The following is a 280,311-nucleotide window of genomic DNA, read 5'->3' as shown; positions in this document are numbered from 1 at the left end:
ATTATCCTACTGTGGTCTCAGAGTCATTATGCTGTTATCATATGAGTCCCTTAGTGTTGATTTACAATAAAAAAAACTCTAACCAATACAATTATCTGCGTATGGCAGTTAATCACGCAAATTGCAAGTTAAATAACGTAAAATGACGTCTTTACCAAATTAAAGCAAAATTAAAGTCTAATTTATAAAATATAGTAAATTTAAATAAAGAAATATTCATAAATTACCATATATACAGGTATAAATAGATGTAAATATCTATAAAATATCTGTCTACGAAGGATACTAGTTATTAATAGATTATTTAACTCTACCAGACATACATTTATGTATTTTATATTTATTAGTAATATTTAAAAATGTCATAAAATATCAACTTACATTTTTTTGCTATAACAAACTTTATGACCTTCCTATATTATTATTATTACGAAAGTCGAAGGTTGGATCATTGGATCTATGGATATGAGTTACCACTTAACTCCAAATAGGCTGAACCGATATGGATGAAATTTTGTACAGAGATAACTCACGAAGTTGCGGACGACAGCTATTAATACAACAGTAAGCAAACAATACAGTTTACTATTTGGCTTCCCTCGATTCTAGGTTTGTCTTAATATTCCTTACAAGTAAGTAATCATATTAAGGTAAAAATGATATTTTTTTGTTTGTGTAGTGCTGTTAGTCATCTCATCTCGCCTCTAGCGATCAAATAATCGCCCACATCCATGGCAACACCACGACCACGGCAATAACTGTTCGTGAGTAATACACCATTTACGAGTTTTTGTTTATAATCACATCCAACTCTGATCCGGCTTAACACGTGCAAGGTTTTTCTTAGCGTCAAATGTCTTTCAACTTATTCAACTTACATCAAATGGTGCTAAGCTTATTGGTATGTGTTATATATTTCCCACAATGATGCATAATGAAATAGCAATGCGAACTTTTCGTTCATGCTTGAATTATAAGTAGCCAACTAATTTATATCATCGATTATTTAAAAACAATGTCTAGTATTCATCATTGACTTATTTCACTTTATATCAAGTTTGTAATTAGACAACCCTTTATACTCTTAAACAAGTATCGTCTTTTTTTTTCTTGAATCGCAAAAACATAGCTTGCTAAAAAGATATTTATATCATTTAGAAAAATAATATTACAGCGCAGGTAATATTCACACATATAAATAAATCCGTGTCACGTGGTCGACCAGTCATGTGATCCTAATAAAACATTCGTCTTATTTTACTTGAATACAAACACGTTAATTAATATTGTGTAATTGCATTGTGTGTCAATAAAACACACGCTAAAAATACAAATACGTAATGCGAACGTAATGTAGCCCAGTTTACGTAGGGTTTTCGCAACCGCACGAAAAGCATTGTAGTCCCCACTCCGACGGCCGCGGTCACATGTGCCGAGTCACATGCTCTATGCAGTTGCGGAAGACGCTTTCTCCTTCCATTACATGTGTAAAGTGTATCACACTACTGTAAAGGGCGCGAAGCTTCCATTCCACGTCGAAAGGCCGGATCTAATGAACGTCTTACGATGTTTTATTCTTTGATTTTATTTTTATATTATTAAATTCAGTCTTCTACCCTTTTAGGGAGGATAATTCGTAACAATCAACAGCTTATAAATAGTTTTAATAATTAATTTTATGAAAACTTTTTAAATTATATCTCAAAGTAAATACAAATAAAGCAAATAGGAGTAAGACGTTCAGGAGCTCGTCAAGTGTGGAAATTTTAGTTCACTATGCCGATGTAGCTCATGAATATTATTTCAAAACAAAAAGGTATATAAAGTAAATTAATTATTACTAAGGCCGGAAAATAATAATTTGTATTATGTTGTAATGAAAATTAGCGTAGAAGTACGTTTATGTTATTTATATATTTACTCATGCCATTTTTCACAAACCAGCAAAGTTAGATATTATTACTAACTCACAAATGTACATAAACCATGAAAGTACATATTATAGTCTTACCAGAACATAGACAAAAACCATCAGTAAAATAAATTACTATTTTATTCAAATCTCAGTATTTCTAGAGAATTTGTTCATCAAATGCGAGAAATTATCATCATATTACGTTCAATATGTGATTAATTAAAACTCTTTGCATATCATTCGCATTATGTATATGATTTACGAAAATAAAAAAAATGCATTCCGTATTAAAGTTGTGTTATGTTACGCAAGGAACACTTTATTGCTATCTCAAACCGGTTTGAATATTTTGTGTCATAATGCGAATCACGTACTCCGAGACGAATGCCGGTATTCTGGAAAACACGCTATAGATGACGTTTATATGTATATAATTATACATTTCTACAAAATAAATGAAATTAAAACATGAAAATCTGTCAGTTTCTATAAATATATTATATTAATTTCAGGTACCAAAAAACTTCTACTACTTATTTCTCTGTAAGGATAGATAGACAAACAGTCAAAGGAAGGAATAATGTAATTACGTCAACATTTATTCAAGTATTTCACTATATCTATAGCAAGAAATAAAATCTTAATCTTAAGGAATACGATGATCTGACAAAATTACTAAAATCAAAATTACAAAATTTATTAATCTAAAATGACTAAATTAATTATTATTATTAGAATAGTACTATAAAAGTACTATTTTTTCAGGATAATGTAGATCAATGATTACTATTGAAAGGTCTTATACTATTACAATTAATGCTTGATAAACAAATAGCAAAAAGTTTAGGTTCTTCTTCTACATTTAAAGAGTGCATTTATCTAAATCTTACACGAAATCGCCTAAAACACGCGCCCTGGATGATACTTTGTACGTCAAGAAATGTAGATTTTACATGGTGATAAGATAACAAGTTTTAGCTCTTTTTGTCATAAACGTGACCAAAAAACTGAGTTCAAAAGACCTTAAATTCCGGGTTGATTAACCTTAAAATCTAAGAATACAAAATTAAGTTGCAATTTAATTTGACGGTAAATAATAAATGGTTTCAAAACCAACTAATGCAATAACTTATTAGTTAAAAACGATAAGGTTAACGAGACTATCATAATATCATCTAGTTTTAAGCCCTTATTGTATAGCCTATTAAGCTATGTCTTTCCTCTGACAGTCCTTACCTTTGTTGGATAAAGTGAAGGGGTAATTGGTATTAATAGCATATTTTTATAATAAATGTTGTTTTATTTATTCATTATCACATACCGACGGTAACATTTCCTCTCAGTGATTACGTGTAATGGACAGTTAATTAACTAAACACGCTTTTTTCATTGCAAATAAAGCAATCGACATTAAATGCATTTAAATTGTAAAAAATACTGTTGCTATGACAACTATAAAGTTGCCGTTAATGGTGACGACTTTAAAAGTAAAGTCCTTTCATTCTCATATATTAAGAGACAGAACAAATTTTTTTACATCTGCTTGAAATGTAAACACTATACTGTAGTACTTCAAAAAATACTGTTTGACACTGCTTTGTCAAACACGTGTTTCAATCCTTTGACCACCGCTGATTGATATTATTGAGATCAATGTGTTGATATGTTTCACCATAATTATGAATCACTTCAATGCTTTCGTTATAAATACTTCATTATTTATTGGTTAAGATCATATTTATAACGCATAATAATGTTTCAATAACTATGATTGGTAAAAAATCCGCGCCGGGCGCTAAAGTAATATAAGAGGGTTGACGTATGTTTAAGTTAAAATGTATTTGAAACACTGTGTAAGTTTTTTATGATAAAGACCTACAAGTCTACGCTACACCTAAATGTGTAAAAATAGATCAAATCAAAATATTTTAATCCATCCGGTCTATAAAAGCTATAAATAAAAGATCAACCATGATTTGTAGTATGTTATGACACCTTTGAAATTATTACCAGGATACGAATGAGTCGTCGCTCGCTATGAGTAGGATTTAAATGTCATTGTGCATTGCCACCACGTACGAAGCAGAACGGATTCCTGAGCTGGTCGTGTTTGCGTGTTATTTAACCGTGGTAAGACGACAGATGAATTGGAATTATAGGGCTACATCCTGAAATTGATACGACGATCAGTGACGTAATTTTTTTTTCTTTTAGCGTACTGTGGATAACCTACACCTGTACAAAAAACATCTAAATAGGTATCTGTGTTATTAAAGGAATAAAATGTACTCATATGTACATGTTAATAAAATTGGACTGTCTGTATTTAATACCAAGAAAAACATACTTCGTACACGTGATATTTTTGCGTTACAAATTACAAAATACATACCAATTTTTAAAATTTTTGTCTGTCAGTCTGCAAGACCGCGTATGTTTCAGGTAATCTCCGGAATGGCTGAACCGATTTCAATGGGTTTTAAGCGGGAAGGTAGCTGATGGACGCGGGCATATTATAGGCTAATTTTTGCGGGGGAGCGCTAGTCATAAAAAAAGTCTAATGTACATTCTTCCAGATCTCTGTAAAATACAAATGCTAATTTAAAAACTTTTCCATGACCTTTTATATGAGAAATAGATGTCCTTTAAAATGATCTAAAAATATTCATTAGTATAATAATCAAATTAAGAAAAAAAAACTATGTAATAGTTAATTTACTATGCATCACCGTATCATATGAATAATTGGTTAATAAAATTAAAATAATTTCCACCACCTGTTATCAAGCTTTATTCCTAACACGTACAAGGCATATTTCTTACATACCATAAAGTCTTTATCGTAATGACTAAATTAGTATAGGCTCATACATTTCTATAAGTATGGTAGAATTTACTTTTTTAATTCCATTTCTTTTTTCAGAAACGGTGAAATGTTTCGTACAAATTATACACAAGTTAGCTATCACTCAACCCGTAGTCTTGTAGTAGTCAAAAATTAATTAGTAGTATATACCTTATTCCTGGTTGCTATCCTGGCTGTGATCCGTTCAGCCGTTCTGGAGTTACGTGAACAAACATCTATCCGTCCAAACTTTCGCATTTACAATATTAGCAAGATCCAATCATTAACCATCGAATTCCAAAGTTCATCGGTTAACAATCAGCTATTATTGAACGTAGGAACTAATTCCAAAATTTTGCGCCAACTGAATTGAACATTTGTAAATCAAAATGCTGAGGGTTGTAACTATGGTGCATAATCACGACCACTGCGCACGAACATCCTTGGTGAATCTAAAGTCCCTTCTCCTTAGGTTACCGACCCTGAATTCTATAAAAATAATTAAAGATGCGTTCATAATTTTTACATTCCTATTAAATATGAATCATAATAAGGAAGATATAAATCCGGTATGAAGGTACGAACGGAAATTACGTTCGGTTTATTAGAATCAAAAGATTCGAGCTCACAACGATTATCATTTAAATATTCGAGGAAACTGTATTTAAAATAGGCGGAACAAAATCGACATTGTTCAATAGTTTAATCATTCAAGCTCAATATCCGATCATTGCGAGTATATACACTAAAATTAATAGTAAACAAAACTAGAATACATACATCTATCTATATATTGAATTGCTATTCGTTAGTCTCACTAAAACTCTAGAACGGCTGAACGGATTTATCTTATCTTAGTCTTGAAATGTTCGTGGAGGTCTAGGGAAGGTTTAAAAGGCGAGAAAAAATTCATACCGCTATTAAGTTTTTTTTTCCTGCGCGCGGACGTAGTCGCGGGTGACAGCTAGTAGAGAAATAAATATTCTTGCTCTTTAATATTGCATCTAATAAATGGAATTGCGAACAAATTTGACTAAATTACGTAGGTACATAATCAATCGATATGTAATACCAAATATTACATACTTTTATATATAACTATATAATAACGTCTCAATTCCTTAACAATTTTAAAGTTATTTACTTTGATGTCACAGACTCCAGTTGCGGTTCTCACGAGAATTTCTAAATGTTGTTTAAAAACATGAAAATTTCGATAACTCGTTCTAACCCATTCATGGACAATGTATAGCTTTTTTAATCACAGTCTAAACGCTGTTATTAGTAAAGATGATATATTAAGGGGTATCGAAAAACTGGTCGTAAATGTTGAGAAAATATTACTTTTTATAACAGATAATTACAAAACGCGGTATCGAAGCGGATGTGCATACTCAATAACTGTTCATTCTATAGCCGATTTTTGTGTTTGCTTTAAAAATAAATTAAAGCTATTAAAATCTTACTATCTTACTTCATCTTACTAATATAATTGCGAACGTTTGGATAAATGGGTATTTGTTACTAGTTATCTCCAGAACGGCTGTAAGAATCTCGATGAAATTTGGTACAGATGTAAAACACATTCTGACACATAGGCTACATACTCTTCCGGAAATGTATATAGTTTCAGGGATAACTTTGATTCACATATTTACTCGATAACTCTGCAACGGTTCTTATTGGACTCTTATTGGAATTTCGCACAGTTTCAAATAACACGTAGTACTACTTACTATTCATCCTATTATTTTAATTAATTTCGCGCGGACGAAGTCGCGGGCAAAAGCAAGTATACCATAATTATAAATATAAAAAGCAGCTCTTAGAGGTCAGCAATGATTATTAATAGAAATACATAAAATATACAACATAACTCACGCCATTAAATACACTTAAATTTTACGCAATCTCTTAACTTTAAAACAATTACAGTTTTTGTCTCTTATACATTAAAGTAGGAAAGCTTAACGAATGTACAAATGTATACACTTAACTCATCAACATATACATACAGACGAAAGTGAAATTCTTCTCAATAGTTGTTATAAACACAAATTTTACAACCGTTGGAATGTAACGCAATATTTGATTTATGTAAGAAATAAATTAGCATCTTTATGGTTTTGCTTTATAAAAATTAAATAAGCTTTAGTATTATCCGGTAATATAATTGTAAAAAAATCGTTGAAATGAGTTCTTGTTGCATATTCTTTGAAATAACTTTATTTTTTTATCATTAAATATCAACTTTCATTTCTATAAATATATTTGTTAAGAAACCTTTCATATGTATAATTTTTAATTAGTGTGTTACTAAATATAACAATTGTAATTTTGTTTTTATTTTATTTATATGCACAATTAAATTTTAAAACACTTGTTGTTCCCTTTAATTATTTTTGATATACAACTTTTTTATGGCTAATATGCACCCACTTATCATTAATTTTTGAAACCCAAACTTTTATAGCTGTATAAAACCTAAACTGAAATAACAAGGCTTTTTATAAGATGCATGAATTATTTAATCCAACTTGTTTAATAACATGTAGTGATGTCAACAAGTTAGGAAGTTATTTTCAACTTTCACTTGATGTTCATGTCACGTTCAGGCTTGTGTAACAAACAGACCTGCTTTATCCTTTTCATCTCATTGTGATTAAGAACATAACCTAATTAAGCTTACTCTTACTTTGAACAAAATTTTAAAATAATCAAGACATGATATTCGGGCAGTTAAATGTGTCATTTTTTTAATTTATTTCTTAGTAAATATATTAGAATAATTCAAGAAAAATATATCATAACCATGTGTTAACTAATTTATGTTACTTCTAACCTACTAAGTAAATAAACTATTATTTTAAAAGATAATTTGATATCGTTCCAATATACTTTATTATCTTAATTTAATAAATCGCGTTAATTGATGCGAATAAATTCAAATACAGTAACTAGTGAAAAACAAATGACGAATGATTTTTGTATATAAAAAAAAAAACAAAAATGATCAATTGCTGGTTCCTATAAATAAGAAACGAGCCATATCTAACATCCTAATTGAGCGTACGCATAACCAGCATTAAACGTAACATTCTAGAGAATGATAATTTCGACTTTATCATACATCCACACAACCCACACACTCAAATACATGCTCAAGTGAAAGTGACACTCACAATCGAATAAACATTTAACCAAGCTATTGCGTAATACACTATCAGTTTAATGAGGTTTAGTCCGACGGATAATGTTTGTTTATATTTTCATACGATAGATACATACCAAGTTAATACCTATACAACTTTAAATGGCACGTGTTTTAAACACAAGTATATATGTCCAAGGGTCCATGCTCGTGATTCATGGATTCAGCAGGAGTGTAAGATAGCAGGAATAAAATTGAAGGTTCGCAAGTTGAACTCTGATTTAAGCGCTTCTAATGAGGGAATAACTTAACGAATTTATGAAAATATTTTATACGAAGTTAAAAAACAAAAAACGTAATTAGTAGCCTATGTGTTCTTTCAGACTATGTACAACATCTGTGCCAAATTTCATTAATATCCGTTTAGCCTTTCCGGAGATACCTTCAATCAAACACCCATCCATTCATCCATCCATCCATTAAACATTCGCGTTAATAATATTAGTAAGATCTACTCTCTCTCTCTGTTTGCCTAGCTCGTATCCCACATGGTGGTGGGGTCGGCTTTTCCAATCAGTTTCCTCCACCTCGCCCTGTCATCTTCATCTGGGACTTGGCACTCACTCATGTCTTTTACATCTTCACTGCATCTTATAAGATCTTATCTCGTCTTATTAATAAGATCTACTAATTTGTGTAATTATGTATATGAAAAATTAATTACTGTTGCACTTGCCCGCGACTTCTTTCATGCGGAATTCTAATAATAAATATAGCCTATGTCACCCAAGGATAGTGCAGCTTCCCAGAGAAAAAAGTTCAATCCGGTTCAGTAGTTTTGAAATGTATTCAATATAAAAAAACAATCTAAACTTTCCACTTTATAATCTAATATGCTTTAAACTTTTACATATCTAAATCATTTTAATCTATTCAAATCATTTAATCGTCTCAATGCTTTAAATGGATGAAGTTCTCGTTATCTATATCAGATAATAGCAGCAGTATGAAGCATTTCTCTTTTCTCACCAACCAACTATATTTTGAATGTCTAAACAAATCAAAATTGTACTTCTCAGATACTTTTACCTTTGTTAAATAGAAAAAATATAAAGTAGAAAAATACTATCGTTAGGGTGAACGAAATAATATCTATTTTCATAAATACCTTAAGTATCGATCGAAAACGAACACTTTTGTAATTAAAAAAATGTCTTCTGAGATCTTAAACCAAGCATTAAAGGGTATCAATTACTACCTCCCCAAAAGTTAGAGTTTGATAACTTTCTTGTTATGTGACAAAACTTCTTTAAATCTGTTAACTTGATACTGAAATGCTTTTCAGACTTTTATGAGTTCTATGAAACTTTTTGTGAACTTTTGTTTTTATCGTTTATCAACTGTATAATTTATATTTCAACGGATCTTCAAAAGCTCAGACTCCTTAGTTGCTATAAAGGCATTCCGTTAAAAAAATTTGCATTTCAAGTGAATTGTTAACGGCGATTAAATCATGTAATGCAGTAAAAAAACTGCATTCATTTTTATACAATCCGTGTAAGTAATGCAACCGTGTAATAATATATTATATTTAACATGCAAACGAACACGTATAATAAATGTTTTTTTTTTACTTATCTGTAAATTATTAAAAAAAAAAGGTTTGGTAAAGTTAATCAAGCCTTTTATTTTTATGTAGTCGTTGTTAATTTTTTTAGCTTAGCTTATCAGTGTTAGCCTAATGATCTTTCCAGATTTTTTTTACAAATAATACGACTTTAGACTATCAACGTTTGGAATCTTTCATAGAGTCCTATATAATTAGGGCTCACAGAATTGTCGTCCATTCACCGTGTCTGCGGCGCGTAATCTGCGGAGGAGTTTAAAATTAAATTTTGTCGTCGAATACGCAATCGGTGATGATAGCGTCATCGGCAAACGTAACCACGAGGTTTGATAACTCGGCGACTTTCTCTCTCGGAGGAACTAGCGTCGGAGTGTCGAGTAACTAGCGAGTTGCAGCGTTCATCACAGCTTCACTCCGCCATAGCCAGCGAACCGATCTGTTCGTGGCGGACGGCGCGTACCAACCCGAACTCGTAAATCGCGAACACAAATTTATTAACGAATTGTACCGCCGTGTTTTGTTTTTGTTGTTTTAATGTTTACTGAGTGATGTTTACCAAAATGGGTGGTTTGAAACGGTAAGTACTTATGCAATTTCAATAAGTTCACATACTAATTATTATTACAGAATATCAAAATATTTAAGCAAACTTTTCATTCAGAAATCATTGTATTTATCCTTGTAGATCGATTTAAAGTTAAAATTCTTTTCATCTAAAAATGTAGGACAATGCCAGACGCAGCTAAGTTCATACAAATTATATACATCTCGTTAATCCAACAACAATGTAACAGCCTAAGCTATTATTTCGGGTAAAGTTAACTTCAAAGCAAGAACTTCAAATAATAAATATTTTAAGCATATAGAACTAAAATGTTATCGATTTCTTAACTATGTCTATGCATGATTTAAACTTTTAAGCTTTTGTAAGATTCAGGGTAGACAGACAATAACATTTTTGACTCATTTTGATAAATGTAAACTTGAACAAATTAAAAGAGTATTCATCGAAAACAACTTAACTTCTGGTAATGCAAAAATATGAACAATTTAACTTAAAAGGTTGCTTAGAAATAGGTACAATATCCCGATAGTGTGTGCATACTTGAAGCCTGCGTCAAAAGTCAATAAATTTTCTATGAAGTTCATCTCAAATTTGATTAGTTCATAACAAACAAATGTCAATTTGTAAAAAAAATGATTTAAGTGTAACTATTAACTGTCTATGAAACAAGGAAAAACAAGAGAATTTGAATGGTTATTGTAATTTTTTTTATTGTTATTCTTATGCACGCATGTTAACATCAACGTGGTTAAAAATTAACATTTCTTAGTTAAAGTACTTGTTCTATTTATAATTAAATAGGTCAAACAACGATTGTGTCAAAAACTTTTTAAAAGACATTCATCAGTCGAAAGTTTGAACAATGAACGTAGATGAATAGGTTTTTATTCAACATCTGTTACCTCACTGAACGGTCTTAGCATTGACTCACCTTTAACCGGAACTTTCGAGTCTTTTACATTATTATTTCTGTGCAATAGAAAATAAATAATAAAACAGTAGATCGCGCGGAAAAACAACTTTAATTTGATAATCTTAACACCCTTTTAGGATATTCAAGGTCGCTAGAACATTTAAATGTAAGTAATTCAAATAAGGTTGTTGCTAAGCAATGACAGAAGCAGGACTATTCTTAGGTTTCTGAGACCAAAATTCCCGTTAAAAATATATTTTTATCTTTGTTTTAAAAAGGATGAAGATTTGTTTTATACACAGTTTTTGGTCTCAGAAACTAACGGTAAATTAAACAAACCGCTACGACTTAGGGTCCTTCAAGAAGCTAGCGTATCACCATCTCAAAGGCCGGCAACGCATTTGCGATTCCTCTGGTATTGCAGATGTCCATGGGCGTCGATGAACACCTTGGTGTTCCCGTTGCTAGTTTGCCCTTTCTTATAAAAAAAAAGAACTTGCCCATTTTATTCCAATTTTTTAAGGTAACTTTTAATTTAAATTTCATGTCATTTATTCTTCTTAACATCTTTTCCTTACAAAATTATTCTTACATATATAAAAATACTACACTTATGTATTTCAAAACAAAACTAATATATTTAGTATATTTCACAATAATCCGTTACTCAATATTATATGAGTAGATGAATATTTGTTCAATAATTTACATGTATTTTGCAAGCACTAGCAAAGGGCGGGTGTTAAGTAATGCATAAAGTATTATCGTTTATGTATACAATGTATGTCGAGGTTATGTGAATGACCCTGAATGTAAAAAAAAAATTATATACTATGTTTTAATACATAAGTATTTTTAAACGAACTACTATATAATCTCATGAAAGCTGTGTATACTTTTTCTTAAATTAAGCTTGCGTTTTAGAACCTCGTCTATTACGACTATGTCAATATTTATGAGTATAAACAACAAGGAACTATTTTTATTCCTAATACAAAACCTTGTTGTGGGTCACCCAACTAGCAATGTTATAATCAAACCGTTTTCTTGATATGACATTATACTTTGCTCCTTGCACTTTAGTACACAAAAACTTGTGTTAGTTTTTTTATTTTAAAAATCAGGTATAAAATTCATCAATCATTTATTTATAAATATCAGTGAAAAGAATAGTGTTTTAGTAAATTTACAAGCGGTATAAATCTGTTAGTGTTAACAAATCTATAAGCTATCTTAGTTACCGTGATAAAAAAATATGTTAAGGATGTTCTTTTATCAATTAACAGTAATAGTGATTCATCCGGACATACCTATATATGTGAAGCAAACATAAGTAAGCAAACGACAACATAACGACTCTTCTCTAGAAGACTACATGTAAATTGCTATCTTTAATACGTCATTCGATTACCTTCTAAATGTGATATTTTTGTAATGTAAAATTATCACACATTGGTTCAGATGTAAACTGTTACAAGTATTTTTTTCTTTCCAAGTGTATTTTTCATACTATGGGTCGCTTAAAAATAAATGCAGTTTTATTAATCGATTAATTTTTTCCTAACAAATGTTATTAGCTTTCATTATTAGCGCTAGGTATGTGTTATGCTGAGTGTTTTAGATATTTTTAAATTCTGTAATAAACATTTTAGCATATTCTTTATTTACATGAGTGTACTGGGGATTTCCAATTTCGAATTTAATGATTTACTTTTATTTCTCTTTTCGTCTTCAACTGTAATTTGTCCGTTTATAATCTCACGAGTCTTTCTTAGCACTTCTTTTTTTACACATGTACATTTATATTAAGTTTAAACGTAATACACATGTAAACGTGGTGTATACTCGTATTCTCAGTACTAGGGAATACAAACATTGTTTACTTTAGACGATTTAATCATAATTTATAGATGAACTCATGTCTTCTTCGGAATTAATTACAATAATACGATATATTTATGAACCGAAGAGACTAATGAAGTAGCTCTGTAGGATCTTAGTCTTCCTCATTGTGGAATCTTGCATAAGTGACCAGTTCTGAATATTTCATTCCATGACAGCATACTCTAGCAGTACTATTCAAGAAGTCTGAGATCAATATGTATATTACGTTTCTTGTTATATTAAACTTTACAAAGATTCTCGAATATCCTTGCTGTTACTCTGGTGTTATTAAGAAATCTTTATTTAACTCTTTGGTATATTTTTTATAAGAAGTTCGTTTGAATTTCAAAACTTATATAATTTTCGGGGAATAAAGTATAAGAAAGTATGAATAAAAATAGAAAATATGTAAAAAAATTAAGTTGGAAATATCTCCTAATTTCCCTGACAGAACTTAAACTACTAAGAAGATATATAAAAGTACATAGTTAATAGCGCTTGTTCATATCGAATTATATGATGAACAAAAACATAAGGAAACCTTTTAGTATCCTCATGATGTTTGCATCTTGTGGATTTCCTCAAAACAACTTTAATTTAATTAGATACATTGTTAAGATAATATATATAGACCCTATCCTTCAGCTAATTTAAAACCAAAAACCTATATTAACAACAGCATAATTTTCGTAGCTTTTGTAAATCACAAACAGTAATAAATAACACGATTATTTACATACTAAGTTATATTTAAATGTAATTTAAATATTATTTATTTATGTTATGTAATATTATATATTTCATAATAATATTAATCATTATGAAATATGATTTCAAATAACCATTTATGAGATAATTAAGAATCATTTACTATGTTTTATTGTGAAAATTGATTCGAAAAATCAGCAATAATTAAAAGTAAGATCCAATTCTAATACTATCTGATATTTTCTTTTAACCGCTTAAAAATAAAACCTCAACTTCGTTTTCATTACCAAAACTCAAGTCCCAATCTATGGACTAATTAAAAATATATAAGAATACAAAGCGCCCTTTCAGTTAACGATGAAAGAAAAAAAGTGGCTGTTTGGTCTTTAAATGCATTTTAATATAAATATTTTAAAAGTTCTTCCAATATAGGTTATTGCTATAGGTGAAACAATCTTACGCAATAATACTTAACATCAAAATACAGGCCGCAATTGAAATTTCATTCACGCAGCTTAAACGCAAACATCCTTGATGCTTCGAATTATTGTGTAACTTGCCACTATTTCTTTGATAGATTATACGTGACTTTATACTAATGCATTTATACAGCTACTATCAGTCGCCCGCGACTTCGTCTGGTTAAAATTGAAAATGAAAATTGTAGCCTTATAAGCTACTTCAGACTGGAGTTCCATTTCAAAAAGCCATACATCAAAACTTTCGCATTTATAAATAAACTAGCTTTTACCTGCGACTCCGTCCGCGCGGAATAAAAAATAGAAAACGGGGTAAAAATTATCCTATGTCCGTTTCCTGGTTCTAAGCTACCTGCCCACCAATTTTCAGTCAAATCGATTCAGCCGTTCTTGAGTTATAAATAGTGTAACTAACACGACTTTCTTTTATATATATAGAAGTAACAAGAACAACTATTTAGACATTATTGCCATTCCACACATTCTCTTTGAAAAGAACAGAGACAGCAATAGTGTTCGTATGCAAGATTTGACATACAAAATAACGTTAACCAATTTTAAACTAACAATATTTACGTAAAAGTTACGAGGCATTGTATACAAGTACAAGACAAATATGCACATCGCCCGAGCCGAATGCGGATAATGTCATTTTGCGCAACTCGCTGGGACCTCAGCCTTCGACTTTCCGCTTGCATAACCATACGTTTTCGATTTCTTCCAGCCGGAGACTTTCGTCAAAGAAGCGAAGAACGAACGAACGTATTGTTATTATTTCAAAACGCACTGTAAATGTCATCGACAGATTATAAACTTCGCTGCTTTATGATCGGACGCGAAACATTATAATTTTCAAAAATTGTGAACTTGAAATTAGCATTGGAAATTAGATGTAAATTTTAATTATTTTTTTTAAGTCAAAATTACATCTAGTTTGTTTGTAAATTTACGAAATTGTAAATAGTCACGTACACAAATGAATAATAACGTTTCTATGAATAAAACTAACATACAATAAGTGAACTGTAATGCAACACCGCTAAAACGAAACCGGTTTCAGAAATGCGGTTGAAGGGATTACTTGATCAAATACCAATAAATGTCAAAATTAATCTTTAGAGCCGTAAAATAATGTAATTTATTAAACAAAAAATTAAATGTTATAAAACTGTTGAATGTACAAACAAAACACTGCTGTCAGATCACACATACAATCATGTACACGGAAATTAATAAATGTAATTAACTATATTATCTCCTTTCGAATCTGTTAAACATTATCAACCTAGCTCTAATTAGTCGTTTATTTTATCGGAAAGATAGAGCAGCTTTTTGTAGACTGAAATTTCGAATGGCGGATTCCAATCTACGCAAGATGTTCCTAAAATCTTATCTCAAAACTAGCAGCCACCCGCGACTTTAAGCGCGGAGTAAAAAATAAAATAAAAGTAGTCTATAACTTGTCCACATGCATCAGCTACCTTCCCGTCCTGGTCCCGTCTAAATCGGTCCAGCCGTTTCGGAGATTACCCGGAACAAATGCAACCTTGCGGACATACAGACAAACATTTTCAAAATTGGTTTTTCGTTATCAGCTACACAAATACATCACCAATTTTATTGATAATACATATCAATTTTCAAATATATTCATAAAATAAACTTTCAAGACGGAAGTAAGAAGGTGAAGGTCTCATTGCAACTAGATTTGTGTGCCAAGTTCTTTTTTTACGTTCTGCAAACCTGAGTTCAACGTCGTTATCGAAGGTTAAACACACAAGTATTAGCGCGCCGATGAATTAGAACCACTTAGGTAACCGCGCCGTACATTCATTACCGCGTAACAACTGTGTAATTCCTTCCTTAGGTTATAACACGCACTTGAATACTCAATTTGCTACGTACATGATACTCGTATAAATACTTAGAGAACAATCGCAGCTGCTGAACAATATCCGAACCCAATCCTTAGGAATGATCCGAAGATGATTTTACGTTGTACGGGAATGCAAAAATGGTTTAATCTTCCACTAAGCGATAGACAGCTAAATGGATCTGGGTCGAATGGAAATTAATTCAGATCAATTATTGGATTCGATCATAAACTAACCAATCTGAGATAGACAATGATAATTCAAAGGATTAATTTTTCGGTAATTTCTTGAAACAAAATGTTTTTTAAACATCTTACAATTATCATGGTGTACATATTTATCAAATTCGTAAATTCATAAAACAAAATTAGCATAAAAATTATTTTAGTGTAGTGGTTAATTTAACAAATTAATATTATATCTATGGATATAATGGATTTGCACATTATATCTTTGACCCATAATATTAAGGCTGTGGTGTACGAAGGTTGACCGGGTGATTAGCTTAAAACGTTACTTACTACCAATAAATCTAAAATAACATAATTCAACATTGACTTGAAAATGCTCTGTTTTGTATACAAAAACCGCATTTAACTTGTAATTATTTCTGATATTAGTAACGTAAACTACAAATATGTACGCTTACAAATATTAGGAATGAAAAAAAAAAGTAAAAAAGTAAAAAGTAATAACTTAACATGACTATGAAATTTACTCTTAAGAAGAAAATTATTTGATATTATACAAATATCCACTGTTGAAATATTAAATTTTACTTTTAATTAGAAAAAAAAATTAAAACTAGTTAAAGGACTTCATAATATTAGTAATGATTTCCTTTATTCTATCAAATTGTCAAAACTATAATATAAATATATACTTATGTTTAATCGTATTACTGAAATAGACTGGCATTACGTCATAAACTACAGCTTTATGATTCATAGCAACCCGTTGATGTCTATTTCAGGTAACTTAACAATGACGCACAATATTGAAAAATATAATTCACAGATTATTAAAAGATATTCTGAATTGTATACTTTAAATATTTATGATTGCATTTTTTGCTGTACCATGAAAAAATTCACTAAAGTACGTCAAGTTAGTCAATATCATTTCGGGTGAAACACTGATAACATAAGTATAAGTTATTAACTTATAGCACAAGATTTGAATCTTTTATACTTTGATTGTTTAAGATTGGTTTCAAATTCAATACTTATGTATGTAAGTTTAGATCAATAAGTGACTTCTTCTTAGGTATATAGTAATATAAACATTTAACACACATTTAAACAAACAAACAATCGTGTTAGCTACGTGTTTAGGAAGTAATTAGAGGCCAATCAACCTATCTAAGGTTTTTATTGACAGTTTGATTGCCGCTTCACTGTTGTAAAAAAGTTAGAACAAGTGCGGAAATTATTTTTAAATTAAGAGATGTTTGTTTTTTTTTTGAGTATTATTATTACCGTCATTGTAACTGCTTAAAATCATTTAAAAATGGTTTATCAAATCAAGTACAAGTATCAAACCAAAAACTATAGGCTTTACGATATAAAGATAAACTCCACTTACGTAAAAGTTACTTTTTAAAATTTATTACACCAATAAGTCTTATGGATTCAATATATATAGTAAAAGAATAAATAAATCTACGAATAGTTACGTAGCGTACACCAGACTTATGACCTTTAATAAAACTTTCATTAAACCATCTGGTTTCGTGTCTCTTGTAGGGCTGCCAACATGACAAAACGACGACCAGTGAATTGTTAACCTTTGACTTATAGGACGATGAAAATAAAACGACGTACTCCCTTGATCTTTAGTGAACAGAAAAAGGCCATTAAGTCAACTCGCTTCAGATCTGCAACTATGACCAAAAGACGCTAAGAAATGTTGTATCAGTAGCCCAAATATCCATCACGCAAACTCAAAGAGATGGCAACCCTAATCTCTTGTGGTAGAGCGTGAGCCGTGAGAAGGTCAATGTTGTAGGAAGTTGTCTCAGCTGCACAAGAATTTAATGTAATTATTCCGACTCTATAATACCATTGAATACCGGAACATCTCACAAAAAGCGACAACTCTTTAACCTTCCATTAAATTTAAACTTTATTATTTTATGGGAGTATGTTTCAATCATAAGATTCCAATGCATCATATATCTTAGTTATGCATATTTTCATATCTAGACAATTTGATTGTTTTAATTTAGGCAATGAGTTGCCTAAGCTAGATATCTTATTACCAATAATCGGGTCGTAGCCTTCACAGACCGCACGAAAACAGCTGCGGTAGAGTATTTACTGGTCTATACAAAATGACTCGATTGTCTAACCATTGCACTATGTATATTTTCTATATTGGCTGTGTTTTTATTATGTTGTAGTACAAATGTACTACTTAAAAATAAAAAAGCAATGCAGACTTTAAAGGACAAGGAACAAAAATGTACTAAAAAAAGTATGTTTTGTTGAAGAAATACAAAATCGACTAATTACACTAATCCTAACGTGTCCATTCCCATTATTACATTATTGACGTGAAGCCATTGTTTTCGTGTGAAAGTGTAAAGGCTGCGGAATACAAAATTGTATGAAACAATAAATAGGAAATACAAGTTATTAAATGACTTTGTTTTACTCAAAGGTCAATAGAAATAAAACAATGCATTAGAAATAATTATTCATATTCATTCCATAATTCGTAAACAAATTCTGCAAAGCATTAAGTTTTTTTAACTGCAGGTTTCTGACACCAAAATCCTCGTTTAAAACAAATTTTTATCTCTTTTTTTGTCAAAGATAATGACAGATGACGATATATTTTTACAGAGATTTTGTTTCAGAAACCAACGGTAAGTAAAATTTTTATTTAAAAATTATTTTACTTCATATTAATTAGTTTAAAAGCTTGCGTCTGATTTGGCAATGATTACCACAAAAAAACGCAAGTTATTAATAAGAAATAATATTATACTTGGAAATGTATCGATATTTCCGACAGATATAAGCAGAAATAACTTAAGCGTTGCTAAACACGGATATATTTCCCGATAAACTATGTATTAGAATAGACAGCATTGTAAACGGTTAAGTAACGCCTCCCTCGGTACATTTTCGCAAGCTCAGCTGTTGCCTCACGAGAGTAACCACGTTAACGCGCAAGAATATTTTATCAGTCGCCTGAATCATTTTACTTCCAAACAATTTGCACCAAGTATCATGTGACTGGTTTTGTAAGCGAGGTTAATCAAGCATGGCGTTTTCTCACTCTCGTTTTCGACATCGACTTGATAACAATTTAACTGGCTATTGGTTTTTTAGATAACGGCAGACGAGATTAAATTTTATTCGAATCGTTATGATTCTGAAATTATATACAAAATGTTTCACAGGTTAAGTCATTAATTAATAGCATTATCACCTAATATTATCCATAAAGCGTATAAAATCCGTTATTTATATAGTATAACATTTTATTCGGGATACAATTTTTGTATTACAATCTATACAATAAAAAAAAATAAAGTGTCTGTACATAATAACGAAAACGAGAGTCATATTACTCTGATTATAGCGAAAATAATTTTTTTATGTTTTCGTTAGTCTGTCCGCAAGTCCGCGTGTGTTTCGTGTAATCTCCGAAACGGCTGGGACGATTTTAATTGCACTTTAACGGGAATCCCTTCCCATCAAAGCACTTATGTATACGGGAATGTTATTATTCATTCTGAGCTGACAAAGTCGCGGGCCACCGCTGGTAGGTAAATAAATTAGGAAATATGTAAGTTTATGATATTTTAACGTAGGTACATATATTTATTGAGGATGAAGAGATAATAAACATAAAATAATTTATATAGGTAAATTTAAATAATCAGCAATGGAAATATTGCACATAAATAGATTGTGATAATTACGATGTCGAGTAAGTCTTGCCGCATACCAGTTTGCTAGCTCGTAACATTTACAACAGGGTAAAATGATTGAATTTAACTTAATCTAATATTAATTATGGGTACGAAGTTTTTGGATGCAAGAAATATTGCTAAACAGGACTTTTTGTGATTTCAAAGTGTAAATAGAAACATTACCGAAAGAACGAACGAACGAACGTTATTTGCACTGATCAATGTTTATCTCCTTTGCGATTCTGAACCACTGGAGAGATTATGATGAAATTTTTGTAGAGTATATAATGTTTATTTTAATATTTAAGCTCTAACACTATTTTGAATTTGGTTCAGCTAATAAAAATAAATTGTAAAATGTTAGTACATTTTCTTTCTTTTTAATGTGATATGAAAAGATAAAATGTAAAGGCTGATGACAGCTGCTTACCTATTAATCGTACAAAAACATCGAATTACACATACTACACATCAATGAAGGATTTAAATAGAGTCTTTAGGTGTCATCCGCTTTGAGATCCGCGAGGACAATGCATTAATACGTAAGGCAACTTTTTATAGCTATAGGATCTACAAGTATCGTCATCAAGGCTTACAACTTTAACCGATATGAACTATACAATAGATTAGTTACATCATACGACACGATAAGTCATGAATGATGTATATAAATGTTGGATACGGATATAAATAGTATTTATAACAGCAACATTTATATACTTGTACATAAATGATAAAGCACTTATACCGGAAACAGTTTTAATGATACATATTTAAGGGTAAAAAGTACTTTTTATAACCATGTTGACGACCATAATGTCAGTTACCAGCGGTAAAACTTTATAACACGTTTATTACTAAACAGTCTCTAACTGAATTGTTTGGTTACACAGTTTAAGTTTAAGAAAAAGAAATAAGCTATTTGAATATATAATATAAGCTATATTGGAATGCTTTTTTAAAAGCACTATCTCAAATATCAAAAACCTCTGTCTCTACTCTAATTTCTTTAGTTCTTATTTTAAAGGAATTCAATTGTAATTGCGCAACATAGTTTCCAGACAGTTTTGAAATTCCCAGATCGTCAGCTAACACACAGAGAATCCAATGTTTGCTAAAGCCCGCATCAGCGATAGCAAATCTTTACGTCACGCGTCGTATAAAATGCATTTGCGGAAATACTGGCGTGTGATAAAAATAACATTAAGTTACACACTAAACAATATAATAAACTAACATCATTCATGTTAGTTGTTATACCTTGTTTTATAAATTATCATTAAATCTTTAGACATTTATAGTAACGACCTGTAGACATTTATAGGTTCAAAACAAATATAACAAAAATAATGGGTATCTGTGAGTAAGTGTGAGTCTAACATAATTATTTATTGTTTATTAGTTTAGTTATTTAAGTTCGTTATTGCTTCTTTTTAATAATGATATCAATTTAAGAAATATCATTTATTTAATACTTTTGCTTAATACCAAAACGGCAATTAAAAACTCAGATTAATTCCAACGGTCTCAAAGCATTTAAATTTTCTATTTTAATTCAAAGAACTATTAGTTGGTATTACGACGTTTTGCATATTTCAACAATTTGAATATTTACGTGAAATGGAAAGTACGCATATAAATGAATAGAGCGTATACTTGTAACGAATCTCATAGCTTTCCTTGTTACTAACCAGATGTTAAAGATTTCAATATAAATAACATATTGTTACAAACTAAATGCTATCCATAATTCTGGATTGGATTTGGATTTGAATCTCTACCTAATCCTCTAGGTTACTAAGGATGTGCGAATAATTTGAACTTAATCATTCGGACGATATTCGCGCACCCCTAATAACTAATATCAATCTCTTAACGTCAACGTTTCGAGAAACATTTTGGTATTGATTTAAAAATTCGCGAATTATTCGAAATATTTCGAATTATTCGATATTTTACTTTTCGTCGAATTTCTATTTCCACACCCCTATTAGTTACGTCATTATCGTCCTTACAAATATCTTAAGCATGTTTTATATTCCTTTAATAAACATTAAAGAAAAATGCAGAAAAAGCAAACGTGTGTCTTATTATGTCATTAAACACCATATTTTTTTTCTTTACTGATGTTACGCGAGGCTTGACACGTCGAATTATGTTTACACGAATTACGTGCAGGATCTCACCCGACAATCAAAGGTCGTCCGTAAATCCGGCTCGTGAGGTCATATTGACGAGTTATTAGCTTTCTGGCTTTTTTTAAATAATTCCTTTACCTGTGGGGTAATGACACTTGGTTTATAACAACTCCATATACAGGATCTTTACACTGTCTAACTGTGTAATGCGAACTGAATGAATTAAAAAGTAATAGCTTTATTCAAATAACGTTATTTATTTAATTATAGGTAAAATTTTGATTTTGTTTCTTTCTACTTTTTTTTTCTACATAATCTTAAAAATAGAACATATTTAAATCTTTAAGTATTTAGGATTATTGCACCATGAAATACTTAGTCAGGTCAGCTAGGCTTACGAAATGGAAACCTCGAAATAAGAAAGTGACAACTAACGAAATATTTGATATATATTCGGTACTTTTGGCAAAATAAAGAGATAATTAACTTTAGTTTTATTTTAATTTTAATTATTTAGATGTCAGACAAATAAAAATATAAAATTAGCATTTGAACCTAATTAATTCATACGTTTGTGTAACTATGGAACAATTTCGTTTGACGTTATCAGCTAGTTTTATTTTTTGTTTGTAGAAATTCGAGTTTTATAGACAAGAATTTATAGATTATAGATTAATATAGATAAAATTAAAAATAAAAACCGTATCTAAATAGAAAATCTCAGCTAAATTGTTTTGGAGTTGTTTTGTAGATTAGTCTACACAAGACTTGTTTGTTCTAAACAATGTTCTTACAATAAATCTCTTAATTTCAATTCAGTCTCAGTAGTTGATCATTTAATACTTATTCAATCATATCACTTGACGAAAAGCATTAGTCTAACATTTAAGGTCAAATTTACAATTAAATTGTCTGAAATGCTAATGATACGTGTTATGATGCAATGTGCAATATATTTAACTAGCTGTCGCCCGCGACTCCCGCAGAATTGAAAAAAAAACGTAATAAGTAGCCTATGTTTTCTTCCAGACTAAATCTGTGCTAAATTTAATCAAGATCCGTTGAATCGTTACGGAGATACCTTCAAACAAACATTCATCCATCCATCCATCCAAACATTTGCATTTATAATATTAATAGTAAAATTATTCAACTTACTGACATTTGAGATCGATTAAATTAATATGTTACATCTATCTATATATATAAAAGAAAGTCGTGTTAGTTACACTATTTATAACTCAAGAACGACAGAATCGAATTGACTGAAAATTGGTGAGCAGGTAGCTTAGAACCAGGAAACGGACATAGGATAATTTTTACCCCGTTTTCTATTTTTTATTCCGCGCGGACGGAGTCGCGGTTAAAAGCTAGTATATATATAAAAGAAAGACGTGTTACTTACACTATTTATAACTCAAGAACGGCTGAAGCGATTTGACTGAAAATTGGTGGGCAGGTAGCTTAGAACCAGGAAACGGACATAGGATAATTTTTACCCTGTTTTCTATTTTTTTTTATTCCGCGCGGACGGAGTGCGGGTAAAAGCTAGTTTTTAATAAATTTAATTACACTTATTCATGGGTTTTTATATAAAAAATCTTAGAAACTATGTCAGTCTGTCAATTCAGTAAAATCCTCATTAATCTTAATTTAAATGATCTAATTGACTTAATATGAAGATAACCTTCTCTGTACATCCTAAATTGTAAAGTGAATTTATAAACTAAACTAATTAAGATGTAGGCAAGCCTTTAATTATTATATGTTTCTTATAAATGTACAAAAAAATCCTGATGGCACCTCCGAAAACATAAATCAAAAATAAACATAATGTTTGTAAATATATATATTTTTTTATAAAGTATTTATAAAGCTTTATAAAGTAATTCTAAGATCCATGTTTTATACAATTTCTTCGACAGTGAAAACCCACATTAATAAAAAATAATACATGTAACAAGCTTAGAAATGAAAGTGCACTGAATTGCTTCGTGAAACGTGACTGTAATAGATAATTTAAAAGGGTAATCATTATGGACAAGGTTAAATGCCGAAGTAACATGATACGACGTGTCTGTGAATTGATAAGAACTTTTACAAAATATTACATATTTGATATGTTTTAATTTTCAGATGATTTAAATTTAAAGCATCGGTATTACATTTTAAATGCTATTTAACTATGCTATATGTTAGGGCTTGACTTAAATTCTTGAGTGTAAATATACGAAAAAAAAAACATCAAAAAACTAAGACAATAAACAAAGATCTAGATTTAATAAATATTTAAGAAAATTCTTATAAGAAAAAACTCTATTGTTACTTAACCGCAACCTAAATAGTTCTGTCAATTTATATACCAGGGTGAGAGAAAAAAACAAGCTTACCGTCCGGTCATGTGAAAGTGGAAGGTTGACATTGCGAATGTCGAGGCTTACGTGTTGCTTACTGCATCTCAAGGATATCTGAAACCAACCGCGCTGCTCTTACTAACAGGGCAAGGAAAACAAGAACGGACAATGTTCATAGTATTCAAATTAATCATGATTTATTACTAAGAAAATACTTCCAAAAATGTTATAATCTGAACTATCCATAGAATGACCACTGAATATGAATATCCACTGAATCTAAACCATAGTTTCTGTTTCAATATTTTTTTTCGAAAATGGTTTGATGAGTGATATAAAGTTAGCTAATAAAATTGAGACAGAAAGACATAGTATATGTCTCTATCTCTGGTGATTTAAATACCCTTACCTTATACCTTTAGGTACCCTTAGTATCATATGTAATGAATATAAAGTAATCAAAATTTGTTGTTATGCCTTTAGAAGGAAATATTTCAATTTCAATTCATTATTTCAATTTTCAAATTTAGCGAAGAATTTAAAGAAGCGAGCGTATCACCTTCTCAAAGGCCGGCAACGCATCTGCGATTCCTCTGGTATTGCAGATGTCTATGGGCGTCGATGAACACCTTGGTGTTCCCGCTGTTCGTTTGCCCCCTTCTCTTATAAAAAAAATATGTTCCATTGTCACATTCATCATGAATTAAATAAATTACACAAGTGCAAAATTATCTTATTACGAACACCAAAAAACAAAACTTTACGCTATCTGAAATGTCAAAACTAATTATGTTCTACCCGCAGTTATTTTATATTGCAAAAATATTTACAAAAAAAAAAACATATTTCTACATAAACTATAACTTCGAAGATACAAACTTAAAAATCACGTCATATGTATTGTATATAAAGACAGGATTAAATATTATCGCGGAAAGTAAAACTTTGTAAGCGCATATTCAGCGCCATAATGAAATAGAGATTGCTTTAAAATTATTTAGTAACTGGCAACTTTTATTAACATATTTTTTTCGTCAATATTTTTTTATAAAACATTTAATATGGCTTTATGATAAACTTTTTGTGAGCAATGTCAATGACATGAGTTAGAAAGTATAGTGTATAACCGGTGCCCGCAGTATGAGATCTCTGATAAAAACGAAAGCTACACTTACCTTTGATACACTTGTGGTTTGTCTTCCGTACTTCCTTATGGCTACAAAGAACAATGTCAAATGATTAACTATCAAGATGTTGAAATTAATGCTTAGATAATAAGAGTTCAAAAAGAGCATAGATTAAAAAACATGTTTAAAAAATTTGCAACCTAATAAAAGAATATTAAAATTGTTAAGTTACGTCGAAATTATTAGCAAAAATTACATTTAAGAAAATTACAGTTTTTTAAAATAATTTATGATCGTTACGTTTTAAATATGGAATACTGGATATAGGATACGTTTTTTTATAAATCACAGAATGATTTCCTTCCTTTGTCATTGAATTATCTAGTTTGTGTATAGTATTAATAATTTATAGGAATGAACTAGGAATACCGCCAAGGTATTAACGCGGCCGACTAGTTTTTATAGAGTCGGGTCAATAGTCAAGTATATCGAAGTTTATGTTTTCATTCATTCTTTTTAATTTCAAAGTAATTTTAATAATGTACAAATACAACTCATTTACTTTATAAATTACAAAGCAGTACCGGAATTAACAAAATGAGGGTAAATTTTTAAGAACTGTTAATAATTGATTCGTTCATAACTAATCACTACGATGTTTAATAGACTTGTTTTCTTTTACATTTTGTGACATTTAATTCCTTGTTTCAGATACCGTAGTAGTGTATTACTATTGGCCGTTGCGTGTACGGTGACATTTGCGCAAAAAAGCAGAATAGAAGACACGAATATACAAGCGGTGCCCAGCGACCTGCGGAGAGCTGTCAGTGAGGCCTTGGCCTTAGAGAGGAGGTTCCACTTAGGCGCTAACGATGCGTAAGTTAAAAAGTTTAATCGCCCCACCTATGGATGTATAATGGCCATTACCTGTATAGTCCTTTAATAAAATTTCTTATACTCAATCTTCTCTAGAGGACTTATCACTTAGTATTGACAATAGTAGTGTTTTGTATACTGAATTCCGAACATATTCACATTTTTACCTGGAAAATAGTTTTATAATAATACAGGATGTTCTATCTCATAGCATTTGTCGGTGGTGTTTCTTTTTAAAATGTTTGAATCATCCATAACTCTCTACTCAATGGCATAAGACAAAGTTAATTTTTAGGACCTTGAGAAAACTCAGATTATTTCGAACGTAAATGTATTTTGTTCATACCCCTATTTATTTTATGTTAACCCTATAAAGATAAAGTGTTTCTGATGTGATTAGTTTTTGCCTTTGATGAATTTATTAAAAAATCTACCTCCGCTTTCGTTGCATAACATTTAAATCGTCTGAGGAATGTAAAGACGATTAGTCGACTATGCGTTCTTTGTACATCATTTCTTATTGTATCCAACGATATTATTTTTCTTTTTAGACCAGAAAATTATGATATATTCTTATGCAGTTTCATCATCATCTCCCTGGCTTTTTCCCACTCACGTGGGGTCGGCACACAAGGTTTTATAAACCTTTAAGTTTTGGCTTAAGTTTTTACGGCCGGCCGCCTGTCTGTCGCTAGCCCTACTTGGGAGGTATATTCTTATGCAGTTTACCTAAGAAATAAGTAAAAAGTAGTTAAGAATGTGCAGTTACACTAAATTATTGTAGTTGGCGTACAGAAATTGTAAATTAGAATCACGAGAGCATGGCGAAAATAACGTTTTTCTCAGGTTATTTGTCACTTAATCTACTACACGTACAACATTTATTTTCAAATATAAAACAAATGTTACGTATTTGTAATAAATATTTTGATTTCCTTTTTCGAATGTAAATATATTTAATTCACAGGCATAACTGTTCGTCAGAAGATGACGTGAGTTCGACACCCTGCCCGCCGAGCAAGTACCGTAGCGCTAGTGGGGAGTGCAACAACGTACGTCACAGACCATGGGGAAGAAGAGGAGACGTCTTCTTGAGGTTGCTACCTGCAAACTATGCTGATGGTAAGTGACTGTAACGTCGAACGATGATACGATGTTAGTATCATGAGTGAGTGTCTAGCAATGACTATGTCTTACTAAGGCTTAGTAAGGAATTACACATGTCTTAAATACTTTAAACAATGAGTAAAATTGTCAATGCCAAATCGGCGGATTATGGTTTTCACTTATATTAGTTTAAGGGTTTTTATGGCCTTAATCCTAGTTATTTGAAACAAACATTAATATGAAATTTAGTAGAAATAAGTTAATAAATTTATAGTTAAAATAACCCATCTTTGTTAAATGTCATGTCAATTTTAATGACTTGGCAACGAATTAAACAAATAAAGCTTATCTCACTTCAAATCATACTTGAGTGTTACGTAAATACGGATGTATATGAACGTGTGTATTTTTTTAAATAGGGATAATCTGAAACGCTTCTGTTATTTTTTAAGATTGGCACGATGTCAACTGAATTTGTAAACATTTTCAAGGACAAATTCTGTGTCATCCTTAAGTTAAACTTAAAGTGTATCGCTCTATTATATTTACAAGAATTAATTTATATTGTACTTTATTAAAAAACAAAAGACGATAAATATAAAGAGATTATCAATATTTTATATAGATATGAGTATAATTTCTTACGAGTATTATGTAGTCATTTATTGTACCTTGCTTATTCACTAAGAGTTAATTAAGGCTTAATTGTTTTCTGCACTTAACACTTAATAATACAGGAACTGTTCATTACTTGAGTGCCCATTTTGTCTATTAAGTGACCATTATCTAAATGTACAACCACGTATATTTTTAAAGCTCCCATAAAATGCAAAATGCCAACGTTTAGATTAAACAGAGTAAAGACATCGAAGAGATTACATTATTTTAGATTAGTAAAGGTTGAATGGTTGAGTCGAAATCATGTGATGCGGTAAAGTTGTACAATAAAATTTACATAATTATGATCTAGGAGTTAGCATTTAAGTCGAAGCATCTATAAAATCTTAATAATTCCTCAAAATTAGACCAACTGCCATTAGACATTAGATTTGTATAATCTAAAATCTAAGCAGTATACTCCTCTACCATATTTCGAAATATTTTATATTAAATACACAACTTGTGTTATAATAGGCAAAAGATATTTATAACAGTCAGACGGAAAACAAAAGACTGTGAGTACATTGAACTTTCTTAACCTTCTTTTACCAAAATGCATACCAATAAACTGACATAAAAAAACTAGCTGTGAAGTTATAAACGCGCAACTCTTATCACATCTTTTAGCCAAAGGGAAGCCGCTACACTTAGTATAGATTTTTCGCACTAACTGTACACTAAATATATATCTTATTAACCAATCGATACTAAGTACAGCAATTACCCTAATAACCTTTGTTCCCAGGTGTATCGCTGCCGCTGTCTCCCCCGCATTTACCGGAACCCACGCTCGCCGTGCAAGCGGCCGCGCAGCTCACTGAACCAGCTGAACACGACTACGTCACTAGCTTGTTAGCGGCCTGGGGACAATTCCTTATGGATGATCTGATCGCGACATCTAACGGAAACAAGGTAAACACATAGCTCAAGATTCTAAAGCTGTGATTCTCAAAGGGGTCCCTGTCCACGGAACGTCGCTTGTATATAATGGCAGGAATTAAATTTGAGGGTTCATAAGTTGAAGAAAATATATAGCGGCAGTTCACCAGGGCTTAGGTTCACTGAAAGCAGTAATGCTAGAAGGGAAATAACATCCCACTCTTTAGTTCTCGACAAACATTCGATCGATTATTCGTAACTATCGTTATAGACGATTCGATCATTACAATGGTTAAATCGAAAAACAGGAGGCCCTAGGTTGTTTTGTGAGCGTAGTATCTTGTAGTTTTCTGTACGGAAGCCATAAAGGCAGCTCTTGGGTGTCGTGATTAGTACAACTAAGAAAAAAATGTTTTACAACAGTAGATTTTTATTTGCTGGCATTTTCAATAAGAATATTTTGTGCAATTTATCTTTTACTTTCAATAGTAAATAATTTAACCACATTTTTTTTTATATCCAAATTAAACATCGCGCTTCAGAAGTTTCATCACGTTCACCTTGCTTTTTTTTTTTTTTTTTTTTTTTTTTTTTTTTTTTTTTTTTTTTTTTTTTATTGTACATTTTACATATCTATTTCATTATAACCTTGACTCCTTTACTAGGTTTCCCTGTATTAAAGGAGCTTTACATATCATAATCTACTTTTACTTTTTTGACTTGTCAAAAATTTTGATGGTTCAAGTTCGGTTAAAAATAAACGTAGAGTAGAACTTCGTAAAACTCCTAAAAAACGAAATTTCGTTTCAGTAAAGTGATTACAATCTTCGGTCCTTGTCGACACAGTTTCCGCCCAACTGTGACGTGGAAACCTTCAAGAGTAGAGTGAATAGGTATTTACAAAATTAGAACATACCACATTTGACCACATTACTAAACCGGACGTGGACAAACACTAAATTAATCCTTAAAAAATGTTTCTGTATTACTTCTTATAAGATGGAATTGTTTCAAAGTATACAAAAGGACTTAAAAAGGCTGGCTAATCAAAAACGCCTTGGCCTATGTCGCCGGGCACCACACGTCACGGTGTTAAGGCCAGCGGATGCTTTGTTAAGAGTTGTATGCAATACACAATACCATCTTAAACATCCATCTAATGATTCGATCGTTTCATTTAATCGCACCTAATCACTTGAACTTGACCGAGACACGATTAGTATATGACTTATTAACGCATATTATTTTTATGACCTTCACATAACCTTTAAATATATACCATATAAGTTACATTTTCTTGTTAATTTAACATATAGTTAGATTAAAGTAAAAATAATTGACAGTTATTATCTGATGCATAAAAATCGTACCTAGAATTTAAAACTTTATGAAACAACCAAAAATTTATTTCTTTGTTCGCAAAGCATATCAGCATTCAAGAGACTAAAATAACAAGACTCATTATTATTAATTAATTTAATTTAAATTATTTCAGTTAAGGAACAAGCTTTTATCAAAGCTTTTAGATTAAAACAAAAAGTTATTTTCCAATTGTGTTTACTTTTCGAATACCTAAATTCAGTAAAGTTTTAGTACAACTCAGTTACAAAAAAGATGGTGAAAGCGATTATGTAACGGGCAGTCTCTTCATAATAGACAAGTTCTTCGTTAATGTGGTTACAAAGATCTGGTCTATTCATCTTTTCGATGTAAAGTAAGGTTAAATAAAGGTGAGTGCAAACATCGTTCAACCATATATTTCTTCCTTGTAGGAAGCGTATTTTTATTTGCACTCTTATTTTATGTAATTGCTATTACAATTAAAAAATAATTAAAAGACAAATTAAATTAATTCGAGGACTTTTTATTTTTAAATTTGTTATTTAAAAGCTTTTACGGTATATTATAATAATACTAGTGGTTGCCCAAAGAAATTTGAACAAAATTCATTTAAGTTCGAATTGTATTACATTTTTTTTAAATATAGTTGTTATCCACGTAATTTTCATTGTGTCAAATTTCATGTTAATCCGTTCGTACAATTTCCTTAAAAAGGTGTAGAAAATTTACGCTTCACGTAATGATAATAATAAGAATTCTAACTTCAGAAAATATATTTAAACGCATCAATATCGTACTGCGAGTATTATTACAAATAAAATACCCATGTCAAGGTTTTAAGATGTATGGACCTCATTGTGTTATATACTATTATATCTATGTATATGTTTAACGGATACTTATTGTATTCATATTCTTTTGAATGTAAGAACCTTGTCAATGATCTCTTACATTTTTTATCAAACTACTAGCTTTTACCCGCGACTCCGTCCGCGCGGAATAAAAAAATAGAAAACGGGGTAAAAATCCTATCCTATGTCCGTTTCCTGGTTCTAAGCTACCTGCCCACCAATTTTCAGTCAAATCGATTCAGCCGTTCTTGAGTTATAAATAGGGTAACTAACACGACTTTCTTTTATATATATAGATAGATGACGTATGAATAAAATAACATGCATCTAGTAATGAGATTCCTTACATATGTATTTAAAAACATATATTAAAATCGCATACCAATTGATATCTAAGAATTACTTAGCTTGGCTTAAGAAGACTGATTTCGATTCATACTCTCTCCCGCGATGTAATTTACTTTCATAATCATGATATGAAAAATTATAAATAAAAATAGAATTTTATAATAGACCAAATGTACACCTTTTTCCATAAAAACCATAATTAAAATTAAAAATTAATACGAAAAGAAACGATGACGTGCATTACACAATATTAGCTTACGGTATTACGGACGCACAAGTTACGTATGCGGTTCGAGCGAGCCCGGTGAAAGTTATTTGTATGACATTTTATAGCCATTGTTAGTCTGTTACTTAAGAGATTATCATATCCGATGGGGAATTCTTGTTTAACAACCGATACTTATAATGTGTAATGTATATTTCATTTCAAATATTTCCGACTCTGAGTGCCGCACTCTGCGTGCTTATAGTCATTGTCATTTTATATTTAAAAATACGAGCTTTTGCTTGCGACTTCATTCGCGCGAAATAAAAAAAAAACATTATTACCATAGTACCCTATGTGTTCTTCCAGATTATGTTCTATACCTAAGCCAAAATTCACCGAGATCCGTTAATCTGTTCTGGAGATACCTTCTAACAAACATCCATCGATCCATGTATTCATCTAAACTTTCGCATGTATAATATTTTTTAAGATATGTTTGAATGTATAACTCTTTTGTTTGTAGAAATGCGAGTCGTCATCGTGTGAATATGTTCGCTCAGCACCTACCAGGAACTTAGACTCATGTGGTTTCGGTAAGTTTTAAAAATATACGTTAATATTTTATAAACAATACATGAAGGCGTGAATTCTACTTTACTAGTGTTAACAAATACAGTTGAAACAATTGCTCTTCGTAACGACGTGCTAATCATTCTGTCTTTAGTTTCCTCAGCAATGGTAATGAAATTTAAAAAATCCTACTTAAAACTAACCGCAAATTACAACTTCTTTTAGTCTTTGACCTTTCTTTTTAGTCTTTGATATTATGTCTTTGTTACACTCCAAGCATCAAAAACTTCGTGATTGGTTGGTATATTATTATTTCTTTCAAACAAACATGTAGATGATTGACTCCAAAAGAAAGTTAACGGAAGTAATTTTGTTACGAATGATGACTTTCCGTATTCAAATTCTTTAACTTCCCCTATACGATTCTATATCACCGACATAATTTTCAAAAAACCTAATAAATTATTTTAACTCTCGTGAAATTTTATTATAAGCTAATTAAAAAGACTGCAATCTAGTATTAATTAACGCTTTTCGCTTAATCATTTTATTATAATATTTAAAAACGTTACTTCATTTATTTACTTGCAATATATTCCTTCACTTATCCCAATGGTTCATAGAACTTTTCAAATTTGTATACCTAAATGTAAATATATAGCATAAAACAATGTGCCGCACCTGCGTACAAAATCACGTGCTTCGAGTGAACGCAAAGTTGTTTGAAAGGTTGCATCCATCGAACACTGCTTGTATGGTATAATTTTATTGATGCAAGCGATTTTCATTCTTACCGGTTTAAGTTACAATCTATATTTGCGTTTATATATTTAACTAAATAGATATCAAGTTTAACCTCACCATGACAGTAAGGAAGTAATGTGTATAAAACTGGTTTAAGTTATGTTATTAATAATTGGCATACAACAGCTACCTTACCGTTAAAGTCCCATCAAAATCGGTCTAGCCGTTTCGGAGATCACCCGGAACAAATGTGAACCTGCGGACAGACAAAAAAATGTTCATTAAAAGACACGGAAATACATCATGTTCGTGAAATATAGTTATTTTTTCTATATTATTAGGTATTTCAATTTAAGTATAAGGATAGATTAGGTATGAAAATAACAAATTGTAAATGTGTATTTTTATTAAGTATAAAATACTATTCTATTTTATCCAAATTAGGTATATCAACATAATAAAAAAACCTTTGCTTTTTTTGTTTACTATCCTTAATTTAATGATTCCTATATTTTTTAAATGTCACGATATTTGTTGCTTTTGGCATTAAATTAAGTTGATTATGTTAAACTTAAAAAAAGAAACAAACGTCAGCTTGTCTGCAATCACCACATAAAATACTATAATCAAATGTGGTAAATGGATAAATAATTAAATATTAAAGCATAAAATACATATATTAATGTTTTAGTTATTCTTTTATTTTCTTAAAAGTCATATAAGTCCCTGTACCTATAACAAATTAATGGTTTTATTTGTTCAGTCCACCGATCTCTATAAATGGATAGGCGATTGCTTGGAAATGACAGCTTATGGTACGTTCCGATATAAACGCACCTGTTGATGTCACGTGACAATTAATTATATCTATATTATTTGTTCGAATCCACACCACCGCTACAAACAGTTACCATCAGCGCAAAAATCAAATAGGCTCAAAATACTACGTCAATACCCAACCTATTTATAGAGGTCAGTGGTTCAATCGCTTTTAACAAAAACTTTATTTCTTCTACAGAGGTGCGAGAACAAATGAATATGGCAACGGCGTTCCTCGACGGTTCGGCGCTATACGGTAGCTCAGAGAAGGAACTTCTTTCCCTGCGGCTATACGATGCAGGAAAACTGGACCTAGGAGCGTGTCGCAAGTAAATATAACAATTGTAGAGTTATTAAATAAGTAGACCAAGATTAGTGTGAACAGGCGTGAAGTAGAGATATGTTTGTGTATAAAAGTGACAAAGCCACATTCTATTTCCGAATTTCTTTAACTTGTTTAACGCATTAAAGTAGTAACTTTACGGACACTCCGTTTTCTTGTTACTTGTTCCTTGTCCTGTATTGTACTAAATCTTGTTGAAAAACGACCAATTTTCTGTGTCCCAATTTGTGTCAACAGAGGTTTTTATTATTTATTTTTGGTTTCAATAAATCTTAGTAGTAATTAGAGGTATATAATGCACGTACATGTGAACATATCCCACGTATCTGTGTCGCCGCGCATTCAGCGGGGCCCTGGCAACCATTGTTTACACTCAAGGCTCTTCATTATACGCTAGTAAATCAATTAATTAAGCATTAACTCAATTACCGCAATAATTTTTGTACGAACGGTTTTTTAGGTCCGTCTTTTTTATAAACGTCTAATGGTATTTAACTCCGTTTGATTAGTTATCATGTTACATGTTTATAAAAATTACATACAACTGATGGTTCTAGAGAATTACATCACGCTACAATATAACCCAAATCTACTTTACAAGTTTATAAAATTACGATAAAAAATAAGAGAGTCAAAAAATTCAATATTAAAATCGTAATTTAAACATAAAAAGTAATAAGACAATCAAAAGACAAAAGATTTATATGTACTTTTACTCATATACTAGCCTTGGCCTCCAAAATAAAGATTCGTGACTCTAGAATGGACGGTAGATTAGCCACGCTGTAGTCATGAAATTTTGTTGAACATGAATGTAATTGTTAAAATGAAACAAATAATAACTATTATACTTAAATATTATTATATTAATATTACTTAAATTTTATTGTACTTAAATATTATATAATCGTGCTTTTATTTTATAAAGGTCTAATAGTATATTTTTTCTGTTTTACATTTTTTTTCGTTTTACTTTTACATGGACAGTAAACCTGGACACCAAATCTCATTAAGTATATTTTCAGTAACTATTTTTTGGTAAAATGTAACTGTTGAAAATGGAAGATAGTTTTAAAATAAATTAAAGCCAGTGTCATTTAAATATAATCTTTAAAAACATACATTAAGTATGTGAGTCTGGGAAAATTATAGACACGTATATTTCATGTAGATTAGAAACCACTTTGCGATTTTACAACATTCGAATATTTGTTAATGTAATAACTTCGCTCATTATCTTTGAAAAACAAGCAAACAACAATGTGTTTTTGGAAACATGTTTCAGCAGTGGAAACCCACTGTATAGTTTTCATTACATTCCTTTAACAAATCTTCCTTACAGATGCAACGACGGTACACCATCCGCACCTCTATACAAGGCTTTGTTCTCGGAACACAATCGCATCGCAGGCGAGCTCTACTCCATGAACCCGTTCTGGGATGACGTCACTCTGTTCCTTGAGACTAGACGAGCGATGGCTGCTATGATCCAGCACATAACGTACAATGAGTTCCTGCCAGTGTTGTTAGGCGAAGTAAGTACTACCTATGTATTTAATTTGGTTTCGTTGTGATATAACAAAAAGTGTAAAAATTCGTTAATAGCGATTATGAATGACAAATCATTAAGGGAAAAGATAAATAATTGGAGAGGAGAAGCGGTAAAAGGGAAAAGATATTTTCATTTGTTTTGTAAAGACTAATACCCCTGCCAGTCCGATACAACAATAGTAGGCATTAAAATACATGGATTCATCATTTAAAAAAAGACATTAACGAAAACTAGTTATTAAAGTTCATTAACCTCACACCATCGTATATTATCAATTAACATATTTAAAATGATGCGTCCGTAAGAAGATTACGTCAATTTTAAATGAGGTCAAACCGTCGATCTGGATTGAATAACCAGTTACAGTTTTTAATTAAGTAGCTTAAAAAATATTTTATCAAAAATGAGCTTGACCAACGTGGGCTTTCCCGTAGCAGCTTTTTTAAATACGAAAGCAAACGTAATTGTATCTTTTAAAAGCATGTGATGATCTTATTATACGAGTGTCTGAGTTTTTAATTTCCAAACATTGACTATAAACGATAAGTTTCAATTATTCAGCGGAGTGTATTACTATATAGTTATATTATTTTATTGTAACATAACGTTATCTGGTTCTTTTTTAAGGTGGGTATGGCAAAGGCAGAATTGAAGCTTACATCTTTAGGTTTCTGGCGAGGCTACTCGAGTACCAATCGCGCCGGCGCCTACGCCGAGCTTATTGCCGTAGCACCCATATTTAACGCTATGATGCACGAAAATTTGGTAAGTTTTGTCCCTCAATATTTTTTTATCATAATAATAAAACACTGAACTTTAATCATGAAATTCTAATCCTTCCGACGTGTTTGTTTAAAAAAAGAATACAGTAATACAAATTAACTTAATTAATGTGTAATCAAATATTTTGTTCTAGATCAACGATACATCATCTATAATGGATTTGGTAAAGACGAGCGCACACAAGGTGTCTAAATTTCCAGCATCGGCGCAGTGGGACTTGAATCGTTCTAGAGACCACGGCGTATCGTCATACTTACGCGCGTTGCGGCTTTGTGAGCCGATGGTTAAAGTCAAATCGTACGCTGACTTCGAACAGCTAGGATTCAATAGAGCCCAGCAAGAAATGATGGCTGATATGTACAGGTAACTTTCAACATGACAAAAAAATACTAAACTGTCACGGCAAATCAAGTCTAACAATTCTTATGAAAATCTTAAACGAAGTCCCTTTTTGCCTTTTAGTCACTTTTGTAACTTTTTTAAAGGAATGCTGAAGATGTGGAACTTATGATCGGTGGTGCAATGGAAAAAGCGGCATCTGGCGCTGTTATTGGTTCAACATTAGCTTGCGTGTTAGCTCTTCAATTCGCCAACATGAAAAAGAGCGATAGGTAAGAATTCTAATAAAAAAAATATCTTCTATAGAAGTTAAAGTAGGAAGAATAATTTTTATTTACATTACACAGGTTTTGGTATGAAAACGACATTCCTCCATCATCTTTCTCTCCCGAGCAACTAGCCGCTGTAAGGAAGGTTTCACTAGCGGGCCTTTTATGTGCCGCCGAAGAAAATCTTGGCAAAATCCAACCTAAAGCATTTGTCAAAGAAGATCCCTTCTTGTAAGTTTCTACCAAAACATTTCTTAACAAACTTTCGATATCTACATTTCTTATTTTGAAATCACAAGTTTACTTATTATATTAAAAATCCATGGAGTTAAAAATATTTATTTTAAAAATTACTTCGTTGTGTAGACACAACTGGCTCCTACTCATTTCTCATTTTAGCGATAGTGCATTTTTTCTCTTATTTTCTTTATAGAAATGCAGCGCAACATTGCTCTCAACACAATCGTTTGGAACTGTCCGCGTGGCGCGATGAAACAGGCGCCAAAGCGGCGGAGAGATTGTCACAGGATATGCTGACTGCTGCGCTCGAAAAAGCCAAACAAGAGATGGCTGATAGAAAGAAACTGGAATACATGCTTTGGGAAGCGCGTAAGTATTAAAAGAATAAATCAACACAACACAGAGAATGAGGGATATAGCGGGGTGATGAAGCTAAATATAAGAATTGTGAAACTCCGCCTTTTTTTTTTATTCATTGTTATTAGTTCTGTAATTTGACTTTATTTTTTTTAGGTGGAGGAGCAGATCCCAAGTCTCCAGTGGGCACGGCAGCATCCTTCTCGAAAGCAAACAAATACGCGTTGAAACTAGCCAACACTTCTCTCTTTTTTGAATTTGCCACCAACGAGCTGCTCAATACTGTAAATACCGGGTAAGGGCTTTAATAGTATTAATAAACAGTATTGACTCGAGTAAAACATCTTAACGTTATTTATTTTTGAACCCATTAAAAAGTTAATTATAATTAGCAAACATTACATAATATGAATGAATATTTAATTCCAGACACCGTCGTAAACGTCAGATATTTGACGATTCGCTTAGCTTCTCTGCAAACGATTTCGTGGACTCGTTGCAGTCTGTGGACGTGACCAGCTTCCTCGGTCAGGACCAGCAGGGACCGACCATCGAGCCTCAGTGCGACGACAATGGCCGCTGCGACGCCAACAGCCCCTTCAGAACTTACACCGGATATTGCAACAATCTAAGGAATCCTAATTTAGGAAAGAGTTTGACAACCTTCGCTAGATTGTTACCGCCAGTATATGAAGATGGTAAGCGTGATTCGAATCTTTCTTTTTTCGTATTCTTCATCTAATAAAGTGACTATAATATTTGTCAAATTCTTTTGAAGAATTTTGCCCAACTGACAAGAGAGTGTTATTTTATGGATATGTCTGTATTATCCATTTCTTTCTGACCCTGTCCCTTGTAACCAAAACTGCGTCACCGATTTAGAGTCGAGAGGGTTCTTTATATCGTATTTAATGGAATTTCAAATATAATGGTATTATACAGGCAATCCGATTTTGTGGCTTTTAAAGTAACTGTTATTTGTGGAATATTTTATTCAAAAAGTATTGTATACCAGGTGTAAGTCGACCTCGCATCAACTCAGTGACGGGCACGCCGCTCCCCTCGCCCCGTATCATCTCGACAGTCATCCACCCCGACATCTCCAACCTGCACACTCGCTACACGCTCATGGTGATGCAGTTTGCACAGTTCGTCGACCACGAGCTTACCATGACACCTATTCATAAAGGTAAGGATATAAATAATTACTTATTTACAAATGGAAGTGGACCTAAGTTAAGAGCTATGAAGATTTTTTCTATACTGGATTTCAATATCTTAATATCTCAATATATTAAAATACACAAGCAAGCACGTTGTGTCAAATCTTGTTAAAGAACAGAATCTGCATATGAAAACCACATTATTATATTGCACCAATATTTAAGGCTAAAAATCAACTTTAACTTAAAAGTGGCTAACGTTAAATTACAGAAGATGGACAATGACTATATTATGATGAGGACTATGATGGATTATTGTCCTATATTTTTACTTAAACGAAGCTAAAACATAGTTTAATTGCAGGTTTCCACGAGTCGATCCCCGACTGCCGGTCATGCGACTCACCGCGCACCGTGCATCCCGAGTGCAACCCGTTCCCGGTGCCGCGCGGCGACCACTACTACCCCGAGGTCAACATCACCTCAGGCGAGCGGCTCTGTTTCCCCTTCATGAGGAGTCTGCCTGGACAACAGCATTTAGGTACAAGGCTTATTGCTATGAAATAAAAATAAAAACATTATAACAAATTGACTTGGCATTTTAAGTTCAGATTTTCATATGAAATTCTAAATTAGTAAAATTGATTTTCAGAAGTCTTAATTTTATTTGTAATACTTAACCACAATGCCTAGCCACGTTATAGGATACAAAGACTAGCCAATAAGTTATGTAATCAGTTATAAATCTATCTCATCTGTTTCATTAACTCAGACTGCTTTAATCCTGTTATGAAGTTTTATTAAAACATGCTCGTATAACAAAACTAATATCTTCTCAGGTCCCCGTGAACAAGTGAATCAGAATACTGCGTTCATCGATGCATCAGTCGTTTACGGTGAGAACCCTTGCATAGTGCGCAAGCTGCGTGGCTTCAACGGTCGTCTCAACGCCACCGACCACCCGCTCAACGGCCGCGATCTGTTGCCCCGCACCGACAGCCATCCAGAGTGCAAGGCGCCTAGTGGCTTCTGTTTCATTGCAGGTAAGTGACAAATAAAAATAGACTGAGATTGATAGCAACTATTTATTAATATGTTCCTTGATATTTAAACCATTTAAAAAAAATGAATTATATTTAAGTAACGAAAAATTCCAACTAAACTATTATTACTAACAGGTGATGGCAGAGCATCAGAGCAGCCAGGTCTGACCGCCATCCACACGATCTTCCTACGCGAACACAACCGCCTGGTCGAAGGCCTCCGAGGAGTCAATCCACACTGGGACGCCGAGCTGCTCTTCGAGCATACGCGTCGTATCGTCGCTGCGGAATTGACACATATCATTTACAACGAGTTTCTACCACGACTTCTCTCCTGGAACGCTGTCAATCTTTATGGACTTAAATTGTTGCCATCAGGTAAAAAAATATTTATATTTGAACATAATCAGTTCTGGTAAAAGTACAGTGCTTAGCACTAGTACTAAGTGACATTGATGTCTACAAACATAGACATTATGACATTAATGACATATTACAGGTTACTACAAGGACTACTCACCAACTTGCAACCCGGCGATAGTAACGGAGTTCGCGGCGGCGGCGTTCCGCTTCGGTCACTCGCTGCTGCGCCCGCACCTGCCGCGTCTCTCACACAACTTCCAGCCAGTTGAACCACCGATTCTATTACGCGACGGATTCTTCAGGCCCGACATGTTTATGAGCGTATGTCTTATTCAATATTTTAGAAATGTACTTCCTCCGTTGTCTCATTTGTTAAACCCATTATGAAATATTTTATTGAAATACAATACAAATACATAAATAGTAATAGTATTTTAATTTAAATGTAGTCATTTTTTATTAGCTATTTATTAGCCTTTTTTGTTTCTTTCTCTTTTTACACAAAGTTTTAATAAAGATAAAAAAAAATCGTGTTCAAATAATTGTATTTTTGTTTTAGCACCCGCAAATGGTTGATGAATTGATGCGCGGTCTATCTTCCACACCAATGGAAACACTCGACCAGTTCATAACTGGGGAGGTCACAAACCACCTATTCGAGGATCGCAAGATACCGTTCTCCGGAGTCGATCTGATCGCACTAAACATCCAGAGAGCCAGAGATCACGGTATACCGAGTTATAACAACTACAGAGCTCTATGCAACTTGAAGAGGGCTGCTACCTTCGAAGACTTATCAAGAGAGATACCTGATGAAGTTATTGCTCGGTATGAATACAAATGAGTCCTACAAAACCCAAGTCTAGATTTTTGGTTGACTTATTTGTGCGTGTGAAATAAATTATTACATTTCTGTAATTTGCTTAAGTCTGCTGTAATTTATGTTATTTCTATATATTATTGCAGATTAAAGAGGATCTACCCGACGGTGGACGACATCGACCTGTTCCCGGGCGGCATGAGCGAGCGGCCGCTGCAAGGCGGGCTAGTTGGACCCACCTTCGCCTGCATCATCGCCATACAATTCAGGCAGCTCAGGAAATGCGATCGCTTCTGGTATGCAATGTTTTGCTTTTTGTCAATTTACTACATTACTTGTCAAAAGGTGTTTGAAAACATGTCAAATTGAGAAGCGCCTTATTTTTGAAGTTGGTTAAAATAAGATTTTTGTTGACTTCTATATGGAATTCGTGCACGTGCTTAAAGTATTTAGTACTCATCAGGTATGAAAACGACAACCCCGCGGCAAGATTCACGGAGCAGCAATTGGCGGAAATTCGCAAAGTTACTATGTCCAAGATTTTGTGCGAGAACTTTGATATACAGAGCGACATCCAACGCGCCTCCTTTGACCTGCCCAGCAACTTCTTGTAAGTACACTACACAACTGAAAATATTTTTAATTTTATTACTCATTTACTCCTACATTTAGACAAAATAGTGTGGATTATTTTACGAGTTACTGAAAACTTACGAAATATTTTTTTAATCTACTTTTCTTTGCTAACGTATTCAATGTCAAACATATTTACAGAAATGACTTTTTCGGAAAGACTCTTCATTTAAATGCTTGTTCATAGGAACCCCCGTGTACCTTGCTCGTCACTGCCCAAGCTAGACCTATCAGCGTGGCGCGAAAGCTCGGCCCAGGGCTGCCTGATTGCAGGTCGATCGGTCGCTGTCGGCGAATCCGCTTTTCCCTCTCCATGCACGTCCTGCATCTGCTCTTCTGAAGGGGTAAGTGCTGACAGAGTAATAAAGATAACTTTCAAAGGGCTATCCTCTTTTAGGAAATATTATTTTAGTTCTATTCAGCAATTCATAACAAATTGTCACAAAACGTTGCATCGTGTATGACGTATACATAATTCTTTTAGTTTCGAAAGATATTCGACATTTTTATTATTATTTGTGTGGTTTCTCTTTGTCATTAGTATGCAATTATGAAGTCTTCGCTTAATAAATAGGACACCAAAACGTTTTCTTTTCAACAGGCCCAATGTGCATCGTTACGGATAACAGACTGTGCCCAACTGCTACGAGAATGGCCGCGAGAGGCGGTGCTTAGAGATGACGTGTGCACAGCGCAGTGCGGCACTGTAGCGCCCCCCAATCCTAGCGGCCATCGACGTCAACCAATCAATTTCAAATTCCCAGACTTATCGCCGTTTATAGCCAAGTGAACGAATATTTGGGGCTTATAAGCTCCTATTCTGTAATCCAGTGTGTGCTATTTAAGCTAGTTAAACCAATTTTTAAAAAGCTACTTAAATAACTGTTGCAAAAAATCGCCTGATTTGTTGTGTAGTTATTAATTCATCATCGAAGTGATAGAAAATTTCAATAAAATGATAACGTGAATATTGTTATTATCTATTACTTTAATATATATGGTGAAAATACCAATAATGTAACCTTTAAAGCTTTTGGTTAAACGACATCAATTAGTGCTGAAGACAGAGGTGTTTGTAAAATCGTAAAAGAGTTAAAGAATCTCACGGACAAATACGTATTTTTTTTAAATCATTTGTGAAGTTTAGGCCGTAAATAAATACTCAAGCATCATCATGAAATCTCATTTACACTATTGAGAAATAAAGTAAAATAAAATTTTTGTAACTTGTAACATTGAAATTATAATTCTTATTTCATTTGTATTGTAAAAAAGGTAATGTAGAAATAATTAATGAAATTATTATAGATATTAAATCATATTTTACTCGAAAATTGAGCACGCATAAGCATTCTTACCAAAGTTATTTAAAAACATAAAAATTATAGTATCACCTAAACACATTCAATAATCTTTTCTAGGTTAGTCAAAACAAAAACGAATGCTAAACGCTCAAAAATCATGGCTGTTACCAATAGATTAAAACTCCTTATTTTAATAATTTAAACATATATTTAAAGTCATATGAGAATTGTAAAACGGCCATGTTAGCTTTAATTAAAAAAACACCAGTATGGCAATACTTGTTAAATGTTACCATTAAATAGTACAATATTAGTTTCAGTAAGCAATGAAAAACATATTAACCTAATGTGTAGTTGTGTAAGAAATCACTGCCTAGTGTTGTGTCTAGGATTTAAAATGTGTAAATTATTTTGTAAAGTATCGGCATAAATAATTAGTATTAAGTTTTTTATATTGTAGCTCTTAAATATTTTAATTTTATAAATACAAATCTCACCTATTATTTAGAAAAATGTGTTTCTTTTTCCCGAATTTTTTTTAAATGCACACAGTCATATTATATTGTACCTTAGTCACCGACATCTATATCTATCTATATATATAAAAGAAAGTCGTGTTAGTTACACTATTTATAACTGAAGAACGGCTGAATCGATTTGACTGAAAATTGGTGGGCAGGTAGCTTAGAACCAGGAAACGGACATAGGATAATTTTTACCCCGTTTTCTATTTTTTATTGCGCGCGGACGGAGTCGCGGGTAAAAGCTAGTATTTTTAGAAAAGATTTTTTTAAGGCGCACTTTTTAATTTAACCACATCTGAAAAGAATTGTTCATCATTCAGAAAGCAATTCGTAAATAGAAGGATTCTTAAGACATCATAGGAGTAGTAAAATAAAAGAAAAATAAATTGATGCAAAAATTTTCTTATTTACAAATCATTTTTTATTTTGTTTCACATTATTATTTTGTTTTGTTGCACATTATTATTATCATCATTCATTAATTTCTTTTTACAATAAATACATGTTGTTTTGAGTATAAAAAATTGGTATTGCAATAAAAAAAAACACAAACAGGGTCCGACAATGTTAGGCAGCGCCGGCGCTGTAACGTCAGAATCGCCAGGGGCTCACTAAACTGCGCTTAGCACAACACATAGTGCTCAGTTCACATTGCACACTCACTGCTCACTGCTCCTCATCGCTCTGAAAAACAACATTACATCGTCAGTCATATATATTCACCGATGGTCTCGAAGTCTACAAAGTTAACGGTTACCCTTAATGTTGCAATTAGTCTTATCGTTGGTTTCTGAGACCAAAAACCCTGTATGTATAAATTTTCGTCATAGAAACCAACAATTATCGATAAATCCATTCATACATTTTTTATTTAATTTATACATTCATTTATTGATATACTGTTTCAATTATACATTCACCTGTATCTTTATTTTCATTCAAGTCATTCATTCACTCATTTATCCAATTATTTAGTAAAGCTTTGTCAACTTTACTACATGTTACCTGTGTATACATACATATGAGACAGCGCCTTATCCTACTTATGATCTTATGTTACTAAGTTGTTACCTTATGTGTTACAATGTTTTTATGCGTGTATTTGTGTTATGTGAGTGTGTATGTGTGTGCTATATACATCTTACATAGTGTCCGTGGTGTCAGTTGGCGGCGAGCTCCTTGTACCCGTTAGCGAGGGGAGCGGGTTCATGACTGCGACGCCACAGACCGTATACACGTCCTGGTACGCCCTGCCACAGCCGTACCGTACCATCCTCCGAACCAGTCGCGTACAACTCTCCGTCAGGAGACCACCGCACGATATGCACCGGACCGAAGTGCCCTTTGTTTGATTCTGTAAACGACATTACTGTTCAATACAATGGAAATTGCAATTATATTTACATACTAGCAGTTGCCCGCGACTTCGTCTGAGTTTATTTAAAAACAAATAGTCGTAAATAAACTATATGTCACTTTAGTAGTTTCGGAGCATATTCAATGCATACATACAAACAATCAAATCTTTTCTTTTTATATTTTATAATGTTATATATTTGAGTAGTTGACAGTAATTTATCTATGGATTTATTTCAAAAAGTTTCAATATCCAAATTGATATAAACATGTTTGTTTTTAATAAGTCTGTGATTACAGCCTTTTAAAGGTAAAACTGTTTAACTATGTTTATTATAATTTCTAATTTTTAGACATATAGTCTTTTTCAAATATCTTGCTGGCTCGGAACATCGCACGAATCGTCGCCCAGAACACAATATTAGATATAGTTTAAAACAAGTAGCGCACAGGTCACATAATTAATTAGTATATCACTACAAAACTATTTTTAGATACATTTCAGCAACAATACAATAAAAAACGTACAGAATGTATTACTATAACGTTCATGGAAGGAATGCCAATCGAATTATACTCAAAATTGTTTCAACTCTTTAGATTACAATAGAACTTACACAAAGCCACATACAATTTCAGAGTCACTGAGGAAAAATACTATTAAATAAAATTAAATAATATTAGTGGTATTTGACCTAATTCAGTGCCGGTGTTGTAGTCAAACTTGTAGACCTTCAGGTCCTCGCCCCCGCAGACGAAGGTGGCGCGGCCAGGTGCCAGCGAGGCGGAGTAGCAGGCAGTTGGTACACTGAACTCCCGCATCTTGCGCATTGTGTCCGATGAGTAGAATGATACGTTTGTACCTACACAAAAAAAAATATGTATACCCTTCCTACCTATAAAAAAACACTATATAAAAGAACAGCAACACACCCCGGCTTTGCATGTATGCATATTAGTGACAGTTTTAACACTACCAGCGACTTTACTTTAGCCTAAACCAGGGATTCCCAAAGCATTCCTAATTCTCTGTCTTCTTCTATTGACCTAAGTCAGAATGAAAAATAATAATAATAATTGATTTTTAAGTAATTTTTAAGATTTAAAAGTAGGTAATTTGGCCATGGGGGGTCTGAGGTAACAGTTCATTTTGGAAAAGGGGTCACTTGTCCAAAATAGTTTGGGGATCCCTAAACCATTTAACTTTGTTATTTTCTATACTAATAACTACTATACTAGCATTGACCTTTATTCTATACTAGCTGTCGCCCGCGACTCCGTCTGCACAGAATTTAAAAAAAAAACTTAACAAGTAGCCTATGTGTTCTTCCATACAATATTTTACAACTGTGCCAAATTTCATAAAGATCCGTTAGGCCATTCCTGAGATACCTTCATACAAACATCCATCCATCCATCTAAACATTCGCATTTATAAAATTCGTATTACAATTTTACTATACCTATAATCAATTATTAAAAAAAATATACTATAAAATTATAATATTTACTAAACTGTCACTTATCACCATAATTTTTGATTTACGTAATAACATTTCTGTATTTGTTTTTAATATAAATTTTAAATAAATAGTAGTTACCATGTGCCACTGTGAGTATTGCGCCATCTCTTGACAGTTCTAAGCTATTGGGTATTGTAGGAAATTCTATTTTATTGACTTCCTGAAACAAAACAATTTTAAAATAAAATAAAACAGAAAACCAATTTATCAACACGCGCAAAATAAACTTTAACACATTATCAATAGCAGCAAAACATCGCTGTACTTTTTCCAAACATAGAAATGTATGCTTGTACATAAGTACCATATATTTTTTATTTTATTCATATCTATTTATTACTATCTCTAATATAGATATATGAATTTGAAATATGCAAGAAAGATGTGTCAGGACCGCACCAAATGGATTCCCGTGGTGTCTGCCTACCTCTCTGGGTTAGTGGCGTGAGTTATGTTGTTGTTAATATCTCACCTGCCCACTACTCCTGTCCCAGACACGCATTGTGAGGTCATCGCTGACGCTGACGATGCGGGAGTTGTTTAGGAACACGGCGTGTCTGATGCTGTTTGTGTGTGCACTGAACTTTTCCAAAGCTGGAAAACGTAAGGATATAATAAGATTATTTGTCGCTTAGCATCTAAAATTGCCTTGTAGACTAGGTGCCACGTGTGTACTATGAGTTTCTAATAGATTGAGCGTCAATTACCTATATTAGTCCAAAATTGCTAGAAAAGTACACAGTGCGACAATATTTTTTTTACGTAAATATTATTTTTTGAACTTGAGATTCATATGTACATTCATCATATACACATTCATGTGTAACAGTATTCATTGAGCATTCATTCGTACTGCACGCTTGCCGCTTGTCCCTTAGAATTGCATAGATCGTCAACCTTTATAGTAACAGTTCGCTCTTGGTTTTTCAATTTACTTGAAGTCAAATAAAATAAAATGAAGTTGTGTGCAATGTGTAACACCAAATTCATTGATGGGGTTCAGTGTGGTTCCTGTAAGAAGTTCCTTGACTTGGGTGCGCGAGTATCTCTGAAACCGGGTGGCGTAAGTTAGGAGCGGAAAGAAGAGCCCAGTGGAGATGTGCCTCGTGTAAACTTTCCTCTCCCGCTGCCAGTGTGCTTCCGGCACATATTGAGGCCCCTGATGCAGCCTCTTTAGACACCATCCTCCGCGAAATTAGAGATATGAAGCGTCAGCTTTCTAGTCTACCAGCTCTGGTCGATGACATAAGACTTATCAAAGATGAACTGTCGGAGCTAAAGATAGCCTGCGATTTCTCCCACGCGAAGGCAGAAGAATTCAATGCCAGGCTAATGGACGTTGAATCTAAAGTCACACAGATTGGCAATACTGACTTAAGCACACTTCATGCCGAATTGGCAAAGGCAAAGCAAGATCTTTCTGCGCAAGAGCAGCGATCACGGTTAAACAATGTTGAGATCAAGGGCATCCCGCTTAAAAAGGGTGAGAACCTTTTCTCAGTAATGGATGCAATTGGACGCAAGATCGGTTACGCATGTCCGAAGTCGCAAATCAATTACATCTCTAGAGTCCCCATGTACAACTCTAATGAGAAACTAATCATCGTTAGTTTCCTCAACAGATATTTTAAGGAAGATTTTATTGCTGCTGCGCGGTGTGTCAGGAACCTATCTACCATCGATTTAGGACTTCAGGGAGTACCACAACGTGTCTATGTTAACGATCATTTAAGCACGGATATGAAAAAACTGTTATCCAATGTTAAAAACATTGCTAAAGAAAAGCAATACGAATATGTGTGGGTTAAGCATGGTAAGATTCATGTTCGCAAAAATAGCACTTGCAAAGCATTTGTCATTGTTAACTCGAGTAATTTAAACAAAATTGTATAAAATATTGCCAAAATGTAATAAGAGATTTTTCAGTTCACTATTTTGAACTCGTCATAATCAATCTATTTTTGTACTTATCAAAATCAGTCATTTGTTCTTGTTTTTGTAAAAGGTTTTGCACGCCTGCCTCGTTAACTAATAGGACACCTCTCTTTTGTTCTCGCATAATACACTTTTGTATTCGATATCGCGCTGTTAACGCAACAACATTAACTAACAAAAATATAGTTTTTTCACTTGCACTTGCGCACACAGCGTTCTATTGCTTACCTCTTCGCACAATTGTTTTTAACTATTTGTTTTTAATTGCACTCAACCAGACCCTCTACCTTCATTCTATGATGTCTATTGAATACAATAAATTAGCGCACGTTAATTTTGAATTGAATTGGTTTAATTTAATCATATCTGTTGCATATACAAATGTTGTAGTTATCTGCAATGACTGTTAAAGGCGATCGTCGGCTGTCCATCTATTACCAGAACGTTCGGGGGTTACGTACTAAAACCGACGTTTTTTACCGTCAAGTTTTAATGAACTCCTACGATATTGTTCTATTGACTGAAAGTTGGCTAACGGATGGTATTTTCGATTCAGAGTTGTTTGATGACCGGTACATAGTCTGGCGTCGCGATCGGAATTACGATTGCACTGGTCAATCGCGAGGTGGTGGTGTAGTAATCGCAGTGCGCAGAGAATTACAGGCTACCTCGCAGCCGCTTCTCCAATCGACAGCGGAGGATCTTTGGCTCAAAATTCGGATTAAAAAGTCGGACTCTCGTAATTATGTAAATCTTTATGTCTGTGTTATTTATCTTTGTAAACAAAATGACGGCCTATCATTTTCTTCACAATTAAATAACTTTCTCTCTCAACTCAATAACACCATGTTAAGTAATCCTGACGATCCGTTTTTAGTCATTGGTGACTTCAACATGAGTGGCATCTCCTGGGTTTCATGTGAAGGTCAATCATTCACCCCGGACCACCTAACCACTAATGACGAATACTTACTGGCTGATGAGCTGTGCGTGCTAGGCCTTGGACAATATAATGGTGTAGTTAATAGTTACGGGAAGATTCTCGATTTGGCCCTATCTAATAATAAAATAACTGTATCGGAGTGTACCGACGCTTTAGTACCGATTGACGCCTACCATCCGGCATTGATAATTAATTTTGACCTTTTTTCTTTACCCAAGTTAGACAGTGCACCGCGAGTTCGTTATTTCTATCACAAAGGTGATTTTCAATCACTTAATGCTGAAATTTTGGCGGTTGATTGGAAACACGAATTCTCGTTACGATCCATGGATGCGTCTGTCGAATATTTTAATCAGAAAATTATTGAACTTCAAAATAAATTCATTCCGCACAAATACATAAGAAAAAGTTCATATCCGGCTTGGTACAATGCATCACTTATTAAATCTATTAGGGAGAAATATAAATATTTTAAGAAATTCAAGAAATATGGCAATAAATCAGACGAACAGACTTACAAATTGTTACGTGACAGAGTGAAGCTCATGGAAAGGGAGTGTTACAATCTTTACCTAAGCCGAACAGAGAATTCTATAAAAGCTAATCCGAAACACTTTTGGACCTTTATTAAAAACCGCCATAATTCTAACGCTATCCCTAGTACGCTTGCTTACAACGACGTACAGCTTCATTCAGGTGAAACTATCTGTGAAGCATTTTCCTCATACTTTTATTCTAACTTTCTCGATCCTACTGCTGCTAGTAACATTAACTCGAATCGGGCCCCTCTTTCTATATTACATTCATCTAACTCTACAGCAGACATCTGGTCTGTTGAAATCAAACTTGAGGAGGTGTCGTATCAACTCCGTAATCTTGATACTTCTAAATCCGCCGGCCCGGACAACATATCAGCACAACTACTAATAAGATGTGCATCATCTATTTCTATACCTATCACCATGTTATTTGAGAAATCTTTGTCCTTAGGTGTAGTCCCTAAGATTTGGAAGTCAGCCTTTATTACACCAGTGCACAAAAAAGGACCAAAAACGGAAATCACAAATTATAGACCGATATCAAAATTATGTATAATAGCCAAAGTGTTTGAAAGAATAGTGTATAGTCAGTTATATCCCACTCTTGCTAGGTCGCTTAATACCTTTCAACATGGTTTCCTAAAAGGTCGATCAACTACAACTAATTTAATTCTATTCAACGACTTCATTACATCTGCATTAGATAATGGCCAACAGGTTGACGTCATCTACACTGACTATAGCAAGGCATTTGACCGAATAGACCATAAAATCCTATTGCATAAGTTGAACTGCATAGGTATACATGGAGTTCTACTTAGATGGTTTTCGTCTTATATTGAAAATAGAACGCAGGCCGTTGTTCTCAATAATTACATGTCCAGCTGGGTCCATGTTCCTAGCGGTGTTCCGCAAGGTTCTTTGATCGGTCCGTTGTTATTTATAATATATGTTAATGACATTTCCTTGTGTCTAAAATCGTCTAAACTACTCTGCTTCGCAGATGATATGAAAATTTTCAACACAATATCGTCGTTGGACGATATGGCGGTACTTCAGGCGGACCTTTCGCGGCTTGAAGAGTACTGCTGCGTCAATAAATTAGACCTCAATGTCTCTAAGTGCTCAGTAGTCACATTCACTCGAAAGCGTACTGCTCTGGCCACAAACTATTATCTACTTGGCCAACCTTTACCTAGATGTCATGCGATGCGCGACTTAGGTGTTCTTCACGATAGTAAGTTGCTTTTTGATGTTCACATTGACACTATTGTTAAAAAAGCGTCTAAATCACTTGGGTTTATAATGCGTACTTCCAATTGTTTTAATGAAGCCAAAACCCTTAAAATTCTGTATTGTACATTTGTGCGTAGCCTTTTAGAATACGTTTCTCAAGTTTGGAATCCGCGTTACCACTGTTACATAGATCGTATTGAAAACATCCAAAAACGTTTCATAAAGTACCTTTGCTTCCATCAGAAAATCTCTTACCACTCCGGGAACTACCTTGAACTCTGTCGTAAATATCATCTGTTGCCGCTTTTCATTCGACGCGAGACTGCCGATTTTATCTTCGTCCTAAAAATCTTTAATAACGAAATAGATTGCCCAGATTTATTGTCCAAATTATATATAAACGTCCCATGCAAATCAATTCGTTCAATACCGCCTTTGCTATTGCCTAAAGCGTCATCAAATTACAGACAAAATAGTTATATTGTGCGTGCAATTGCAAACTTTAACAAAATTTGTAAGCAACACGATTTCGATACATTCATGACGAGTGTATCCTCGGCACGAAAGTGCTTGGCTCTTGATTTCTTTAAATAAAATGTACATGTGAACTGTTGCTGTTAATATATGTATATATTATAAAATAGCTTACATTGTTTTATATTATTTTAGCTTAATAGTTGCAGTATTTGTTTGCTCATCTCAGATATAAAATTGCTATAAGTGAAAACTTGTTATTGGCTTTCAGTCATCCATTTTAGAGTTATTTAGATTAATATAGCTGTAAGTTTTCCATGTAATATATAAATAAATAAATAAATAAATATCTAAGGTTACTTTTCAGTTTTATAACACATGTTTGTGTATATATTAAACGGATACAATCTCATTCATAAAACAGTATAGAATAAAATTTTCGATTACATCTACTCTTAAAAGTTTATGTTAGCATAAATTAAAGTTATTCAAACAAGAAATAACCAATTAAGTAGTCGTACTTAAGAAGGCCTTCGAGGGGAACGTGTGACAGTATTTCCTTTGGAAACATCACGCCACGGACTTTATCCAATTAAAATCGAACACTAAAACTGTAACTATCGCCTTGTTATACTTTTCGCTTAAACGTTCAAATAATCGATTTTATATTTTAGATGTATGTATATTTAAAAATATTAAATTATATTCAATTTAAATAAATTATAATTAAATCTTACACATCGATTAGAAAATTATTTTAATTCCATTCAATTGTGAGAAATTCCTAGAAATTCTTCAATTACAAGCACGCAAGTTTGGAGAATTCTAAAAACTGACAAAAAACTTAGCCCAAAAATGTATTTAACCATTGAATTATTAGTCGAATTAAACGAAAAGATTCGTTTCAAACTTATTAATTTGTAATGAAACGTTTAATCCCAATAAAGGTATAATAAAGGTTAAAATATTTGCTTAAAAGTTATATTTAAGGGCATATGATAAAGGAAATGTTTAGTTTGATATTTTGCAATCAACGTCAAGGTTGCGGAAATGTACATGTTAATCAATTAATCTTCCGTATTTATTTATTGCTAAAGTAAAACAAACAACTGTTATCAATGATATAAAGTACAACCCCAGGAAGCGATTTATTTGCGAACGTTAGGTTAGTAAACAATTTTCTATATCACAAGACAACTGAAAAATTGTAAACGGAGGTCCTAAATATTCATGAGAACTTTTTCGTTACGTCTTTAACCATATTTGTATTAAAATTTGTGCGCCTCTTCCGGGAGTAAAGTACACCAAAAAATCTCATACAAATGTTGACATATTTGTCAATGACCTTACGAAGGCAACTACTTACTTCATAGGGTCATTTCTATAGTAAGTCCTTCACAAGACCTTAAGAAGGCGCGTGTCGTAAATATTCGTGCTAGGCCTTCTGAACTAAGCATTTACTATCTAACGCATCTAAAGTATGATGCAACAACATAAATTACAAATAGTTCTTTATGTCTTTAATTAGTCGTCAGTTTATTATGTCACTAATAAGATTATAGCCTGATCCGTCTTATAGAAAATGTTATCAATTTATTGGAAAGTTGACTTACCTCCCGCTTCTGGTTTGTTGAGGTCAAAAACCCGTATTAGTTTCTCATTACTAGCTGTGAGCAGCAGAGTATCATCAGCATTAAAGTTTACGCTCTTAACAATATGTTCATGGTCAAATGTATGGACCACTTCACCATATCGAGCATCCCATAATTTGGCTGGAATAAAAGATAGGTTAATTATAATAGAAATATAATTTACGTCTTAACTAATGTTAACGATACCTAAATTCTTCTGCTGATTCAAATATCAAGAGTTAAAACCAACAAACAGACCTCTGACTTAATTAAAAAAGAATATTTTTTTCTATTTATAATAGGAAAATTTATTATAGAGCACATTTCACAAAATGCACAACAAACACATGCAAAGCTAAGAGTTACAGTAAAAATTGATTGTAACTTCACCGTAACTTGCAGTTGTTTGAACATATACCTGTAAAATCAGCTGCTCCGCTAGCTGCTAAGTTTGCATTTTGTGTCAAAGCTACCCCCCACACGGCGCCTTTGTGACCCTCGAAAGTTCCAATCCAATCACCTGTCTCACCTTGTCGCAACATGGGCTTGCCATCTGTAAAGAAACACTCATACATCAATAACAAAGGATGTTATGAATTATTTATAGGCATTGACAATCTCACATATCCCTTTAAGGTCAAACTAGTAATTAAAGTCGAACTAGAAATTATAATGCATTTTACAAGAATTATCTATCTTTTGTACTATTACAGGTGCTTAGTTATGAAGTATCTGGCTGGGTGTTTTAAATCCAGAATCTAACATAAATTTTCTAGTATTAACTTTCATAATTTCCAGGCTTTGATACAATAATAAAAAAACAAAAAACTGAAGATTAATTAGATTCAAAGAATAAATAAAGTAAAAATCTTTTTTATTAATACATGAAGTGAAAACTTCATATTCCTTTTCAAGGGAATTGTTAAGCAAAGACGGTTAAACTTAATCTGGAGAAGAAGTGTATGAATCTTTGATTATGAATTATTGTTACATTTCAACCAATAGAACACCACTAGTAAATAATATATTGACAGTGCAAAAATCAACAATCAACAACAACTTTAAATATTATTATTATTAAAATATTTTATATAACAGCATTAAAATATATTTGAACATGTAAATTATTGGAATAAGGCACAACTAATATGGATTAATATTTCTTTGTATTGACTTGCTTTTTGGTGCTACAAATGCTTTCTGGAACCAAGCCAATGATTGGTTATTTACCATTGAAAAGTATACTTATATTAAATTTATATTTGGTGGACAATGGGATAAGTGTGAAAAATCTATATTTGTTGTAACACGGAACATATTCACGGTATGGGCGGATTTCTTTTATTTGTCGTGCTAGGCGGCGTCATTAGTTTGATATCTTACACCATACATAGCAAAGCTTCTCGAATTATCGGAATACTCAATATTGAATGTATATGGTATGTAAATATAAAGTTCTAACATTTGATAATGCAAATATACCGCAACTTCGAATGTCCAGATCAACCTCATGTATTGGAGTGAAGTAAGTCAAGAATATGGAGGTGGTATAAAGATGATTCTATTTAATTTTAAGATATTCCCAAGTAGGGTTGATGACAGGCAGGCGGCCGGCCATAAAAAATGAAGCCAAATCTTTATGGTTTATAAAACCTTGTACGCTGACCACATGGGAGTGGGATAAGGCCAGGGAGATGATGATTAAAATATTTTATATAATCATATTTACTAAATTATTCTTATTCCTTTATTTAACTTATTTTTTCTTATTTATAAAAATGAATCTTACACATTATTATATTATTATTGAAATATTACTATGACTACAATATGCATTTGAACTAGAACAGAAAAAAACCATATTAATTAAAAATATGATTAATATAGAAAACTGGAATTGTCCATTATTTCTATAAGGACATCCACATATTATTAGACGACTTGATTACCACCTTCTACATATAAAAAGACTAATAATAAATGGTTTCTTAGAAATACATCTTATCAAGATTATATTATAATTATTCTTTATGTAACAAGCTATTAAAAATAACAAAAAAAAAACATTTTCCACAAAGTTATCACAATGTTAATTCATTTTCCTTAATCAATGAAACAATGAAAGTAGTAGCGGTCATTGCTTAACATTCTGTGGTGTACAATAATGTCAAGTACTTTTAGGAACCTTGTGTAAGTACAAGGTGACCCACACAAGTGAAATGTCAACAGGCAACAGGAAAGAAACAAAGTTTGAATTCTAGTACCATTTCGTAAACATACAAAGGCGTGTAATATGTAAGTCTTGTCACACAGGCGCAAATAAAAAGCACGATTTTACTGTCAAGGCAAGCAGCTGCCGCGAGGAAATATACGGACACCACTCAAGGCGCTTCCTACATGTCCGGAAAGAGAAGGTCAGATCACATTCAGAATGCATACCGGCCGATCGGAACTACTAGCAAAATAAGAAAAGTGAAGGCCTTTCAACGCATCTACGCTCTCCAACATCTGTCCAACAATCATATGATAAAAACAACAAAATACACTTGCAAGTCTTCCAATAATATCTAGGCCATGGAAAAACAGTACCCCGAGAGTAAAGTAATATTGAAAACTTACCTTTGCAGGCCGAAATCAAATAAAATCCATCACTTGTAACGTCACTAAAATCCAAATGAACAACTGGTCTAGTATGGCCACCACATGTGAGAGGAACTTGTTTCAACGTTGTCATTTTATTGTTAATTTCGATTATTGTACTTTTTGAAAAATAAATATAATATCTGTAAAATTAACCTAATGAGTCTGATCGTACTGAATGTTGACAATCGACTGACGGAAAAGCGCACTGCATAGTGATGGTCGATAAAAACAATACCGGTTTTACAGATTACTTTTCAACGCTTATAAATAAAATATGACTTCCTTATGAAAAGCAGCACAATGTTAAATATAAACTAAACAATTAATAGATTGAAAGAATAAGAAAATAGAAAGTATATAAATAGAACTATATCCAATTCGTATTCGTATATTATAAAGATACGTTAAAATCGATTAAAAAAATATTTGAGGGTAGATTTAAAAGACAACGCTGCCACGCTGCATTTCTTGGTCAAATTATGTTTTGCATTCTATTTGCGTGAACAAACGAATTGTTTTTACTTGTTTTGACATTCTATAATGTACGAATCGTTTTATAAAAAATCGATACAATGGTAAAGTGATTTCACATCGATGTTTCTTCTAATCTTTACAACTCTTAATCTGTACAACTCTAGTGAAGGCTGTGCTTTTGACGTGTCACTCTTCCTCTTGTCAGTGTCACAAATTCAAAGCAAAGCGAGCTAAAAGTTAAAGTAGATAAAATGGATTTTTTCACGTCTATTCCTACACATATTGACTATGTTGGTCAAGCAAAGGCGGAAAAATTGTATAGAGCAATCATTACACTGTTCAGTATCGTTGGTTTTATTTGGGGATATATAGTGCAGCAGTTCTCTCAATCGGTGTACATTCTTGGAGCCGGGTTTTTACTTGCTGCTATTCTGACTGTGCCACCGTGGCCGATGTACCGAAGAAATCCGTTGAACTGGCAGAACCCCAAAAACACAGAAGAAAAACCTTCAGGAAAGAAAGGCAAGAAGCAATGAATAACATTTCAAGGGAATGATTGTGTATTTTGCGATTTTTTTTTTGTGTTTTTAAATAAATAGATTATAAGTTTAGACTCTTTTATTTCATGCATTTCCGAACAATTACAATAGATTTCTACAAAGTTTTAGCAGTGAAATTGAATAAGATACTGTGTTTCTACATCCTCTTTCTACTACATATTATCTTCATAAATTAGCATGCAAGAAGCGTATTTAATACATGTAATTACACAAAAATTATTTCAGATTAGATTGGATCAAAAAATTACATATTTAGTCCGACAGATTATCTTACCAACTAGAGAAATGTGAAACAAAAGGACCTAGCCAATTGAACTTTTGTGTCATTTTATTCGCCTGAAATCTATATTGTCTTACAACCAACCATGGAAGTGGTGCCACCATAACTGGTCCAGGATAAGATTGCAGGACTATAAATACAGGACAAGCACTGGTTTATTCAACATAAAAAAGACATAAAAGAAAACATAAACAGAAAATAAAACTCAGTTCTTTATTTATAAATAGGTAATGTCAATTGTAATTCATTTCAAATACATTATCTTGAGGAATGAGATTAGAAAAAAAATAGTGTAAAATGAACATAAAAAAATAATCTCATATATTTGTCATTTCAATTGTGGTGTATTGTAGATGTGTAAAGAAGCTCACAAAGTCAAATAATTTATATAGAATATTTTAGTTAACAACAATAGTTAAATTATTTACAACAATCTCAATAAATATTTTGTTACAATCCAGAACATTTCCATAGTAGACTAATTGCACATACATATATAGTTAAAACTTGTTAATTCAGAAATATCTGGGAAAACTACTTCTCATGTAACGATATAACATTAGCTATCGATGTAACATACTAACATTTATATTCTTTTATTATTACTACTATTTTGTCAAAAATTTCCATGAAATAATTGAAAGAATGAAATAGCATCTCTAAAAGATTAAATCTCTTAAATTTGGCATAAGATTAAATTATTTATAACATCTACATGTCATTAACAGAGCTAAATTTATCTCTGAGATTTTTAAATACTTTGTATATTCTATTTTCATCGCAAACGTTACATTCATCAGGTACATCTTCGTTTAATCTTTCATCTGCACATGAATTATTAGATTTCTCCTTTTCGCTTTGAGTTTCATTTGCTTTCTCACTTTTCTCTCCAGTTTCATGATTTGTTTCATTCTTGTCATTGTTTAGTACACTTGCACTTGATAGTTTAGATGCGTCGGCTTCTTTTACATCATCATTTACCATTACATTTTTTTCGTCATAATATAGATGAAATAGCTGCTGCACTGTTATTATGGCAAATATGAACAACATACCATAATTGACTATAGTCATCGTAAACGGTCCTAATACAAATATAATTATACTTATTGGAATAATAATATTGGCTACAGCTTCATAATACTCCCTGGAAAAAAATATATGTATTAAATAAAAAGCTTACTTGTGGATTTTGACTGGATTAAGACATGTATTAACACATATTGTCATTACTTACATTCTCTTTAAAAATCAAGAGACAATATGTGTGTCAATACCAGTGCTAAGGCAGTTGAACCGTTGTGTGGTTCAGAATAAACACCTAACTAATATTATAAATGCAAATGTTTGGATGGACGGTTGGATGTTTGTTTGAAGGTTTGGCACAATGGATCTTGATGAAATTTGTCACATATTTAGAACACGGTTTGGAAGAACACATAGGCTACTTATTATGGTTTTTTTATTCCGCGAGGATGGAGTCGGGGGCAATAGCTAGTATGTTAATCTGACAAAACCATAACTGTATAAGATTTAAATAACATTGTTTAAAAAATTAAATGCCTTACGATTCTCGTTTTGGTGCATCCATTTGCCAAATAACACCCGAACACAATGTCATCACAGAGCCAGTGATGTAGGAAGTATCATGACATAAAGGTACATTATATCTGAAACCAAACATTTAAATGGAAATTTACTGGATGTCAAAAAGTGTTACGGACCAGCTCTTTAATGTAGACATTATATATTAAAGCTGCCCTCTTTTATCCGTGGGGGGAAATCTTCACAAGATACCCTGCCTTCTGGGGGAAAAGGCAGGGTAATGTGAGATTTGTCTCACTAATGCAACTGGTAAGAGTCCCGGGATCTCCAAAGGAATGCACCGGAACTCTGCACAGGGCTTCTACACGACCTAGGGAAAAGAGCCCCTCTCATGCCCATATTAAAACTGCCCTAAACCACTAGTGCCTGTAGTGGCTGTTTCTGGTGCGCGCTGGTAGTTAATTTTATCTATATTATTCAGGTAAGCTATGAATATACTTACTTAAAATTCCTGGCCCAAGTCAAAAGTACGGGAACATTTACGATAGCAATTATCAACCATAAGAGCAACATCATCATGTGGAAGTTTAATTTACTCAAGTCTTCATCAACATTGGCATCGTGATCATCATTAACTTTAGTATCCTCTTTCGATTGGCACACATTAGATTCTGGCTTAGTTTCTTCTTTGTTCTCTTTGTCGTTTTTACTGTCTATGGATAAGAGTTCGCTATTTTCCTTTGGTCTCTTTGACGAAAATAACTTGCATATCCTACTACCTATTATCGCCATCAATTTATAAACGTAATCTTCGAGATAGTCTTCGTACATTTTGGAGATCTGAAAATTTTAAAATTTTTAATCTGTTGACCATAGACAAATTTTATTTTGACAGCTAATACCATAGAGTAAGTAACTCACCATAAACGCATAGAAGGCCGCGCCGAGCGCCAGCGCTGCGGCACCGCAACTTAATGTTGTGAAGCCCATAGTCAAGGTTACTACTATCGGTAACTTACGAAGGCCCGTAGCTACGTTTTCCGCAATGTTGCCCCCACCACGCCAAAAAATCCTAAAAAACCATAAGATTAGGTATTAAATCTACACTAAGGGAAACTACTTATCGCTTCTGAGTGCGGTAGTAAGAAAATTCCTGTACTATATCCAGTCAGATTTCTTTTCATATATCTATTTTATCGTGTAACTAAAGACAATAATAATATCAAAGACTAAGAAGATTGTCTGTCTGACCTGTCAGATGTTTTAATTTCATTATGATTTATGATCTTCATCTATAAAAATATAAAGATTAATTTTTTTATATTTTTGTATGTAACGTATAAATTCAAAAAGTACTAAACCGATATTAAAAACTCTTTTACCATTAGAAAGCTACATTATTACTAAGTAACTATTTTTTTTTATTCCGGTCGAATTCGAAGCCAAAAACTAGTATGTTATATATTACATAAGTCAATTTAGCTAATACTTACCGTAAAAAGAATCTATATGCAAGTTGTGAGCTGAACACGATGATTGCTAATATAGCCGCGTGTACAACAAAAACGATGCCCATGGCCGCGTAATACGTTCCTACAACTAGCAATGATCGCCCGAAATACAATAATTCTTGATTATTTAACGTCACTATTTCATCTAAATACGATGGAATGTATCTGGAAAAATATATAACATCAAAATTTGATTCATTCTACGATTTTTTTTCAATGTTCCAATAGCAACAACACATACATACAAAAATATTTCGATGACATAACGAATATAAAATAATATTCGTAATAAATACACTTTCGTATATTAATGTGGATTTCTTACGATAATGGCTTATATAGTAATAACTTATCTTACTAATATGCGAATGTTTAGATGGATGGATGGATGTTTGTTTAAAGGTATCTCCAAAACGGCTCGACAGATCTTGATGAAAATTGGAACATGCGTAGACCATAGTCTGGAAGAACACATAGGCTAATTTTTTTTAAATTCCGCACGAACGGTGTCGTGGTCGACACCTAGTATACAATAATGAGTTACACAAAAATGAATGCGAGAATAAGAATGATTATTTTCATATCAAAATACATTAAATAAAAAAACTAACCTAACTTTTAACACATACTAGGATACTTACGTGAAAGCCATACCAATAATTCCAAAAAGTGCTATCGCGTACAAAGCTTCCGAATATTTACACAACAAAGCTTGATGTACAGACAGACACATGCCGTGCATGTTCAAATTTATCATATTACTTCTAGCTGCCAGCAAAAGTATCACAGCAACGTATGGAAACAGAACCGAGGAGTAGTTCCTCACCATCTCACCCAAACGGAGATACCAGGATGCTGATATACTGAAGATTGGTAAATTCAAATTTAATTTTTATATGAAATTTATTGTGTAACCATTTCAATTGAGTTTAAGGCCTGTATTAGAACAGGGATACCCAAAGTGGTCTTAAAACATTGCTAATTCTCACTTTATCTTCTATTGACCAATGTCAGAATGAAAAAAAAAACGATCTTAAAAGTAGATAATTTGACCATGGGGTCTAAGTTAACAGTTCATTTTGGAAAAGGGGGTCACTTGACCAAAACAGTTTGGGGATCCCTGTGTTAGAATATAGTCCACTATAATAGTCGAATATCAGGTTTCGAATCCACGACCGCTAGAACTTTAACCATTAGGCTATTGGGATATCAATTGATTGGTTTATGGCAATAAGTCTAACATTAATCAACCAGTTTAACCATATCTCAGTTAACTTAAGTTGTTACTAATATTAATTTTTTAAACTTTTATCTGAAAACTTAATCTTAATCTGAATTAAATAAACATAATTATTATTACCAGTGGTAGGTAGTAGGTAGTTAGGTTAGCTATTGTGAACTACTTACCTAATAGTATAAGTACATTTTGGATCCAATAACAAAGTAACTCTCACCGCATCCGCAGATGCATCTAATGTATAATTAGGATTACTCTTAAATAGTCGTAACTTCATCGGAGATCGCTTTAAATGTCTGAAAATAAAGGATAAAATTTAATTCGAAAAAAAAAAATCAGTATCTGTCATTTTATTTGACTTAGAAATCTTTTTTACTTGACTTATTAAGTGATAATATTTTTAATCTTACTAATATTATACATGCGAAAGTTTAGATAGATGGATGTTTGTTAGAAGGTATCTCTGGAACGGCTCAACGGATCTTAATGAAATTTGACACAGATGTAAACACAGTCTGAAAGAACACATAAGCTACTTTTAACATTTTTTTTTAATTTCTCACGGACGGAGTCGCGGGCAAAAGCTAGTATCTTCTATTTTTAGATATGGAATTATAAAATCTGTAGAATTTTATGAATACATAATAATAGAACATTTTCAAAGGATTAAACGATTTTGTTACACACAAATTACATTACTAATATTATAAATGCGAAAGTTTATATTTATGTTTGTTAGAAGGTCCAAAAAGGCTCGACGAACATAGGCTACTTACTAAGATTTTTTCTGCGCGGAGTCGCGGGTAAAAGCTAGTAAAAGAAATATACCGGTCATACATCTATTTAACGTGTAAATACTTACGTAAAATAATGGTGATATTCATAATTTTCAGCCCAAGGAACGTGAAACTCCGCAGACACGTGATACTGTTTGCTTTGACAACTAGATATTGGCTCTACATAAAGTAAATAAGCTTGATGTACAAAAACCATATCCTTGATAACAAGCTCATAGTAAATTGCGTTAGGTTCAGTTTCCTGTTTAATTGTCATACTACCAAATATCGGTGGTTTTATATCTATTTTTCTGGAATAATAGTCGTTGATATCAACGTTTAATGTTACCTGTAAAAAATAACTCGTTTGTAATATTTTAAGGATTTATATTTGGATTTTTTGTTATGTTACGTATTGACAGGAAATAAGGTTTTAATAAATTAAATAGTTAATCTTACTAACGTTATAAATGCGAATGTTTAGATAGATGGATGTTTGTTTAAAGGTAACTTCAGAACGGCTCAACGTATCTTGATGAAATTTGGCATAGACGTGGAACATAGTCTGTATGAACACATAGACAATTTATTAAGTTTTTTTTTAATCCCGCGCGGACAAAGTCACAGCTTACAGATAGTGTAAAGTGAATCAGAAAAAGTTAACTCATTTAAACGTTTTTTTTTTAATAATTAATAAAGTCTTGTGTAACTTTTAATAATTTTACAGAAAAGGATACATACGAAAGTTCGATATTTTTGGAGATATAATGATAATGTACAATAAAACACCCCTTAAAATTTGTAAAAATATAACTTACAGGTTTTTTCGTGGGTGAGACTCTAACAACGACATGAGACCAGTCAGGATGTGTTTGCATAAGATCTTGCAGGTCGACGGTTGCCAATTTTCTACGTTCAGATTCATTCGCGGAGCCACTCCAACGACTCAACTCCGACAAAGATGTTGCTTGTTTGCTGTCATTTGAACAAGAAAAATTCAAAAATTCATATAATGAATTGCCCGATGATGTAAACAAAAGTAAATTTTTTAACATTTTATTCGTAAATTGTCACTTTATTAATTTGTGATTCTTTTAAAAAAAATTAAATATTATACAATGTAATGTAAACAAAGAAGTAATGAGATTGAATGTGGATGGCTATAAAGGTAGAGGAAGACCAAAGAAAGTATGGATGGATTGTGTGAAAGAGGATATGCGTAAGAAGGGGGTAAATTCAGATATGACGGCTGATAGAGATGTATGGAGGAGTACATACTGTGTCGACCCTCCATAGGGATAAGGGCAGGTTGATGATGATGATATGCAATGTACAAAAATAAATTTTACTAATATTATTAATGCGAAACATGTTTAGATGAATGACTGTTAGACATCTAGGTATCTCCAGAACGGCTAAAGGGATCTCGCTGAAATTTGGAATATATGTAGATTGGAACATATCCTGGAAGAACACATAGGTTATTTTTTTTTTAATTCCGTGCGTACAATGTCGCGGGCGACCGCTATGTACATATACGTAACTTACCAATGCCTGTAAGTGTTGTGAGTGAACTTCGCATTGCAACCGAATATCCAATCCTTATCGTTCACGTTCACAGTTTCTATCGCAACAAATCTATTCTGAGGAAACTTCACCAGACGGATCATTAAGAAAGTCACCCTGAAATTTAAGAAAAACCCTCAATATTTATAGAGATTACTTAGTTTTTTTTTACTTTTGATGACCAAGAAGGTTTTAAGAGACATTTTAACAAATCTAGTATTTTCTCAGCTGAGCTATATCAAGTGATTAACATTTATCACTTGATTACTTTTATGAGTGCTGCTTATCTATGCTCCAAATTGTCCTCAAGACCAATGTGACAAACGCTACAATTGTTTGTTTATTACACACTTTTTGGCATATCATGATGATACCATTAAATAATTAAATAATTGATGCAAGATTGTGTTAATATTTCTAATACCCGATTTAAGTTATTGAATAATTATTTTTAGATTGTATATCGCATTACGTATGCTTGTCTTATTATTATCTTGCGTAAATAAAACTGTTTTAGACATAAACGAGAGAATACGAAGTAAAAGAAATTGTTAACTACTGTTGAAGACCAAAGAACATAACACTTAGTCCTTGTATTTATTTCCCTCATACTCGTTTAACTATTGAAGCCTTTATTATTGTTGATGAAGAAGTTGATGACATCAGAGTCAATGACGTTCGTACTAATAATATGCACCTTTGGATACATTACACGTGTATTTTGGCATTCCTCCAAATTTGTATTCATTCAATTCCGACTTACAAACTCATTTGCATATGTCATATTTAAAAATGATTGCTATTAATAATTATTACCAAAAAAGAGAACTCGTAGTAATTTCCAGCCAGTTTTAATTGCCAGTTTATAAACTGTCTTTTCTATATTGTGAGGTTAAAATAAGATTGTAACTTTTATTTTTATCTAGGTTAGTTGAAATATTGTGTGAGCTTATTTTATGTTATGCCTACACCTATATCCTGCAATTTTATACCTGGAATAATACTGCGATCTTACTTGTCAATATTTGGTCGATTTATCTGATAATTTCGTCGATTATCTTCATACCAAAATGCGTCCGCTGGCAAAATAACTTCAGAACGAACTATATCTGGACTCAGTGTCATTGAACGATTCGCCTGAAATATTTAATAAAAATGACTAACTGCAAGAAATCTTACTAATAATATAAATATGAAAATTTATATGGATGGATGGATGTTTGTTATTATGTATCTCCAGAACGGCTAAGTGGATTTCGCTTAAATTTTGTATATATCTCAGAACTTAGTTTGAAAGAACACGGCTAATAATTAATCGTTTTACTCTAAATCCGTGCGACGGAGTCGCGGACTAAAACTAGAGTTAAATATAGTCCATAATTATTTTTAGTTCAAATATCGAATGAATTAAATATACAAGACATAATCATTCAAATAAAGATTCTTCAAGATATTTATAAATGGATAGAATGTGTTTGTATGGAAAATACATGCAAGATTGTCTGAAGCAGTAACAATGCAATAGAAAACAATAGTTAAGTGTTACAACTAGTAACCTATAAATTTAAAAACATTTCGAACTTTGACCAATTGTTCTCATTGTCACAAAATTGTTGCAGCAACGTTGACCTAAAATTTTGATCTAGATTTATTAATATGTAATTGTATGTAATTGGAGTAGACCCGTACCTTAAAATATAGGCGTGCTTTAGCCATTAAAAGTTGCGGGTTTTCGGTAATCTGCGTCGTATTAGTGTCGATGATATCGAACAGGTATCGGTTTATTGCCATCACTAGCTGCTTGCACCACACCATACTCACGTGATCCGGTGACACCCATACTCCGGGCACAGCGGTAGTCTGAAATCACATCAAAAATGAATGAAGTATTAGTAAGTTCATTTATTAATATTCCTTGCCATTCCGAATAAGTTCAAGGTTTGTATTAGGATATGGTTTACGATAAATGTCGAATGACGGGATTTGAATTCTCAACCACATTTTCGAATGTCCGCATTCTTAACCATTAGGCTATTGGAGCTTAAATTGCAAAGTCGTGCGCACTATTTTTATGTTTAACTAGCTTTTACCCGCGACTCCGTCCGCGCGGAATAAAAAAAATAAATAAATATAAAATGGAGTAAAAATTATCCTATGTCCTTTTCCTGGTTCTAAGCTACCTGCCCACCAATTTTCAGTCAAATCGATTCAGCCGTTCTTGAGTTATAAATGGTGTAACTAACACAACTTTCTTTTATATATATAGATAACTTAGTGTTATACTCAACAGGGGATTTAATGATGACCAACTATTAATACTAAAAGGACAGCCTTGACAGGTAAAAAATAAAAACATGGATCTAAAGCAGCGATATGGCATGATGGCGATACTTCAAATTAAATAAGAATCGTTGATTTAAACGTATCAAATAGTATTTAAAATAAAATCCTTTATACTTCTTTTGACATAATTTAATAATATCGTGGAAATTTATAACAGATATATGTATTTTAATCTATGTAAGATCAGGAAAAGCAAAATGTATTTATATGTAAACACAAATAATAACATACTATAGATAAGGAACCTCTCAAAATACAAAACCATTTTATGCATTTAATCCATTTATCTATGGAAATGTCAAACTTTCAATAAAGATTTATCAGAAGCATCTTCAATATTGATAGATGCAATCCATTGGCGCACTTTAGATCCCATCCATCAAACTATACTATGCGTGTACAATAACATAATACTTCTGACGTCACGACTCACAATCCCTTGTATACACAAGTAGCAATGAATTTACACATGTTCAATAATCTCAGTAAATGATAATACAATATGCGAAAACGTTGACTTTACGTCATCAAATTAAGATATTCGTAAAAAGTAAAACAGTCGATATTTTAGTAACTTCATTCATTTCTTTTAATAAATACACTTATTTACTCGAAATTATTTCGTCATCATTATTTATACGATTAAAAAATGAGGTCACGATAAATTTAAACACAACAAAGTGAATTACCGCATTCTACTTAAGCTGACGATACGTTTCGTTTTACGCTATCTCTATCAATTTAGATACTAATATAAATCATACCAATTTGTACGTCAATACATGATTTAAATTGAACTGAATACATGATTTGAATGAAGAATGGAGATATGCCAATGAAAGGAAAAAAGAAAGTATACGAAGTATGCATTATGCCATGCTTACTATATGCGTGTCAGACATGGGCATTAACAGAACTACAAGAAAGTAAATTAAAAGTATGTCAAAATGCAATAAAGGAGTATCTTAGGTATAAGAAGAAGAGATAGGGTGAAATTACAAGAAATTAAAGAAAAAACTAAATTTAAAAATGCACACACGATCTACAGACAGCTTAAATGGCGTTGGACGGGACATATGCTAAGAGAAAACAAAGAGAAATGGACCAAGTTAGTAACGGAATGGTATCCAAGAGATAGAAAAAGAAATAGAGGTAGGCAAATCAAAAGATTTAAGAAAATAGCTGGACCGTTATGAATCGGCCTAGCAAGAGACAGGAATGCCTGGAAATCTTTAGAGGAGGCCTTTGTCGACAGACAAGCTTTACAAAACAAACTACCAGTTGCCGATCATTGTAACATTTCAAATACAAGTTAGAAATAAGTTAATCAATTTAGTTTTTAGTAAATAGGCATTTAAAATTAACTGTAAACAAACTGTAAGGCAATAAAGGCTATTTTATTTTATTTTTATTACATGATTTAAAAAAAAATGATTATAACTATTTTGTATACTTACTTGTATATTGCTTTATGGACCTAAAATTTTAAAGAAATTCTAATTTAATTATTTGTATGCAAGCAACAAACTGTAAGATGAATGATTGAATAATTTGAAACAAACAAACATAAGCTGCATAGCTGTTATTTTTTTTCTTCAAAGATAAAAAAAAATCTAAAGACCTAAATTTTTTCTTATTTGAAACTAATATACTTCACAACAATAAGATTACATTTTTCAACATAATACAACACTTTCAACAGCTAATACAAATTAATTATTCATGCTCAAATAAATGTGTATGAACATGTATGAAGCATGGCATCTAACAAACATGATTAGTTGATTTGCAATCTACAAATTATGTAAAAAAAAAAAAAACAAATTAAAACCTTGACATACCAAAGCATTCAGGCTGTTAACAGTGCTTTCACCAACAGATGTATAAACCGGCGGCACAAGAATATCCCGTGGACCACTTCCAAAGCTGATTATCATTTTCTTCTGTTTTAAATCCTCATCATTACTTATGCAGGATTTCCACTGACATTCCAGTTTGTTATAAAAATTATTCATAATTATATCAAAGTTTACAACTGGCACATGAAGAGGTGAAGCCAGCGTTATTATTATATTTACTGAGTTTATTGTAATTGGATGTGACAATAGACTCTTTGCTATAAGTCCGCCCTGTTTATAAAACAATAATCTTATTAATACAACTGTTTTATAACGTAAGGTGTCAAATAAGCAAGCAATAACCTGATTAGCTGAAATAAGGAAATTACTACACCCAATGATATAGCAAAAAAATTTTGAAATGACATACATATTGTTTATACACAGTCTTTTTATAATAGTCATTAAATATATAATTTATGACACTTTACATTTCATTTGTAAAGTAGTATCAAGTAGTAAAATCAAAGTGTGTATCAAGTAGTGCAAATGCCTTAAAAATTACATTATATCTTAAAATAAAGTTTCTTACCATAGAATGTCCAATTATAATAACAGATGTTGGTACAGATTTATTAGATTTGTATAAACATAAAATTTGTGACACACTCATAGCAGCAAATTCACTTTGACCCTCCAATACACTTCCAGAAAAAGCAGATAATTCTTCATTATAACTTACTAAAAAAAAATTAGATAGTTTATGATTTAATTACTAATAGCAATTGTTCGCAACATTGTCCATGCAGAATTAAAAGATGTGGTATTAAACATAGCCTATGTCGCCTAGGGATAGTGTAGCTTCCCAAAATGTGAAAAAAAATCAAATTGTTTCAGTAGTTTTGGAGCCTATTCAATGCCAATAGACAAACTAACAATCAAATCTTACCTCTTTATAATATTAATATTGATAAATAATATTGTAATAAACCTGAATTATTGTATTTGGCTTTGTTTAAACATAGTGATTCCATGGTGTAATTAACAACATGGAATAACATATACAAACATGAATACACATTTTAAATTACTTACTTGTAAAAAAGTCGAAATGATAGTCATAGCCTTTGGATATAGCTTTTCGAAGAGCAACAGAAGCCAGGGACCTAGCTTGCATGTGACTGCCAGAGTTTCCAGGTAAAAACAACACTGGTATACCATCAAACCTAAAATTTCATTTTCTTAATAAATAAAAATTGTGGAAATAAAAAATAAAATTAATAATAAAATTCAAAAAACGTCAGTCATAATTAAAACTTTTAATACAAACCACATCTTTCTGGTTTTCTCAGTAAACCTCCCTTCACTATAGGCATACAGCCCATATTGTGGGTATTTTGTCTTTGCAATTTCATCGTTTAATGATATCCGCTAAAAATTATAGTTTTTATTAACAAATATATTTCTCTCACTATTCAACAAAAACAACACAAAAATACTTACCACAAATTGAGGGTATTCAAACATATAAGTCATAGAACAATAATCATTTTTGTCACTAAAATGTAGGTTTAGAATACCAAAAAAATATACAAATAGCGAAGCTAGGGATATAAATAATACCGATTTAAAAATGTTGCGAATTTTCAAAAAATTAAACATTTTGGTAGTTTTTAGATTACATATATAAAATCAATATATATGAAGGAGGTAAATGTAGGTAACTTCAATTAGGACTCCATCCCCACACCAATGTAAACACAAAACCCACACCACCCGCTCCCGGGAACCACTTTTAATTAATGTAAAATTTACCTATGACAAATTGCTTAGCAATTTGCAAATAATTTTCCCGTACTGTCAAACCGTAAAAATTTTATTGATTAAGTGTCATATTTGACATATCATTGTCATAGAACAAGGTGAATTGGGTGAATTGTTACATACCAGAGTGGTCCGTTTTTATTGTTTTTTTTTCATATTGCAACCATCCGTTTTCTTACAAGGTTACAAGGAAATGATGTGAAGGAGAAATGGATTTGTCAGGGAGGTGACGCATATTAAGGGAAAATATCCTTTTTCTATACGTTCTGTCCTCCGTTGACTAAAGGTTGGCAACGACATTTACATTTGCAGATAGTAAATATAAATGTCGCTTGGATAACGGTCACTTCGCTATTTCGGCGAATCCTAGTGGCCGCTGTCTCATTTGCCACCATATAAATAAAATCTTTTGTGGAGCTGTAGAAAATCGTCATATTGGTTAAAATTACATTCTTCAGATTTAGATGTTTTGTTACAATAATGGTTGGCATTTATGTCTCATTACTTTCTTGTTTATTTGTACAACGCTAACATTTTTTTTCTGTTTCATCACTAGCACTAATTTTAAATTTCCTCTAATATATTCATTCTTTACTTTATTGCTACTCCTCACACCACTCATCCATCTTAACAGACACATCTCAATTACATGCAATAATAACAATAATAAAACTTTTAGAACAGACACATGGTCCATACAAAATCAAATTAGAAATTAAATAAAAAGGTATAGGTATAGGTAAGTACAGGCAATAGGTGTGTATAAATAATTCAGATAATAAGTTAAGTGCCGATGCATAAAAAGACACAATTTAATATAGTTTATATTTTATTGATATCATAAATCATAACTTAAATATAAAACAAATTATAAAACAAATATTTGCACAAATGGAAATAATTTTTAATTTCTATTATTTTCATAATATAATATCTAGATAACTACGACTGACGTATTTATACATGTTTGCACATTTACATAGATTACAAGGCCATTGTTAAACCTAGGACACTACCTGAATATTAAACTTTAGGTGAATAGAATTCTGTGATGATAAAATTTAAGATTACAATGCAGTAGTTCTAACTCTATAATATTGTAAGCATGAATAAATCTTAAAACTGTTAATTTATTCAAATTAGTGTAAGAAAAAAACATGTATTTCTTCTGGGTATATGTAAAAACTGTGGTTCGAACCAGACCCAGTATTAAAGGGATGCTTTGATGCCACAGAACTAGTTTTTCTTATTACATCCAAATAACTCTAGTTGTCTAAACAACCTAAAATAATATAGCAATGAATAACTGTTTTATACCGGTATGATTTGAAAGGGATTTCAATCATATAGTCATATAAATGTTGTTTTAAAGTTATACATATGGTTCATAAAGCATTATTTTGGCTTAATCTCCAACCACTTATCACATTTCTAAATGTTCCATAATTTATTGTGTACATATTATGTAAAACATTCTCAATTATCCAAATAATTATTAAGATCCCAGTCATTGTGATATAAATATATTATCTCTCCATATTAACTAAAAACTTTTGTTCAGTCAAAACTTATCAACTCTGCAGTGTTGTTGTTATGCTCAGATTTGTTAGGGCTCTGAGCCTGCTGATTAGGATTTTGTTGTTGAGGTTGTGGGCCATTAGTAAAGTTCTGTTGTTGCATCTTCATAGGTTGACCTTGAAAATTTTGTGGTACTTGTTGACCTTGCTGTACTTGCCCTTGCTGTGGCATTTGCTGTCCCTGAGGAGGCATTTGTTGACCTTGAGGAGGCATCTGTTGCCCTTGAGCTGCCATTTGTTGTCCTTGAGATGACATTTGTTGCCCTTGAGGTGGCATCTGTTGTCCTTGAGGCATCTGCTGACCTTGAGAGTGTATTTGTTGTTGACCAGGGATTTGCTGTCCCATTTGTGGTTGCATTTGCATTTGTTGAGGTAAATTATTAGCCATCATTTGTTGATTCATTTGATGGCCGTGCATCATTTGCTGACCCTGTACTTGTTGTTGCATTTGATTTTGTGGCAATTGTTGTCCCTGACTTAAGTTATGTTGATTTTGCTGTGGAATGTTCATTTGTTGTCCGTGCATCATCATTTGCTGGCCAGGTTGACCTTGTTGACCTTGGGAGTATTGGTTTTGTTGAGATTGCGGTATCTGAGTAGCACCTTGAGCTACTTGTGGCACAGAAGGAAGTACATTTTGGTTTTGGTTGTTAGTTGCTTGGCTCTGTGCTAAAGCTTGCCCTTGCAACATTTGCTGCCCTGGCATAGGCATATTTTGACTGGCCATGGGCATTTGAGACGACTGAGAGATGTTTGGCATTTGCGTGCTAGCTTGTGGATTATTTTGTTGACTTTGCATGTTCACGGAATATTGTTGTGGATTGGTATTTTGCGGATTCGCTTGCATCATCGACATTCGCATGTTTTGCATTTGCATGCCCAATAACGAGTTTGCAGGATTTAACGGTTGAGCCATGTTCTGTCCCATGGACATTTGAGGCATGACATTTTGGGGTTGGTTCGGGAGAGCTTGCTTTGGCATTTGTTGTGACTGCTGTGTATTTTGTTGAGAGGTCGGTACGTTGTATCCATTCGCAACGTTCGGGTTGATCATTTGGTGCACGCCGGGCTGCATGGGCATTCGCATTTGGTGCATCTGTTGCATTATCATTTGCTGCTGCAGCGGCATTTGCTGGCCGAGCGTGGGCCGATTTGGCTGACTCATCGCCGACTGCAGGCCGGTCGGAGGCTGCGTCAGCGTCATCCCCGATGTGGTCATCGCGTACGTATTCGGCGGCTGGGGCATAGATTGTGATAGAGGACCCATCTGATTGACACCCATGGCCAGGTTGGCTTGCGACATTTGCGGTTGACCCGGCAGAGACATGGATCCATCCGTGGTCACTTGGGGCATCATTTGTGGATGGAACTGAGCAGACGCATACATAGGTTGGTTGGGGAAGTTCGGCTGGTAGTGATGCATGGAGACACCCGGCATGTAGTAGCTGTTTGCAGACATCATGTACTGGTGTTTTTGCTGCTCTTGTCTCATTTGCATTTCTCTCTCTTGTTCCTGTTGATATAAAATGTATGTTATAATAAAAATATGAAGTTATGTAAAGATGTTCATTTCTCGAAAATTACAAATGAATTCTTTAAAGGGACATGTGAGTTACCTGTACTCTCTGGAGGGCGAGCTGTCGCTGGTACTGCAGGTACTCGTGCTTCTTCTTGCGCATGGCCTGCAGCTTGGAGGCCATCTGCAGCTGGCGCTGGCGCTCGGCGGCCTCGGCTGCGGCGGCCAGGCGCGCCGTGTGCTCCGCGCGCAGCGTGTCCAGCGCAGCGCGGCTGTCGCGCACTTGCGTCACTTTATCCTGACAAAAAAATACATCACCTATATTATCTGACATCAAAGGTTCTAGAAAGCTCATTTTTATACGATGAAGTTGGCAAAGCATGCACGAATAATAAAATATTTGCAAAAGTTTAAGTTAATCACTTGTTTGTTTGCTTCCTTTTAAAATTGTAATACTATTATCTAGTGCCGGTGCTAAACACTATATTATTATACATCGACATATTTACTACCCTTTATTTTCTCTCGTGACAGCACTTACAACTGTGTCTTGTGCTTCTAAACATATAGAGTAAATTAAAATTGTTACCAACCTGCAGACTCTCCAAGTAGACGCGCTTGTCGTCTTGCTGCTGTATGTAGCGCAGCAGACGTGAATGCATCGCGGTGATGTTCATGAACAATGTCTGCACTGACGTATCGTTAGCGATGGATCGACCTCTGTTAAGTACATATTTCTTTTTGTCATCAGGTGAAAACTACATGGAATTTATCAGGAATATTATACCGACATGAACATAAACTTCGTGGTATGAATTATGGTTCATGGTATTAACTCATATATTTTCTGAACATCATATTATTAATGTACCGAAACCGAGAAAAATTAAACATTGTTCTGTGTTAAACAATGGGCATAGTAAAAATAAAAATACTTACCGTGAAGAGTTACTCTTCATTCTGTTAACAAATATCTCGACTTGAGACTTGAGGGATTCGATAAATTCGTCAATCTCCTTATCTTCGGCATCGTCTTCTTGAGCTTTATTCGTAGATGACTTCGAAAACTCCGGCTGTAAAAACAATGTCAATGCATACAAATGTCGTTTTGAGATTTTTATAAAGTTTCATAATTCGTTTGTAAATAGTAAAGCTTATGAACCAAGAGATTTCATTCGACTCACAATTAATGTAAATAAAAATATAGTGGCTAACAAGTAAATATAAATATGATATGGGGCCAAAAAGACCCGTTTAAGTAGGAACGAAGCAAAGCTGTCATTTCGGAGCAACGATCTGTCCATCTACAGAGGTGAATGATATGAAAGCGCAGTAGTACGTCACCTCGTTGGGTTCGTGGGAAGCGTGCGAGGAAGGCGCGGTTGGCGCAGGCGCGGGGCCGGCATCGCGCGCCAGCCGCTGCTCCCAGTACCCGCGGTCCAAGTACCGCGCCAGCTCCGAACTGCCCGCCGTGCTGTGCTCCGGAGACGCGCTCACCGACGACACACTCGGAGATACTGGAATAACAAATATTATATCAAAATAATTTTATTTATAATAGACCGTGAGTACCCGGAGAATGGGAAGAAAGTGTATTTGAAAGAAGGAAGAAGTAAATATTAAATGAGTCTGAGTGTGATAGTTTCACCTCTTTGCACTAATTAAAGTAGAGGCTCCAACTGTTATTGTATATTTACAAATTTTGCAATCCATTGATAACTTATGTCAACCTCAGTTTGGATGGATACTCAATACGATTGATTAGTAATAAACGTCCAAGAACATAAATACAGTAAAACATTGTGAATGCTGTATTACATTGGAAAATACTGATAATATGTGAGTAGTCTCTATTAAAAAAAATACTAATTGTTTTAGCTCACCAGTGGGATGCAAGGATGTTTCGGGTGCCACGAGAGAGCGCGACCTTCGTTCTTTCTCCTTCTGTTCGGCTTCGGACTGACTCAAAGCAAGCGCGAGCTGCAATTCCTCCTCCTCTTGCAACTCTTCTTTAGTTTTTTCATGTGGCTATTAAATTGAATTTAGTTGAAATAAGATTTTAGTTATATTATATAAATTACGTTATTTAAGCCTTTCATCATAACTAATGCAATTTAAAAAAATAATGTGACACCTTTTACTGGATACAGAAAATAGGTACTTGATGTTAAGTGATAAAGATTTGGTTATGTCATTGCAAAGTATTATTTCTATTTGCTATATTAGAATGATAATTGTTACTACAAAGATGATACAAATGTGTCTAAAGTTTAAAAAGTATACTTGAATTTAAAAAGTCAGTCAGTACACATTTTTAAAACGAAATAGATAAATAACAATCATACTAGAATTATATATAATAGAGTAATCATGATTAGGATATATTAATAAAATAATACACTTTTCATTTATAATTTTTATTTTCTAATACAAAAAACTTAAATATATCAATCATCATTATCAAAGCAGTAATGTCAAAATTAAGTTTAAGCTAAAAGTAATATAAATCTTGTAGAGTAAATACTATTATAATTAATTCTAAAATTAATAACATAGCTCATAAGTAAAACTCAAATGTCACTAAACAAACATAATTATTAATATGAAAAAAAAAGTTCTCATATCTAGGCCACATAGTTTTCATGGACAGGTGATATGTCAACTATTTCTATAATGGAGAGTTAATTTTGTCAGTCAAATATCTTTATGAGTTCATCACCTGGATAAAAGAAATTACTTTCTTTGTTTTCTCTTCATAAGATTAGGTGTCACAGGTACTGTCATTGCATCAGTACACTTTTGTGGCATAAACGGAGTCAATTTTGGCACTGGCTTTGCATGATGAATAAGTTTAGCTCGGAGCTCTGCTTGAGCTCTTTCTTCAGCCTCTCTTTGTTCTTTTTCCATTTGCAATCTCATTTTTTCCCTCTGCTCTTCCTTTTCTCGCAACATTTGTTCAAATTTCTCCCTCTCTGTAGCTCTCTTCTCTGTTATTAATTCAAATGGCTCTGGTGTTATCACCTGAATTGATTGGAGAACAGGTTTGAATGGCTTTTTGTATAAAACGTCAGGAGGACGAGCTTCAAACCTATTACAGTTCTCTTTGTTTTCCGAGGAAGCATTGGATACACTTGATTTGCTAGTTGCATGTTGCATTTGCTTTTTCACTACAGCAGGTAATGGTTGAGCTTTAAATAGAGAAGCTAACCTTTTCTCTTCCTCTAATTGTTGTTTTATTCTCTCCTCTTTACGTTTTTTAATTTCTTCATCTCTTTTCTCAAACGAGAATGGCTCAGGTCGTATAGGCCCTTCTCTATGAGCACTTTTACATGTCTGTTTATTTTCTGATTCCTTTGCGAACTTATTAATATTTTTATCACATCTAAAACGTTCAGCTGAATCTGCTCGCTTGCAGTTCAACCTTAGGGTGATCGGTTTTGTACATTCAATGGGCAATTTTGGTGGCAGTTGTGGTTTTTCTAAGATATATTTGGGAGCAGGGCGCGCTTTGAAATTCTGTACCGCAAGTGGGGACTGCGGAAGTGTCTTCTTCTGTACTTCTGTTAATTTGAATGGTTCTGGTATTGTTGCAGACTTTTTAGGAACATCTGGCAAACTTGGTCCATAAAGGACTGCCTTAGGTATAGGATTAGCCCTAATTTTGAAATTTTTCATTTCTTCTATTAACATTTCTTCTCTTTCTTTTAGGGACATGACATGTACTGGTCGAGATCTACCTTTACACCGAAGCATTGGAGATTGAGGTACAGTAAGACCAGTTGGGCCTGCATTACACTGAGATCGGAAAACCTGTGGCCGCGTTGAATGGAACCGACCTGGTGTATCTCTTTGATAATGATAAACGGATTCTGCTAAAGAGACGAATTTTGCTCGTGATAAATCTTGGGTACTGCTGCCAGTGGGCCTGCGATATCTGGGTTCTTCTTTCATGCATTGTGCATCTGGTTTAGCCAATTCTTCTTTAAGAGCAGTAATATCATTCATTGACAACGATTTCTTCATACCAGCACAGGATGCAAAATCAAAATCGTCCATAAAATAAAAATCATCTTGTCTTGGTGACACGGGTTCCTCTTTTACACGGAATTTTTCATTGGATGGATAATAGTTTTCACCGCGAAAAAAATTCACGTAAGACTTCTCCATTTTTGAAAGAACAACTATAAACTTCTTTACATTCGAATGCAAATCACCGTTAAAACAACTTCAATTTAAAATAGAAGTTTGAAACTGACATAACCAATGTTGCCAGTGCCTCGAAAGAATCTCCCAAGGTCCTAACTTCTCTAAAAATTGTTACCATATACATCTGCAATTTCCACAAGTTTGTGGTAGTGAAAAATCAATAATAACTCAATTACCTGACATAAAACAGCCATCAGTCAACAAGTAAGGTTATTAATCAATCTTTGCTTTTGTTACTTTTGGTTAGAAAACTTGATAAGTAGGTGGTGATACAAATAAGATAATTATGTAGATAAACTTTGGAAATGGCTACTATAATCGTAAAGAGTAGGGTGTGGTGTTAGTTCCTGTTACAGAATATAATTAAACCCTAGCTTTCAGATCGCCGAAATAATTTTAAGTCATTCAGGCAACATAATAACAAAGAGAGCAAACAAAAACTTCATGTCAGGAGGGGTACATTATAGAATATCTATTAATTATAGATTAAAGAAAATGAATCAAAAACCTTACACCTAAATGATCCTAAGAGTTGAAGTTATTAATTTTTATAACGCCCTAGATTTCAGCAATTAATGCATTTATGGCAACATTGCGTTTGAAACCAATGACAACATTTGATTGCCAAGTAAAAAATTAAAACGATTTTAATTAAATTTTCATTAAAAATAAAAATAATATTTTGTGTAAATATCCAAATAATGATTCTAAAAGTATATTATTAACATTTAAATTATCATTTTTTGAGCCCTTAGTTCGCTAGCAAGTCGCCATTTGCATTTGCCATTGACAAAATTGTCAAAGTGACAACAACTTCTGTATGATAACCACACGATCGTTACCGTGAATGGCAAAATATTATTTAAACTTAGTAATTTAGCCTTTGACCGCATTTTTAGTAGCGTTTAACTTTAATAATTGTTTGATATTTACGAAAAAATGTCACAATCGCTGCCAAACCCGAATACTTTGTTGCCGTTGGAACTTGTCGACAAGTGTATAGGTTCAAGGATACATATTATTATGAAAAATGACAAAGAAATGGTGGGAACATTACAAGGATTCGACGATTTCGTAAATATGTTACTGGACGACGTTACAGAATATGAATCTACACCCGAAGGAAGAAAAATAACCAAATTGGATCAAATCTTGTTGAATGGCAATAACATTGCTATGCTTGTGCCAGGTGGTGAAATGCCGGGTGAATCTTATGACGGACAGTAATAAATTGTGATAATAAATAGTTTACAAGTGTAATCGGTGTAATGTTATTTTAAATGATCCCATAATACTGAAAGAACTCAATAAAAGAAATTGGTATTCACTGAAGCATTCCAAGTTAAACATGCCATCACATTATAATATTCTAGGCACTGACAAAGAGTATTATCATTTTCAAGTTAGTGAAAGCTGGCTCACAATTAGCTCTAGTATATTTTCTTACAACAATTGCATAAATTGTGACATGATCATACTCCAATCGATGTCATGTGAATTGTTATAATTTAATTATTGCCTAATGATTCAAAAAGAAAACGTATATTTAGATTAGACACTAATTTATCTTTTTTTTCATTGAAAATGCTGAGCAAACATATTCCATTGCATTGTAATTTCTTTAATTTTCAAAATAATTTCATGTTCACTTGTCAAAGTCAAAGGTAAGATGTGAGATTCCCTGTAGATTACCTATGTTTAAGAATCCGGTTTTTTCTTTATTTAAATGGTGTGCAAATCTCATAAAGTTCTGAACCTACCTGATTTGGTGTTGCACTAGTGGTTTCAGTAGGTGCTGCTTTAGGCTTGGCAGTTGTAGACGGAGGACGGCTCACTTTGTCATAACATGCATCACATACTCGAACCTGTGAAAATGCTTATTGAAAATAAAATATCCCTCATTTACTTGTCAAGTGTCAAGTGACAAATAGATACCTATGTCTCTACATGCTAACTGAGATGTGCATGCAAAGATTTTTACATGTAGGTTTGAACCAGTTACTTAATTAGAATAAAATTGCTACTTATATTAAATAGCTATTTCCCAGATATTTTTACATGGTTTTTGCGTTTCTTACATGATATGAGGTAAATAACTATATAGCGTTAAGTAAATCAACTTGTGTTTGTAATCAACCAACATTGTCCCAAAAGTAATTAATAAGCAATCTGGAGTAGATTGCTTCTAAGCACTATCATTATATTTATGTACAAGACCACAAATGTTCCATTTTAAAGCTCAATTTTCTTCTTAACAATAAATATGTTATTTGTAAAACCTACAATTTTAATAAATAAAATATTAATATGAACCATAAACTCGGTTACCTCTTTTTCAATACCAAATTTAGGCAGAGTGGATGTCTTTGAGCTGCATTGTTGACAAAACACCTGACCACAAGCTCGGCAATGATGGCGTCGTACTATTAACGTGAAAGGTACACGGCACCTTGACAAAGTTAAAAATACATTTTACCTTTATTGTCTACTGCATAGTTAATTTAAAATAAAACATTGACAAAGTTGGCTTCTTTATTACAGTAGGTGAATAGGCTGAATTTTCAATCACATTGCATTACATTGCATCTTTTCTTCGCCAAATAAATCTTTCTTCTGTACAAAAAATATTATACACTTATTGCTAAAAACACAAACAAACCTGTGACAGACTTCCCCATCTGCCCATTCCGGTGCAGTATCTGCAGAGAACATTGCATCAGATTCTTTTAGTGCTGGGAACTTGTATCCTTCTGCTTTTAGAATGTTCACTGTGTCCTGTTAATAAATTCACTATTAATAAACACTAAATTTTACGTCAAAATTTTCCACTGCACAAATATTTTTTACTGTGTGTAGCAAACTTCACTAAACATTGTTCCAATCTCAATGTCTGAATCTATTGTTTGTAATGTTGTGACTCATTCAATTGACTGATAACGAAAAGGTGAAAAAAATTAAAGAGGAAGCCATTTACCATTATGATCATAAAATTTTAAATAAGAAGTCTAAATAATACAATCCAACACATAATGTAACAAAGTAATATTGTTTGACTATTAAAAATAAATTGTTTCACATAACTTTTCTAATTATACAAGTGATAGTCACAAATAACAATTTATTTATTTGAATTATGAGCACAATATATAATAATAATCGGCTATACAAGGAAGGTCAAGGTTATTCAATAAAGTCATTACTCAGCATGTTATATAAGTGAACATGATACAAGAGAATTTCAAGTTATATAAAAGTTTTATTACTATAAATCTACCACTAAAAGAATCGCGACAAATATCCATCACATAATAAGAAGCAGTAGACAAAACATTTTAATTTAATTATAAGAATTATAAAATCAATAGCTGAGTGTGTCAGGTGACTTTGTGTCATCAGGTGTAACTTTTATACTATTGGTATAGTCAGTACATTGATACATTTTAATAGACCTCATTTATTTTGATTTAAATGGTAACTAATTGGGATTTCAATTTTAAGATTTACCTTCCAACAATCTTTTGAAAAATAATCACTAAGGAACAATTTTATGAAGCGATATGGACAATAGGTTCACTCAAGCAGAAATGAATTTATCATTTAAAGGTTACCAGTAGTTTTGAAACACTTGTTGTGCAAGATAAGTGAAGTAAACTGATTTACAAATTTTGAACTTAGATTTTCCTCAAGACAAGTTCATAATGTTTCTACATGTAAACACAGTTGCAGCAATTTAAACAAAGATTTTCATCATTCTTATTTTAAGTGACTTAATAAAAACCATATAATTCTGCTTACCTGTACAGCTCTGTATTTTGGTGAGTTCCGGAAGGCAAACGCCCAAGCTTGTATCAGTTCCAAAATTTTGCTACGGAGGTTTTCATGTTGAGTTGACTTCACTAAGTCTCGGAGCATTTCACAAAAGGCCTTTGATGTTACTTCATCATGCACTCCAGATCCTGTCATGATGTAATAGTATAAATGTTGAAGAACAATGTAAATCATGTAAATGTATGCTTTTTTACTTGATATAAATCCAAAGCACTCGCCTATAATGCAAGAGTAGAGAAATATTACCTTTTTATTTACACCAACAAATATGTATGGATGTATAAATGCAGAAAATATGCAAGAAACCTCTCGTATGCAAAAGGAAAATCTTGTACTACATTTTAGACATAACATTTTTAATGAAAATTTGATAACTTCTTTATAATTATGACAATATATTTTTAAGTTTCTTTGTAAGGATTTTTTTTAAACTATAAACATTCCAGCCTATAAGCAGCTTATTTCTTACATGTGTATACATTGTTAGTGCTCTTGTTCTATAACATCTTACTAGTATTATAATTTTTTAAGAATCCTAATGGAATATAAAAATTTCTTTCATTAACTATGCATAGAAGTGTGTTATCTACCATCCATGTAAGTTGTGAAGTTATTTCTTATTTACTTTAGATTTAATAATTGTTTGACCAAGTATGTTTAGGAAGTATTCTATGTGACTATTCGGATATATATATGTTACTAAGGTATAAATACTTAAATCAACTATACAATAAAACTGTGACTGTTGTAGTATACTACAATTTGAGGACAGAGTGCAACATTAAAGATAACATGAGTGAAGTCAAGAAACTATGTTTTATAAATATTACATTAAAGTCTCTTATCTTCTTTACTCGTAAACAACAAATGAAACTGTTGATAATTTATAGTTAATGTTATAAATATAATAGTTAATTGAATAAACGAATCTGTTTCATACTGGCATACAAGCTACACCCACTCAAGCTTTAGTTTTTCAGTAGGCATTTTTAAGAAAAATGTTAAACTGCTACATTTCTAAAAATAACAATACCATATAACTACAATGGTTACAAATATTGCCTTTGTGTACTGTCTCAACCAATCTAGCAGAAATTTAACAAAATACAGAATGTTGATTTGTTACTTCATATAAAATGTGAGATCATAAAATTATTGAGATTTTTTTTAACAATTCCATCATAATTGTATAAACAGTTCTAAATATAAAACTGAAATCAGTATCACTCTTATAACAAGTATTCAGAATTCAAAGATTTTTTTCATTGTTTCAGATGTTACGCATTTATTTATTTAAAATCTAAATTTAGAATTATCTCCAAATTATAAATACTAATTAGTTGAAGAATTCTATCCATTACATAATATTATTCACATTAAATTAAAATATGTTACTTGCCACAATTTTTTACAATGCTCTCCAATGTGAGGAGAGCAAACATAGCTTGATGGGGATTCTGGGAGTAAAGTTTCTTTTTGACAGCAGCAACTGCATATTTAGGGCTGCAAATGGTAATTGCTTTGGTAAGTCAACAGATCATGTTTTTCAATTCAATGTATATTATTTCACATATAACCGTTAGAGATAGATAAAACTGTACTCACGAACAATCATTTTGTCTAATTAAGTCGCAAATTTGCAATATTGTTGGCCAATCGGGCTCCAGGCGTAGATTACTAGTTGCTTTATCTAGAACAACATAATGAAAGCTATAAAATGACGTAAGCGTAGAAAAGGTTTTAAGTTAAATAGCAAAATTCGGGAATAAACAATAGAAAATTATAGTAGGTCAAGAAAGATTCAGAGAAAAGAAAGTATAGTGTGCAAGGAAAATATATAAAATAAGAAGATTGGTAATAAAAGTATCTGTTGCGTATTTAATTTGGATATTTTTAAATTTACTTACCGAGTAATTTATCAAAATTATTCACCCGAAACATCTTTTTGTTGTGTATTTACCAATTACACTATTGTTTTAGAAAATCAACTGTGATGAATCGTTCGATAGACAGAAAATGACAGCTCACTATGTCAATTTTGTTATTCCTATTTTAACATTGGCAATTGTTAACGTCATTTAAATGGAAAAATAAAGATGCACCAAAATTAAAAAAAAATATTGAGTGAAAAAATACTTTGTACTGTAAGGCTAGCCGCACACACACAATAATATTGTCAATGCAATATTGTCAAAAATCTTTATCAATATATGGTCCCGCATACTATGCAATATTATTGGCAATTTTTCATGGAACAATCTGACTTAGTCGCTCTGCAGCTAGATTGATGTGTGCACGTTTAATATAATGGATAGAAGGAAAAAAGGCGTTGCATTGAGTATTGCATTAATTTTACTAACTAAGAAAAGGCAATCAAGAAAGAAACGATGGATTAAGGACTGGATGAGAAAAAAAGCCGAGCTAAATCACTTAAATCTAATAAATGAACTACGAGTTACAGAAGAAAATGATTTCAAAAATTATATGAGAATGAGAGATAGCAGCTTCCAAAAACTATTATCTTTAGTTTCACCTTACTTAAAGAAAAAAGATACACACATGAGAAAATCGCTAACGCCTGAAGAAAAGTTGGCAGTTACTTTACGCTTTTTAGCGACTGGCAGAAGTTTTGAAGACTTGAAGTATTCCACTTTATTATCCCCAAGGGCTATAAGCGGAGCAGTTCTGGACACTTGTAACACGTTAATTTACGTCTTGCAAGACTATTTAAAAGTAAGTAATAATTAACTATATTTAAACATCTAAGCTATGTATTTGGTAATCACTAGATACTTAGATAACAATAATTATACTACCAATGCTATTATTATTTTGCTGTTTTTTGCAATCAATCCACTTTGATTTTGATTTGAACTAAAACAAATAAAATATTATAATCGTTTTATTAATACAAGTAGTATTTGGTAATAAGTTGTAGTTTTTATTAATATGTATATTCACAAAACACCTATTTTAGGACTGAAAAAAGAATTGAAAAATACAAGTGAAAGTATACTCCAAAAGAAGACTTGGAGTATACTTGGCATGTACATCGCCTTCAAATGTTATAGAAGTTATATTATTATTTTGTTTATTTTCTTGTCTTGTGGACCATACTCAAACTGTTGCAATCGTGTCAGTGGATGCCTTAATATTATTTGAGATGGAACACCGGTGGTTACAATTGGTTGATGGTGAATTACAGACTTGGACAAAGTCTGTGGAGGTGTCATAGTAATACTATTAGCAGTATATGGTACATGTTCATTAACTTTCACGGAGTTTTTGTCTAATTTTCCAAGTTGTGCCTCAAATAAAATATCGTTAATTGCCTTTTCCGCTAAAAGTTTTTGCGTAGACTCCAGTTTTGTCAGTTTAGCGGCCCAGACTTTGGCAAGATGATATTCTTCTTGATTATCAGAAGAATCCTTCTCCAAAAATGATAAAGTTCTCTGTAAAAGGTTTTGCTGGTCATTGTCCTTTTTTCTTTTCTTATTTTCTGATACTGGAGTTGGAGGTGGATCCATTGAGCTAATCGAATACCTATATTGGTCTTGATCATTTTCTTTGTCTTCCTGTAATATATAAAGACAAGTAAATAAAATGTTAATATAAAATTATAATAATGTTTATTTCTTTTATTGTTTTAGACACCTTCAACACAGCAAGAGTGGAGAGAAGTGGCCGATGATTTTGGACGCATTCATGGATTCCCTACATGCTTAGGCTCGCTGGATGGCAAGCACGTGGGGATTATTATGCCCAAAAATGCAGGCTCACGTTACTTTAATTATAAAGGATTCCATAGTATTATTTTATTAGCTTTAGTAAATGCTCGTAAAGAATTTATGATGGTTGATGTTGGTATCAATGGTCGGATATCTGATGGTGGAGTCCTGTTCTATTCAAAATTTTGGCAGTCTTACGAACAAGGTCTACTTAACTTGCCTAACCCAATTAATCTCTCAAACATGACACACTTATTTCCTTACGTATTTGTGGCTGATGAAGCGTTCGCTTTGGGCCCAAATTTGATGAAGCCATACTCACAGAAAAACTGCAGCTCTAATGAGCTGATATTCAATCAAAAACTATCAAGGGCTCGATCAACGGTTGAGTGTGCTTTTGGTATCTTGGCTAAACGTTTTGGTGTTTTTCAAAAAGCTATAAATCTAGAACCAGACAAGGCAACGAAAATAACTTTAACCTGTTGTTACTTACACAACTTTTTAATTAAAGAAAACGCTTCCCTTTATTTAAACCAAGAAAAGGAATCACCATCAGACAGTATAACTAATCTACAGTCTACTCAAAATAGAAATGCAACTATAAATGCTAAAATAATAAGAGACAATTATTGTCAGTACTTTTGTAGTTTAAATACCTAATCTAAGTTTTTTGTACTAACCTACGGAGAGTAATTAATAAACTTATTAAAAAATATAAATTAACCTCTATAGTTTCCTTTATTGGTTGTTCATAATTTGATAAAAACAGCAATTCATAATACGTCCAGGCAGACGGGACGTAAACCTCATCGGTTCCCTTTCCCGATGATTTCGATTTGTGAACCTTCTTTAATTCTTTCCGAAAATTTGTTCGTAGGGCATTCAATTTTTTCTTTACGTCTTCTCTCGTGCTATTTGGTTTCATTTTTTTATGAATATCGAGCAACTTATCAAGCGCATTATTTTTCCTTACTTTATCGCGATATGCTTCGCAAGACGTATTCCATAATTCTGGATAAGTTTCCCATGTTTTAATAAATATTGACAAATATTGCTTTTCCGTGAGAGTACTATCACCAACAATATCAACACTATTTTCACTGTTTTCGTCCGCCATTTTGAATAAAAAACGTACGTCCGCCTTCCTCGAAATCTTTTACTCAACTAAAATATTGCCGCGCGCCCGCAAACGACAATATTATTGACAATACCCCTGCCTCCCCCCGATATTGACGTGACAAAATCAGAATTTCTGGATATCCACAATAATATTGAACAATATCACAATACAGGCCGCACACGCACAATATTATTGACAATACGTACTTTATTGTCAATATTATTGTGTGTGTGCGGCTAGCCTAAGAACTAATTGATTCAGAAAATAAATTGTGTTCAATGGCAGAATAAATATAAACGTCTCATTTTAAGCCAGAAAAATCTGTTTACTGGCAACACAATTACTACAAAGATTATAAATAAAAAGATATGATATTATCATCAATAGTTATCAACTAGTTTTCAATTAGTTTTCAGCGGTTTTCAGTAATGGTTTACATGTTATATGTATACATATTAATAAATTGGAGTGTCTGTATGTAAAATATCAATTCGCACACAACCTTAACACAGGCATGTCGTCGTTTGGTAGGGAGTTTCCACGAAGTTATTATACATAGGCATCATTCCCACAATCATATATTTTATTAAGAACTATAAAGTTTATAAAAAATCTGTAGATTAATATTTTAGTTCTACGCTGTAATTTTAAGTTGACAATAAAATGATTCTTTATAACCAAGGTAGTGGCGGATTTATGAGTGATTTCAAACATAGGAAGACTTATGTTTTTTTCCATATATATTTTAACACATGCCTTATATTTTACCGATAGTTATATGTACCCAACTTATCGCAGATATTTGTACAAAGATATCACTAAACTTATCATATTAATATATGACACATTTGTTCCAAATTTTTATTACGTTTATGCAAGGATTTTAGTTTTAATATAGTCATTCAAGAAATTATAAGTGTCTGCACAATGTGTTTCGTAAAAATATAAATTTACCAAATACGAAGTTAAAATGTGTGATATTAATCTCCTCAAAAAGTGTCTAGAAATAAATAGAAGACAACTTTTACAGTTAAATCATGGTTTACATGTTTGTAACCAACTATTGAATGCAATTAAATTCAAAGTAGGGGCATTGCAAATACAAATATTGGCGACGAGGATAATGTACCAGGACATCATGGAGTTGCGGAAGCTAATTTTAATTGTACATCCCCATCTAAAGCAAATATCACTCAAGGAATAATCAGGTAAAATCAAGAAATTATTTATATGAATAATTAAAATGATCTAACTAATTTGCTTGCCTAAAAACACCATAATTATCTGTTTTGTTGTTTTACCGACTCCGGATAAAAAAACGGAGTGTATGTGAAACAACGTTCTGCCATCAAGTAGTAATGACCAAAATGTGGTTTCCAAAGATGTTAATAACTGGATGTGGGTGGATGTTTTTACCCCCTTCTCTCTGGATCATCTAATAGAGCAAGAAGTTTATTTTTTTTTTCTTGAGGCTGAGTACTTAATGACTGTTTGCCTTGAAGAAGCATATACAGCTTCACTGGGCTTAAGGTGGCCGGGCGCAGATGGCCCTTGGCCTCAACGTCGTTTAAGAGTTACTATGCTCCAAGGTTCCCTCATGAGCCTCGGCTCGGGCTGTTACTTCTTCAATATTACCGGATTGAAGAAGTTTCTTTAAGTAAGCCGTGCTTAAAGTTAGACATCGCATCCACACCTCAATCTGTCTATGTAGAATCAGAACGACCACTACGCCATACTATAGACTAACGAAATCATGTAGCATTAAGTAGTATTTATATTTAACTTGTAAGTTGTACTATTTGTTACTCTGTTGAAATTACATTACATATTGCTAATAGCTTTCGCTTGTTGTTTCCAGCGGTTTCCCGCCATTACCGCTGCCACTATTCCACAAATCATCGCGGGATGCACATGAGGTCGTTTGACGGATAGAGCAGTGGCCATGACAGTCGAAAGAGCAACATTACGAACGGGGAGCGTAATTTGATAATCGTCGTGCACTTGACTGCGACACATCGTCTGACAGTCCATCTGTCATGTTGATTGACCCGGCTTGCGAAGGACAACGGCCGCAACCGCTGATGTCAAATCAACCACTCACTTCCTCACCTTCATACTTTGAAATCAATAAATGTGTGACGATACATTATTGAGACAGCGTGAATTAATTACGTTCAGAAAAGTCTACATATCAAATTTTACCGCGCTCGTTGATTGTGACCTTTCTTTCTTGCAACGTTGCGACCCAATTCCTTATGTACTGTGCAAATTGTCAGATAATTGAATTGTAGACATTTCTGCATGTAAAATAAAAGGTTATTGGGTGCACGGTTCCTCCCTTACGTTTAATTCATCAGAATATCAAAAAATTGTATGTAATTTAAATAAAATAGTGACAAACAAGTCAAATTAAAGAACGTTGTAAGCCGAAAAGGTTCCACCTTCGCCGTGACCTTCCCTTACAACCAATTTGCCACGTTTTCCTTATGTTTAAAGTTATTCATAGTACATATTATGTTTATCTCCTTTGGACCGCGGTATGTCACGACTATGTTGCCTTGATTGCCAAACAATAGCCGGAGTAGAGAAGCCTTGGTAAGCAATTGTCTTCTCTTATTGTTAGTCGATTTCGGACCCTTCCCGTGCTCAAAATAGATTAACAGGAGGTCTTTTAGTTTATAAAGCTATGATCAGCTTACCGAACTTACATCGTACTGAATAGACACTGAAAACTTACTTGACTAAAACATCTTTAAGTAAATGTGTTTCTCCCAATAAACAAGCGAATAATAAACAAGCGAATTATAGCAGATGCATATATATATTATATATATATATATATCATATATTTCGTACTCGAAACTTTTAGAAAAAAAAATTCAGTCGAATTGATAACCTCCTTCTTTTTGAAGTCGGCTAACAAGTGTTAAGCTTTCATAAAAAATTGTTTATAATATACCAAATTCCAACCAAAATTATACCAAGTATAACGAATTCTAATAACAATTTGTTCATTTAAATTTGACCTACTTTTATCTGTTGGTACTTAGTTATTAATGGAAACAGATAGATCATGTTAATTTAGTCAAGTAATGAATAACTTTCACGAACATAACAAATATCAGTAATAAGTTACAGCCGAAAATAGAGGGGCAATTAGAGAGTTGAGCTATGTTGCAAGAACTGTGTCATGTTCTTTAGAAGGATTTAATGAGCTAGGGGATGAATAGTAATAAGACCGTGTTCTAGTTATATGTTAAAGTTAGAAAAGCGTTCACAGGTTACCAAAACCGGGGACAGAATAACCAGATGTTATATCAAATTATAATTTGATTATTTTGGCAACTTATTACTTAGATGTATAAGGAAGGAAAGAGTTTGATCGACCTTTCGATCGAAATTTTTGCATGCTAGTAAATGACATTGCTCTTGAGAATTGATCGTACTGACTGCGAAGTTTGTGGAAATGTATCGATGTCTATAGAATTTGAACAAACACCCTTCGAGCCTCGTCAATGCATGCAAATAAGCATTCACGCCTTGCGCATATGCCAAAGCGGACATTTAAATCTTATCTGCAGGCCAGCAGCAAATACAGTCAATTGTTTCCGAACGCGTGGCTAGTTAACAAATAAACGCGGTTTACAATTGGAGTAGGTATAGAATGCGCAAGAGTTGCTTCGCATATATTGTCAGTCCACGCTATCCTAGCGGTCAGGTCACACACGCTTAGGGCTCGCATCTTCCCTTACGTGATAAAAAACGCGCGGGAATACGAACAACTGTTGTCTTTAGTCTTTGCATATAGATTTGTTAGTCGAGACTATCGAATAGAAGTTACGATGTTCGACAACACTGTTACTCGGTTTAGATCTTTATGTGACATGTAAATAAAGTTCATTCAAAATGCAGTCCTAAACGGTCATGGTAAGTAATTCCTGTTGTGAATAATGACTTAATGCGGCTCATCATTTCCAATAACATTATTTGTTTGATCTGATTACTCAGATCCTTAAAATTATATTTATAATTGAATCATGTTTTTAAATTGAAATACTCTTATATATCTTCCAAGAGTTTATCTTGTTGTCCCTGTTAGGTTTAAAAATAGTGTTTACGGACATATAAACATATATCATTTATAACATTATCTTACTTCTTACTAATACTATAAATATGAATGTAAATATGAATTTTTACATGGATGGATGTATGGATAGCTGGATGGACGGACGGATGGATGGATGGATGGAAGAATGGATGGATTGATGTTTGTTTGAAGGTATCTTCGAAACGGCTCAACGAATCTCCCTGAAATTTGAAACAGATGTATAACATACTCTGGAAGAACACATAGGCTACTTATTATGTTGTTTTTAATTCCGCGCGGACGGAGTCGTAGGCGATACTGCTAGTAGGTAAATAATATATGTAATAATGTATCATATTTGCATAAAATATTGCTCATTTTTTCACTGAATGTATAATTTTATACATACAAATTTGTAGCCATTCAGGATGCTTACTGCTTTTAAGACAATAAGATTTAGAAGTAACAAGATTTTGAAACATAACAAATTAAGCATTTGTTATGTTTCAAAATATGTTTAAACGTCTGTGCTGTAAGAATAAAAATACTATGTGATACATATTTAGAATTAGTACATAAAGGAACAAATAACTACAATAGTTTTTTTTCTATTCGGACATGTTACACAATTAAATTTAACGTTAGCACGGGCGACCGCATAAAACAATTCTTTTCCACTTGTGTCACTAGTTTTCTATATTTATCATGGTTTAAGATATTTTTTGTTAACTTATAAAGTATGAACTTAGTATAAAAGTAATTCACAATATTATGGAAAGTCAGCATTATCCTTGCACTTGTTGACTCACGAATTTAATAGGTCGTGGGTTGTTTGCGTCAAGTGAACACTTTTGATACATCGCTACTAATGTTTCGGATGTAGACTTTATTTAGACAGCATATACAGGTATTCTTTCATTTAAAACCAATATATTCAAAAAAAAGCCATACCAAACGTATCAACCACACACTGCCACTCTCGGGGTTATTAAATGGTAACATAAACAGTTGCTTAGCGTGGATTTCTCGTACAAAATCTAGGCTAAAAAACTCTTAGTACTAATAGTTGCTAAAGTTGTATAAATTAAAAAAATATGTTAGGTTTGTAACTTAGAACATTATTAGGGATATAATTTTTTTACAATAGTTATTGGTCTCACATGTAAAGAGGAAATCCCACAGTTAAAGGGTCACTGCTTAGCCTCTTACTTTAAGCACTATAAACACGTGTAGATAAAAACGTCCCCGCAATCTGCGCATCCATTCAAACCCTTCAGTGAGTGGGCCCACGGACTCCCAAAATAGTCGCTTCCTGCTGATGCTCGCAATTGGTTCTGGCAATAAATTTGGTTCCTAGGAGAAGTTACACTCATTGTCTGCTGGGGTGCTTCAATACTTACGCTTGTTATAATATACAAAGCGTTTGAGATAGTGATGATAGGAATACGAATATTTGTCAAAGTTTAGTCAAAAAATCTATCAAAAATTAAAAAAAATGGATAGCCGGTAAACAAAATCTGATAATTGGTGCAAGGAAATATATTTGCCACAACCATTTAATAAAAAGTCCCTCGCTTAACCACCAGACCATTACGTACTATTTAAAGGGCGAAGTAAATAGAACATTTTTTGTTAATAGTTTGTGAATAAACCTTCTCTCTATAACATGTATAGTCATAATGTCACAACTTCCTGTGTTATGATTTCATATCAAAAAGATTTGTCACATATCACACGATTGCGCAAACAGATTTTAAACGATTGTGTATGCAGATTGACCAAATAGGTATTCATTTTCAACATAAGTTTTCGTTCTATCAAGTAATACTATAGTAATATGTTGTCATTTTTCGTCATGTCAATATTGTTCGTGAGTATTGCTGCCGTCAGATAAATTACACCGATATTTTTATAAATGGGGAAGTAAACAACTATAATATTTAGTTTAATTCTTTGTATTATTCATGCAAAACTTTGTTTTTTGGAGAACATGGACATAAAGTCATTATTAATTGCTGGAGAGACACGGCAATTGAGATTGGCCTTCACTATTAGCTCTAGACGGCAGCAATATGACAGACGTGCGTATGCGTGCTCTCTTGTGACTGAGTACGTCATCGCGCCACTTAATTACTGCGGACTGCTTCAGGTAATCGGTATAGTAGCATCCAAACTTTATGGTGGCTCGCAATTTTGCATGAAAAACTGCATTGAGCATACGTTTAAGCAGAACGTAAAGGCATGCTAGTGCCGTGTCCCTTCACGTCTTTTCTTAATCTGCAATATTAAGACTAATTCGCCTGCGCGGTCATATAATTGGAGTCTTATAATACCGTCTGCTTCGAACAGCAGTTGGCGTTCGTCATACTTGGGCTGTAGTTTGAAGTCGTCGCTTAAAAAGGTGATGTAGTATTGCGACGTATCTGTACGTGCTAAACTTTTAATGAAATCGAAGTAACAATCATAGTATTTCTGGTTATAAGCAGTTCACCTGAAGTTAATGATCATGTGTATAAAATAAAAGGTTATGGTAATAACGTGGATAATTGTTAAACTTTCGTAAGTGATAAACTTTACTTCTAGGAAATCATGATAAAGTCAATACAAGAATTTATAATTTAATCACAAAAAAGAGCCTACTTCATCTACAAGATTGACATCGAGGTGTCTATTGCCTAAGTTCTTCCAAAACCAGTAGTTCAGTAAAGTACTCGCAATACGTAGGTTAGTAACTGTAAAGTTATGCCTAGTTTGACATTTCGCCAGCACAATAGGACAGTAGCATTCAAAATCAGCGCTGGCATACTGGCATACTGTAATCATTTACTGGTGCTAGTGAGGCCGTACAGTCTCTACCAAGCCAGCGCTACTGTCCTACTGTACTGTCATAATGTAAACCAGGCAGTAAAGTAATTTACTATGATTAATTTAGTGCCAATGTGACGATTACCGGGTGTGACGAGTAGTGCCGTTTACCGGCATCCTTTACACTAATGTGTTTGAGTTTAGAGCTTCCATGTTTCCGCAATATGTCAGAATAATTCCAGTGCGAGGAAATAAAGACATCCGCTGTTAACTTGCGTATGGAGATGGAGCACATCCTAATGAGTACAAGGACGTTGCGTGTCAGAACCGGAACGACTCCCGATGATCATCATTTACAAGAAAAATCGTTTCTTAACTGTAGCCGGTAGCGCGCGCTACGAGTATCAAACCTAGTTGAGAAATATTGCATTAACTTCCGGTAGATGGAGTTACGTGTCGTGAATGCTACAGACATTTAAAATTATAAAATGTTTTCTACGATATTATAAAAACATGTTTAGTTTACATTACTCTTTTTTATTGTTTATAGCCATTTATTTAATTGGATATAAAAAGTGTGAGACAACTTATGAATTCTGGAATTTCTCGTAATAGAAATTAATTTAAAATCTATTCGACGGTAGATGGCAGTATACTAACGAATATTTTATTATTCTTCAGTAAACGAACTGTTTTTTATGTATATCTGTCTTCTATCTTATCCCTTTCTATTTCCAGGTACTGTTTTAAACGAAATAAATAAAAACAGTTCCAATACACAAAATGATATACTTTACAAGTATAACTGTTTATGTAACAGAGATGAAATCGCAACTATCAGAAGCAAGTGCTATATCGTGACAAGAGAAAGAGTCAAAAAATGACAACAGAACTCTCTTACGAAATGCAAGAGCGACAAGATGGAGAAAAGGAGGGCAAAGGGAAATTAGCAACTGGGAAATTATTTTATAAACCTGGAGTTATAGAAGAGGAGACTGACGAGACCAGTGCTTTCGAGAGTTCGGTGGTGGAATCTCCAATGTTAGCACCTGGATGTGGAAGTAGTTTTCTAAGACCTCCGCAGATCCATCCATCGAGCAGTCTTCACCGTATACCCACGTACAGCAGTTCTATAGGACAGAGCACAATCTATAGACAAGATACTTGCAGGTATTATACATTTATTTTTAATTAATTTAAGACTGTTATTATAACATTCAGATTATACAAATGAAAGAGCTAAAATTAAAATCTAAGGAGGGTCATGATGTAAGTTCTACTTTTTATTACATCTGGCATCCATTATGTTTGAATTCACTCTCTTCTTACTTCTTTTTCACACAATCCATCCAAACATTCTCTTATTATTAGGTTGGCCTTAAATAGATGACTTACCGTGGGTTCTGAGACCAAATTTCCCGTTTAAAACATATTGATATGTCTGTTTTGTCACAGATAATGACAGACGATTTTAAGTCTCGGAAACCAAATGGTTACTTCGTTAATTTGTATCAAAAAATGTTAACTCTAATGAAATCCAATTAATTGATTACAATCAACGATTTTATTGATGTTGTTTGAAAATTAATTTTCAATACTGCTTGTGATTCATAATCCTTGAGTTAGTCGATATCTAATCAGCGATGAAGAAATGTTGATAGTGGTTGACTTATCGAAATAGTTTACACAAATTATTTGCAATAGTGGTTTCATGCAAGTAATAAATTCACTCGTGTTTTCTGTTGTCTTAAGAATTGAGGTTAACTGTGTCATATTGTCGGCATTGAAAAGGTTTTGGCCTGAGTTTACGTTTGTGAAAAGTGTCTAAAAAATGCGACGCAGGCGCAAATAGTGACGATAAGACAGACATTATCTTATTTACCAAGTTTGTTCTAGTTTTGTTTGAAATAGTCATCAGTGTGACAAGGTATTTGACTACAAAGGATTCTTTATCTAAGATACGCAGGGTCCTAGGAAAAATATTTACCGTATCACGTTTTCCTACATTGGAAATTTGACGTAAAATATTTATTTTTGAGTTAAAGATCTCATCACGAAGTAATTAAATAGAACACGTTGACGTTATATCTTGATTAAAATGGAGTGCATTGAATAATGTGAGGTTAAAGGATAGGTATTTTATATTATAATTCTAGGATCATAATTCAAAAGTCAAGTTCCCTCAAAGTGTTTTATATATATTTTAAATTTAAAATTAATGATGACGAATAAATAAGTACATATAGTAATTGAATAAATATTTAATATACATATATGCTTAGATATTTTTCTTACAACTTAAAATAACAAATATTAGGCTAAGATCAAGTGTAAGAAAGAAAATTGCTCCTATGAACATGTATCCGTTAGAAATTTTTAAAGCGCCTTAAATTACTACGGTCTCATTAAAAAAAATCGCTTCATATAAAGGGTCTACTTGCCGCTTATTCTGAGAATATACAACTCTACTAATATCATATTTTCGAGTATCTATGAGCAATGCTTCTCGTTTAAAAAAACGTTATTGTGTCAATGCCTTTACAATGAGATATTCCACTTAATAATTAAATTATTCGTCTCACTTGAGAAAACTTTATGTTCTAGCACTTTCCATTGTATCAGTTTTATAAATCTTAAATTGTCTTGTCATACCTGATAGCAAATCTAAGCAAAGGATTAATGATATCTTTGAAACTTAATGCTCTTGCAATAATCATAACTGATCACCCTGCTACCGATCTTTAAACTAAAATTGTAGTAGGTATCTTGTACTTATCTATATATATAAAAGAAAGTTGTGTTAGTTACACCATTTATAACTCAAGAACGGCTGAATCGATTTGACTGAAAATTGGTGGGCAGGTAGCGTAGAACCAGGAAGCGGACATAGGATAATTTTTACCCCCTTTTCAATTCTTTTATTCTGCGCTGACGGAGTCGCGGGAAAAAGCTAGTTACATATAGTTTGATCAAACTTGTATTGAAGCAAGTTTTTGGCGTCATTGTTTTCAACCAAGTATGACGTGGGGGCATTCAAGAGGAGAATCCATAAGTTCTAATTAAACTAGTGCGTATCTTAATCACTTAACATCGGGATCGTGGCTAAGTGCTAGTTTATACATAATAAAAAAATAATTGTTTTTTTTTGGTTTTTTACTCATGTGAAGAACTGTCCGCATCAAGCGTAAACAAGGTATTAGTTATCATACAGCTATAAATCTGTGAACTGTCACCTAACTAGTCTACGCACACGATTGGCATGATATGACTTTGAATTATAAAAGGAAATACTGATAAAAATTTCACATACTTTAACATACTAAGCTAAATAGTAAATAAATATTAACTACAATAAAGTCGTTATTCTTGCATCTTTGATTTCAATATGGGGAAAAATTAATTACTGTAGTACATACTTAAAACATGACTTAATAAACAAAAACATAATAATTGAGTTTTTTATTATAGCCAAAGTAAAATATTTCTAATAATTTTGTTTACATTAATATAACCTTGCTTACCGTATTTTATTTTCACTAACGTCACAATTCAAGGTTCGCAAATATGTTTGTTCTCGATGCTCCTAACCTGTATAGGATAATGCCTTAATCTACTAAAATCCATGAAAATCTTTAAACAAGTGATACGTGTCTAGATAATAATGATTAATCACGAATTAACACCTTTCCTTTCCACTCCACGGCTGAACGTGTCTCCGTACATAAAGTATAATTCAGTCACAATAAAACACAAGTTAAACATCATAATTTATGTATGTTGCGGCAGATGTCTAAATAAAACTAATCTTAAGAATTAAACAATAAAAATAATTATTTTATTATTGTTCTGTTATAAAAATCTGATTAAATGTTACTGTAATCGTTTGTCAAAATATATCTGTAATGGTCTATTTTTGGTCGACGTTATGTGCGGTCTATATATTCCTTACAATGACCACATCTTCTCTGGCCTAAAGCTTGATCGATTTTAAAGAGAGAATTGTCATTCGATTTTTAAATCTTCTACAGACTATTTAGTTTATAGGGTCTTTCAATTAATAATTAGTTTGATTATGTCCATTATCCAATAAATTTCAATTTCGTACAACTTATATTCGTAAAGCTGAACGTTATATCATTTTTTTTTTTTGTATCTATAGCCGTGTACTGCAGGCACGTGGTATGATACTGTTCAGAGTGGCGGCGGCGACACAATAAACAATTGACGTCTATAACTGAAGTCATTTACGACCTTTGTTTCGTCTGCAGTTACACTGCTTTCACACTAGAGCAGAATTGTGAGGCAGAGCAATACGACTAGTACAGTATTGCTATTGATTGAATGCAACTTACACTCAAAAGATGACTGTCCTGTATCGCGGCTTGTGCCGTGAAACGAATAGCAGTTCTGTACTGCCTTCGTGTGAAAATAGTATTACGTCCTCTGCTAGTTCCGGCGCGTGTTCCCTGTCGATCTTCATTCTAGTCTTAAGATTACCTTTTTAAATTGAAAATCTGGGATGAAGCTGGATAACATCTGATCATTTAATAGGTTGAAACTAAAATAATATTATTTTATTACATTTTAGCGCACAAAAATTTTAGCGGATATAATTTTTTTTTCTATCCTCCACATCTAGTTCTTCTATAGGGTATGTGGTGTCTAACATTTAATTACTGAAGAACTGCCTTTGCTAATTGCAAAGGCAGTTCTTTGTGAGGCCTCGCGAAGATTTCTACCTTATTATAATTAGTGATATTTATTATTTTTTAATGCATACATTATTAATACGGTATATTACACATAGCTTAAGACTCTCTTCAATCGCACTGACAACATACATTTGTGTGACAATGTGTAACAGACGTACGGAAAAATAGTCGATCCCCGTCAATTAGGTGTTGATTTCAGTTTCACGAAATCAAACTTTTGAGTACATATCGGTTAACAAATAATAAATAACAAATCGTGATCGACGCGGAGGCGGGGCAAAGATTTAATGAATTATGGAAATATATTATGTACTCATATTTTGTAAAATTGTTTTTTAAGACTTGTGAATCATGATATTTATATTATCAGGTTATTTAGAGGGAAGGCGTGTTTTTAACAGAAAAATAGATTTCAATTATACAAAGTTTTATTTAAGCTTATTCTTTTCGAAACTATTCCAGCTTAGAAGGTTCAGATGCAAATTACTAATTATAATCAATTTGGTAAGTGATTGTGGAGGATCGCATTATAGTAGATGTCGTTTAGAACACTTTTTTAGATATCTAGAATACATAACAGGGTCTTAAAATATGCCTAGTAGCCTTTTTAACTATCGTAACAAATGATTAGAGACAGCTGTTTTTTTTTTAAGATAGTGAAAGGGATGGAAACATTGTTGTAAAAACAGTATAACGACAATGGTGACTCACCTGACCGCTAACGATGGTAGCTTATTGTAATATAAACAAGCATCTTTATGTCCTGTGCGGCCTTCGAACCTAAATTGCTCGAGAACAACAAATTAGTGTTGAAAAAGATTGATATTAGCAAGTCAATTCGCACACTGTCAAATTAGCTATTTAATGAAATGGTTCGGGGTGGGCGGCCATCTTGATTTTGTTATAGGATGTTCGGAATTTCTTGTATTCTGGAAGAAGGAATCTAAAACAGCGAGAATGGTATAGCACGGTCAATTTAAACAATGTACAGTAATAATCGCATAAAGCTGAAATTGGTAAGAATGTTTGGGATACCATTACATGCTAACACTGAAAAGTTCCCATCGATCGTACATTAAAAAAAAATCAAGGTTAACGGTCTCAAAAGTGAGTAGAAAATGTTAATGCCTTGAATTTATTGAAAAATATGTGCAATGTATAAAAATCATGGTCAAATTAATTAAATTAATTTGGTAGCGCTGGCGCGCGCACATATTTAATGACAATTAAATGGCTTTGTTTAATAAGATATTCGTACTGAAAATTTCGTTCTTTTATATTTAAAACGTAAAGTTGTTATAGTTTATGATGTATTTTATTGTGTGTTAACGTAAACGTAATAAAGTGGTGACGTTAAAGAATATAAAATCTATTATAGTGTCGCACAGTTTTGTTCATAAGTAAGTGACAAATGACATAAAGACATGTTTAATTAGAATACGTTCGGACGTGAGTGACCAGTTTACTCTGTGCAAACTATTTTATTACGTCTTTCGGTATCTTGAGTGATAAATGTGAGCGCGCACCCTATACCCGCGCCGACGTCAAACAAGTAACTATCTGAAAACTGTTTTCCGTGGCGAACTGATAATTTTTCGCTATAGTATATCGCGATACAATTATAAACTGTTTAGCGCATCGTTAGGCGGTCGCGGCGTCGTGATCGGTACATTATCGCGCGATGCTTCAGGAGATACGGCGGGGGATGCTGGCGCAGACGCCGCGCCGCGCCTGAGCAGCGCACACGCAGCGCACGCCGCAGCCGACATGCACGCTGACCCCGAGTCGCCCGCCTGCCGTGAGGAGGCCCACCTCCTGCCCGACGAGTGGCTTAAAGTGAAGACCGTGCCCGCCAACGGGAACCTTTCCCCGGGCGTCTACTACCCCACAGTCAGCAAGAGGTTCGTCGAAGCGCGCCACCCCGTGCCGTCTCCGACTGAATCCACTCCGTACTGTTTCGCTTTTGTCCTATCGTCCGCTATCCCCACATTTTATATTTAATTTGTTTATTGTTTAGAATAAATTCATTCCATAAGTTCATTAACAACATTAACGTTATCGAAGGTTATCCTTAGCATAGAGGATATAGATCACACGAGTGAGCATTAGTTTACACGTGTAGTGTAGAACTGAGCTATGAGTAAAGAAAATCATCGAGTCGAGACGATACTATAAATATATATTCGGTGTTTGGTTACAGGAGCCGGTCGCACAGGCACGGCGCTACTCGCAGGACGAGACGTCGAGCCATACTTAAAAATGGCGAGTGCAACATACTCAAATCTCGCATATCCCAGCGCCGGCTGCGGTTCCTTCAAGACATGTTCACGACGCTCGTGGACGCACAGTGGCGGTGGACACTGCTCGTGTTCACTCTCTCCTTCATCCTCTCGTGGCTCGGCTTCGCTCTCATCTGGTGGCTGATTGCTTTCACACACGGAGATCTGGAAGTTGACCATCTACCCAACATGCAGGAATCCTCCAACTGGAAGCCGTGCGTGTTCAACATTTATGACTTCACTTCTTGCTTCTTGTTCAGTATCGAAACTCAACATACTATAGGTTACGGCTCGCGTACCACAACGGAAGAATGTCCGGAAGCTATTTTCATTATGTGCTTGCAGAGCATAGTTGGTGTCATGATACAAGCGTTCATGGTGGGTATCGTGTTCGCTAAGATGACGCGGCCGAAGCACCGAACGCAAACTCTTCTGTTTTCAAAATATGCTGTCGTTTGCCAGCGCGACGGCGAGCTGTGTCTGATGTTCCGCGTTGGAGACTTGCGGAAGTCGCACATTATCGGTGCTAGTGTCAGAGCTCAATTAATTCGATCCAGAACGACGAAGGAAGGCGAGCTGCTATCTCACTACCAGACTGAATTGGAGCTGAATGCCGACGGATGCGATAGCAATCTGTTCTTTATCTGGCCCATCACAATGGTGCACAGGATAAACGCCGAAAGCCCGTTCTACGGAGTGTCAGCGGCGGACGTCCTGCAGGAGAGATTCGAGATAGTTGTTATATTAGAGGGAACTATTGAATCGACGGGTCAGACTACACAAGCGCGCTCCAGTTACACGACGAGTGAAATAATGTGGGGACACAGGTTCTTGCCACTGGTGTCCTATAATCGGGAGCGTCAGGGATATGAAGTAGACTACTCAAAGTTCGATGAGACATCGCAAGTGGACACCCCGCTTTGCTCTGCCAAAGAGCTGGACGAGTTCTACGGAAACCAGCCCGATCGCAGATCAATTGGTAAGTCATATTTTTTTTAATAATATAATTTTATGTGGTAGTCGGTATTGATTTTTGTGTGTTTTATGTGCGCTATAGTACGTTAGAAGTTCTAAATAGGTAATTTAACTAATGTTAGTGGTCCAATTATTGTTCAAGTTACAGATGATTGTTGGATTACTTTCCCATTTAAAATCCCAAGAGACATTTAAAAGATTTGAAAGTACAATACATCCGCTTTAAAATTATATTGCGATGTAAAACAGTATAAAGAGCCTTAAATTAGAAAAGTATGCATGTATTTGTAAATAAATTATCAAATCGTTAGGTTCTAATACATGCATAACATATATTTCCGCAGCTTGCCATTCTCATTCTGAATTATTATCTACGTTATTATTATTTATCTAGGGTCAATAGACGTGTTGTGTTTGTTTCTTTGCTGTGATAATGCCTAATTTATTGTCTATGATACGCATGGAAATAAATTAGTTGTATGTTTTGTTTATTCTGCATACAATATGAGTTCTTTAGCATTTTAAAAAGATAAAAAAACGTAGGAAATGGTATGAAAGAAAGAACGTTTATCTTAACCCTATATAATGTTTATTAACTATAAATAAACTGTAGATTACTAGTCTAGTTATTGTTTATAGCAGTTATCGTCTGCATGCGACTGTGAGACTGAGCCATATTAGTAATACTTATAGCTAACAGTCGTTATTTATATTTGTAGAATATTTGAACACCATTTAACACCTTATAAACAAAACAATATGTGACTGTATTTCAATTTATAGTTGCCAAAGCCAGAAAATAATTATATTTTAAAAGTTCTACGATTTACTTTTCGGCTGGTTAGTCTGAATGGAAAATTGTAATACTCGTACGACTTTAGTCTAACTCACCTTGCGGTAATAAAGTACTGGTCAATACATAATAAACTTATATCATAAATGTTGCTTTGTGAACCGAAGAAATAATCATATCTGTAGGTAACATCAAGTTGGAACAATATGTTGTTATTCATATCCCATGTGCATTATATGCGTTATAACTTATGAAGCGTGACAAACACCTGCTAGCACTTGTTGAGTCCATTGCGCAATATGTTTTATAATAAATTTTACAATCACAACAAAACATGTCAATGAAAATGTTAATATTTGATATTCAAAATATTAATTTAATTTGTTGAACATAACTTTTAAAATTATAATATTTGCTGTATGCAAACATCCACATAGGATAATATATCTTACTCTGTATAAGTCGCAATATATTCTTTAAAGATATAGTATACGCGGAAGTAAAAACATAAAGTTAAAAGTATACGGAAATATGCGTCGTAGACAGGTGCTACAAACGTTCGTAGCACGAATGCGTCGACACAACCGAGGAGACCCTTATACAATTAAAGACTATTTTATAGTTGGACTAAATTTTTTAGAATAGTTGAGATTAGGAATTAAAAATATATTTTATATATTTTTTCGACGTAATAAATAATGCGTTAGTTTATGAGATATAGTGTTTACATGTGAAGTAAATATTCATTCAATCTGTATTACATGTTTGTTACCTATGTCGTACTTGAAATGATAAGCCATTTTTGTAGGCGGTACGAGTTGAATATTTTGTTTTTATCAGACATCTTATCGAGATGGATTATCTTACATTCCTTAGTGTTGGAGGAATCACAGTGACTTTCTTATCACAAAATATTATAATAATTATTATTAAGAGATATATTAAAATCTTGAAATAATAAGTTTCTGTAATTTTTTACATTTCTATTTTGTTTAATTTTTTTCAAAGAAATTACATATTCTCCGACAATAATCATATAAAAATTGATAAAAAGATTATGACGTATTAACTTACATCACATAAAATGACGCATATTCTCTTCCTTGTAATTGCATAAATTATTATTTATTAATTCCTAATAATTCTGCTATAGAATGATTTTCCAAGTAAGATTTACGGTGTTCGTGTTTTGTTTAATCGTTACATGTAAAATTACTAATTCCTCAGAATTTCATATAAGGTAGGTACGTTTAGTCTAAATGATATGTCGTATATCTTACTAATAATATAAATGCGAATGTTTGGATGGATGGATGGATAGATGTTTGTTTGAATGTATCTCCAGAACGGCTGAACAGATCTCAATGAAATTTGGCATAGATGTATATCATATTCTGGAAAAAAACACATAGGCTCATTATGTTTTTATCTGTCATCAAGTTTTTTATAATTCCGCCCGGACGGAGTCACGGGCGAGAGTTAGTAATATATATTTTAAATCTATACACATATATAATAAATATGGAGTGTCTGTATGTAATATGGAAAATAAAATTCTTATTTTGTACATACAAAGTATTTGCGTTGCTGCTAAAAGAATTTTTTTTAATTTTTGTCTATCAGACAGTGATTTTGACGGAACTTTGACGGAAAGGTAGTGGATACAAGTGGGAATGTTATAGACTACTTTTTTAATTCTGGGCTAACGAAGTCGCCGGCGACCGCTAGTGATAACTTATTGAGACCGGTAAATCTTACAAAAGTAGCTGAGTAGCACTAAAACATCTTCGAATTAAGATAACGATTTGATAAAAAACAAATCGTTTATCGTCTTTACGACATTTTGGTTGTACGTGAGATATATCAACTCAAGTGGTTTCCCTACCTTGATCGTAACAGCAGGATGTGCCATTTTGTCAATTTAAGCAGCCAACGAAACTCTCACTGTCTATCCCCCTTTTTGATACAGGATATCCATCTTATTTCTCATGAGCTCCGAGAACAATCGACATAACTAAATGGACAATTTGTAAGACATACACCCGAATGAATACTCATGGAAACTTCTGGTAATTTATTTAAATCACTGCAAATTACTGCATATAATATTAGTGAAGATTGCTGCAATCGTTAAATTTATTTCTTCTTATTCATTCCAAACAAATTCTTGCGACTATTAGAATTATGTAAAATAAATTTACAAAGTTATTACAGTAATTGTTAGCGTAAGATGTTATCCGCATCTGCATTTGCGGATGTCTATGGGCGGCGGTTGCTTCGCTACTTCGGCGAATTCAGGGGGCTGCTTGCACGCTAGCTTTGCCTCCTTATGGTTATAAATAAACTGTTATTGTATGTTCTGCGACGTTTAACCATTTATAGCTTTTACTGATTTGACAAGATGAGTTTATTATTCTCCCTGGGTCTTGAATTTCATTTAATTTTTCTTAATTACTCAATACTACCGTCACAATTTGATGGTGATTAATCAGTTCTTGAAATAGTCATTATTAAAAATAAACGAATTACTTGTAATGATTGTAGGCCTTTAATGTTATAGGTGGCGTATTAATTATTAATTAGGGATATTTAATAGTGGTAAAATTTTAGCGTTTTATTTTTGTTAGGTTAGGTTAGTCGCAATTTAATGAAAAATTTTATTTATTTATTCCAAAAAAAACCAAAGACGAAAATAAATATAGTTATATAATTTTTTGGAAGCAATAACTATAATTAGGCCACATTTTTTTAATGCATACATACTCGTACATAATATGTTTCGATAAATGTTCCTTTTATTTATCTCAATTGCTCGTTTCATGTTTGTTAAAATATTTTTGTTATATGTTATTGTGTTTGTACGCTTATGTATTTGTCTGATTGTATATTGTGATGTCTCGCAGAGAGCGGGGAGCACCTCGTGCTGAAGATGCCGGAGAGACCGACAACCGAACCTAAAGCTGAACAGAAAGATGGGGATTTCACTGTCACTTTATAAATAAACTATCAATAAGAGCTGCTAGTTATACGAATATAAAAATAGCTCGATCTGAAACGAAAATCTTATGAGTTTTTAATTGTTATGCGAAAGTTATTTTGATTTATTTAAGAGTAAAGTTACGAATCTCATGTTTTAGGTATAAGTTTCAATAATTATACAATTAAAGAAATCAGTAAAATGGTCACATAATTCCAGTTATATAACTAGTCATTTAATAGATTAATAGAGTATTTATAATCTCAATTATAACAAGGTTGAACCTGAAAGGTTGTGCAAATAATTCTAATTTAAAGAATCTACATTCCAGTGTCGAGCGTAGTATTTATTCATATTTGTTGTATGAAGGTTGAAAAATATTAAAGTACAAAGCTGTCATGGACCGTTTTCGTTTTCCATTTGCGGAAATATTGTTGTCAAGTACAATACAAATGCAATGGAATTAGATAAACACTAGTATTTTTATATAATTAGGTTCAAAATGTTCACACACAATAATTTATGTCGTAATTAAATTTTGTTAAAGAATCCATTTTGTCTTACGTAATAGATAATGTTGTATATTTGCAATATCGTTATATGTAAATATTGAATGATAATTTATGTTCCAACGTTTATTCGTGTTTAATTTACAATACCTTTCCACTGTTATACAATTTACTATGACTTGTAGTTAAAAAAACAGTATACTATGCTCATCAACATCTTCCAAGTAAAGTTGACGAAAGCCAGATGGCCGGCCAGATTAAGCTAAAGAAGAAAAAAAATAACTTGAGATGCAAAGAAAATAGTATTAAAAATTTGTTAGTAAAATACTTAAGAGTAGAAACAAGATCATTTAACTCTGACCTCTTATCTATAGTCAAATTTAGTCAAAATTCAAGTGTATTAAAAAAAATATTTTACCTTTCATAATAAACAAGGAGAATAGACTTGAAAAAGAACCCCATGATATTATATTTAGGATTTAGGAACAAACGCGCTTTGGAAATCTTTCGTTGTCGCTGCTTTTGTTTTTGTTCATTCTGCTATTGTGACGTCTACTTTTATTATTTTGTCAGGTAAGAATTTTAGAAATATAAATTAAAGAATTAATTGAAAAAATCGAAGAGTTAAACTAAGAAAGAATAGATCGAGGAACCCAGAGAAATCTTATAACTTTATGATAATTGGTCATATATCTTCTAATCTATAATCTATAATCACATATTATTACATTAATTATATAAATTATTCTTGAATCAGTTTACGTTGATAGCAATTTGTAAAAGTAAAAAACAAATTGCAAAATATGTCAATAGACCAATAAAAACATTTGTTTCGAAAAAATTAACGCTAAAAATTAACTTGTCGTTAGCTTATGTAACCGCACCGAGGGGATCAGAGCCTTCCCAAATCAGGTGTGACTAGGCCCATAATCAACCAAGCTGGCCCAGTGCGGGGTGGTTGACTTAACGCATGTGTTCGAATCTCTTCTCAGATGAATGCAAGTTGGGCCAAATCAGTAAATTAAATTCTAAAAACACATCGGTACACTGCCTGGATCGAACCAGAAGGTGTAGATTTTTCCCCGGTGCGGTCAAACGCTTAACAAGCTCTAAGTAATTAACTTGCTAAATAATTATTTACAGTTTACTCTGGCAACACATCTTTGCCCCAAGAGATTCAATTCGATAATGGAAAAGGAGTTCCTTCATCGCCCCTCATCAACATAGCAGACAGGCTGGTCGTTGATGCTATCAGGAGAGCCAGTCTTACAAATCGACCGTCTATTGTTAAATATCCGCCTGACTATTTTAACAGCCACGAAGATCACTCCTCCTCGTCGAGCGAAGATGAGAAAACCAAAAAGAAACAAGGCTCTAGAAAAGGTAGTGCAAAAGGTGTTTAGATTAAAAAAAGCGCCACCTGTTGTTGAAAAGCACTACAAAATTATTTTTCTGCAGTTGTTTAAAATAAACATTTTTATTACCTTTTTAAGTTTTATTTTATTGATATGTTATAAGTAGTAAATATTAAATTATATTTAAAATATACGTAATGATATAGAAATTTTGATGATCTTCAATAATGTATCCTATTTAGTTGATAGTTTTTTATAAATAAAACAATTGCTGATTATAAATATTTGTTTTATTAAAATACTTTTATATGAGGAAATACAAATTTTTAAATGGCTACACTGGCAGCGCCCGCGCCGCTACACGCCTCTCATCGGGACATCGAAATAAATAAATTTTCACCAAGTGCAGTAAGTAATTAAAACACCGCACATCAATAAAACATATTTATTAACATGTTATATTCGCAGTACCTATTTAAACAAAGCATTAGTACAACTAACACTTAAATATTTTATTAGACAAAAACTACCCAAAATTACGTAAATATTTTTGTCATAAATAAACTAATCGTGAATTAACACTGTCGAAACATTTCCATAAAACTGTTTACTTTTATTTTATCGTTTTTATTTTCAGTATATTCTATTAAATTGTTTCTTATGGAATTCACAGTATGTTTTATGTGTTTGTTTCGCAGTGTACACTCACAACATTTTTTTATATACCACACATATGTATTGCAATAGCATTAAATTCTTTTTCAAAAATATTTATTCAAAAATAGTAACTTTTTTTTACTCGCCGTTTAGCGTATTAGAATACAAGAATTGGATTAAATCCAAAAGGAACGAAGTCGCATAAAAGACTGTTTACACTAGACTTTGTGATCGAAATTTGATTTCGAAATTTTTAGATACATTATTTATCTATCGTTAGTTTGACTGTCGATAGAATGCCGCTATAAAACAATTATTCTTAAATTAATATTAATATATTATACTATAGGTATGTATTACATATCCACGGGGACAAATATATAATATGTTTATGGGTAATTTTAATAAGTTTACATAAAGTTTCATAAAAATATAAATGTATTTCTTTAAATGACAGGAGAAAAACTATGCTTTGTTTGAGTTTATTTACTGTTTTTAAAATTTTGACAATTAAAAACAGTTATTTAAATACGAACATACACTTTTACAATCCGTTATAAAACAATCACAAAACATCCCCGGATGTTATAAATAAACTATTTTTTATGAATAAATAAATTTCCTAACATCTCGTTTTTATTTGAATTTTCCCTTAAAAGATATATTTAAACATTATTTATTGTATATTTCATATAGATAAACAAGAAGCTTGTTTTTTTTTCAATAAAGATACATTTTTTTATTATATTTCTATTTGGCACAAGCTCATCATATTTATCTTAAAATACTGCAAAATACCAGTCTCAAGCACAGAGTATGCTAAAAATGTAAGTACGCCGCGCCATATTTTTATAATTTTTATTATATATGAATTTATATAAATATACACAGACAACGTTATCTGACCCGATGTGCATAAGTCAAACTAAAATAAAATAGCTTACTAGCGCCCCCCCCCCTGTTAATGTCAAAAAAGTGTCAGAAGATCATTTTCGTACTATATTGAAACTTAAAAAAAACTAAGAAAATGCAAAAGATGCATTTGCTTTGCCCATGTAAGTATTACGGTATAGTATTGTATTATCTGTGGTGATACATATTTTTCAGACAGAACTAACCGCGATAGCAGCGCCTCTCTCACCAGGCCAGATAACCTTGTTGGAATATAGCTTATAGAATCTGTATGGGAAGAAATTTTGACAGTTGCTTTATGAAAATGTTTTTAGTTTTACTTTAATTAATAATAGTAGGGGAGCCCAAGCGGGGATTTCGGGATTTCCTAAAGCACGGCAGATTAATATACAGGGGGATACTTTGTACCCGGTTAAGTACCTCCACAAAACATGAGGCCGATGTATAAGGCCGAACCGTTTTTCTAATATTTTTTTGTCAGATCAGTTGAATCCCTCTAGATAATCGTCAGATTATGAGACAGTACGTTTAGAACATAAAGATAAACCATATATATCTTAATCTGACGCGCTTGAGTATTTCAAAATGGCGATTTTTTTTTGCACATTATAAAAATGACCGCGAGTTTGCGTCCCATCGAAATCGTCACATTATTGAATGAGAGCTTTTTTTGGTGCACTTAACACTCCCTTAGAAAATCTGACGCGCTCGATTAAATTTTTTTTTTTACATTTTTAAAAATCTATAGCCGCTTCCCCCACTGATGTAAAGGTATATATCATATAACATTTTTTTCTTCTTATCATCTAAGCTTTGCATCCCAATAGGTCTCTACGATGCTCGAGTAAATCCCCATTTAGCCTCGTTACTATAACGTTTCTTGACTTAGTAAACTATAAGTGAATTATGTGATAAAACATTTAATAAACAAGATACTGGTAAATTTTAAATCTTTTAATATTCAATAATGTAGAAGTGATTTCTGTTATGTGCTACAGTTGACCAAATTGCTGATAAGGTATTTTTTTGTTATTATTAATTAAACTAATATATTTAAACAAATATGCCTGTTTTGGTCATCATTGTAGTTTCTTCCCATACATATTTACATTTTGTGCTTAATTTAAATTTTATTAATTTATTTAAATACAATTATATTATCCAAACGAACTCCATATTTACGTGTCAATGTGTTTTTAATAAGATTTTAAATCGAATATTAATCTCCATTGTTGTTCTAGTGTAACATTTATTTATGCGTATGTTGATTTATATCACTATTATTTTTACAATTTTGAGGATATGTGGGCTGTATTGTGTGGGTAGTAGGTACTAGCTATGAATGCAAGGATCTGGAATACTTTAAGCCGGCTCCGGAGCTGGTGACGTCACCAATATCGGTATCGGATGGACTGGGATCTTTTCTACTATGTGATGGTCGCTTGGAGTTCTGAAATAGATTTTATGATGACATTTATTTAATCGACATAATTAAACATATTTCTGTAACTGTTACCGTAAGATTGTTAAACGTAGTATTTTGAAATCTTTCGAATAAAAGTTTTTACAATTGGTGGTATAATGCAAAATAACAAAACGTAAGTTTAATTATGTATTATCGGCTTCAAATATGGAATTATTAACGGATAATAGTTCATTAGCGGTGACCTTCACGGATGCCATTTTCCACTTAAAACAATTGGCCATGGTTAATAATCCATGAAATATGTAAAATTTTATTTATTGTACGAATACTTATTATAATTTTTAAACAAAATTTTAGTTTATTTGATGAACATTAAGCAATAAATAAAATATATTTTTAGGATAATTCTACATTCTTACAGTAAAGTCTATACGATCTACTATTTTGATCTTTACTTCATAAAACCTTAGGTATTTGAACACTGCAATTTTCTGGTGTTAGGCATTTTTCGATCGAGTATGGTCACCTAACTTTCCGAAATTTTAGAGACTGGCCAACTTTTATCTGTATACATAAGTAGCTGAAGTTGGAACTACAGCCATCCTATTGAATTTCAAGGTTCATCGTACTGATTTTCATATTACTAATATGCGACGAAATAAAACTTACTTTTTAATTTTATGGTCCTTCTCTGGGCCGTGATGTCCGACACCGTTGGGCGTGAGTCCGTGCGCACGCTTCATGCTAGCGTGGCTGTGACTGCGATGTATATTACCATCTTTTGTTTGCACATTATCAGCTTTCGTTTCTATATTTATTCCTGTCATAGAGAGGTTCTTCGGTAGTGGTACTTGGCCGTTTTCAACCGCTAAGTGGCTATGGTTCTTAAGTTTCTCGTTGACGTGCTGCACGAAGTTGTTCTGTGCCATCAGTCTGTTCTCTCTGACTCTCGCTTCTGGGATTTTGATCTCAATGTGCTCGTCTAGCGATATTGAATCAACGGAACTCAGGTCCAGTGTGTCGTTAGAGAAGGTCTTTGGTATTGTGCCTAGCATACGATCTGAAAACACAAGTCAATGGTGCTTTAGTATATTCGTAAAATATATTTTAAAAACCACAAAAAAGGGATAATTAAAAAGATACAAAACTTCATGGTAAACTAGTGTTCCTAAAAATATGTTAATTACAAAAAAAAGAATAAGTTTAGATAGAATTTTTAAAATGATTAACTATATCAAAGTAAACGTATAGTATACTATAAAACGGCTATATAAAATGAAAAAACTAATTTTTACTCAAAATTATCTCATAATATGTTTACCTAAGCTTAAGTTCTAAAAAGTATAAACGTACCTAATTTCTGAGAAGTGGAGACGGTAGCCCGGAGTTCATCCAACTGTTTAGCAGAACAGAGAGGCGTGTCCACTTCGTAGGTGTTATTGAAGCGAGTGTAATCCACCTGGAAAATACAAGGCTTACAGTAAATAAGGAAAAAAATAATGATGACAGAAGATTTGAGTGTTCACTGCAGGTAACTGGCCGACAAGTAATAAGGAAAATACAAAAAATCTGAATTTAGAAACCATTGGCCTTTTTCGATAAGGAACTTGTTTTTTCATAGCCGACAGTACTGCACTTAAAAAATTCGTAGAATATTTTTACCCAAATAACTACATATAAGCAAAAATAACGATTTAATGTTTAAGTCACTAGGTTTATTTTTAAGTCATCGTTATTGCAAGAACAACAGTTTTTTACAATAAAATTTATGTTCAAGTTTTTTTTGCCTTAATTTTTAAAAATAAGGTAAACACTGCTTTAACTTTCTTACAAACAAAGTTAGTCTTACCTCATACTCTCCAGTGTCTTTTCTAAATGACACCATTGTTTCAAAACGATGTCCCCAAAGTATTTCTGATGGTAGGAAACTGCTGCGAGCTTGAGTCGTCATACCTGTAGACTCGATCACACCCTCTGAAAATAATAGAGGCAATATGTTACTTTTATAATGATTGTCAGTTACAGAAATGGTACATTCCAAATTGTAAACGTTTGACGTAAGTTCGACCAAACGATAATACAAATGGTCTTTAGAAATTGTCTAGTTATTTCTAAAGTTAACATTGAAAATATTTTCCCTTATATTAATACATTATTGATAAAATTATAATGTAATAATTTATTATAGAAATCTGACAAACACATAAATAGTTTTAACATATGCATATTCTAAAGCAAATTTTAGGGCAAACGACCAAAACATAAGAGGAGAAGTGCCAACTAAACGTAGAGTTGAAACAACGCTTTGCGTATATTTATAGGTTTTACGTCGAATAGAATTTGTTCTAAAAAAGGAGTAAAGTAAATTAATCATGATACATTGTTGACTGCTGTTATACGGAGAGTTCCGTTGCCGAAAAATCTGTATGGTAATGGCAGTCCCCTTATTTTATTTGAAAGACCACGGATGATATCTATATATATCTTATCTATATTATATAAAAGAAAGTCGTGTTAGTTACACTATTTATAACTCAAGAACGGCTGAATCGATTTGACTGAAAATTGGTGGGCAGGTAGTGTCGGTATTGTTTATAAGGGTAGTTATAAATAAAGTATAAATAAATCAGTACGCATCTGAAAGTCGCAGCTTTATTACGTCTCCCTTGTCGACATGGCGCAGTCGGTAGGATTATCGATTTAAAGTTTAAAAGTAAAAGTGGACAAAATATTGTGCAGTTATAGTGAGAAATTAGCGAAAAATAAAATATAGGAACATTAAATAACAATCGTGTAACAAAAAAATGGAAGCCGTACTCCCTCCACCGTCGCCATTTTGTTATACTAATAATTTGGACAATTTAACATCAGGAAACTTATCGGAAGAGTGGAAAAAATGGAAAAGTGCATTCCTTATTTATTACGAAGCCTGTGAATTAGCGAAGAAGAGTGAAAAAGTTCAAATTAATATATTTTTGCATTTGGTTGGCGAACAGTGTAGGGAAGTGTACAACCAATTTAACGAGTCTTTTTCAAATTTAGGGAGACGTAATAAAGCTGCGACTTTCAGATGCGTACTGATTTATTTATACTTTATTCATAACTACCCTTATAAACAATACCGACAGTAGCTTAGAACCAGGAAACGGACATAGGATAATTTTTACCCCGTTTTCTATTTTTTATTCCGCGCGGACAGAGTCGCGGGTAAAAGCTAGTCTTATATATATAAAAGAAAGTCGTTTTAGTAACACTATTTATAACTCAAGATCGGTCGAACTGATTTAGCTGAAAATTGATGGGGAGGTAGCTTAGAACTAGGAGACGGACATAGGAACTTTTTTATCTTGTGTGCATTTTTTTTTATCCCGCGCGGACGGAGTCGCGGGTAAAAGCTAGTTATAGTATGTTTATGTGTTGTAGTGTTTGGAAAATTATGGTGATATGAGTTTTTGATTTTTTTTCTATCAAAAATCATCTCAGTAGTCACTTCTTTATTTCGTTTCTTCTGATACCTTACCTAACATAACAACTATCTCGAATCTTTCTCTCAGCATGTCAGAAGCGGAAAGGTTGTAAAGTGGCGATTTCTCATTGATTTTGTGTACTATGGTCATTGGCCAGATGAACATCAGTCTGTCTTCCTCACCGTCTGCACCGACCTTCAGCTCTTGCTGGTAGAATGGTAATACTTCTCCTTCTCTTGTCATCTGTTGATGTAATTAAAATTTTTGTAGATAATTATAATTGATAATGAAGTTACAAATAAAGAGACTATTAGAATATTACCACAACATGATTTTTAAATATTAAAAAAACTGTGAGAGAAATAAAAATATAATGCATGATGCAAGCATGGTATAAGGAAGAATATTTTACGACACAAGGTCGAATTTTGTAAAATGTAAATAATCAAAATTCAAAGTGAAAACTCACATTTTAGAAGTTTTGAGAGCTATTCGCAATATTTCGCAACAGATTAGTCATAAGTTGCTTGAACGTTGATTATTTAATTTTTTATGCAGAATTCAAGGTTAATTGTGTTTTTAATTTAAATAAATGTGAATGAGGCATGCGTAAACGATGCAGTAAATTCCAGAAAGCAAAACAAACACCACAAATAAAAACATCAATTAAATTGTCGTTAGTATCACATATATTTAAAAATATATTAAAATTCTAATGTACTTTTTCTAGTCAAGTTAAGTACATTAGATCATTGTTAGCGAAGCAGTGCAAAAAAACAAAACATAATGCATGCACAGATAATTTGCAGCTTATCCATAGAGGGGTCTTTATAAAACAACATAACATCACGACAGATAAAATATACAAATAAACATAACATTGCATTCGCAACAACATGATACTGACGATGAAATAAAAAATCTAGAAACGCACTATGGGTGGTACCTTTTTCCGAATAATCTGGGCGCGGACATGCGCTTCAAGGATATGCGATTTTCGTATATCTCCCACTCGGAATAGAAGGCAAAACTCCCCGTCTCTTAGACATATCACCGCGTTCCTCGAGAACAGTAGGGTTGTATTTCGTTTTTTGGCCCTCGCCAGCTTCGCGAATATAAGACCCACCTATGGACAAGAGAAAAGAAAATGATTCTGCGTTTGTATCATTCAAACTGGGGATCTGAACTTGAGTTTTTAAGTTCAAAGATTGACACTCCCTACGTTATGGTGTGCGATGAATTTAAGTCCACCTAATCCGGTTAGATGCAGATTAAAAGCGTGCTGACTGAAATCCCCAATCACTAACCAGTCTCCGCTTTGTTGTGATAATATACCTTGCGTCGTATAATTTGTGCTCTTATATGCGCTTCGACAATATGTGATTTCCTCATGTCCCCGACTCGGAACATCAGACACAGTTGTCCGTCTCGTAGGCATATTACTGCATTTCTGGAGTAAAGTAGGGTTTGGGCGCGTTTCTTTGGTCTAGATAGCTTTGCAAATACGGTTCCCACCTAAAATTAGAATCATTCGTAGTACACCGTATTTCATATGAAATAGCTGGACTAAAGCTGCTCGTATTGACCCCATTGAGATTTCGAAACATTTATCCATCGGAAACGTGCATCACTTACAAAACTCTACATTCAATATAAATTAACGTTCTTTAGTATTCGTTATCCATCTCATGGTAAAAGTAATCGAAGCGGCCAGGTGACGTCTTTTTCGTAATGGTTTTAAAAGACCATCTGGATCATAGCTTGATACGTTAATACTTTTGGATGATGTCCAAATTTATTTTGATATTAAATTAATATATTGGCGCCGAAGCAGGAAGATTTCCCTGGCGAAAATCAATAACCCTTTAAACTAACAGTGATATACAATAATTTGATTTTATTTTCAAAATATTTCTAATCATACCATATGGTATGCCAGAATACAGTGAGCTTATTGATTAAAATATATATTAGGCGAACTATCGGTCAACTTAGATATCTTCAAAGAGATGACTTTATTTACGTAAAATTCACATATTTCACTGTAAGACCCCAAATCAATTGAACATTACCACTACTAATCACAGCGACTTCATGTATTTGACTAAGTAAAAAGAGGTAGATGTTTATTCTTATAAAAAACAGAATCTAATAAAACAATTTGGCAAAAAACAATCTTACCATGAAAGCTTGAATGAATACTCCGACGATACTTTGTAAGCACATAACGAAGATAGCTTCGGGGCACTCTTCGTTGGTGGTTCTGGAGCCGTAGCCGATGGTGTGTTGAGTTTCGACGGAGAAGAGAAAACAGCCGGTGAATGAGTTGACATTGTTGAGGCAGGGAATGAATTCGGATGTGCTGTTGGGGGGCGGGGGGTTGAGGTCCCCGTGGGTGAAGATGATGAGCCACCAGATGAGTGCAAACAGCAGCCAGGAGAGGATGAAGGAAAGCGCGAAGACGAGCAACGTCCAGCGCCACTGGGCGTCGACGAGCGTCGTGAAGATGTCCTGAAGGTATCGGCGCCTGCGCTTGGCCACGTTCCATTGCACGACGTTGCAGTCGCCGTGTTTAAAGATGACGCGTTTCCTGACGCGCCTTGCTGCGTAGCGGGCTTGACGGTATCTGCAATAATAACTAGATCATTAATATCGTTTGTATTATTCTGTTTTTTTATTCTGATTCAGTAATAGATTTTGGTTTGTGTTTCCTCGTTGCTATCAAAATGGAATAGAAACGTCCCAATCTAATGTCTAAAAGACTAAGTTAATTTGTCAAAATAAGCTTTTGTTCGCCATTTTCAATATGTTCGTACTCTACAATAATGTAAACTTTTATATATTATGTCATTGCTCATCCCCTGATATAATGAAACGTTATGCGATGCGATAGTATCGTGCTTCGACCTAGCATTTATAATTGGAGATTGAATTCAGTCGAAATCGCTTATTCGGACGTTGATCTATGACGCACACTCTGATTACAATAACCAAACGTTTGTTAAAGTGTAGTTAAATTAAAATTATTGTACATGAGTACAGTACGTTGATTCATTTATATTTTGAAGATTAAACTTGAGCTCGGCGATACTCTACTACTACCTATAATAGTTAAGTAAAGTGGTCGAAAGATGACATAACCATTTGTTTATTTTATTTTTAATTTAAAATCAAAACAACCAGTAAATACAAATTCAAATAATATTTTACCCTTTCTTATTTATTAATAATATATTTTATACACGTTATTAACTAACACAATAACATACAATAACACTTTGATAATTTTTAGCACTGCAAAAATTATACAAATATATAGGAGTTGTAAATGATAAAGTAAATAAAATCTCGACGAAGTAAATAATAGTTATTTACCTTAAAAGCTTTTACGAATAACTTGCGAGTGTAGTCCATTAGTTTGTGTTTGAGTTTGTAATCTCGTCACTCAAGTCTCAAGGACAATCGTCAATTAATTTAACTGTTTTTATCTTTATGTAGTGATACAGTGTTCTATATTGATTAGATAAGTCGTACAACATCATTAAATTAATGAAATCTTTTGCGGTAAAGCTTTTCAATCAAAATGGTTATTTTAAAAAGTTTTTGGTATGTGTGGTTAAATTCAGACTTTAAGTACTGTCCAATGGTTAAATCAAAAACTCGAAAGATAAAACGTTGGTAATTCCATAACAAACGGTGTTTGGGAAAGTTAATATTTGCGAGCCAATTTTTTCGTTTTTCCAATATCTGTCAAATCGACAGCTCAGTTATTACCATGATTGAGCTCAAACATTAACCACATATGCTCATCTTGTCTGACGTACGTATTAACGGTATTAACTGGCAATATCGTTTTTATAACTAGTTCCGATTTCACTGATAGGTTTCACATTTCCTTTCCCTTCCTGACCTGAAAAATCCTGCATTGTATTCAAAATTAATACACCAATTTCGTTATGTTTCTGAGAACACGATTGGTTAGATAGTTTTATAAGTTTTAGATGTGGGTAATCTGTTTGATTAAAATTAAAAAAGAACAATTGTCATCGAAAGTGCAGTTCTTAACAGACATAATAACGTAGATATCATTCGGGTTGAAATCACACATTATTAATTGTTATTTATGTTGTTATTGTTATTTATGATTTTTTTGTTTATATTGCCACCCGTTGTAAAAAAAAATGCGATAACAAACGTGATGTACTTGTAATGTTATTAATTCTTAGTCATCTCTCAGGTATTTATTTATTTTACGTACACATATTTTGAAAATAATTGAACGACGGACTACCGAAGTGAATAAGTAAATTTGAAGTACATGAGATAAAATGCTAATCTAACTAGGGTGGTGTTGCGACTCAAAGCGGTTGTTGGTTTACGAAACTAACTATCTCTACTCTCCTCTTTTTGAATTAAATACTATTTCAATGTCTTTTTTCTTTATTGTACAAACATTTTAGAAAATAAATTCAATTTCGATTAGTGAGCATTACAAAAACCCACAGGGTTTAAGTGTACCCGCTAGTCGCTTAATTAGTTTATAATATCAACAATCTACAGACGCTCTTTACTTGATTTCAATAATTTTATTAAACAAGATCAAACGGGTTTCAGACCATAAAAACCAATTGACTAACTAATGAATAACCGATTGATTAATTGTATGTTAAATATAAATTATTGAGTTAAAAGTGCCGATTTCAAGGTTTTCACAGCACGGCGCTTTTCAGGTCGTTGAGGAGCTGCTTTTTAGTCGGTGCATTTTATAGTTAAATACATGTGATTGACACTGTTATAAGTTGTTAATGTTATAAACATTATTCATACTCTATGTCCATTAGACTACACTAGAGTTAACGTTCGAATAAATTATTTTAAGCTTATCACAGTGACGTCATAGTATGTCGTGTGACGGGATGTCCAGTGCAAAGACGTCATCAACCGCCTCTTTCGCGTACTCTTTGTGAACGCTGGAAATAGCTTCAATATAAAACTGTATCTATTCTTTTTTCTTATACTACTTTTTCAATAGCGTTCATGAGTCAGACTCTATACTATTATTGTAAGAGACCTTCAATATATCGTCAACGGTGCAACGAATAAATTCTTTTAAAACGTTGGTAATAGCTTTATGCGTTTTGTAATATTGACTTACTTTTGTAGTTCCTCTCTCCATGCGGACTCCGATGAGTTTATCGGCTTTCCTGTCATAAACATAGATACTTGGCTGATGCATCTTTTAAGTCCAGACATTGTACTAAGCATTAATAACACTGGTCTAGCAATCGTGTCCGCAGTCGTCCGACACTACTCACTTCACGGTTCAGAGATCAGTCCTTCACTGTCAACGGCTGCTCAAATCAGCACTTTCATGCAAAATATAGACTTATAAACATTAAAAAACAAAATTCTAAATATACTTCGCGTAAAGAATTAAAGAATTGTCTCCGCTCTATCTTTGAGTAAGACGTTAATCAAACATTCACTGAAAACTTCTTTAATATCGAATAGTAGCACCACAAACTTCCTCATCGTCTTTACCAACAACATTCTGAAAAGGGAAGGCACAAACTTGAACTATATAAAAATTGCGTCTCAATTTATTTTTTGTAATCATTCAATTAAACTGTCACTAGTACTGGATGTGAAGAGAATTGGAGCGATACTGAAACGAGCGGATGTTTAACGGAGCAGATGCGAAGACGTTCCCAAACAAACACTACAGAGGCGTCTCGTGCCAACCTCGACACAGACAGTGGCGCCGCGACGCCACCACACGATTACACTATTTTCCCGATTATTTTCTCACACACTGCACTGTTTACATATAAAAAGAGCAATTATGATTCTTTACTTTTTTACTAAAGCTAATTCTTTTAATACTGGCCGCAAAAAAATTCGTTAGAAAGTTCAACTTTATGTGAAAGAAGAAAGCTTTTACGAAACTTTTTGTTAAGGAAATTTCTATGTGACCAATATTAAAAGAAATATTTCGTCAGCTACTGTTTATTAAAGGGTTTTCGTACTAAAATAAATAAAAGTGGAAATGTCTTGCATTTAGAAGAAAATCTCAAGATAATAAAATACTCAATACTCGTAGTAGACTGGTTGTTTCTGGTGATATCATCATATGACCGGGGCACATTTCATTATTTCTCTATTTATTATATATTATTCGCGTTGCTCGGTGACCTATTAATTATGTGCAAATGAAATGGCGTCTCTGTTTCACGGCCAATATCATTTCCATTCTAAACAGCACGAGTAGTTGAATAATTTTCAATCGGAACATTTTAGCGTATTATTTTTTTTAAATAATGTAGACATTATTCATGTTTTATTTTCTCTCCTCTTTCTTTTGATTTAAGTCCAATGATGTCAATTTTTTTAAGACTTATATTTGATTAGATAGTTAACTAGATTATCTCTTACAACCACTCTTGAGTATTATGAATCGTCTGGTAAAAAACTGCTTTCCTCGTAAAAACCTTGATCATATTACAATATGTCCTTTTGTTTGATTATGCAGTATTATCTCTGTATACCTTCCCTTATAAGATAAAAAGATTTTATACATTTATCGCAATTTACGACCTTAAGTTTCGGGTTTATTGATGGGTACATGATCTTTTAGCTGCACTGCTTTCACGGGCAATAATTTAAAGTCTTTTGACGATATTAACCCCTTTTACATGATATTACATTTAGATTTAAATAATTTAATAACCGAGATTAAAGGTAAAGAAAACAGTGTCGGCTGGATAAATTCCAATAAATCTTAACGTTGACACAAGATTTTTTTAAATAAGTAAAGAAGAATTTCATTGTATTTTTTTTCTAATAAATCATAAATGTAAAGGCAATTAGTTTTATCAAGAATTTTTATCGCCTACAATAAAACGTGACCGAGTTGGGTCGATTAATTCCAGGCATTCGCTATCGCCATTGTAATTGACCGCACGTAAACAATTGCCTAACGCGAACTCAAAACGTTCCGATAACTGAACTTAGGTCACGTGATGTATGCCCAAACAACACCGAACCTTTTACGTCCTTCAAATTTTCAAACTGTCGCCTTTCCGCCGTCCGCAGTCGAAAACGCTTTCGTCTTCATTATATCATTTATCACAGTCCCGTAAAAGTTAAGCCATAGTAAAATTAACCTCATTGATATCCGTATTTAGATACAGAGGTACAGGTAAATTTAATCACTCAAAGTTATTTTTTGTTCAAAGTGATTAATTCGCCTTACAAACACATTAAGACATGCGCAAAAGAAAATGACAAGGAGGTATGTATTCACGACCTTGCCGAAAACTCGTGTTGGATCATTACCCGAAACTCCAGACACTTGAAATGTCTTTGATTGGTGTTGAAATAAAACAGGTGGAATTCCCCCTCGCACCTCGCCTCTCTCAGCAACGCCAAATCTCTTTTTTTTTTCGGCCAATGGCAGAAGAGATTCTAGAGCTTGCCAGTTATGTTTGCCAAACTCGCAACACTATATGTTTTATTCAAATCTGTGTTTATCTTGTTATAGTATTATTTTATTTATGTGATTACGATTAACAATTGTCTTATATTGTTTAAATATATCAGTGATCTTATGACTTTTATCATAAGGGAAACCTCATTTTTTCATCTGATACATTCATCGATAATTTTCTAAAAGGTTTTATTCTATTTAATTGGTAAAGCATTAAGAAGATCGAGAAAAAAAGCAAAACATTAACTCTCAAGGTTGTAAAATTTTGATGTGATGGAAATTTAGATGCACGGTGTTTGAAATAAAGTTAAACCAAAACATATCAAAATTACTAGAGATAAAAAAATTATTGTATCATTCTGTCTCCACGTTGTTAGTAGTAAAAAGCGAACTTTAATAAAAAAAAAGAAAAATACATACATTCCAGACATTTAATTTCAATCTATCCTAGTTCATACAATGATCACAAATATCTTTATAACGATTAGTAAACAAAGTAATTCTTAACATCGCTATACATTAGATGATTGAAATACACTATATCGTCTCGTAAACAATGTTCTCTAATAAACTTGCGTCATAAAATTGTTTAAATGATGCGTTCTCGTTTTGTTTGACTTTTATTTTAAATACAATCACCGATAATTCTTTCAATAATAGTTTAACACGTTGTTTTAGACTCCGACAAAAATCTTGACGTAGAAAAATCTATAGTCGTTGAATGAAAGATTGAAAATTTATGTTGATTGAAATATGACATTCTTCTTAGAAGATGTTAGAAGCAAGATTTTTAGTAACACGTTTATAGGCTCTTCTTAATTTTATTATTATCTTCTCCGCAGATTTCGACAATCTTTGTATCAAATTAAAGTGTACAAAGAAGTTGAAAACCACTAATTACTAAAAATAGTAAGTGGTATTAAGTAATAGTCTATTTATGCCATCATAAACAATGCTTCTTGAAGTTTTTAATGACGATATAAAACTACTGATGTAAAATTTATTGATACGCTTTGAAGTGTTTGAGTTTTACTTTGTGTTAAGTGAATGTTACTCTTTAACCGCAAGAAGTATGAAGTCTGAGAAACCATTAAATCAGATTTAATTAGAGACAATTGTAAATAAATGAGGTAGACTGTAACATTAAAATGGTCATCTTAAAGATATTTTTAAACAGTGTTTAAGAATAAGTGCCCTTTTGTCAACAAACACCATGGTCGTTCAAGATTACTGCAGTCCATTGACACTTCATCGCTTTGATAAATAAATAAAGAGCCAGCTTACATTTTAGTATAGAAACCAAACTCGATTGTCATTGAAGACAATCTAAAGGAAATAGTCGTTTGATTCAATTTCTTATGACTTCATTTGTCTGAGGTGGAGTAAAGTAGACTGATCTTAAAGTTCTAATAATTTAATTAATATCGCAACAGATTTTATTGATAAGCAAAAGATCATTAAAGCTTAACCTTGCCTCTCTTAGTCAGTGTTAAAGTATGAGGATGGTCGTAGCCCACCAAATTGAACCCGGAGTCTACACGACGATAGTTCATTTGTTTATGCGTTATTAAACGTTTTATCCTTGGTCTTTACATAATGGTTACCACTTTGTGTTGCTTTCGAGAATTGTTTAGATTTAATCCGTCGTGCGTCAGGTGGTCGTGTTATAACAGAAATATTAATAGCATTGTTTTGCTTTGTAAATTATATTTATAAATGGGTAATATTAGTTTACCCTGATCTCGTCACGATAAACGCCAACTGTTACAATAACAATATTTTCAATAACATTTTAACTTAGTAATATATCTTGGTTGGTTTATCTGGCAGCATAACTTTAATCTCTATAACGTAAATCGATGAATAACTACTCGTAAATTATAGCAAAATGGATATAATTTTAACAAAATCAAAGAATAAATGCATGGTTGTTTTACAGAAAAATACACCGTGGACATTTGAAACTGACGGAAATACTCAAGTCAGATATATCCCACATGATGGCTGACAATAATTTACAAGAGAAACGTCTGGCACTAGGATCAAACCAATTACTGCCAACAAATGATAAGATAAGCGTTACATTTTTATTTCATCCACTAACAAGGAAAACATATTTATTACTGATTTACTGGCATTATACACATTTCAATTTTTTAAAGACTTCTGTTGAAATTATGAATCAATGTGTTTAAGCTCTCAATATTAACTTCTATATATAACTTTTAATTAAACAACGATGACAAAGTTTCTTCGATAAGGCACAGATTTTCTTTGTTAATTTATATAAAGTCACATAATTCCTGCCAAACAATTCTAACGTAATATGTTTAATATTCAAACTATGTGGAGAATTGTAATAAGTTTTAAATAAGACTTCTTCAACAATAGATTTGTTGAAATTATTTCAATTATTTTAAACAAAGGAAATATAATTTTATGTTCAGGATTCGAAGAATTTGTGCCGTATTTGAAGCCAATGATAAATATCAAAGTTTAACACGGAGTGAACTTCGTTCTCAACGAAATAGAAACAAACGTTGTTGCCAAGGCGCGCCATTTTGGTGACACGTCAGTCTGAAATAGCTATCCGCCACCATGTACCTAGCTATCAAATTCAATGTAAAGTGAAACATTTTCATAGGCGAGTTTAAGTTTTGCTACTCCCTAACAGATGGCACTAATCACTAACATTCGTTAATCTAAAGTTAATCATGATATGAAAACAGCAATATTACTTTAGTTTTATATTTGGTTACACTATAAGTATGACATGAGAGAGAAGTCTATAAACTAAAGTGTGGTCTTAAACTTCGTGCTTTTAGTGACGGAGAAAATACTTATGATATAGAAATCCAATGGAAATTTTCGGATAGTTTATGAGGTCTAAAACATCAACGGTTCTTTGGACTGGTTTCAATCTGACTCACCGTTTTACCAATCGATTGCAATGACTTCGTGATAAATTCCAGTCCTAGACAAAAAAACACTAATGGAAATATTAGATGAATTGTTGACGTAATACAACAAAAAAGTGGTGGGCGATGAAAAGGTTTTTGAACTGATTGAACTTATACTTGTAGATGATCATCAGAAGATTCATTTCAATAGAAATATCCAAGGAAAAGATATTCTAGAAAGCAATTTAAACGTTAACTATATTAAAAAAATTTCTTGACCTGAATGAAATCATTAAAAAAACTAAAGCGAAGCCTTAATTGTTTCTATTGAGTCATTATCATTTACTTACTATTTTCTCTGACTAACGCTGACAATATAACTTCAACCGATGATAAAACATTCAACAAAATATTTTGTCAATCAAAGAATAAATTTAATAACAGATTACTACCATGACTCAGCTTACATAACAATTGTTAATCTGTTATGACTTATTAGATTAAAACAACTACATTCAAAAAATACACTTATGACGTAAGTTTAAAAAAAAAATTCGCATTACACATATGCAGGTCCATTGCTTACTAATAGAATACCTAATTGTTTTACCGTGGGTTTCTGAGGTCAAAATCTCCGTTTAAAACGTATTGTTATCTTTGTTTTGTCAAAGATAATGACATGGATGACGATATGTATTATACAGAAATTTTGGTCTCAAAAACCCATGGTTACTTCATAAAGTGATTGTTTGTGTTAATCATAATCCCATTTTGAATTAAGTAAGGAGGTGTTTAAATGGTGATCCAAAGCCTATTTACTAATCGGTTTATAACCGTATAAATTTATAATGAGAGAATGGATAAGGAATTAAATTTTATAAAATCCGCGCACGTTAATTTTGTATTTTTATTTTTGTACGATGCGTTCCGATATTTCTGTTATACTTGATGATTTCTTGTTAATCGTGATACAAGTATTAAAATTCTTTAGTTCCTCGAATTTAATATAATAAACTTTGTATCAAAATCATGATATTTCTCAAAACAACGATGACGTGTCGTGTTTATTCAGGTGACAAGATAACGTCAGATGTTACGATACGTTATTGCCACTTCTGTGTGAGACCTCTTTACTGAGCCCTGTAAAAACAAACCAGCCAATTCAATGTACACATGTACGTACGTTATTGTAAAGTGAAGTAACGTATTTGCCATGTTTTAATAAATTCTAATTCGTATTGTTAAGATATTTTGGGAGAATATCAAATCAGGGTTGCTGTGTTTCGTCTAGCAATTGAAAGTAATCGGAGCATCAATTACAATTGTAGAGATCAGATGTTTTAGGTCAAGTGTTACGCTTTGGAAATATAAAATAATAAAAAAGGAAATTTGTGAAATGTATATTCTACCGTTCTTAGAAATAAATCTAATTACTGCACTCAGAGTTCTTAAGTTAGTAGTACACTAAGGAAAAAATGCAAAGACCAAATTAAAAGTCCTTAAATAGAAAAATATCTAGTAAATAGTAGGGGTAATGTATAAGAGTAGCCCAAATTAGTAGTCGTCAATCGGATTTTTAAGTTATTAAATATTTCTTTGGCTTAAAATAAGTTTTGATTGTTGTCCTTTCTAAGAAAAGGAAGGTATCCTTAAAAAGGCTTGCCTGCTTATATTTCACCTGTGAAAGGTTTTACATCGTTCACTTCGACGAATTCTTTAGTATATGTTTTTTTTAAAGAGGTTTCGCATGCTGGTAAATCCGGGTAAATCCGCTTTGCCGGCGCCCGCCGCGCCGTTTGTGAGTCGTGATTATGTATACGTCCTACATATTTTCCTTTGGTATGAGGATGTTTGTTGAATAAAGTATTTATAAACATTTGTTTTTCCAGTTAATATATACTGTATTTCTAGCATTAAATTATAATTATAAAATGTATTTATCAATACTTTAGAAAATTGTTCAATTTTATTTAGGGTATTTTGATTGTTATAATGTATATTTTTAGGTCTTCATTTAGGTTACATGTTTTAGTTAAAGTATGGTAGAAACGTGCTAAATACTACACGAGGTATGTGAGAAGTGCGATAAGGCATGGCAGGAAACATGGCGAGCTCCGAATACTTCGATTGCAAATATAAGCGATACCACACCGTCACACATATAAAGTGTACAGTCGAGCACTAAAATGCTGTACAAATTTCGGTTATTATTCATACATAGAAGTCCGCGGAATCGTTTAGAATCTTGTCATCTTAGCTTTTTACAGAAACAACATGTTTTATTATGACTATTTAGGTACATTAATCTGATGCTTTGATAACCATTTGTTGTGAACATGTTTAGTTATTTATAAGTGTGCGTTAAATAAAGAAATCGTCACTTAGCGACTATTTAAGTAACAATTAAACGGCAGCTAGTATTGTCTTTAAAGTAAATGTAGAAATAACTTAGTCTTTTTACAAAAAATCTTTTGTATTTCTGTTTCTTAAAACATTGTAAGTTGCATAAAGACTTTATATACAAACTCACTTAAGATTTTATTATATTTACATCTATGTACTGGAGTGTACAGCATTCGCTAATAAGCACATTGTTGTGCAGATCGGCAGTCGGTGGCGGCGCGAAGGAAGTGACCGGCCTCGACGGCCATTGGTACAATCGTGCTCAGAATTCGCTCAAATTATACTTAACGGTCATTTTTTAATTCCTTACTTTCTACAGATGGCCGTTTGAAACCTAGTTAAGCAATATACTGTTATCTAATATTGTATATTTGACTATTTCGCGAGTTCTCTATTGCATAATAAGTGAAATTATTAAAAATAAATTGTCGAATTTAGACACTGAGTTGTTTTTTTCTGTATAAAATTATGAACCCAACTTGTTACTTTCCTACTTAAGATGTCCAGAGTACCAAAAAACAAAAAAAAGTTCGCCAAAATACGTTAATTCATACCATGATACTTATGTTCTGATTTTAATTCTGGTTTATCAAATTGCGTTGTTATAATAAACTAAATGCATCTATAAATCGAACACGTTTTTAGTAACACTAACTTAAGGTCGTAAATTATTTGGTTATTGCCGTATTTACACAAATACACAAATTTTGGTAATCTGATTTCCTTAAAGCGAATTTATGTAAAGTTTCATTGTGAGTATTTTAAGATCGAACTAAACCGATTTTGGAATTTTAATTTAGAAACAATTCCTATAACCTCACATTAATAGAGCTTGAAACTTGAAAGTTTCTTGGAATGAATTAAGGACATTCGTCACTTGTACAGGGACGCATATAGACAAGCCTAGCCATTGTGTAGTTTTGTGCTAGTGTTTCGGCAGTTGAAACGCACGATGACAAGAGCATTGTTTCGTTTCGGCAAGCCTAGTCCGGCGTCGAGTTTCCTGTAAAACAACGAGATCCGTGATAAAATAAGGACGTCCGTTTCCTCTGGGCACTTTGCATGCGACGTGAAAGTCACAGGTAAATCTTTTTCATGGCTCATTGAGTCGTTTGTAGACGGAAGGACCTTATTAATGTTTTAAAGATACTAATAACGACATTGAATCGTAACGTTTAGGATCATTAGCATCATCTGAGGGGCTCGGAGCCTATCCTAAAATAGGGTTGACTAGGCCATAGTCAACCACGCTAGCTCCGTGCGGATTGGTTAACTTCACAGCTACCTTTGAATTTCTTCTCAGATGTGTGCAGGTTGCATCCTTCATCGTAAGAACATCGGATAAATCTACATACGTAAATCGAAAAACGCATTGTTACATGACGGCATTCGAACACAGGACTTGCAGATTGCAAGTGCTTAACCCCTGAACCACCAACGAGGTTTCGAATGTTCAGTAGTAAATCTAATAGCACTGGATTAAAGACAGTATTATGGGGTACATGGGGTATCTGTATTACTGGTTTTATTAAAAGAAAACGAAGTGAAAAACGGACAGTTATTGGTCTCGAAACTAGCCCAGACGAGTTCCAATATCTCCACTTATGAAAGATTATCAAGACGTTTTTGTTTCTGATAGTGTAACTGTGATTTTGTGATTTTGTATAACTGTGAGATGATAGGTGATACACAATTTTGATATAAAGCGATTGAAGCTATTGGAATGTAATCGATGTGTATGAACCTTTGAGCGAAACCTTACGTGTCAAATGATGTGGGTAATAAAGGAAACGATAAAGCCTACAAAGGCTGTAATTATACGAGAGAGGGTACAGCTATAAACGATACCGCAGCGAAGCCATGTGGGTGCCTTTGTTCTTGACCTCTACGTTTAAATGAGAATTCTCTAGAGAAATTATTGGCAGTCACGTTCAATCTCATGAATATGCTTAATTGTAATTTGAATGGGTAATATAAATTCAAATAAAATTATTTTGTTCGAATAAGCTCAAGAATATTTGAATAGTATTAAGGTGTATTTTATATAGTTGACTAGTATTCTTTTTTTTTAGAATTTTAAAAAATCATTTTTAAAATTTTTAAAAAATCATTTTTAAAATTTCTTCACATTGTTTAAATTTGAATTTGCGTACAAGGCTTTGTTTTGATAAATGCGAATTGGTGTTGTTGATTTTGCTTCTGTCATCAATGTTATTGTGTACAGTACACAAACCAATTCAATTTGCATGTGTTATGAATTATGTGCAAAATACGAGTAACATGTACCTTAAATGTATTAGTACTCACTTGAGGAAGAGATTAAGGGAGCTATCATTCCTGGTGGTCGGGACGTCCTTTACACTGGAAGGTTCGCTTCGAACACCTCGAAGGGAAAGCCTGAGCTGTCGCGGGATATTGCTGAGCAGGCCGCTGCTGTTTCTTCTCTGATTCAGACTCTTGGATCGCGTCAGTTTGTTGGACTCGATATCGAGGATCTGCGGGTTCACGGACACATCATCCTTGCAGATTGTAGCACTCGACGCGTCAGTCTTAATGATAGTAGGCACGGCGGTCTTCATCTCACCCAGCAACTTCTCCCACGGCGACTCCACATCTTCCTCCGAGATCGTCTCGAAACTCCTCGGGCCAACGGACGACGACGTTTTGTCTGACATTTTGAAGGTTATCTAATGTTACAAAGGAACGGAACGCAGCTAAACAGACACCTCACACACTTCGTCACTTTGGATTTTTAGTTTCTTGACAACACTTCACTCTTATCATAATATCCATTTGTAAATCATAATGTTTGGGATAAAAATGTAGACACTGAAACAAGAGGAAAAGTACATGTTATTATAAATTCGCATGGTAACAAATCGTATATAGATACACTAGAAATCAACATTAACTTTCTAAACGGGTACTTGCTTTTTACTTATTTTGTTACTAGCTTTTACCCGCGACTCCGTCCGCGCGGAATAAAAAATAGAAAACGGGGTAAAAATTATCCTATGTCCTTTTCCTGATTCTAAGCTACCTGCCCACCAATTTTCAGTCAAATCGATTCAGCCGTTGTTGAGTTATAAATGGTGTAACTAACACGACTTTCTTTTATATATATAGATTATATCTACAATTTGGTTAAGATTTATTTAACGAAATTGAATAAATTTTCATCTAACTTCTAAAAAGGATCGTTACTAAGAGTGTAATGTATAAGATGTCAGAAAGTGTATCACATGTGTTAGCAGCAATACAAGCTACTCGAATGAAATCTCCGGCGTATAATAACAAAAAATACAATTATTTGAAGAGAAAGGCGTTCAAAAACCAGACACAGGAAACCGAAATGAAAGCTAGGTATACAGTAGCGTCGCTTTCCATTTGTTAAGCCAACAGAAATCATGAAAATAACGGTTATCTTTGAAATGAGGTCTCAAATCTACATACGTTTTAAAATTTCAAAAAGACGTTAGCTATAATTACCGTGAAAGTGTTCTAAATTGAATTTTAATAACGCTGTGTCGAGTAAGAATGAAAGAAGGAAATCAAAGACTCATTATACGACTATTAACGTAAGTATATATATGAGATATCTTTGAATATGTAATCAGTAAATGATACTTTTTAATCATTGAGATTTCAATGTCTTGATCATATACATGTGTAATTTGAAAGTGAAACTCATGTGAAATAGGCGATTTAAGTGGGAATTGATTCGCCGTTGAGTAGACTACCGAAAGAAATAAAATATTCTTAAATCGTTTTTTATTATTTTTTCTAAGATTAAGTTATGGTGGACCGATACTACGACTACGAGTAGGTTTTACTTAACCTTATTTTCTGGTTCTCTACCTAATTCCTAAAGCAATGTATTTGTTATTGTTACCATTGCAAATAACTAGATTGTTAGGAGAGAATTAATTCAGATGCAGAATGTTTATTGCATTTTGACCTAAATACATTTAGATAATGTTTACATTTTGCATTTATTTCAGTTAGTTTAAACCGCTTTTACTAACAGATCGATTTTGTTAATAAATTCTTTAGACATTTTAAAAATCAGATTCATCTAAACGTAGGACGACATGAATACGTATAACGAAAAATGTAGTAACGAGTAGCGTTTAATTTCTGCATTACCGCAGAACTCTACTGCAGTGATATTTATATTTACATATTGTCATTCCTGTTATTCTCTATTGGCAAAACAGAGACCAAAATATATATTATCATAAATGTCACGGGAGTGGAATTCTACGATTAATCGTTCATATGACATCAGAGAGCAGAATTATTTAAACTCAGCGTTAATTCAATATATTGTTTGTAGCCGCGCGGTGTTAGTTATAATTCATGTTCATATTATGTAAATTCAGTCTTAAGTTTCTGATCTCATCGACTGACTAATTCAACGAAATTTTCTCGGTAATATATAAAGAATATTGTGAGTCAATTCGTGGAACAAATTTACCAGAACTGCCTAATGATATAATAAATTAAATTATTTTCTTTATATAAGTTCCAGTTATATATTCTTTGTAACTACTAAATCAATCAGGAAAATAAACATAACGTAATGAATGTAACAAATGCACACAATTTACAACTAATCTTAAGAATATTTTTCTTAGGAATTTTTATTTTAAGAATATGGTTACTATACGGAAATTTGTCATTTTATATTTAGCGATTCGGAACACAATTTAAGCGGACTCGAGCGTCCCGACAGTCTACGGCTTGAATATAATGTATTTTAGACGCACGACTTTGCCAAGTGGTGCGCGCTCCCCGAATGTGGGTCAATGCTCCAATTTATATTAAAATTTAATTCATGATAAGATATAAATCATCAGAAAGCGTTTTGCGATAATGATTTAGCATAAACAACAGAGAAGTTAGAAAGAATTAGACAGAAGTAGAAGTAAATTACAGATAAAATACGTGCAAGAAAGCTTCTATGGTATTTTTCTTTCCTGAAAAATCTGTATATCAATGGAAAATTCTAAGGAGAATGAAGTTGCATACATTCATGACCGTCGAAGATTCTTGTCTCTAACATTATTTATCAACAAAAACATGTAGTTTTAATTTGTCTCCATACACGTGCATGAGGAGACTTGCGTTATCTTTGTATGACTTCATACTGCAACGTAATAGCAACGTTTAACAAGTATTTAAGTCATATAGCATTTATACGCTATTGTTTCCTGAAAACGTGATTTAAATTAACTTTGATTAATGTCTTTAATACTGTTTATGTTTTATGCAGTAAAGTCAAGAAAAAAATTTATTAGAACAGTGGTTTCACTGGAAAACTTTATTAATAAAGCTTCCTTTGCAAAGTATATATAAATACACTTTCTAAAGGATAACTTTCATTTCATTTGAATAAATTATTTATTACTAATCGTATGCAATACTTCATGAATCTAACTTTCCTGTGCGATTGTCAATTCATAATGAATAAATTAGATTACCGACGAAAAGTTATAAAAGTGAAAATTTAAAACGATGCAGATTAGCCAAAAAGAACTTTTTATAAGATTACTAAGGTTTAAAAATAAAATTATTCGTGTTTGCCATAGCAAAGCTTTGTGTTCTTTCCATTGTATAGTCGACTACAAAGTTTCAGTTTAATAGAATATTTATATAGAATTTTCCAAGTGGAAAATATCACTATTTTCAGTGCGATGATGATCAAATTTCCAGTATGAAACCGTTTCGGATAATTTGCTTGAATATATGCCAAATGACACAAAGACGGATGAATATTGCGCATTAATACAAACTATTCTTTGATGATATTCATCAGTAACTTGGCGTTAAATACTTAAAACAATGGTATTGTAGCTATTAAATGCTTATAAATAGTCAGCGGTAAGAATGGATAAGGTAGCATATAACTTAGCTTTGTTATAATAAGTTATGAATGAAATGAAATCTTGCTTATTTTTAAAACTCTACTGTGTATGGACAGCGATTTTTATCTTTTATTTTGTTTGATTAGATTGCATGTAAGCTTAATATTGTTTCATATTTTATTAAACTGTACGATCGATGTATACTTCTAGTCTATGGTTTATTGTCTTGAAAAAAACAAAGAACAGTATGTTATTGTACCGGCGCTTCGGTAGGAAACCAACAATAACCTTTCTATAAAGCTGATATTCTACTGAAACGATTACGTACTTGAATGTATGTTTGAAAGGCAAATCAATCATTGTATCGAGCGAATAAATATGTATGTATAAAAATAATCGATAGTGTAATTATCTAATTGAAGTTGGCGCCAGTCAGTATTCGTAATAAATTCATTATTTGTACACATTTCACTGCAGTAAACAAGATAATACGAGGCCAACAAGTGAATTCCAACTTCGCCAGTAAATGTACCTATTTGATATACTTAATCTATAATGTTTTTAATTAAAAGCCAGATAAATTCCATTAGTTATTTTTTTTATATTGAAGGTAGTATGAATGGACATTCATTCATCAAATAAGGATCATGGGAATAGGTCACAATTATTTATTTTATTTTTATTTTATTAAAATATCTTTACATACCAGTATCGCATTTCAGAAATTAACATCAGAACTTTTTATTTAAAACTTAATAGACATCCTCCGCATTAAAAACAACGTTGCAATGTTACATCAAGTCTGAGACTTCTGCATTTAGACCAATTTTCCATTTGCCACATCTTACTAATATTATAAATGCGAATGTTTAGATGGATGAATGGATGGATGTTTGTTTGAAGGTATCTCCGGAACAGTTCAACGGATCTTGATAAAATTTGGCACAGATATACAACATAGTCTGGAAGAACATATTATAGGCTACTTAAAGTATGTTTCTTTTTTAATTACGCGCGGACGGTTTTGCGGGCGAAAGCTAGTTCTTGATAATTCTAAAAATAGATGAAATTAGACACACCCTATCTAACTTTAATACTCGATAGATGCAATCGAAGTGATAAGATAATTATTATAAAGGAAACGTAGTTATTCCAACAACAATACTGGCGTTTAATTGATATGAGGATGTAATTATCAACAGATAATTATACATCAAGATATCTGTAGAATCTATGAGCTAACTTCGTGCGTTCTCTACCAGAACGTGTCTTCACTTATGTTTTTATTGCGTAATCCTTGTTTTGAACAAGTTACTAGCAATTTATATTTTAAAGGAAGAAACTACATCATTAATATTGTCTAATGTGATTGTAGTATTATTTTGTTACTTGGAAACCATTTATGTCATACTTTTTTTTACGTGAATATAGAATAAGCTTAAGACGCAGTATAACAAGCGTTTAAAATATTTCGGGAATATAGATAAAATCAGTCGGAAAAAACAATGGAAAATCAACGTGCAAGCGTAATTTGAGTCAAAAGTCGGTGACTTCAGTGTTCAATTTTACACGTGCTTAATTTGTGCAAGCTAAATAAAATATTAAGTTCAGATCAATGTTCAATGCCAATATTAAGATCAGCAATTTTTATAAAATAACTAGCTTTTACCCGCGACTCCGTCCGCGCGGAATAAAAAAAATTGAAAACGGGGTAAAAATTATCCTATGTCCTTTTCCTGGTTCTAAGCTACCTGCCCACCAATTTTCAGTCAAATCGATTCAGCCGTTCTTGAGTTATAAATGGTGTAACTAACACAACTTTCTTTTATATATATAGATATAGATATAGATTGCATGATTTATTCTTTGAACTTATACTATACCACAGTTCTCTCTATTATTTCTTCATTTATGTATAGTTATTGTGACGTCATGATCATAACACTTATACAAATGGTTTTATCTTTTTTGTTTACAGTTGGTATATAAAAAAAATAAAGTAATAAACTTAATACTTTAGCAAATACATCATGAAATCGTAGCCTACATAGAAAATTATCTTTTGTTAAAATTGACGTCAAAGATAAATAAAAACAAGTGTAACGAAGTAATTCAGAACGTCGCGTTGTAGACATCTTCCTTGTGTCCTTATTCGATGATTCGGATTATTTCCGCAGTATAAAATAATTTAGTTTATAAGTAAATCGGATCGTTGCCCCAGCGTTCGTTCACCGCACCTTTGCGATGACATCGCTCAATTCACGTGTCGAGACATTTTGCTGTACATGAATTGGGTTGCGTTTTTTTATCTGTTACATGTAACTCGGCGACTTCGTGAGCCAGAATAGGAATAAAAACAACGAAACCACGATTACTGTCACATTATTTTTTTTTTGTAACTTTATACTCTCCATAATAATAGTGAAAAAGAAATATGTTAAAGGTTTTGAAATAGAATTGCTAAACTGTTAACCCAAAGCCCAAAAATAATTTAGCGAAATCAGTGACCTAATTTGAAAGAAGGGTTAGTCATTAGAGCGAATTTATTTGTATACTTCACTTTGAAGGCAATTTGCGAAGAGGAATATATTAAGCGTGTGGTGAGGTTATAAGGCAAGATAGGACCTTGTAAGAGGACATTACATATACAGGAAATTTTATTATTCGCGGTTTTGCCGAGTTAACGATGCCAACAGCGTATCATCGATTAATTGAACAATTTGTTTGAAGCGTGAACAGAAATGTGTTTCACTATTCGAGTTCGTGTAATTGTCATTGAAAATATACAGTCGCATGCAAAAGTGATCTTGAAAGCATTTCAATATTACATAAAGGATACTTGCACCGATTTCGTGCCCTATCGACGGTGAAAATGACTGTACATGCAATGAAAAAGTAATAAAACGTAAATATTAATTGGTGAGTCAAATAGAACGTTTACTGATAGCAATGTAAATAAGTACTGACTCTGTGAATACAAAGTTCCGGAAGGTAAAAAGTTTTGCGACATAAAAAAGAAACACAGTTCAATAAATTGAAGTTAGAAACAAAAACCGCATTTTAGCCGCGTTACATTCCACTAAAACTTATATATATAGAATCGTTTAAACTGAGTAATATTAGGATCTTCATTTATAAAAAATAGTTCCAATTAATATGCAATATAATATGTTTGAAAGTTCGTTGAATCTACCCTGGCAAATCCTAAGTCCTGAAATTTGTCCACGTACTATTAATAAATTTGCACAAAAAAATACCTAGAACCTGATATTCAAAATTGACAGGTAACAATTAACATATTCGTTGGCGACTAGTCATCCGGATGCAATAAAAATAAAATATTACTGTATAGATAAAATGTCATTAATCATCATAGAAGTTGCCACATGCATACTAGTCTGACATAGAGTACCTCCCGTGATGAGCAATTGCCATAACTGACACGTTTTACTGCAATCATTAATTTCAACCATAGTCACATTTAAAATATATGTATGAAATGATGTTGCTGTGCGACCGACGTTCGTTAAATACCAGTAGGTATAGATTTATTCTGTTCATATCCGTTGTTACCTTAAAATTAAAAGAGTTATTAGTACGTCTTTTTTATTTCTAGTAAAAAATTTTATACTAAAAAGAATTAATATTAACCAAAAATAAGGTTGTTATTTAAAAATCTTAAACATTATCCCGTAACTTAGATGTCGGAAAATTGAACAACAGGCAAAAGGAAATCATTATGTAGTAAGTTAGCGTAAAGGACGTCAGTGTAAACATTTTAATATATTTAAATTTTCATTCTTTGCATTTGCAATTGCATTTGACTTTGCAAAATTTTACCTTGGTTTATTTGCATAATTTGAATAACTTACTTAATTTTTTTATTTGGACAACTTGAAAGTTAACTTTCCATATAACTAGCTAACTTTAATTGCTAAGTTACTATCTTAGTTTGTCTTATTATATCTAATTACATCATAATTATTACAATACTAGTGTTTGCCCACGACTCCGTCCGTGCGGAATTAAAAAAAACTTAATTAGTAACCTATGTGTTCCTTCAGATTGTTTTCTACATCTATGCCAAATTTACTTAGCCGTTCTGGATATATATAGTAACAAATATCCATCCAAACATCTAAACAAATATTTTACTAAGAGGTTAGGTAAGATTTTAGAGACGATATAAAGATTTAATTCAAAATAAGTATAATAAGTTTAGAAATATTTAGGTATACTTAGTTTATTACAATATTTTTAGAAAATATTGCAATGTTATATTAAATTCATTCTCATCAAAGTGGCGATCGGATTACAGATATCCGATTTATCATGAGACTTCTACCTAATAAAAGGTGTTGCTAACTGGTCATCTTACTAAGTGCGAAAAGAAATTCGATACTAAGAACGAAACCTGTTGAACAAGCAAATGTATGTAACAAAGTCCAAAGTCAAGAATTAAGTTTGATGAACCATGATATCTAAAGATTTACTTCATGACTGTTTACTACAATTTGTTACTTAAAATACGGTTTTATCTTACCTCACTAAAAAGACGCAACATAAAAATATTTTTCTGAAATTTAATATGTTGAACTTTGTCAAGTGTGTCATTATCATTTTAAGTTTTTAGAAAAAAACTTAATTATTAGCCTACGTGTTCTTCTATATTCTACATATGTGTTAAATTTTCCGTTAACCCGTTCAGGAGATACCTTCAAAAAAACATCTATCCAACAATCCATCTAAACTTTCAGATTTATATGATGTTTATCTTAGCGCACCCTTTGTTGGATTCTCATACATAATTAACTTTTACATTTAATCTTCGTCGAAAAAAAAAATTTACTTCGTGGAAAAACCATTTTTTTATTAAACATTGTTTTGTGATTTGTTGCCATCATTTTGTAGAGTTGCCATCATCATGACGTGTTCTACCAGTGGGCGTCACACTAATTATCATTTTTTCATATCTTGGATCCGTCCGCAAACAATTCATTCTAATACATTTTAGCGAATGTAAATTCTAATCTGCCATTATAATGTGTCTGTTAAAAGCATTTAGGTTAAGTTACAATTTTTTTCGGGTTTTATTTTATTACCAGTATTTAATTTTATCGTTTTGGAAATATATTTTTTGCAAATAATAATTTATGGCATAGTTTCATACGTTTTATATTTAGGTATTAGAAAATTAGGTGTTGTTAACTAGTTCTTAAGGTAAAAAAAATGTAAAACTTCGAAAAAGGAACAGATGTCAGCCAGTAAACTTTTAAAAATAGAATCGTATATTTTTTTAAACTGTCATCATTTAAGTGGAACGTGATCGTGACGCGGTGGTTGCGTCAACGATAGCAGTACAACACTAATTAATGTTTTTCATGGCGCTATCATTTGGATAAACTCGTCTACTGCATACATAAAACAATAGCATGACGATAGACAACCTTGTCATACAGCTGTTAACTATTCGAATAAAAAATAAAAATTCAAATGTCGTTAAGCGAAATTTGGATTACATTTAATAACTATTTTACATTGTCCAACGGGAAAATCTGAGGTTAGAAAACTACCTAGTTTAGTAAGAGACGAGGTAGTTAAACATTAAATATTGCTAGACAGGTTCCACAGGAACAAAACAAGTTTAGTTTTAATGTTAATAAGATTTATACAAAATCATTCCTTGGATAATATTTTATTTCGACACACATTTGGATATTGAAATACGTAGAAAAAGGGGCGAGCTACTTTTATTTTTTATTTATTTCGTTACTTTATTCATGCAGAAAAAGTTAAGCACACCACGAACTGCTGTATACTACTATAACGTGTAATTCACACGTCAATGTAATTGTTCAAATGCACACTAGAAAATTGAACTACATTATTATTGTCATAAAATAATAAGTAACAAATAACAGTCACTTGATAAACTTTAATGACATAATCTTACTAATATTATAAATGCGAAAGATTAGATGGATGGATGGAAGCTTGTTAGAAGGTAGCTCCGAAACGGTTCAACGGATCTTAATAAAATTTGACACTGAAGTAGAACATAGTCTTCAAAGAGAATGTCTTTCTGACATATAGGTTACTTAATGAGTTTCAATTCAGCACGCACGGAGTCGCGGGCGACAGCTAGTAATGCTTAAAAAATCTTAATACTGTCATAATTATTGTTGAAGCATGTTTTTAATTGCTTGAACCTATTTTTTATTAGTACTTATTTATCTCGTCTGTGATATTTTTAATTATGTTGCCAATTATATTTTTATTCTTACTTCTATAATAATCCATCTTCTATTTAATTCGAATTAAAAGATCGTACAATTTGAAGAGTTACATTGCATCATAATTTACAAAGTTTGAAAATACATTTCATATTTTTAAATGTCACATTTTATACATCTGTAAATGACCATTTATTTTACGTATGGTGTTTTACTAAAAAATATTCAAGGTGGAAATAAAAATGAACAATTTGGGTAACCTTCATACTGAATGCCGTTGGACCTTGTCATAACCAACCGCATCTAATAATCTCTTATTTCCGACATAATTAGGCACATAAAAACAAGCAACATTTTAATAACCGATTCAAACGTGTAACAACTGAATAAATCAATACTTTAAAAGATGAATTACATTTAACAATAAGGCCCATCGTACACAAGACAACGTAGATCTTCGAATCCAAGAACTAAGTTTTCACTGGCGAAAAACCTGTACAAGACATACTATTATCTCTATTTTTCAAAGAGAATGTCAGGGATAGCTATATGTTTTTGTACAGGTGTTTCACTATCATATCTGCACTTACATTGTAATTGTAGTATAAAGTATGTTTATTTAATACTTAAAATACAATGTTTCAATTCTTACAGTATTTATACAAATAAGAAAATTGGAGTATCTGCATGTAATATAAAAAAAAAAATATATTTCGCGTAAAAGAAATCAAAAGAATATGTATTAATATATATTTCCATCCCTTTCATACTCGTTGCCAAAACAGAATACAATATGTACCAATAAAACTGTAAAGGCAGTTACGTGTGCGAATTAATTAAATTTGGCAGTTTTTATAACCTACTCTAAAGTGACTGCTTAAAGACGATAATTGTTACCATTTACGGTTCTCAATACAGACGCCATTTTCATTTACGACCAACGTCATATTTTATTGTTTATTTTGATTCACAATGTTCATTTCACAGCCCTTTAAAATATATAACTAGAAGACATACGTAATATTTGTGGTGTTAATGAACGAAATAAAAGATTGAGAATTGTGTCGTCATGGCTTCTTAATTTGTTGTGATATTTTGTTTTTCCTGTGTTTTTATAGTTATAGTATTAGAAGGCATTAGATGTCTGTTCTATTGTGAAGTACTCGTTTCACAATTTGCGCTTTACTGAATGGCGACAAAAATATACGTCGCGATGGTACTTGGCCTAATTACACGCCACGAGATAAATTCGGCATAATATTCACTTTTATAAATACCTTTGCCACTATTTATAGTATTCATTTAAAAGCAATGAGAATAATTTTTTCTGTAAAATATCTAAGCTAGCCTCGCGTTGTTTGTGTAAATTTAATATTGCACTTTTAAATAGAATAAGAGTGATTATAATTCAAGTGATTCTACGGCTTTCTATGGCTGAAAATGTTATATTAAAAATTATTTTTATACACTCAAACTTAACAAAGATTTGAATTGATTTTATTGAAGTTCTTTAAATAAATGACTAGGTTATAAATAAGAGTGATTTAACATTGAATGACTGTCATGTTCATGAAATAGGGGCAGTAGAGGCAGTTGACTGAATTGCTATCATTAACAATTAAGCGTGTCATGAAACGGAAAACACTATGATTATAGTGCGACATCACAGTTATAATGTGTTTTGGTTCATGTGATATTGAAACTGACATTCACAATGTAATTATGCAAAATATGTGGAGTATAATGGAAACAAATCACTTAAGAATAGAAAATTTGATGGAAAATCCGTAATTTACTAATTCAAGATGATTAAGTCTTAAAGTATACATTTGAAAGAATTTAAATTCTTGCGAAACGAGTAATTTATTATCATCGTACAAAAAAAAAACAGTTTTGCCACACATGGTGTTACCTTATACTGAAAACCAATGTGAGGTAAATTTAAACAGTTCAGTCTATTTTTCATTTAAAAACTTATGTAGAATTAAAAAAAAAATACGTAACGCTTGATAAGTATACTGATTTCATTTCATTTCATTTTGAAGGCAACTCATTGAAGACTATATATCTTTTAAGATATGAATTCTGCGTCACATATTGTTATTATCTATATATTGACATTTAAATTTCAAGGTCTCGTAGTCATCGGGTCATCGTCTGTTCCTAATTCAATATTGGAATTTGGCATAAATATAATCTGGCGAATCTTGGTACTGGTCGCAACTTGCCGTTTTTTTTTTGTTTATGTGATAAATTGAGAAAAAATGCGATAAAAAAAACACGTTTAAAAGCACAGTTGGACGATTGTTGATCAAATTATTTTAGTCAAAAGTATACATCATGAACCTTCTTCCGATAAGTGTTATTTTTTTTTTTGTTAATATTTAGGTAATCATTATTTAATAATACTTTTATCACACGTTAAAACACCCACCGCTTTACTATCTATCTATTACTATGTTATCTTATGGGAAAAATATGTAAGTATATGTACTTATGTTTTATTATATTAATATTAGTGATGCAACGGAAGTGTCTTACCGGAACCAGAAACGGAAACAGATGTCAAAAATAAATTTTAGCAGAAACGGAAACGGAAACGGATGCGGAAACAGAAGTGTAAATAATAATAAAAAACATATTTACAAAAATATTTTTTTGGGTAAAAACAGTTTGTTGTCGTTTTTAATTTATTAAGGCATTGGATATCGATGTCCTTTAGCCTTCAATGTATGTATTTTTACTGCGCTGCAATAAGTTAAAATAGGCGTTTTTTTATTTATTTTCAGGAAACAAAATTACACTATTTACAAATTAATGTTCGCCAAACCACTCGTGTTGACAAACGACAAATATATTTCTTTATTAATACATTCACTGCTGACCACTCGGATCCGAGTGGGCAGAGCTATTAGTAGCAGCGCCTCCCCCACGGATCCGAGCGAGGAGCCCGTTCACTTTGTAGTAGCCAGTAAGCCGCCGGCGTTTGAAGCGAGTCCATGTTGCTTTGTGTGGCCACTCTGGCAATATAGTCAACTAACGAAAAAGAGTATTAGTTTCATTCTTACAGTGTTTAGTATCACGTTCGTACGGAGGCAAACATAAAAATATCTTGTATCACATGAAGCTAAGGCTGAACTTTGTTATGTATGTATATTTTTTAAATATATTTATGTCCTGTATGTGTGTGTATGTATGCGTGTGTATGTGTGTGTATATGTCTGATGATGATCCCTAGCGCTCAAACGCAAAAAATGTGTTTTTTTTTTTATTGAATTTATTATAATAAATTATTATAATAACATTATTAATTTATCTATATGTTCAGCATTCCCAGATACTAAATAAAAAATTATCATAAAAAGTTTTGGCTCCCAGCTGTTACCTTTTTTTTTATTTTGTAAACAGTGAATGTGTTAAGTATCAAATACACCAAATCTAGATTAGAAAAAGATATAATTATTAGGCGTCGGTGGCTCGTGGCACTTGACTTGCAATCTGCAGGGCCTGGGTTCGAATCCCGCCATGTCCCGCAATGTGATTTTCGATTTACATATGTACATTTATCCGACGTTCTTACGGTGAAGGAAAACGTAGTGATGCTGCTTGCACATATCTGAGAAAAAAATCAATGATATGTGTGAAGTCAACCCGCTCTAGGCCAGCGTGGTTGACTATGGCCTAGTCACCCCTAATTTGGGGTAGGCTCCGAGCCCCTCAGTGGGGATGCATAGTGAGCTGATGACAATAATGATGATGATATATTACATGGTTATCACTTATTCAAAAGTACATTTAATAACTCGAAAGTATGAAATAGTCACATTTTGCCAGTTGTCAAATTTTATATGGACAACAACGCCGCGCATTTGGATCTCTCAGCCGTCGTAAAGTTCCGTTTTATCTCCGTTATAAAAGTTGCGGAAACAGAAGCAGAAACGGATGTTGAAAAGCATGCGGAACTTCCGCACTTGCGGAAACGGAAACAGACATCCGTTGCATCACTAATTAATATTATAAAACTCTGTAAAACAATTTTACTTCAAGTCGAGCCAAATGTTTATTTTCCTACATTAGCTACTTACTATTAAAATTTATATGTTGACATTTAAACTCTTGTAATCGAAAACGAATTTAAGATTGATAACTGTTGCTATATCATAAATCTACAAAAAAAAAAAAACTAACTGTAATTACCTGACATGTAGGATTATAAATTTAAAACATGACGTCATATTAATTACGCTATTGAAATTAAAGAGTGTCTTTGCAGGTGCTTCTACTTTTCGTTTTCGAACCCCAACACCAGTGTGTATCTTTTTAGAGGGCTTATTCCCGCGCATGGCTGTTTACTGGAAATTATTGAGGTTAGGAAAAGTGTAATATTATAGCTTATCTTGGGCGGTAGAGCAAACGCTGTGCCACGCATTGCAGTTTTTAAATGTCGTAAACGGCATATTCATATTATAGACGTATTTCTATAGCTACTCTAACTGTATCGCTGGGTGTAAAAATATGGAGATTTCTGTGACCTCGCGTGAAAATACTGTGTCAATGAGAAAAAAAAATGTTTCGGATAAACATTTTTAAAAGCGAAGATACTGAAACATTGAAACATAAATATTCTGTCAAATTTACTATTTGACGAGTTTTTTTTAATCTTTCGAGTATTAAGTTAATTATTGTTAATTTAATAAAAATATTATTTTGTTATAACTCACCTTCATATATGGACCTATCATAAAGACTTTTTTATCACTACGTTCCGCGAAAAATTCTTTCACGAAACGAAATTAAGTATATAAAAGTAAGCACTAAATTTTCACAACAATTTAATATCACAGATGTTTTACGCGGACGAAAACAGGATTGAAGCGCGCAGCAAAGTCAATAACACGATTTCACTAAAAAAATATCCAAACGCAGCTTGCAAAAAAAACAACTATTTCTTTTTAGGCATATTTACAATGAACTAGAAGAAATATTAGCGTACGGATGGCGATTGTTAAATTTGCGTTTTTAAATTTAAGCGCGAATAAAACACGCGTGCGCGTTCAGCGACTGTCGTTCGTGCGCTGTCTGAATGGTGACTGGCTGAACGCTTGTTATAACCAAGCCATGTATATTCGCGGCCGTTAAAAAATAAATACGCCAAGGTGTGAGCGACGAACGAAGGCCCAGACTGAGGAACTGTTATCTAACTTTATGTACATATGTACAAATTCACTCTGAAGAGTTTTTGCATATTGTGTCTACAATACCGATAGTGACTGGTGGAGATTTGACAAGATGACCTAGTTAAGAACATTGACACGCGCAAATTGAATTCAACATTCGCAAATGTTTCGTCTTAATCACTAGAGATGTTAATAACATTCACAATCTGTTAACAGTTCACAAGTCAATTATTAATAGCTTTCAAAATACAACTGCGACATCTGATAATAAATAAACTTGTTCCCATTCCAATGAAACGTAATTTAAACCGATAAATATCATTGGAATATTAATATCCAAAACATGTAAACAAAACGCAGTTACGTTTACCTGTGTTAAAACAAATAATATTTTACATTATACAGTCGAACTTGGATAAGCGAGAGTCCAAGGGGCCCAATATTTTTCACGCTTATAGAGGCTATACAAATCAGAATTAATCGATATATTGAGGCCCACTGAGACTAGGGTTACCAGGTCGCCAAACCTATTAGCCGGACAGACAGGTAGCCGGACAGCCGGTAGAAAGGTCGGACACCCTATATTATTTAGGATTTTGTCTCAGTATTAATTGGTACACTCTCGTTTGGGAAATGTAAAAAGCCTAACAAAAGCCGGAAAACCGTTTATTTTGGCCGGACACGCAATCAAAAAGCCTACCTATGTCCGGCTTTATCCGGACGCCTGGCAACGCTAACTGAGACCCAGTCTTACGTTATGGGAAGCCCCTCTAAGAACATTAAGTAACACAAAAAAAATGATCAACTTTTAAAGAATGATGACGTTATAGTCACACGTCACTTCCCATGACTCAGTTTCATAGTGACGAAAATCATCAAAGTTCGGTGTAACTTGAAAACGGATTAAGACGGAAACGAAGCATTGGCCTTTTAACATAATATGGAAAAACCTCAAGACCGTGACATAATCTTGCAATTCACTTTATGATAGTAACAAGATAAAAGGAAAACGGTTTATTTGTAATAAGGAAAAGTTTAGTGACACACGAAGCTTAAAATAATACATACCATATTCCTTTGTATATGAATTTGGACAGTGGTAAATAAAATGATCGACTTAAAATTGTAAAATGAATGGTGAAATGAGACTGTACCAAAACTTTGCAAAATGAAAAACCTTAACATCTTAAGTACTTACCTTTTCCTTAGTAGGTTACGGAATGTCCTCGCTAATTGTTTAACTATCAATACATTTTGTTAGCTTTCGTTAGAGACAATAAAACCGCCAAATTTCACTGCCGTGTCACTTTTCTTAAGGCTTTTTGTCTCTGTTTTTAATGAGAACGAGATTTTTATTTTTTATTTATTTATTCGGATAATTAACAGACACAAGTTTATGTTATAGTTACATGCGTACAATCTTGATGATGATTGACAATATGTTTTATACAAGTGGTTATACAGTGGAAACCCATTGTAATTCGAATAAGACAAATACAGCGTGTGAAAGGATAAGAATTTAGGCAGCCAAACGGTTGTTAGGTGCGTCCGCATTTTTGCACAACGTTAACTCGCCGAATGTGGTCCAAATGACAGCTTTCATTTTACTTTCGTCCGCTCAGTTGACTGCGCAATATTAAAATCTATTATTAAAACTCGTACAATATTAACACAGTATTTTTTGAATCGCATGATATCAAATTATAATTTAAAGATAATTATATTTACAAAAATTCGGAATTCAATATCAAAATTATAATTTAAAGAAATTATTCCGCCCAAAAAATCTGAAAAAATGTAAAAAATCTGCTTTTTTACAAAGCGACAAGACTCTCATAAAGCTTTTGATGCTATTTGTTAAATTGAAAATGTCAGTAGAAACCAAAAATAACTGCAGAATCTAAAGACAGTTCCGCGGCCACCGTTGCTATATTGTTATATATTATTATTGTTATATACATTTGTTATCAACTAGTTTATTTTGTAAAAAAATATGCTATTTTCCTTAACTATTTTCCGACATGGTTTCGTATGTTGTTCTAGTGACACGAACACTTTAGTATTTAAATCAGTTATTTCAAAGGCCATTCGTTATCGCTCCGTTCTCGTACTGAAATACCTACATATGTGACTGCGCACCGATGCATTTGCAGCCTTGCGACAACATGAAAAATCTCACAGATAACCTATTAACTCTATTTAAAAACTTCAATGCTACTGACAGATGTGTCTGACCTTTTGACGGTAATACTTTGTTGATACAAAATCTATTAATAACAAAAAAAAAAAATTACTTTAAAAAAATCTTACGATTGTTAGTGGAAACTTCTGTGACCGACGTCTAAAATCTTTTAATTATTTTTTTTATAATTATTAATTAAATTCACTTCCTCGTTATTATTTTATTCGTATAGGTTAATTATTGTTTTGTTCGTTTAAGATACGAAAGCATACATCCGTAAACAATTTTTTTATTTGTTTAATAACTAAGTTGGTAAGGGCTTTACAGCAAGTATTTGGAATAAATTGCTAACATCAAAATGCTTGTCGAATCTCAATAAGTGAATAAAGTTACCTTAAGGTCTGAAACAGTGCGCATTTACAATTAATACCAAACATAAAACCAGTCGTTACCAAGCAATAATTATTTAGTTTTTTTTTTATAATCTGTAAGACTCGTCTCGACTCAAACAAAAATATGACTAAAAAGTGTAATGTTTAATTTGTGTCGCTAAAATATGACAGTAACAGAATAAACGTGCCCTAGTTACACAAATGAACTAGTTAGCGTCACTAATATAATTTACGATATGCGAGAAAATGTCTATTTTCGCACCACACAGTACAAACATTGATCGCAAAAGCATATTGTTTGCAAACCTCCGCTTCAACGTAAATATTATGACACAAAAAGTCGTAAATCAAGACAGAAATTGACAGATTTATATAAAATCATTCGATTTTACCAAATAAATTTTGAAATGAATCATGAAACATCGAAGAGATTATAGATTGTGCACTCAATTTGAGGATAATTTTTTTTCCTCTCTGTATTTATTTAAGAAAATTTAGCTTGCTAAAAGCAACATGTTATTCATTATAATTTTTTTACAGTTATTCCTTGCTATACTCATATTATCAAATGTATTCTTTAGATAAGAATAAGGAATATTTTTAAAATTTACTTGAAAAATTACAGAGCCATCTAGTGCTGAGTAGCCAAAAACAACAAAGAGTTCAAAATTATTCTTGCTCTATTTTTTTACAAAATAGTATTGCTTTATTTATTTGAACGAAGTCTTTATAATTAAACATTTTAATATTTGAATAAATTTTCGAACCATAAACTTCATAATAAACTCGTTATATGAACAGCGATTTCTTCGTACATGTAACTCTTTGTTCCTTGCGAATGCAATGGTTTCTCCGGAATCAATTGCATATACTATGATGCCATGTAACGACTAAGAATAATTGAAAAGATGAGTCGTATATATACACGAGATATACTAAAAATATAAATTAAAAAATTTTTAGTGTTTTTCTATCACATTTTTTGATTTGATTGGATATAGAAGAGTTAATACATTGATTTTTTTAATTATTTTTCACCATCACAAAATATGCCACGTTTTTTATCATTCGAATATATTCCTTCTTAATTTTTTTTATGACTTACGAATTTATTAAGTATCATTTGTTTTGTTTTAATTAAATTAATATATAGACACAATTAAAATTGCTTCAATGTGTTCTTACCTTAAGATTTAGGTATTAACAGTCTGCACCAGTATAGTAATTATTAGAAGGCATGTTTATTGTGAGTGGTAGTGCAGAATGCGCTCGACATTACAGAACCGTCCCACACTTGTCACTCCAGTTCCCATAATAATATAAACTCTCGAAGCATACAAATTACCTTTTATTTTTCTGAGTATATAAGATTAAAGATGAATGTGAATGACTACAAAGATAGATAAAGACCGAAGAAAGTATTTATTATTTGTGTGAAAAAGAGCAGGATGATGATGATTTTGCTTTAATTCTACCATTGGTTTCCATTATTGTTTGAATCCTGATTATCCTAAGTATAGAAGGAAAAATTAAAGCAAGAGGAAAATGAAAGAAAAAATATACGTATTGTATTTGATTTGATGGCGTGTTTAAAAGATCCAGAGACAGGCAAGAAAAAAAGATGAGAGGGTTTCTTCGTGCCAAAAATTTTCAAAAAGAATTTCCCGTACCGGGAATCGAACCCGAGCCTCCTGGGTGAAAGCCAGGTATCCTAGCCACTAGACCATACGGGATACATTGAGTTATCAAAATATTAGTCTCAAAAGCCAAATTTAATTACTCATTAACTTGATGGAATAATTTTTAATTTAGGTAAATTGTCTTAAATTTTTTGCAAAAACATGTCGGCCTATTAGTTTATTAACATATAATTTAAATTACTAAAGTACATGTTGAGTAATGCATAGTGTTTTTTAAATAAAGCGACATCTATTAAAGTAATATAACAACCTATCTTCACACTGCCGGACGCAATCGAGGCAGTTACTGGTTCCAAAGTTTATGGATAGATGTCACTAGTAGCTTGTGAAAAAGCCATGAAAATTAAAATATCCTTTCTAATTTTATTAATTATTAACTGATGGCACTTAACACAACCAGGAATATGGTATTTTACGAAGCCTCTCATCCTACTAAAACGATAGAATTTAAAATATTTTATTTTTATCAAATTTTTCACCCCCATTCAAGTGAGAACTTAAATTTTGCGCTCATGAAAATATTATTGGAAGTTATAAATAAAATTAAAATCAATATGTACGTTAATTTAAAAAAAAATAACGGTCAAGGCACAATTCTATTAACAAAATGTTTCATGTAAGCAAACTTATTGCGTGCAAATGATTAACATCATATCCGGAACTAATAAAAGATATAAAGAAATGCTTCCGATTACCGGCATACTTAATTCATTGTTGTGCGTTTCAAACATAATAAATAAAGCGAGAAGGAACGTCTCCATCGTTCATCACTAAAAAAAAATAGTAACCTACACCACCACATGAACTAATGTGAGGATTATGTGTTTTCTTTAAATTATTGATACTTTGAATCTCATTCATTACTGCTGGTAGAGATTTTATAATTGTTATTTCAGTTGTCTTCAAGTTTTCACGCGGTTTATACACTATAGTTAGACTGGATATAGAGTTGATTTTGTGACGTATCTTAACTCCGTTCTGCATTAATGGAAACGTACGTTAAGACACAGTTACGTATAAACTACTCTACCTTACAGTTACAGAATATCGGGATTACGTAACGGTGTAATGGCCGAATTGGTTTTTAATTCTTGTTATAAATTTTTATTTGGCTCTCGTGTTTTTATTCTATTGCGTGTTGCCTTACAAATTATTACCGTTGAAATACGACCACCAAATAGCATATTTTGGTTACTGGATATCAAACAAATTAGAGGACAGTTACTTTAAACTGGCTTGCTAGAGAGATGGTATTAAATTTTAAAGATAAATGTAGGCCTTACGAATAGAAGTTTGTGACTTGTGATTTCGGAGACTAGTCTCAAATTTTTTTTTACTCTAGTCCATATCATAATAATTTTTATGGCTTTATAACTAAATTCGGTATTACTCTAAATAAAATATAATATATGGTTAATGGAAACAGATTTTAAATATGTTAAAGTTGCACATCGTGTCTACGGAAGATCCTTCTATTAAAGGCTACTTGTAAGTTTTGTATTTTAGAATTACAGTTGCAGCAAGTGATTTAGAACCTATTTTTAATCCAATAGAGTTCAAATTTCAATTTATCGACTTCATTATGTTTATGCTGAACACGTATTCTGTACGGTGAGGTCAAAACAAATGAATGTAAAACATCTGCTGTACTTGTGAACTAATCGTGGGTTTTCAATGGCGAGATACTTATGCAAAAACATGTTACTATCTCGTTTTTTTAATGGAAATAAGAGGGATAGCGTGGTAAAGGGACTACATATGAAGCATTTCGAACATAACTCTACCGATTTTCCCATCAATTCTAATAATAAGGAAATACTATAAAATCTTCCTTTGACATATACATTGCACGTTTTAATAGCGATGCATTAAGACTTAAACCTGAAAGTGTACATTAGATTGACTAGGTATTATTTACTTTATTTAGTTTCTGTTCCACTAGTATCAGAAAATTATTCAAAATGTTTAATAAGTATTGCGTATTACATTAATAAAAATCTATTAAATTTCATAGAAAGTTAATTTACGTATAAAAATATGTTAAAGGAAATGGAACCAAGATTTCCTGGACACTAACCGAGCTACGGCAATTTAATTGAAAATATGTCAAGACTTCACGGCTTATAAGGGTACAAAACAGATATGTTTAAGATTCTTTCCCCTTAAATTTTACTCTCATACAAATATTTCCTTAAATTACAAATGCAATTTGCATTTGCCCAATTCATTTAGAACGGAAAACAAATAGCCTCTCACAGTTATGGGATTTTCAGCAAAATCCATATAAGACGGTGTCACAGGTATAGGTTACTGCCACACCCAAAACCACTTCACACACCAAACCAAACCCACTCCCACTTCTCACACCAATCCAAACCCACTTCTTACAATCGTACACTAAGTTCCTGCTTTAGTGGCTATTTAAAGTGTCCTAAGTATGGCAGTTAAGTGCCGTTAGTTACCTAAAAAATTAAGTAAAACATTTTATTATTCTAACAACAAATCACATTGTTCATGTTTGCAACATAATATCGATGACGTTAACAATTACATATATTGTTTAGTATTCAGCGAGCAACTTGAAACAATGCATTGACATTTATCGACTGGAATCAATCAAAGTATTTATCGGTTAAACATTCCTTATTATGTTTAATGATTAGCTTTGTTGCTGTAAATCAAATTAAAGGCTTATGTTTTGTAAATAATAGTTATTAATTTAAAAAATCAATAAAAATGACTGACTGACTGTGACTGACACTCAGGTGAAGTAAACTAATAGAATGATACCTCACTTGTCAAAATCGATTCAGTTGTTTAGGCTACAACCGGTCACAATCTAACGCATACATAAAAACATAACCAACGTACAAAGGAATAATAATATTTGTCAAGTATTTGTAAAATCGTTTTTTTGCCTTATAACACAAGCTTAATTGAAATGTTTTCAAGAAATATTAGTTACCTATGTATGTAGGTATATACTAATTAAATAAATTCCAACTAAAAAAAACTCTCCAAAATTTGTGTACAATTTAATATTCACTACAATAAAACTTTGATTCAGCTGAACGTTCAGTATACTTCAGAATGCAACAATTCGGTATATCAAATTTTATTTAAATAATTTCGCTATGAATCATTTGTTAACCTCATTTGTTTAAGGAATACAAATTAGGGATGACTGGAGCATACAGAAATCTGCACTACAATGTGACTCACAATGTCCGTATGTACAAATCTCAGGTTTATATTATTTATTATTCAGTGGCGAGGTGAGTAAGACGCAAGAGCAAGTTGCACAATACGCCTACAAATGGCGTCTCCTTGGAATGTAAGATATTTCATTACCAAATTACAGATTTAATTAAAAATCGCATGTTTCACTTAATTATTAATTTTTCGTGTTATAGATGTTTTAGTTAGTATAGATGACAAATACAGCTCGTATCACAGACGTTGTTTTCTCAGTATCTTGAAGTTAATTTTTTCTTGTCATTCTTGGACTACCTTTACGCCTGATGTTTTCTGTCTGACACGACGATACTGCATGGCGACTGATAATAATTTAATAAGGTGCTTAAAATATTCTTAGATTTTATGCTTATATTATATCGACAAACAGTATTGTCACGTTTCTTTATTGCGATCATAAACTACGTCACAAAAGTGTTACTAAAATTCAATGAAGTCGAATGCAATGACAATGCGAACAAATGATTTAGCTATCAAATATTACTCGCACTTGCTCTTTGATCTTTAACCGTGGGTTTGTGAAAACATATGGCTATCTCTTTTTTGTCTAAGATATGAGAGGGATGACGATATGTTTTATACAGAGAATTTGGTCTAAAACCCCACGGTAATTAATTTATTAACAATCAACTTATTTTTAACCTATCAGATTGTTACTAGAATACAAGAAAAGAAAATAAATAGGTGCATTAAAATAACGGATTGTGGGCGTTGTACAAATAAGGTGATAAATTTAAACGAAACGTTGCAACTTAGATTAGAATCGATTCTATGCACCCCCTTACGAAACGGACAGGCAGACTCGGACCCTCTGTCTGGCTGGGGTGACCCGTGACCTTGATTCACCCTGCCCCGTACCGGATTATATTATTTGTTAAGCCTCACATCGCTCTGCAAATTTGTTATCAACTGCGATAATTTCGAACGAGTAACAACATTAATGTTGTTGATTTACATTTATTGTTGTATAAATATCTGACAAGAGAAACGATATGAGACGCTACTGAATGTGGCATTGGAAGCGACGCGTGTGCTCCGAGCTCCGACGTCAGTCGCTCTTGCCGCGCCGTCTGCGCCGCACGCTCGCTCGCATCATGCTGTCGTTGTTCCTCCTCGCGCTCGCAGCCACCGCGGCCGCGCAGAACTTGCAAAATACATCAACTGCACGTGCCCCGACACCGCGCCGGGAACAGTTCCGTGTCATTTACGAATGGAACGCTATAGACTTCCAATGGGCCTCCCCGGAAGAACGCGAGGTTTACCTAAATACGAGCCGATACATACCCCGCAACGTTCTAATCTCTGGAATAAACTTCTACGGAGAAAACCTATTTCTGACCCTGCCGAGGATGCTAGAGGGCGTGCCGGCGACGCTCGCCACGATCCCGGTACGGCAGGTCGACACGGCGCCCAAGCTTAGCCCCTTCCCTAGCTGGAGCGCCAACACCCTCGGCGATTGCGCCGCCTTGCAGTTCGTGCAAAATGTTGAAATCGACCGCAACGGAATCATGTGGATCTTGGACAACGGACGTATCGGCACGCTCACTCAGAAACCCGATACGAAGTGCCCGCCCTCGATCGTCATGATAGATCTGAAAACTGGCAAAAATGAAATGGAGCGCATACCTCTACCCAAGGAGACGGTGAACGCCTCGACGTCGTATCTCAACGATCTCGTCGTGGACAATCGCGACGGTGACTACGCTTATATTACTGACAACAGTGCCGTGGATCCAGGTATCATAGTTTTTCGTCGAAGCGACAAAAAATCATGGAAGATCCGAGACAGTAAGTCTATGTTGTCGGTGAGCGAGGCTGCCGTCTTTCGCATCAATGGTACAACCATCAACCTACCCGTCAACATCGATGGCATAGCCCTCGGACCGCAATTCCTTACCGAAGAAGGCTACGTCGATAGGACCGTGTATTTCACCCCTTTATCGAGTTTTCACATGTATGCCGTTAACGCTTCGATTTTACGAAACGAGTCCCTCTCGTCGACTGGTGACGGAGCGATACGTCCATATATCAAGGATCTCGGCACCAAGCCGTCGCAAACGGACGGCATGAAAATGGATTCGACGGGTACCTTGTTTTTCGGTTTAATCGGCAATTCGACTATTGCGGAATGGAACACTACGACAGACTTCAGAGTCGGTCAGCGCACTATCGCCAGAGACCCGAACTACATCCAGTGGGTCGACCGGTTTACATTTGACGACAGTGGCAACATATACGTCGTAATCAACAGGCTGTACAATTTCATTAAAAATCAAGTCTCTCTCGACGAGGTGAACTACAGGATCCTGAAGTCGCACACGGGGACCAAGAGCTATATATTCAGTCCCGATGTAACTCCGGTGGTACCGAGTCCGCATGGGGCGGCGACCGCGCCCTCTGTTTGCGCATCGCTGTTGTTGTTGGCCTTCGCGCACCTGTTCGCCTAGTCCCCGCGGCACCTCTAGGTCGTAGATTTGACTACGACTCAATCGATTTCTTTACCTGCGCCTGAACTGATAACTAAAGTTACCAAATATTTAAAGTTACCTTGACCCGAGGTCTTTCCAGTGAAAACGCGCAATGTAGATAGTTTTTTATGTTTTTAGTTTTACGTTTAAGTGTTATTTATACGAAGTGGAATGATACAGCGATCTATGTGAGAACTCGAAGGCGTGCCGAAGAAGCATCATTACGAACACCGTGTGCTGGAGCAAAGGTCGAGGACGAGTTCTCAAATACCACGAGCCACTATATCGTGTTAACACACCAATCATTTATTTATGTTCAACTTCGTAAAATATTTATTTTGAAAAATTCGTGATCAAATTTAAAATAATACTAGGATCTGTCCAGTGATTCCTTTGAAATTTTTAAATGAGCCAAATACTAATTTTTATTATGTAAGAATATATTTAACGATAGGTATACATTATAAATGTATAATATATGGTAAATAATGGTAAATAAACTAGATATATTGAAAAGTACGCCTGTTAGATGAACGTGACTGAACTGAATTGAAATAAACGTGTGTTTCACATTAAGATGTTTGCAGATTTTATTTCCCCCACGTCCGTGCCATTGACACAGTGTTAAGTAGCTGACTGCTGAACAGTCAACTCAATTTAGCCTTGTTTGTGTACACAAGGACACGGTTTTGTACGTTTATCAAATTAATAGGACTCATGGGAAAATATTATACTAGTAAAGGTATAAAGAAAAAGCTGTCCTTCAGTTTTATCAGCCATGGCCACGACTAGGTAGTCCCATGGTTTAAAATAATTTGATTATTTAGACTTCGATGTTATTTTGTCTTTTGCATTATAATACATTCCAGGTTCTGGCATTAAAAAAGTAAGAACTAACATTATTTCTTAAATGGTTGGTAATGTATTCATTACAAAACAGTATAGCCCCCTTTATAACTTCGTTATAAAGTAGTATTTGTGAGACTCATCAAATACATTACACGACATTATCGTTCACCGTCCTAGTTCAAAATAATTACACATTACATGAATGATAATAAAAATCGCAAGAAAACAACTTCAGATACTTAAATGTAAATAAAACTTCATAATTTAAATTATAAAATAATATCAATAATTTGCGTTTAAAAACAACATTTGTGATAATTAATTTAATATCTTAAATTTTTTACTATCTTATACCAGGATATCAAACTTACGACTAAAGATAAGCTGGACGCTAGAAAACATAGTACATAATTAAATCTATTTATATCATAAAGAATTTCACTTGAAATTGATTTCACTTTGTGATATGTAGATGATATATAAAAACTAGCAAGTACAACATTTGTCAAACACGGAACCGGTTTTTGTTAAATAATTAATCGTTCATAACGTGTTAAGCTATTTTCACCAAACACTTTTTGCTCTACATTAGGCGGGGATATACGTAGAAAGTGAATGTTCGTCTGCAATGAAAGTATTTTTTAACATTTGACATTAACTTTTTCCTTTGTAAAGTAACCTGAATTAATGAAAACCTTCGCTTTATTTGACTACTTTTTTCTCTTTAATTAAATTTCTGCTTTTGATATAACAAGAGGGGCAATATCGCACGAAGCCTTTAAAAATACCTGGTGCCTCTACACTTTTGTTACGTGTTTTTTGTTCTATATATATATATAGTCTTTTACTACACATTTCGATCCATTTGCTGTAAATGTTTAAAATTGGACATAACTTTTATTTTTAATTTTATAGTCTGTTAAAATAACTTCATAAATATATTTCAGTTCGATAAATTATAAACATTTGTGTAGACATGTGAGCGTAGCGACTTCAGACATTCGGCGGTCGATTCGCAGCGGTCTAAGAACAATGGGATGATCGAATTGTTCGTACTTGTCTGCATCATCGCTGTTAAACCTCGCCTTGTTCGTTCGAATAACTATACAAAGTCAGTAAGGCTGTTTTGTAATCAACGAGGAAATCATGACATCAACGGCTATTTTCAACAGCTGATCGCATCACAATGCGATCGGTTTACAAATATAATCGTCTTCTATTGATACCCACGTATATAAACAAAAAAAATAGTTACGAAGGTCGACAATATCTTGTATTGTATGTTCTTGTATGTTCATACAACTTGTACTACACACCTTAACTATCATACCTAAGATAACATTTTATTATAATTTTGCTTAATTCCGAAAACAGAATACAATTTTATATGCAGATGTAACCACCAATGTTTATTGGTTGGATTTGTATATGAAACATAACTAATATCCAATCACAAACGTTTATGCACGTACATTATTATTTGGATAGTGGAGTTGAATTTGTATAGTGTTTAAACTATAATAAACATAAGTACATATTATTTATTTATTGAAAAGAAAACACGTCATGATATTGTTGCTGGATTGTTGTTTAATTTTGCATAATAAACATGTTTTCGTCTGTCTGTATTATTAAGCGCTTACAATCAAGATTCGAGAAAGCTTTGTTCTGTTTTTATTGTGGTTTGCGTCAACAAGAGAAATCATTGCGTGATTCTGTTTTAAGGCGCAGTTTTTAACAATCGATTTGTCAATAATTATGTGTGCAAATAATATATTCCTGCAATATAATCCTGTATACTCCTGTAATATAGTTATATAATATATATAATTCCTGTTATATAATTAATATTTTTTTTATTTAAATTATTTTTGGAACGAAGTTCCTTATCGCGCGTTGTGAAAGGGGGCTAGACGGAAAAAATTCTTACGAAAAGTTGTCACGACACTTTTTGCTATAGTAAGTATGTTAACGACGAATGAGCGCTACTTCATCATGGCAACGACGTGACAATATATAACGAAAATTCATAGAAATAAAATGTACTTCTTGTGAAGACTCAAGTTTTTATTCATAGAATAAACATTGGTTCCTTCACTAATTAATCGAAAGGAACTTCGTTCCATCCGCGTGTCCCTTGACACCTCTCAAGTTTTTTTTTTATTATTAGAGTAATTATTAGATTAATTCAATATTTACACAAATCGTTTAGATTAATATTAAACATATAAAATATATGGGAACTGCTCAAGATGCATATTATTTTTATTACACAATGTCCGCGAGAACATTACGCTCACATGAAAAACATTATTCTAGGAAAATAATCCGCTTTGTCTGTGAAACTAAATTATTTTGCAAGAATATTAAACCAGGGCACAAAAATCTATACCTTTATATAAAAGAAAGTCGTGTTAGTTACATTATAACTCAAGATCGGTCGAACTGAATTAGCTGAAAATTGATGGGGAGGTAGCTTAGAACTAGGAGACGGATATAGGAACTTTTTTATCTTGTGTGAATTTTTTTTTCATTCCGCGCGTTCGGAGTCGCGGGTAAAAGCTAGTATTCTAATAAAACGGGCTTAAAGTAGATAAAAAACTATTTCGTAGTTGCAATTAAAAGGGTAAATTGATTTTTATGAAAGTATCAATAAAACCACGTTTCTTTGCACGTGAATATTAATTTAATGATTCATATATTTATTACTTCACATTGTTTTTTTATAACCTTGTTGTTTTGTCTAGCGGAACATCAATTACTAATAAATATAAATTACACTCTAATAAAACGTCTTATTTTCAACAAACAAACAATTGTTAATTAAAAAAAAACAGTATATTCGATTAACAGTATTCTCAACATAAATTATTTAATCCGTATATGAGTATACGTGAGTACACAACGTCTTAAAGGAACGAAAATACGCATACAAAAAACAACTTACCCTAATCGCAAAAATATTAATGAAGTTACAGTTTTATCGCTGGTTTCTAGTGATGAAACATGATGTTAAATCAGTTCACAGTAACAGAAAGAGATGAAAATAACAATGTTTTTTTTTGATAATGTTTCGGCAATGAAAAATGGAGTTACACAAATTGGAGTGATGCCCGATCAAGGTTCCAAAAGTTAACTGGTTGAGAACGATAAGTTCTCATCAGTAAGGCATTCATTCAATACCAAGTACCAATACGAGTATAGCTTACAAAAACTTTATACGTTAAAACTATACGAAAATAAATTAAAATTCTTCATTAAACTTCTTTTGGAACTTAAAAAGCAAGCTATAAATACAGTAAAATTTTCATGCGCCATAATAACACGGAAAGTGAGTTTTTAATCAATAGTCGTAGTTTGTTAATTGCATGCTGCGACTGATATTTTTTTTTTAATAAGGTCGCCATCAATAAGTTCGAATTGACATCTTTAAGAAGATTTCGAATATAAAATACTATTAAGAAACTTATTTGGAATCTAGATTAATAAAAATTATCTTACACGTTCCATAGACCAGTCATGACTACACACATATATAAATCTATATATATAAAAGAAAGTTGTGTTAGTTACACCATTTATAACTCAAGAACGGCTGAATCGATTTGACTGAAAATTGGTGGGCAGGTAGCTTAGAACCAGGAATAGGACATAGGATAATTTTTACCCCGTTTTCTTTTTTTTTTTTTTTTATTCCGCGCGGACGGAGTCGCGGGAAAAAGCTAGTATGTTATAAAGATAAGTCGTCACTTTTCCGTGAAAAGTCGTGATTTAATAATTGTAACATAAGTATGCAAATTTAATAAACATTTATACACAAGCTTATGTCAATAAACGTCGAACGCAAGTTTGCTGAGCTTATATTTATCCAAATTAAACATGAAGCTGAGAAATTAGTCGTGAAAACGATTTTTTTCTACCTTATTTTAATTTAAATTCTACCTTTTAATTCGAGTGTCAAATTTAAAATGTAATAGATCATTTATATTGAAAATAGCCAAGATCACTAGACATCACACCAATAGATATCTGCAAACAGTTGTCAATAATCAGTTCGTAGTTCTTTGAAGATAATTTGTTTGTTGACTCTTGGTGAATAACATCTGTACTGTGATGAATACTGATCAATTGTGTCGCTCGTCGATTTAAACTGTGTATCCGCATGCAAATACACCTGATGTATCATACACTTGTTTAACTGCGCAGATAATAAATTGTAAGACTGCTATGGAAATTTACCTTTTCATGGTGAAATATTATAAAACAGAATATAGGTATCTTGATTTTTTTTGGTTCTTTTTCTAACTATACATTACGTCACTACGTTGTCTACTTTACAGATTTATAAAAATACGAAAATTCAATTGAGTAATCTTTTAAAAAAATAAGCGTTGATCAATGTTAAAGAGTTTTTATGATGTTTATTCGTTGAACCATTGCAGCCTTCGCGGACCGTCACCTGACCACGTCCGAATGTCGACTTGTAACGAATTGTGTAAATAATTCGTCTTAACAAATTGGAAGTAGAATCGTTGATTCCTCATTTTAGATAATATTACATAAACATAAGCTACTAAATGACTTGTGTATTAACCATACACGCTTCGATACTTTGAGACACGAAGTAATGACAACGAAAAGCAGGAGTATGTTTAGATAGGTTAAATATTTCCTTGTGAATTTCTTGACTACATTGTCACTGGGGGAAAACGTATTCAATTGTTTTGCAAATGTCGTTTGTATCCTTGATATTGAAACTGGGATTTTGTACGTATCGCAGCGCTGCACTACACAACATTTCTATATGTATATTTTAATAGTAAGTATTAATATAAATATTTGTATTTTAGTTTAACTTATTAAGTTTCTACAATGGTATATAGAGCTATAGAGAAATGTGTAAATTACACAAATTTTTATTCAGTTATTTTAATATATACGACTATTAAACATTTGTTTTTTTTAATATAATGAGTGTACCGTTAACTGGTACTTTTCTTTCTGTTCCAAGGTTGTTTATTAAAAACCGGCTCTATACGTAACGGAATTTTGCATTCGTTTATTTAGAGGCATCTTCATTAATGTATTCGTTGTTTAAATAAAATATTCCACCAATGAAAAATAACTAGTAGTACTAAATTTTTTTAAGCAAATGTTTCTGTCGTTATCAAAAACGACGTCAGTTAAGTGCGTGTTCTCATTGTAATGTCAAGGCAATGATTTTTTCTGTCATTTATTTATTATTTCATTTTTCTCGGCGAGCGGTTGCCTTTGTTAAATGTCCAACTATACTATATATACCGTCAAACATCAATTGTACAATGACATAAAAGAAGGACCTTTATTGTATACTACCTGTCACCCGCGATTTCGTCCGCCCGGAATAAAAAAAAACACTTTAATAGTAGCCTATGTGTTCTACCAGACAAAATCAACAAAATCAAAAAATCAAATTCACAAAATCTTTATCTATTTAGAAAAACAACGGAATAGCAATGGAATGAAACTGAGGTACAGTATCACAAGAAACACATTAATAATTCGCCTAATATTTAACGTCAAGTAGTTAAATTCATAGTCTGTTCCTGACACGGTTACGTTGTGTTGAAGTGAAAATTTGCAGTTTATTGTTTAGCGGTCAGGCGCCGGCGTATGCAACAGAGCCTCCGCCGCCGCTGCAATCTGTTTTGCAATCATACCCTTACACAACATTACCGAATGTTTCGCTCAATTTTTAAACCATATAATAATCTTCAATCTAATTATTCAAAATAAAAAGTTTGTATTTTAGAAAACAGTATAAATATAGAGGTACAATAAAATGACTTAATTAATTTTAATTAAACTCTAAAACTATAACTCTATGTATAGTCTATAGTCCTATAACTTCAATTTTTGTAGCTTCAAGGCTACATTCAATTTTTTTACCTGTTTGCCAGATTACCCACGTTCCTTATCAGTTGATTAATTTACAGGAAGCTTTTTCATTTTTTTAATATTACCCAACTAAACACGTAGTAGTAGCCCTTGTCTTAACTTTTAGCCAACATAACACGTAGCTTTAGAAGCGACCAAAATGCTCTGTATTGTTCGAGTTTCGATTCAAGTTTGCAAGACTATGGTTTAAATTGGCATTGCCAATTTTATACCCGTAATTCTTAACATTAATATTTTTCCTCAAAACAGTTAGGTACCGTCTTATTATATGTATATTTGTACACTCCACGACGGAAATACCTGCTCCACTTCGTTTACCTGTTTACATGTAATCAGTACATTTTTTATATTTTAATGTGGCAAACGAGCAAGCGAACACATGAATACGCCGAAATGGCGAAGTGACCACTGCTATATGCGTTACCTCTAATCGACGGTAGAGGAGACGCACAGAAGGAGAATATTTCCCCTCACTATGTGTCCCCTCCACTTCCCTTTTTCTTATAGGGACAGGATGGGAAGGGAAAGAAGATAAAAATTAAGTCTTCGGATCGCAAACTCATCATTCGAAACGCGGAATTTCTTTCACTTCACGCTGTCGACTGCAGAATCGTGGTATGACCGAGCCAGTCGGCCAATTCGTGCAACAGGTAATTTATCACTGTACCTCTCTTACATTACAATTTAAATCATAACATAAATGTCTCGGAAATTAAGTACATTAATTGAAAAGTCATTTGAAATATTGCACTTCCTTGATAAAAAAATTCCTTGTAAATTTTCCTGCACGAATAAACCTCGAATGATGATGGTCTAGTCGTTACGTTAATAACGAGGAAAGCTGACGACTGCAACAAAGGGACTCCTTGACGACGGCCTCGGAGGCCGCGCGTGACCTCTGCTGCGGCCGACCAGCTAACTACCAGTTAGTTATTGCATAGACATCTTTATATTGTTGCGTCAAACATAAATAGATACTAAGTTTCATGTTGTAAATTGTTGAACAATTTAATCACTGAAATACTAAGCAGCTGATAATCATAATGTAATCTTAATCATAATCATAAAATAATCTTTTAAAATTTCTAATAAAATATTGGTATAGATCTGGATTTTAAAAATTAAATCCTAAGAGTATTACGACTGCAGAATGTTTATAAATAATGCTCATATCTTAGGTTCTTCCTTGCATCTAAATAATTCTAAATAATATATTTTGCCACCTGGATACGCCTACGAGTATATAGCGAAACGACCGCTGTCCATAGACATCCGCAATTGCAGATGTGTTGCCTACCTTTAATCGACAGAGGACAGAAAGATGATATATCCTCGTCTTATGCGTCCCCTTCTCCGTCAAATCCACTTCCCCTTCCCATCCTTTCCTTATATGAAAAGGGTGGGTGAGGAATGTGAAAATTAGGCCTCCGGCACAAGATAACTTAATGATAATATAGAAGAAACACTTTTTTTTAAATATTAATTATACTGAGTTATTAATAAAAAGCTTTTTCCGCGGTTGTTAATGTGTGTACATGTCAACTTTAAAGTCAGTATTCGTGTCGGAATGCAATCGCGTGTATTTCCTTCATGTTGGAAAATGGAACTGACCTTCTCATTATTTTTTCACAAAACTGAATTATTTAGGGACCTTATGTTATAACGTTAATGAAATTTTCCTAGTTTTTTTTTATAAAATTTTGAGCTCTGCTATGAGAAACACCCGGTTCTAATAGGATACCTTGTAGGATATTTAAAAAAAATGAAACTACCAGGAACAGAACTTTACTGCATCCTATTTTACATCTTGCCACGACAAATATAAATACAAGTAATTACAAATTTATTGGCAATATTAGATATTTAAAAAAATAATCTAACAATGAAATTGAAACGAAAGAAGAGTATAAGAAAAAGTACACTTAACATTTCAAGTAAAAACAAAAACTATTAACACATTTTGATGTGTCGCCAAAAAGAAGTATTAAAGTGGTCGGTCGGTGCGAGGAAAAATCGATGTAATTACGTCCACCGCCTCACCTCGACCTGAGTCTACGACCTCTTTTACACAATTTCTCTAATTATAACTCCTAACATAATGCCATTTTGTTTTCCTTCCGTTATATTGTTTACCTTAAATTAAAATCTATGTATTTTCCGTGAGTAACATCGCAAAATTGTTTGATTGACACGCTGACTTGTAGACTATGATCTGTCACCGTACAGTCGATCTACAGGGGTAGATCCCGCAACAACAATATTTGTTGGGTCCGGAATGGACCGGGTCGACGGGTGTAATACCCCGACCCCACAGAAGACAGACGAGAAGTGGAAGCAATTCCGCGTTTCGTCTGATGAGAGTGGTGCCGGAGGCATAATTTTAGTCCACGATCCCTTCCCACCCTTTGCTTATAAGGAAAGGATGGAAGGGGAAGTGGATTTGACGGAGGAGGAGACGCATAGAAAGAGGATATATCCTCTTTATGTGCATCCCCTCCTCTGTCGTCAAAAAATTAATTTTTTTTCTTTTACTAGTTTTCTGGTTTCTATATTTCGCATCTCATTCCTAACATAAAACTTACATTATAATATTGTTGCATAGCATAAATGAGGAACGTTAATTGAATAACGTTAAATTACAACCAAAAGCCCGCCAAATACTTATTTTGAAAGGTCCAGTGAATAATTTCAAGTTTACGCGTAGATCATTGCCGATTCTTTTTTAATTAGCATCAAACGGCAGCCGTGCCCGCATATTTCATGCTTCACGGATGACATGTTACAATATTAATACGCCATTTGTCGCGGCGGGGTAATTGTACGAGACGATCTGTTAGCATCTTTGTTTGGCACTTCTCGTTGGAACTGTTTTAGTTACGCATATAAGACCTTTGTATATTACAGACGAACAAATTCTGGCTTAGGCTGAAAAATTAAATTGCCGGGATAAATTTTGCAGACATTGAACTTTGTAACTTTCATGAAACGAAAGTTATCGCCTGTACTTTAGTTCTAAAGAAGTCCTGATGATGCTTTATATATCCATTATTTGATATAAACATGTCAATGTTTGTGAAGACCGTGATCTAAATTCCCATCAAACTTCTTTAATGTGACAGTTTGTATTTAAAAAATAAATAAAGAGGTGAGAGTATATTTGCGTTAAGTGTAACTACGAGCTGTGTAACTTAGAACTCATAACCATAAAGTCTCCATACACACAGATAGTACACAAGGTGAAGTTTATGTTACGTGTATGGCTGCCATTAGAATTGTCGTAACAGTGTAGTTAATTATATGAACATGATACTTTAGCTAATGAACACGCGCACGAAGACATTATTATTTGTCGAGTTATTTAACGAAGTGAGGCAACCAGTTATTTACCTACCTGCGAGTATTTGTCGTGTGTCACACAGTTACAAACACTACTGACATGTCGACATGAGTTTTGCAGTCTTGCTTAGTATAGTGCGAATAACTCATCAATCCCGATAAGAAAGGCGCTGTTGTCGCGGTTAGTTCTGACAGAAAGTATGTAAAACCTATCTATGCATAGAAAATGACACATAAGACATAACATGACAAGACTCTCTTTCTTTTTTATATATTATTTGGCAAAAGAGCGAGTGGTCACCTGGATTTTCTGAAATAGCAAAGCGACCGCTGCCCATAGACATCTGCAATAGCAGATGCGTTTCCTACCTTTCATCGACGGAGGAAGGAATGCACAGAAAGAGAATATTTTCCCTTCTTATGTCTCTCCTCCTCCTTTAAATCCACTGTCCCTTCCCATCCATTCCATATAAGACAAGGGAGGGAAGAGGAGAAAAAACTAAAATTAGGCATTGACAGATGGGCTCTAATGAGCAATTGTTATTTCACTTCTGCCCACTATGACGCAGTGAACCACAATGAGATGCCGGATTTGATTAACCTTGTTAATTATTTGTATAAATCGCTAATTGTTGTACGCCCCACGAATTTATATATATTTTTAATATTGCATTAGTGTACATTAATTAAAAAACAACATACTCGTATGTTAAAGGCGTAGAACTTAAAGGAAAACAATCAGTAATCAATTATTATAAGTCAATCTAGAAATCACTTCTGTTAACATCCAGTTCTATAATCACGTGGCTAGTATGACTGACTTACTATCCTGGTAAAAAATTACTGACCTCATGTAAATGAGCATTAGCTCCTGAATACATGACAAGAGTAATTAGTAAATTGGACAAAGGTTACTTGTTGCCGTACTAGTTTTGATACATTCGTCAGTTATGTACTTTATAGAACTAATCCACTCCAACTTAGAGTTTTGTTTAATGAAAATTAATTTTGTTCGGAGCATTCTTTGAATTTAATCCTTTTAATTATTCGATAACAACGAAATTTATTTCTATTCAAGCAATTGTATTATTACATAATATGTAATTGTTAACTCATCAATGGTTAAATAAGTCGTGCGACTTTATTGCTCAATTTTATTTGTCTCTTATACTGTATAGATGCCTTTGTATAAAGATACGAAGCCAATTAATGTAATATTATAAAGGTATTTATTCGAGAAATATCTTGAAAGTTTTCCACATATCATAGTATTTTATAGTCACGTACTGAAGGTTTTATAAATATGCAACCGGACCTAAGCAAGACGATATTCAATTACTAGATACATTTTTATATTCTTTTTGTGAGAATAAAGCAATAAAGTGTAATTTTCAAAAAGTGAGTCATTATTATTTCCATATGAAATGATAATAAGTCAGCAAACACAGCTGCTTCATTTATTTCATTATGTTACAATGTACATATTTAAATGAGAACGTTTCATTGTCGTTCGTACAAGAAAAGTTTACATGAATATTACGAATGTAATTTGAAAATATGTTAAATATTTTAAATTAGTCTTACTCATAGTCACTAGAAAAGATTATCAGAAGTTATTTAATAAATCAAAAATGCTTAAGTAATCATCAAACAACTCTGGTTGTGATGATATGCGCAATTCTCTTCCTATTGATGTTTGGCTTAACCATAAGTTCTTAGGTTTCGGCATTCTTTTCTTTCACTCGCTTTAGGCTCTACTAGGCAACTAAACGGAATGAAACGCAAGATTTACATAAATCCCAGGACTTATTATATATAGTATTCAGTCACCAAAACTTTCTCTTGCTCACTTAAACGACAGTGCCCAGGTTCAAATTGTCGTAACGGATGAAGAAACGGAATACAAAATCACTCTATGGCATTTACGTTTATAAACATAAGTTCGATATTGTTTTTTGTACCTGGAGATCATGAGTTATTGCATTCGGACAATGTCTGTTTGTGTTGAAATATTGAACGGGAAACCCTTTTGAAATAAATTCATACTATAAACGAACAAATTAACCAATGATTCCATGCAGCCAAGGTTTGTTGTTGATGTTGTTTGAGTAACATAGGACGTACATATGTACCTATATGATTGTTATCTATCTAGTAGATACAAAACTACGAATTTTTGCATTATGGAAATTTCTATTGAACTTTATACCATGTATTTATTAGATGACAAAAGGCATTGTTATGTCCTTAGAAGGTGATAATAAGCGGATTGTCACAGTAATGTTAATGATGCCATCTTTCGCGTGTGTATAACGACTCCCTTGTACTGCAAAAACTGGTCAAGCGATGTGTATTATTACTAAGTACAAAGGTGTATGAATAGTTCCCATATGATAGTATTGTTAGCTTTCATAATATCCATTGCATTCTAGATTGTGGATTAAACTTAAAGAGATACAGGGTGTATTAAAATATATTTAGTTTGTATTATATTTTACAATATGTATTTTGACCTTTCAATTCATAAACCTTTTTTGGTAAAGTGAAATAATGTTTACTTAATGCACAAGAAAGGAAAAGAAAACAAGAGGTGTCAATTCGGCAACTTCAGTTTCCCTATTTCCCACGAAATCAGATAGCTTTGCCGCAATGTAGGTATTTAAATTTTAAGACTGCTGAAAACTTTTATTGCTTTTTGGATATGTATATACTCGAAGCGTGTCTAATATTTCCTATCATGGTAATACATGGTAATATTTATTAAGATTGTGATACCGTCAAAGCTTATTGGTGTATTTAATTTTAACTTTTACGACAAACTTTGAATTCAACCGCTTTTAAAAAGCAACGGTGCGTTGATCCGAAGCTAAATGGGTCGATAACTGTAATGCACTTGTTATCGAACACATAAACACTGTCGCGATATTACGAAAAATTATATAAACAAGTTCGTTATCTTACGATATTTTTATAACCATGAATAACAATATGAATCTCATTTAATTAAGTACTCATACGCCCCCTATAAAATACATTGTATACATTATTACCTTATAAAAATGACAATAATATTGATTTAAATAACTTTTTCTTAATTAAATATATTACAAGCCGATATAATTTATTTATAAAAACCTATGTTTGTTAAAAAAAATATTGTGTTGCATAATTAGACCAACAATGTATTTTTCCTTTGATTGCTTTGTTGCTGCGACAATTGATTTCATCTTTTTTAGTGTCCAAAATAAGTAAAAATAATCGTTTACAATTATTCTTCATGGCAACGTAAATTCAAAACATTACTATAAAAAAAGAAGCTAGAAATTATATTTAAGAAAGCAAGCACAAAATTGTCAATTTGCCTACTTTTTAGACTGTGTATACCACAATAATATTATAATTTAATACTTGTCCGTAGTAATGAGCTCATTCTTGGACACTTTCAAATTACTTTCCCTTGGCATGCACTCAGCGAATAAAATTATTAGTAGGTAAAACGAGTATTCGATAATAATGTTCGTGGAAAAATAGCGTTAGTAATGTAACTATCATAACAAAAACAAAGGAATAGTATAATTTTAGTACGCAATGACTCATACAAGACAAATGACTGCTAGTAATCAGACGACTAACAGAAAAAGGCTTTTATTTTTAGGTAATTGCTAATTTGTATGAAACATGAGCGCTTATATGTCACTGTTATTAGCTTCATGGAACAAGTTTATCCTTAGATCTGCGATAAAGACCTAACACTAATGTTAAGTTAGTTATTTCTTGAACACGTAAATGTGGTTTGTGAAACTAGTTGTATCCCGTATGGTCTAGTGGCTAGGATACCTGGCTTTCACCCAGGAGGCTCGGGTTCGATTCCCGGTACGGGAAGTGTTATTTTGGTAATTTTTCTGAGCTTCTTTTTGTGAACTGCTCATAAAATTACACTTTTTTTTGTAAATCATTTAAAAGTAATGTCACAAAATATGGCCTTGAATACCAAAATCAGTAGTACTTTCTTCTGTAATCATTTCAATTTCATTTACTTTTAAAAATACACGAATTAGTTTTTTTTTAAATACATGCACCATAAATTTTGTTTTTCAACAAAACTAACAGGACGATTTTCACAAATATTTTATACATATTTTTATAAAAAGGACTTGTATTTTTTTTTATTATGGTCCAAAATCTCTGTTTAAAAGATGGGTGAAAGGCTATGGCACCCCTCGATATGTATTATAAAGAGATTTTGGTATCAGAAAAAGTTAGTGGCGTAGTTTTGTTAACCTAAAGAAGTAGTTACGAATAATTTTCTCGAACATTTACTTGGTCCACTCGAGCGTGACGCGTCCGAGTCGGCTTCCTTTTCCTATTGTCGGTGAAACGTACGCATTGCGTAAAATATTCGCGCCGATTGTTTACACCTTACACATACTAATTATTTAGGTACTTACATATCTGTTACATACAATCATAATTTTGGTGCGGTGATGTACTAATAACACCTTAATGATTTTATATAGTAGTCGCGATCGCGTAATTCGAAATAGAACTGGTGATTTCATTTAAAGGGCGTTTTGTCCCAAGCAATTGCAGTTGCGTTACCAAATTAGAACCAATTAGTGGTAAGTAATTATTTCTTCGGATCTTCAGCTTGATCACAACCGATGCAAACTCGTTACACAAATCTCATCGATGTATTCATAAATAATTCAGATATTTAATCTGTATGAAAAATAAAACAAATCAATAAATAAAGATATTATTTTATTTATTTTCCTTAGAAAAATTATTTACAACACCATTATTATGCACATATCATAATAAATCATTACAAATGAGATAAATAAATGTATACGCAGCATAACACGATCAATTGAACTAAATAATTATTATAAACAGATCGTTACGTCCTTTAGACCGTTGCTATCAAACTATTATTGCTACGTTAAAAAAAATAACGTTATTATATTTTATAATCGCAATAACATATTAGTACTGCTGCTGATATGATTAAAAAATAGCAAACCTATTAATATTTGCCAAGTACATTTTGAAATATATCTAGAGATTTACCTAACCTAGTTTTCAGACAACGTACTTCTCTTGAAATTTACTATTGAAATAAAGCTGAATGTTAAATGATGTATTACATTTATAATCCAACCTGGATAAGCGACAATCTAAGGGACTGCGGTAATCTTCTCGCTTATAGAGGTTACTCTCTAACCTGACTTTCTCGCTTATGGTTGTCCGTCGGACAAAGTCTCTGTTTGATAAAGTTTAAGTTTCTCGCTTTATCCAGCTTCGACTGTAAATGTTTCGGAAAGGCGAACGCATGGTAACATGTTATTGCGATCAGGACTATATATGTGATGTCTTGTGAATAAATTATATTCCTTTCACCATAACAGTTGTCATATCCGCCTATTAACTCCATTTATTTCATATTTAATATAAATATTAAATAAAAATAAAGGTTATTAAACGTAACTCCTATTATGGTACAATTAAAAGAATATAATCAATTATGTTATTAAATTATTGTTACCACTGAAGCTGGATTTCACCTAAGAAGATAGAAAATATAGATTAGAAGGGCAAATAAATAACTAAAAAATACAAGAATAGACATCAAATTGTTATTTCCGTAGCAACTACAAATGTCTAGAAAAAGTAATAGTGGGATTCTACTGTTAGAAACCTTTACCTTGAGAAAAATAGTTTTATCCAGTTAGCAGTGGAATTCCACATTTACATTTTTATCATCGATTTTGCTTCAATGGCAACTGTATTTTATACTAAATATTTTATTTTAACATAACCCCGAAAAATTAATCCAAATCAGTTTTATTTTTTCCTAAAATAAATATGGCGACAGTTATCGGTTTAATGCAAAATAAACTAAGAAATCATATCATTAATTATATATAATATGTGCTCATTTATATCATGCGATAACAACTAGTATAAATACATTACATATTGGTCGTATAAAAAATTATTTTATTTTTTTGTCAAAGTGTATTAAATTACAACAAATTATCGAATTTATCTTTCTAAATGGAGTGATAAATGAAAAAAAAATTTAGGACAAAAACTAAAATTTTAACGGAAAATGAAAAAAGAAAATTGAAAAAAATATATATTAAATCACTTTCTAAAATGATATTTTGGAAAATAAAACCTAAAAAAATCGTATGAATTATATACTAATTGTCAAATTATATAACACAAATATTTTAAGCCGTATTTACACTTACCTTAGACGTAAAAAGCTTATTTATTACATTATATTATTTTTCACTATAACAAATATAACCACTAAATCTATTTATGATACATTACAAATTAATACTTTCCATTAATACATATTAAAACTAATTAAACTGTACATAAACCAATATGACAAAGATTAGGCCAACAAAGTCGGCAATCAAACAAAATTATTGTCTAGGCAATGAGAGTGTGGGTTTCCATTGTTGTAACACTTGTATTAAAACATAATATATATTTCAATACTAGTCTTTCAACGTTAAAATCTCATTGTTAACTTACCTAGGCAGATATGTTACCTTAAAGTTGTCAAAAAAACTGACTACTTTAAAGCCTAACATATCGATGGCTCCTACTAATAAAGACCAATGTACAAATTGACAACTTTACAAGAGAGGCTATAGTTTCATATAGGAAAAGATCACACATACTCTTTTTTACTTTAGCAAAAACCACCTGTAAATGTGTATTTATGTTTAGTGTATGTTAACTAAAGTAGGTAAGTAGCTTTTAACATAAAAAAAAGTAAAAATCATCAATTTGTTTTGACCTATCCATCCATCCATCGATATATCTGTTGAAAAGTCATTATCCGAAAACATTGAACACATCATAAATAGCAAAATAATTATAAAAATTATTTATGTAACACAATCACCTGTTTATTTACATTTGAATATCAAAAAAAAAACATATTTAATTCTCATTATACGAAAACTTAATAAACATATTTCGATGTTTATTTAAATATATTAAGGAATAAAAGATAAGTAAATTATATTCTAATTCGGATAAATTGGCTTTATCTTTTCATTCTTAGCATTCATTCATCTCTTTAGCAGTTTCCACCAAATACAAGAAAGAAAGAATTCTACTAAGAAACTGTACAAATGTTAGAGAAAGTAAAATTTCGTTAGTTTTATACAACAATGAGAATTACATATGTAAAATATTAAATGATATAAAAAATTACTAAACTACATCTTTTCTATCGGTTTTATGGCGATTTTAAGATATATTCAGGCACTTTTTTTATACGGAAGTCATTGTATTTATTATGGAGTTTACATTGCATTTAAAAGATCCAATTTCCCTCAAAATCATTACTCGTTCAGTCTTGCTTTTTTCCTTCCTTCATTATTTACATGGACAATATAAATGACGTAAAACTTCATCAATCACAATTAATTCAACACCTAATTTTGATCCGAATGGTCTTTTAAAATATTCGATTTCTGATTTTTGATAAATTAAAGTTATTTTATCATTGTTTTGCAATAATTTAACAGTAAATAAAAAGGAATTATCGATTTGTGATGTTTAAAAATTTTTTTTAACATATTTATTGCCTACTGCATACTGTACAATATATTTAAAAAATCTAAAAAATATTTATAAGGACAAATGGTAGAAGTACATATCACAATACTCCTTTAACCATGAAAATTTCCTTAGCGTTTTGTAAAACAATAAAGGTAATTAACGAGGTTACAGTTTACTTATTGGTAAATCTGTAATCTTGGGTTTCTGAGACTAAATACTCCCTTTAAAATAAATTGTTCTCTGTTTTGCCAAAAATAATGAGCGATAGCGACTATATGTTTTATTTTTTTATAAGAAAAAAGGGGCAAACAAGCAGCAGGAACACCGAAGTATTCAACGACGATCATGGACATTAAAATACCAGAGAAACCGCAGATGCGTTGCGGTTGTAATATAAATATTATGGTCTCAGAAACCCACATTAAATCAAATAACAATATCTGTCTTTTTAACAGACTTTTATATGAAGTTCATGAATTAAATTATCTTTAGGTATCCAAATGTCTATTTTTCCAAAAAAAAAAAAAAAAAAAAACTCCGCACCAGTTAAATACTGATTAATTACTTCCCGACTCAGTTTATATTTCCTTTGTGATGACTCACTACCGCACTCAGAGACGCTTCATGCTTACCTAAACAACCGTTTAGTGTAGATTTTTCTTTACACTAAAGGACTTAGTAACAACTTAACCTTATAGTGCGACTGTAACACAGTTAAAGTGACACTTGGTATGAACTATATATATAAAAGTCACATTGTCCGTTTGTATCGGCAGGATAACACTAGTGTGAGCTGGAGTGTACATTGTGCTGGGCCTTCTTCTTGCGCTGAGCCAACATGTCGTAGAAGGGGTTGTGGCTGATAGAGCGACGCAAGCACTCTATCCATTCATCTCGTTCCTCCGCCGTCGATGCTGACATTCTGAAAAACACGCAAATTTATGCTTTATACATATAAAAATTTGCAATGTATGTATGTTGTATGTATGACCGATGATCTGGTTCAATGTTGCGGGAGTATCCTGGATGCGAGTTGCACAGGACCGATCTTTGGGGGAGGCCTATGCCCAGCAGTAGGCGTTACGAGGCTGAATGGATGGATGGATGAAGGTAAAAAAAATAATATTGTATACACACTAATTATTTGCATATCAAAAAAATAATTATTAAGGTTTTTGTCTGTAAGTCTGCCTGTCTGCAAGGCCGCGTTTATTCTGGGTAATCTCGGAATTACTCTTAAATTCTGCGTTGAAGAAGTCGCGAGCGACCGCTAGTATGAATTTTAGATGTATGAATGTATGGAAAAATGTTAGTTAGAAGGAATGTCTAGAACAGCAATGGATATTGATGAAAATTGACATAGTATTTTTTTTAATTCGCAAACCAAGTCGCGGGCAAAAGCTTACCTATAAACTGTATGTTTTCCTTCGACGACTTTTCCTTCAGAATCAGTTTTGCACGCCTTGATGAGGTCCGCACCGCCGCTCGCGTACAGCTCCAAGCAATGCGGCCGCTGTCTGTCGCTCGCCGGACGTACCTTAAACATATTATACAATCCATTAAGGTTGGGTTTCCACTGTTAAAACTGACAACATATTAGATATTTTAAATCAGGGACCTCCAAACTATTTTGGACAAGTGACCCCTTTTCCAAAATGAACCGTTATCTCAGACCCCGTGGCCAAATTACCTACTATTAAGATCAATTTTTTTTTTCATTCTGACTTAGGTCAGTAGAAGAAGACAGAGTGACAATTAGGAATGCTTTAAGTTCGATATCGACCCCTTAGGGAATCCCTGTTTTAAATAAGGAACTTCGTTCCAAAACTTGAGAGGTGTCAAAGGACACCCGGATGGAACGAAGTTCCTTTCAATTAATTAGTGAAGGAACCAATGTTTATTCTATGAATAAAAAACTTAAGTCTTCACAAGAAGTACATTTTATTTCGATGAATTTTCGTTATATATTGTCACGTCATTGCCATGGTGAAGTAGCGCTCATTCGTCTATAGCAAAAAGTGTCGTGACAACTTTTCGTAAGAATTTTTTCCGTCTAGCCCCCTTTCGCAACGCACGATAAGGAACTTCGTTCCAATAATAATCTTAGAAAATGTCAAAAACCCATCTACAAAGCCACCATCATTTCAAGATGTCACGAAATGATAAATACGTACATACAACAATGGCCTTCATAATTCTGAATAAAAACAATACTTACAGATATATTTTCTAATGGAATGATGCCTCTCGGCTCTTTATCCGTCGTGTACTCGAAGTAATACAAGCAGTTGTCATTCAATATGAACCAGCGTCTTTTCCATGATTTGTATCTGAAATTAAAATTAATTATAAATAAGACATTGTATTAAATTTAATTTTCAAAACTTTGTATACAATGAAAAATAATATTGAAAATAATTTTTTCACACTTTCAACATTTCTTTCTCGATTCCCAACTTAATTTTATCTCAAAAAAAAAATGCTCACTTAAATACTGTAAATTAATTTACCTCCAGCTTTAAATTGAACATCAGTAGTACCTATGTCAGAAGTATTAGTGCGTTTTTTATTTAATTTACTGCAAGCACCTTGTTTTTTATTTAAACTATAGTATACCAATACATTTAATAAGAAATATTTGATTTATATTATCATACCTTCCACCTTGCTTCCAGAGCCATCCCTCTTTATCAGGATTGAAGAAAGTATGCATCAGATCATTGCCGTCGTCCTCTGGTATTTTGAAGGGCTCCGTTTTTATAGACTCGTATAATGACTGAAATACAAAATCAACAATTAGACTTTAATACGACTTGCTACCAACATTATAAGTCGGCGTATGTCACATTCGCTCCTTATCATTGCAGTGATAAGAAGTAACGTATAACAGCTTTGTTTACTTTATGGTAGTTTCACACGAGAGCAGATTGTGGCAGAGCATTAGATAGTGCAGTACTGCTACCGTAACATTACTGTTCTCTCGGGTAGTATGATGAGTTCACACAATAGTAGGAATGCACTGTCTACTGCTCTGCCACACTATTGTACCTCCGTGTGAAACTAGCATTACGTCGAAGCGAATTGAAAAGTTCGCAAAGAGGTCAATGTTGTCAATAACAAACAGTTGTATCACGATTCATAATCACGTTTGCATGGTTCACTTGCTACGAATAATAGTTGAATTTATTAATAGATGTGTTTATTCAGACATTGTTGAATTGTAAACCTGTAGGTAACAAATAATAATCCCAAAAAAGAAGTCACCTACGAGACTAAACTTACAACGAAGTCAAAATTTCTTTACGATATGGGTTTTTAAGTAATGACGTCATTGTGAACAAATACTTTATTGAATACACCATAAACACATACCATGTGACTCATGCGCCCTTACTGACATATATATAGTAACATAGTGTACATACAAATGGCGCTGATATGTTTGTGCAGAATGTCGTTCACATGTGCTCGCCCACGCGCATGTCTATCATGTCGCAAAGTTCATTTATAATCGTTGAATGTAATATTTTTATGTTCGTAAAACTGATAATGAAATGGGAATTTATAATATTTAATATTAAAATAAAGAAATATACAGTATCAAGTTCCACCACTGACTAATCGTGTGTTTCTGAGACCAAATACCTAAAACATATTGTTATCTCTATTTTGTCAAAGACCACAGTAAAATAATTTAATTATCCACACAAAACCAGTCGAAAACTTGACCTAGCAACTTAATACATGTTAAAAGCTTCTATAGTGGCAATTGTTACGATGCTAAATGGAAAGCGAATTCAATTATTTAAATGTACTCACCAAGAGCAACTCATGAGGCAGGTCACCGCCGTTGTTGATGCCGCGGTTCATGGCGACGAACTGTTCAGGCGCCGGTTTGTCTTTCACACTGGGGTTGTGAAGCGACGTGTTCAACATGATGATGGCGAAGCTCAGCACGTAGCACGTGTCTGCGTTGGTGAAGATGTCCGGGTTCAGCTGACAGTAGCGCTGCGCGAAACACTCCATCATGCGGTCGATCTTCTGCGCCTCGCCCGGCAATCGAAAACTCCAAAGGAATTGTCTGTAATCATTACGTATATTAAATTATTAAGCTGTTTTTATCTACAAAAGAACACGAGTAACCGTAGAGGTTTAAACAGTGTGGCCTTTAGCCTTTACGATAGACGAGAGCTGCTATAACTAATAAAAAGTGCATTATCGGGCGTAAAGTACACCAAAAATCTCGTTTGTCGCAAATATTCGTGCTAGATCCACTGCTCTCATTGCCATTACGTTATCAATTCGTTACTATGTGACGTCATCAAGTCACTAGTGACCACCACCAAAAGTGACTCAATTTCGTGATAACGGAGGTTTTCCTATCTTAAGACTCCTGATTCATTTGTCTCAACTACTTATATACATTGCGTTAGCAGCAGATTATAATAATTGAGTGCAGTCATCAAAAGAACCAATACTTTTATGAGCTATCAATTAACAAAAATAAATACATAGCAGGAAAACATCTAAATCACTCTTTAACATTTTATGTATTTTACAATTTAGATTAACAAATATGAACATAAAGTAAACAAAGGACATTTATTATCGCAAACAGGATATGCCGCTCGTGTACATTTTCGTGACTAAAGCAGGAAAAAACCTTAAACAGTCCCAATGTTAATGACCTATCTGTTATCAATGTTAATACCCACATGGGTATTTTTTTTTTTCAAAACTAGTATAGATTATAACAGCACTGTTTACATTAAGCCAATTATCTGGGAATTGAAACGATACGGAATGTGAAAAAATCCTTCAGAGACAGTTTCCTGCCTTTCACGCCTACGTATGTTTATTGGTAGCTTTGAAGACTATAAGTTTGACCAACCTACGCCACTAAACAGGATATAAAATGAGGTCATCCTACTAAATATAAGTAAAAAACAAAATATTAAAAAGAAAACATTTTTTTGTATCTTTGTAATGATGTTTTCTCAGTGGAAATATGGACTATATTATGCATACTAGGAGAAATAAATGAAAGTATAAATAAAAAGACAATGAGTGCATAACAGTGACAAGTTATTCATTATACAACTGAAACAACACCCTTTGCATAGCGACCCGCACAACAGTTAACAGCCGCTTTTGTTATTAAAACACTGCATGCAATGGATATATATATTTCGTCATAAACAGTAATAAAAATGACTATAGTATCAGGATACATTATTATAGTCTGACCAGGAATATAGAAAACCTAAGGATACCTTTAAAGAAATTCTTTCCACAAAAAATAACTGCTGTTTTACTTAAAAAACAAAACATCTCTAAAGCCAAATTACCTAAACGCTTATAACAAAAGTGTATGGAAATTGAATTGGAATATTATAGAAATATCGCGTGTTTCCCACTTACGTAATGCTAAATATTTATCTGTTTCGGTGGAAGCAAAAATGTATATAAAATATAAATATAAATTTGAACACGTGTTCGAATAGTTAATTATCTTACAGATACAAGCTCATAATGTAAACAAATAATTTGTTAAACAGTAATACCATTTCATAATCTAAAATAAACAACATCTTGAGTTCTCAGAAAAGCAGTACAAATCGGCGAAAAATAAACAACTAGCGAGAATAATATTGATAAAAATATATATTAACTACAAAAAAACAAATCTATTTACCTAATTACTTTTTGCATTAAGATCTAGAAAAACAGTGAATCCAATGTGCATTTTGATTTACGCAAAAATATCGAATCCAACGATTGTTGCGTAATTAATTTTCAATTTAACACACACCCATTGAAATCGAAATACAGTCTATTCCGGAAATCTATATAAATGCATATGATTTTGCATATTTATAATAAACATGACGTCATGAACTAAATCTAGCAGCTAGCATCAATAAAATAACTTTAACAACTATTACTATTTGAAGAGTTAATTTTATTAATTTCTTTGTTACAAAGAAAATTAGATTCTTAAACAATAATTTATTTAATTAATTAAGAAACGGCTTAACTCACGTTTGATCGTCCGGTGACGGCACCGACTAGCCGTTTCTTAATTAATTAATTATGATGTCTCACGAAAGTTTAAACAATAATTTATTTAATGTAAAACGTATTATATTGCGTTAGTTACCTTAACGCTTGTACTAATATTAAATCCGTGAAGTCGTGCAATTCGACGAAGGCCCGAAGCACAGCTTCGTTGAACTCTGAACGTTCTCCCAAATAGTCACCGATCGCAGTCTTGCTGAGCCCTTCTCCTTTGTGAAGGAACTGCGCCACGTCCTCCGGTGTCCTTTGCAGTAATCCGTTCTCGTAGAGGTATTCTATGCCTGGAATGAAGAATGTCAATGTCGTATTATGTTATCTAAGTAAAAAAGAATCTGTTGTTATTTTAAAAAGAATTACTGCGCAGGAATTTTCTTACAACAATTTAACGATTACATCCTTGACTAAGTAGGTAATTTTTTTTGTAAACAGGGAGTGAGTTCATAACAATCTGAGACCGCGTAACCGATACGCGTTTTTTTCTTTGGGCGGTTGTTTACTCGACGTTATGCGTCAAAAGTAGACGATATTGCTGAACAATGGAGGGAAAGAAATGGAATGGAACATTGGCAAATGTTCAGATACATTTAACCCTTTTTTCGCGGGCAAAAGCTTGTGTTATTATAAAACCATAATCATATGCTTTTATTATTAGAACATTTAATAATAATAAATTAATACTGGGTTGTCCCATCCATCTGTCCCAAGAGCCTACAGACATAGCTACAAATACTAGTAAAATGCATTAGAAAATTTTAGCTGCTAAGCATAGAAATTTATTGCAAAAAGGGGATAAACAGGCGCTTTGATGTCGAGGATAGTCGTAAATTACGATCGGGGTGACGTCATCAGTTCCAAAGGTTCCCCAGCAGAGGGGGCGGGACGCGTAGGCCGTTAGGCGATCCGAGCTTTTATCGATGAAGCCTCCTTTTGATACCTAACTCCAGTACCCTTAGATTGCTGTCTGCAGAATGATTAATGTTGTATAAGAACTAAATCGTTTCTAGATAATAATTCCAGTCGACGCGTTTTGTACGCGCCACAAGAAACGTCATTTAGACTGCAACTAATGCAGAAAAGGTAAGATGGCGACATTGCATTAGATTTTTTATATGACTACGATGTTTGAGCGTGCTAAATTGCAGATAACATAATGACAAATTGCCGTGAATGGTGAAAAATAAAGCAGAGGGTGTGGGGGCGCGCAAACGACGCGAGGCAAGAGTAACGAGCGAGCTTGTTAGCCCTGAGTCGTTGCAAAGTTTCGCATAACTATAAACAATCCTTGTATTTGCATCAACACCTGCCATAAACATTTTATTACATGTATACCCAAGTAAAGACTTATGCACCTTTCAGATCACATGAATACGGAATCAATAAATATTAAGGGGTGAAACGCATCACATAGGAGTATATACGGCAAGTCATGAAATAAAATTTGAATTATGCATGAGAGCATACACTAACCGCTTGCTAGTATGCAATTCAGTCAGGGCGATATTAGAACGCTATATTACAAATGCCTGCGAAACTAGGAATCGTTAATAATTATGCTAAAATTGTCATCGTGACGGATCTGTGTTACCATTAAATTAGTTGCATCTTATTCAGGCTTTATTAACTTTAAGAAAAAATTGACCTAACAGCGAGTTTGAGAAAAAGGAAATCGGGGTCAAATTAAAACAAAAAGTACCGTTATTCCTCTTGCAAGTCAATACAAAAAACAAGAACATTAAAAGTCGTATACCACAACGCTGACAAGAAGGAAAATACAGTAAAAGGTATTGTGAAGCGCACACTGGTGACATGCCTTTAGAGGAATACATGTTAACAATTTATCATCAGCGGGTGTTACGTAAACTACATTGTCCGCAAAACCAGGACGACTCTATTGTCCATCGAGGCGTTGTTTAAAACGGGAGCGAAGCCAGCGAAGCGAGCTCGCAAGAGTTTTCAAAGGAAATGCACTTTTCCTCGACTTGTTCTACGTTAATTGACTTCCTGCTGTCAAACACGACCTAATTAGATGATAACGAGAGACCTTTTGATTGCACCGGCAGTAAAACAAAAAGCTGTCAAGATTTTGTGTATACATAGCGTAATGCAAATATAGTGAAAGGAAATGAGTAATATGAACGCAGGGAAAAATGGACGAAAATAAACTAAGTTATCAATGGTCGACTTCGGAAGAGCAGAAGTTTGCGTTGTTATTACATACAAAATTCTAGATACTTTCAAATAAAAATAGTCAATACTGTTTTATTTTGCTTTGGAAAAACCGCAACACAACAGTGTTTCCTGGTTGTTTATTATTCGTAGCATATTTACGCATTCCTAACTGATGTAGGAAGGTATGCACATATATCGAGTTATTGCTGTGTAAATAAAATACCTTTGCGACTGACTGGTTTATAAGATGACATCGGTATAGGTAATTAGTTACAGAGCAGTGATGATAGACAGGCTAAAGATATCATACCTAACGTATTATATTAATGTTTTACAATATAAATAACTTGTATTAAAATAATTAAAAAAATTCATGATATATTTTATCATTTAAACGTTTTTCATCAAACAAACACTCCAAATTTCATTGTTTCCTCCAGTGCGAAGATAACAAATTCTTTTTATTTAAAAAATATATGAAAATCACAGCAATAAAATAATGATTGGAAGGCAAATTAAAATCTATTAGAAAGTTGAGTACATACATCGATGTTTTAGCTATAGAAGAACGTGAAGGTGAATAACCTTGTTGATAACAATATTAACGTTTGCGATTTTAATCTTAAGGAAACAGACGTCACCAGTGATGTGCCTATTTTGTTTAATTGCTTTTCAGAAAATTTACCAACGTCCCAATTTTATTATGAAAATATTAGTTTAGCAGAGCAAACATTGATAACCTTGATCTCTATAATTTTGTCTATTTCAAAATAGAGAACTCATTTTCGTGTCCACTATTTTCATAGAATTAATGATTATGTTGAACTTTGAAGAAAACATGTCTCAGCACCTACATTTCCAGTACAAGGACGGCGTTTTATAACATGCATTCTGCGTACATGACCCACATTCGTCTTTTAGAAACATACATAAGCTGCGTTAAAAAGCCTAAAGTGACGTTTCTCAAAACGGTCATTTAAACAGCTTGTGTAGTTTATTTTTAGATTTATATTTAAATTTCTAATTATTCATTACATAAAATTGTTTGCTGTATGTATTTATGTGGTCACTGAAGAAATTTCAAGCTTGAAAGATGCGAGAGACAACCTTTTCTGAGTCTAAAATGTTTTACGATTTAGATTTTTTCATAATCGATTAATAAAGAAAAATAAAAATCTTCCACAAAATTATGGTGCTCAACCGTGCGGAAAAATAATTATTTATAGCTCACACAATTAAGCAGATTGTTATCTATTTGAGCACCTTTTATGATATCATTAAATCCACTAATTAAATGAGGAAACATTGTGCGAGCATCGTAGTTAATTATCAGTTATATAACATGGTTAGCCGGGCAGGTGTGTCTTGGAAGCCGGGCATTTGACATGTTTATCTTAATCGTCTTTTATGTTAGAAGGCTTCAGTGTTAAAATTTGAAACATTAATTGATATACGTACATTTTAATTTTATTCTATTCAATGTCTACCAAAACATGATTCGTCGTGGTTGTTACACTGCAGTCTAAATGCTAAAGAAGAGGACAGACAAAATTATAAATGAACTAAATAGTGCGATTTATAGATTCTGGAATTAAGTCCTTGTCAATCAAAGATGGCAATCTTTATCATGAGTCGAATAAAAAACAATACGTACAGATCGACATCGTTATTAATTTGACATTATGTCAGAAAATAAGTGAATTATAAAGTGACGGAAATATATTTAATATTTAAAAGACATTTAGATAATCCAGTAAGTCAGAAACATCTGGTGGCTGTCTCGTCGAGCGTGGGAATGCCGCACCTGTCTACTAATGCTGCTACAATGACGAGTCAGCTACGTATGGCATCACATACATCAACGAGTTTATAATTGACCAACGACAACTTATATTTCCAAGGAAAAACTTAGAAAGTGGAATAGATAGAGAAGTGTGGTTTAAAAGAATTATATCTCTGGTGTGTCTAATCCATCATAAGTGTCTAATAAAGATATTATTATATTAGGTTACTTCGGTAAAGGAAAATGTATATAGTTTTCTTTCAACTTTTTTCATTGTAGAGTAAAACATAGGCAGTTGTGTAAGTAAATTTAACACTACCAAAAAATTAATTATTAAAGTACATATTAAAAAAAATTGTCGCTTTATCCAAGCCATTAATTATAGATTATTAATAAAAAAAACAGAAGTCACCGTAGCAACGGCTAGGAATGTAATTAAATTCATATAAAGAGACCTTCGAAATGTTCAGGATATAAAACTTATAGACAAGTTGTTAGCGACTGTGTAGGCCGTGAATTATCTGTTGTCTTTGTTATAAAGATCCATAAAACGTGGGTCAAATTAAAAGATTAATTTTGTTATTTTTATTATTGTTACATGTAGAGGGAAGTTCTAAGCTAAGAAAGATGATTTACCTTTCTTGGGGTCCATATTGAATTTCTTTCTGCCTATGCTCATCTGTTTGGCCTTGCTATTCTGTTTGCACTCCTCCTGGCCGTCGAGAGCCTCCAGCTCCGCCACGACCTCGCCCAGCTCATCTTTAAGTTGCTGCAGAAGATAAAGCAAAATTAACATTTTGGATCCGCATCGCTAATTATAGTAAAAATGTAAGAGGATATTCAACAAGATTGGTAGTAGATAATGCTTTTCCTTACTATATTTGTCATATATTAAATTTTACATGTAAAATTTCCAAACAAGGGACTTCAAAAATTTGACCATATCATATCATGATAAAAAAAATTAATAAATGCATGAAATAAACATTGGTATGCATTGAATTATTTGATGAATAAATAGAAGGCGGAACTAAAATTAATAGAAATTTGCAGTCTCAGCTTCAAGCAATTTAACAAGTAACAGAATGTAGGTCACAACTTAAGTAAATAAGTAAAGAGTAGTGAAATGAACAAGTTGTTTACATCATACAATTTGAGTGCCAACTTTAATAATAAATTATAATTCTGTTTCCGGTCATACTGCTCTGATTTTAATTAAAATTGATAAAATTGTTTTGCCAATATTACAAACAAGAAATGTTTCTCAATTAGGGTAGTGAAAGGTTACTTTTGAAACCATATGCACTATTCTTTAAAATGTTTTTACAATTTAAATTTCTTTATGTGGCGCTACAGAGTATACAGGGATTAGCAAGTTATTAATGTACATAACTTGTACACAATCTGACAATAATTTAGAAACTAGCCTGCGGTTAGCAAGCTCCGTTGATAGGTACAAATTGTAGCGAGCATTGCCGCGCCGCGCGTCCACCGCACTGGCGCGGCGGCAAGGTGAACCGCAAAGCTAAGCCGAAGTTCGCAATTAGAATGCCTAACATTATTTACTTTCGCACCACTGCTGCACCGGTTTTTATAAGAAGGACGTCTATTTTTTTTTAGTGAATTTTTTTTAGTTAAAAGAGATGAGCAAGCACGTTATAGGAGATGTGGAAAAGTTGACAGATTCCTAGAATAAAATATAAAATTGAGATGGAACGGTTCTGAATCAATTTTGTATACAATAAATCACATTATAGTAAGTTTTAAATCGAAGACCTGAATACGTAAGACTAATGGTTACGTATAAGTGATAAAATCATACATGTTAGCACTATTCTGTCAACTGTGTCATTGTGGCTCACTTTAGGAGGTAAAATTAGCTGTAAATTATGGATAATATTTAGGTTATTTAACAGGAAATTTCTGCCAAATTTGACATTGTTACAGGCTTTTCATCTGATTATTACAAACATCAGATTCTTCGAATTTTTCAGTCGTAGCATTTCATAGAACACAGAAAAAGCTCGGAACAATGTTAAATTTGAATAAAATGCAGTACTTTACGCATATGGTGGAACTAGTTTCTTTAGTCATGTTTTGCTGATGATTCATATCACATTCCCCTTCATTTCAATTAAAGACTACTAAATTGTCTACAGCGTACTAAACGTTAAAACAACAAAGACGAATTATGAAATATTACTGAGAAGGACAATAATTATTAATTTTAACATTCATTAATATTTTTAATGTCTTCGCTTTGTTTTCTACATTTACCTTATTTCTTTTTATGGACCAAAATGTAACGTTTTTGTTACGAATTTAGTGTTTAATTGGTTTGTTGTCAAACAGAGAGACAACTGTCACGTTTTCATAATAAATTAGTTCATTGAGAGCTTTTATTAAATTCGTACAGGATTATTATTTATTACTACTATTTTGATTCGTATATAAAAAAGATTCTTTAATAAAGCGTCTAGGATAGTATAAAATAGACTATAGAATCGACAATAAAATAGACGAACCACGGAACACCGACCATGACAAATAAAAACTAGCTTGTACGAGTAACGAGTAATGCAAATAAAAAGACGTATTGCTCGGTCAAGCATTGCTCGCCCGTCGTGCGCTCTCATACTATCTGTATCTTTACATTAGTTTTTAGCCGACTTCAAAAAGAAGGAGGTTATTACAGCAGACTGTTTGAATCGTTCAGCTGAACATTGTTTCACAACAGTATTCTGCAACTACTATATTACAAGGTTAACAATCATAAGTTTAGTACTTTATAATTCTAAAGTGAATTCATAAACTTATTGCGTAAAGTAACTCAATGTTTTAATCAAAAATTAATGGAGTCAAACAAGGAATAAAGGTATGACATTGTCAGATAGTCAGCATTCAGATAGTATATCTAGATTAAATTATTACTAAAATAGAAATGGAATTCTATCTTTTCTTCTATTTTATAGCTAAAGTGTTCACCTGTCCTAAGTGTCGCGTTGATTAAAGTCATAGAAGCAGGTGTATTTAAATATAAACTTTTAGAACTACCTTTACCTAGAATCATGCTTAACTTTGAATAAAATTAAAATTTACATGTATAATGAATACATGTAAATTATATTATAAAATAATTGAAAATATAACGCTGACCTTTTATCAATAAATTTAAAAGACGTGCACCTTTAATCTATTTAATCATATCGTTAATAATCACACATTTTAGACATTGGGCGCTATTACTAGCCACTAGCATGGGTATAGTATAGTCTTTGATGCATATTTTATAATATGTATATAAGGATCAAATTAAATTCGTACTTCATAAACTAACTAGGTAATAAAGGTTACGGAAAATGACACGACTTTTGATAGACAAAGTTCCCGCATTATTTGGGGACATTACCGAAATCAAGATCGCACCACAGGAAGCGATAAATGACGTTAAAAAATATTGTACGATATAATGACTCATTGTCAGTCATACGATAAAATAAATCAAACAAGCTCACAAAGTACCGAGCGTTCCACCGCTACGCTCTGACTGCGCCGCAATACTACTTTTACACGAGTACAAAACAGTATAACAAAATATTATGTATTGGAAGTAAGGTGCGGTAAAACATTAGCAGCACTGACTGTTTACTGTACTGCCTCACTGTTCTGCCCTTGTGTGAAACTAGCATAACATAATTTGCGGTCGGCAACCCACTCCCCCGGGACACGTGGGTCCTGCTCGTCTAGACGATAAAATAATACTAAAAACCCTACCGCTTATAAATGAGAATGTAATACAACATAAAAGTTAGGGGTTCGAGGGAAAGAAGTAAAATTGATTTACTTCATATTAAAATGCTTATCGTTTTTTTTTACCGAGTACGTAAATTATTATCTATATATATAAAAGAAAGTCGTGTTAGTTACACCATTTATAACTCAAGATCGGCTGAATCGATTTGACTGAAAATTGGTGGGCATGTAGCTTAGAACCAGGAAAAGGACATAGGATAATTTTTACCCAGTTTTTTTTTTTTATTCCGCGCGGACGGAGTCGCTGGTAAAAGCTAGTATTAAATATTAAAATAATATTATATATTAAAACGGAATTAGGAATACTTATGAATAAATGTAAAAATAATATAATTTTGTGCTATGCTGGCAGGTATTTAAAAAAAGAACCTTTTGTGTTACAATTGGAACAAAAGCTTCATGATTTAAAACTGTGTTCACTGGAAATGCTTAAAGTATTTACAAATTCCTCATAATTGTTGTATATTTTAATATACAAAAAGGTATCATAGTAACTCAAAACAACGGTGAATAAACAATTCTTTTTATCGTTGAAGTAAAGCTGAAAGCCTGCACTGGAAAATGGTATTTGGATATAAACAAGAGGATTTTTTACTTTGGAAACGTATATCCTGAAATCATAAATTTCAAACGCCTGTAGTGATATCTACTTCACTAAGTTAAATATTTAAAACAATGAAAACATCAAAGAACTTAATGGATAATAAGTTCTTCGCACTCATAAGACGTGAATAATTTTTAAATAAACATCGATATAGATTCTACAGCAAATTGCTTTCCTCGCAAAAGTTGACAATAACTTGCACACTCGCACTCCAGCAGATAGGCAATAATATGTGCATTTGTTCAAGCCTATGAGAGCTCTATTTTTATTAACCCCCCTGTCTAGACAGGTTTTTACTGGAGCAGCATCAGGTGCCTGCATGAAAAGTGGTTTAGAAATCTTTCTTGTTACAGAAAGGTACAAGTATAATTAAGTTTACGTGTCTCTTTAGAAATTCAAATTAAATGAAGCTATTGAAGTTGCTGTTATTCCTTTTACAACAAACTGTGTGCTCTTTTTAATTGAAATTGGATTGAACTGTTGCAATTGAGTAGATTAATGTAAATTCGTTTTATACTGCTTCCTCGTCAATGTCGTTTTTCGCAATACATTTAGGTACAAAAACTGTATAATTTCTTAAATTTTATTTATTAATACATATTTAACAATTGAACCATTTCAAGTGGTACATTTTCGTAAAAATATAATATTTATTATGTAACTTGTTAAATCCATTCAAGCGTCAACTTAAAAAATTAAAATTAATATAACTCAAATTCAATATACCAAAATAAATATTTTACACATTTCGTTGATACGGCTCAGTTTCCACGTAAATTGGAATATGTTTATTGAAAATGGTGGAGTAATTCTTCACTGCAATTGAACCTTTCAGCGATAAAAGTGAATGTGTCGAACAAACTTTATTGCTTAATACATATAACCATTTTATTGCATTACTTATTACTTTACTCGCACGTAACATGTTATGCCAATCTTTTTATTTCATTGATTTATGTGTATTAAAGTAAAATTTAATTTTCCATCGTTTCATCATTAAAAGAAAGTAAAACTTAGGATTTAGTCTAGTAAAGTCGTGATATCAAAAAGTCCCAATGAATACGCGAAACATTGTTTAGAAGTAGAAGGTACAGTCAGGAAAGGAATTCTAAAATTTTCCTCTAACCTTTTTTTTGAGAACAGAAGTGAACATTGTACTGCGGAGTTATTAATTTTATTGTACAACTTACATCCTGCAGGCGGCGCGTCCATCTGACTTTCAATTAAGAGTGAAATTACTTAGTTCATACACGTCCTGCATTCGAGTGCTTTATGTGAATGAAGTGCGTTAAGTAGAGGGGCGCCAACAATACGGACATTAATCATAAACATCATTATCAAAGGATAGTCTAGACTAGTTATGTTTATAATACAATACTCGATTACAATTTATATCTTATTTTTTGAGCAATAATAGAACTTACGATGCGATTTAAAATACCATCATAGTCTTATTTAAAAGATACTCTATTGGAAAATCGGTAACAAATTTAATATAAATTATTCATTATTTTGATATATTAGAATTTAACCCAAAGGTGAAAAAGAAAATAAATGAAAGTTTATTGGACTGGCGGGCGTGACTCCGAAGTAAGACTTATAAGTGTTTGTTATTTTGATAACCATTAGACAAACATAAGCACGCCTACGATATCAATCACATACCTAGATTTTCCCAGAGCTGATCCAGACATCGATCCACGCGTACAGACTACAGCAGTCGACGCGGAACGCCCCCATCGGTAATTTGTTGGGTGCGCGTCATTTAAAAGCGACGCTATCCAGTAATGTACGATGCAGATTAGTCCGAAGTATAAATAGCAGAACCTGCTATATTACGGCGTTTTTTGTGTAACATTTACACATCAAAACTTTCCATCTAATCGACTATAAAAAATCAATGTAAATCTGTTATGCTAATTGCTTTCACAACACCGATTTCGTGGACCGTATAGACAAATTTCTCTCGCTAATAACCGAATAGATCGCATTAGACATTCGTAAGTCTTAAATCTCAGTATCTGGCGTAATGTGGAAATAATGGACCGTTGCGGTAACATTGCACTGCGCCATATCCGTACTTATAAACAATTGAATTGAGGTAAAAGTGTGACCCGAGGTCTAGAGAATTATTATGCAATCATTTAGCTACACTTTCGTCGGATTTCGCAACCGAAAAGATTTCGGTCTCGCTGAGTAAAGTGTATAAAATTAACTGAAAGAAAGTTTAATCTTTGGCGATATCTGTAACTAATAATTCGACTGCCTTTTGTAACAGTGAATCATTGCCTTAATTAAATTTGGCGTGATACAATCTTTAAAATCAAAACTTTTTATATGAATTAAAAAATATTAATAATTAAATGATCGGTATCTATGTCCATACAATGTCCATAAAATCAACCATTAAAGGCTTCGATTAGGAAAGAGCACTAAAAACCGCTGCAAAACCGCTGGAACGAATTAAAACACCCTGAAACTAAGTGATTTAAAAACAAATAATTGTGAAATACCTTCAACTTGTTGTTTATTATAATTACTCACCTTTATCTTGCTGTTCAAACATAAACTGTTAATGACTTTTAAGTTAATACTTTTAATTTCCAAATTAATTTGTTTTGTTATTTTATTCATTTTTATTTATTTACTTCTATGTCCTTTTGTACTGACACTATAACCCACTATGCACTGACTGGCTTCTCAATTTGTCTATGCCAATAGGCGACTAAAAGCTTATATAAAAATAGCAGTTTCTAGCCTACATAATCATATTTAAGGGCATTGTTTTTTAACTGACATAGACCTTTATAAATAAGAAGAAAGGACGTTTGTTTTATTCTTAGAGCGAATAAATGTGCGAAATAAATGTCGTATGCAATTGTCAAAGTATAAAGAGAAAAATTTGAAGAGTGAATATAATAGCATGCCATCAATCTATATCAAGTGTTGATGCAATGACACAAGATGGATCCTTTGCAATATAATATCGCACTGTGCGTCTATTGGTTAACAACTTTAAACTTGTTATTTAATTAAGATACGATTTGTATGCGCGACTGCTTCGCCCGTGGCTTTGCCAGCTTTATTGCGTTAATTTCATATGCATACGTGCACCGTTGGATTTAAATATATTAATATATGCACGTACTATATCAAAATAAATAATTATTTTGATTTGAAATACTTGCCCTGATATTTACTTGTTTTTATAAAGTTTTGTAATACGTTAAGAAATTCATATTTACTAAATATGGTTCCTGATATTTCGGGTAACTCCATACTTAAGTCGTATTGGTTAGCTACTAGTAAATAAGAATGTTACTAATAAAAATACTAATTTGTCATCGTCGTGTCTTTTGTAAGTAATATGAATGCAAAAGTTTAGATGGATGTATGTTTGTTAGTAGGTATCTCCGGAACGGCTCAACCGATTTTGATGAAATTTAGCACAGATGTAGAACATAGTCTGGAAGAACAAACAAGCTACTCACAAAGTTTTTTATTAATGCCGCGCGGACGGAGACCCTGGCGACAGCTAGTTGTTACACAATTAAAGTTATAGATATCGTGTTGCGATGAGACAACGTTTGAGTGGGCAATCATCCGAATCCTTAGACTTTCCCCTATTAATTCACTTTCCCTGTGTTTAGCGACTTCCGAAACCGGATGCGCACGGTACATTGATATGGTTGCATAAATTTCGACTATGTTGTCGACGTGAAAATATTTAAAAAGTGTTACTAACTTGCTCACTTTTTAATTAGCTGTTTTAATCTCTTGTAACCACATCAGATTCATATCAGAGTTAAATTCTACAAAATTGGAGTAAACATAATTTTTTATTACGTTAAGTAGTTCGAAACATTGCATAAATCTTTATCATTTGTAATGCAATTAAGTAACAAAGAAAAACATTAGCCAAGACATACATAAGTTTGTAAATGGAGTTATGAAATAAGTTTGTAATTTTTTTTAATATGAACACGAATTAATTTACTGCTTTCTAGTGAAACCCAGAATCGTTGATTGCGTTGATTTTGCTCCAAAAATGAAGTAACATTTAGGACATTTTGATTGGAACCTTAATAAGTTTTTGAATTCCAAGAAAAATAAAACATTTCGAAAAGATTGATAACATTTACTAATTATTCTTTGTTTTGTCAAAGACAAAAATAATGAACAGATTTCGACGTTAGTGACGTAACGGTTAGTTCCAGTCCAAACTAATTAATTAAGTAATAAAAGTACGAGAATAACTACCTATTTATGTGCTTGTAATTAATTTTATATCGTTGGCACGAGGACACGACTGCCTCCCTCCAAAGTTTAGTATCGTAGATAACGAGGGGAAGTCTTAATGAGTGCACATTAGATTCAGTTACAAAGGTACAGTCCACGTGAGCAAACAGAAGCGTCGGTTACTAGCCATTAGCTTATCGTAATGAATTCTATCCTGTACTGAGGCAATCGCTCCTGCATGTAAATAGAGGAAGGAATTCACTTTCAGCTGCTGATTAAATATGACCATATTCATTAAATAATTTAATTAATATAAAAATTCGGTATTACGTTAATCTATTATAATATTTTTATAATAATGAGATTATTTACTCAATTCAATTTCAGTTAAGATTTACTTATTGTATGTAAAAATATGTATGGATGTATGTTTACTTGAAAGTATCTCCAGAACGGCTCAACGGATCTTGATGAGATTTAGCACAGATGTAGAACATAGTCTGGAAGAACACATAGGCTACTTATTAAGATAATTTTTTTTTAATTCCGCGCGGAAGGAGTCGCGGGCGACAGCTAGTATTTAATAACACAAAAATTATATTTAACATGTTATGTAATAGCTGTCCCTCAATAATAATGGTACTAAAATGTTTTCATACTCTCTTATTATAGTTTATAAAATAATCGGCCTATTAATTAAATAATTTGTATGAGTACAAAATACCATAACAAAAACATATTAAGTCTATTAGTCAACATTTACGACAAACCATCAGGCTAATGGGCGGGCTAATGTATGCCAGTCTATAAATATTGTAACCTATTTCTGAAGGGCCGTACATTAACCGACTACTAGTTCTACACGACTCCCTTGAACATGCGATATATCTTCTTTTCTTACATGGTACACTATACATTTAAATGTATTTAACTAACACTGAAACACTGAACAGTCCGAGAATCCTAACACTGCAATCAAATCAAATCGAACTATAAGCGAGTGTCCAACATAGAACTACAATTTCACAAAATCCAAGTCGTCATCAATTTCCTAGGTCTTTAAAGTAAAGGAATATCAATTTACTTATATTTAGTCATAGATTTTCAACCTTACAGATATACAAATCACATGTAATTTGATGTAAAAATATGGTTAACCTTCTTATACAATCTACCAAAAATATTTGCAACATCTCAAGGACGCCTAATGGTTTTTAGTTACCAGAGAACTAATCATTTATCAGTACATTTAATTATGACTTATGAAGCTATCTTGGGTTCGACGTAATAATTGTTAGACATGATCTCATGGGCTCTATATGCGAATATAATGATGTCAATGTAAATGCTCGTAAGGCAAAGATTAAACCTTCATACAGTTTCGTTCAACAGAGTACAAACAAATAAGCGCTGACATCACATGATTGACGAGATAAACAAGAGAACCGATACCATATACGTTGTTAACTCTAAAGTCAACAATAAAATCACACTTTACCCACATGAGCTAGTTCCAATGTAATTGACAAAGAGTTCTAATAAATTCAAATTGGATACATGCTTTGCGCGTTTTGTGACGGAAATATGGGTACGGCTGTTGCTTCCGTGTAGTAACGTAGAGTAACAACATCTACATCAAATGCAAATTACTTATTGAAACATTCATAGTAATATTACCTCATCACATACGTAAGCAAATAGTTTTTAATCCTTGTTTACTCATTTATCGAAATATTCTATTTCACTTTTTACAACATGTAATATAATATTATCTCTTACTGAAAGATTTTGCTTGTCTTCTTCATTAAATATAGAAATAAAAACACTGTTAATGCGAGATTGCTAGAGTTATCCAAAAATATAAAGTGAAGTAATAGATTTGGCTTACTTTTTATAAATATATATCAATTACGTTATTGCAGGTACCAGACAAAAGCTTTTATTTGCCAAGGTCTAACTAACTAAGCGGCGTATATTTTCGGTGGGCACTTTCTATTGGCCCAGTGATATTTCGACTGCGGCGACGGTATTTCTACCTAACTGCCAACTCTAAAATTATCCTATCGGCCATTTTAGGGCGAACTATGATATTTAAAACAATATTCAAGATAACTTTGAAAGTAAATACGTGTCGTGCGTTTTGTGAATTTTAAAAATTCCGCTTTGCATTGAATATTTACTGGATTATTTTGTTAAACCTCAACTATAGTTTATAACAGGTTAAAATACTTGCTGTATGTTCTTTTGTAGGATTTGGTTAATGGGCGCATAAAAAGTCACAAACTATTGTAAGAACTTTTTGCGAATAAAGTAATGATTCGCGTAGAACATAATGTGCATATAAAAATATGCATTCATAGCATCCTCAAAAAAGAGGCCAAGAACAATTGATATAGCGCATTATGCAAGCCGCGTAGTGAAAGGATGGACGTGAACGCCGTACTCCAGTTTGCGGTTGTAATTACAGCGCAACGAATCTTACTGGAGACAATCAGCCATGATTTTTTTTATAAAACTTTTTCTATATACATTGTGGCTGGATTTACCTTCGTTAACAACCGACTAACATATATGTTTTGGTGTTGAAAAACCGATAAAATAATGCTGGTGCTATTTAATACCTGTTGTTTGAACTTCCTTTGTTTACGCATGCATTGGTTATGTTTTCTGAAATTTAAACAATGGTGACAGTAAAAAACAAACATTGTAAACATGATTACACTTCTGTTTACGTTTTGAACATGTACACAACAATGAAGAGTCACTCTACACCACATTACAATATTACTTATACTAAGATTAAACTAAATAGCATTTAACAGAAACCCAATGGATATTAAAGCGTTATAGAAAAAATCTAAATAAAAAAGTATATAAATCAATATTAAAAGAGATCGCTTCCATTTATCGTTGTCAAGATAAAGCACTACATTCAATGTCAGAAGTCAGAAGGTCAGTGTAGGGCATAGGTCATACAAAAATTGAATGTTAATTGACATATTCAGATCGCGTATCAAGATAATTGTTTATGTCGCTATGGTATGACATGAATACAAAATACTTAATGCGTATAAATGATATTTTTTGTAAGAAGTCACTGTAAAAATAAAACTAGTAAGACATCGAAGTAGTTTGTGTTTATAGTCATACTTAGTGAAACTATTGTACATATTACTTTATTAATTTACCCAGAATACATATCTATGGATATAGCTATATTATTATTAGCTATTTGTTAATGCTCGGAATACATTCAGAACTGAAGTTGGACTGATAGCGAAAGTTAAAATTAATCAAGAAGTTGAGTCGTGCCTGCTCGAGATTATGACCAGACCAGAGAGTATAATAACTTTAGCAATATCTAAGGCGACTGATAAACTTAGTTTAATAGAACAGCATGTCTTTTTTTGCAATGTATAATAATCCGCATTTACGATGTCGAAAACTATAAAGATTATTTTATGAACCGGAAGAATTCTAACGGAATTTATCCGACTAGACGTGACTTGCCAAACATATGTATTTTAATACTTGATATTTGTAAATGAATAATATTTATAGGAAACCACATTGGATAAATATCAATCTGTCTCGACATCTCTTCCTAGAAACATTCTAAAACAAACTTGTTTTAGACACAATAAATAAGAAAATAATAACAAATAACTAGGAAAAAGGCGTAATGTTCCAGTATTAATAACACAATGCTACGTTGTCACATGTTTTCTTAAGAATTCCTTGTTAGATATTGTAGCAAAGTGTATTTTATAAAAGTATCACTTATGTTTAACAAGGACAGGTAGCAAAGTTCACAGAATTGCCATTAATATTCGTCACTAATGACCACAGGCTAATGTGAGGCTAGGCAGCGGCACATAGCTATTTATACGCACACGATGAAGTAATCGTTTAAGAATTTTCTAAAACAAACATCATTGTGACAACAACGTATAACCTTCGAGGAACATTTAGTTCCGCGAATGCTATTGTTCGTTGGTTACTCTGTAAAACGATTTAAGAGCTCCAATTTTAGAAAGGCACTTGACTTAATAATATAGAAGTACATTTTGAATGATCAGGTAAACCGCAATGTGCCTTTCAAAACAGACAATATGCTCAGGTCTCTGTCACCGTGTTTATTAAGAATTTTAGTTTAAATACATGTATATTAACAGCAGTGGTAAGCCTCTGTATAAATAAAGTTATAAACAACCACTAATTGGTAACAGTTCACCAGTGGCGTTTCCAATAAAATTATTAATCGCTGCTTTAATATTCAGTGGTTAAAGAAACACTTAGTGAGCGGAATCTACATCAATCCTGCAATGCGTCAACGAGTCCAGCTGTAATATATGAAATCTCCTGAAAGAGAATATTTGTGTATAGTATCAACAAACATTAGTAAGATCTATATAATTGACTAGCAGTTGCCAGCAACTTCGTCCGCGCAAAATTAAAAAAAAACCGAACAGTGAAATGTCCAATCGGTTCAAACAAACAAATAGAAGCACTCCTTTATGTGCTGTTTTATGTTTGTGGATAAGCTACGAGCGAATTTAATAGAAACTGTTTGGTACAAGGCAGCTAGAAATCAAACCATCTTGTGGATGGACAAATCGAAAGTCGGTCGTTCATTCACTGCACTTGAAAAATGAAATAACCGTTTCATTTTTACAATTGATCTAGAGGTGGCCTTCAAATTGATCCAACAATTTGATAATTATCATTAAAGCATTCCTAAATAAATTAATAGATATAATATACTAGCTCGTAAGTGTGTAAGTAAAAAGTACAAAGGAAATAATATTTATTTAGCGTGTAATGAATTTAAACATCAGGCACCTTGCAAGCGCCCCAACAAAATTCCGCGACGAATTATTTATTTAAATTCGTACTATGAACACCATTTGAATAGTTAATATTGAAAACAATACGGTAGACATTGGTGATTCAGAATAATAAATCGACTTTAACGAGATTTACCAACAACAGATTTTTTGCCAAACTACGATATAAATCTTTTCACAGTTTTATAGCAAATCGACTGCCATGGTTCCCGCAAACCATTAGATAAAGCATTAAAACTCTCATAAAATATTAATCAGCATCACAATACTTTAAAAGCTATTATTTTTTATTTACATTTGATTACTATACGTCATTATACGACGTGGGCCCAAAAGAAATTGACTAGTCTATGTTATCAAGTTTGTCTATTATTTACTACAACTATTTGTATAGCAATTGTAATAATAACACAAGCTTTCGACAATGTCTGACCGCTATTCTTTAAAATTATGAAAACAAAGTAAAAATGCACATTATAATGAAAAAAAAATCGAACCGAGAGCGGACTGTGGACTGCACACAAAAAGAAGAGAGTGCGCACAATGGGTTCATATTTCCGGTGAGCGGTCACTGAGTGAACACTGCGCGGGTCCCAGATTCATTCGCTCCATTCAGTATCTTACAAAGCGCTTAATTTAAGACTTTATTAAACTCGGGCAAAATGCCCGAATACAAACTTCCTACCGCGCCCAAAGCTAATGGTTATGGTTTTCACATCCTTTAGCTGTAACTAATTTTATTGTAACTTCAATACTTATTCTTCGAAGATTTTATATAAAGAGGTTGTTTTAGCAACATTTCGAGCTGAACGAATGTTTTGATACTTTGTAATAATAATTTTGTTCATGCTGATCATCACAATTATATTACTTAAGTTAACTCTCATATCTCAAGTAAACACATCGCTAATGTTATATGACATTTTACGTAGAGAATGTTTGTACTTATCCACAATAATAGTTATAATCGAACGTCAATTTGAGGGGTCAAAACAATGCTCAAACAGTGACCGTAACAGAGACATAAATTATGTTTTGACTTGCAATGCAATCAATGTAGATGTGCAAAATTGAAAGTCAACCCGCCGACCCTTTGTCGTCGAGTGCACGCCAATTGAACAAGGGCAAAAAGGACGCAAAGCGAGCAAAAACATTTAGAGGGGCTAATGAGAGCTCGCATGGGAGCGAAGCCGACACATGCAAACTCGCCGGGCCGACGCCGACGCCCCTACCAAACTCAAACTACGGTTCGCTTTAATGAAATTCGAAACTTTGACGAAAATTAAACTCACAATCTCATTTTATCGGAAGCTTGTTAATAATTTTTCGGAATTTAACGCCGTATATAAATTGAAGACGGAGGAATTTGTATTGTATTTTTATAGCCCGAGTCTGTAAACTGTCTGTAAACACAAGTATAAAATAAAAAATTTCCTGTATTGAAACTTAAGTATCATTTAATTAATGAAATGATTACTACAATTACAATCAATAACGCTGTATTATTTCAAAAATTAGGTACTTCGGATCAGATTTAAATTGTTAAAGTACAACTAAGACTAGAAAATAATTGAATTTTGATTCGTCACCAAGATTAAAGACAGTTACGTAGCAGATTACGTTACGAAGATTAGATTATACAGAGATATTATATATTATACATATGAAATGATTAACAAACGTGAAGATATAAGGATAATCTGTTTAATAATGCATTAAAAAACAAATATATTAAACAAAAGAAAAATTATAAATTTCCAGAATTTCGTTCGAAGAGGGTGAGATGGGATGACAACATGTGCTTCGCCAGTGGAAACCAACATTAAACAAAGGAAGAGCTTGTTTATAATCGACCGCTCGATACACGATTAATCAAAAGCCAATCCGCGTACCCAACACAGTTGTTTAGCGTTAAATCAACCCTGTCTACCCGGAATAACGAAACTAATTGTGGCGTAAACGGCTCTTTCGTTACATTTCTCACAGCCGCCAATGACCGTGAGAACTCTCCGACTGTATTATGACATTGCAAATTATTGCAACTGTACCCAGATCAGTACATGATACAAATGTGTCGAATGTGACCATTTCCGCGGAGTTACATTTGCGCAAACGTTTCTTCATTGAGATTAATGACTGGTAAATTACGATTTCAGCAACAAAAAATTCAACTATAGTGTAGTCTAGAAACATCCGCAGTGATATTGATTATACTCAGTGATATTAACAAATATAATACATGTAAAAGGCAATGCAAATATTGCACGAAATTTCAGAAACAAACAGATGATTCGTTAAAAGTAAACTATGCATAAACAAATAAAAGATAGATTATTCATCTTAAAAAAAACATTTAATACAGAAACAAATACTAATAGGTATTGATGCCTTCCATTTTATCCAAATTTGATATATATTTATATTAACACTCATTGAACATTTTCGTTGAATCATTAATCAGTAACATCATAATAGCAACATGTTTTAAGATTTATATTTGATGATTGAATATGATTTCAATTGCCACAAACAAAAACGGGTAACTTTTTTTCAATATGTAAAAAAGCAACTAAACGTAATAGTCAAACTACGAGTTCGTATTATAGACTAAAAGCAAACGTGTGCTGTATTCAAGTGGTGCAGTAATCAAGCCACATGGCGGGCGTGTGTTGTGTAACATTGTGCGCTCCGCATCACGGCAGCCGTGACCCTGAACCTGTTCTGAAGTATCGACTAATTCAGTAATTATTATAATGTTCGCCTGCTCCTAAGATGATTTACGTCCTTCTTAACAATGCAGTGATTCCGAAAAGGTTGAATCAATTTAAAAATGATTTAATTTTTTCAATACAAATTTTTCCATCGAAGCAAAATAATAACAACAAAATTTTTTCGCGTGTATTATTATTGTATTTGAGTGGACATAAAAAAGATATTGAGAAAACTCAATCGAATAATAGCGTTATAGGTATACTAACAAACTTATTAATCACTTCACAAACTAGACTTGATAAAAGTAAAAAAATGTACATCGCATTATTAAAAAAAAAAAACACTCATATAATTTATGTCAGCATTGTGTTTAACAATGGTGGCCAAATGAGAGCTGTACGGAGAGAAAACTGTTTGCACTTTGATTCCTTATCACACAATTCTCACTTAATAATGCATGTTGCAATATATTGTTCTACTTAAATGGTCTCAAAGACAAGATCATGTTATATGATATTATTATAGTCAAAGTTAAGAATAATCAACAGTCAATGTGCTTTACGCCGAAATTATCAAAAAGAACTTTACAAACTTTGTATAATCAACAATGTTTTAAGATGAAAGGTGTCGTTTCTTTCTACACCTTCACAAATTTTCGACTTAGCTTTTATGCGTTTAATGAATGTACTTAAAAATCTCAAAGTTAACAAACAAGTTAAAGCTGATTGTGTTTCCTTTAATGTACCCTTACAGCTTTATAGCAGAACAAACTTTTGTTCAACACCCATTTGGACTGTTTATTTTATAAACTCTACTAAACTCTTCAACCTTCTACTTTACTAACTGCCATTACGATTACATAAACAATAACTTTATACTCTGTAAACGGTGTTACCACATGTCGGATAATAAAAGTAAGCCGTGGGGGATAAATTTAAAGTAACTTATACGTTTGTTCTAGATTTAATGCGACAGACAAAGCGCCTTTAAAAACGGTCACCTAATTAAATGTTTACAGCAGCCAATTGTTAAAATATCGACGAATTATTTCAAAAACAGAGAGTATAAAAACGATAAGTGACATGTTGAAAGAGAACAGAATATTTTTATACAATGTCAATGTGTATAAAATAAATAGTGCAAAGTAAAATAAGGCAGTCGTCATGTTTATTCAACTTGTTTTTTAATAGTATATGCACGTTCTGCGTTGTATAGACTCACCCTCATTACGTTTTTGTTCTTACTAAAATATTTGCAAGTCTATAGTAAAACAATGTAAAATATTTTAATATGAAATATATTCGCAGCCGTTTCATACGTGTATAAAATTAAATTCACCTTTAAAAACTATAGTTTCATGGGAAAATAGACGAACACGCTATAACAATAATGTTTAGTCAAATAATTTGAGAGAAAGGGAACTGGAGATAGAGATTAAGACTTAACCATATCATATCATCATCATTTACTCACTACACGCCCCACTTGTCGTTTGGTGCCTACCATAAGTTAGGGGTGACTAGGCCATAGTCAACCACGCTTGCTCAGTGCGGGTTGGTTGTCTTTACACATATCTTTTGGATTTCTTCGCAGATATGTGTGGTATACATATTAATTTTAAATTACGCCGATATTCACAACTTATTTGTTTTAAGTGGTCTACAAAAAATAACATACATAAAAAGTTAAAACATAAAAAAATTGAAGGACACAACGGTCGGCAAAGGACATTTGTATCCACAAATCCGATGCCGACAAGTGCCTCGTGAGACAAACACTATCTGCACCATTCAAATTGTAAGGAGCAAAAAATCGAGCGAGAGAAGGTACGAGTAACTCTTGAATAACGTAATAATACAAAGGCTTGCTTGAATATTGAAATCTTTAACAATACCAACGTTTGCCGGTGTGTTTTGTAAAAATTATTAAGCAACAAATATTATTGTTAAATAACATTTCATATTCAATAGAAAAGAAAACTATAATAATTGCATTTCACAATTGACAGTGATAAAAAATAATCAATTTATATATTACATGCAAAAGATAAAAATATATTTATGACATCTCCATATGCGAGCATTGGAATCGTATATTAAGATATTTCCATGTCATATTTAAAATAAAAAGTGGAATAGGTCAACGAAACGTCATAATCTGAACATTTTAAAGCCGAACGAGCGGACACATTGACATGACACATTGGTATGTTTATTAGTTTTCTGACGAAGCTGTCGGTCCCCCGCGGCCGGGGATTCATGTTCGTGTCACGTACAAATTGAACGTCTGTCGGCTGAAGCTAACATTGCGTCACGTCGCCATGGCAACGTGCTATTGATTGTTTACCAGCAATGCTTTGCATCTTCAGACCAAAATGTATTTATAGCGAAGTCAACTTTACTATGAAAGTATTCACGACTTAGGTACTAATATTCAATAAACTGTTCAGTTATTGTGACAGAGTGACGTGACAGAGATGTTAATATTTTAGAATAAAAATAAATAACATCAAAAATATAGAGTCGTGTAAAGATAAAACTAATCAGGCCGCCAAATACCATTACTAATGTGTCAAAAGATAAGGCCTAACTGTGTCGGTATAAAATGCACCACGGTACGAACCGGTCGCACAAGTCGGTGACCGTACCTGTCCCTCCCCGCGCCCCTCTCACCCCCGGCAAGGTCAAGGCACCTCCCCGCCAGCAGGGCTATTCTGGGCGTCCGCAACAATGACGGTTATGCTCATAAGAATACGCATCTCCGTCGGCCCAGTGCAATTTAAAATAACCGTCTCAAGATGAAAAGGGCATCTGTATTCATATTTGCTATGTTGCTTTCATATTGCACTCAATAAGCGCAATTCAAAGAAAACGTTTTCGCAGATTTCTTATTCGCAAACGCCAATGGTTTTGTGAGATAGTATGACTCAGAAATGACAAATAAAAAGTCCAAGAACTTAAAGTTGTAGGTAACCGAATTCCATCAGTAAACATCGATATGTAGCCATGAGTGAGTAGGTAGGGACAGTAAATGCATTCTCTAACAGTGCAAAACATACATACGTGTATTAATCAACAAAATATTAAACACAGAAAATTAATTTATTCAACTTATTCCCTATACATCTTCTTACTAACATTATAAATGCGAATGTTTAGATGGATGGATGTTTAAGGGTATCTCCGAAACGACTCAACGGATCTTGATGAAATTTGGCACAGACTTATTATCTTTTTTTTAATTCCACGCGGACGGAGTCGCGGGCGACAACTAGTACTTTATAAAAATAAATAATCTTTACGATAAGAAAAATATTATAATAACTCGAGAAGTTTTGTCAAAAATGTGTGTAATGTAAAACGAATGTTTATCATTTAACAGATAGGAAGTGTCAAATCATTAAGGTTAATTACTGTCAAGTAACGTTAGATTAATTAACTTGTTTATATATTAGGTGAGTAATCAATCCTACATAGCTATCGTTCTTTCGTTAATGAAATGATTTATTCATTTGATGAAGATCAAAATAAGACTTGCTAGTTATTTATTTGAACTGAAACTAAAACCAAGTAACACGATACTGTTAGTTGTTATAACTAACAATTGACACTGTTTTTGGGATCAAGGGCCAAAATATTAACAAACTACGAGCTACTTATTAACATGCTAGAGCTAAAAAGCAAACAAATTAGTCCTACACTGTCAATTGTGTCGTAGCCCTTGTTGTTAATACATACGTTTTCTAATTATACAGTTAAGTACCCAAAACAAATTTTCAGATTATTTAGTAAAAATTATTATGAAATGCCTATTTTTGGAGAGGCTTTTACCTAAAAGGGTGATGTTCCTTTCTTAAATAACTTATATTGACATTGACTAAATAAAAGATTGCCTTGAAAAATATTATAATGAGGAGTTTATTGAAGATTCATACTTTGGCAAGAAAAATGTATTTGGCATCCGTCTACGTGTTACATTTTTGTGGATAAAGCTGTTAAAGCTTTACACAAGGTCGAAATTTGTCTGATACAGCCTAATTTATATCGAATGAAGGCTGAAAGTTACAGCAGAAACTCTCGCTAGAGAAAATCCTTCAACCACATCGGTTTGGTCTTCTGCCAACCCATTATTTTTATTAGAAGTAAAATGTGAAATTGTACTTCAAATGGGATATAACAAATCTTTAACTATTTATGATCAGACTATTCACTAAACCCTTAACTTTTTTTAACGAAAGAAAGAACGAGAAGTAATGTTCGTACAATGTATAAAACAATTCCTGATAAGAACGTTAAAATAGCTAAGCTATGTTAAATAGTGCTTCAGAATATTTGTACAATGATACTCAAACAACAAACAAGTCTGTTAACTGCTAAATCCCACGATAACGATCTAGGACTACGCACAGATTAAAAGGCCTGTGTACAGAGTAATTGTGCGAGGGCACTGTATGAGAGGGCAAGTTGTGCTGTGTGCAGCGACCGCAGCACACATTGTGTAGTGACGCGTCACATCTCGCCCCGTCTGGCGCTTTTGTGTAAACAGGCTTTGTGTACAAAACGAACATTTTCATACACTGTAATGAAGAATCCGGCTAGCGTAAAAGTATTGTAAGATATCTTAATAAACCCCACAATGACAGCTGGTAAATACACATCAGCATTTTGTGTTAAAAAAACATAGTTAAGGACCTCATTACGGTAAAACTGTTTATGTTATTTAATTTGTAAACATAGTTAGCTAAAACAGGACCCTGTGAACCCGTGATCAAATCGTTTTATTAGTAAATAAGATCATTCCTTAACTTGTTTGCCTAAACTCGATTACGGCCACGAATTAATGATAGTTTAAATTAAATTTTCCGTTACAATGCGTCCTTAATTGTTGTAATATTATGTTATTTTATCAACATCTCAAGCCAGTTATATGCGTCAATTATATTTTCAATGCATCAGACATCCGCATACAAAAATGACAGCCTGACTCATTTGCCAGCGACTGCGAGCGGATGCAGGCAACCTTCGGGCAAAAGTAAATTGAAACATGCAAACGTGCCTTCAGTATTGAAACTTCAATACAATACTTAACTTTACTCTAATAATACAATAGTTTTATACTAGAAAACAATTTGAATTTAATGCTATATCTTTCTTTTACTTTATGAACATCGAAGTTGTCTACAATTTTCTTTAAAACTTATAATCGCGAAACTGTCATTTACAAAAACTAATTAATATTAAAAATATTTATATCTGCAATACTTATTACACGTTTCCAAATAAAATATACCATCAGAAAAGACAGCGCTTTCTTGATCTTACCAGTTACTTTTGCATGACTAAAGCATCTATTTATGTAACCATCGTATAAACATACCGGCACATATACTTAATGTAATTTACATACAAAAACATGACGAGTTTGTCCTCATCTACATATAAACAAAGGGCACGCGAAGTTGAGTATCGCAAAACATTGAACCTTGAATTCTCGGCCATATACTTTTCTCTGCACACTTTTCGTGAAGATAAAAGGCGAAAATGATATACACAAAAATTAAGTAAATATATGACGAATTGAGAATATCCACTTTTTCGAAGTCGGCTCGAAACGTTAATAACGTCTCGTAAATGTGGTAAATATTTACTAACTAAATTCAATTATGAACTATCATCTATTATAAAATGTACAAAGTGAACCAATTTGCAACCAGATTTAATGTTGAACTATAAATTAAACATTTAACTTATTTATTACATATTGATTTAATAATACGAATATCAAAGCGGCTTTTATAACGAAATTATTTTCGTAACGTCAAAATGTGTCGTAAATATTTCTTTTGATTTCATACATATATTTTTATTGAAAGTAGACATTTAATGAATTGGGCTTAATAACATTCATGAAATTCTAAATAAAAAAGAAAATTAGCTTCAATCTACTCCACATCTTTGCTTATTAAAAAAATATCGGGGGATAAAAATATTTCGATAGATGTCAACATTTATTTCCCCAATAAAATACTTGCGGGTGATATTATGAAGACCGACATTAAAAAATAAGCAGAATTCATAAAACAAACAAGGAAAGGACAGGAGAAAAGTCCGCAGTAGCATCATTTTGTTTCGCCAGTGGAAAGCGAACATCGTTTACGGAATAACAAAATCTCGAAAGCAAAGAAAGTATGAAAACGACCTAATTTTCTTATTTCTAAGAGAACTGTTTACTGTACATTTTAGTATTCTACTAATGGTATGATGGGTAAGATTTTATTACAAGAAATGAAAATAACAATTTAAATCGATAATTTTCCTTGAACAATAAACAATTTCAAAAATGGCAGAGCCATTTTCAAGATTTTAATAAAACAAAGAAAAAAAATATGCTGTTTACTGCTTTCGTTGATTCGTATTACGGTTATCATAAAATGATAATTCCTAATGAATAAAAATCTTAAAGTTCAGTTTACTTCCAAAACCGTATGAATTGATAGGTATGTTTATAGCAAAATATTTTTTTCAAACCATTGAAATACATTTCGATATTGTATCACCTTTGATATTTATGTTGTGAAATGTGAATGAATTGATTCGCTCTATGGATTTCACAGTACATCGCGTTGATAAAACAAGTATACTTATTATATCTAGTGTATCACTGATAAATATATAAACAAACTAGGTAACCAGGTGCAGAAGTTACACTATATTAGTAATATGTTTGAAATCGTGTCTTATCAGTTTATCGTTTTGTTGCAAAACATAAATGACTTCAAGCTTGTATTTACAACGAAATATTTTATTGAGGTTTTACTTATAGAAAGAAGTAACGGACACATAGTTTTATTATTTAAATATTAATATATAGGCACAACGCCACTGTTATAGCAATTGCCCGCAGGGCCAATGTCTTTTTAATTACGACACAATGAAGCGCTTCGTCATTTTGTTCTCTACCCTGCATATGGTAAGAATTTAAACGCGATCAATATGGAAATTAATTTATATAATCATAGCGTGGTAACAAGAAATTATATAGTGTTTCTAATTCAATAATAAGCAATGAACTACGTATAGTCATAATTTTACACGTAGACTCAAAAAGCGTCATCCAACCAGCGCATTTGGATAAGTGCCAAGACTAAATCTCCAGAGGACGTTGCAATACGCGAACACTCCGAGAGAAAGCGATAGCAAGTAAATACAGACCATTCTAGTGACGGTGGTAAGGTCCCAGGCTGATCTTGTCTTCCCTCTAGCTTGCGTGCCATCTTTTCTCCGGCCCAGAGAGCCATAGCCGGAGGGAACGGTGGTATCTTCGCGTCTCCTTCTCCCGCCTCGTCTCAACGAGGAAAACCAATTAGATACGGATCCGCGTCTCTCCTCTTCGCCGGTCCCGGGGCCAGCCTTGATAAACATAACTCCGAGCGAGTGCTAACACACACTGCACATCACACACTGGCAAGATTTAGGCACTACCTCTCGATATTAGTAAAGCTAAAAAACGCGATACCTACAAGCTCACAATATAAACAAAACTTGCAAATATAATAAAGCAAATAAGTGATAAACGTCGAGCACGCGCCGGTGCCTGAGTCGATTTTTTGCCAAAACAATGTAAGGTGAAGCTGAACGACATGTATTTTGGTTTCGTTCCGCAGTGGAAACTTTTTGCTGCACAGACCTGGTCGTAGTCGTCGTCGTAGGTGCGGCGAGAGCAGCGCAGCAGCAGCGGCCACCACAGCGCGCCGCACAACAATCGCACATGCAAACACATCGCGCTCGGCGCACACTGCCCGCTAACGAGCGCGCCCGCACCGACTGACTGACAGTCGTGAACGTCGCCTCACTTTGGCACCGTGACAAATATACACCTATACGTTTACTTACATATCTCTTATCTCTACGCGTTGCGCCTACGACATACTTCTTGCAATTACGCTTATCATACGTACGTTTATTATTGTCGTAGCGATCTAACGCTGTCTAAATAAATGTGGGATTTGAAAATCAATTGAAAATAATCTATTTTTGTCAAATGCAGATTTATTACTTTTAATTTTGTTATTTAGAAGTATATACATATACGCTTGGCGCAGTTTCATGTTATCAAAGTTACAAATCGTTTTGCGGAAACGACACCGGAAGTATGATAAATTATGAAACACGACCGTTGTCGGCTGCGGGTTTTTTTGGATGGATATATATAAAAGGATAAATTGTCTAATTACTGAATGACACACAACCCTAGAGACATGAAATGTTGAACAGATATTTCTGATATGAAATCTGCAAAAACGAAGCAAGGATTTTTTTAATTTTAACCCCTAACGGTCTAGTAGGAAGCAAATATTTGTATGGAAAAATATTGATTATAGGCAAAATAACTTGCAAATTCAAATAAATACTTTTCAGTACAATACCTATTATGTTATTTCTGAAAAATGTATTCTCAAAAACTCTAAAAGCTTGAGGGCCAAATTTCGTACGGAAAAACAATAATCAATTTAAATTTAATATAACACTGCAATTCAAATAAAAAAGAGATTGAATTAAGTTAAATATAACTTAAATCTACATTCACATTTAAATGTAACAATAACAACAATGTAATGTCCAATCATTCGTACAATGAATCACAACGTGACAAATACCCAACTAGTTAACAGCGACTGGTAACATTATCACAATGAATTAAAAACCATTACATCTAATGACCTGACAAATTACTATATTAAGACAATGTATCATATCATCTACATTTATCTGTAACTATGTCTAAAGTGAAATTATAAAAGTTTATAAAAAGTTGAAATTATTAAATACAGTATCCCAATATCATTGCATTCGTTTTTGTAATAGAACTAACGAAAAAGACCTTAAATTAATCATAAAGAGCCAAAACATCAAAGTCGTTTAACTTCACCTATGTTTAAGACCTCGCAAAATACTATTGGCGACCGACTAAGGAACCTAAATTACCACTCACTGCTTTATTATAGGAACACTCGATTAGATGAAATCACTATACCGATAGCTGATCTAGAAGCTTTGCAACTATTAACTTCACATAGTTTTCTTCGAAACACTGGTCACGGTATGCGATGCTGATAATAAAGGACCGGTATAAAAAACGTAATGTCGAACGCGGCAATACGTCACGCTCGCGCCGCGTTCTGACAGCAACTGACATTGCCCGACGCAGCGCGATTTACCGCCTTGTGTGTACAGTGTATTACATGCCTCTCGCTCGGTCGTAGTAAAACGAGCATTGACGGTTTACGTCACAAGCTTGCCCGGGTTGCAAGTTTGAATGAAACGATCAGGGTACGTAACTTGAAATAACCAAATTAATCTAGTTTAACAAGTTCAAATAAAAAGTGTACTTTTATCCACACGTCTTTAAATGTATATTGATACATGTACAAAATCATTATGTTTGTCTTCCCAACTTCTTCACATGGTTATATATAATCTAAATACATCCTTATAATCCAAAAACAAACAGGGCGAGCTGATTAAAACCGTCAAAAACAGTTACAAAATATATTTTTGTGGAACAGTATCGCAAGTATAAATTTAAAGTTATTAGAAATTGCATACAAAACATAGTACACTTGAAAGAAGAATGCTCTGACGTTAACTAAATAAAATAGGAATCTACTATGATAATTTTTAGTATTAAAAACAAATATATTATTGAAGGATAGTTAAGCATGTTATTAGGAAAAAACAAGGGTGGTGATAATGGACTGCTTGCATAGTAAAGAGGGTCCTTCCTCTGTAACCGAAACCATTGCCTGCTCGAGTCATAGGATTCTGCAACTACAAATTGAAGCTACACCAGCTTTTCAATTTGATGTGAATTATAATTAATACCACATAAAACCTTTTTTTTGTTCAAAATCTGCTGTTAAATAATTACACTTTTTATAACTGTAAATAAATGGATAGGATATAAGCCGTGGTATTTTGTGCCTATTCATTTTCATCATTTTGACTTGAACGGTGGCGGTTTGTAGCAGTGAACATTTGAACTAATAATAAAGATATTATTAAGTATCAGGAACATCAACAGGCGCATTTAAGTCTAGATGACGCCAAAACTGTTATTACCAAACAAGACTAATCCATCTATACGGATCTGTGAATGTTGTATTTTTATATATAAGGCATTTTTCTATTTTCAAAATGAAAACTCAATTTTCAATTCTTCAAGTAAAATATAACTCATAACAAAAAATCAGCGGAATGCATACTCATCAAAAATTATTGTAATAAGCTACATTTTTCACAAAATCATTCTCATTATGATTATTGAAGTTTGTGTAAATAATAGTGGCACAATATTCATACTATGATAAGTGATCACTCCAATTTAAAGGTAACACACCTAGAGGCATTGTTTGGTTAATAATAAAGTCCCTAAGTATTCATTTATTAGTAAAAAACATAGGTACAACACTTAGGGACTGTTTAATGATGCATTAAACTACAGACTCATAAACTTAGTTGTAAGATTCATAGGCAGTTACATACTTTAATGAAGAAGTTATTTCTCTTTACTCATTGACATATTTATGTTTACAATGTCGTAAGTTGTTTCTTATTTATTAAAATTTGCTTGGTAGTGTTTCTATGGCTTGGATTCACATTTACGTAGGTTTATTTTGTACGAATCATAGTAAAACAATTAACACCAAAGGTTACTATATAATTCAATTTTGTCTAAGTTACATATAAATTACATTTTGAAATGTATTACATCCGTAATGTTTACTAAAGATATAAGAAAGAATAATTAAATTTACTATCTGATTTATATATGATAACACTTAAGCACAGTTAAAATATTTTTTTCTTGAACTAGTTTTTTAAACTCATGGTAGTAGCAGATCTACTACTTACCTGGATTTCCAGCAGCAATTCTGTTTTGCGGCGTCTTATTTCTATTAAAGTTTTTTGTTGTTCAGGAGTTAACTCTGGAAAAATATTTCACTGATACAGTATTTGGTATAAACATCAAAGCCTTCACACATTGAGGTCATATTCGTATAGTAATACATTAAAATAGATATTGATTTTACCGGTATGTGCAAAAGGATCTGCATGATTACTAGCAGTATTATTTCCTCCAAGAGACAAATTTTCAAATTCACTTATCATGTCTTACAATTAGTAAAAACAGTAAACAAAAGTTTACATCGTTATTATCTGACTGACGGCCATATTTATTTACTACTCGGGCAAACTCATCAGTCAGTCAGTACTCAGCAGTATAAGTCGCGTTCACTAAAATTTAAAAATTCTGGAAAAAAATTATCTAGCATTGATATAGAAGTGTTTAGTGATAAGATCAAAGAACATGTATAAAATATCAGGATCAAATAAATTTAATTTTCCATTGGATAAGGTTCATAGAAAAACAGAACGATTCAGTAACCATCCATTTTTGTACAGAGCAGTGTGACCAGATTTAGCGGAATTCTACAATTTAAGCAGAATTAGACCCGTGAATAGTTTGGGCAAATTGTGTTACACCTCTAAAAGTTAGCGGATATTGGCAGTGTATCTTACGAAAAAAAGCGGTGTTTCAGGAGGATTTGTGAGGAATTACCCTAGCATAATTTGTAAAATCTAATATATAAAATTCTCGTGTCACAGTTTTCGTCACCTTACTCCTCCGAAACGGCTTGACCGATTCTCATGAATTTTTGTGAGCATATTCAGTAGGTCTGAGAATCGGCCAACATCTATTTTTCATTTTATTTTTTTTAACTGCGCGCGTGCGGCGTCGCGGGCGACAGGAATTGACATATATAATTCATCGCTCATCGTTCGTTTGATAGTTTGAATTTTATAGTTTTCCAACAGATGACATGGCAAAAAAGATTGAACTAAAATCTTCTGTTTTTTAGTACCAAATCTGATAAAGTAAAACTTTCTTACTAAAGTGTACCAAAACTGTAAACCTTGTGGGATAGTATAGATCTCTTTTCGCTCGCCCTGATAAAAGTATACTTAAAGGGGTGACAACTCGATTGGCGTTGATGCGTTTTCGGCCTTAAGAAATAGGCATTTTGGGCCAAAAAATTGCAGAATATTAGACAACCGAATAGTGTATTGTGGAATATCAAATTTAGTACTGCAGCAGCAGACACGGGCCCGGGCACAGACTAGGGGTGGTCGTTGGAATAAAACGTTTTCATTTGCTTTTTTCAACTTGGATTAACTAGTTGACAACTAGTTATTAATCGAACAAATAAGTACTATGCTTTAGTGGTTTTATTACTTTTTCTATTTATTAAAGTTATTTGGCTATGTATCGTACAAATAAATAAAAAACAACGTTTGTTTTCTCTTTTGTTTGTCTACACCAAAATTTTAAGTTAAAAGTTTTAATTCTTAATTTAATTGTTTGGTATAATGAGAATAGAAAGAAAAAAGGGATTGATATTGTAATTCAAATCAATAATCACGACATTTTCGATTGCAAGTTCTATGAGAACAAACATCGAAAATCGAAAATATTCTTATCCGATTTTATTCAACCCATTCCTAGTGAATTGGCAATTGAATTGTCAAACTAATCATCCTTCAAGAGACGCTATATACTACACTAACTAAAAATCATACATTAAAAAAGAAAGACCGCAAAAAAAAACGACCAGTGATTCCAACATACAAATAGACAGTGCGTTTTTTATTCAACACTTGTTGAATAAATAACGGTCAACGGTTGAAACGTTTAAAGGCGATTAACGGTTGATTCAACTAGTTCGTTGAAACAATGCATCCCTATAGAGAGCACAGATACTAGTAGATACATATGATCACAGATTGCTTTTGCTCGCCGCTCCGCTCGCCGCAGTGTCTCCTACTCTTATTATTTGACGAAGAATCGTTCCGAGGCTGGCTTGAGGGTGAGAAAAGGAACACGCCCTACGTAGTGGTTTTTGTTATTTTGTGATTGTAATTAAGTTTTTGGATTGTTTGTGATTATTAAAATGTGATTTGAAAAATGTGAAGCATATATAAAGTTTTCTTTCTAGCCGAGTAGAATTTGAACGACGTAATTGGCGTAGCCGGCACTCCTATTTTACAAACAAAATAATGAATGACAATGGTTGCATTCACTTGAATAATTTTAAGGCCGCCAAGGGTACACATCCTTATAAAATAGTCCACGCATTTTTCGTATCATGCACTTCATATGAGGCAAGGAAATATAAGGTAAATGAAATACTATAACTATGTCGCTACGCATATGTTTCATTAGTTTTTTATTCCATGACAATGAGGCTTGCGAATGTTTTCACACATAATTGTATTATAATAATTTGAATTATTGCAGTAAAATTGTGATTGCACCTTTGTTTGTTGTATAATTTAGCAATCAGCTGATTAGTAATCTTTGACCTCAAACAGCTGTTTTCAACTATTTACTTATTGTGTGGACATTTGCGTAGTTGGCTTGTGCCATAACGAAAGATTTTATATTACTATTTATACACTAACAAATCAAATTTGTAATATAGTGAATTTATAACATAATGTTTTTCGTAGGCGACGTCTTGTCTGTGTTTCACATGTGGTAAACCGGGACCGCGTATGCATTCGTGTTTGCACTGCATATTCTTCGGATGCTACGCCGGCCACATACAAGATCATTCAAAGACAAAGAAACACTTTCTATATGTTGACCTGAGCTTTGGAAACATCTTTTGTGCGCAATGCCAAGACTACATTTATGATAGAGAACTGACTGATATTGCTGTTACACACCGATTGAAAGAAGCAAAGTAAGTGCATTTAGTACATAAAGTTCATTGAACTATAGACTGTTATCTTCATTTTATTTTTATTTACAATTTTAATTTTTTTTTAAATACACAAATAATATAAAAATTGCATATTATGTTTATTTGCCACCTTGAATGACCTTCCATTAATTGCATAACTGTTATTTAATCTATTAAGAAGATTGAAAACTTTTGCTGTGTTTGTAAACTTCATGTATCCATATGAATTCATGATTTAAAAATAAATCTACTACATTACTAGAAATCTCCGAAAGATGTAATTTTATTCATTTGCATTTCATACAAATGTTTGTATTCTTGGCCAAAGCAGATTACTACCATGACTTAAAATTCATGTTTAAGACAAATTTCAAGAGTTAATTCCATTCCATTTCAACGTGGTAATCTGCAGAGGTGTATTGTACATTGACCATTGTATTAATGCTTTTGTAAACAGATCATTAGGATTATATGTGCCATACACTCCATGGTTACCTAACAACAATGAGGCTATGGCTCTACGCCGTCTCCGCAAGAGAAGACTCATCAGCCCACACACAACAATAGGGCTGCGAGGACTTCAAAACCTGGGGTCCACTTGCTTCATGAACTGCATTGTCCAGGTGGGTACTAATTGAATAATTTCTTTTTCTCTGAATTAATTTCAAAGGATATTTTCAAGCTGTAGGTAGTCATCAGTAGTTTGAAAGTAGTAGCTTTGAAATGTAGGAAAAACTACTCTAGATTGGTATTTTAATAATTAAATGCAATTGAATAGAACAATTTCGAAGGATCATTTTTTTATTATTCATTTAACTAAAATGTAGTGGCTGGCTATTATATTTACACCTGCAAACCAGTTTTCAACTAAATTTCGTAATTAAGATGAAGTGCTAAAGGTTTTTTCTACTCAGGTAATTTGAGAGTCCAATCAATACTCATTGCATTGCATGAAAAAGGACGATTGCAAATGGTTGCTTTACCGAAAAAAATGTAATTAATTTGAAAAATTTTAACCTTGATAATTTCGTCAGAAACTGAAGAAAAGAGTCACATCTCTTTACAGATGTTTCTTTTTTCGTGAGTTGGGTCAATTTGTTTTTCGTGTTTTTTCTTCAACGTAACCAAACTTAACACTGTACAAATCAGGTAGATGGAATATAATAATAATAATCGCTGGGCATCCGCTCAAAACGGTCACTTCATGTTGTTACTGGCGTAAATTTTACCTGAATAGGTACGTACATACGTTTTGTATATCGTTTGTGTAAATATATACTTAAGGCTAGACATTGAAGAAGTATAAAGACGTTTTCATTGTCATATTTATAATTGCGATCTAGGGAGAGTAAAAAATGTTTAATTTGTATTCCTTTGAAATGTATGCACATTGTAATGCGGCTGCGTCTAGCCTCCCCAGCGTCCGACGTCAGCGAAACGTTGAAATCAATACTTGTAAAATTCCCGGGTCTTTCGACCTTTAAAATATTAACGACGCAATAGCGCATTCGCGAGGGACTCTATTGATTTATATAAGCGTTCTGTTCTTGTATAGATACCTACGGCCATCCATTCTGTTTACATTGATTACGTGTGATTTATTATACTGTTGTTTTAATACGTAAACATCATGGTCACTTTATTATTTACATTCAAAATTTTATTTTCAATTACTCGATTCGATAATTGGAGCTAGATGTCATAGGAATAGAACACGATTTTTACAAAAATAGGTTCCAAAAATACCTATCCTTGCATAATATGAACGTAGTTTATGAATAAATTGACATAAATTATTTAAAACAGATTTATTAGACTAATCTATATGATAGTTATTGATTAAGTATACACATTCATAACTAGATCCAAAAAATGCAAAGCCGTTCTAATTGTATCCAGTTACTTTCCGCAAATTGGAGTCGACTGTCGTTCTAAGATGCAGTCGTCCGTAGCGCTTGCGACTGGTCTTTAATCGTAATAATTATGTATTGGTATGTCTTTTAGGCACTCATTCACACGCCCTTACTGCGAGATTACTTTCTGGCCGAGAAACACAAATGCAAAGCGCAAAGTTCCGGCAAATGCCTTGTATGCGAAGTCTCAAAGTTATTCCAGGTAACATGAACAAAACCTTTTATTTATTTTATTAATTACAAAACTAAATATTTGAAGGTAACGATAGCAGAGGATAGACTTTTGGTGCTACGTTCAATAGGCAAATATGTTGCCGTCTTTGTCGTTTACCCAGCATAATAGGACAGGATATTTACACTACTATTTTAACATTTCTTTATTATGTTTTCCAGGAGTTTTATTCTGGCGCGAAGACTCCTTTGACCCTACACAGACTTCTGCACCTGATCTGGACGCACGCGCGCCACCTTGCCGGCTACGAGCAGCAGGACGCACACGAGTTCTTCATTGCAACGCTTGATGTACTGCACAGGTAATGTATACCTTATTGATCTTGTCTTTATATTCTCCTCTGGTGTATTGACTACACAGAATTTTAATTTATTATTTGCTTGTTACAGGCACTGTATGAATGGCGTTGAAGATATAGAGAAGAAAGAGAACGGTCGCTGCAATTGCATCATAGATCAGATTTTCACGGGGGGTCTGCAGAGCGATGTAGTGTGCACATCATGTTCAGGCGTGTCTACTACCATAGACCCTTTTTGGGACATAAGTCTAGATGTAGCCGGACCGGGTTCACTACAGGCGTGCTTGGAACGTTTTACACGAGCGGAGCATCTCGGCTCAGCTGCAAAGATCAAATGTTCAAACTGTCGAGCGTACCGGGAATCGACCAAACAACTGACCCTAGAAACTCTACCAATAGTCGCAAGTTTCCATCTCAAACGCTTCGAACACTCGTCACAGATCGACAGGAAGATATCAGCATTCATATCGTTCCCCGCTGAGTTGGATATGACACCGTTTATGTCGTCACATCGTCGTGCAGTAGATATGGGTGGTGCGGACAATAATAACGCACCTCAAGGCATCTTTGAAGATAATCGTTACTCGTTGTTCGCTGTAGTTAACCATTTGGGTTCGCTGGACGCCGGCCATTACACCGCATATGTGCGCCAAATGAAAGGAAGCTGGTTCAAATGCGATGATCATATGATCACAAGAGCATCACTACGAGAAGTCTTAGATAGTGAAGGGTATGTATATCAATCTATATATATAAAAGAAAGTCGTGTTAGTTACACTATTTATAACTCAAGAATGGCTGAATTGATATGACTGAAAATTGGTGGGCAGGTAGCTTAGAACCAGGAAAAGGACATAGGATAATTTTTACCCCGTTTTCTATTTTTTATTCCGCGCGGACGGAGTCGCGGGTAAAAGCTAGTGTTTTATAAAGTTTTTCGAATATAATAAAAAAAAAAAACAATAATTTAATCATGTTTTATTCCAGGTATCTACTCTTCTATCATAAAACCGTCCTGGAATATGAATGTGATGTGTCATAAATTGGAAATTTCATAAATTATTGGGCTCATGTTTAGTTGGAAACAGTTTACAGATGATTTGTAAACGATAGTGACGTGTTTGATGAATCAAATTGATACACTGGTTGTTGACCAGATATTTCTGTAATTAACTTTGAAATAAAGTGATATTAGTGCATATACAATTATCAAAATCGTTTCCAAAATGAGGAAGTTGTGTTGGTGATGATTTTTCTTAGCGCTAAGCTTTAATGTATTGTATTGTTGTAAATTATGTCTGAATATTGTATACTACTTGTATAACGACTGAAATAATTCTCAAAATCTCGATGTTATGCGTCGTATTACGTTTATGATAATTATATTTTTAATTTACTTTGACATCAATATAATTTATTGTAGAATTAAAATTATGGCCGACATTTTTTTTTATTTCTTGATAATTGAGAAATGTATCAAATCCAATTATAAATATAAAAAAAAGGAATAGTATTTAATACATAATGATTGTGTAATTTTTCAAATCAGGTATTTTTACTGAACAAACTCTTGAATCTACCTCGCCATTTATCTCTTGCATTTGACTTAGACTTAAATAAACTGTGCTTGAATTATTTTTTACTTGGAGTATGTACTTTGTAACTTGCTTTCTTACTCCCAAGTGTATAAAATGTGACGTAATATTAAATAAATGTATAAAATGCTAAAATATTAAATCTCTTCGATATTTTTGCAGATTCAGTGTTAAATAATGAATTAAAATATTTTTTTTTAATCACAGTCAACAAGTCTTGTATAAAACGATCAATTTATATGGCCCGTGCGATGTATCCTCTCCTTGTTCAAAATGTATGACTGAACTGATCTAGCTTAATGTGATATTTAATATTTATGTGTGTACAGTCGCATTTAATGGAAATGAAAAATTATAAATAAAACTATATAAATTATTTTACATTTATAAAAATATAATCACTGATTATAATAAAAACGGACTTTTTTTTCTCAATTTAAATATTAAAACTGTCCAAAATAAAATGACATTGTCAGTCATGGATAAATATAAGTTTTCATTTCTATTGAATTCGACTATATATTTTATATAAGTTAGTTGTAAATACCACCTTTCCCGCAATTAGTTTTACACAGGTACAATATAACTATACATTAGCAAAATGTATTACATATGTGTACATATTTGTTAGTGTGGTCTTTCACTGCTTAAACATCTAAAAATATTTTCATCTCAATTATATCAAAGTGAATGAGAGAGACACTGTTGAATAATACTTTAGCAAAATATATAACAAAAACACTGATCTCTCTATAAATAGATGTCATTGCTTGGAAATGACAGCTTCTTCATTGTTCAGACTTAAACATACCTGTGGAAGTTCCTGACAGTTAATTCTATCTCTTATTATTAGTTTGTAAACCTCACCACCGCAACCGTCATGGCCAAAATAACCACAGTTTATAACCTATTGTGTATACAGTTTGCTAATGTATGAAAGCAGTGTTAATTTGCATTTAATATTTAGTTAGATCCGTACCTAAATCGACTTATTGTCTTAACTATTAGATCATAGTTTCAAATTATGTGATAGAGAAATGGTATTCATTTTATTATATCAATGGACTGGAAGTTTTTTTTAATCTAAACAAAACGGATCTTTATGTAAAATACCATTTGGTAAATGAATTTAGTTTTTAGCGAAGTTGACGTATGTGTTATACAGGAAATATTTTGATAAGAATCATTAAGTTATAAGTAAAATTGTAAGAATATCAAATATAATTATGGAATGAAATATTAAAGACAAATATTTCCATAACAGATTGTAATTGATGTTTATGATTAATGTGTTATTCTCATTGGTGTCCCTGTAATGAATATAGAAAATACACAAATATAACCAACCAAATAAAACAAGTTTTTCATTTCTAAACATTTATTTAATAGTTAAATATCACAAATAATTTAAATTGGCTGCTTCTAGCAATTACTGAACATCGATACGAAACAAAACAATATAAGTGTTGCCACAATTAAATATACAATGAAATTAAATTGTGTGAATAAATAAATATGTAACATATGTTCACATAAAAAATATATCCGACTTCTAGATAAATACTACTCGAATATTTGCAAGAAAAACTCCTACCAAATGTAGTTGTGTACTACATTAAGGTATTAGATGGCATGCATCTTTTCAACAAATAACATGAAATAAAATTTTGAGTATTGCTTTGCATTTAACTTCATATAAATCAAATACTATTACGATGAGCTTTAATAAACATTTACATCATATTTTTATCACGATACATTCAGACTAAATATTTTTTGGCCACTTTGTGGTACACAGTAACAGTAAGGTTATTAATGTTGCTTGAATTGATATTATTTCGCGCGAGTTAAACATTTATTTTATTGGCTACATTGTATTGACGGAAGTTTAACACAAGATCGTCTATTCGACGACCTTAAAAGTGGTAACAAACCGTACTAATATTATAACAAAATTTTAATACAATTATTGACTGAACAACAATTTTAAATATTATAAAGATAATAAATATTATATAATATTACGAGGGGAGGTCCAAAAGTTCGCGGAATGGAGGGGATGGAGTGGGGATAGGGTAGCTCGCTTAGTGTCATACTAATTGGGCACTCATAATTAGTATATATATAACATTTCAACCCTATAGTGCCATTCGTTTACGAGTACTCGCCTGCTGAACAAGTCAATCCGGAAGCAAACTGCAACTATGGAGAAAATTGAACATCGCGCTGTGATAAAATTCCTTACCAAGCAAGGAAAAAACGTTCAAACCATTTTAAATGAAATGGAAGCCGTTTATGGAGATCAGTGCCCTGGTAAAACAATGGTTTATAAGTGGCATGGTCTTTTTAAACATGGTCGAGATTCAATTGAAGACGACTCTCGCTCTGGGCGGCCAGCTGACGCCACCACATCAGACATCGTCGAAAAAGTCGAAAAACTTGTACTCGAAGACACACGTTTGAAGAAGAAACAATTATCTGCATTTGTTGGAGTATCAGATACAACTATTTTGCGTATCCTGCACGACCACCTGGGCATGACAAAAGTCAGTGCAAGATGGGTGCCGAGAATGCTCACGCCGCTTCAAAAACAGCAGCGCGTCGACGCGTCTAAGCACTTTTTGGAGTTGTGTGGAGACGAGCCCGTGCAGATTTTGGAGCGGATTGTTACTGGAGATGAAACATGGGTTCATCACTTTGAACCTGAGTCCAAACAGGAGTCCATGCAATGGCACAAAAAGGGTACACCACCTCCCAAAAAATTCAAGGTGTCAGAATCGGCGGGAAAGTTGATGGCCACTGTTTTTTGGGATTGTAAGGGAATATTACTCATTGATTATAAAGAAAAAGGTACCACTATAACCGGAGAATACTACGCACTCATATTAGAAAAGTTAAAGGAGTCAATTAAAGAAAAACGTCGAGGAAAATTGGCCAAGGGTGTGTTGCTTTTGCAAGACAACGCGCCGGTTCACAAGAGCCGAGTTGCCATGGCTGCTCTGCACACACATGGGTTCGAACCACTTGTTCACCCACCCTACAGTCCAGACCTGGCTCCTAGCGATTTTTATTTATTTCCAAATTTAAAAAAAGAGCTAAGGGGAAGGAAATTTTCCGACGATAATGAAGTGAAGGAGGCAATTTCGGCCCATTTTGAGGCCAAAGACAAAAAATATTTTTTCGATGGTTTAGAAAAATTAATTCATAGATCGAATAAATGTATTAGACTTAAGGGTGATTATATTGAAAAGGAAAAATAAATTTATTCTTATATTTCATTGACAACCCTTTCATTCCGCGAACTTTTGGACCTCCCCTCGTATATCGTCGTCTTGGAACAACAGGGTTCTATCTGACATTTTTAAATAAATATATTTTTACCTCGTAGGTAACGATTCGGTTGTGACGGTTCTATCTGTCTTTTCCATCCATTGTTTTGTTCATTTGTTTTGAAATTTACAGGTGAAACAGGTGAAACAGGTGAAACCGCGTACATAATGAGGATCAATGCTGTATGTTTTAATCTATGTACTTTATATTGCTATTAGTAAAATATACCATGAAAATGGTAAAAGTGGCAGTTCATCCGTTATAGCTATTTATTCGTAAATATTACAACTAAAATAAAATTATATTAATTTACGTTGTAACTAACATTCGTAATGATTAGATATAGAGGAGTATCTACTAATTAGAATTTCTAATATCCATATTTTCGCTATAAATTGAGAACATTTGAAACAGCTTTTTTTTGCATTTGTAACTACATTATGAGATTCTTAACTGTCTAATTCTTGTCTGTCTAAATATTCAAAGTAAACATTTAATTGATTTTTAATTAAAAGTAAAATATGTAACATTTATACATTGCGTTTTTTTTTACTTGTACTTTCATTATGTCATCATTAGCATAATTTCTACTCACGTGGTGTCTATGTGGGCGTGGCGGGGACATGTGTGGGCGGGGCCTGTGCGGGCTTGGCGGGCTCATCGAGCAGGCTCTCGAGCTGCTCCACCTCAGTGACGGGCAGAGAGCAGGCGTAGCGTCGGCACACGTACGCTGTCGGTACCTCGCTGCATTTGATGCGGCTCAGTACTACAAATCAATATCACAGATAATCCTTACTAATATTATAAATGCGAAAGTAACTCTGTCTGTCTGTCTGTCTGTCTCGCTTTCACGCAAAAACTACTGAACCGATTTAAATGAAATTTTGTACACAGATAGTCTAGAGCCTGAGGATGGACATAGGCTACATTTTAACGCGAAAAAGGGGTTGTAAGGGGTTGAAAGTGGGAGTGAAAGTTTGTATGGAATTATCGTCATTTTTACAGGTGGAAGATTGAAACTTATTTTCAAGGCTAATTTGATAAAGATAAATATGAAATTAAATTTTTGGAAAAATTTTACCCCCAAGGGTGCTAAATAACAATAGGGGATGAAATTTTGTTTGGCAATATGCTCGGTTTTGGTGAATGTTTTGTTTAATATGTTTTGCTGTTATCCTTGCCAATATTTAGTCTAGAGCCTGAGGAAAGACGTAGGCTACATTTTAACGCGAAAAGGGGGTTGTAAGGGGTTGAAAGAGGGGGTGGAAAATTGTATGGAAGTGATCTTCTTCTTTTACAGTTAGAAGCTTGAAACTTATTTTTGAGGCTGCTAATTTGATATAAAGAAATTAATATTCAATATTTGAAAAAAGTTTACTCTTAAGGGTGCTAAATAACAATTAGGGATGAAATTTTGTTTGGGAATATTTTAGATTTTGTTGAATGTTTTGTTCAATATGTTTTGCTGTTACCGTTACAAATATTTAGTTTAGAGCCCGAGAAAGGATAAAGCCTACTTTTTAACGCGAAAAAAGGGTTATAAGAGGCTGAAAGTGAGGGTGGAAATTTGTATGGAAGTATCGTCATTTTAACAGTCAGAAGCTTTAAACTTGCTATTTAGGCTGCTGATTTGATATAAATAAATATGTCATTTGAAATTTGTAAAAGTTTTACCCTCAAGGTTGCAATGTAACAAAATGGAATAGGGGATGAAAGTTTGTATGGGAAGATGTTTATGTGAATATTTTGTAAGTTTAATATTTTTTGGCATTTTTTATAAGTTTAAGTAAAAAAAAAACAACAACAACATAATTCTCGACCCGTAACCCAGAGGGGTAGGCAGAGACCCAGGACCTACATTTGGCGCGGTCCGGGCACACCTCTTTCTATGTTCTTCTACATACATCAAAGCATAGCACGTTGGTTAAATAAAATAATTATCTCAAAAAAAATACTACCCAAAATAGTATTTCACGCGGACGAAGTCGCGGGCACAGCTAGTAATACATAAATACAGTTTGTGTTTTATGAAATATCGAGTCTAATGTCACTTAGTAGAGTTAACATATATTTATGGAACGACAGGTAAAACAATGGTGTGGTTAGCAACGTCTCTTGTATGAATGTCAACTTGATTAGATAAGTAACTCAGTTAACAACATGAAGTAAGCCTTTTTCTTTTAAGAGGCTTAGTTAAATTGTTATTATATTAAAACATAATACCTAGTTTACATTAAGCCAGTACAGTAGGACAGTAGCGCTCAAAATCAGCGCTGGCATACAACTGGCATAATGTAAACACTAACTGGCGCCAATGAGCCAGAACATGGCAGCACTACTATCCTACTATACTGACATAATGTAAACCAGGCATAACATAGAAGAAAATGAATTAAGCAAGTAAGAGCGTTTTTATAATAAAGTGCAGTCACAAAGGTGATTGACCTTTGTGAATTATGTACAAAAAATAATAATAAAAATGAGAACATAAAATGAATGTGCATATTATAAAGTGTTGCACACTCACGTATGTCGGACATACCGGCGGGCGAGTCTGGGTCTGCTACGGCGAGCACGCGGCCCGCCAGCAGGCGCGACCGCACCGCGCGCACCAGCGCCAGAGTGCGCGGGTCCGAGCACGCACCGCTTATCAACACCTACACGATATAGACAAACTGATGTGTTTCTTATTTGCATTAAAGGAGTAATGACTTCTATACATTACTACTACTAACTTAAATGATATCTAAGACTGATATCTAACGAATCGCAATTGTGACAAACATTAAATTAATTATCAAAATATAAGTAAACAATTGCTACTAATAAAGAATTGATAAAAAATTTATGAATTACTCTTGTTGAAAATAATTTTTTAATATTAACTCTTTAAAAAGGTATTTTTACATTGAAATTGTTCATTGGTTTTATATTAACTCTTATTAATTTAAAGAATTTCATCAAAAACTTATTGTTTACACTCCTCTATTTTATGACGGTTTTTTGACATTCAAAGTCACCTACAAATAATAAAGATTACTAGTGTATACTTCGAAGTGTCTGTATGAACTATGAACACAAGTGTCTCTTGATTCATCCGTACAAGTGTAAATAGATCAGACATTAATATCACAATTTCTGTTGCAGTCTATTCATACTTTAAGGGTGTCATTGTTCGATATTTTCCGACTGTCATAAGATCCTCGTAGAACTATATGTTACCTGTGTTGGTGAGTCATTGTAGAACATAAGCGCAGACATCATCTCTGGCAGGGCGGTGGGCGTGTCGTTGAGCCGCTTGGCGAACACCGTCAACAACCTCTTAGCCATATTGCGCTCTACGTCCCCGCCCTCGGCCGCCTCGCTCTTATCTGCGTATGCTGCCAGCCGCTGCAGGTTGTGACACGACACGCTGTTCCCTGAAGGCTCAGCACCGTCTTGATCTGTAAAACATGGTACAAACGGCTTGATATGACTTAGATTAAAACAACATATAGGTTATAGAAATCAAAATTCAGGATCCTGGCTGAATGCGATATATCCAATATCTGATAGATTCTCAGTTATTTGATTGAATATTGCTTCATAACATTAATTTTAAAAAGTCAGAATTCCTGTTCACTGTATTTTTTGTTTATATAGATTAAGCAAAGAAGAACTATTTTTTAAAATGTGGTGACCAAATCGTAAACAAGAAATTAATGAGTTGTAGAAAATAATGTATGGTGAAAGATTTACAATTACCTTCTTTAAGTCTCAGAACCACTGTATCATCATCAGTAGAGCAAGTAAAGTAACCACCATTTGTATCATCCCAGAACAGTTCATTCTGTTTGTACTGCAGTTCTCGTGCCCAATTCAGCCAGTAAAGATCAAGAGATGCTTCATATAAATCAAGCAAACCTTTAATTAGGAATGCATAATCATCCAAAAAACCTTTAATTGGCTCTTTACTGAAACATAAAATGAGCTCTTAAATAAAGTGACTTATAATAAAATGAAGTATATATATAAGAAAGCATAAAATTATCCTTACGTTTGAGCAATAGACCCATCTTCGCCTCTATAACAAGAATGCAATAATGTCTTGTTAGATGGTTCATACAAGTGTTCCTTTATAAAATTTGCAGTTTTAATAGCATCATCAACATAACTCTTCTCCCCTAGCCCCTGGCCTGCTTGAGCTAACCCAGCTATTATCAGCCCATTCCATGAACAAAGCATTTTGGTGTCCAAATGAGGACGAGGTCTTTTTTGACGCTCTTCATACAAGATGTTGGTACAGTAAGAAATTACATCCTCAAATTGTTCAGATGTAATTTCAAATTTAGACATAGTTTCTTCTTTGCTACCATACACAATCAACACATTTTTATTTTTCAATTCACCATGAGGGTCACTTTCCATTGAAATGTTCCCATCTTCTTCCACATTGAAGTAATCACAAAATATGTCAAAGAAAGAAGTCTCATTAATTTTCTTATCATCAAGAAGTGTTTTAAGTTCATCAAATTCCCAGACACAGAATGCTCCTTCTTTCTTATGTGGAGCACCTTCATAAGGATAGGAATCTGCATCCTCAGCACTATAATAACCACCGGACTCATGTCTTAAATCTCTATTAATATACTTGATTATATCACGAACCACATCAGCATAAAATTCTTCCTTTGTTGCAAGATACGCATCAGTGTATGCAACAATCAATTGAGCCTGATCATAAAGCATTTTCTCAAAATGGGGCACATGCCAATCATTATCCACTGAATATCGAGCAAAACCACTTGATACATGATCATGAATACCACCTTTGGCTATTTTCGTTAAGGTATAAAGACACATGTCAAGACATTTTTTCCCTTCAGGATCAGATTTATCTCGTGCATAAAAATGAAATAGAAAATTGAATATAGAGGCTTGCGGAAACTTTGGAGCTAAACCAAAACCTCCAAAGTGTGGCTCAAAGATAGAAATATATCTTTGAACACATTTATTCCATGTTGCTTCTCCGGGTACCAACTGAGATGAATCAGAATCAACCAGAGATATTTTTTGCAATGCTTGCATTATGTTATGACTGGCATCAACAAATTGGGCTTTGTTCTCTTTCCATTTCTTAGCCAAAGAGAGTAGAATACTCTTAAAGCCTGGTCTACCCCATCGGTCTTCAGGGGGAAAGTAAGTGCCCCCTGTTATAGGTTTCAAGTCTGGTGTAAGGAAAACAGACATTGGCCAGCCACCACTGCCAGTTGTGGCCATAACAAACAACATGTACACACGGTCTATGTCAGGCCTTTCCTCTCTATCAACCTTGATGTTTATAAAGTGTTCATTCATTACTTTAGCGACATCTTCATTCTCAAATGATTCCTTTTCCATAACATGGCACCAATGGCATGTAGAATAGCCAACAGAGAGAAAAATTAGTTTATTTTCTTTTTTAGCTTTATCAATAGCTTCTTCGCCCCAAGGATACCATTGTACAGGATTGTGTGCATGTTGCAGTAAGTATGGTGACTTTTCAGTTATAAGTTGATTAGTATACTTTGGTTTTTCTGCTGTTGCAGATTCAATATTGGTTTATACATTTTTATTATATTATCACTGTAACTTCTAGTAAGTTTAACAGAGCACAAATTTTGTCCAAATGTTGTCAATCTGTAAAGATAATTTATTTTAACCAATTGGACTATTACTTCTATAAATAATAAAAGTTGTCTTGGCAGACCAAGTACCTAACTTGTTGACTATGCGATACATTGCTAAATTTATGTAATCATTGCATTTAATCAGCTGTTTAAAAAGAAAACAAAAATGGAATATAATTTCAGACTATTGTATTCTATTAAAATTATTATATTTATTGTATTCTCTTAAAGAATAGGGACTGATTATCTTTTATTAACAAAAAAAATCTGGTAATTAAAAGGAAAATGTGAGCTCATTTATTTATATCATAAATAGACATACTAAATTTTATCACTTCATTATTGTATATGACAGTCAAAACAAGGTCAAGTCACCTATAACAGTATTTACATATATTACCTAACTAGCTTAAATGTGTGAATTAATGACTTTATATCATTAAAAACAGCATAAAAAAATTACCTTTTACTCGAGCTGAAATCCCTATTTAGGCAAAACAGAGATTCTTTATTCGTACTTTGATTTAAATTTAGATTCTTTAATTTACTATCACCTGACGACAAACGTCTTAACAACAATACGGCTCGACCATTAGGCATAATAAAAAAATATTTTAAGTATATTGTTTGCCGCACTTAGCCTGAAATTATTGTATAACATTAATTTATCGCGCAAAATTGATAAAATTGACAAAATACAAAAACAAACTAAAGACGTTTCCGAAGTTGTCAGATTATATAAAAATAACATAACAGTGCACAGATAAAGAAGAGTAAAAACTGTGCCCTCGAAAAATTGTTTAAATTGTTTTTATTTGCTTTCTTATGCAGAACTTTTTATATATCGTTCTAAGATGTCGTATTTTTTTTTAAACATTCAGCTTCTTTTTAAGTTATTAGTAAGATAATTTAAAGATCGGCACCAAAAATCCGACACCCAAAAGTCAATATAAATTTGTAAAACTTCGTGAAATCGTGCATTCACAAACATACAAAGACAAAAATACAAAATCATATCATAGTGCTTTAAAAAACTTGTGTTTTATATAATTGAAACACTTCAAAGCTATCTACACTGTATCTCTACGTAGTAATTCTATACTGGCACTCAAATATACATACGGCTATTCTGTTGAACGTCGAATTTGTATGAAACACTCCACCATTTTAGGTATTCTTTTTTTTTCAAGTTTCTTGCAGTAAGATAGCTTTTCTAATTTTCAAAAAAATTTCCACTCTGTACAAGCCAGAGGAGAAAGGACCCAGAGTTCAAAAGTTATCAGCGCCTTACAAAGTAACATACTGCAACAAAATTTTATTGCCATTCGATTTGTATAGGAGTGCTAGGTTGTTGGTAGGTTGTTAATTATTAACTCATAGAAACAGACCCTATAAAGTAAGATGATAAGAGAGAATTAAATGAAAATAAACTATTGGTTATAACGATTGGTTCTCTAGTCGACGCTGCTCTCTTTGCTGATTTCTCATGAAATGCGAGGGAGAGAAGTAAACCACTGCGCATGTGCGAAAAATTGGACGCCATTCTCACTCATTGCAACAAGACATGTTTTGACGTTAACAATTATGTCGAACATAGTACGGCCTAATGTGTATTTGACACGAAATGTTTCATAATTTATTAGTGGAAATGAAATCTAGTGTGAACTTACCCTTATGATATTCAAGTGATAGTTAAGTAAGGTAAGGTTATGTTATGACTCGGTAAAATATGATTTGTTTAAATTAAGATAAACGTTAAACCATTATTATGACTTTATTATTTGTATTTATTACAGCTTCGAACATATTATCGATCTTTATTGTTTTAGAATTATTAAGTTCAAATCAAAAAAAGTTTTATAGCTGGCTATATGTTTTCAAATAAACTTACGTATTTATCGAATGATTTAATAATTAAAATTTAGTAGACATGTATTTGGATACTTCTTTACATGTGTTTGGCTGCATTAAATTATTTTTATTTAAACGCAAGATGTTATGCATATAATGCAGCAACAAATTAAATTTGTATTAATTAAATTATGTAAGCTTAGTTTACGAAGAAACTAAACCCTAGGACACAAAAAGTTTCGATGGGTGTCTAAACAAGGCACTGTTATAAGTCCTTAGAGGGAGTTGGACAATATTCAATGGATCGTTGCTATGGCAACAGCTGGGGGGTTGAGTCCGATACAAAGCTAGGGGTTCGTAGAGATTTGCTGTATATAATTAACAATTCTATTCTTCTCGTGGGTTTGTTTAGGGTTTGGATAGATGCGGCAGAATTATGAAAACAAAACATTTCGAAATTAAATAGTCACAGCAAACATATTTTGTACCAATCGCGCTAGGCTAGGCTATGTATGACAAGAGTATAGACATAATCGAAGAATATTTGCTCAAGTTATACGTATAGATGCTGTATTTTTGTCTTGATTGCTTATTGAATTTGTTCTTTTAAATATCTTTTTACATTTCAGGTACACCGGAACCAGGATAAAGTTTTAACTATCGTGCCTTAATATCTTCCTCCAATTGCCTGTTGCACTCGTTAATGGCGGATCACACAAGCATTATATAACGTTGTCCATATTATATATACTCGTACATAAGTCTAGGTACATGAATCGCGGTCCAAGTGCCTGTCCAAGTTTTTGATGCTAATTTGAAAGTTACAAGTTTAAGAAGAGAGAGCATCGTATAACCTTTCATATAAATATATTTATGTAGGTATATAAGCGATATGTCGATTGTTTGAAATCGTAAATTGAAGAGCGGAGTTGTGTGGATGGTTTTGTCGGCAAGATGTCGTTGTGGGTGGGCGGCGGGGGCAATGGCGGCGAGGTCCGGCCGACCACGACCGTCATGTCGGCCAACACTTCCATGGAGTCCGGGATTGAGGCGGGGGTGCTGCCGACGGTCACGGGTTCACTCGCCTCCGCCCGGGACTCGCTGGGTTCGCTGTCCCGGGCCGCGGAACAACTGTACGATACTGATCATACGGATCTCGGTTCGGAACTTGACGAGGCGGAGATTAGAAGGGAGTTGATGCATGATGTAAGTTGTATACACGTAACTTCTATGGTAAAAAGTTAATTAACTACAGTTAAAAACGATAGCAAATTATTTCTAATATTCTAAATTAAGTCTAGTAAATTCTAGTAATTCATATCTATATTTGACAGGAGGCGAGGGTATACAGAAATAATTTAAAAGACACTTGCTTTTTATATTTTAAATTCTTCTTATCTTTTAAATACTTTTATAAAAATTAACTTTAATTAATCAATAAGTAAATAAAAAACACTAATTTGTTCCAAATCATATTTCTTCATTTGTTTCAGAAATGGCGCCTCCTCTTCGATCGTGTAAGTAGGACATTTTGTAAAATTTGATTTATTAGCCTTTTTTAGCATCTCTAATGAGTTAGCAACGATAAAAAGAGAGATTTTAGATTTATGAAACCATCAATGGATAACCTCAAAGTCCTTACGACGGCTGAATAGTTGGTTAGATTTGAAGAAAACACCTCGGAGCGTTTATATATCGTGGTTTTGCTTAATTTAAGACGAAAAATTATCTTGCAGCCCGGAAGGTGTCATCAAGATTAAGTAGATGGATTTCGTCAGATAACTAATTTAGAAAAACGAGACGAATTTATTTACATGATGACATCGTCAAGCGTTAACAAATTGAGCTTTCTTCTAAGATTTCTTTGCTTTCTTCTTAAGTTTTCAGCAACAGAAATCATACAGTGTTGAAATTTGAAGTATGGTAAAAAGATGAACAAATTTTAGTCATATTACTTTATACTTATTTAAAAATAAATATGCAATTTTTACTTAAATTAATTATTAAGTCTGTAACAATAGAATCTTACGTAGGTAGAATGATTTAAAAAACAGTTACGAATATAAAATTCTAATTTTAGTAAAATAGGTGCCAACAAACGTTTTAAATTATTATGATATTACCGTTAAGATGATATATGTTGATAAATACGGAGTTTGGGAACAAAAGTTGTCATACTACGTGACGTGTCAAAACGATAATTTATATTGTTGATGAGTTTTCCAGTTATACTCGTATGGCGAGGCAATGTTTAATGTTTATAAAAATAATTACAATTATTTAATCAATTAATTTAAAAAAATACTAATTTAGATGCAAGAATTTTATAAGCTACCCATTAATTTAGATGTTATTTTCCCAACCTGTTCTTCCAGATAAAAATACTGCGGTCTTTAAGAATTAGTGTTTATTGATTATGTACGTATTTATGCGAAATTGACTAGTAACTGCGCAATTATTTACTAGTTTTACTTGCACTAGTACATACAATATTTAAAAATTAATAAATAATCAGGACCTTTAATATTACTTTTTTGAGCATAAGGAAATAAACAGGTGGCTTATTTTGCCGACCCAAAGTAAAATATTCCAGGAGTGCCGTATAATTTACAGAAATGTCGTTTACGACTTCGAAACAAATTTCACGGAATATTCTTTTGTTTCTGACTGATTAAAATGTACAGAAGCGGTATGGAGTAAAAAAGAAGGTTTTATAGGCAGATAAAAAGGCGGTAGCGCCGCGGCACAAACGATACCTCATCACGTACCAAACATTCAGATAAGCGACTCTGAAGATAGGGGGCGCTTGGGCTCTTTTTTGTCGACTCCTTTTTGGAAATCGTTGCAATGATTGTAACAGAATTTACACATAATGATGGCACGTCGGCGGCGACACCCACCATTATGATGTTTAGGTTGGCACGTTGAAAACTCAATTTATTTTTGAATGTGACCGTGTCAAATGGCGATGGGCGTGTAGCACAGGTGTCAATGTGGCGTTCTTGTTGCAGTTCGACCCGGAGGGCTTCGGCGAGATTCCATGGCCCGACTTCCTCCAGACGCTACAGAACCCAGATTTTATTGCTCAGGTGCCGCCTCATAAACATGAGGTAAATAAAACTACGGACTGTTCTAAACATAGAATTAACTAGTTTAACTGTAGGTAAAGAGAATCAAATGTGTGTCCGTCATAGTGGATACATTAAGACCACAACAAATGACATTCAATACATATAAGTAGAAGTATACAATCTGTATCTCACAACACCAGACGAACATAAAGTACGAGTACTATACTTTACTGTAAAGTGAGATAAGCGATGTCCTTTCTTTCAAGTTAATACTATAGTTCAACAAAGGTTTTCGTAGATTTATCCCTAGGACTAAAATGTGGCAGGTGTCATAAGTAAGACGGAGGGCAATTTTCGATTTTTATGAGCAATAATAAATACATCTAACTAATATGAACGTGTTTATTTGTCCGTAGATACTGTTGGATAAAGCTCGCAGTGCTACATCCGATGCAATCACATTTCAGGAGTTCGTTAACGTGGTAAGTACGTCAAATGTATTTATTACACTGCTCGATCTCACAGCGCCGGGTATTTTTCCAGACGAATAGGATCATTAGTCTAATGGCGGCATTCTTAAATGTCCCCATAGGTTGCATACAGTTTAATAATATAACCCCACGGCGGCCGCGCCGTCCCCCGATACAAGACAACTAAATTAAGATTCGACACCGATTACGCCGGCCTCGCGCGTTCCCAAACTTCACGAGTCACTAAACACGATTCGAGACGGACAAAAGTTCATCCCTTTTAGGATTTTGTGAATCCAAACGCAAACGAAAAAGTTAAGAGCGATAAAACTGTACGGTCGGAAAGGACCCACGTCCTTATCGGATTCTTACTGTCCTGCCTCGAAATACGATAAGGACCGCCACGATTTATTAGGTGGACATTTACTTTTGTATGGTAAAATATATTATCTTAAACGCGTATTAACACTGAGCACCGTCATTCATTTTATTTTATATTGATCGCTTTACATTGCTTTATTTTAGAAATATAATATTTTAAGTTATTCTATGTTTTTATTTGTATGCTATTTTGAAATTGAAAAATATTCAATTAAATTTTTAGGATGTTCATTGATTTTGACATAGAAAATATTTTTTACAGCGGAATATTGTAGATATTTTTGCATAAAAGTCTTTGTAAGATATTAAGTTTTAATGTTAGAAATTTTGTTAGAAATCAGATCATAAAATCAGCAAAATCATTTACTCATAATGACAGTTTTACTGCTTTGAAAATAAAAATTAAAAAATTATTTTTTATATCCCACTTTGAAATAATTATTTAAATAAATCCACATATTTATATACAAAACCGCAAATCTTATAAAGTACCTTAATTATCCATATCGTTTCGTCTTAACTGATGATTTCACACCTAATATTTTAAGTATAAACGTAAACAAAATTAAGGCAAAGCATAATTTTTTTAAGTGGTGTTTTAAAATAATTAAGCAACGCGATTACCCCTTATACATCACCTTAAAGTCAAAAGATCCCTTACCTTCAATTAATTACCGCTGAGAGGGTACACTTTTGGCAAAATTAACAAAGATACTTAAGAAGCTCTCGATTATGTCAAGTCAACGTGGGCAGTGAATTATAATACGCTTCATCGTCCCTCTTTAATAATTAAGTTATTACTTAAAAGGGTTAAGTTATAATAAGTTATACGATCGAATGTTACGTTCTTATAGTACTTAAAATTTTATATGTTTGCAAATTAAGTGGCTTTTAACGTTTCTTTGTAGATTTATAATACCTAATAAAATGTCGCACGGCTCAGTAATTGAATTTTTAAAGTGATCAATATTAGGGATGCGTTTTTTTATTTGCATACCGTACAAACGTGATTGATCGAGGATAGAAGTAACTAAGTAGTGTATGATAAAACTATGTTAGGTTCATCAAACGAAAAATAACTAATTGGTTGTGTACTAAGATACGAGAGAAAGGAGAGTCAAATTACAGTAATTCGACAACTTTGTCTTCTTGTTCCGAAAGTGTACTGTCATGCGAAACGGAATAAAGATGTCCAAGTTATTTTTGTAAATGACTCGCGTGCCCATAAAAAATTGAGTGCTTACATAAATTAAATATAAAAATATAAGACCCCACAAATTTTTTTTGCGTTAAAGTTTGGCGGTATTGGATATCAAACATGAAAAGTAAAGTCATAAGTGTCGACTGCGGCGGTATTATCTTCATGCATTCGCGTACGATTGTATAGACAGACGTAAATCAAAATTAAATTCGAGACATAAAGAGACGACAAGGGACAGTACGGGCTCGTGGGCGTTCGTGATGCTGCATTCTTATGCTAATCCAGGCGAACCACATTCGAACGGGGTGGGCCAAATTGTTATTTATATTGTCACCTCTCCTCATATATGTTTTTTTACTCGACCTCACCAAAACTCCGGGCTAAATTACTTACTGTACTCAAAGACCTACGGTAATAACAACCTACTGCTGTTATTTATTTTGTTAGAGATCCTTTGTCGACTTTTTTTTGCATTTTCGTATGGTATTGTTTGGAGATCGTTGAACTTTTCATGTTGTTTGGCAAACATATTCCCGTGTGTGTGAAATAATAATCAAGTAGGTAGTTATTATCTACAATACAGAATTAGTAAGCATTGGATAAGGTAAGGAAATAATTTATTTACTTATACTTTGTTGTGTCTACATATGTAATAAAATGGTGGTACCAAACTCTACCTATAACTATCTCAAGTTGTTAATTAAGTAAAGTAACCACAACTTTGTACCTTAGTGAAGTACATATAAGCACACGAACAATAACTACATGATTTAACCTCTTCTACGTATACCTAAATAAAAGTAAGCAATATTTAATATAAATAAGTTAAATACATTTAAGTACTCACCCATCATCTATACGCTTTTTGCATAAAAATAACATTTATTAAAATACAAGTTGTATTTAGTAATACAAATGCGTCACTGCAATTGTACAAAAGAAAATGATTGATGACGTGTCCTCGACTTAAGCTGACGCTTTTAGGGAAATGGCACTCACTTGGACAGGAAGGCAATTTCCTGTTAGGAAATTAGTTCACTCCATTACGTCGCTGTTGCCGCCAAATGGCCAAAGATTGGCCGTTTTATACACCACTTTTGTTTAATGCAGTAATATTAGTCCTAGAGGATTATAATTGCGTTCTGTCGGCACAGTCGAGAATATCCATTCTATATTTCTGAATTTTAATGACCTCACAAAGTGCATCGAGTTGAGTTTGCTAAATCTTACCATTTAGTGTATATTAATTCTTAATAGGTACTTTTTTACTAGAATTCTTTCGATGCAAAATCTAATTTTTAAACGTCGCTTCTCTAAATACGGAAATAAGAAGTCTAGAGAGAAACAAACGGTCTACCATATATTACAAGAGATCAGACGCTCCTAGACACCGAATATATGTAGAATAGTCCATATTATTCAAAGTCGCCGACTACTTGTACTGAACTATATCAATAAATCATAATAGACTAACAGATTCGAACCTCAAACCCTCCAGTCATCAAACGGGTAGGTATTGCATACGAGCGTTGCCACGCATTGCCCGACTTACCTGTTGTGCGGCACAAAAAACTTTTGAGCGTCGCCGAAGATCCTTAATCAATTTATGGTGCGCTAACTGGAACATGGAAAATGTATTAAAGCCTGGTGTGGGAAAGTTCACGCGACCACCAAACCCTTACAAGGACACAACTTAGTCCGATGATGTTTGTTTACATTATTATCGTTAAGATTACTTCATTACATATTACTTTAATCTTTACATGTATTTGCAAGTAATTTGTTTCTATGTTATGATAACTCTTTTATACATAGATGTCTGTTTTTGATCTCTACATGTATAAATAGAGCTTAATATCATACAAAGAAATTACAAAAGGCAATTACTTACAAAAATCTATGACAAAACAGTTATAATGTTGCATTCGATTTTGTAAGATAAAAACATTGATGTCTATAAAAATCTTTAATCGCATACAGTTAATAAAGCTTAATTAAATCAAATGTCGAAAACACAACACAATGGTCTATAGTCTACACAGTAAATAAAAAAGGCGGCATCGGCTACATCTCCATCGGAATTGGAGTTGGACACAATGAGAGCTTCACAGAGCGTCTCGAATCCGCACCGAAAACAAAAACAATTACTTAATAAAACACACCTCAATCAAAATTAATTGCTTTACGCATTAATCTCTTTATCTTTCCTCACCTACAAAACAACGTGTCCATTCTCTAAGGTAATGGAAGCAATCATTCCAGATAAGATACCTCTAATGTGAGAAAAGGTAGACGCCGGGCCCGGGTCGTTAATTTAATTTGAAATAATAAAAGTTATATCCATCATTTATCACTTTCGACAAATTTATTTTTAAATGCCCACTTCGAAATCCTTATCTGTGACTGACCAGCGGGGCAGGGGTTGGGGCGAAAAGAAAAAAAGTTGCGTTATAAATATAGAAATGTAGCACGCAGGCTGGCCGCTGCGGCGAGGCGTCAAGTACCTACTCATTAATTGCTGTCGGTACGTCGCCTTCGTGTGCTTTGGATTTCCTATTCAGCTCATCATTAGATCATCTCTATTGATTCATCTAACATATTTTAGTCGTAATGGTTTCAGAATTGTTTTTAACTAATCTTTTCACACATTGCACCATCGAAACTTAATTACTACAGCATTTTAATAGTAAAATGAAAGCCCTGATTACTTTATTTTCAAGTAACCTGTAGAGTAAACTTCATCCACACTTTTTCTCAAACTTAACCTTATCGACTCGTCAAATTAAGTATAAAAAAACTAAGAATGATGTATCCGTAACATCTAATTTGAAGTACGTAATTCGTTAGCGGATCCTGTCGCGGGGTGCATTCCACCGCCGAGTAGGTTTTCGTGTTCGGTCCGACTGTCCGTCCGTAACTCACGTGCTATCGGCACCATCTAAATTGAGATTTTATTGACGATTACTGTTCTAGCGACGATATCGTTGCGATCTTGGCGCCCGCCGAACCTTCTTCACGACTATACATCCTCGATGTTTTGGGCACCAAAAAAAGTACAACTGGACCATACTCTTAAAAGTTTTAAAGTCCAGATTTTTAAGTTTTACGTTGACAAAGATATTGATAGATGTCGACAAATAAAAACGAATCTATTGCTGTTTCTGACACAGTATTATTTTTCTATTTTTTTTATTAACAATATAAAAAAATGTTTATTGAGTATAGTTGACCTCCGGATAATTCAGAAAGCTATTCCTTTTTTATTTACTCCAATACGTGTATGTAGAGCTTAAATGTACTTTTGATATGGTACATGATATGGTGTCCAATTAAATGGTCAATGTTATTTTATTTGTCTGTTAGTCCAGGAAACTAACATAAAACATTCATTAAAATACTAGCTATCGCCCGAGACTCCGTCTGCGCGAAATTAAAAAAAACGGTATAAGTAGCCTATGTGTTCTTTCAGATTATGACTGTCTATGTCAAATTTCATCCGTTCCGTTTAGATCCGTTGTCCCGTTCTGGAGATACCCTCAAACAAACATCCATCCATCCATCCAAACATTCGCATTTATGATATTAGTAAGATTATCCTTTCAAATCGCTGTGATATTACTATTGTTTTTAGTCATATTGTCAGTACCTTTTTATGCAATTCGAAATTTATATCATTAATTGCAATATTTTACAACTCAGCAGGGCATTAAAATTCGGCTTTTAAATTACAATCAATAAAACATTTTATTAGTTATTGATACGTGAACGCTATATTATTATCACCCATTGTTTCTCAAAGTACAATGGTTAGTATTTAAGTCATCCAGATTTTTTTCAATTACAAATGACTTATACAATAAACGCTGTAACACAAAATTTAATAAAATATCGGTTTATAGCACTTCTAATGTTTTCGTAGGATATAATGAGCGATCAAAGATGGCGCCACTGGATCTAATCGATTTGTAAAAACTTCGCGTTTACTCTTTGTAATCTGCAATTTATAAAGCGATGTAAAATTTAGTGTATTATTTTAGATGTGTTGATAAATTCGTGTAAGACAAAAAAAGGGCGGCATCCCTTCTACGATAATGAAACGGAGGGACAAATGATGATGGCCTCCGGAGGTTCCGTGTCGAATCGCGACCAGGGGTTGATGGTTTGTGTAATCTTCAAATACATATTTTTTCCTCAAGACCACACCGACGCAAATTTATTGTAATTTCACGCGCGACGTGTTTACAAACATCTGTTTAAATGAACTGTAGCCACGCTTGAATGTTTTCTTATGAACTAAGAGAAATAAGCACGTATTGTAGATCTATACAATAAAGTTAGATAATAATATGGTATATAAAATAAGGCATATAACAGACGGATGTTCTTTAATTTCTGTAATGAATTTCTAAATTCCTAAACCTATTTTAATATATTAAAGATTTAAAAAATTATTTTTAATTATACGTATTTTATTTTTAATTATACTAAATTTTGCTGTGTGTTCGATTTATCTATTAGATAACATTTACATTAGATACACGCCACACATTTCATCCTTGACCACTTTATAAGGTTTAGAAATCTTCATTCGTATTGTCTATGATATCATAATATAGGCCGTTTTTGTTTGGCGGAACCATTAATGAATACAAAGTGACCGACACCTGGTGTTTAACTTGTGACAATAATCAACCTTGAGAAAACAACCCATTAATAACATTAATACTCATTTTTAAAAGAGTTGTTAAAAGATGATATCGATTTTAAAGTACGTATAGTCTTATTTTGTAACTTTTTAATGTTTATGTTATGTTAAGTTTTAGTTAGCTACAGTGAATCACAGTGCCAGGTAAGGTATTTCAAAGCTGTAATTGTTAACATGCTTTTTATCATATACAAAAAAGGTTAACGACAGATGAGTTGATTGGGTCCGCCTATGTTTGGCACATGAATTAGTAAGTCACAGATTAGTCTCAGTCGCCTAGATAACTATGACTAAGTTCTGTTATGAACACGCTTTACCGGTGAATGAACGCCGCGAAAATCATGTGGAGGTGTTGGTCGTAAAGTTTCCAAAATTGGCCCCTTCATAATGATGGCTTGTCGCGGTGACATCACCCAATAAGTGCGAGCGTTCCGGATAGGAGCTCATAAGCGTTCGAAAAAAAAAAACATTTAATTTTTTTTTTTGAAAAAAGCCATAATAAAACAATCAGATATTTATTCGAGAACAAGACGAATGGAATGCAGCTCTCTATATTTAGCGAGCTCGTTTGCCGAGTGTCAAAATGAATAATAACGTACGAGAAGTACAGAAGTCGAGTGGTGCGTATAAATTAACAGATAATCGACCGACATCACCTGTCGAAGCCCACGCGTGCGCGACCCGCACCGCCGGCCGCCGACTTCACAGCCGCCGATACTGATTTACGACTGTCCGTCCGTCGCTCTGTGACGCTATGACGGCCACGCGCCTACTGTACTGGATACACATCACACATCCGATACCAAAATAAACATCATTGCGGGAACTTGTAAGTACCGTCAGGTGCCATTGCAACTGCCTCTAATCATTATTTACTAATCTGCATCCTGTACGTTGTCGGCAGCGCGGAGTTGCGGAGAGGGAGAGGCGCGGGGATGCCCATTGAGCCATTCCAACGATAAAGAGATAACACAAGGGCATTACCAGACACGGCCGCGGCTAAATATTTACAGAGCAACTGCGAGGAAACATAAATAGTGCACGTCCGACAGCATTCGTTAGTGCTGTTAATTGGCTTCGTCATACAGCTTCAGGCGTTTGTATTCCTCACGCCTCCTCACTAAATACGTATTCCGCTATTGTTACTCTAGTTTTGAAAATAAACTACATTTATATCGAGCAACTTACACACTGCACCTACTATAATAAAATATATTGTTATCAAATCGATTATGCACTGAAAATAAGGAAAGTAAGCACAAATGTCAAAATGTTATCAAATATCCAATCAAAAACAAATAATGTCGATATACTATTACGGACAATAAGCGTAATTAATAGTATTTAAACTGAGTTAAATATAAACCCCTAGACATATACTACATTCTCTCTTCGCGTAATAGTACCAGTTGGTGCAGATCGAAAATTAACTTGGTCCGGCAGCTGACAATCGTAAAGAGCACTGAGTACCTCAGAAGTCGGGTGTTTGCGTTGTTGTTGATTGCTGTGCTATGAAATAATAGGCGATGAAATCAAGAGGCCGGCAATTATTGGTCACGCTCACTCGGACCACGCTTCAACCGTAAAAGTATACGCAATTTTCCATAAATCCATTTTGACATCTTACCAGATTACATTAATTGCTCTCGTTTATAATAATCGTTTACTAATTAATAATTAAAAAATATTTCATGCACTTTTCAGAGCTAAGCTTTTAGATGAGCATGTAGACTTAATGTGGATGTATAAGAACTTATAAGTACCCTTTATAATAATGTTAACAAAACATACACAGAGTTGGTTGTTTCATAATTTCAGCATCATATGATGTTTTTGATATCAATATAGAAGATTTGGAAGGGGTTACTTTTCAGCATTTAATTTAAAGAAAAATTACTATCTGTTAAAACATCATAGTATATATTTTGAAATGTACAGAACTAAAGCTCATATATAGGTATGATCGAGGCTTACTATCTTTATTCCAAGTTTAAAGAAAGTCCCGTTGTACGTATAATTAATAAATGTAAAAATTCTTTTTTATATTAAAATTGACTGACGCTGACGTTGTAACATCACTAGTCACGGTCTGATTAACAGACTTTAGAATAGAATAATTAAGAAAAATTACCGATTACTTAGCTAGAGATTCACATCGTTGAAAAATTAGTGTTGTAGATTATTGTTTTAAAATATATACATATTTAAATGGTATAATTTCATGGCGTCTGAACACGGGCAATTAGTCACTGGTACGTGAGAGTTGCGAGTGTGGTGATAACAATCAGTGTTGCCACATTCTGTGCGCTGGGAGTCGGACACACCTCACGTGCTTGCTGCGGCTTCTCACGAACTTTTATGTGGGCTGGTAACGAAAGTCTCGTTCCAAATAGGACTTATATCCAAGTGTTTGTTAGTTAAGCCAGTCGAAAGCGATTCAAGGATATATATGCAAATATTATTTAGTAGTATTTTCGAAGATTTTTCACAGTGAAAGATGATTTCTATGATTTTAAAAAACATTCCAACGGTCTACACAGACGAAACGCTTAGATTCCTACGTACATACGATGTATAGAGAAGTAATATACTATACAGAAAGCGTAACGCTGGTAGCACACGGAGTAGAGGCAGACAGTGTTTGCGCGAGGCATTAGCGCGAATTCATTTCCCACGCCCACGCCCACGCCCGCCTTTCTTCCATTCCTAAGCCTCGAAAGTCGAATCACCATTGTTCCACAATCTCCTAGCTCTTAATCATACTATTGATTCATTTTAAACTTCGATTTCTAATTGTTCAATGTAATAAAGTTGTTGGTATTTCTTATCACGTGTATTTCTCCACTGTTACAACAAATAAAAGGATAATGTATGTATTAAAAGCCAAGTTGGTCCGTGGGTGTATTTTATTTGTCACAAAATCGGAAACTATTTGAATACCAAATCGTATTGTATCCTTATTGAAAATGTCTATTGAAAGTTAAATCCGCTAGTGCGATAAAGGTAAGCATTTTTCCTTAGTTCCGACGGAACTAAAGCTTTCCGCCACACAGGATGTCTCTTTATTCTTCTTTACTAAGAAATTACAATAAATCCGGCGTAAATCGGACGACCGGAGGGCCACAGTCTTTAAACACCGTTAATGTGTTGTTTACTTAACATTACCCTCCCCTTAGTTACAGCAGCTTTTGTCCGACACTTTCAATGGCAATAATGGCCATTTGTAAAGGCTTTAGCGCTAAAGAACTTTGCGGCGGCACGTCAACGATTTAATCCGATAACACTGACGGCTCTCACGATAGTATTTTTTTTATTAATTGTATAGTTACTTGGCTTTAGCATGGCGACTTTTATTAATTGAATTCTACATACGAATCGAAAAAAAATCGCTTTTAAGATTTGATGTTATGTAATAACGGTCGCGCACATATATATCAACCGTTCTGGAGATACCTTCTAACACATATCCATCCATCCATCAATTCATCCATCCATCTCTAAACATTCGCATTTATAATATTAGTAAGATACATATTGTTGCACTATGGGCTTGTTATTAACCATCAAACCAATGTGCAGCTCCGTGGTAACAGATTAGCATCTAACGTGGAGGTTTTCGAGAAGGATGTATGACATTATTGACATATAAAGTGATAGTTAATTACATGTGTGTTTTGATAAAGTGACATCACGAGTTCACCGGGTAACGTGGGCAGACAATAGGTTTGAATGTAGGAGGCTGTGGCCAAAAGCCGAGCCTACGCTCTAAGTCCTCCCCCCTCCCTCCCGCACTCTCCTCTGACCGATGCTAAAATAGGTTCTTACCAATAAGAATGTCTTTAATCTTGAAATGGTGGATGTTGATGATGGGATCACTCTCAAACCAAATATACACTTATAGACTGATTCGGTAAATATTTATTCTTACTCAAACATATTGGATATAATTTAGTTGAAACAGGATCATTATTAAATATGTATATAAAAGTTAAACAGTTATTTTTGATTACTATACATCTTACTTATTTGAGAATATAAACGGAATTAATTTATTATAACATACTTCAAACTTAAGAAAATAATACTAACATTCCTAATTCAAAATAATTTAAACATACTACATAAATAGCCAAGTAGGTCAGAATTATTAAAGGAGTATGTATAGGTATATTCTGAGATTACCAAATCAACATTTAAATGTATCTAAATAAATACATACACAATAGTACACATCAAAAACAATAGGATATGTTCATTCATGTTCCAATTACGTAACATGAAGTGTTTCAGTTTGTTTTGTTAGGGACGTCTAATCCTTATGTAATCTAATTAATGTAATAAAGTATTCAATTAAATATTTATATCTGGTACTTTCGAATTGCCACTATATCACAGTCGGAGGGAGTCGGAATCGGTGGCCGCACCCCCGGGGGCTTTGTCGGCGCCCCCCGCTGCTCGCATCTCCCACTTACGTGAAAAATTACTCAAATGTACATTTGGTAGAGTTTATACGTACATTTACTACTAGTATCCTTATATAAGTGCAACAGAGTTCAAATTTACTTGTGTCGGTGACTGTCCATTTAGACGTTGTGCTTTGCACTAGCGCAGGTTTATTTGTCACTTGTACACAAGACAAGCGGGCAAGTGGCGCGGTGCACATCTCAATAAAGTGCGCCACGGCGCGGTGTCGAGCGGCTCCGGTGGGCTCGCTTGTGATATATCACCGTATACTTAAATAAATAAACAACTTGCGATAGTTACGGACGCCTATTTAGTCATTTATCCTTTTTTATACGACACGATAATCTATTGGACCCTTAAAATTTGTGAATAAACAAAATATTAAGCTATACAAATACTTCTGTATTGAATTCGATTTTCTTTTTAGTAAAAGGCATTCAAATGGTTTTATACTCTGGGGCTCTTAAAATATGTGACTTTAAAGTTTGTAGACATTCTTCCTTAAACAGATATCACAGACTAAGTTATTACAATTATGGGATAAATTACTATTTCTATCAATAACAAGACGATAATCTAGACTATTCAAGGGGTGGACGTAGGCTTCTATTTAAAGTTATAAATAAATTCCGTCAACTAAATAAAGATGCAATGAATCAGGGAAAACTTCAATTGAAATGTACACGCAATTCCGATGAAGTCATCATAGAGACCAAATCAATTCGTCACCCGGCAAACGATGTGATCTACTGTCGTCTGTCGTGACAGGTGCGCGGGAATCGACGACGCGCTCCGGGCCCATACTCATAGGATTGACCATCGATTATGTCGCAAAGAATCGAATCCAGTTCAAACTCGGTCCACGATCTTCTCGGTCACGTTTATTACCAAAAAATCGATTTCTAGAATCGTGCGCAATATAATCGATTTCGTATTCCTTAAAATGCGCGGTCGTAGCTCAAGAATATTTTACCCAGCCTGCAAATAGTGTTGGATTGTGTAAATAAAAAACAAGTCAAACATCTTATTCACTGTGCATCAGCATGCAGTGCGAAAGCTTTTGAATTCTGATATATCACAAAATAAAAATCAGGTAGCGTCACTAGTGATGTGACGGTTAAAAATATTTATATCGATAAAAGTTCTCCCTTACCTCGAATAAAGTATTTCTGACGTTAAAATAACATTGCCTAGGTTATAGTCATAATTTATACCAGCATACATATATATTTATAATATTTGCTACATATAATAGTTTCGATAGTAATTATAATCTGATAAGTGATTAGTATTTCACAGTATGTAGTTTTATAAACGCCGGTGGCTATTAGAAGTTCAGTACAAAACAGATACACAAAAAGTAACAGGACGAAAAACATATCGTTATTCAAATATTTTATCGATATAAATGTTCACTGCAATACCGTGTCGAGACCATTTATAATTTATAATAAGTTAATTTTTTGACAAGGTCCTTAAACCGATTACAGCTAACAAGGTGGTCCGCTGGCAGCCTCACATTTCTCGCTATTAGCACAAAATCCACTCCCTATACTTTGTTTTGCAAGCCGCAACCATACACACGGTGTCCTTTGCCATATACATTTATCTATGGATTGACCTTAACTGTTTGTGTTACCATTTATATTTTGATTTTTTAACAAATACATAGATAAAAAGTAGCATTCTCCGCGCGTAGATAAGTTTGATTTTAGGTATCTGGGTTTCTATTTAGGTGTAAATACTATTATAACGACTGAAATTTCTTTGAGTAGTTGTAATTTATCCTTTTTTTTTATATGAAAACAGAATATGTTTAACTTACATAAAAAAAAATTAACTTTGTTTTAAAGAGCACACATTAGATGGCGTTATCTATTAAAGCTTCAGTTTTTCGAGTTTTTTTTTCATTTTTTTCTGTAATCAAGGTTAGGTTATGTAAACAAATATTGTATTTATTATTTTGATCTCACCTTTAATTAATGACTTAACATTAATCTATAAGTAACGTGACTTAAGAGTAACATCCTTTGTATATTCTTTAATTGCATTGGATGTGTGCATTGCCATTTAGTTGTTAAGCGCAACGAGCGCTGCTATTCCTGTCTTGTCCCGGGTTAGCAGTTCCCGGAATGCGGCGGAAGTCCCGGGCGGAGACTCGCGAGCCGCCTCCTTATTAATGACCTGTTTAGACGAGCTCCTTTGTTACTCGCTCACGTCCTGCCACTTCAATACGCCACGTACGAACACTACATTCGAGCAAAGCACAACATCCGATACTGTCTTTGCACGCTACTATTAATAGCACTCCCTGCTTAAAAAGCAACGTATAACTTGCAACTCGCAATTCACGATGTTAGCACAATAGAATCATCCCGTTCTCCTACCGTGTTCGTTCTCGATTTCGTCTACTTTGAATTGACGTATCCTGTTGTCAGATTTCCTGGCGTTAATCTTGCGCTTCGCTTGGATTAGTCACACGAGCGTTGATACTTTCTTTGATGTTTACATTGCATTGCTTGTTTAATGTATCAACAGTGTTATTTTCGCGACTATTAAGGTTTTGATATTCGAATTAATTCATGTGATCGTGAATCAGAGCGGCGCGCTGTTAAATCCGGTGAGATCGGCGCAAGGTCGGCGTCGATGTGTCCGCGCTGTCTATATCCTGTAACAATTCATAAGTACTTGGCAAAGTGCAATCACCCAATCTGAATTATATTTAAAGGGCGCTCATATTACATTTATTAGTTGTGATACTTATTTTCGTTTTATTGTATTAAGTGAGTAGTAATTGAAAACTTATATTACTTATGCAATAAATTTTTTCTTTGTTTTCCCATCTTACAATTATTTTATTAATTGTATTAAGTTTTTTAATCAGTTTATAATGATTTTTGTATATGTGTTAGTTTACGGTGACGATCGTCTGTCTTCACATCGCCCACGTGCCGGCTGGCTACGTCGGCGGTCCACCTACTAATTGCTGATAGAGAACTAAATTTATCTATATTGCCATTTGGAATAATTAATTGGAGGATAAACAATAATATGTCTAACTTTGAAATACAGTGGCCAAATAATTGATTCTTAATATAAATAATAATAAAAGTTTGTAGCAGTGATTGCTTTCAATACGGTTTTAGAAAAAACTAACGTATTCTTTTGTCATTGTTCTAATATTTATTACAAACGGGATAAAGGAGAATCTCTTAATGCTATGCAAAAAAACGCATCCAATTATGATACATCGTTATGTTTTGTTAGCGCGCCTCCGCCGCCGCCGGCAGCCGCTAATGTTTACTTTGTCTTGCACCACGCGCCACTATAGCTGATCCCAAACAACAAATTACAAAGCGGACGAAAAACCTCAGCCGAGCTGTCGGCGATACCCAAACACATTGTTTGATTGTAACTTAATGACAAGGCGCGGATTCGGAGCCACCTTTTGTATTATGCCGATCGACTTCACTCGTCCATCGGCGTAACAACACTCCTATTTGTATGGAAATTGAGTCGAGAATGTTGTATTGCTTACTGCTGTACATTCCACTAAGGAGGTCCTCGTAATTGAGCAATCATCTACTCTAGCTGGCTGCGGTTAGCGATGCACCCAAAATGATATTTCACTATTTGTTTTTATTTAATTGTAGGTACGTGTTGTTTGGTTGTATGAAACGAGATTGTCTGCGATTGTAATGCTTGTACGAATGTTTCGTTTATAGTTATGATTAATTGCTGTTCATCGTTTTTCGTTATTGTATCTAGTTATGTTATAATAAGTACCGACTTTTCATATCGAGCGTAACATGGAAACAGTGTAAGGATTGTTTATATTAGATGTTATAGCTCTATAGAACCTTAATAATATGAATGAACAGTTTACAACTTTGAATATAAAAAGGCATACTATGTTAAGAATTTTTTTCATCAAAAACAAAAACAAATCTTTACTCTCATCTGGATGTAATTCTCTTGGCACTCAATCTCTCGAGTGCGTGCTGTCACTATACTACGCCCTTATCGCATTCATTTGAATCTTTATAAGAAAAAACAAATGCGTAAAGCTTGAATCTCATCGCCTAACGCCATCTACATAATCTAGTTGTTTCCTCACAGCCAAATTATTTATTTACATCCGACCTACTTACGACGCCAACTCCGTAATCAATCAACGAATTAAGTGGGGCAAATGAACTGTTCATTACATACATACCGACTCCCACGAAATGCTGATAAACTGGGAAAGGAAGCATATTAACGTCAGAATTACACAAACTTGCACTAACTTTAATTACTGCGCAAAAATTAAGAATACGCGTTCGTTCACACGCATCTTGAAACTGTAACAACAGAAGAATGAACCCATCTTTTTCATTAACAGTTGCATTAATTATTCAATAAATTACTTCCCTTTAATTTTGTTATAATAAAATTTAACTCTTCTCAGTTTAAATCAAAACATCTAGGTAATTTCTATTGTTATTATACGAAACAGTTACTTCAGTTTATTTCCAAACTAATGTAATAAAGTTTGTTTTTCCTTGTGGCGATAATACTTATTTAATACAAGCTGTCGCACGCGACTCCGTCCGCGCGGAGTTAAAAAAAATGTGTTCTTCCAGACTCTGTTCTACATCTATGCCAAATTTCATCGAGATACCTCCAATCAAACATCCATACATCGAGCCATCCCATATTCGCATTTATGTATAATATTAGAATGATTGGTTGATCATATTGGTCGACTGGGATTAATACTATAAAATACATATCATGAAAATTTGTAATTAAAGACATTTTTTCGATTTGATAAAATAATAGGTACGTATGAGTATTGCGTAGGCGCGTGATTGTATGCGTTACGTTGAATACGGTAAATATTAATAGGAATATTTAGTTCCGCCACATAGCACGGGAGCCCGTTGTCCGCTGCCCGCTGCCCGCTCCGATTCATACGACGGTCGCGGCCGACAGCACAAAACGACAGCCTTAAACATTTACAAATCACATGCATTACAAGATTATCTTTGTACGCACACGACAAGAAACCCTCTGATTATTAAATCGCTTCACGCTCAAATGAACTTTCTTTGGATGTCGTAATCGGTCCATGTTAAACTAAGTGTTGCATGTAAAATCAGAATTTGCCTTGTTGTAACTCATAACTAACAACGTCGATGAGCGGAAAACGAGATAAATTATTACATTCGAAACACCGCAGTGACTGTCGAAATAAAAATATGCTTCCGATATTTGCATTCGGGTGATGTTATTCGGTTTATTTTTCAATGTTTTATTTGCTGTGTTAAACAAACCGTTGCCGGAGCTTTCGGTTGTTAGCGTTGTGGTGTAAGTAAATAAAAATAATACCGTCATTGTACGGCAGATTGAGCTTGCGAGTGATTGGCAGTATTGGCAGCTGATGCGTTCTGACATTTATTGCCGTCCAAATTACGAATTTGTAAACATTAGTAATTCACAAGAATAGGATAACACAAAGACGGACCCGGATCTAGGCCCTCTACCTGCGGCTTCCGAATCTGCGCGCAAAAAACGCCAAATTGATTCAATGGAACGGCAAAAAAGCTCACTTTGCGTCCCTTGTATTTAGCGATGCCGATGCAACTCGACAAATAAGGCTACATCGTCCGGAAAAAAATAAGGATTATTGGTTTGTGAGCTTACAGTTAAGCTACCAACTCAAAGGTAAAAATACATGCAATTTCCATTTTAATGTTCGCGGCTCGCCCCGTCCTGCGACCCAACAATACGCTTTTATGTCAATGTATTACATTATTATCTGATTTTAACGAATTCTTGTTCAAATATTTGCGTTTATTCGGATTAAATGTTCCATAAATATAATATTTTTGCAACATCTTAAAAACCTTTAAATACTATAATTTATTCATATCATTTTAATTTCTACGGTCAAAAAATACAACATTACAAAATTTTCGATAATATTATAAAGCAAACCATACAATAAATTACCAAAAATTTTAAACAGTTCCAATATAAATTCGTTCGGATACTTTTATACCCACTATTATTAATCTTTGAGTAACACATGGTGGGTATATCGCTATCCTACTGGCCAATTTAATTTTACACCTCATTTATAATCTAGTTCACGAAAAAGTCAATGATTTTGGCCGAAGTGGAATTGATACGCTGTACTCCAGATTCGGAGGTCAAAATCACTTTTATGTATAATATTGGGTGGTCTACCCCATGTTATAAACAAGAGTGATCTTGTTTGAATATTCAATGATGCCGTGGTATATTTAAAATATTTTTTTTAAATAGATACAACAAAGAATAGCAAGAATATTTTTAGGGGCAAAATTTTTATTTCTCCACATTCATCGCGGTTCATACACGTAAGGAATATTGGCGAACTATTTGCAGCATTCTTTGTAATAAAGTTAGACAAACATTTTAATTTTCTCTATACAAAACAAATATATCACAAGCAAATAGGTTTACATTACATTCTACATTGATTTTGGAATTTCAGTAATTTTTTTAAGTATCGATAACATGATCATATTAAATGTTCAGTCGACTTGCCGATTGAGGTTCAGCGAAGTGAGCTGGATCGAATGTAGGTCATTGTTAGATCGTCTGTAGGAGGCAGGACAGGATGCAGGTAATGAGACTAAAGTGCTGTCCCGGCCCACACGGCGGCGCCACTCGTTACTGCGTTATGCAATAGTTTAGCGATCTACGTTGTGTTTTTGATATATTAAAGGAAGATAGCGTTATGTAACTGTTTTGTCATTTCTTCAATAATTTTAATAATAAGTTCTTGATAAGGTTCAAGGTTAAGACGAATAAATGAATATATTACAATAAATGTTGTTGGGAACATTCTTGTAAAGAAATTAAGACTTGACAACAAAACAACTAGCACATAGTGACGTCAATTCTAGTTATTAAAAGTAGGACAGTATTGAACTTGATAACGAATAGTGAATTTCCAATAAGACTACGACTTCAAAACAAACGATGTTTATGCGCCTTAAAGTCGGCCCGTATAAAATTTCTTTTGATGCTACGTACTTGTGACGATCAAAGACACGGGCTATTAAAAAATATAGAGGATGCTCATTTGTAATGCAAGTGCCGATGGAGACAAAAAGAAGCGCGTGCGCGTGCCAAGGATATGCCTCAACTGGCAACTTATACAGAGATACGTTGCTTGTTCTTGCTTTACAAAGATCAAGAAGAAAAACTGTATATAAAGTCTAAACAAAAATTTATATAGAAATTCTATACAACAATTTAGTGTACGAATAAAATAAAGATACCCTGTTTTAATAATTTGTTAATTAAATCTACGACTCCTCATAGACTAATTGTCATTCACTGGGAGATGTTCATATGGGAGTGGTGCAGTATCTAGGCCTCTCCTATAGGTACAAATAAATAAACGAAATAAAAAGATAAGGATATTTCAGATTAAAGAATAGTACATGCTAATCAGTTGAATAAAAACATTATTTCCATCGATTTTGATTACAGTAACAGTTCATCATCAGCTCACTGTACGTCCCCACCGAGGGGCTCGGAGCCTACCCCAAGTTAGGGGTGACTAGGCCATAGTCAACCACGCTGGCCAAGTGCGGGTTGGTTGACTTCACACATATCCTTGAATTTCTTCTCAGATATGTGCAGGTTGCATCACGATGTTTTCCTTCACCGTAAGAACGTCGGATAAATGTACATATGTAAATCGAAAATCGAAAAACACATTGGTACATGGCGGGATTCGAACCCAGGACCTGCAGATTGCAAGTCAAGTGCTTAACCCCTGAGCCACCGACATTCACTGGGAGATGTTCATATGGGAGTGGTGCAGTATCTAGGCCTCTCCTATAGGTACAAATAAATAAACGAAATAAAAAGATAAGGATATTTCAGATTAAAGAATAGTACATGCTAATCAGTTGAATAAAAACATTATTTCCATCGATTTTGATTACAGTAACAGTTAACGAAGTTAAAATTGGATGTTTTGAATAACAAAGACCGTAGCCATGTCATATCAATGTTATTGGAGTACAGACGGGCGCCAGCGCCAGTGTTTATTGGATAATGAGGCAATCCTGTAGCGTTCTGAATCAATTGCCTGATTGAATGATTACCCGAGCTTGTCATAGCTACTCGCCATTTATGTATTCCTGGTACACGTTCCCTGCTTGTTGGATAATTGGTAAGAATTCAATAAACAAAATGTAAAGTTTATTTGTTGATTTTTGTCATGTACACGTGTAATTTTTTTTCTTCGTATACAATAACAATACATTCTTTATAACATCATGGAATCGAGAAACGATTGATAAAGTTTGTGATCCTGTAGCAAGTATAAACACTTTGTATGTAAGTGCTCTGATCTAAATGCACGGATCGCAGTCCCGGCGCCAACCCAAAGGTCAAACATAATTTTAAATTCTAATTTATTACGTGCTGTATTAAACATCGTTTGTAAATATGCAATATAAAATGACAAACAATGTTCAAATAAGCTTAATAAAGCGCTATCAAGCTTAAATTATCTGAAAATTGTATTAACTTTTTGATTTTTCTTTACAGTGAAAATACAACGCACGAAAAGAATGTACACTTGCTTGTTCTTCTTGTGTCTAAATTATTAAGAAAAAAACCAACAGCCACGGACATTGATTTAACTTGTAAAAATTTGTCGAATGTCGAATGAAGCTAGAAATTAAATCAATAAGTTAGCGAATGAGTTAGCACGTACTAATATAATTCACTATCGTTAATTTGTGTGAGAACGCAGCGGCAAAAGAAACATTTGAGTTTAGGCCAGAGGGCCGAGGCTGAGGTATTTGCAATTCGCACGCCGGCGCCGGTCACTTCACACCCTGCTCTCATTTCTGTGAACCGCGGCTCTAGTACACAAACCAATAGTATCCACATTCACTCTTTTTTTGTAAAAAGCATTCACACTTGTAACGTATTTGCTTCGATAATAATTAAAGCATTGGAAATATTTTCAACTGACTCCAAAGTTACACAATAAATTTATCGAACCACATTAAAATCGTCTTTATTAATTATTAAGAAAAATATTAATACCATATAAAATTCTATTTTTTTCTCGAAAAATAATGAGTAATATACGAGTAAATTACAACAAATTTTAATAAAAAATTAGTTACATGTTTATATTCTAAAGAGTGTTCTGTAGAACCTAAGATATTTCCTCACAGAATTTTGAACATTATTATGCGTAAATGTACTTTTTTTAAGCTCTTTGTTCTCTGACAGCTCTAACGTACTATCCATTGCAACACAACTTAATTATCTTTTGTTTGCGTCTTGTATTGTTAATTGGTCCATTGACCGACTTTTTGCCGCATTTAATAAAACCTCAGTATGTAACATGCATAGAGTTGTTACATGCAAAAACTGTACAGTGATTATATTATGCGATATCTTTAATCTGTTAAAGAGATAAAGTTAAACAAAATTTATTTGATGCTGTACAATTTTTAATTAACTTAGAATTACACATTTGAATGTTAAGTACAATTTAGGACTTAATTATATCGTAGTTGTTTTAATTGATGTTTTATTTTGTGTTAGAGAAATTTGAGTAACGCAAACATCGGAGCACATTTGTGTCAACACAAGGATTTGGGTCCCGCGGGTTGTGGGGTGCGATCTGTAACCGAGCCCTCTCCATTACCGGCCGTGGGAATCAACGCTCACTAAATTATTAACAAAAATATTGACCCGCTGCCTACTTAAAAGATTTGACCACGAGTGTTTGCACTAACAGTTTGCCGCTCACAACAAATACACGGACTATTTTTCGAGTTTATGGGAAACTACGAACGGACAACCGAACGCCGCACTGTTTGACATTATGTTTGAATTTATCGAGAGTCGAAAGGCATGTTTGATGATTGGTGAAGGGTTGTGGGAGGGAAATTTTTCTCTTTTCACCAGTTATATATGAATGAGTACCATAGTTATGTTACGCTATGTGTTGAATGGTTTGAATGTTCATTTATATTCATAGATTTCACATTTATGTAATTCTAATAATTTAATATAATAATTTTTGTATATTAGTACAGCGTTCTAGATTATTTTAATGTCTTAAATGCGTAAAACATAAATATCTGGACTTAAACCATTTTAGCTTCACATAAATTCTTTCCACTAATGATATACATTCATGTTGTTTTACTATCTCTGATGTTATGCTATAATATAATAGCATCAAGTCATAGTCATAAACATGGACTACGGTTATTATTATTTAGTCAAATTATTTAATTTCCGTAACTTGCAGTCGACCAGTTTATTTACGTAAATGGCTATAAATAGATTTTTAGTTGTACCTAAGTCAACTTAACAGACAACAGACATTAAATTTAAAACTTAAATAATACTGTTTTTAATACATGCAAAAAAGTAAGAAATATCTCATTAAGTACAATGCTCTATTATACACGAAATTTTATATATTTATTGCCTCATTAAAATTATTTATTGTCTTAATTAGAAGTTCATTAACATCACTACTGTTTTATTTCGTGAAAATTCATTCTTGTGACTTCAAACAGGATATTTAATAAAGTTAAGTTAGTAATGAAATTTGAAAAGAAAATGTTTCAGTTGTTTACTCACGTAAAATGAGACACCTAGAGACAGAAAAAGAAATAGAGATGACATGAAATATCACCTCTGACAATGTAAATTATAATACTGAATAATATAAGAATTTTCTATTCACGAGTCCTTGTAACTTACAGCTACATAACTTGGAATCTATTTTGAAAAAGTCGTATAGTGTTTGACCCGATTACATAACGAGCATCATAAGGCGACTCTCACTAATGACTTCCGTAACACACGAGCGTCAATGGCTGCACATCAAAACATTGGACGAGTGACAAAGAGCGATGCATTGTGCACCAAAAAGGTGGCAACCTCGACCCGTGGACACGGTACGTGCACAGACAACGAAATAGCCTACGGGATGTTAATCAATGGTAGAATAATGGATGAGCGTCAAACATACCTTATAACCATCGAAAGCCCTGGTTGTGGTAGACAGATAAAACAATTTCTGTCAGATCTCAAATCGTAACTTTAGAGAAGAAAACTGCTCACAAGATGTGACTGCTGAGAATAGAATCAGGATAGAATCAGAATCAGAAGTGGAGGGACTTGTAATGTCACGAATATGAGTACTAAGTACACAACACTTAATTCACAATCACTATTTAGACCAAGACTTTTATTGCGTATTATTTTAAAAAATCTTTAAATGCAGTATGAATCATGAGTTGGAATGTGGGGTAGAGCGAGGGTAAGGTCGAAATTTCCCTGATTAGTCATTGGGTCGCGAAGCGGAAATGCCAGCGGGCGTGCGGCAGTTCGCCGGAAGGCCGCGGCGGACATCCATGACGTACAATGCTTACTGCCTGTACGTGCTGCATTATACCAGTTGCAACGTGTAGTACCCGCATTGCACAACCTTACGTCACAGAACATTTTTATAGACACGGCTATGAAAACTGTAAAATTATATACTCTTACCTACTTAAATGTTCATTATTTTCATACAAAACGTTGTAATTAAATGTGTATAAATTAAAAATAGATCTATCAATGACTTTTCGCTAAACTAAGTAACTAAGATACCTAAAAGCGTGATGGAATAAATATAATTTTAGGAATAAAATATAAAATTTATTTTATACTAAGTGTTTAATATCAGTAGTAGTAATAAAGCAAATTACAACCATTTGGATAGAAGTGTGTTGTAACTTGTTATTGTTCTAGGCATTGATATTTACATATTGAATGAGTAGTATCGGAAGTCATACGCATTGCCCACCGCCGATCAACGACAAAGTAAATAACCTGCAATGATGAATGACGACCGGCGACAAGTGAATGAATCGCCGGCGACCGGTTGCGCGACGTGACGGGACTCCGCGATGCTTCTCCATTCACAACTTACACGTCCAGTTTTTCAAAAATCTCGTTTAATTTTTTGTTGTTACAACTCTCATACCGTTTCATTCACTTACCAAACAAAATACAATCCATTCCCTTGTTTGCATAGCGGCGCAGAATAGAACAATGGAGGCAGAAAACGTAGCGTAACTAGTGTCCCCGGTTGTAATGTTTACAATAGAGACAAAACGTGAGAATATCTCTCTAAACTAACTTTATCCCAGAGGTACGTACCCTACGTGTCTACTACAAAGACGCACGAAATTTCATAGTTTTATTGTGTGGGCGGTGGATGCAAAGGTGTCGTAAACCATTTCCATCGGACGTCCTAAGCTGCCAGACTTGGGTATAATCACGTCAATGGTTTTTAAGCAAGTGAAGGCAATTAAAGAATAATTGCGATGGCCGTGGGAAAGAGTTTCAGAGCTTCGACTCTTTGTTACACTTCCTGTTAGCGTGCCTAAAACTGTAGGGGATCTAACGAACGGAGGACGATTGTGTTTAATAATAGAGTGATGACCGCGTTATGTTCGGCGGCAACCATTACTATGGTAATATATGCAGATGTGATAACGGATGGCCGCCTATTACCTTACGTGACTGCAATTAATTAAGAGAAATTATTTTACAAAAGCTAACAAACGTAAGCCTTATTAACTCACTTCTGTGTGAACCTTTCTATTGAATTGTATTTTCTTAACACAATAAATTAAAAATAATATATGGATAAATCCCTTATATTTACAAATTTTAAATTAATAAAATAAAAGTTTGCGCGAATCAAAGTTACTTGACCGAGTGTGTCAGAACCGAGCTAAAGTGGAATAAATTATCTTTTTCTTTCCTTTTAAGACGAGAATGCTTTCATTACACCATACTAATTATGTACACTTAAACCATGTAAGCATCGTCTATTAATCAGTATAAAGTTAGCACTTGTTTTATATTTGAAACTGAATTATTATTAATAAATTTATAATCATGATAACCGTATCACTTTACCGTCGGCAATTACACGCAAAGCTTAGTTAAAAGTCTTTTATAATTTAGTTCGTGAACATTTCGCTTAATCGTCCGATGCAGCGATTAAGTTGTTTTTACGAGCATTTAAACAGCTGTTGAGGGCCAATTGGAATTCATTAAACTCCACTTTAAACTTCGAAGTATCTTTTAAATCTTCCAAAATGACTGAAGATTTTTTTAATAATTTAAATTTTACTTAATAATTTATTTCTCATAGGTTTTAAGGTAATGAGAAGAAAATTTTCATTTAAAGAAGAATAGTTAATTTTATTTGAGAAATTTTGATGATCTAGGTATTTTTAACTCAACAATGGATGATATGTAAATAACCACATGATTAATCTCCCAATATTAAAATAGAACGTAACTACAATGCTTTGATTCCTAAAAACCGGATGTACCCAATTCATGTACTCGTAGCACGTACGCCTTTAAAATGTGAATAATTTTTTTTGTTCGAAAAGCTCGAACGGATAGCCTTGGTTCCGTTTGGCCCGTGCGCCGTAGGGCTCTTTGGTGAGTTTGTTAACAGGAGGGCACACCACAATGGGAGGACGGAAGTCGTGTCCGCCGGATGCGACGCCACCGCTGCGCCGATCGAATATACGTTCCACTATAAATGACGCAGTACTTTTGATCTTACCACATTGATATAATTACACACACTAGTACTGCACTTTATTGTTAATTACCTCCATTAGGAAGCAGGAGGTCGAGTGACGTTTAACGACTTTTTCAATTGACAGACTTTTTCGTTAGCTTTTTGTTTGAGTTTGTTTTGTAAAATAGCCCTAAAAGCTTTTAAGTAAAGCAGATGTCTTGCAAAATATTTAAGGTCATTTTGCTACTACATCTTAAGTTAATGGGTAGGTCGAGATACACTATGCTACTATTTTGCTTAATTTTTCTTCTTCTCATTGGTTCGTAATCATCCACAGACACAAATAATGGAAGTAAAAGCTTGTCCTTTTTATAATGTAAGTGCATTGTGGGTTTCTTTGATATTTTTTCTGATCAAAACTAGGTAAACTATACAAGTGTGTTGTTGGCGCTTCGCATCCCGTCACGCCCTCTGTCGGGCCGGGGAGGCAGGTGCGAGGACGCACGTGCGCCGCAGCTTTCGCCGGAACCTCCAGCATGTGGATTAAACTTATGTAAATTTAACTTCAAATCATACACGTCACGGTAACAAAGAACTGATAATACTTCTTAAATTTAGTACACTTGAGAAAATACATTTGTTTTTAATTGCATCATTCATCTTCGTCATTTGCTGCCAAGGACATTTTTCGTCCATATATAAGTTTAAAGCGCTAAATTGTTGCCCATTCATCTGTTACTTCTCGTTATAAATATAACTATATGTTATTTATGTGTGTTAAACAAATAAAGTTAATATGTAGTATTCAATGAACCGAATAATTAAAAAATCGTAATAGAATCGGGCGGTACTCGAATTCGATTGCACCTGCCTTACCAAATATTTAACGCTCCGCCTGAGATGGGTTTGGGCATTACAATGGCTTTATGTCCGGTCTTTACGGCTATGATGTGCTCCACATAGTCTCAAACCAAATCGTACGCGTGCCGCCCGCGGACGTCGCGCTCAACTATTTCTTTTATTGTATACCACTCGTTTAGGGTTGCTACATTACTGAAAAATAAAAATTCTGTGAATTTAAATAATATTAATAAAAATATATATATCATTAAGTCAATACATAAATCGTATCAATTCATGAGTGTGACTTAGGTTTATTCGGACGATTGACTTTTTTCTTCGACTTAATGTATAGCGCCTCTGACGATCTTGGGTTGGTGTAAAATATTGTCTGTAGATGGCAACCCTTGTTACGGTACGGTACTAACGCGTGAGTTAAACAATGGTAAGCGACAACGCTTCGCAAGACTGCGTCCTGCGTCTGGTAGTATAGTGTCACATTGTCATACGACACTTGATGCTCAACCGGTACCTTTAGATCTGCTTAATGTCTCATATAGAATTGCAACCGCTTATTTATAGGTATATAACAATTATGTACTGTTAGGTAATAACTACATATATTTAGGTATTTTTATCTCCTTTTTAGTATAGATAATAGTGGAACATTGTATTTTTGCAGAAGTGTAGTACTAAAGATTTGAGATGGTCCTTTTAATTATAACCTAGTATGGTATTATATTATCTGTGTTAAAGGCTTTGGATGCATATGCTTCAGAGATAGTATCGGCTTGAGATGGCATTAGTTTGATCTTGAACACGTACGACGCTCGCCTTCTGGACTGTAAAGTATAGTGGGCGTGACTCTACAAGTGAAACATATTTTTCCAAAATTTGGCGCAAATGTTTAGTTGCAACTTTAAGTTTAAAGTCTTCCACCTGATCAAATGTCTTCATATGTATAATTAACAACTCTTACCATTAACTCTAGATATTTGTGTAATGTTTTTGTATCACAGGTATCAACACCATCCACCTAATTCATTGTGTTCTAACTTTTCATGCTGTTTTAATTATCAAAATACCTACCTACGTAAAGAAATATGTTATGCTATAAAAACGACATCCACCTCTGACGCAGCCACATTTGCAATGTCAATCCGCGTCCACCCTCCGCGAGCGATGGCAGCACAATCGGCCGGAAGCGGAAGGCGCGCGATCTCGCGGCATTCGGCGGCAGCTGCGCGCGCCATCTGCCGGCTAATAGCTCACTTCCGTCTCGCATCACCAAACCAAAGATTGCTAAAACTAATATCGAATCGATGTTTAAAAGTATTTCTATTGATTATTCACCATTGCTTAATTGAGTGCCAGAAAGCCGTTCTGGAGATACCTTCTAACGAACATCAATCCATACATCTAACTTTCGTGTTTATAATATGAATAAAATAATATTCATATTATAAATACAAACACGCAAAGTTGAAATAGTCAGTATTAAAAAAAAAATCTTAATTTTTAACTGGAAAAACGGTTATAATTACATCGTTGAGAACTAATCCTAATTTAAAATTATATATTCAGGCAACATTACAGTGGGGAAACGAAAAATGATATGAAGCCGTACGATATGCTGAAAACACATTTACGTCTTCCTGTCGTGAAAAAACCACATTAAAAAACTTAAAACGTAAACTTTGAACCTTTCACTCAATTACACAATGTACCTTTTTTACTTGTCAAAAGAAATTGTTGCTTGCTTATCATACAGACGGACAAGGGAGATGTCTCGTGATGAATTTGTAAGGTTTCTTACTAGCAAGAGAAGTAAAGTATGCTTTTTGACAAAGATTCTTATAAAATTACATATAAAATAATGAAGTTTTAGAAATCAAATATCAAATCACAGCTTTCGAGCACCATGAGCGAGGTTTATATTTGGAATAAATTAAAATAGATATGTGACAAAAAAGGTTAACGTTATTTTTAACAGCAAGGGATCTCCCATTAGTATCAAATACACGTGTGTTTATGCAATATATCTGAAGTGTTTGGAACGGATATATTATTTCATCTTCATTAATGACAAAGTGAAGTTGTAAAAAAAAACATTAACACGCAAACGCAAACAGACTTTCTCTATTTAAGAACTACAAAACGAAAATCTAGAATAAAGAAGAAATAACCTAGAATGTAATAACCTAAACTTCATTCAATAATGTTATATTACAAGTAATGTGCAAGATTAACTATATAGTGTGAAATAAATTGTTAATGTGCGTCTATCGCTTGTCTAAAATATTTTTTAATATCACAGCCACTTTGATGGCACAAGAATATAACTATTCATGTCACTATCACTTTAGGATGCCGGAAATCATTTCATGTTAGCTACTTTCTTTATGATCACAAACTATATCCGTATATTTATGATGCAACTATAAAAAGTGATCATTTTCTTTGCGACGTGATGACCGACGGTTCCTCTCATCTCTTGTATTTTCTCGTTAATTAAACACGCTGAGGAAATCTTATTAAGAATAGTTAATTAACTTTAAACATTTACCGGAAGTATCTCATAAAGTCGTTAGACTTTCCTGGGTCTCGACGATTGTATAATTTAAAAGACGATTTATTTCTAAGACGATCAGATGAAAAAATAACTTCATTATTATGTAAACGAGTGTCAATAAAGTTTAGATATTACTTAGTGTAAAACGTCACTAACCAATTTCATTATTTAATGTACATTTGAGATAATTCACATCTGTCGATGAAACCTCGCAACGCATCATTTCAACAACAAAAAGCTCGCGGCCGCGCAATTTTTTTCCATCATTGCTTCCGGTGCCCGAGAAATATTGTGTCCAATGTCCATCACGAGTTGCATTCAAAATAAATTCATATAAAAAATCATATTCTTTACAAGGATACTTAGAGCTAGATTCATTGATATTTTTTGATATATTGGTTTTTATTCAGCTTCAGAGGCAAAGTCCTCCCAAACCTTTTATTCTAAAATACGTTTAGATCAACATAGTAGTACCCCTCGCTTGAGTCGTTCGTATGTGCAATTCTTTGTCTATAAGTACAAGTCTATGGTCTTTAACATTGAGTAGTAAAATACAGATCAGTTACAGTTTACATACACCGGACGTTTTCAGGAGCATCTGGCGATTAGAATCGGTGGCGGTACGCAAAACGTCGGCGATACATTCTGCATAACCTCACACACTAATTGCACAATAGCTGAACATTGCTTCCGTAAACTGAATCACACTAACGCGTTTATTTCTTTGTTTTACAGGATGCATGCAATGTCGAAATATCGGTATAAATATATATAGTTATCTCTATTTTTTCGGAGAGACTGAAAGAGATAACAATGTACATTTGTTCGGGTGCTTCGGCAGTGGAAATCCACGGTTGCTGGCTTTCGTCTTACGCGTTTGGTGCACGTGCATACTATCAACCTATCAACCATTAACAGATATCAAAACATTTAGAATGTTACCAAACATAAATTGCTTTGTAATTGTTTTATTTAAACTTTGCTTTGGTATACAAAAAAGGGCTTAGGTTAAAGTCAATGTTTGTTGATAAAACAATTTTAACACCGTACTGGATATCTTATTTAGGAGTGATATTATTTGAATAGAGTGATTAATGATTTAAGAAATATTCAATTCAGTTGAAACTAAGAATTAAAAACATATTATTAATGGCCACAGTCGACTACTCGTACAAACAAATTTAGTCTAACGATAATGTCTATTTTCCACAAACAGTTAAAAACTTGAAATGCAAGTTCATATTACAGGGTCGCTTTTGGTATCGTCAACGTAGCACAAAGATCGGTATTGTGTAGAAGCGCCGTGTAATCCTATTACAATATCGAAGGCTCACCTGAAATGAGATTAAGCTCTTAACGCGCCAGAACAGCTATGATCCATTGTGTTAGCCTCATCATCCTATTGTCCTTGATTCCTATATAATAAAGCCCCAGCGAACTGCCTTATCTATATCCACTTATCCGTTTTACATTCGATTTTCGAATATGTAATTCGATAGAGCTATCTAATCGAGTGTTTATGATTTTATCTATGGTCTCCTGTTGACACCTTTGTGTTCGAGATATGTTTTTGTTAGTGCTTATCCGGTTTGTAAATCTAGTACGCTTATTGTAAACAAGATTTCTAGTCGGATAACCTTTTGTACTGTTCACATCTAATATTAAAAAATTTAAAGATACATTCGTAATTGTCATGTGAAGATTATTTTAGTTTAATCGTGTGTAAATCAAAGTTGGTTTGCTTCTTTGTATATAATATTTGCATTTAATGATAATTAAAATGTTATTAAGATCTTAATCTACCTATGTTATAATTATATAAAAATGATTCCCTATTTCCCTCGGTCACGGCATCACGCGTGAACGGCTGGACCGATCTCACGGTCAGGAAAAGTTTAAAGGAAATTAAGGTGAAAGGAAGAAGGAAAAAATAAGATTCTTTTTTATTCCGCGCGGGCAAGGTCGCTGTCGGAATAAATTAAAGCGTATACATTTGTAGAAATTCATAAAAGTATCAAAATTATAACATATAGTTGGAAATTAAGTCGCTTTACGTTGTAAACTAGTCTAAATACTGAATAAGTTACATAATTCATCATAAGGTTGCCAATAAATGCCTGTAATAGCGCAGGCAGCAAATCAATCAATGTATTTATTTTGTATTTGGTTCACGATAACATCTGTCGCAAGGTCGGCAAGGTGTCTACGCACAGACTTATTACTATTGACATGCTCTACTGAATTTAATACTGTATTAATGCTTCCACACATGTCCTACACTGTCCAATTTGATGTTAAATAGATTTAAAATAAATATGTGTATAGGTAATTAATAAGTTACTTTTAGATTTTATTTTTAGTTCATATTATTTTAAATTTTAGTTTAGCTTGTGAAAGGATTAAAATGTTATATTTGTGAGACGATATATTAATTCTAAATGTTGTATTAATGTGATTCAGATTCGTATTGCATTTAAAATGTAGGTTAAATTTGACGAAACAAAAAAAAGTCCACAGAAAAATAGGTAGGTCGAAGTAATCCTAATGTTCGTAGAGGGAATATTCTCATAAAATCGGATAACTAGCAATCGGTTCCTTGCTATTTTATACTAGCCGAATTAAAACTAGAAAAGTCAGAACACAATCTGTTCTCATTGATTTTTATCTGATGCTGTAACTATTTCTCCGATACAATAACAATTTAAGTAATCTATAACAGACATGTAAAAGCTCTTAGGGTGTAACAATAAGGGGTGGAATCAATCTGGGGCATTAGCCGGGTGTTAATGTATTTTTTTCTAAGACATGTGCTACTGCCAATTGGAAGGGACAAGGTGTTCGCGGCGCCGCTCGCCCGTGATTTAGCAATGTGTACCGACCACGTGTGATAGTTACAACTAGCAGTGCACCCTGTTTCACGTAAAACACCTCTTTGTTTGGAAATTGTCTTCCCTTAGAATAATCTACAATGGCTGCATAAAATTAAGTAGATACGATACATAATTGTTGCCATCAAGATATGGATAAGTATTATTGAGGTTCATTAAATTTAACATTTGTGAAGTACATTTTTTTAACGCTTATTAAATTTTGAACGGTACAAAATACTCACCATAAAACATACGACATAGTTATGCTATTAGTATAGATCATCGTGAGCATTTGACTAGATAATATTTACATTACCCTAATTACAAAAAAAATCTCTTGTTTCGGAGGCAAAGACCCACTTTGAGTTGCTGCGCCAGCGGAGTAAGTAACTAGGCAAATCTAAATAAATAATAATATAATGATTTCAAAGCATAACAAACAAATAAAAAAGCACTTACGTAGTATTGTGCGGAACAAGAGAGATCCCATCAAGCAGAATGATCGGTCGCTGTGAAACCCCATGACGTAGCAGTCGTAAATAGTAAGGAGGGGTAAGAACTGAATTATGTCAAGGCGGTTGTGGAACGACCAATTTGGTAAAACAATAATAAAACATATTATATAATTTTTTCTGTATAAATTATAATAGCAATAAGAGTTAATAAATAAATAAATCTTTATTATATAATTTAGCACATGGAAAAGTCCGAATTTAATTTAAAATAATGCTAAAATTTGAATTAAAACGTCGGCATTAGAAGTAAAAAATCTGAATAGGTTTTTTAGACACAAATCGATGGGTAGTTGGAATAATGTCGCAATGGATATTGCGACAGTCTTCGGGTTAAGTCAGATTCGGTATCTACGGACCTAAATACACCTTATATATTTTTTTTACTTAATTCTGATGAAAAATGACAAAAATAGAAAAATCACTTTGTACATTAATTGTTTGTTCCTGGTAAACGTTTAGAAAAATATTACTGGAACAATACGGTTATGTTGAAAGTGAAATTTTTGTTTCAATTTTAGACCAGCAATTGTAATTACGGCTTTCTTCCAGGGAATAAAACATGTAAACATTAAACGCACTATACATTACTGTCAATAAAAATAAGATATTCAGGCAAAGATAAAAGATTTAAAAAACATACAACGATGAATATACAGTAAAATATGAATACCGTCCACAAAACGCTCATCAAGTTCAAGGAATAAGAACACAAACTATGGTTACTGTATCCATCGTGTATCCTATAATACACTGAAAAAAGCTGTAACATATTATTACTGTATCGAAATTCATTTTTTTTTTCGTGGAACAAAGCTGTAAGTGACTATTATGGGAACAACCTTTCGACATAAATAGTAGCAATATGATCTTTACCGATTTTTTCCTATTTGGATAAAATATACAATCTTGTAACTGCAACAGTACTTTAGGCAAAAAATAACGAACAAGGTGACATATAATTTATTTTAAGATATTCAGTGGTTTTATAGTTATTCCATAATTTCATTAAATATTTTTTCCTGAACATTTTCATTTTTACGATTGCGGCTTTATTCCCGGTACCCATCGAAATGTTTGTTTGGGCAACAAGGTATCACATACATAACATCCTGATGATGTTTATCGACTAAGATAAAGGAGGTATTTGCAATAAAAACCATTTATAATATCGTTTCTAAAGATCAAAATCTTTGTTAATTAATTTGAGATAAATTTTTAGCATGTCATCATAACAAAAATTACCATTTAAGTAGCTAGTTTAAAAACCATAAATCATATTAATAAGCTTGCCGCCAAATCAAACAAATCGTTAAAATGTATAATTATCAGTAATAAATCTAAGAGATTGGTATCTCGATATCAAATTATTGACATCACTTTAATAAGAAAAGGGTTTTGCTTGAAATGTTTGAAGCTCTTCGCAAAAGTTCTGCGTTCTCGTGTGGCGTCTGTATACTTTGATAAATATCAGTCGGAACTTCCGAACATAAAACTTGTTTATGATTTTAAAATATCTAACTTATGTTGCGAATTTATGTTTGGGTTTTTTTATACATACATTACAAATAAAATACAAGTAAACCTCTATTGTCCGATGATGATGATGACCGAAGAACTGTTTTGGTATTTTTTTGCTACCCCTACATAAATATAAAACTAAATAAATCATATTTCAGAGTCATTTATAAATATAGACAACACGCCTAATATTTTTTTTTTCAAAAATACTATGTGTATAACTTAGTTGGACATGTATAAACATGATATATTAACAAAGTTACACATAGTGTATGCGTGGGCTTTCTTGGCGAGACATACGAGGGCCATTAACAAAAATTACTTGGCGAGACGGCGCGGGCGGCGGCGGCGGCGGCGGGTCTAGGAATATATTTAAAACACGTGACCCGACTGATCCATAAAGAAGCCCGTCAACGACGGAAGGCGTTTGTAGTCTTCCCCTAGATTTCCTTCCCCTACCAAATTTATTGCAATTCGATACTCCAACAACGCACTGTAAGTTACCGCCACGTGGAAGTACGCACACTTCGAAAAATGTTGATTTTTTTGTAGAAAAATTTGTTTTATATAGTACCTTGAAAAGTGTATGTTTCTTGACAAAATTTATGAAGAATAAGTTTTTATTCAAATGTTACAAATATACATACGTCTATAACTGTTACGTTACAAAATAATTACAGCTTTACCCTGTTACTATTTGTAATTTCATACTAATCTGGACTACTTTTATAAATGTGAACCGTACATGTAACGTTTCACGCATAATTATAACCTTTGCAACCGAACCCTCTGACTGGAAAAAAATCAATATTTCCGCAACGAAAATAAAATGCCTACTGTAATTTCAACGTTGCATGACCTCAAATAACTGTTTGCATGTTCGGAAACGAGCGCTTTACGGCGGCCCATATTTCCCAGACGTGGACGGCGAGGCGGGCGGCAAGGGCGGAAAGTTTGTTAGTTTCACACAAGGGCATCAGGGTGAGGCAGAACAGTAGTACAAAACAGTACTGCTAGTGTTTCAACGCACGACGACGAGACAGATCGGTACTCTTTGGACAATGTGCTCATTCTATTTGTAGTACTGAACTATCTACTGCTCTGCCTCACTGTTCTGCCCTTGTAGGAATACGAAGTCGGGCGGCTAGGGCGGTCAACGCTCTGTACCGCTTAGCCAAGCCAAGAAACGATAAGCTAACGTCAAAATCTTATACTATGTTTATTAGTACGCGCCTAATCTTTTACTTCGGCCCCTTGGTTTTATGGCTGTTATTTATTTTACACAACTTTGTATTATGCATTACTATGTTAATAACTTTTTTACTGACAAACAAATGAAGCTAAACGTATTATGGTTACTTGATTTTATATGTCTCCCGGTATCAACGCTAACAATATAATGGCAGATTTATTAGTAGTAAATATTAGGTTTTTGTTTGAACGAATTGGTTCTTACTTCACAAAATGTTTTTTTTATTTCAGTTTTAAAAAGCAACCTAATTATATAATTACTTATCTGTTTCCTTTTTAAAAAAGTACAATTGTATAAGATAGGAACACATTTTAATGACTATGGTGGTCACATAAATATCGCGGATAAGCGACGAAACACATACGGGTTTCATGACGGAAATATGCAATATATTTTTATTAAACAAAAACGCCGTCTCACCGCTGTAGATAAGTGTAAGGATAAAAAAAATAGTTAGTCGATTCTTACATTACTAATCTTAGTATTAATTATATCTTTGTTTAGTTACTTCGCATTTCATATTAGACATCGGATCTTCATCACAATATACTGTCCTAAATGCAAAAAGAAAAATGTATAACGATTTATTTTAAGTCATTTAAGTTTGAAAATAATAAATTTGCATGTGTTTTTAAGAATTACCGTTATAGAACCGAAACTTTCTTTGTAAACAAACCATTATAGTCAACAAGGTGTTATCTGACAGAGAAAGCTACCGATAAAGGAAATCGTGGGAGTTCTCTTACTAAAGAAAGTAAATACAAATCGGCTGCATCACAAAACCGCAATGCCATTATATCACGTTTCTAGTGGCGTACCGTTTTTTGACATCATTTGTTTAACAGAACAATCGCGATTCGCGGACACCGCACCGCAACGCCGCTCGCAATGATAAATGCTTTTATTTTAATGTCTTTCTAAATCATGCTTACATTTTATTGACAACCAGGAGACGTCTTCGTATGATTAAAGTTCAACGACCGACAATCTTCGCACGTACGTACTTAATTATCTGTTGTGACACGCTCGCTCGGCATCTTAAGGTATCTCGGGCGAAATCAAAAACGACAATAGACTATGAAAACATCTAAATAAAATAGAAGCTTATGTGCTAAATTGCATACTTGACAAAAATAAAAAGCTCGATGAAAAATCAATCTTCAGAAGTTTAGTAAAAACTTGAATTACACAATTATACTAAAATATTGTTTATGTCCGTCTACTAAAGTATCGTTGAATCCAGATTCAAACTCATTAGTTTTTACTTTAATTATCATTATATGCATGAAAACTTGAATTACACAATTATATTAAAATATCGTTTATAAGGCTACATGTATTCGAATCCAGATTATTATACTATTTTGGGCATTAGGCTACTATTACGTAACATCAAGAAGGAAATGAATATTTCTATCCCAAAAGCTATAATGTAGCAATTTATAGCAACAGCAGTTCCACTCAGAATATCTGTCGAGTTAAATATAGACAATAGAGAAACTTTTGCTCGTTTTAATTTAGAGTCACGCCTTGAGATTCGATAGAAATTAATTAATTTTTATAATATTACTTGATATAGGACACCAGAAATTATGACTTTGTTATACTTTAATAGTGACAATAACAAGGTTCATTATTACTAAAAGCACTACGTATTGTTCTAGACCAAACACATAGTTAACATTTTAACTAAAAGCACTTAATAATTATACTTTTTTACATGAGTAGGCACTTAAAGCAACACATTAAGAAATAATTGAAGTATTAAAAAGTAGAACTAACTACTAATGTTAGTTATTCAAAACAAATTACCTTTAAATTCCAAGTAAGCTTTCCTAAATTGGAGAAAATTTCAACGTTTCCTTTACAAAGTCGTCCTATATGTCTTTACATTCTACAAATTCTAGACTTGATCTTTAAGTGCTGCAGCTGCATGAGTTATTTTTTTTATAGCGCATAACGCAGTGTTCATCTCAGGCATCTATATGGCGTCCATTCGGACAGGAAACGTGAAAAAGTGGTAAGTTGTGTGCGTGTTGAATGTCAATGCACATTGAGCACCTGCCCACAGCCCGCCGCGTCCCGCAAAGTCCCGGCGTTCCGCAGTATCCCGCCACACGGGACAGGAGACGACGACGCGTGCGCGCACAGTCATGCAAGAAATGCAACACGCTGCCGCTGCCGCTACCGGGGTGGACGCGTTTTTACTTCAAAATTTTGGTCCAAGAATTCATTCATTCATTTCATCGTGCGTACATTTCGAGTCAATATGTATAACTAAAATACGATATGCACCAATTTGTTTATTTTTGTCCGATATTTCTAGAGCTAGTCGCTTAATCTGGTCACTCGTTGATTCGTTAGCATTCCTGTCTTGTAAAGTTCTTCCGTAACAGAATATTGACGCCACTTTAATTCATCATGTAAATATATAACATATTTGCTTATATGCAAACTTGTTATATATTTACATGATGATATCTTCATGATATGAGATACACTTAATATTTACTTATATTAAGTGTTATTCTAAACCATATATTTTAAAGTTTGAAACATATGACGTACATACGTCGGAAATGCAGTGATTGAACATAAAAAGCATTTTACTGAGCCCACATTTACGTCGCCTATGGAAGCAATTAGCCAGCATTTGTTACGCTTTCTAAGCATAACTACGCCACATTGATAGTGTTAAGGAACCGTACAATGTATGCGCATAAATATGTTAAATATTATAAAATATTTAATCTTATAAGTACTGAAAGCACTTGAGAAAATTTCATATATCTGTTTTATTACATTTCTGGTTTATTCAACTTTTTATTTCACTTTACAGAAAAAATTGTCAAACGTGATCGCTTCATTGTTTTGATTACAAGTTCAAATCAAATATAATTTTGTCTATGCTTGTCTATACATCAGAAAACGAAGCAACAAATAAGCGCATAGTTCTAGAATTGTAACTGGTAAATACTCGTAGTATCAGAACATCCCGTGGTAAAGAATAATTTTCATGTCAAATCGTTTACTTAGATAGGAAAGGATCCTTTGTTAAAAGAATGACACGAGTCTAAATTAGAATAGTTGAAGCATAGATTATCAATCATAGTGTTTTCCAATTGCCCAACAATTGTATACAGACTGAAGAAATTTCCTTACACAGTTGGACAAATGCAGACAGATCCGTGGGATCATTTTGAAGAGCGCGTGTGAAAGAACACGACAATAGGACGAGCATACGATGATGCACAGAGGTCTGATTTAGAAGAGACATTACATCGAACAATGCTAGATTGGAGTGGCGCAATCGTACAATAATTATGCATTTACTGCGTAGGCGGCCTGGGAAACGAGCTCGTCTTTGCGGACTGTATTCATGTTACGAATGTGAAACGCTTTAATAATACCATTTTGTAATGGTAGCGAAATTGTTTGCAAGAATTGCGAAGCATTTTATTTCTCTCGAGGAATCGACGTTCAGTTTTTTAAATAAATCAATTATTTATCAATTAGAGTATTGCTCTACTCCTGCTGAGTTTGTAGATGTAGTTTCTTGATTGAAATAATTATTTCTAACTACTGATTTGTATTGAGTCCACCAATCGACTTGGTATGGCTTGACAACAAAAAATATTTTAAGTCTAAAACCTAAAAAGAAAATTTTATTTGTCGCCTCTTGACCCACTTAGTGGATTGTCGCTACTCGTTGCTAAGCTCGCTCTTCCCTAACAGAATATTAATGTTTATCGTCTGTGTTTATATTGGATATCACACGATCATTATGTCCACACTATAAATGTGTCACTAACTCCATAAATCTTCTTAGCGTCATTCAGATCGCAATTTGTAAACTCTATAAACTTTATTATGATAATGAAATACGATGATTTGTTCTAAAAGCGATTAAATGTCAATACTAAAAATTTACTTTCGCTAATAAATTAAATACTCCACAAAAAATAATAAAACCAATATTAAATGAAGCTACTGTGAAGAAAAACCACCTGTTGCTCGCAGTAGGTGTCGATGAACGACAGTGCTGACTTGGAAATGACATCTTTTGCTTCGTTCCAACGCATCCGTTGATGTTACAGACATTTAATTCTATCTCTATTATTAGTAAGAATCCTCACCACTGTTACATACCAATCCTATCAGCGCCAGAATGGCGAAAATCAAATCAAATAGGCACAAAATACTTCGTCTTAAAGCCTGTCAAAAATGTAGCTGTCTTGTATTTTTTCTTTTATAATTTTTTTTTATTCCTAAGTAGGTTTTATATATTTTGTGACTAAACTATTTTGAACTTTGACCACCAACTTAGAGCATTCAGTTTTTCTCCCCCTTGCTTATATTAAGTAATAGCTATGAAATAATATAAGATAAGATTCCTTCTACGAGGATTTATATCAGATTACTTCAAGAAGTTTCTGTCCAAGTAACCTCAATGTATCAATTTTTAGTTCTCAATTATTGTTTTATTTTAAATCAAAATCGCATTTATTATATTTTTCAGTCCTGTACCCAATTGGGTTTAATTTGGCATTAGCAAGGGGCCTGGCAATCACGCTACTCACGCTACTTACAACCGAATAACATCGCTCACTTTGATCGCTCGCGACTTTCGGCAACATAACCCCCGCCTGACCCCACATTCCCGTATTTTAGCCTTACCGGGAATAATGTCAAGCAATAAATATTTCATTCGTGAGTTATTCATGCCGATGAATTGCAATTTCGTGCACTGGTGCAATTGTTTCAAATTAAAATTTGCAATTATAGTGTGCCTCATAATTGAAATAATTAATTACAATATGAAATATTAAGAAGAATTTTTAATTTGTATTATTCATAAGCAAATGAAAAAACGGCAAACTCAGTTGCTAATAGGTAAAGGTAATTGTAAAGATTTTTAAGAACCAGAATTCAATATCATCTATATATATATATAAAAGAAAGTCGTGTTAGTTACACTATAACTCGAGATCGGTCGAATCGATTTGACTGAAAATTGGTGGGGCAGGTAGCTTAGAACCAGGAAACGGACATAGGATAATTTTTACCCCGTTTTCTATTTTTTATTCCGCGCGGACGGAGTCGCGGGTAAAAGCTAGTCCTTACTATATTAGGATTTTTTAATTAACCCTATAAAATTTAAAACTATATAAGCTTGGTGAAAAATTGACATTTGAAAATAAATATCTTACACGCTTTGATGCATACTTCGGAACCAAAATTAAAAAATTATATCGTACAATGCATACGGTAGCGCCACAATGTCTACAGTTTACGCGAGTATTGATTCATTTGTAATTACGATTCAGTGAGCGAGGTGCAGGTTATTTTGGTTCCGCTGCGGCCGTTTGTAATGTCACTGTCCCTGGCCTACACTCCGAAGCTTTGAAACAATGTCAATGAAATAAACTTATTATATACAAGAGTTTAAAGTATATTTTTAAAGGTGCGTTTGTGTTTTTCCCCTTCCTATTTTTTTTTCATTAAATATTCTAATTGCATCATCTATTTATTCCTACTGATAATTCTTCCTGTTGATTTAATTTCCCTTAATTTCAGTCTTTGAATGTGCGTAATAGATCGACATCGATATGATGTATATATTTAAAGCTTAACTAACATAAAAAAGCACATTGTCGGCTGATGTCCGTTTATACATATTATTAGAGGCTAACTTTTAACGTTTTTAGTTTAACCACTCCAATATTCTAAAATATGCATTAACATTTGTAACAAAAAGTAAGAAGCGGTGTATCTTTGAAAGAACGAGCAAAGAGAGCAGTTGGATACAGAAATGCGACGACGACGACGAAGACGCGGATGTCGCCGGATTTAGACGCCCAGAGAGCGCGCTAAGGTTGTGCGCATAGTAACAAAACTAGCGGCAGCGATTGCAAAATACTTTCTAAGTAAAAAAAAGAAAAGGAATAAACACATTAAATAATTTTTAATCCAGTGATACTGGAATGTGGAAACCTAGCAACATACTTTTTTATTGACGTTCAGAGATTTACTTAAACATTAAGATATAAAATATTATTATGATGAGTGTTTAATTTGGGCTTTAATCAAATACACATTTTTCGTTTATAATGAATACTTATTGATGTAATCATCTCTAGTGTACTATCTTCGTTTCAATTGCTTACCATTCATTAATGTTTAAACATGTTATTATTACTAAGCTCTCTTCCGAAAGGATTCGCGGCGGCGAGCGCTGGCGTTTCGAATTGTCTGCACTAATTCTGTCGTTTCAGCAGTTTATGGACAGGAAACCTTTTACAAATAAGTGTCGACTATAACAAACTTGCAATTCATGTGCATTTTCAATGTTTTATTTAACTCACGACTACTTAGACTGATGACTGTACGAATGTTAGTGTGATATTTAATCTATAGTCAAGTCTGGTCTTGGAGGATGTGAGTATAGTGATACTTTTCAAATTTCAACCTAAGTAATCTCGGTGAGAAAGATATAGTCACTTTGTCTAGAACTATTAAAAACGCGTAAAAGCTATGTTTCGTATAATGAAAAAACTTTCACATAAACAGTAGAAACCATACCATCGATATGTAAAATCGCTTAAGAATTGTTATTGTAGAGACAGAAACGAGTTTGTACTTTAGACGGTAGTTGTAAAACGGCAGGTGAACTTAAGGTCCTTGGTCCCGGCGCGTGCGTCTAGCGGCCCGGCCTTGTGACCTATTGCTCGGCCTTGCGAATGTGCACAGGAATGTAGCGGCCCTATTGCCCGGCCTTGTGCGAATGCACAGGAATGCATAAGGGTGCAGGTGCAACTCGCTATTGTCTGTTAAATTTTATAACTTACTACTTACTTTAATAAATAGTGACTATTTTACATCGCTTAACATGTTCTTCGAGCTTTTACACCACGCTTTACGAAGTTTTGTTTTGCCGACAGTTTTTATTCACTCTTATTATTAATTAACTAAAATGTTATTCGTTCCTAAACTCCTTCTCCTAAGTACTTTCCTCAAATCTTGTTTATTAGCGACCCATAATTAACCAGTGGGCCTAGCACGAATATTTATGACAATCGCCTTCGTATCGTCATAGACAATTATGTCAAAATTGGTATGAGGTTTTTGGTCTTCTTTACGCTCAATTAGCTCTGTACAAATCTTAATACAAATTTTATCGAAAACTATACGATGGCGTTTGTCACAAATATTCGTGCTAGGCCCACTGTAACGTTATGACGTAACGTGTGCCATATAAAGCTTATAACAGTGACACTTGTCGATATTCAAACAGTGAGTGACGCGCGACTTCACTTGAAAAAAATTCTATAGATAAGTTGGCGTCGCGTGTCGCTCTAGAGATACCTTAGTTTGTGATATCTACATCTGCAAACGTAATAATTCCCAAAGGACCTACAATTTTCAACTCTATGTTATATGTAATAAGTGGGTTTTAGTGGTTGATTTAGTTTTGATGGAATGGTGTCGGCTGAGTCTCAAACAAGGAGGTGTTTGCGAGAGATAGCGGCTATCGCCTGGGAACCTCAAACAGCCGCGCCCGGCCGCGCGCGCCTGCCACTGCCTTCATAGTCGAACACTTACAACATCCCCCCACCGGCACTGGGGAATACCTTTGCCTGATAACGAGCTTTAACTAAACAAACTTAAAACAATCAAGGTAAGCTCTCGGTCCCTTCTCATGTTTTTGTTTTTAAAACTTAATAAAAATTCAAAAATGACAAATGGACTCTTACGATGTTACGCATCCCAAAAGCTACCAGAACCAATCATTAACAGTGAGCTATGGATTTTCTATCGAACTGTAGAGGCCTGGATTATAAGAAGTGTCTAGTTAGTTATAGATGAACATGTGTCGTGTATGTAAGAATAGAAAGGAGTATAATGCGTTTTACACAGATTGCTGTGCTCTAATGTTACCAATAAAAACACCGCTGCGGACAGCGAGTAGCGGACAGCAGGCACGCTCAACGGTTTCTTTACGCGATTTGCTTGCAAGTAATTATGTTGTTACGTATAGTATCGACGCAATTATAACGTTAATTCTAATAAAATTTTATGAATTTTAATAAGCTTCGCAATACATCGGCATATTAAGTGTAACAGTACATTGTATAATGTTGTTGCCGTTGCAAGAAACAACCGCGTAAATGATTTCAGTTTACGAACCGAAGCGGACGGTTTCACCACTTAGAGCAGCTTAATAACTTAGGATGCGGACGTGGATAATAATTAAGTATAGATATAGATTTCGATACTAAAATTACTTTTATTTCAAGGGACACCTACTAATTTTTGAGAAATTTCACTAATTTTATACATTTTTAAAGCGACTGCCGACTTTTTTGTTCGACAATGGCTTAAATGCATCTAGTATAAATACTTGATGATTTCATTGCTACTACGGGCTCTTAAGTACAATTCTGTTAAAAAGCAGGATGTTGTTAATGTAACATTATGATCGTTGTGTTTAACTATACATAGACAATATTAAAAGCGAGCGCTTTGTAGAGGATAAATTTAACGTATGACGATTCTTATACATCAATCAATTTATTCTTTGTTCATATGATTGAATCCGTTTTATTGATCAAAAGCATCTTTAATGCAAAAGTAAGCCTGCATATGTTTAATTTAAAAAAAAATACTGTTATTATTCTGTTTTAGTATACAATATTGATTATACGATTAGTCGACTACATATTTGATTTTTCTTTTGAACCCTACAAAAGGAAGAATGTGCATGTTTTTCCACTATTACGGTATATAAATTGCAAAAAGAGTATTTAACCATTCAAATTTACATGTACATAAAGGTTTCACTGTTTAATAAAACGATTAATACCAAAAAGCGAATTAAAGTAATCATTAAAAACATTGACAATGTTAATTAGCGGGATATACTGAAAAAGATCGCAAATACGCGTTCGACACCGGTAACATCCCTTTTGGAATGCAACAATCAGACACAGGTGCGCGCACACCTGCCTCTCTGCGCCTCGCGCTGACGCCGTATCGATGTTCTATACAGAGATACAATCGATTATATAGATAATCGATAGCTAGTACTAACAAACTTGTTCGTCTCGATTCTTATCGATTATATAACATTCAATGTTTTGAATACAATAAGGAAATGTTTTGCTTTGATTCCGTGATCTCATTAATTTTATTCTAATCAAATAACTTTGAGCACTTCCGCTAATAGAATAAATTTTGGCCATCTTCTTGCTTATTTGGCTGATTTTGGATTTCTCCCGTTGGGCCGATTGGCCTACCGATCAGCTTATATAAAAAAGTGTTGAGATTTACCGTGGAAACAACGGTAGAGGAAGAGTGAAAAAGTACGGATGGCTTGTGTGAAAGAGGATATATGTACGAAGGGTGAATGCTCAGATATGAGCCATACTGTGCCGACCCTTAGTTGGGACAAAGGCAGGTTTATGATGATGATGTATTATTTATTTTCATAGCCAGTCTACCAAGTATTTGCTACTACGTAATTAGTTAAATACTAAAGGCCTTGGTATTCGTACGTTAATCTTTTGAATTTGAAATGGAAAATGTTTTCATATTGATTTTGTTGCGTGGTGGTAGAATTTAAGTCTGGTTAATGTTTAAATCGGCGGGTTTTTACCAGCGGACTGGTCTCACAGGTGCTTGCCTCATGCTTCATGCGACTACGACACGCACGCCATCTTAACTTATTTAAGTCATACAATCAATATCAATACAACTATACAAAATGAAATAGTAATTACTCACTTGATTATATACAGAAACAGCTGAATTGAAATCCGAAAGATTTATTGCAGACCGTGTTCAGTTATACATAAGGGTATTTAGAATATTAACCCTAAAACAAGACCCCTCTTTTGATACTTGATTAATGGTACCAATGCATAAAATTTGCATACACCCAATTCTACATTACACACAGTAAGAAATGCTAAATGGGCTAACAATGTACAAAGAACTTGAGAAACAAGTACAATCAAATACATAATAAGATTATAACTTGCGCATAAAGCAAGAAACCGTTTGCTGATATGGCGTGGGCGTGTAGAATTCGACTAACCCATTTAGGAGTCGACCCAAGAATGGTAACTTCGCATAAAGCCAGATTACGTGATGTGAATCGATTCCTAGTTCTTCGGTATCTTGTATTTTTAGGACAAATTCTTACTTTACATATAGTTCACATACGACATTTAATAGACGCTGTTATTCCTTAACTAAGGTAGGTTACGTTAATTAACTTGTAAGAAAAACATTAAGTATAATTATACTAATAAGTAATAAGTACATCCCTGAAAAAATATATAGGTAAATAAGAAAAGGACATTATTATAAACAAAACAGTCCAATTTCGATAACTTTGTTTCTGTCTTCAAATGTCATAGTTAATGTGTGTGGAACTATTTTTTTATATTGTCTAGATCCATTTTTTGTTAATACTTTATAAAGGTCAAGTCATTTGAATGACCATTAAATTCAAATTTTCGTAACATCAAATTAGGATTCTTCTTAAATTATTTGACCTCTCAAAATTAAATATACCAAATAAGCATGCAGTTCCAATCCCATCAAGAAATAAAAAAAAAAACCTATTAAAGAATTTTGATCTTCACTACAAATACAATTTGTGATTCAAAATTCACGACTGAAAAGACATCAACGGAATCATTATAAGTTCAATGTGTAACTTATTGTTTTTCTAAATAAATAGTAATAGATGTCCTTAAAAAGATATGTCTACTAGGCTGTCGAGTCGAATATTTTTATCATTGCGGACGATTGCCATAAATTTATTTTATCGTGACTATTAAGAGCGGAGGAAAAGTAGGGAATGGGATGGTCGCGAAAATGTTTACGAGACAATTATACCGATCGCATTTGCTGACTGACTCCTTTGTTGGACAAGCATTTTTAGGGTCAATAATTCCTTCTTTTTATGGGGTATATTTATTTTTAATTCAGAGCAAAAACAATTGCTAGTTATTTGTATTATATCAGCATATATCATGCTGGTCTTACAAATTGAAAAGAAAAAGAGGTTTCTTGAAGGAACACAGGGTTTATGTCACTATATTTACTTAATCCTAAGTATACGCGAAATACTAATAAATGATTTAAAAAATTACTAGCTGTCGCCTGAGACACCGTCCGCGTGGAATTTGAAAAAAAAATTAATTAGTACCCTATGTGTTCTTCCAGACTATGTCTCGGTGAAATTTGATTTGCAGCCGTTATGGAGATACTTTCTAACAAACATCCATTCAAACAATTCCATTTATAATATTAGTAAGATAAACTATACTTTACTGTAAATACTGCTAAAGATAACTTAAAATGCATAAAAAGCAGGCATTCCAATCGATCACGGTTAGTAATCGGTGTCGTTGGCTGGAAGCGGAAACCGCAGAGTCGGCGTGAAGCAGCTGACGTCGCGGCGCCGCCGTGAGAACCCACGATACTGGACCATGACCGCAACAACTATGCTAACTATTTCGTAGACATAATTAACCAACTATCTTGTTTGTACTATGACTTGTATATTGTGACTACCGCAACGAGTGTTGAATATTTATGTTTTTATATATTTGTCGTTCTTTTTTATTCAAGGGTTCCATCCATCCATCCGTCCTTCTATCCATCTAAACATTCGTATTTATTAGTATTAAAAATGATTGTATGAAGTAAGAAAGTAGTACCTAAAATCTATTGCAGATTCATCTATACAAGGTGTGGCCTACCGGTGGATCGCGACTGTTAGTCTAGTCGATCATGACGAGGTAAAAAATATAAATACATAAAACATAACGTTAGCGGAAGATGCTCAGACGCAATTCTCGTACTAACATATATAGGTATTTACTAAGAATAAATTGTCAGTTTCATGATTTTTTACATTATACTTTTACTTCTCGGTTTTCATTACTAAAGTATTTTCCCAAACTTCTTTAGTGCGATAACTAAATGCTAATGCCTTTACTAGATTTTATTTAAAAGAATGATAACGATGACGCCCTAATTTTTTATATGACTATTTCGGCAGAGAAAAACTTACAACTAAACGTACAAACTACTTATATCCGTTTATGCTGTCCAAATTATTAATTTAAAATCATAGTGTACAAAGAGAACGGAACTAGTCGGCGCCGGCGCGTGAGAACTTGTCTACAAAGCACCGTGACACCTCAACGTCGACACGGGCGACGCGCCAATCGATTTGCGAACAAACGATCCGCCGGCTAATCGACGGTCACGTCAACGATATACATTTTATAGGCAAAATTTTACACAAAATTAAAACAAATTAGTTTTTTTTTTGTTGCATGACAAAACAAACTTATTAACAAACACACCACGTTTTATAAGGTTCTTATGATTATTGTACCTTATATTAGCATATTATTATTAACAACATAAAAATTATTAGACTTAAAAATCTATAGTAGATTTAAGTAATACGTAGTAAATTCAATTGTAAATTTATCATAAATTCCCATAAACTTAACACTGTTTTAAGATTGACTAATAGACCTCTTTTATTATGCAGATAAATTAAGACACTTGTGGGAATTTTCGAGTAGGCAGTACAATTGAGAGAACGGTATTTAGCATTGAATTTCGAGTTCATAACAAATTTACCACGTAACGATTGGGTTGAGATATTCGATGGGTTAAAGCTCTCTTTCTGTGTTCTTTGTGGCAGCTGAGGGAGGCGTTATTGCCCGGCCTGCCACAGCGGCAGTGGCTCAACAGCAGTTAGTGGAGGGTTAGGTGATTAAAAGCACCTGAGTATGCCCCCGGGCACTCGACGGCCGCGCGTATATCACATTCCAATTTAAATTAGTTTTGGAAGGCCGGTTTGTGTGCCGAAATAAAAGGCTTAAGCGCTACGAAAGTAACACAAGTATTACCTGATAAAAGCTATGTGTGTAAAAATTGTTATGGACTTATGATTACATCCATCGTCTGTATAGTGTAGATTGATAAACGCGAAAATTTATTAACTAAGTTAGAGGTACAATGACCCTTACTAAGCATCAATAACATTAGTTGCTGATATCTCCTAAGAACTGAAAAAGTATGTAGCAATGTCCCATTAGATTAGATCTGAGTTAAGGATGAGGTGAGAAAACGTTCGTTAGAACCGCCATCTGGCGCCATCGAATGGAATTTACGATTGCTAATTGGTGAGTGCGTTTGTGCGGCGGCGCTCGATGGCCGCACGCGATTCCACTGGTCAGTCAGCGGTCAGCGCGGTGCGTTGCCGAAACGACGCCGCGTAATTTGTGCGTCTACCGCCGAATGCCAAATTACACACTCGGCCCCGCGTAATTGCGGCCGATCGACGTCCAGACCCCGTGCAGAAACACCGCCCTATTTATTAAGATTTAATCGTAAGCAATTAGAATATGTTTTAACAAAAGCATTATGCAAATTCCAGCACTAATCTGGCTATGCGTTGCACGATGCAATGACTTCGAAACGCTATTTGTAAATCGCTTCACGACTAAAGAACGATCACTGATGATGTTATTAATGCGACATAATAAAGGTATCGGTGTGTCGTTTTAAATAAGAGAGGGTTCACGGAGGGCAATGCTGCATATAGCCGAATCTTGGTGAGGCAACGCGACGATATCGCCTTCCCACGACAGCGCAGGACCTCCCCGGCGCGCATACATTACCGCAGCACGCATTGTCGTCGTATCCCCCGCTCCTCCTCCCTCGGCCTGCAGCTCGGGCCACACGCGGTCCCGACGCACACCACAACCAATTGGAAATGAGTTTAATTATTCCCGCTACGAAACTAACACTCGTATTTACAATCAATTAATAATTTATGAGATTTTTATTGCGCGTCGATCCTAATAAAATTAAGGCGTTGTCTTTTCATCTGTTTGTTTTTAATCGAAGCCTTCAATTGTCCAGCGGTTCACACGAGAACAACATTTAAAATAATAATTACATTTGCCGAGAAGAAAAACCTCCAAAAACTCAGTTAACATTAACACCTTAAAACATTAAAGTGATAACATGAAAGTAAACTTACCATAATAAAAAACCTCTTCTGTTAACTATTAATTAGGCAATGGTTAACATGTCACATCTTTGATTTGCACTGACAGCTGTCAAACCGGGCGTTTCTCTTGACAACTCTAGTATACCTAAAGTCTGGTTACCTGAAACTGTAGAGGTTAAATAAAGGTGTTAATTTGTCGGCAATCAGCGAGTTGTCCGCGGGCGAGTCCCGTTCACTCCAGAATCTGGATTAGCATATTAATGAAGGGGCGTGTCGAGCGCAGCCGCACACAAATCTTGTCCGCCGTCTCCCACGCGCCCTGACACGCGCACGCACCAATATATGGTTTTTATAATAACCAATTACAGTGCTCACTTTACTTTTTTAATTTACTAAATTATGCTATACATGTCTTATGTAGCTATCGAAACATTTGTCTAATTTTTACATAGCATTTACTTAACACTGTATTGAGATACAAACTAAGTTACAATAGCAATGCCTACATTGGCTTTAAGACCTTTATATAGTCTAAAAGATTAAACATTGAAATCATACACTAGTTCAGTGTCGAAACGAAAGATGAACCAACAATACAACAAAAGAATAAAATGATTGATGCTACTTTTCACTCAAAAACTTGCAATTCCGTAAACCAAACAGACCAACAAAGTTTGACAAACATGTATTGGATAAAAGTGTATGCAGGGCTATTTAGCGTTAGAAAGGAGCAGGTTACCGCGTATAGGTGGCTCGATTATTATCGTAACGAAGGGGCGGGCAACCGGTAACTCACGCCCGCACAAAATAAATAATTTGACCGTGGACTTGGAATGCACCAGGGATAATGGACCACGAATACCAATGGACGAATCCTTTGGAATGCTAAAACAGAAATTCCTAAAAAAAATATTTAATAAACAAAATATTATTTCAAGGGTCGAGAAAAAGGGGTTGAAGCATGATTTTACATTGGCGCTTTTAACAGAATTCAAATTAGAAGCTTAATCAAAAATATCACTACATATTGTTGTCAATTCAAATCAAGACATACGCCAACAAAAGAACTATTTATTTCTTTGCCTAAATTTCCAGACAGACATTTTAATCGGATGCCTATGAATACAGTCTGCAAATGCAAACGATGTTTAAAAATAATCTTATCAACGATTTTCGTTCATACAGCATAAGTGATTTAGTCGCTATGTATGCTTATCCTTTATCCCAAAAGCCGACCAAATAAACATCCAAAACCAAATAAAAACTAAACTCATTTGCATAACATTTATGCTTTTAAGGATTTTACTTGGCTATAATTTGGTTTGGATGACACCTAAACATTAGGCAAACTTAGAACTATTAATACTAATTATCATTACGCAATAGAACATAATGAAATTAGGTAACCATAGAAACATAGAATCGAAATTCACGTTGCGAATTCAATTAAATAAATATAAAAGCATGAAGATGTAAATGTTGGTATTGTGGCGGGCAGATGGGGTCGTGCGTGCCGTGGGTGGTATCGACATTTGTCACCGGGATTAAAGAGTCACCTGCATATAGTGGTTTGAGATGGACGTTGCGACTAGAAAAGATATGCTTCAGGAAACATATTAACGAACTAATGAGAAATCAGTAGGCATTCTAAACTATTGCGAAATACAATAGTTTTATTTGTTCACATCTACCTATATCTTATAGCCAGAGAAGTTTTCATATACGACATAGATAATGTAAATCTCTAATCTGTATTACTACTCACTTAAACGTTTTGTAAACGTTTTGAGTTTGTCACCATAATTCACACAGAATTTAAATCAATTTATTGATTATTAAAAATCTATTCAAATTCCGATGCAATATCTTAATGCGCTTTCGAACAAAAAATAAATTTAACGCTTTGTTAAGTTTTCATTAAACTCTATGAATTAGTTTAACCTGAAATATTTGGAATTTTAAATGGTATTTAATACTTATTTACCACTCTGGCGGTAAGCCGTGAAATTGTATCACAATTGACAATTACTTGGTATTTTGCTCCTTGCCGTTTACTTTCTTTTTTACTGCTATCAAAGTGATTTTCTGTATCAGTGTTTTGATTCTTTGTTTTCGCTATTTCAGGCTACTAAAAGAATCAAACAGAATTTCTGTACAAACTTTAGTAAAGTTTGTATTAAATCTTATTTCCAATTCTTCTGTAAACCTTATTCAACAATGTACATAGTATATTGTAAGCTTTTCATTAAAGCTTATTTAAAGAGTTCCACAAAATAATGAACATAATATGTCGACAGATCGAAAAGCTTACTTATAAAGTCATATTAGTGTAAACTTTGAGGAGCATTTTAAAAGTTTTTATCGGAAAACAAAATGTCGCATCCATATACGGTGATTTTAGATTCCGTGCGGCGTAGTGCGCGGTGGCCGCTATCTGGCGGAGGATCGCGCGCTATGCAAATGTAGTTTTTGCAGCTACCAATTGAGCTGAACCAAAGCCGCAACGGTGGGTGGCCGAATGCAACCTCCCCAACTACTTTACTTACAGCATTTGAAATTATATTTCAACTCTATCATTTACACGAGTAACAACAATTTTACTTTTATTGAATTTATTTGCCAAAATCTAAGTTGCATTTGCAATTTATTCAAATTGCCGTTTAATATAAAATTTCTTCGTTATCATCAACATTCCTGTGAAATCATTGTTCAAAATAATGCTATTTTTAATATCTCTACTATTTTGATTCGATTGAAAGACACAAGATATAATTTTTATTGAAATAAAAAACTAGACAATACATCGATCTCACGTGTCATTATTATAAAGTAAAATTTCTTTATCCAATAGAATTAATGCCCGTGTTTTGAATATGGCGTCTAACAATCTATTGTAATTGTGAATAATAAATAAATAATATTCGGAGACGTGGAAGGCTGCATCGGACACAATCGTTGTTCTAATAAATATCACTAATTGTTAGGAGACACAATACAGCACGGACGTACAACTGCTTAACATATTATAATATTTAAAATTGCCCTCACGGCGACTGAGTCATGCTCTGTCAGACTTTCATATTCCATTTCATTTAAGGGGCTGTATTCTATCTTACGTTACAACTATTTGTAAACAAAATATAGCTTATATAGTTACAAATGAAGTAACGCATTATTAGCTAACGCTGTCAAAAAAACATAAATCTGAAGTCAAATGTCCGAAAGTTCTGAGGGTTATTCATAACATAGTAGTATCGATGTAAAC

At 33.2% G+C, this 280,311-nt stretch overlaps 15 protein-coding genes and 2 non-coding genes across 34 annotated transcripts; 8 read left to right on the top strand and 9 right to left on the bottom strand.

The window, feature by feature from the left end:
- Window positions 1-9,913: 9,913 nt before the first annotated feature.
- Window positions 9,914-42,935, top strand: LOC106710154 (heme peroxidase 2). The gene is made up of 24 exons (XM_014502144.2): window positions 9,914-10,115; window positions 26,217-26,381; window positions 27,349-27,503; window positions 28,894-29,060; window positions 32,299-32,368; window positions 34,108-34,237; window positions 35,594-35,786; window positions 36,431-36,568; window positions 36,720-36,949; window positions 37,072-37,197; window positions 37,273-37,425; window positions 37,628-37,803; window positions 37,948-38,086; window positions 38,221-38,489; window positions 38,807-38,980; window positions 39,319-39,495; window positions 39,794-39,997; window positions 40,133-40,375; window positions 40,497-40,681; window positions 40,920-41,188; window positions 41,327-41,476; window positions 41,644-41,790; window positions 42,001-42,157; window positions 42,415-42,935. Exons 1-24 carry the CDS (start codon window positions 10,087-10,089, stop codon window positions 42,601-42,603), a joined length of 4,035 nt encoding a protein of 1,344 aa, XP_014357630.2. The 5' UTR covers window positions 9,914-10,086; the 3' UTR covers window positions 42,604-42,935.
- Window positions 42,936-44,077: 1,142 nt separating this feature from the next.
- LOC106710141 (serine-threonine kinase receptor-associated protein) lies at window positions 44,078-56,096 on the bottom strand. The gene is made up of 8 exons (XM_045679559.1): window positions 55,898-56,096; window positions 53,697-53,831; window positions 53,261-53,419; window positions 46,993-47,114; window positions 46,599-46,680; window positions 45,693-45,860; window positions 44,787-44,995; window positions 44,078-44,325 (listed from the first exon to the last, which is right to left on the bottom strand). The coding sequence occupies exons 1-7, from the start codon at window positions 56,010-56,012 to the stop codon at window positions 44,802-44,804; spliced, it is 975 nt and encodes a 324-aa protein (XP_045535515.1). The 5' UTR covers window positions 56,013-56,096; the 3' UTR covers window positions 44,078-44,325; window positions 44,787-44,801.
- Window positions 56,097-56,592: 496 nt separating this feature from the next.
- On the top strand, window positions 56,593-57,004 carry LOC106710151 (signal peptidase complex subunit 1). Its single transcript, XM_014502140.2, has one exon. It carries the CDS (start codon window positions 56,647-56,649, stop codon window positions 56,929-56,931), a length of 285 nt encoding a protein of 94 aa, XP_014357626.1. The 5' UTR covers window positions 56,593-56,646; the 3' UTR covers window positions 56,932-57,004.
- A 918-nt stretch (window positions 57,005-57,922) lies between these two features.
- On the bottom strand, window positions 57,923-69,899 carry LOC106710155 (GPI inositol-deacylase). Its single transcript, XM_045679613.1, has 17 exons — window positions 69,555-69,899; window positions 69,382-69,482; window positions 69,147-69,277; window positions 68,644-68,792; window positions 68,055-68,342; window positions 65,560-65,730; window positions 64,886-65,007; window positions 63,853-63,987; window positions 63,123-63,279; window positions 62,391-62,653; window positions 61,699-61,824; window positions 60,933-61,154; window positions 60,274-60,456; window positions 59,702-59,852; window positions 59,283-59,620; window positions 58,804-58,905; window positions 57,923-58,382 (listed from the first exon to the last, which is right to left on the bottom strand). The coding sequence occupies exons 1-17, from the start codon at window positions 69,711-69,713 to the stop codon at window positions 57,947-57,949; spliced, it is 3,234 nt and encodes a 1,077-aa protein (XP_045535569.1). The 5' UTR covers window positions 69,714-69,899; the 3' UTR covers window positions 57,923-57,946.
- An 886-nt stretch (window positions 69,900-70,785) lies between these two features.
- LOC106713234 (hepatocyte growth factor-regulated tyrosine kinase substrate) lies at window positions 70,786-83,042 on the bottom strand. The gene is made up of 13 exons (XM_045679639.1): window positions 82,910-83,042; window positions 82,608-82,692; window positions 82,402-82,505; window positions 80,970-81,130; window positions 79,834-79,949; window positions 79,503-79,623; window positions 78,935-79,039; window positions 74,852-74,996; window positions 74,313-74,485; window positions 73,908-74,041; window positions 73,562-73,688; window positions 73,069-73,266; window positions 70,786-72,965 (listed from the first exon to the last, which is right to left on the bottom strand). Exons 1-13 carry the CDS (start codon window positions 82,941-82,943, stop codon window positions 71,433-71,435), a joined length of 3,036 nt encoding a protein of 1,011 aa, XP_045535595.1. The 5' UTR covers window positions 82,944-83,042; the 3' UTR covers window positions 70,786-71,432.
- On the bottom strand, window positions 75,592-77,258 carry LOC106713232 (targeting protein for Xklp2 homolog). Its single transcript, XM_014505968.2, has one exon. It carries the CDS (start codon window positions 77,133-77,135, stop codon window positions 75,702-75,704), a length of 1,434 nt encoding a protein of 477 aa, XP_014361454.2. The 5' UTR covers window positions 77,136-77,258; the 3' UTR covers window positions 75,592-75,701.
- LOC123721301 (U6 snRNA-associated Sm-like protein LSm5) lies at window positions 77,999-78,453 on the top strand. Its single transcript, XM_045679640.1, has one exon. It carries the CDS (start codon window positions 78,114-78,116, stop codon window positions 78,399-78,401), a length of 288 nt encoding a protein of 95 aa, XP_045535596.1. The 5' UTR covers window positions 77,999-78,113; the 3' UTR covers window positions 78,402-78,453.
- Window positions 83,043-84,076: 1,034 nt separating the features above from the next.
- On the bottom strand, window positions 84,077-85,847 carry LOC123721320. Its single transcript, XM_045679785.1, has 2 exons — window positions 85,704-85,847; window positions 84,077-84,577 (listed from the first exon to the last, which is right to left on the bottom strand). Exons 1-2 carry the CDS (start codon window positions 85,845-85,847, stop codon window positions 84,077-84,079), a joined length of 645 nt encoding a protein of 214 aa, XP_045535741.1.
- Window positions 85,848-89,215: 3,368 nt separating this feature from the next.
- On the top strand, window positions 89,216-106,442 carry LOC106713230 (G protein-activated inward rectifier potassium channel 3). Of its 8 annotated transcripts, none has more exons than XM_014505961.2 (4): window positions 89,216-89,777; window positions 93,484-93,915; window positions 99,658-100,715; window positions 106,134-106,442. In XM_014505961.2, the coding sequence occupies exons 2-4, from the start codon at window positions 93,626-93,628 to the stop codon at window positions 106,391-106,393; spliced, it is 1,608 nt and encodes a 535-aa protein (XP_014361447.2). In that variant the 5' UTR covers window positions 89,216-89,777; window positions 93,484-93,625; the 3' UTR covers window positions 106,394-106,442. The 8 variants fall into 8 exon arrangements, with proteins under 8 accessions (XP_014361447.2, XP_014361451.1, XP_045535638.1 ...); XM_014505965.2 differs by lacking the exon at window positions 106,134-106,442 and adding an exon at window positions 104,408-105,155; XM_045679682.1 differs by lacking the exon at window positions 89,216-89,777 and adding an exon at window positions 99,148-99,406 and having other exon boundaries at window positions 93,901-93,915.
- A 2,356-nt stretch (window positions 106,443-108,798) lies between these two features.
- LOC106713243 (G protein-activated inward rectifier potassium channel 3) lies at window positions 108,799-142,832 on the bottom strand. Of its 7 annotated transcripts, none has more exons than XM_014505990.2 (9): window positions 142,418-142,832; window positions 127,904-128,425; window positions 114,989-115,433; window positions 114,143-114,322; window positions 112,861-113,050; window positions 111,190-111,314; window positions 110,694-110,799; window positions 110,010-110,400; window positions 108,799-109,364 (listed from the first exon to the last, which is right to left on the bottom strand). In XM_014505990.2, the coding sequence occupies exons 2-9, from the start codon at window positions 128,269-128,271 to the stop codon at window positions 109,277-109,279; spliced, it is 1,893 nt and encodes a 630-aa protein (XP_014361476.2). In that variant the 5' UTR covers window positions 128,272-128,425; window positions 142,418-142,832; the 3' UTR covers window positions 108,799-109,276. The 7 variants fall into 7 exon arrangements, with proteins under 7 accessions (XP_014361476.2, XP_014361474.2, XP_014361475.2 ...); XM_014505988.2 differs by lacking the exon at window positions 114,143-114,322 and adding an exon at window positions 113,742-113,933; XM_014505989.2 differs by lacking the exon at window positions 114,143-114,322 and adding an exon at window positions 113,754-113,933 and having other exon boundaries at window positions 142,418-142,828.
- Window positions 142,833-147,108: 4,276 nt separating this feature from the next.
- On the bottom strand, window positions 147,109-147,180 carry Trnae-uuc. Its single transcript has one exon. It is a non-coding gene; the product is annotated as a tRNA-Glu (tRNA).
- A 4,214-nt stretch (window positions 147,181-151,394) lies between these two features.
- LOC106713255 (protein yellow) lies at window positions 151,395-152,885 on the top strand. The gene has a single exon (XM_014506013.2). It carries the CDS (start codon window positions 151,410-151,412, stop codon window positions 152,847-152,849), a length of 1,440 nt encoding a protein of 479 aa, XP_014361499.2. The 5' UTR covers window positions 151,395-151,409; the 3' UTR covers window positions 152,850-152,885.
- Window positions 152,886-166,802: 13,917 nt separating this feature from the next.
- On the top strand, window positions 166,803-166,874 carry Trnae-uuc. The gene has a single exon. It is a non-coding gene; the product is annotated as a tRNA-Glu (tRNA).
- A 4,223-nt stretch (window positions 166,875-171,097) lies between these two features.
- On the bottom strand, window positions 171,098-208,088 carry LOC106713096 (cytohesin-1). 4 transcript variants are annotated; one of them, XM_045679730.1, is made up of 9 exons: window positions 207,920-208,088; window positions 207,741-207,814; window positions 181,252-181,384; window positions 176,746-176,944; window positions 174,405-174,666; window positions 173,243-173,361; window positions 172,804-172,915; window positions 171,992-172,122; window positions 171,098-171,507 (listed from the first exon to the last, which is right to left on the bottom strand). In XM_045679730.1, exons 1-9 carry the CDS (start codon window positions 207,996-207,998, stop codon window positions 171,369-171,371), a joined length of 1,248 nt encoding a protein of 415 aa, XP_045535686.1. In that variant the 5' UTR covers window positions 207,999-208,088; the 3' UTR covers window positions 171,098-171,368. The 4 variants fall into 4 exon arrangements, with proteins under 4 accessions (XP_045535686.1, XP_045535684.1, XP_045535685.1 ...); XM_045679728.1 differs by lacking the exons at window positions 207,741-207,814; window positions 207,920-208,088 and adding exons at window positions 204,042-204,345; window positions 205,822-206,037; XM_045679729.1 differs by lacking the exons at window positions 207,741-207,814; window positions 207,920-208,088 and adding exons at window positions 204,042-204,345; window positions 205,864-206,037.
- Window positions 208,089-209,658: 1,570 nt separating this feature from the next.
- On the top strand, window positions 209,659-214,404 carry LOC106713154 (ubiquitin carboxyl-terminal hydrolase nonstop). Of its 2 annotated transcripts, none has more exons than XM_014505866.2 (8): window positions 209,659-209,755; window positions 209,885-210,065; window positions 210,399-210,634; window positions 211,092-211,257; window positions 212,639-212,749; window positions 212,941-213,080; window positions 213,169-213,807; window positions 214,065-214,404. In XM_014505866.2, the coding sequence occupies exons 2-8, from the start codon at window positions 209,946-209,948 to the stop codon at window positions 214,117-214,119; spliced, it is 1,467 nt and encodes a 488-aa protein (XP_014361352.1). In that variant the 5' UTR covers window positions 209,659-209,755; window positions 209,885-209,945; the 3' UTR covers window positions 214,120-214,404. The 2 variants fall into 2 exon arrangements, with proteins under 2 accessions (XP_014361352.1, XP_014361351.1); XM_014505865.2 differs by having other exon boundaries at window positions 209,663-209,804.
- A 3,948-nt stretch (window positions 214,405-218,352) lies between these two features.
- On the bottom strand, window positions 218,353-224,336 carry LOC106713097 (spermatogenesis-associated protein 20). The gene is given in 7 exon segments (XM_045679619.1): window positions 218,353-218,768; window positions 220,530-220,659; window positions 221,225-221,445; window positions 221,747-221,955; window positions 222,039-223,575; window positions 223,578-223,660; window positions 224,114-224,336. Coding segments are annotated over 7 exon segments (2,481 nt in total). The 5' UTR covers window positions 224,251-224,336; the 3' UTR covers window positions 218,353-218,604.
- A 2,119-nt stretch (window positions 224,337-226,455) lies between these two features.
- LOC106713099 lies at window positions 226,456-242,783 on the top strand. The gene is made up of 4 exons (XM_045679783.1): window positions 226,456-226,707; window positions 228,513-228,611; window positions 228,989-229,054; window positions 242,706-242,783. The coding sequence occupies exons 1-4, from the start codon at window positions 226,456-226,458 to the stop codon at window positions 242,781-242,783; spliced, it is 495 nt and encodes a 164-aa protein (XP_045535739.1).
- Window positions 242,784-280,311: the final 37,528 nt, after the last annotated feature.

The sequence above is a fragment of the Papilio machaon genome, chromosome 10, assembly GCF_912999745.1.
Source record: "Papilio machaon chromosome 10, ilPapMach1.1, whole genome shotgun sequence".
In the NCBI taxonomy this organism is placed as follows: domain Eukaryota; kingdom Metazoa; phylum Arthropoda; class Insecta; order Lepidoptera; family Papilionidae; genus Papilio; species Papilio machaon.
This window is presented reverse-complemented; position numbering and strand designations above follow the sequence as displayed.

What these genes read in the sequence shown, in the direction of transcription:
- LOC106710154 (XM_014502144.2), top strand. Translation starts at nt 10,087, where the DNA reads ATGTTTACCAAAATGGGTGGTTTGAAACG. An exon ending in CTATGATGCACGAAAATTTG is followed by an intron (nt 36,569 to 36,719) that starts GTAAGTTTTGTC and finishes ATTTTGTTCTAG; the next exon opens with ATCAACGATACATCATCTAT. An exon ending in ACCGCCAGTATATGAAGATG is followed by an intron (nt 38,490 to 38,806) that starts GTAAGCGTGATT and finishes ATTGTATACCAG; the next exon opens with GTGTAAGTCGACCTCGCATC.
- LOC106710141 (XM_045679559.1), bottom strand. Translation starts at nt 56,012, where the DNA reads ATGACAACGTTGAAACAAGTTCCTCTCACATGTGGTGGCCATACTAGA. An exon ending in CAACAAACCAGAAGCGGGAG is followed by an intron (nt 47,115 to 53,260) that starts GTAAGTCAACTT and finishes TACGTTTTCCAG; the next exon opens with CTTTGGAAAAGTTCAGTGCA. An exon ending in CAACACCGGCACTGAATTAG is followed by an intron (nt 44,996 to 45,692) that starts GTCAAATACCAC and finishes TGTCGTTTACAG; the next exon opens with AATCAAACAAAGGGCACTTC.
- LOC106710151 (XM_014502140.2), top strand. Translation starts at nt 56,647, where the DNA reads ATGGATTTTTTCACGTCTATTCCTACACATATTGACTATGTTGGTCAA.
- LOC106710155 (XM_045679613.1), bottom strand. Translation starts at nt 69,713, where the DNA reads ATGTTTAATTTTTTGAAAATTCGCAACATTTTTAAATCGGTATTATTT. An exon ending in CGGCCTTCTATGCGTTTATG is followed by an intron (nt 59,621 to 59,701) that starts GTGAGTTACTTA and finishes TAAAATTTTCAG; the next exon opens with ATCTCCAAAATGTACGAAGA. An exon ending in GATGCACCAAAACGAGAATC is followed by an intron (nt 58,383 to 58,803) that starts GTAAGGCATTTA and finishes ATTTTTTTCCAG; the next exon opens with GGAGTATTATGAAGCTGTAG.
- LOC106713232 (XM_014505968.2), bottom strand. Translation starts at nt 77,135, where the DNA reads ATGGAGAAGTCTTACGTGAATTTTTTTCGCGGTGAAAACTATTATCCA.
- LOC123721301 (XM_045679640.1), top strand. Translation starts at nt 78,114, where the DNA reads ATGTCACAATCGCTGCCAAACCCGAATACTTTGTTGCCGTTGGAACTT.
- LOC106713234 (XM_045679639.1), bottom strand. Translation starts at nt 82,943, where the DNA reads ATGTTTCGGGTGAATAATTTTGATAAATTACTCG. An exon ending in TAATTTTGATAAATTACTCG is followed by an intron (nt 82,693 to 82,909) that starts GTAAGTAAATTT and finishes ATGTTGTTCTAG; the next exon opens with ATAAAGCAACTAGTAATCTA. An exon ending in CAAAATACAGAGCTGTACAG is followed by an intron (nt 79,950 to 80,969) that starts GTAAGCAGAATT and finishes ATTTATTAACAG; the next exon opens with GACACAGTGAACATTCTAAA.
- LOC123721320 (XM_045679785.1), bottom strand. Translation starts at nt 85,847, where the DNA reads ATGGCGGACGAAAACAGTGAAAATAGTGTTGATATTGTTGGTGATAGT. An exon ending in GCGAAGCATATCGCGATAAA is followed by an intron (nt 84,578 to 85,703) that starts GTAAGGAAAAAT and finishes TATATATTACAG; the next exon opens with GAAGACAAAGAAAATGATCA.
- LOC106713230 (XM_014505961.2), top strand. Translation starts at nt 93,626, where the DNA reads ATGACAACAGAACTCTCTTACGAAATGCAAGAGCGACAAGATGGAGAA. An exon ending in TATAGACAAGATACTTGCAG is followed by an intron (nt 93,916 to 99,657) that starts GTATTATACATT and finishes GTTTGGTTACAG; the next exon opens with GAGCCGGTCGCACAGGCACG. An exon ending in GCCCGATCGCAGATCAATTG is followed by an intron (nt 100,716 to 106,133) that starts GTAAGTCATATT and finishes AATTATTTACAG; the next exon opens with TTTACTCTGGCAACACATCT.
- LOC106713243 (XM_014505988.2), bottom strand. Translation starts at nt 128,271, where the DNA reads ATGTCAGACAAAACGTCGTCGTCCGTTGGCCCGAGGAGTTTCGAGACG. An exon ending in AAGACACTGGAGAGTATGAG is followed by an intron (nt 110,800 to 111,189) that starts GTAAGACTAACT and finishes TGTATTTTCCAG; the next exon opens with GTGGATTACACTCGCTTCAA. An exon ending in CTCCACTTCTCAGAAATTAG is followed by an intron (nt 110,401 to 110,693) that starts GTACGTTTATAC and finishes TTGTGTTTTCAG; the next exon opens with ATCGTATGCTAGGCACAATA.
- LOC106713255 (XM_014506013.2), top strand. Translation starts at nt 151,410, where the DNA reads ATGTGGCATTGGAAGCGACGCGTGTGCTCCGAGCTCCGACGTCAGTCG.
- LOC106713096 (XM_045679728.1), bottom strand. Translation starts at nt 204,251, where the DNA reads ATGTTTATCAAGGCTGGCCCCGGGACCGGCGAAGAGGAGAGACGCGGA. An exon ending in TGCCTCATGAGTTGCTCTTG is followed by an intron (nt 173,362 to 174,404) that starts GTGAGTACATTT and finishes TTTGTATTTCAG; the next exon opens with TCATTATACGAGTCTATAAA. An exon ending in CTCTGGAAGCAAGGTGGAAG is followed by an intron (nt 172,916 to 173,242) that starts GTATGATAATAT and finishes TTTTAATTTCAG; the next exon opens with ATACAAATCATGGAAAAGAC.
- LOC106713154 (XM_014505866.2), top strand. Translation starts at nt 209,946, where the DNA reads ATGAATGACAATGGTTGCATTCACTTGAATAATTTTAAGGCCGCCAAG. An exon ending in ATGAGGCAAGGAAATATAAG is followed by an intron (nt 210,066 to 210,398) that starts GTAAATGAAATA and finishes TGTTTTTCGTAG; the next exon opens with GCGACGTCTTGTCTGTGTTT. An exon ending in GAAGTCTTAGATAGTGAAGG is followed by an intron (nt 213,808 to 214,064) that starts GTATGTATATCA and finishes GTTTTATTCCAG; the next exon opens with GTATCTACTCTTCTATCATA.
- LOC106713099 (XM_045679783.1), top strand. Translation starts at nt 226,456, where the DNA reads ATGTCGTTGTGGGTGGGCGGCGGGGGCAATGGCGGCGAGGTCCGGCCG. An exon ending in GAAGGGAGTTGATGCATGAT is followed by an intron (nt 226,708 to 228,512) that starts GTAAGTTGTATA and finishes TTCTTGTTGCAG; the next exon opens with TTCGACCCGGAGGGCTTCGG. An exon ending in TTCAGGAGTTCGTTAACGTG is followed by an intron (nt 229,055 to 242,705) that starts GTAAGTACGTCA and finishes TATATGTGTTAG; the next exon opens with TTTACGGTGACGATCGTCTG.